At 40.9% G+C, this 288,358-nt stretch overlaps 3 protein-coding genes, 1 long non-coding RNA gene and 1 pseudogene across 14 annotated transcripts; 3 read left to right on the top strand and 2 right to left on the bottom strand.

Annotated features, from left to right (window-relative positions):
- Positions 1-45,565: 45,565 nt before the first annotated feature.
- On the top strand, positions 45,566-69,323 carry SERP2 (stress associated endoplasmic reticulum protein family member 2). Of its 5 annotated transcripts, XM_030921855.1 has the most exons (5): positions 45,566-45,800; positions 46,040-46,150; positions 51,570-51,642; positions 62,280-62,502; positions 68,879-69,323. In XM_030921855.1, exons 2-5 carry the CDS (start codon positions 46,067-46,069, stop codon positions 69,021-69,023), a joined length of 525 nt encoding a protein of 174 aa, XP_030777715.1. In that variant the 5' UTR covers positions 45,566-45,800; positions 46,040-46,066; the 3' UTR covers positions 69,024-69,323. The 5 variants fall into 5 exon arrangements, with proteins under 5 accessions (XP_030777715.1, XP_030777719.1, XP_030777716.1 ...); XM_030921859.1 differs by lacking the exon at positions 62,280-62,502 and having other exon boundaries at positions 45,700-45,800; XM_030921856.1 differs by lacking the exon at positions 45,566-45,800 and having other exon boundaries at positions 45,892-46,150; positions 62,310-62,502.
- A 2,549-nt stretch (positions 69,324-71,872) lies between these two features.
- Positions 71,873-77,621, bottom strand: LOC104666064. Its single transcript, XR_748496.1, has 2 exons — positions 77,252-77,621; positions 71,873-72,580 (listed from the first exon to the last, which is right to left on the bottom strand). It is a non-coding gene; the product is annotated as an uncharacterized LOC104666064 (long non-coding RNA).
- A 26,701-nt stretch (positions 77,622-104,322) lies between these two features.
- TSC22D1 (TSC22 domain family member 1) lies at positions 104,323-247,866 on the bottom strand. Of its 7 annotated transcripts, none has more exons than XM_030921904.1 (5): positions 247,483-247,866; positions 244,405-247,065; positions 244,001-244,044; positions 106,855-106,906; positions 104,323-105,676 (listed from the first exon to the last, which is right to left on the bottom strand). In XM_030921904.1, the coding sequence occupies exons 1-5, from the start codon at positions 247,693-247,695 to the stop codon at positions 105,419-105,421; spliced, it is 3,228 nt and encodes a 1,075-aa protein (XP_030777764.1). In that variant the 5' UTR covers positions 247,696-247,866; the 3' UTR covers positions 104,323-105,418. The 7 variants fall into 7 exon arrangements, 5 of the variants coding, with proteins under 5 accessions (XP_030777764.1, XP_030777762.1, XP_030777766.1 ...); XR_004054628.1 differs by lacking the exons at positions 104,323-105,676; positions 106,855-106,906 and adding exons at positions 209,206-210,493; positions 211,371-211,540; XM_030921902.1 differs by having other exon boundaries at positions 244,001-247,065.
- Positions 246,955-249,928, top strand: LOC104666080. The gene is made up of 3 exons (XM_030921907.1): positions 246,955-247,089; positions 247,861-247,994; positions 248,683-249,928. Exons 1-3 carry the CDS (start codon positions 247,080-247,082, stop codon positions 248,881-248,883), a joined length of 345 nt encoding a protein of 114 aa, XP_030777767.1. The 5' UTR covers positions 246,955-247,079; the 3' UTR covers positions 248,884-249,928.
- Positions 249,929-265,794: 15,866 nt separating this feature from the next.
- LOC104666079 lies at positions 265,795-267,136 on the top strand (annotated as a pseudogene).
- The last annotated feature ends 21,222 nt before the right edge of the window (positions 267,137-288,358 follow it).

Here is a 288,358-nt window from a genome sequence, read left to right as displayed (position 1 = left end):
ACACATTCTGCACATATATCCCAGAACTTAAAGTATAATAATAAAAACAAAAGCGGGGGCGGAGGCGCTGAAAAATGTGCTATAAAGTACTTTTCCTCCTCAGTTGAGAATATATATTTTTAAATCCAGAACTCACGTATTCCATAATGGTGAAAGGAAACAGGTCTGCCCCGCACCCTCTGCCTGAGTTGGGGCAACATGGAGTAAGAGAATGTTAAAGCTGAGGGCACTGCCACCAGGGATGAGCCATTCCAAACCTTCAGTTAATGGATGGAGAACAGGAGCCCCAGAAAGCAGAAGAGACTTTGCTCAGCACACAGCACACGGTCACGGCAAGGTGAGAATGAGCTTTGGAGTCTTTCAACGTTCAGTCCAGGAGCCTAAGTCTTCTTTTTGCCCTGTCGATATTTTCAAGTCACCAATCATTCAGAGATTGTTTGTGTTTTCTCTGAAGACCTCCTCTTGGCAGACCAGCTGCCCGCCCATCTCCTGTACAGGAGGCTGCGGGGCTGCAGCCCTCAGAGAAAGAGAAAGCTCCTGGTGTTCTGCTGGCTTCTGCCCCCAGGGCCTCCAGTACAGTGGCCCCACTCCTGCCACAAGCAGCACGCTTGCCCTGGTTTCCCTGCAGATCTGGGGCAGACTAGCAAGGCTGGTGCACACCCCAGATCCACCCTTGCTGGCTGGATCTGCATTCCCTAGAGCTGCTGGTAGAACTCTCCCCCTGCAGCCCACTGTGTGGGCTGCTCCAGCTGTGCTCTTCCACCACGAAAGGGTTCCAGCCTCGTGAGAGGCTGCCACCAATTTGCCCTAACTGTAGGCTACTGGGGGATTTCCCCAAACAGATGCCTTGGGTCAGTGTCTGCTGTAAGAAGCAAGGTTCCTTCTCATACTTCCATCCCTGTGGCTGTGGCCCATGACCTTATCACTACCATGTATTTAGCACCTACATATAGCATAACCAACTGGTCCCAGGTTGCCTGGACTGCCCTGGTTTTACAATTGCAAATTTCCACCTCCTGGGAGCTCCTCAGACCCAGCCAAACCAGATTTGTTGGTCACCCTACTTACATGCTTTATAGACAATTTCAGGTCCTTTACATGCATATTCACAAATTCTCACAACCTGTGAGGCAGGTGCTAATATTTTTCTTATTTAACAGATGAGAAAAATGATGCTTGTGGAGGTTAAGTAACATTCAAGTTCATACAACTTGTGTCAAGGTCACTGTTCAACCCTCAAATCCATCCTCTTAATTGCTGCTCCAAAAGGTGCACAGGTGGGCCTCCTGGCTTCTTGAGGCTTGTAGCCACTGGAACACCCTCCCCGATTTAGGATCCAACACCGGGATCCTCCAGATCCCCTTGATTGGCATCGCAAGCCCTCCCAGGGAGGTGAGAGTGCAGAGCTTGCCAACTACTGTGCACAAAGCCTGACCCTTCTGCTACGAAACAGAGCTTACATCCCACTGTGGAGATACTCTCCCCTTGGGGTTCTACTCCAAAAACTTAAACCTAACCATGATGTCTCCTTTTCTTTGGTGAAATTCTAGTTCTGAAAACCCAGTTTCCCGCACTCTCCTCTAAGCGTCCATTCCCAGGGCTGCTGGGGCCCCTTTCTTCTCACCCTGGGGTCAAAGAGAGCAAAAGGAGACTAAGTGGAGTATGAGAAGTTCTATTTTCACTGCGGGTAACTGGAAAAAACTAAAGGCCACCTATACAGAGTCTCAGAAGTGACTATATAGAAGAAGCTGTCTTATTAGGGAGGCTGTCTCGTTCAGTTTAGCATTAAAATAATATGGCATCAGAATCTGCATTTGAATAGTTCTCTACCATCTTCTAAATGTCTTTCTAGAGCTTTATTATCTCATTGAGTCCTCCCAATAGCCTTTTGGGGTAGATGTCATTCTTTTCCCTATTTTTCAGAGAAAGAAACTGAGGTTTCAGTTGTGCTGAGGTTTTCAGAGTGGTTGAGTCACTTTTCCACAGCCCGTGTGTAGAGGGAGTCTGGATACAGAGATTTTGAAATCTTCTGGTAATAGATAGTACCCTAGAGAGAAATCTCCTTTCCCATCACGACCCCCTTAGAGGACTGGGGTCTCATTGGTGGCCTCCCCATGGGAGGAGATGGTGTGATACCTTTGTGATGATGTGATACCCTACCAGTGTCTGGAAGAGTTCCCCAGTGAATGGAAAACAGTACTCATGCTACAGAAATTTGGCTTCATCCAGAGTTTACCTCTACATCCCTCCTGTATATTTTCAGGAACTTACTTGGGGTTTCACAGACAGGATTTACAGTCAAGACCACCTGGGGTAGTCCCTAAAGGAGGAAAGGCTTGCCTGGATTAAAAGAGAATCCTCTCAAATCCCACCCCTGTGACACACCTCACGGCAGGTGGAAGTGAGGCAAGCTCTTCTCACCGTGGCTTCCCTCCACCATCTCTTTTGTCAGAAGCTAAACAAGACCTTCCAGCAAACGTTCTGGCTCTCAGAGGTTCTCTGCAGTTCCGCAGATATCCCCAGCTGGGATCCAGCAGGGGCCTGCTTAGTCATAGCCACAGGAGCCTTGGAACAGAGCCCCCTTTTCAAAGAAGAACCCTCCTAAGTCTCCAGGGGGTCTCAGTTTCCACAGATGCCGCTCAGCCCTTTGCCTGTAGGGTTTCTTTACTGGCCTGTTAAATTGCAAATTCCCCTAGGAGGAGTCTATTTAAAGCTCTTATCAGCCTTTTCACTTTAAGATAAATACAATACATTTCAGTCTTTCCTGAGGGTCTGATGGGAAAATGAGAGGAGTCTGGACTGTGTACCTTCCCTACCAAAAGACAAATGAGTCTAGGAAGGGAGAGTGGAGAGGAGTGAAAGGGAACTGGGCCTCCCACATGTTAAGGTTGCACCCTGCCTGCTGTGTGCAGCAGGTCTGCAGAGATCTCCAGGAGGATGGGCCAGTCAGGGTTCTCAGTTTGCAAACAACAGAAACTCACTGATCTAAACTAAGCAGGAATGGGGCTTGTTAGAATGGGGCTTGTTAGAAGGCTACTGCGAGAAGACTAGAGAACAGTTAGTCTGGGAAGCTGGGCACACGGCCAAGAACCCACCAAGGACATGATCCAATTAGGAGCCAGCTCTGCAGTCACAGGAGGCCCCATGCCTCTGAACACAGTCCTCCCTGCTGCTGCTGCTGCTGCTGCCGCCGCCGCCTCCAGCCAGGACATAGTGCAGCGGTAAATTACCCCAAAAGAGGAAGGCCCGCAAGTGACCGGCAGCTCCCACCCGTCTCACTCCCCACCTACTCCCAGCAAATGTCCCCTGCAGACAAGATACAGAGAGAAAGGTCTGTCCTTAGCTCTGTCTAAGAGAAGAAGCTTCAGTGAATAAACGCTTTGCTCTCCGACCAGATCGGATGGATTCCATTAAAATAATATCCCAATTCCACTGTAAGGCCATAGAGATGGTAGAGATTTCGTATCAGGCCAATTTGAGCTGAAATCCTGTCTAAGCCACTTACTGGCTGTTTGATCTTGGATAAATGATTTAACTAATCAAGCCCTCAGTTTTCTCATCCATTACGTGGGGATATGTCACATCTCACAAAGTAGTCCGGAGGTTTTTTAAGGAAATAGAAACATCGAACAGCCGGCCCAGAGCAGGATTTTAATGAATGTGTTTGGCTTTCTCCTCCTTCTACCACGTTTCCAAGTCATCATTGGCCCATTATCTCCAACTTAGGGCACAGTGAGCACTGGGCATTGCAGTGGCAGAAGTGTCTTTCTTGAGTGGAGGAAGACATACTGAGTCCATATCTGCATTTCTGCAGCAGCAGGAGACTGGTATGTTAGATTCGGACCCAAGTCGCGCACAGGTACACCATATGACAACCTGACACACACATTGCCCTGTGTGCTCCTGACTAACTCTGCCCATCCCCATCAGCAGCCTCAACAACTGAGGTGCCCTGGTCCAAGTTCATGGCTCTGCAGAGCTGACCACATAGAGCTGACCACAGAAAGGCAAAAAGCAGAAGCAAAGCAGAACAAAGGACTTTTCCAGTTCAGTATTCATAACCATTTAGACCAAAGATGACATTTACATATTTTTAATTCAGAAAATATATTCTCTTCCCAAAAGAAAGAAATAGGGGGGTGCCTAGAGAAAAGAGGAGAGGCCCTTTCACATTCTCTTTACAGAATTAGAATCTGAGCACAGCGCAAGCAAATACAACCTCAAATAAGCCCCCTCAAAGTCCTTCCCAAGTGCAACAAGTTTGGAGAGCAAGCTGTCCAAAACCATCATCTTATACTTGCCTTAGAGTTGAAAATGTGGTCATTGAACTCCAATACCAAGTTAGGTGAAATATTTACACATCTGCAGTTTTTAACAACCATTCTGGCTTCAAATGTTCTGTGTAGTTGCTTCCACAAACAAATATTTACTCAGGTTGTAAATTTGAATTTGGAAAATGCAGCCTGGTAAACATGGATCCACTGTGTCCGCGGTAGAAGGGGGCCATCAGTCCTGGCTTGAACAGTTGGGCTTGAGAATGACTCTTGTGAAGGCTCATAGTATGTCCTTCAGGTGCTAACAGGATGTGGGCATGAACCAGTCACCTTTGAGGACATTGCTTTCTTTGCGGACTCTAAGCTTAAGACTTTTAAAAAAATATACACTTGGTTTATGGAGACACTGGCAGTTATTGGGTTCCTGTAAAAATTTTCCAACAAAGGAATAAGCTTCTTGAAGCATTACGTGGCAGTTTTCCTCTTGGTTTTGACTTTTTTTTTCCTCTTCTTGTTTTTTAAATTTCAACATGCAGCTTGCTGTGTCCTGTCATTGAGAATAAGGGCCAGGGCGATGAGGGTGTTTAGGAGCAAGTAGAAGCATGGAAACCCCTCCACATGGCAAAACCAAAGTTCGAATATTCAGATCCCAGCAGGGCTGACAGCCATTCAGCCCCCACAGCATGGAGAAGAGGAACTTGGACAAGGATTTGCTGTTTGGGCATCTACTGACTAAAGATGCTCTTTTGCAAGATTCCGTTATCTTCATGAACAACATTGTTACCCATTTCTTTAAGAAAATGTTCATTTAGCAAAACTTCACATACAAGTGCAAATTAGTTTATCCAATTACCCTTCATCAGGAACTATTTACTTAAGTCTTCTGTTTGCACCTTCTGCGTATATTATTTAGCTTTCATTTGAAATACAATTTAGAATTTAAGGATTTGATGAGGATGGCGTCTTAAGGCATGTTTACCAGGAATAATCACAGAAGCAAAATAAAGTAAATGACAATCCTTTAAGTGGAGGCTAGAGCTTTGAATCCCCAGGCCAAGCGGTTTCACTTGTGAGGCACTTAACCCTGCTGGCCAGCATGTGGTTGCTTAGTAACTGTCCTGATCAATGGTTCAGGTTTTCTTCTGATTGCCTTGTAAGAAGACAGCACCTTTGGTACCTTCTATCCCTTCCCTTAGAAATTAATAAGAAACGATTTTGTAAAAGGTCACCCTCAAGAAATATACTTTCTAGCTGGGCGTGGTGGTGTGCACCTGTAGTCCCAACTACTAAGGGGGCTGAGGAGGTTAAGATCACTTGAGCCCAGGAGTTCGAGGATACAGTGAGATATGATCATGCCACAGCACTCCTGCCTGGGCAATAGAGCTAGACTCTGTCACTAAAATATATATATACTTTCATGTATAAGCACAACATCTAGCTAGCAAGCCAACAAAGTTAAAGCATTTATAATAGTGTTGTATTTAGAACAGTGATTCTCAAACAATGGTATGCATCAGAATCTCCTGGAGAATTCATAAAATACAAAGGTGCAGGTCCTATCCCATTTCAAAGAGCCTGAGCACTATATTCTTTCCAACACGCCCGTGTTGGAGAACCACTACTAGAGCCCACAAGCATTTGCTACAGAATATCCAGAGCCCAGTAGCTCCAACATGTTCACCTGCTGAGACCAATCAAAATCAGATCAGTGCCTGACCATTCATGAGTAGTCCTAAGGAGACGGCTGCAGTGCTCCATTGCAACTATGGACCCAGCCACCAAGAGGCTCCCAGAGAGGCTGAGTCAGCTCACTTATCTGTGTGTGTACACAGATGGGCTCTGGCAGTGATGTTTGGGTTGTCACTCCCAGAAGATAATTCTACGAGATGAACATTAGAGAGAGCAACCCAGGCCATGCGAAAGGGAAAACAGTCTGAAGATGTCCTTCCTCTCAAGCTAGGATTTCAGTTAGCTAATAAAACTGATTGCATTCACCGGGCTATGAGACGCTGAAGTTCATTTCCATAAAAACTGTTGTGCCATTTTCTTCTCTGGAGATCTCAGGAGTTTAGAAAGCCCTGTTTATGGAGTAAAGGGTGGGTCTGGCTGCACATGTGTGACTTGAATTCTGTAATGGAATGATTTAGAACTTTCCTCCACCCTGTCACACTGGGTCAAACGGGGACAATACCATTGAGATGCAATTTCTCTGGATACACACACAAAGAAATGGAAAATGTGGAGAAAGACAGCAGAGGCAGAAAATACTCTGGATCTTGGCAGAATTTCTGCTCCCACATTATTCTGCTCTCTGACATGAAAAGCAAGTTGACAAATATTTTGCTTTTTTGCTTTTTTTTAAAAAGAGGTTTACTAAACTATGAGCTTAAATAAAGTGCTTAGAAGACACTTGCCCCAAAGCTCACTGTCTCAGGTAGAAGCATCTCTCAGCCTCCTTGACATCTTCACAAACCACAGGAAACTGATTTCTGCAGAATAGATGACAAAGAATGCTGGAGTTCCCATCAATTCTTTTCAGAGATCTACTCTAGACTTCATTTGCACACATTCAGAAGCATCCTTGGCCACAGACTCACACTGAAATCAGAGCAAGAATCAGAACTCTGGAGGTTTAACTTTTGCACAACAAAAAAACAAAGCTTTACAACAAAGTCTAAATGTGGCCATCTTGTGCAAGTAAATGATAAACATTATCATTTGCTGTTTCACACCAGAACAGAAGGGAAGACTGACAAACGGGAGGATGCCCATCAAAATGTAGAAGGAATGGACTTTGATTTACACAGAGCTGAGTTTGAGATCTGGTTCCACCATTTGCCAGCCATGTGGCCTCAGGAAAAGTTGCTTAGCCTGTCCAGACCTTAGTTTCCTCATCTGTAAAATGAGAAGAGTAAACCTATCTCCTTTATCAGGTTACTGGGAGGATTAAATTTAATGAGGTGTTTCCTGTAGCACAGCACCGAACAAAGAAAGTACTCAGTAAGGCCAGTCATCATTTTCGATCTATATAGAAACAAGAGCAATTTACATTTTACGCATTGGAAATTTGGTGACTATAATGAGGAAAATGGTGGTGTGGGAGGTAGTGAAGGTATCCTACCTGTTATCTTTTTTAAAAAATTGCATGGAGAACTGAATCAATGATTTATTGAGCATCTGAACTACATGCTCAGGACTGTCCTTGGCATTACCAGGGATATCAATATGGCCCCTGTCCTAGAAGAAACTGCAATCTAATTGTACAGACAAAGTATACAATTGTCTGACTATATAGACAAAGAAACATCAAGTATAAAACCAAATAACATATTCAGGGAAGAAAGCATGAGAGAAATGAGATCAGTGCAAGCTTGAAAAAAGTTTTTTGAAAGAGGTGGGGCCAGGGAGGGCCTTGAGTGATGGCAATTAAGATGTCTTGTATCTCTGCTTACATCAGTCGCTGTGGGAAACCCAAGCTCCCAGCCCAGGCCAACCCCATCCTCCTTCCAGCTCTGTCTACCCTTATACTGACCCAATCTCACCCTCTTCCTAATCTACCAAGCCCTTCCCCTGTGCCTCTGATCTCATGGTCTGAAACTGAAACCTAAACTCTGCTCTGTGAGTCCTTGTCACCTTCTCACCGTAGCTACACCTAGCTCGGCCCTAGGCGCCCTAGGATGGATTCTCCTCAGTCCTCTGAAGCAGTAGCCCTTTCTCCCACACATCTCCTAGTTGCCCCAGGGCCAGCCTCCTCCTTGTCTCCTCCAGCCTCTCTGCATGTGATTCTAACATGCATAGTGTCAGTCCAGAACTCCCCGTTGCAGTCTGGTGCATACATGTCGCCATGCCGTAACTCCTTGAAGATTTTAGCACTGAGATGATTGTTACGCTCTTCAACATTACTCATGTGGTAGACAGAAAAATGGCTCCCCAAAATGCCCATATCCTAATCCCTGGAACCTGTGAATATGTTATCGGCTGAATTGTGTCCCCCATAACTTCATATGTTGGGGTCCTAAACCCCCAGTACCTCAAAATGGGAATGTATTTGGAGATAGGGCCCTTAAAGAGGTGATTACATTAAAATGGAGCCATGAATCCAATCTCATTGGAGTCTTTATGAGAAGAGGAAATTTGGACACAAGTGACACCAGGAATATGCACGTCCAGAGAAAGGTCTTGTAAAGACACAGCGAGAAGGTGACTATCTGCAAGCCAAGGAGAGAGGCCTCAGAAGAAGTGAAAACCTGACAACACTTTGATCTTGAACTTCCAGCCTCCAGAATGGTGGAAAATGAATTTCTGTGGTTTAAGTTAACCAGTCTGTGGCATTTCGTGATGACAGTCCTAGAAAACTCATACACATGGAAAGGAAAACGAAAGTTGCAGATGGAATTAACATTGCTAAAGTCCTGGCTTTAAATAGGGAAAGGATCCTGGCTTATGCCAATGAGCCTGATGTCATCACAAAGGTCCTCCAAAGTTGCGGGGAGAGGCAGAAAGGTCAGAGTGATACAAAGAGAGGGCTGAGCAGGTGGCACTGGCCTTGAAGAAGAAGGAAGGCACCACCAGCCAAGGGATGCAGGTGGCCTCTGACAGCTGGAAAAGGCAAGGAAACAGACTCTCCCCTAGAGTCTCCTAGGGCTTCCAGAAAGGAGCCCAACCCTGCCAATACCTAGATTTCAACCCAGTGAGACCTGTGTTGGACCTCTGTCCTATGGAAGAGAAAGATCATGCATTTCCATTGTTTAACCTGCTAAGTTTGTGATAACTTGTTAAAGCAGTCATAGGAAATGAATACCACTTTGTTCATAAACCCTGGAAATTTTAACATCCATGTAGAATTAACAATCCATCTAATATTCTTTCAGGTCCCTGACTTTCTCTCCTCCCAGGCCCTGCCACACTTACCTCAGACCCCACTCCCAGGATCTAGTCACTGCCTCTATTTGTAACTCATCCATGGTCTCACTTGTGAGATCACACTCTCCAATCTCCACTTCTCTGATCTTTCCACCCACTCTCTTCGCTCCAATATCTGGACTCCAAAAGTCCTTCAGCTATACCTTCCTCTTGTGTACCCTCTCCTCACTTGAGCTGTCACTGGTTAGAAATACAATTATCTCTTACATGTGCTCTCCTCAGCTTTGCTCCTCTCTCCTCCTCACACTCACATGGAAAAACCAAATGCTGGAAAAAGCCCACTTCCCCACCTACTCTGTACTCTGTACCTATACCCAAGCATCTGGCATGACTGGAGGAAAACACTCTGTCAGGCTCATCTGTCTCCATTTAAATTCACCAGTCAATCCTACCACATTCCTCTTCATTCATGCACTTCTTCTCCCGGATGAGTATTTCCCACTTGAACACTGAACCTGAGACATCACCTCTTACAGGAAGCCTTCCTTGACCTCTTCCCTGATCACACCAAGGCTGGATGAAATGATTCCTCCGGGCTCTTAAAATATTCTGTGCATATTTTGCAATCACCATCTTGGATTGTAATTATCCACAGGCCTTATTACCACAAGATGGTAAGAGCTCAAAGAGACCAGGCTTCTGTCTATGTTTTGCAGTCAACTCGGTGCCCAGCACAGAGTAGGTACTCGGTAACTGCTTAATGAATGAATGAAGAAATGAGTGAATGAACCAACAAAGAAAGTGGAAGGAAAACACATCTAATAATCCAAATGACTTGTAACTTTATACAGTGGTTTCATTTTTTAACCTCTGATCCACTTTTTCCCAAAAGAAGAAACCAGGGTGGCTGACTGTCTACCCAAGACCATGTAGTATCCTGGGGTAAACATCCTGAGACAGATAGATACATCCAATCTGAAAAACAAAAACAAACAAACAAATAAAAAACAGATTCCAGTGTAGATTTCCTTTGGAGATATCCTCAAATGTGGAATCACGAAATCTTAGAATCAGATGGGTCCTGCAGAGTCACTTAATTTCATGCTCTGAGCTTGTCCAGCCCAACCTGAGGACTAACCCGGGCTTCAGAGCAATATTGTATGATATTTTGGTTGATTTGTCATTATAATTGTTTAGTTATTATAATTATTTTGAACCCAAATTGTTTAGAACATCAAAAGTACACAGGGAAAAAAATATTCACCTTAAAAGAAGCCAATGAAAATATTCACTTTTTGATTTGAAAAGCTAAGACAGAACCAGAGGGCATGTAGAAAGGTATGAACCGAAGACAGGAAATCAAGGCCTGCTGGGCTCCTGGGTGTGCTTGTGCAGAGAACTGACCCTTACTGAGTTTTTATCCCAGACAGTGGAGGTTATTATGCCTCCCTTCCCCACTCCCAGCCCTGACTGCATTAGGTAATACTTGTAACCACACTGAGTTCCCTGGGGAGTGGGTAGGAGCGGAAATTGTACTGTTACAAATATTCCAACAACAGTGGGAAACCAACGATTTTCTGTAGTTTTTTAAAAAATCCTTAAACCACGTGATTTGACTTGGCCAAGTTGAGACAAATGTCTCTCATGATTTGACCTGGTCAAGTTGTGAAAAATACAGCTGATCAACCTAATACTTACGGGATAACAAAGGGAAACCTCCAAATTTTGACTGCTTCTTACTAGAACAAGAGTAAAATACAAAAATACAGAACACACAGCTTCTCTGAGCCACGTATTTGTGCTTTCCATGGTGAATGTTTGTTGGCTTAATAAACATTTACACCACATCTACTAAGTACCAGGCACAGTGCAGTACTGGGCCAAGATAGATCAAGATAACAAGTGGTAGTATCTGCTCTAGATACCCTCACAGTTTGATGAGGGTGGAGAGACAGACATATAAACAAATCACCATAGCAAGCACAGCAAGCACTGCTAACGAGGCACTATAGAAATATGAGTGCCATCTACCCATATGCCCATATGCCAGTTCCTCTTCCAGACTGAGACAAGTCGCCTTGGTCAATAAACATTACAGAAAATTATGGAGGCAGGAGCATTTAATTGCCAGTGTGAGATGCCACAGAGTCTTCATGTGATATCCTGGTGATTGTGGAAATATGAGTTAAAACTAAGGTGCAATACTGAGCCAACATTAGGATCAGCTACTCAGGAGGGACCCTCAAACCCACAGCAAATTTTGCATCAACAACGAATACATACTTGTTGTTCTAAAATTGTAAGACTTAAGGCATGTTTGTTACCCAGCTACCCTGACTAATACAAGTACACAGGAAGAGCTTTGAGAATAAAGAGGAGGGAACTTGATGAAGTCAAATAAATATTCACAGTGGAGGTGACATTTGAGCTGAATGAAAGAGTGTGATGATGAGCAGTCTGGTGTGGCTGGAATGCTTCTGTATACAATGTGAGTTTTAATATTTAAAAACATTGAGGCTGAAGAGCAACGGAGGCCATGCTAAAAAGCATGGGCTGGTTCCCATGAACCAGAGTGGCTGAGGACCAGTGTGCATATGTGGGGGGACTTTCGGTAGTTCTCCAATAGAGCAAACTAATGTCTAGTCATTTAGTGAAGAAAACATTATTTTCTTAAAATTTTTCTTTTAAAACTTAAAATTTCATCAAGAAGGAAGTCTCAGTGTGATGCTCTGTGATGGTTAATTTTTTCTGTCAACTTGACTGGGTTAAAGGATGCCCAGATAGCCAGTAAAACATTATTTCTGGGTGTGTCTGTGAAGGTGTTTCTGGCAGAGATTAGCATCTGAATAAGAAGATTTTGCCCTACTAATGTGGGTGGGCCTCGTCCACTCTGTCAAAAGCCCAGAGAGAACAAAAAGCAGGAGGAAGGGCAAATTTGCTCTCTCTTCCTAAGCTGGTACATCCACCTTCTCCATCCTTGGACATTGGTGCTCCTGGTTGCTGGGCCTTCAGACTCCAGGACTGACACCAGCAGTCCCCTGGCTCCCCAGTTCTCAGGACTTCCAACTTGACTGAGAATGACACCATCTTCCCTGGTTCTCAGACCTTCAGACTCAGACTGAATTACACGACTGGCTTTTCTGGTTTGCCAGCTTGCAAACAGAAGATTGTGAGACTTCTTGGTTTCCATAACCATGAGTACCAATTCTTATTTTTATATATATCCTATTTGTTCTGTTTCTCTGCAGAGCCCTAATACATGCTCCTCAACTCACTTGGAATAACAACCCAAGTCCTTTCAATGACCTACAAAGCCTTGCAACAATTTGACTTCCAATGACATCTCTGATCTCATTTTGTCTCTTTCCCTCATGCATTCTGCTAGAGCCATATTAGCCTCCTTCCTGGTCTTTGAACCCAACAAGTACATTCCTACCCAGGACCTTTGCACTTTCCATTCTCTCTGCCTGAAACGCCCTTCCCAGGACACCTGTGGTTCACACCTCTATTTTCTTCAAGTCTTGGTTCACATGTCATCTTTCCAGGGATGCCCTCCCTGACACCAGTTACATAAAATTGAACCCCCTTCATAACCCCATCCTTGACTTATTTTTCTCAATAGCATTTATCATCAGTTAGTATACTATATAATTTTCAATTTTATTTTGTTTAGTATCTATCTACCCCTACCAGAATATACGCTCATTAAGGACAGGAATTTTTAACATTTGTTCACACCTGAATAATTCCCAGCTGTTAAAGTGAACAATGTTCAGCACACAGCAGATGTTCAAAAAATATTTGCTGAATGAGTAAGTACCATGAAAAATGTGCTCATCTCCATTTTTATCAAACAGAGATTGACTTCAGGCTTAGAATTGTTGGAAAGCATCAGTATCTAGCTAGAGTTGAAAATTGTGTTTGTCAAAGGATAGATTTTAAAAGATAAAATCATGAAATCATGACTTTCATACAAATATAAAATGAACATGTGTTAATGATTTTAACTTATTAATTAATGAGTGAACCAATAAGATGTCACAACCAATTCAAAGGAGAATTCAAGTAACACATAAAGAGGCAGATAAGGAATGCTGAGATGAATTTACCAACAAAGGCAAAACTGGTCAATATCAACAGGGCAGTAAGCAATTCCATTCCATGAGCTAAAACTCATTGGCTCTCCTATTGGTAAGATGTGTATTGTGTAAGTCTATTTACACATGAGTTTTCTATAACTTACAGTCTTATAAATTGCTCAAGGACAATTAAAAGAACAAATAACCCAGAAGGGTGCAATAGACAAGATACCCAGTAACCTTATTTTTTGCCCACTTTAATGTCTTTCATAATTTTTCCTGGCATGTTGTTTTATTTTTATTGTATTTACTTTTACAGATAATATGCTATTTATAGAAAATGGCACTGGCTTTCCACTTATATTAGTGATATAGTTGTCTTTAAAGATAGATTTGTTTGCATTTTTATAAGAATGCCAATTAAAAATATATATATCTAGAAAGTGTAAGACAGTGTCCTTCGACCTTTAATATGCATACACATCATGTGGGTATCTTGTTCAAATGCAGATTCTGATGGTGGAGATCAGAGGGGAACCTGAGACTCTGCATTTGTAGTAAGCTCCCAGGTGCTGCCCATGCAGGTGGTCCAAAGAGCACACTTTAAGTAGCAAGGGTATAAATGGCAATGGGATAAGGCAAAAATATATATATCTTGACTAAAGTTTGAGGAAATTGCAATAGATTATTGAGTAGGATTGTCTGAAAGGTTTAAGCAGAGGAGTGACAGCATCAAATTTGTTCCTTGGGATCATTTTTTTGCCCTCAGAGGGAGGGCTGCAAAGAAAGGTGGTTGAGGGACACCTCTTTCATCCTCTAGAACAAAAACTATGGGGCCAGAACCCAGACAGAAGTACCACTTCAGCAACTGGTGATGTCTTATTACTGTTACTGTTGTTATTGTTGTTTATGAACCTATTAGTTTCTTCATAATCTTCCCAGAGCATGGACATTGAATTTTCTGTTGGATTCGTTTCTTCTGTAACGGTTGGTGGGAAACAGGTCTTCACACCCTGAATCAGAGGTGCAAAGAACAGCCTTCTCTAATGTGTTAATAGACCCTATAAATACAAAAGGCAATGACTCAATTCTTGGCAAATGTGAACCTAATAGCACTCTTTTCCATTAAAAAAATATGAAAATCGAAGAGTTTAGTTGCTCACTTGAGCGATTTCTCCTCCAATTATCCAAATGTGTCTCTTAAGAAATCATCTTTTGTAGAACTCTGCAATATCTATATACATCCTTTTCCTTCCGTAGTTCAGAACATTCCTAAGGGAAGCAATTGGAAGGCAACAACAAATAGACAAACACACTTGCAAATGTGTTCCTACATGACTACTAATCCAAAATGTCGTAAGTGCCTGACACGCCAAGTATTGGAGGAAAAGCTATACCAGACTGAATAAGATGACTGGTTAAATGCAATACATTTTATAAGTGCTTTATTGAGGTATAATTTAGATACCATAAAATTCACCTATTTCAGGTGTGAAGTTTGATTAATTTTAGTAAACTAAGCCATCTGTATAAGCATCACCCCTATCCAGGTTGAGCACATTTTCAACACCCCAGAAAATTTCCTCATACCTGTTTGCAGTTAATCCCCACACTCAACCTCAAGCTACAGGTTTGCCTTTTCTTTTTTTTTTTTTTTTCCTGAGACAGAGTCTCACTCTGTCACCGAGGCTAGAGTGCATTGGTGCAAACTCAGCTCGTTGCAACCTCCGCCTCCCAGGTTCAAGCAATTCTCTTGCCTCAGCCTCCCAAGTAGCTGGGATTACAGGCACATGCCACCACACCCGGCTAATTTCTGCATTTTTAGTAGAGACGGGGTTTCACCATCTTGGCCAGGCTGGTCTTGAACTCCTGACCCCGTAATAGACCCACCAACTCCCAAAGTGCTGGGATTACAGGCATGAGCCACCACACCCAGCCAACAGGTTTGTCTTTTCTAGAAACTTCATGTAAATTGAATCATACAATGTGTAGTCATTTGTATCTGGCTTCTTTCACTTTGTAAAATGTTTCCGAGCTTTATCTATGTTTTTGTATGTTTTAATAGTTCATTCCTTTTCCTTGCTGAGTAGTATTCCACAGTATGAATATACCACATTTTGTTTGTCATCAGTTGATACTTTGGGGTTATTATTGAATAAAGCTGCTATGAGCATTTATATACAAGTCTTTGTGTGGCTATGTATTTTCATGTCTTTTTACTAGATTCCTAAAAGTAGGATTGCCAGGTTGTACAGTAAATTTAAGTTTTTTAAAACTACAACACTGTTTTCCAAAGAAACTACCATTTTTATATTCTTACCAACAATGTATGAGAGCTCCAGTGTCTCCATATTCTCTCCAACACTTGGCATTGTCCATCTTTTTGATTATAGATATTCTAGTGGATATGTACTGGTACCTCATTGTGGCTTTGTATGCATTTCCCTAATGATTAATAATAAGCATCTATTCATGTGTTTTTGTTTTTCCATTCATGTATCTTCTTTGGTGACATGTTTAAATTGTTTATACATTTGCCCATTATTGACTTGTCATATTATTGAGTCATAAGCACGCTTTATGTATTCTAGATATCATTTACCTTTGATAAAGGTACCTTTATCAAAGGTAAATGATTTGCAAATCTTTTCTCCCAGTCTGTGGCCTGTCTTTCCATTCTCCTAACAATGTCATTCAAAGAGCAGAAGTTCATAATTTTGAAAAAGGTTAACATCTATTTTTTCTTCCATGCAGCTCACGTCTTAGAAACTTTTGCCTAACTTAAGCTCACAAAGATTTTTCTACTGATTTTGTTTGGTAGTTTCATAGCTTTTGTTCTTACATGCAGATCTATGGTGTATTTTGAGTTACATTTTACATACAGTGTGAGGTAAAAATCTAAACACTTCATTACTGTTGCTGTTGTTTGTTTGTGTATATAGACATCCAGTTGTTCCAGCACCATTTTTGAAAAGTCTCTTCTTTCCCCCATCGTTGAAAAGGCTACCCTTTTGTTCTTTGCACGCTTTTCAAAATTTGATTAATGACAAATGCAAGAATTTATTTCTGGACTCTAGTCTCTACCATTGACCTATATGTCTATCTTTTTGCAAATACCACGTGTCTGATTACCGTGGCGTTAAAATAACTTTTGAAATCAGACGGTGTAAGTCCTCCAACTTTGTTCTTCTTTTTCCAAAATTATTTGGCAATTTTAGGTACTTTGCATTTCCATATAAGTTTTAGAAAGAACTAGTCCTCCTTCTTGTTTGAGCACTATAGTTTTATCTTATGAAAACAATTTTGTATTTCTTCCATTTTTGCTTTTCTGAGAGGTCAGAATTTAATCGAATTTGAAGAAAGGTTGTCAATAGTTTAAAGGAGCATGATAGGCATTAAAGAAATATTAGCTCTCCCCTCCTTCCACACCCCAGCCTACATTTTTACTAGAAGTTGGAAGTCAGAACAACATAGGTTTAAATTCTTCCTCTGTCACTTACCAATTGGGTGATCTTATGCAAATTGTGTAACCTCACTGAGCTTCATTTCTACATCTGTAAAATAGAGATAATAATATTGACTCCATGGGGTTATAATAACTAGTAGGTGTAATATAAATGTGTCAGGTACATAGAACGGCTTAATAAATATTGTATGAATGAGTGAATAAATAAATGAAGAGTTAACAACTATTCCAGCTATATGGCAGAATGAACCAATGACACTCCATGGCTTGATGATTAAACAAATATTTGGGAAAGAATAGCCCATTTCCTAGTTTCCTATAGACATTTCTGGTAAGAAACTAGCCTTCCAGACTCTACCTACTTCTGGTGATGGGTAGAAAGAAAATTCAACATTCCTCTCAGAGGAGTCTTGGTGAGGATTTCCAGAATTCAGGGACCTGCCTTTCTGTTTTTTGGGTGCTAAATAATACACACAGAAGTGCATTATTTCTACCTATCACCAGAAGTAGGTACGGTAGGTCAGGCGTGGTGGCTCACACCTGTAATCCCAGCACTTTGGGAGGACAAGGTTGGCAGATCACCTGAGGTCAGGAGTTTGAGAGTAGAGGTTGCAGTGAACTGAGATCATGCCATTGCACTCCAGCCTGGGCAACAGAGTGAGACTATGTTTAAAAAAAAAAAAAAAAAAAAAAAAAAAAACGTAGGTAGGTAGAGCCTGGAAGATTAGTTTCCTACCAGGAATGTAGGTATGTCTGTAGGAGAGTAGGAAACGGGCTCTTCTCTCCCAACTATTTCTTTAATCATCAAGCCATGATTAGTACTGTATTTGTTTTTGCTTTTTTCAGAAAGGGTGGTCTCCTTATGTCACCCAGGCTAGCCTCAAACTCCTGGGCTCAAGCGATGGTCTCACCCCAGCCTCCTGAGTAGCTGGGACTATTAGTGCTTTCTCTAGGTCTGGGCAAAAGAGAGTGTGCTTGTTGCTCCTAAGTTTGCCAGATTAGCAAATAAACCACAGTTAATAATGCCCAGTTAATTCTTAATTTCAGGTTATGAACAATTTTTTAGTATAAGTATGTCACACACATTATTTGGGTTATACTTATATTTAAAAAGTTTCATTTATCTGAAATTCAAATTTAACTGTATATCCTGTACTTTATTTGTTCCATGCTTTAGAAGGTCTTACATAATATAAATGCACTTAAGACAAGAAAATAATAAATGTAGTTAAAAAAAAATACAGAGCACTCTGGTATTTGTCATGCACATCTGGTGTTCATCAGTGGCACAACATAACTTGTAACCCTAAACATTCTCTTTTATAACTAAAATATTCTCATGGCTAACACTGTTCAGGCTCCACAGAATCACCTGTCCACCCCTCTTGCACTTTTGTCCTTGAAATAAAAGAGAACTTCTTCCAAATGTCATGACGGCTTATGGGTTGGGTCACTGCCAAGGTCCAAGGCAGATATTGCTTCAAAGTACTGGGAATTTTTGAGTGATCTTCCTTTCAGATAGCGTGGATGACATAGAATCTTACAAAGTTAAATATAGGTTCACAGTAGTGCTGAGTGACCTATTTGTGCTCAAGTGCATGGTTCTGGAGGTAGAGTCAGTACCCAAGGATCCCACATTCATGTATTCAACTGACCATGGATAGAAAGTAGGAAAAAAAATAAAAATAACAATACAACAGGGCAAAATAATACCAATAGAAAAATAATACAGTATAACAACTGTTTACATAGCATTTATATTGTATTAGGTATTATAAATAATCTAGAGATGATTTAAAGTACACGGGAGGAAGTACCTAGGTTAGAGGCAAATACTATATCATTTTATATCAAGAACTTGAGCATTCACTGATTTTGGTATCTATCATGGTACTGGGACCAATCCCCTGCAATTACTGAGGAATGAATGTACTTGTAAATTAGTGGAGCATTCGTGATATGATGACAGGAAAACATTTTGCAATATTAAACAAATTTGTACATTTATAAATGTATGTATGACTGCATAAAACATGATAGCGATTCTTTATGTTGGCAAGTAGATAGATGTTTAATGCTGGAAATACAGAGAGATTTATTTTTATGAAATATTTAATAGGATTTAAATATTTGCAAAACTAAATCATTTTAAATCATCAGCTGTATTTAGATAATTTTGATCTAAAAGTTTGGTATTCGTTAACTATTGTCGATAACTTGCCTTTTAACTTTAAAAGGTAATTTTGACTATTTTAGGAGAAAAATAAGTGGCTTAAAATGTATATAAAATAATTCTAATTTTTCACATTTAAATTAATTTGCCTTTTAAATATATTTTAAATAAAAATACATCTGTATTTTTAATCTTTTATATCCCTATTATGAAGTGAGCATAAATGATATGAAAATATTGATTAGAATAAAACAGTGACTGAGCTAAAATAAGTAAGAAAAATAAAATATATGTAGTAATTATATAAGAATCATTATTTAAGCCTATATTTATTATTTATGCAAATATTGCCAGCTCATCAAAAGATGACCTAGACATGTACAATGATAATTAAATTCAGTAGTCTGTAATATTTTACCAATTATTAGTCAAGTAAAAACAACAGCTTAACACGTATTTTTAAATTGTGTTGCTATTTTGCACGCTAGGCAGACAGTACATTTTATTCGGCAGTTTCTGAGCTCCATTAATAAGTTTTCCATGCTTAGACAAGAGAGCTATGCTTCTTCTTTGGAACTCTCGCTCTGGAGCAGTCCAGATTGCCCAGGTGAGGAAGGGAACCAGCCCAATACTTTATCTTCCCTGAAGGGAGGAAAAAGAAGACATACCAGCGGGCTCTTGTGCCTTGTCGTCCGGGAAGTCCAACTCTTGCTCCCTTATAAGACCAAAGACCCCTCTAGACTCTGCTGAAGAGGCAAGGTCAAGGTGGAGAGCGTGTGATTGGAAGGAAACACAGGAGGGCAGGGAGAGAGCCAGCTGAGTCGTGGGATGCTCAGAGAGGCAGCGCTTTCTTCACAGCGGCCTGGAATCTCTCCAAGGAATAGGGTTAGAGGGACATGTGTCTGGAGCATGCTGCAAATGAGGCTGATGAGGCCCTGCACGGCAGAAATCCTGGCTGAGGATGAGCCCAAGGCCGGTGAGGAAATATGATTGGAATAGAAAGTGGAAGGCTGTGAGAAATCACCTAGACTTTGTCTAGGATGGCATTAAAAAGCACTTTGCAGTGAAAAGGTTCCAAATATCCCTTCCTTGGGTGGCGGCCTTTCACTTCTAGCAACAGGCCCAAGTGCCTCACCCCACAGCCCTGCCCTGGATACCAGCCTCCCAGCTTCTCTGCCTGGGGTCCACTGAACCCTGCAACTACATTGAGTAGCGGGCAGCGGGTGCTGCCAGGGGTTCCCCATGCTGTTTCACAAGCACATGCTCTTCCTTCTGCCCACACCCACTCCTTGACACCCCCTTTCTGTTTCTGGTGGACCTCCATGCACCTTCAAGACCTAGCACAGTGTCACCTCTCACCCACTGCCATCCCAGAGCAGGATGATGGCCTTCCCTGGGCTCCCTTGGGCTCAGACAGAACGGATTCTACCCCAGTGGTCATCCTTTAGTATGGAACACATCACACATTAAAGGTTCTGTCTCCAGGAAACTGCAAGGGTTTGAGGCTCAAGGACCCTTTCTTTTTTTTTTTTTTTTTTTTCTAATTATACTTTAAGTTCTAGGGTACATGTGCATAACGTGCAGATTTGTTACACATGTATACTTGTGCCATGTTGGTGTGCTGCACCCATCAACTCGTCAGCACCCATCAATTCATCATTTATATCAGGTATAACTCCCAATGCAATCCCTCCCCCCTCCCCCCTCCCCATGATAGGCCCCGATGTGTGATGTTCCCCTTCCCAAGTCCAAGTTTCCTCATTGTTCAGTTCCCACCTATGAGTGAGAACATGCGGTGTTTGGTTTTCTCTTCTTGTGATAGTTTGCTAAAAATGATGGTTTCCAGCTGCATCCATGTCCCTACAAAGGACACAAACTCATCCTTTTTTATGGCTGCATAATATTCCATGGTGTATATGTGCCACATTTTCTTAATCCAGTCTGTCGCAGATGGACATTTGGGTTGATTCCAAGTCTTTGCTATTGTGAATAGTGCCACAATAAACATACGTGTGCATGTGTCTTTATAGCAGCATGATTTATAATCCTTTGGGTATATACCCAGTAGTGGGATGGCTGGGTCATATGGTACATCTAGTTCTAGATCCTCAAGGAATTGCCATACTGTCTTCCATAATGGTTGAACTAGTTTACAATCCCACCAACAGTGTAAAAGTGTTCCTATTTCTCCCCATCCTCTCCAGCACCTGTTGCTTCCTGACTTTTTAATGATTGCCATTCTAACTGGTGTGAGATGGTATCTCATTGTGGTTTTGATTTGCATTTCTCTGATGGCCAGTGATGATGAGCATTTTTTCATGTGTCTGTTGGCTGTATGAATGTCTTCTTTTGAGAAATGTCTGTTCATATCCTTTGCCCACTTTTTGATGGGGTTGTTTGTTTTTTTCTTGTAAATTTGTTTGAGTTCTTTGTAGGTTCTGGATATCAGCCCTTTGTCAGATGAGTAGATTGCAAAAATTTTCTCCCATTCTGTAGGTTGTCTGTTCACTCTGATGGTAGTTTCTTTTGCTGTGCAGAAGCTCTTTAGTTTAATTAGATCCCATTTGTCAATTTTGGCTTTTGTTGCCGTTGCTTTTGGTGTTTTAGACATGAAGTTCTTGCCCATGCCTATGTCCTGAATGGTACTACCTAGGTTTTCTTCTAGGGTTTTTATGGTATTAGGTCTAACATTTAAGTCTCTAATCCATCTTGAATTAATCTTCGTATAAGGAGTAAGGAAAGGATCCCGTTTCAGCTTTCTACTTATGGCTAGCCAATTTTCCCAGCACCATTTATTAAATAGGGAATCCTTTCCCCATTTCTTGTTTCTCTCAGGTTTGTCAAAGATCAGATGGCTGTAGATGTGTGGTATTATTTCTGAGGACTCTGTTCTGTTCCATTGGTCTATATCTCTGTTTTGGTACCAGTACCATGCTGTTTTGGTTACTGTAGCCTCGTAGTATAGTTTGAAGTCAGGTAGCATGATGCCTCCAGCTTTGTCCTTTTGACTTAGGATTGTCTTGGCAATGCGGGCTCTTTTTTGGTTCCATATGAACTTTAAAGCCGTTTTTACCAATTCTGTGAAGAAACTCATTGGTAGCTTGATGGGGATGGCATTGAATCTATAAATAACCTTGGGCAGTATGGCCATTTTCACGATATTGATTCTTCCTATCCATGAGCATGGTGTGTTCTTCCATTTGTTTGTGTCCTCTTTGATTTCACTGAGCAGTGGTTTGTAGTTCTCCTTGAAGAGGTCCTTTACATCCCTTGTAAGTTGGATTCCTAGGTATTTTATTCTCTTTGAAGCAATTGTGATGGAAGTTCATTCATGATTTGGCTCTCTGTTTGTCTGTTACTGGTGTATAAGAATGCTTGTGATTTTTGCACATTGATTTTGTATCCTGAGACTTTGCTGAAGTTGCTTATCAGCTTAAGGAGATTTTGGGCTGAGACAATGGGGTTTTCTAAATATACAATCATGTCATCTGCAAACAGGGACAATTTGACTTCTTCTTTTCCTAACTGGATACCCTTGATTTCTTTCTCTTGCCTGATTGCCCTAGCCAGAACTTCCAACACTATGTTGAATAGGAGTGGTGAGAGAGGGCATCCCTATCTTGTGCCAGTTTTCAAAGGGAATTTTTCCAGTTTTTGCCCATTCAGTATGATATTGGCTGTGGGTTTGTCATAAATAGCTCTTATTGTTTTGAGGTACGTTCCATCAATACTGAATTTATTGAGCGTTTTTAGCATGAAGGGCTGTTGAATTTTGTCAAAAGCCTTTTCTGCATCTATTGAGATAATCATGTGGTTCTTGTCTTTGGTTCTGTTTATATGCTGGATTACGTTTATTGATTTGCGAATGTTGAACCAGCTCAAGGACCCTTTCATTCCTTGTTCCCAGTATCTGTCATAGATTCCTGGCATGTAATCGACAATAAATGTCTATTGCCTGCATTGATCATAATCTTCGTTGATCCTCATTATACCAAGTAGAAATTGGCATATTATAATATCATCTCATTTGTGTAGGTGAAAACCAAGAAGTTCAGTTCACTGACCAAGGATCTCAGTGCTGTCTTCTGGCTTCTAAGGCCACACACAGGACTTTCTACTAAATTGTGGGTATTAAATTAAATGGTGCTTTTTTTTTTTTTTTTTTTTAATTTAAGGAGATTCTGTTAGCTGTGAATTCTGTTTGAAGAACAAAGGGAACAAGTGGTTCTCACCTTTGAAGCTATGGAGCAATAGACATACACTTTAAAGCATTCCTTCACCAGTGAGAATTGGTTTTCAGCCTTCCTTTTGCCTAAGGTTGAGTTGGTATCATTAGTTGGGAAATAATTACACAGTGCGGAACATTCATCCCACGAGAGTCTTTGTTTTGTTTTTTTAATCAGCTCTTTACAGGAAGTTGATTTTCACCCAGGTAACTGCTGCAAAATATTTATCCAGGTAAGAGAAACATTCCTCAGCCAATCAGAGACATTTCTTCTGTGTGACTTCACCCACCTCATTACCATTTACTACACAGGCCTTGTAATTACCTTCAGAAGGGAACACATCCTGTTTCTGCTTGCTCAAACTCTCTGACTGACATTTTCTCTGACTTTCCAGAACTGTGCTGAGAAGTCTCGGTCAGACAGGTAATGAGGAGGCCTGGCTCTTTCGGTCAAAACGCTGCCTCAAAACGTGGGGGTAGAGGCAAATGTAAAGCCATCCCTGAAGAGTCAGATGTACCCCTCAGTTGGGAATGACCCTCAGTCCTTAGGGGAATAAACACAGGGATGGGTAAGGAGATGACCCCCCGGGGAGGAGAGGCTCCAACCAGACATGGTAACTAATGCCCTGAGGCTCACACATGTGCACCCTTCTCTCCCCAGGAGCAGACTTGAAAATCGGTCATGCTGCTGCAACATTTACATGGAGCCTCAGCTGGGATGGCCATTCAAATCTCTGATAAGCTGATTTCTATCCATTGGTACAATGTAATAAGTGAAAAATCGTTGGGAGTTCTAAAAGGCCAGCCTCTAATACCAGCTCTGCATCTTTGTAGCAGTGACCTTGGGCAGGTTACTCAACTCACCAAACATGTTTCACCGTCTGTAACATGGGAATGGCAGTATTTGTCTCACAGCTAGTGTGAAGATTCAATAACACAGGGTATGAAATGTACAGAGCACAACTGTCTAGCACTGGAGCTGGCTGCCACCAAATATTAGTGTTCTTTCCTCTTTTGACCTCTGTCCCTGGAGGAGGACATTATAGGGACCTACCTGCTCAGGGAATGCTATTAATAGTTAATTATCATAGAGGAACCGTGAGGACCAGCAGTCACAAAAAGCAGGAGCTGCAAATTCAGCTTCCTATGAGGGCCAGGAAGGGGGCCCAGGGTGTGTGCAGGGGGCTATGACAAATAGGAGAGAACATGCTCTTTAAAGAGGCTTCTCAGGATTATGTTAAATCCATAGACATCTGGCCTGATGTTAGCTGAGCTTCGATTTTTTAACAGAAGCAAAACCAAGACATGTACTTGCGAGTTCCCAGTTTTTAAAAGTTGAATCAAATTAACATGAAAATGAATGTTTTGTAAGCCAAATAAAACACATTCCCACAGGCTACCTGTTGGCAATCTCTACACAAGGTAACAATGCAAATGGTACAATACATTACGTAGGGGACTGAACTTGAAAACCAGTGCAAATCTTGTTATACTTGCATCATTTACTGTGATCTGCAATACCATACACAAATCAGATATGTGTTACGTAGACAGCTGACGTCTAATGAGCTCTTCCTGTGTGTCCACATTACCTTATTTAATCCTAGCAATCCCATAGGGTAGCTGTTGTTATGCTCACCATTTCACAGATGTGGTTTAGAGATAACTCTCCCAAGATCATCTATTTGTTAAGAGGTGGAGCTGAGATCAGCTATCTTGTGTACTCCAAATCCCAGGTTCCTCAACGCCACCCAATGCCTAATGCTTACATGACCTTGAAGAGTAAGGGAGCAAGGCCCAGGGAGAATCTCAGTCAACCAGTTATTACCACCATGCCTCCTTGGCATAAAATTTTAAAGTGAGATGTTGCTGCTATTTTGGAGCAGAACATTTTCTGCCAAGGGTTGTTGCCTGGAGGTGTTTTCCATACTGCATGCTCACCCAGAAGACTGGTTTTAAATATGCCCAACCAACAAACAGAGAGAAGCCTACACTTAAGAAAATTGGAGTCAATATTTGTTATGGCCCTGAAGTCCTGCAGACTAACAGGATGTGGGCACAGAAGCAGTCATTGGTCATGGAGTATGACACAGCTCCCACACCACTGCCAGCACCCTGGCCCACCTACCACCCCTGTCTGCTTCAGACACTTCAAGTGAGGATACAGAGTGGATTGTAGATGCAAATCCTAGGAGGCCGAGACCTGTGGTGTGTGGGCACAGTCCACATTCCCACAAGCTTTAACACATGTCAAAAATAAAATATCACCAGTCAATGAAAACAATAGAGCTCCCATTTCCCACCCATCCAATTGGCAAAATTTGAGAATACCAGTTCTTTGTATTGTCAAACATGTGGAGGAAATGAGAATTCTTGCACATGGCTGATAATATAAATTAGTTTGGAAAACATTTGGTATATTGAAAATGTATGTGGCCTATCACCCAGCTATACCATTTCTAGCTATATATTTCTGGAGGAAATGTCCCATATGTGCACAAGGAGATGTGTGTAAGAAGGTTCACTGTAACATTCTATGTGATGTCCAAAGGTAGAGGGATTATAGATTTTGTGGCCTATTCACACTGGGGAACTCCATGCAGAAGTTGAAATGAATGAATTAGATTATTATAAATCCCCACGGTTACATCCTGGGAACATAATGTTAACTGAAAAAAAGAAAGTCACAGGATGATAAATATAGCATTTCACTATCTCTGTGGGTGTTTTTAAAATACACTATTATGATATGTTATATGAGGAAAGAAAAAAGACATAAATTGAAAGATGCTCAATAAATTTGTGATACCAGTGACCTCTGGGGAAGGAAGAAGTGGAATGGGACTGGGAAGGAGAACAAAGGGGACTTGGACTTTCTCCGAAGCAAGTACAATGAAACATGCACATCTGCTCCTTCTGGCTAGGGGAATTTATTACATTCTCTATTGTTTCTGTACTTACATACCTGTCCAAAATAAAAAGGAGAAGGGTATCTTGAAATAGCACTGCTCTGGAAAGCAGTTTGCGCACCACCTTGGCTGCGCCATCTTAGCTCCTCCTAACTCTGGTGTAACATCGCCTGTCTTCTGGTAAGGACCTGAGCAAGTATTGGGTCCAGTCCAATTCTGGGGTCAGTTATTCTGTGAAAGTCAAATGTAACTTAAGGTTTTAAAAGGAGGAAAGTCTAGCTAAGATGTAGAACATTGCCAGTTGTATTTTAAATAAGTTTTCTAATCTTAAAATATAGTCAGAGAAAGAGTAAAACTTCCTGATAAGTCAATATATAATAAATCCCAACATAGTGTGCTAAGGTTAGGAATCAGACAGACCTGAACTTAAATTCCAGGATCATTATTTCCTAGTTTTGAATCATTTGGCAGAGAAACATATTTGCATCTCAGGCTCCTTCACCATAAAATATGGAAAGGAATCTCTTCCTCATGGCTCTGTTGTGGGAATTTCATGAATGAATAAGGTTTGTCCTTATTCATTCCTCAGGCAAAATAGACACCTATAATCCTGACCACATTTCACTACTTCTAAGTCACAGAGTTGCTTCCATTTAAGAATCTCTGAAACCAGGGCCTACTTATAATCTATGGTATCTTAAAATTATAATTGGTGGAATTTTTTCTTATTTCTTACCATGAACAACACAAAAATATGTCTTATAATTCTATTAAATATAGTAGTTTCTGACTTTCCTCTTTCATGTAGTAGGTATGTGTAAATCTAGATTAATCAGCAATGTTATCAGGCTGTTATCTAATCTGTATCGCCAACCCTGAGAAAAGCACTCATAAGAACTTACCTCATTTTAATCAGCCGTACCAGCTTTCCTAGAGAAAAAAAATAAATGGGGTTCCCTCCACAGTGGAAGCTTTGGCCCTAGACAGGATGTATCCCTAAAATCAATCATCATACCTTCAACATGTTTTATGGTTCTCCTGAAAGACTGAAGGTAGGCAAGATAGGCACATCTGAAGAATGCGTTAAGTACACAATAAAGCTGTAAACAAGCCCCAAGCTCATCTTCAGATCTAGTTTCTTAAAAAGCAAGAGAAGTATTAGCTAAGCCTTTTTGAGAAATGAGGAACAATTTGGATAACTTTTGAAACATAAAAAAAAGTAACAGGAAAATAAGATATAAGCCCTAGGAAATGTATATAATAAGAACACATTGTGCTTCATATTTTTTTAAGATGTTTCATCTATTTTATTTGATAGATTATCACGAAAATTTCATGAATTAAAAGAATAAATATTATTCTCCTTTTACACATCAGACAAATTAGGCATGGAAATAAGTGGTTTGTTAAGATCACATAACTAGTATAAACAGGAGTAGAACCCAGATGTTCAAATTCTCATTCTTTTTTGTTTGCTTGTTTGTTTAGTTTTGTTTTGTTTTGCTCTAACAGCAACCAAGAAAAAAAAAACACACAAAGATTTTATTTGTGTCCTCTTACGGGCTTGCACGCCAAATATTTTATTTATCTTGCTTTTCTGATCACCCTTTCAATCTATCTCATAAGCAACAGCCCTGAATTTCTCTTTTTCTTTCCTTCCAATGTATGGACCCATAAAATCATTCCTTTGAAAAAATCTGACAATCTGCTGTGACAGTAAAAGCCAATGTATTCACTTTTGTCATATCCCAGCCTGGCAATTTGCCTGTGTCTTCTGGCATATTCTAATGAAATTACTGCTCAACTTACAGTGTACTTTCTTACAGCCCTGAGTGAATTCCCCTGCCCCATTAATCTGTATTTTCATCTATCCAAGATGTCAACTTGATATCTTATTTTCCATTCTGCCTAACTCGCTAGTAACACAATCTGTGAAACAACACATCCAGTGGAAATCGCTCCGAGAAAATGTGGTCATAAACATGTGTCAAGTTTATCATGTGCTAAGGCTTTTTTTTAATACAGTTCAGATAGGATTAGGATATATGTAATCAAAAAACACATCTGTGTTTTTATTTTCAAACCAAGAGAGATTCCCAGAACTCTTTAAAGTAGTGGTTTTTATCTTCAGCCAACTTGTTGTGGCCCATTGCCGATCATTCATCCATTATTTTCTTGTGCAGAAATGACATGAGAGGATTAATTTGTATCCTGTGGAACCTCCAGCCAAAACAGTTGGTCAATAATAATTGCTACTTTTCACTGAATGCCTACTATGCACCAAGTGTTATGCATTACTTGAGGAGATTAAGTATTATTAAACTGGTTTTACAAGTGATGAAGTTGAGATTTAGAGAAGTCAAGTAATTGTCATAGGTCACCTAGCTAATAAGTATAAAGTCAGGATTTGAACTCAAAGCCTATGCCCTTAACTACTCTGATATGAGTTTAATTTAATCTGAACTTCTATCTTTAAAAAAAGGATTGAAAGCCAGGTGTGGTGGCTCACGCCTGTAATCTCAGCACTTTGGGAGGCTGAGGTGGCTGAATCACGAGGTCAGGAGATTGAGACCATCCTGGCTAGCACAGTGAAACCCCATCTCTACTAAAAATACAAAAAATTAGACTGCACTCCAGCTTGGGCAATAGAGCAAGACTCCATCTCAAAAAATATAAAATAAAATAAAATAAAATAAAAAGGAATTGAAAATTTAGAAATCTGGAATTCTGACTGAATGTTGAGTAACTCTTTAATCCTATTAATATTAGTGTGTTTTGGTTTTTACATATTCAGTCAACTGATACCATTTTTCTTTATTCTGCTTGGTCCTGGGGATAACATGGTGAGTAAAAGCAGATATGGTATCCATCCTTATGGAGTTTACAGCCCAGAGGAGACAGCAACACTAATCAAATCACACAGAAAAAGGTAAAATTACACTTTGGCCAGGAGCAGTGGCTCACACCTATAATCCCAGCACTTTGGGGAGCTGAGGTGGGTGCATCACTTGAACCCAGGAGTTCAAGACCACCCTGGGCAACATAGTGAGACCCTATCTACAAAAAATACGAAAATCAGTCAGTCATGGTGGTGTGTGCCAGTAGTCCCAGCTACTCAGGAGGCTGAGGTGAGAAGACCACTTGATCCTGGGAGGTGGAGGTTGGAGTGAGCTGAGATCATGCCACTGCACTCCAGCCTGTGTGACAGAGTAAGAACCTGTCAAAAAAAAAAAAATACATTTTAATATCCTATACCACATTTAATCCTGTGAAGAAGACATCTGGTACCTGTTCAGGGACCCTGACTGAGACCTGGAGGTCAAGGCAAAGCTTTCAGAGTAGGAAATGTTGTGATCCACAATCCATGGAGCAAAGCCTTGGTTGCTGTTTCTAAAGGTGAGGAAACAACAAGAATAAGGATCTCCATCTGAGTCTGCGGTCAGTGCTTTTGAACTGAATCCAAAGTGTCCCCCACTGACTTGGTCTTATAGTAATGTTCTTATCAAAAAAGACACTGTCTCCATCCGTTTTGGCTGAGCGTAATTATGTTTGCAATAGCACACATGCCATTGATGGCTTGGACATGAAGGATGGCAGGGAGAATAGAGTCAAGGATAACTGTGATAATATAAACATGAGCAACTAAGAACTGAGGACCATCCCTCACTAGCAGTAGTAGAGCTGAGCAGCAGAAAAGGTTTGGGGAAAACTTGGATTGCAATAATATGATCCATTTTAGACACAGAGATTTAAATGATGGTAAAATACTAGTAGAAACACTTTGCAAGCCTGGGCAACGTAGGGAGACCCTGTCTCTACACAAAGTGAAAAACAATTAGCTGGGTGTGGTAGCACATGCCTACAGTCTCAGCTACTACTAGGGAGGCAGAAGCAGGAGGATCACTTGAGCCCAGGAGTTCAAGGCTGTAATGAGCTGTGATTACAGCACTGCACCCCAGCCTGGGTAACAGAGCAAGACCCTGGAAAGAAAGAGAGAAGGGAAGGGAAGGGAAGGGGAGGGGAGGGGAGGGGAGGGGAGGGAAGGGGAGGGGAGGGGAGGGAAGGGGAGGGGAGGGGAGGGGAGGGAAGGGGAGGGGAGGGGAGGGGAGGGGAGGGGAGTGGAGGGGAGGGGAGGGGAGGGGAGGGGAGAAGGAAGGGGAAGAGAAGAAGGAAAGAAGAAAAGGACCTTGCAGATTGAGGGGAAAAAATGATAGCAAAATATAAAATTGGGGATACAATTAGAATTTATCTACAGCCTGTAACAATAACCCGTTATAATTACATCATCATCATCATCATTTCACATGGTGCTTACTATAAGTCTACACACCTGTTAACTGTTGAAATCTCAGAACAAGCCTGCGAGGTGAGTATTTTAACATCCCCATTGAATGGATCAGGAATCTGAGACCCAGAGTGTCTGTGGCACAGCCACAGCAATAATGCTGAGTCAGATCCAAACCTAGGCAAGCTGGTGCCCAAGGTCACATCCCTAACCACCCTAGTGCCTCCCTGCATATCATGACAGAGTACAATTCACTTGGACATCTTATTCCACACTTCATCCTCACAGCAGCACCATGCAGGGAAAACTGTTAACTCATCTCTATAGACAGAACAACAAGGCCTTCCTGAGTCACAGAGTTCCAGATCCCAAACCCACGATTTCTGGTTCCAAATTCAGCATTTTTTCTGCTCTACTTTAGCTGCCCCTAAAAGCTAAAGAGGTCTTGCTTTAGATAACATGGAGGGAAAAGAAGGAATTTGCACAAGTGTTGAGGGGAAAAGAGGTGATGGTAAAGAATGAAAAGTCAGAAGAAAAAAAAATCCCAGAGAGCTTAAAACAGATACTTTCCTTGCCAGTAACAATCTAGTCAAACGATAACTGACCACCTGCTGTGGGCAGACCTAACTTTGGTGTTTGATGTTTGCTGAAAGGCAGGTGCAAAGACAATGCTGATTAGACCTGATTCTTGCTTTAGATGAATTGATAATCTTATTGAGGCATAAGCTAGACCTTAAACAAAGATAAGCATTTTACAGGGCAACGTGTGGTCTCAGCCGGAGAACTCAAAGCGAGCAGCAGGATGTCAGCAGAGGCAGAAGTCCCAGCTGAACTGTCAGAAGAGCCTTCGGGAGGGCAGGTGCGGCCTGAGTATTCTATTAAGAGAAGCATTTTGTGCTCTTGCTCTTCTGTTTATTTATACATAATATTTATAAGGCTCCTGAAGCCTTTTCTGACAATTCAGTCTGGGACTTCTGCCTCTGCACATTTAGCTTAATCCTTTCTAGATCAAGATAGGAGAAAACTAATTCAAATCCTTCCCTCCCTGCTACTTTTCACTCTCCAAAATATGAAAGATAATGACAAGGCCACGTGCTCACGCCTGTGATCCCAACACTTTGGGAGGCTGAGGCGGGAGGATCTCGTGAGCCCAGGAATTTTGAGACCAGCCTGGGCAACACAGGGAGACCCTGTTTCTACAGAAAATTTAAAAATTAGCCAGGCGTGGTGGTGCACACCTGTAGTCCCAGCTACTCCAGAGGCTAAGGCGGGAGGATAGCTTGGGCCCAGGAAGTCAAGGCTTCAGTGAGCTATGATTCAGTGAGATATGCACTTCAGCCTGGGTGACAGAGCTAGACTGTCTCAAAAAAATAAAAAAGAGAGATAACAACAAATTATCTAACCACAACACTGAGACGGTTACTTGAGTGGCCTACCCCAGAGTTAGAAAGTCCTTTGAATGAGTCCTGGGGCCCACGCTCCAACTGTTAAACAAAGTCACACAGTCCCTCAAGGAAATAACGTCCCTTTTAGGACTCAGCACGCCTTGGCTGCAGTTAAAGAAACATTAGCCCATCCATGTGATTCCTGGTTCCCAAGAAGAAACTAACCCAACACGGACATTTGTTAAAGTGGTTTCCTTATCATGTTACAGGAATCACCAAAAGCTCATCTATAATCAGGAACCTTGGGTTTTATTTATTTTTATTTTTAAATTTTTGTTTTTGTTGTTTTTATTTTTTAGAGGCAGTGTGGCTCTGTCACCCAGACTGGAGTGCAGTGACTCAGTCATACTCACTGCAACCTTGACCACCTGGGCTCAAGTCATCCTCCCACCTCAGAATCCCAGGTAGCTGGGATTACAGGTGCATACCACTGCACCCAGCTAATTTTTTATTTTTATTTGGTAAAGACAGGGTCTCACTATGTTCACCAGGCTGGTCTTGAACTCCTAGACTCAAGTGATCCTCCCACCTTGGTCTTCCAAAGTTCTGGGATTACAGGCGAGAGTCATCACGCCCAGCCTGAACCTTGGGGTTATAAAATTCTGCCTACGAGTCCAGCTGTGTCAAAATATATGCCTGAAGTAAAGGTCATAAGTTTTACCAGTTCCTTTCCCCTTGATGTGGAATCCTATTTCTGCTATTGAATGGGATTTGTGTACATTGAGTTCATTAAAGGCAATTATATAAGGGACCTAGAATAGGCAAATTCATAGAGACAGCAAGTAGAATAGTGGTTGCCAGGGATGGGAGCAGGGGAATATTGGGAGTTAGTGCTCATTGAGTATGGAGGTTCAGTTTGGGATGATGGGAAAGTTCTGGAGATGAGTGTTGGTGATAGTTGCATAGCGATGTGAATGTACTTAATGCCACAGAGCTGTATGCCTAAAACTGGTTAAAATAGTAAACTTTACGTTGTATATATTCACACAATTTCTTTTAAAGAGTGGAATGAAGAGAATTTGTTTCTAAACCATTACTAAAATCATCTCCTAAGGTCCATAACAAGACACCTTTTTATGACAGACAAATTTTTAGTAAACTTTTAGAATATTCCCATAAAGAAGGGAAGGAAGAAATGATGGCTTTGTGAGTAACATGAAAAAAGTCAAACTGTTTGCTAGGAGCCATAGTATGAATAATTCAGGCGAATCGTGGCTGTTTCCTGGATTACTTAGGGAAAAACTCAGTCCCCAGAATGGTCACTCAGCAGTCTGATAGAAGTGCCTTGAGGCTTCCAGCCAATTGCTATGAGTTTAAGAAACCCAAGTCTTCAAAACTATTAGGTTGGTGCAAACGTAATTGCGGTGTTTGCCATTCCTGTTTTTTTTTTTTTTTTTTTTTTTTTTTTTTTTTTTTTTTTTTTGAGACAGTTTCACTCTTGTTACCCAGACTGGAGTGCAATGGCCTAATCTTATTCACTGTCATTCACGGCAGCCTTGTCTCGCAGGTTCAAGCAATTCTCCTGCCTCAGTCTCCCAAGTAGCTGAGATTGCAGGTGCTCGCCTCCACATCCAGCTAACCTTTTGTATTTTCAGTAGAGATGGGATTTCGCCATGTTGGCCAGGCTGGTCTCAAATTCCTGGCCTCAGGTGATCCACTGGCCTCCCAAAGTACTCTGGGATTACAGGTGTGAACCACCACGCCCAGCCTTTGCCATTACTTTTAATGGCAAAAATCACTAACGGCAAAAACTGTGATTACTTTTGTACCAACCGAATACATTTCGTTACCTAGTACAGGCAACTTCATAGAGACAGAAGTGGAATAGAGGTTACCAAGGGATGGGGGGATATTGTTTAATGGGTACAGAGTTTCCCTTTGGGATAATGAGAAAGTTCTGGAAATAGTGGTGATGGTTGCATACTATTGTGAATGTACTTGATGTCACTGAATTGTACACTTTAAAATGGTTACATTTTATGTTATGTATATTTTACCATACCTTTTAAAAAAAGGTAGACCACTTCAGCTATTTGCAACAATAAAATAAAGATCCCTTCTGGAAAAAAGAAAAAGTGAATCCTAAGGAAAAAGACCAATAAAGAATTGGCAGACGTCCAGGTGCTGTGGCTCAAGCCTGTAATCCCAGCACTTGGGGAGGCCGAGGCAGGTGGATCACGAGGTCAGGAATTCAAGACTAGCCTGACCAACATGGTGAAACCCCGTCTCTACTAAAAATACAAAAATTAGCCAGGTGTGGTGGTGCATGCTTGTAATCCCAGCTACTCAGGAGGCTGAGGCAGGAGAATCGCTTGAACCTGGGAGGTGGAGGTTGCAGTGAGCCAAGATGGCACCATTGCACTCCAGCCTGGGTGACACAGCGAGACACCGTCTCAAAAAAACAAAAAAAGAATTGACAGACATTGGTAGGGCAGGGGAGGGAGGGCATTATATTTCACAAAACAGGTTGTTATGGACATGAGGCAGCATTTAGTCAGTCAACTCTGCAGACATGTGTCCCAGGCAACCGACTGGCAAGGCCCTTGTCAGACAGAAGTTTTCCAAGTGGCCCAGTCCCTCTCTCGTTGGCCTCCTGTGCCCTTCCTTTTCCTCCTCCTGAACTCTTTAGAGTCCTAACTGATCATTTTCTGCCTTTTATATTGTCAACCACCCACGTTGAATAAACAAAACACACAGGATGGAGGGGGATGGTGAGGAGGAGGCACATTTCAGAGTTAAGAAAACAAATAGCCAGCGAAGCACAGAAGACCACAACTTGATTTAGACAGGTTTAGCTATGGAAATAAGTGTCAGGCGAGTTGATTGTTTCCAGACCTCAACAGGCCAAAGATGGAGAGAGCAAACCGTACCATTTATCACAGCAAGTTCACACGGGGTGGAGTCGAGGTTAAGGAAATGGATGGGAAGAAACAAGAAGGGGAGTTAAGGTCCCTTTTCATTAAGTTGTCACTGAGAAAGCCAAGTGTGTAATAAAGCTCTGTTGGGTACTGATTAGACTCTGTGTGTTTGGGCAGGGAAGGAAAAGGGAAAACCCAGAGAGCCCAGAGAACAGGAGGAACTGTGAAAGGATGACGGAATACCAATCATGACATGACTCTTGATGGAGCGGAGCAGACAGGGTTGACCCAAACCAAACCCAGAGGCCACAGAGCCACACAGCCACTCACGGAGATGTTCCCATGGGCTGCCCAGATGGGAGCATCTCCGGAGGGATGAAGAGGCAAGAGGAAATGTGCACCTTGGGGAAGGTCAACAGGCTCTTCCTCTTTGGCCCTCTTGGCCATCAAGAGATCAAGAAAGACCCAGACGGACCTTTTTTTCCCATGAGCTCTTTACAGTGACACGAGCACAAAGACAACCAGAGCTTTTAAAAAAAAAAAAAAAAAAAACAGCTGTGGCTGGCTGCATGTAGATGGAATTGATGAAGGCCTTGTTTTCCAAGTTGAATTATTATAACAGAGCTGCAGAATGAGCTACATGCATTGTAAGTCAAGTCTTCCCTTTTGAGGGCTATCCATATAAACATTAAGCTCTTTCTTATTGCAGCAGGTCAAAATGCTACATATGCATTCAGACAACACCACTGTTAATCTAGGAAAACTCTGCCAATCAAAAGGCCACATGCCTGAGCATCCTGGCCTCTGAAAGTTCTGTGAAACATTGTGAAAAGTGCCATAAGGGCCATGGCCAGAGAAAGAGAAGGCAGACCAAGCAAATACAAACCAAGCGAACATACTCATGGAGTGCCAATTAGGACAAAGGAATAAAGCCCGAAAGGAGCCCAAAATTGCTAAAGCAAAACAAAGTTTAAAGGGAATCCAGAACGGGAGCTTCCTGGAGAATCAGGTTTACAAGTAAAATTGTGAACGTTTGTTATTAAACCAGTAACACTAACATCATTAACTACCATCACGCTGAAAGAAACATACTTTTGCCACTTCAGAGCAAAGGAACAAAATACCTTCAGCCCAACCAGTCATAGTTTTTTCCTTCTAGACTTTGTTCCTTTAACTGCCAAATTCTGTACGATTTTTACTGGAGGATTATAATTAACTGTGTTAAAATGAAGACATTTTATTTTAACTTTTTGTGTCCTATATATTATCAAAATGATTGGGAAAGCAGCAGAAAATGAGTCCCCTTTCCTTACATATACACACACACGCACACACGCTCACACTTCTCAAGTTCGTTGAGTACAGTTTTTGCATATGGAAATCATCACTCTCAGTTACCAGGCAACTGCCATGATTCGTTTTTCTATCTTCTGATGGTTCCTTTGTGTCGCCTTTAATGGAGAATTGGACTGGTTAGTGTCCAAGGTCCTTTACAACACCAAGGTGCCATGAGTCTATGAAGGAGGCGGGGTCATACACTGCCAAATGGAGAGTTCTAACAAAGAGCAGAGGGGCCAGGCAACTCTCACCCTCACCCAATGCTAACACTGATACGGCCCTCAGGCAATCATGGTGCCAATACTGCAGTGACAGGAAGGGATTCGGCATAGTTGAGGTTTTCTTAATTTTAATTTAAAAAAAATAATGCTCTGCAAGCACAACTTCAAGACATATTCCAGCCACTGTCCACACTGCCCCACTTCTTAGCAGATTGCTGTCCCTAAGGTCCTCCTATATAGATACTCTGTAGCAGTCACAATCTGTGTGCTAGTTTCTCAGCGGTAAACTTGGAATAAAAGTAACACCGACCTCTCTTTCCCAGTAGCAGTGCTGTGGGGATTGACTAATTAAGCCCTGTGAAATGCCTTGAAAAGTAGGCAATAGGACTATCTGCCTGTCAGAAAGAATTCACACTATTCCCCCAATGCCTGACCCGAGGGTGGCGGCTGTCGTTCATGTCACCCTTTGCTGATATTTTGTCACACTTGGACAAAGGGCTCTGGAGTCAAAGGGCAGCTTAAACCACACACCCCATATCATGCTTAGAGGAATTCCTGGGAACTGGTTTGGTGTTGACAATTGCCCGGTACTCTGAATCACTTCCTTTCTTCCTGTAGATTGGCTCTTTTCCTGATTTTTGCTCCCAGATGAACTGGGTGTGCATGTCTGTTGTGGGAGAGGGACCATCACTCTGACCCCAGGCTTGTATTTCCAGACGACACGAGGCCTCCAATGCTTTTTTTTTTTACTGTGCACCAGGTAGAGATCCCTTTAGAGCTTCCTATTCCTGCCGCTCTCACCTATTTCCTAATCTTGGCTCTGGTTTCATTGTGATATTGATCAACCTTAGGGAAATCCTTGACTAGCAAGTAGTTCCACCAAGATGAAGCTGGAGAAACCAGAGTGGCTCAGTGCTCACCACCTACATAATTACCCAGGAATGTTGTGTGAGTAATAAGTTGCTGTGGTCTTGGTGCAAACAGGTCCCTGAAAACATCTGGGCTTTCTGCAGATGGTTTACTAATCCACATACATCACTGACAATAAGCTCTTTACAAAACCCTCTTAAAGCATATTGAATGTGACAGGTTTCCAGAATTTTTAGAAGCAGGGATCCTAGGTTTAATGTGCTGATGTTCAGAAAGGCTGGTGGCACTCTGAGCATCTGCATAGCTTCTTCTGAGTAACCTGGTGATGAAGTTATTGCAAAGGAGTGGACTTTTCTTTAAATTTGATGTGACAGAGTTTAAAAAAAAAAAACTGTGATGAGGAATAAGTTAATGGAGTATATTAAACATGTATGTTCATGTATTTAAAATGGTAATCTAACTTTTCATTTAGATCAAAGGAAAATAACATAGCCAATTAAATGAGGGCTTAAATTACCTATTTTAGATGGCTGTGTCACAGCTTGGAGTATGAACCTGCCTTGTGTATCTAGCACAAGTTAACATGTTCTCTAAATGAATGAAACGCAAATTATATAAACCACTGAATAGATATTTAGTGTAATCAATACCTGAATCCCCCTAACCCTTTCAGTCTTGACATCATGATGCTAGCCTCTGGGGATACCATAATGAATACACATGGTGTAGGAAGAAGCTACCAGTGCAATGCCTATCTGTCCATTTTCTCTTCTGATTCCTATTGTGACTTACAGACTGTGGAAAGAAGTGACCTTGATAAGGATATGGCAAACGAATTGACTACTTAGTACACAAATTCATGACCTTGGCCTCATAAACGTAGCACTCAATCAAACTAGTAAAGTCCATAAATAGGAAGAAGTAATGCTACTTACTCAGAATTGCTTGTCCAATGTCACATAACTATATATATATATATATATATATATATATATATATATATATAATAAAAACTAGCCTGAACATACTCATAAACATTATGGAGGGAATATAAAGTGATAAACCTCTCAATTGGAGAAAGTGAGGACAATTTGGCAATGTCCGTCACTTCTATGCACATAACTTTTGACCCAGTGAATTACACTTTTAAGAAGTCCTCCAATAGACATACACATGTGTGTTTGCAAAAACATATACAAGGCTATCTATCGGTTTATAGCAGCAAAAAACTACAACAACCTAAATACTCATCCATAGGGAATTGGTTGGATCAATTACAGTATCATCACACAATGCAACACCATGTGGTCATTTTTAAAGAATGAAATAGATCTAAATGTAATGATATGGATCAATCTTTTTTGTTTTTTCCGAGACAGAGTCTTGCTCTGTCACCCAGGCTGGAGTGCAGTGGCGCGATCTCGGCTCACTGCAACCTCCACCTCCCAGGTTCAAGCAATTCTCCTGCCTCAGCCTCCCAAGTAGCTGGGACTACAGGTGCTCTCCACCATGCCCAGCTAATTTTTGTATTTTTAGTAGAGATAGGGTTTCACCACGTTGGACAGGCTGGTCTCGAACTCTTGACCTAGTGATCTGTCCGCCTTGGCCTCTCAGCATGAGCCACCGTGCCTTCCCTGGATCAATATGGTGCAGGTTGTAATGAATAACATGATACCATTGAGATTTTTAAAGGGATTAAAATATTTTTTTTAAAAATACACAAATGAGTTTTTTTTTTTAAAGTTTTTTAAAATATATGATATACAAATAAGCACATAATATATGCACATGTATCACAAATATATTATGCATGTGTGCTTGAATATACATAGACACTTGCAGAAGTAGTAACAGAGGTTGCTTGAATTTAGTGTCAGGGATAACGGGAATCTACTTTTCTCTATATCCCTTTGGTATGGTAATGCTTGAATTTTTTTCCCCCCAGAATTTTAGAATAATTAACAAGATAAAAATGACCTGAAAAGCTTTGTCTCCTTGTTCTGTCTCCCACTTCAGTGGCTCCTGGTGCTCATCTATGCCTACAGCACCCAGTATGTTTGAGTGCCTCAAATGGGCTCCAAACAACTTGAGGGCAGGGACTATGGCTCATTTGTTTGGACCTTCCTTGGGCAAGCTCTGTAACTTCTGTCAATCTGCTTCCTCATTGGTAAAATGGAAATGAGCCTAACAGTGGTCACTGATATTTAGTAAGTAACTAGCATGGGTCCAGTCTGTGTGCTTAGTGCTTTTAACGTGGATTATTTTATCCAGTCTCAAAACTGATTAGTTTTGCTATCATCCCCATTTTATAGACGAGAAAAGAGATTTTTTATTTTTATTTTTGGAGACAAAGTCTTGCTCTATTACCCAGGCTGGAGTGTAATGGTGCAATCATAGCTCGCTGTAGCTTGAAACTCCTAGATTCAAGTAATCCTCCCACCTCAGCCTCCCTCCCACCTCCCTCTTCCCAAGTAGCTGGGACTAGAGGCATGTACCACCATGCCTGGCTAATTTTTTAAAATTGTGTGTACAGACAGGGTCTCATTATGTTATACAGGCTGTTCTCGAACTCTGGCCTCAAAGATCCTCCTGCTTCTGCCTCCCAAATCACTGGAGTTACAGGTGAGCCACCACACCTGGACAGGAAGAAAACTTTTATCATCAAACTAACAAGTGGAAGAGTCAGGAAGATGTGTCTGTTTCCAGGATGCATGTACATTTATAGGGCTGTGGTAAGAAGTGAGAAAGTACAGGAGAAGTGTCTGGCCCTCAGTAGGTGTTTAGGAAATGCTAGATATGATTACTGGTGTTATTCCTGCCCTACCAAGAAACTCTTCCAGTCATTAAAAACATGCACCTGATTGAACAGAAAAAAAGTGGCTTTATCCTGAAATAACATGAAATTTTAGCAGGCACATGGCCACAGCTTGGGCTCAAACATGTGGAAGCATCTCTCCTCTCTTCAGTTGTGAGTGAATCGCCATGGGAGGTCATTAGGGAAAGTACTGTAGCAGGGTGTGTTTTTTTCCCTTCGGGATATGATGGTTTTACTGCTATTAAGAACAGATGTGGCCAGGCAATTACAGACTTAAGATGCGTGATCACATCTTGCATTTTAAAACTTAATCTGATCACCTCCAGGGTCAAGGAATTACATAGCTATCATAATGGATAAAGTCTGTCTTGTGCCACCGCTTGTGGACCAAAGTTCAAGCCTTTGAGATCTGAAACATAGTTTATCTTTGTTCTGCAGTGTGTGTGTCTGGGTGGGGGGGGGGGGCGCGGGTGCGGGGGATGTGGGGTGAGGGAGAAAGAGAGAGAGAGAGGGACAGAGAGAGAGAGAGACAGAGAGAGGAAATTTTCTGTGCATGTGTAAGCTGAGAGAGAGAGAGAGAGAGAGAGAGAGAGAGAGAGAGAGAGAGAGAGAGAGAGAGAGAGAGAGAGAGAGAGAGAAAGAGAGATTTACTTCTTGTGCTTGTATAAGCTGCTCCAAAGCTCAGCCATGAGGGTGCCCTGTTACCCTGGCTCCCATTCAAGTTTAGCTAGTAAAGCTTCTTTTGGGAAACATGAGAAGTCAGGAGGCCACACTTCTGCTTTTAGGTCTGCTACAATTCCCTTTGCAATTCTGAGGCTTTTACTCATTTGTGAAATTTGGACAATCTCACAACATTTACTTGTCCTGTCCACAAAACTTAGAGCTCTCTAAAGCAGAAACTCTTCTAGCAACCATTGAATTTTCAGTGTCCAAAATAGTGTCTGGTATATAGCAGACACTCAATAAACACTAAACGAATGAATAAATGACTCTCTGGGTTTCCTTCCAGTTACAACATAACGATCCCATAAAATCATAATCTAGTGCATTGAGTTGACTCCAATGCATGTGGCAGATAACATTTGCTGTCAGCTTTCTTGTTTTTCTCTGCCCACTATTGAGACATCTTCATGAACATTTCCACCAAAATGTAAATAACATGTACAAAAGGAGATGATTTGAGATTTGCCAAATTTTCCTCTTCTCTAGCAGTACTGAAAATGGTTTGGAAAAAGAAGAAAGCATTCATTTGAAGTGCTGGTGATCTGCTGGTTTTATTTACACAGGGTGTGCCTGTCAACCACTCCCATCCATAATTGAGACCAGCCACCCACAGCACTTGTCACCAAGGCCTCTATACTCAGTTCCCCTTAGTGAGATAAGGTGAAGAGAGGCCACTAGCTAACAATGTGTGAAAGCTTCAAGTGACATGACAGTCACTCCAGATCTGGAAGGGGAAATGACAAAGGAAGACATTCTGGTTTTTTGTTTGTTTTCATGTACATGAGTCAGAGTTCTTGGCTGTAAATAAGACAAACTCACTCTGGCTGATTGAAGTGGAAGAATTTATTGTAAGGATTTCAGGTACCATGGAATAAAAAGGATACCATCACTGGTTCCACCGTGACTGCTAGGTACTACCAGTCTCTAGAAACCTGACCACGAAGATGAAGTTTAACGTGTCTCTGTCTTTGCACCATTTGATCAAGATTCACAGTTCCCAAAAGGAGAATCTCATTGGCCAGATCACAAGCCACCCTAGCTGTGAGGGGTTGGGAGACCAAGTACCTGGCCCCCTTATGCTTCATGGTGGGAAAGAAGGTTCTAAGACTCTCACAGTGATAGAGTGCCCCAAATATAAAGAATGTTTACATGCTGGTCAGCCACAGAACAATGAGAGATGTCTAGTGCATCACAGTTTAATAGTGTAGCATCATTTATAAAGATGGGTAAAACTCAGTCTGTAGAGCCACACATCCAGTGACCTAAGTGGGGCACATTCATGATTAATGGGCATAGGCTTGTTAGGAATTCTTGCACTACAGGCTGACAATTGGCTGGGCATGGTGGCTCACACTTGTAATCCCTGAATTTTGGGAGGCTTAGGTGGGCAGATCACTTGAGGACAGGAGTTCGAGACCACCCTGGCCAATATGGTGAACCCCCGCCTCTCTGCTAAAAATATAAAAATTAGCTGGGCATGGTGGTGCACGCCTGTAGTCCCAGTTACTCAGCAGGCTGAGGCAGGAGGATTGCTTGAACCCGGGAGGCAGAGGTTACAGTGAGCCAAGATTATACCACTGCACTCCAGCCTGGGTGACAGAGTGAGACTCTGTCAAAAACAAAAATAAAAAAAAAAGGCTGAAAATTTTACCAGCCAAAATTAAATTTTAACCAGTTAGCAGTTTCCTGGTACTTTGCCCCTAACAATTTTAAAAGTTGTGGTTGAGCACTGCATGCTAGTGGCATATCACAAAACTCCGTGCTGCCACCATAGATGAACTCAGGGGAACTTCTCCTTAACCAAGTTGCCATTTTCCCCTCCTAAGTCCTCAAAAGAGCAAGACGACTCCATGCTTTGCTCCTTCCTAGTCTAGTAGTGACTCTGGAACTCCAGGAACACAGCTTATAGACTTTAGCCCCAGCTCCCCACAGGAGGGTTTGGAGGCTTAGTATAGGAAGGGCCAGGATCCACGCTGGGAAACTGCTTGGTCCATGATGGTGATCCTCAAGGCAATAAACAGGACTCAGTCCTGCAGAGGAGCTGGCCTGACTGCAGAGGACAAAAGCAGGGGTGTGAGTAGGCAAAGTGGAGGTCACAGCACGAAGCTTCTTCATCCAACCAAGGACATAAAAAGTTGCAGCAATTTCACATCCAGGAATCTAATTCCAGTATTGAGATATAGGAGAAACCAAAGTGTTGTCTCCCACTCTCACACAGCCAGCACACTTTTAACACCAGATGTGTGGGGGATGTTTCCCCATACACCAAGCAATTCTGCAAGACGCCAGCTGGGTGTCCTGTAATTCAATTCAATTCTGGCACTATGTACCTGGAAATAGCAGAGGCTCAGGGTTTGATCCTATGAGACCGCTCCCCGTTTCAGATGTCAATCCCAGGTAGTAGGTTGTCTCCTGTACCTCTGACTGCCCAGCTATAAACTGGAATTCCCCCGACCCACTCCTTGTTTGGATTAATTTGCTAGAGTGGATCACAGACTCAGTGAAACACTTTACTTCTGTTTGCCCATTGATGGCCAAGGATATTACAAAGCATATAGATGAACAGTGAGATGGAAGAGATGCACAGGGCAAGAAATGTGGGAAGGGCTGTGGCGCTTCCATATCCTCTCTAGGAACCTGATATTCTGCTCTCCAGAACTCAACAAACCCTGTCCTCTGGGCTTTTATACAGGCTTCATTGCATATGTCTGATTGATTACATCATTGGTCATTGGTGTTCAACTTCACCTTCAGTTCCTCTCCTCTCTGTGGAGGTTTGCGGGGAGGGGGTGGGACTAAAAGTCCCAACCTTCTAATCCTGCCTTGATCTTTCTGGTGACCAGCCCCCATCCTGAAGCTATCTAGGGGCTCCAAGTCACCAACCATCTTATTAGCATACAAAAGGTATTTTCATCACTCTGGAAATTCCAAGGAATTTAAGAGCTTTAGGTCAGGAAACAGGGACTACAATCAAATATATATTTCACAATAGCACACACAGATGTACCTGCACAAGTACATACTGATCTATGTACAGGGATATTCACTGAAGCATTGTTGGCAACCACACAAAAAAAAAACTGGAAATAATCATCCATGGTTATATCAGTTCAATATATTACTGTATAATCATACTATGAGATGTAACGCAACTACAAGAAAGATCATATACAAGTGATATAATGTTGATACATTAAATTAGAAGAGTATGTGGCAGAACAATTTGCATACTACTATTCCATTTTTTTTATAAGGGAATATACAAATAGTCTTGTATATTTCTTGTATAGAAAGCACTGGAAGGGCAACCTAGGAACCGTGGGAACTTTTTGGGGAGGGTGGCAAGGAAAGAGAGACCCTTATTTTTCATTTTCTATCCTATTTCTGTTTGACTATTTGCTGTGTGTATGCAGTCTATTCATAATTAAAACAAACTAATTTAAAATGATGGAAAAGTGAAGCATAGAAGGAAAAAGTAGTCAAGGGTAAAGAAAATTTTTCCCCAAAAGCTCAGTTAAGAACACTTCTTAACTGTACTCAGTGAATGTGAAGACCCAAAGAGAAAACAGTCTCTGTATCTTTTCCTTACTGTCGCTCAGAGCTAGGCCTCTACTTACCTGGTGAGGACCCAGGTCGGTCTCCTGCCCTGGCATTTGGACGTGATCTGAGAGGAGTGAGTCAGGTAAAGGAACCTTCTGGACCACAGACAACAGCCAGGCTCAGCAGGGATCACTGAGGTAGGAATCCGGGGGGGATTCCCCACCCAACCCCCTAAAAAAGAGCCGGCAGTTATTAAAAACATGGGACTAGAGCGGGGCAGACTGGGTTTATGGGTCTGTTCCTACGGTGGTGATGCTAACAGTTAAAGGTCATGGAAGCTTGTTTCAAATTAATTGGCCTGCAGAGTAGGAAAAAAAAAAAAATGACCCTACTAATGATCCTAGGTAATTCTGTCTTCTAGGTTACAGCAAGCAGCCCCCAGAATGGCCTTTATTGAAGCCTGAGTGACAAGAAGCCTGTAGCGGGGTGAGGGGGACCTGCTTGGAGAAAGGCCCCAAAAGAGAGGGGCTCTCCCTAACTCTCCAATGACATGGGAAAATTTTACTCATACAAAATTCCCTGGAAACCCAGCCACCCACCCACTGCAAGAGAAGGCCTAGAGATGCAGAGGCCAGAACCAGCCTCAGGCCACAGCTCTTTTTCCCCACGCTGGGAGTGCTGCCGCTTGCCTTCACCCCGACCCTGTATCCCCACTTTCCACTGCCCCGGATCGCCCAGGCTGAATGTCCCCTCTTCTCCTCCACTCTTCTGAGCTTCTAAGAGCTAACTCCAATGTGTTCAGCATATGGAAAAGTGAGGAACTGAACCCCTTCCACCCCTACCTCCCTAGGCAACGTGTAGAGCTCTTGAGCCCTAATACCAGTGTCTGGGAGGCGCGTAAACGCTTCCATTTTTATCCTTCCACTGCAGAAAATGCCCGGTTTCTTCTGGGAGACACTCAGACCCCTCGGGACAAGAGTGGCTAGAGAGAGGTCCAAGCTGCCCTGGGTGGGTGGGGAGTCAAGGCAGGCCAAAGCTTCAGATTTAGACAGTAACCACCAAATCCGACCTGGGCTGCAGGTCCAAGGCCTTTTCCTCTTTCCTGCATGCTCCGCTCTGCCCTGCCGCTGGCCCATCTTCCAATGTAACCTCTACAACCACCAAAGCAAAAAGGCCTGTCCCCACTCCATCCTCACGGCTCGATCCCCAACCCTCTGAGGATCCCGCTTCATGTCTCCTCTATTTTACAAAGCAGCCCTCCTTGCAGCCCTCACGAAAAGTTCTGCAGTGGGGTCCCCCAGCGCGGGGGCCCTTCCCCAGACCCTTAAAGAGAAAGTTCGTTTGGTGGGCCATACCCGGGCAGCGTAGGCCCTGCCCTGGCCTGGTTCTACTTGTGTTCTGAAGTCCCTGACCACCGCCTTGAGTCCAGACCTCGTCCAGGGGGCGGCGGTGCAGGGGAGACCGCACGGCCTGGCCTGAAGTGCGGCCGCCCCCATCCCTTCCCCGAGCCTGGGGTGGGTCCCCGGCCGACAAACTCAGGAGGGGCCGCGCCCCCGTCCCCTACGCGCTCACAAACGCCTTAGTCGCCCGAACCTTCCGCCCCGCAGCGTTCGGCTGCAGGACCGCGACACTGCAGGGCCGCAGCTCTGCGCGCTGCGCTCCGGCCCGTCGGCGCGGGAAGACGCGCGGCCGCGCCTGCCTCGGTGGCCGCGCGGGGTAGGTAGTTGCGGGGACCGGAAGGATGGCAAGGAAGTCGGAGAGGGTTTCCTGAGATGAAAGATTACTTCCGTCCGGGCTGCGGCCTCTCTCTGGAGCCGGCTAGCCGGGGCTCGGGGAGCGGGGTGCGCGGGGCTCCGGGCCGCGCCTTGCCACCTGCAGCGCCCGGGTGGGCCGCGGGGGCCTCGGCGGGACGCGCTCGGCCCTGTCGCAGGAGCTAACGTGGGGGATCCTTGTAGGTGGGAGCATTTCAGAGCGCCCAAGCCATGGTGGCCAAACAGCGGATCCGGATGGCTAACGAGAAGCACAGCAAAAACATCACCCAGAGGGGGAACGTAGCCAAAACCTTGGTAAGGCGGGGTCGGCGCCTGCCGGACAGAGCCGGGCAGCCGGGCGGGGTGGGGGCGGAGGTGGGGGCGGGGCCGGGCGGGTAGCGGCGCAGGGTCCGGCCTCCCTGCTCCCGGCCCGCCCCTTCTGCGGGGTCCTGCAGAGTGTGGGCTGAGAGCTGGGCTCAGGGCGGCGCGGTCCCTTGGCGTCCTCGTGGGCGGAGAGGGCCCTGGTTGGTCGTGGCCCCTCTGGGAGTGGCCGCCTGGCTACCAGGGAGGTGCAGAGGAGCCCTCCTCCCCGCCGGGAGACAGCTGAGCCTTGTCCCAGGGAAAGATGGAAAGCCTCATCCTTAGGAGCCAGTGAAGTGACACAGAGCCTGGAACCTAGTATGTTCTCCACCGTTTGTTGAATGACTGAATGAATGAATCAATGGTTAAATGGAGGCCACTTTTCATCTCCTCCTCCCAGACTCCACTCCTGTTTTCTCTCCCCAGCAGACTTGCACCAGGATCAGGTTTCTTTCCAGACCCTTTGTTAGGGTTTCCATGGAGATGTTGAAAGGGCTCAAAATGGGGAGTGAGATTTGGACCCACATTCTCTCCAGCCTCCTTTTTCTCTTTTACCTCTCTTCCAGTGAAACCTCCCTCAGCCCCTAGGCTAAAGTCTAAGGGCAGCATTACTACTCCTTCCACTCGGTGAATTCAGACTCATTCTGATGGTGTAACTTTAGAGACCAGTTTATTGTCAGGCGTTCGGTGGCCTTAGAACTGTAAATTGAAGGTTTGTAACTGGACTTTTAAGTAAAACCTGTGCCTTACACTCAGGAGTTTCTTTTAGCAAAGCAGATTATCTTCAACAGAAAATGCAAGGCCTGTGACTTTGGACATTCATACCATGAGTCGCATGGGTAGTTTGGCGAAGTTGGTCTCCAAGTATATGAGCAAAGGCGCCTGGGATCTGTTACCCCATACAGTTAAGTGGAAATCCAGCCGAAGCTTGGAGTTGGGCTGGGAAAGCTTGCAGATTTGATGAATCAATTCCTTTTAGCCAAAGAAACTATACTGGTTTGATTAACTAAGCAAAAAGCTAGATCTGTAATCACCACGCCAGAATTCTTGCAAAACCAAGCAGTATTATGGTAGAGAAACTCTAGGATCAAACTCAACTCTACTCAGAGCTTTATACACAATCTAGACCTAAGTAATCCTGAAAATTCTCTCATTTAGGAATTAGATCACTTAGTTGTGATTAGGGCAGCAAATGTCAAGATGCCATCAAATTGGAACCATTTTGTCACATTGATTTATGTTTTCCCTGTTTTTACTGAAGAAAAAAAAAATGGCTGCCCAGGTTGACATTGAGAAGCAACTTCTAATTGATGTTAAGGCATGCAGGGTTTTATATCCCTAAGAGATCAATCCTTCCTTCTCAAGGGATCAGACCTGCTAACTGACACGGTGAAAAATAACTAGTCATGTGGCTCTTTTTCATGAACTAAAAAAACAGAGTTCAGTTGTCAGATCTCAGTTGACAGCTTATCTGATTACAAAAGTAAGAAGAAAACAAGAACTAATTTCTAAGGCTGTTTTATCCATTAGGTTCTGTAGACTCAGTGTCTGCCACCTCAAGTTCTTCCAAAAGACTAGAAAACGTTTGGGACCCAGACAAAAATTATTGGCTCCAAAATAAAAGAAGAAAATGGAAAAATTGGGAAAACACTGTTTAAATACCTAGAAAAGGTACCAGTCACCTGCCATTCAACTCAATGTCCAGAGCTACATTTAAATTATATTTAATGTTCAGTATGAGTTCATGTTAATATGCTCTGATATGTCATGGGATGGCCCCCAAGAAACTCTCATAGTGCCTTGCACCTATAAGAGTTTTTAAATGGCCCGGCTAAATTTGTAATGAAAGGTTTCCAGACCAAGTCGCAATCAATGTTTGCTTTGCATTGGTTGGGGGGATTTTGGTTAACTTTATTGTAAATAGATTATTATCCAATAGAAAAATGAAATTTTCTTTCAAAGAGAAACTTGATAAATCCTAAATCTCATTTTCTTAATTACAAGTCAAATATGATTATACTTTGTTAAAAGTAACTTGCAAAAGATCACTATTCAGGATGAAATTCATTAAACGGGAACATATGTATAGATTCCAACTGAAAATTCAGACTAATTATTCAGAAATAAACTTGTTTAATTGTATGCAGATGCTTCGGTATTTTATTATTAGCTAGTAGCTTACGGATAAATTAATATTATTCTCCCAGATAACAGACTAATCCAAGAAACAAGGCCGGGCACGGTGGCTCGTGCCTCTAATCCCAGCACTTTGGGAGGCCGAGGTGGACGGATCACCTGAGGTCAGGAGTTCGAAACCAGCCTGGCTGACATGGTGCAACCCTGTCTCTACTAAAAATACAAAAATTAGCCAGGCATGGTAGCAGCTACTCGGGAGGCTGAGGCACGAGAATCGCTTGAACCCAGGAGGCAGAGTTTGCAGTTAGCCAAGATCGTGCCACCGCACTCCAGCCTGGGTGACAGGGCAAGACTCTGTCAAAAAAAGAAAGAAAGAAAGAAACAGAGAAATGGAATAATCATTTTGTGATTATACAGTAGTAACTTCTCCAGAATAAAGGGAGAATTTAAATTTCAGAGTTCTGAGTTACCCTACTGGTATCTTAATCACAGGGAAAGCCATTCGCTGACATTTTTTGGAGCCTCAAGAAGTAGCTAACTCATGTTTGGAATAAACCATGTCATTTGCAGAACTGCTACTAGTTTTCCCCACCTTTTCCAGCCATAGAGTCAGGTTTATGTGAATTGTCCCAATGGGATTGTGCTGGGCACCCCTTCTAAAAAGCAGTCACCCAAAGCTGTCAAAAAAAGATATATGGGTACTCTGATCAGCCAAAGTCCCCAAATAATGTTGATTCCCTGGAGAATGTCATCCAAAAGGTTTTTGTGTTATATGCTCCAAGCTCTACATGCTGATCATCTGTTTTTTCTGCATATGAAAAATAAAGGACTCTATTTGGTATCTGTCCTGGGCAAATAATTCATTATAGGCTCCTGAATTCACTTATTAGCTTTGCTGGAAATAGAGATAAAATGAATTTTTTTATATAGCATTAGTGGCACAACAGCAACAGAATAGATGTCTGGACAACTGTAACAAGTTCCTGGGTAGGTGGTGGAAGAGGGTGGGAAGGGCGAATGTCACACTTTGTTGAGGTAGCTTTATGAATGTTGTTTACCGGATCTGATCTTGGCCTGACTTTAAGGGCCCAAAAATGGCACAGATACCTTACACAATTATTAAAGACTGATTTTGTCCTCATCTGATTAAGAGCAGCCGCTGATTCCTCTGCAGTGTGATTTGCCGGCATGTAAGTGGTGGTAGATACAGGCTTAGTCAAAGACAGAGAAGTGAATGTCTTAATCCTTAGTCAAAGTCTACCTGCAGTTGACACTTTAATCCGTATTTCTCATGTAGGAGAGATACAGGGATAATCCTACACCAATTAGGAAGTATTACTAAAAAGACAATATCCTTCCTAGAACCTGCATTTACTCTGCCTAACCTAAGAAATCTTATTTAATGAAACTTTTATGTTTATTTGTTCTTCAATGAACGTTTATTATCTCCTATGTTTAACTTCTGTGCCAGACATTTCTATACATTACTACATGAACAAGACATAGTCCCTGCCCTTGTGGGGTCTACAGTCTCACAGAGAGACAGATATTAAACACACTATCACAGGAATACATATAGACCTAAAAACTGTGGCACATGTTATCAAGAAAAAGTATATGGCCATACAAGTGACAAGTAGACCCAAGTGAGGTAAAAGAGAAGGGCTCTTTGGTAAGCTGAAAACTAAAGAACTGTTGCCTTTATCGATGATAAAATGAATTCCTTTTTGAGAAGCCAGTTTATATTTACATTAGCCTAGAACTTAATTTTATATCTAAATACAACACATCATAGATCTTGCAGAACTTAATTTTATATCTAAATACAACACATCATAGATCTTGCAGTTTTAATATATGATAAATTTTCTAGGAAAGCAACTACAATGAAAATCAGAGGAAGATTATCCTTTTTTAAAGAAATTTTTATTAGAAACATTACTAAAACTTGTTCAACATTTCAAAAACTTACATCCTTGATGATAGCACCACTCATTTTTTTTTGAAACACTATTACATACCTTCAGTCTGAATGTCAAGCTGTCATATGTGTATGGATATGAACACACTTTTTAGCCCATATTTTACAATGTTGAATATAATGTTTAAATATCAACAACATTTAATTGAAATCTGGAATTGGGTTTTATGATATCAACCACAAATCAATACTTGTGAACGTTCCACTCTACCAACACGTTTTTCTTTGTGTGTTTTGCCTGTGAATTCTTTAATGTATATTGAATGCAGCCTATTTTTCAAGCTAATCAGAAAATAATTAGTGAGTTATTTGGTTTTTTTTTTTTTCAGTCTCCTATTCTATTTGAGAAGTTTACTTCTTTTCTGATGCATCTCTCAGAAAATATTTGTTGTTCTGATTGATTTGGGTTTAAGGACCAAGCCCCACCTGCACATAGACCTGGAGGTGTTTTGTCTGTGCTTTTGGTTTGAAAAAAGCAGGAGGTCTGTAGGGCTTCATTCATGCAGTTTTGACAGTCACCTTCTGCTTGCCAGAGAATTCAGAGACCTCTCCCAATTGCAAGCTTTATTAAGGCTTAGGAGTTTTATTACAAAATACTGCTTCACTCATAACCATTCACAATTGCTGTGGTGCTTCTATTGTTCCAAGGATTTCCACTGTACTGACTTCCTAATTTGGGGGTATGTAAAAGGTTTTGAGAAAATGTCTGTGATCTCTGATCCTGCTTGGAATTCACAGATGCAAAAACTAAATATCGAATCTGTTAATGGAAAACACCCAAGCTTTGTAATGAGGCAGACCTACATTTGAATCCCAGCTCTTGCTCAAGTTAACAAACTTTGAACCTCAGTTTCTCAACTCCAGAATGGAAATAATAATACTTGCCAGAAATAATGAATGCAGACTGCCTAGTATAGTGCCTGGCACAGAGCATACCTTCAGCAGATGCAAAGTTATTATTAATATCATTTTGGTTCCTAAATCACCATATTGGTTTATGTATTCATACCATATCTGTCCCCAGTTACAGTTCACTGAGTTACAGGGATGTTAATAAGGTTATTGATGAATTTTTGCAAACCTATCTCAATCCTTTTAATGGACTTCATCCATCTATATCTGTCCACTGAGGGATTGAAACCAAGTCTGTCTCATTCACAGTAGAATCCCTAGCACCTAGCACAATGCCTAGTGATACTCAAAGAAATGTTTCTTGAGTCAATGAACCTAATCTTACTTTTTCCCATTCCCTTTTAGAGGCCGCAAGAGGAGAAATATCCTGTGGGACCATGGCTGTTGGCACTGTTTGTTTTTGTTGTCTGTGGCTCAGGTATGGGAGTTTCACTGAACTTATATCCCATGTTCTCCGCTGGACTTTGAAAAACATGTTTTCTTCACAAAGCAAATAGATGAAAAACATATTGGTCTGGGATTCAAGTTTACCACTGCCTTAAACCTTAATCTTAATGGGTTTTGATTTAGTTTCTATTCCAAATATAGGTAGAGACAGAATTGATACACTATCAAATCCTAATCATAAAATGATTACACTGAGTAAAGCAGCTGTATACACTGTAGAGGTCAGTAAAGTCTTTTTGTGCAGACATAGCCTTAAAAGGGCATTAGAACAGAAGCTGAAACACCTGTCTGCCTGTGATAAACCCACATTCCAGAGAAAGGGAGAGGCCTTGTGCCTTATGAGAAAGTTCTCCAGGACTCCTAGATACAACTGAGCCTTTGACCCAAGGCTTAAGGTATGGGTCACCTGATACTGTAAGGTGGCGAGTTGAGAGCTTTACTTAGACACATGCAGATACACAAACACACACACACACAAATGCAGGGAAGATGAGCAGAAGCATTGTATCATTGTTTCTAGTTACATGCTGAACTAGCCTTGACATGGTTCCTGATCCCCATATGTTGGGTCTCAGAAATCCTTGTGAGTGTAGGTCACTTTTTCTAACCACACAGCATATGCCTTTAGGGATTCCCACCCTCCGTCAGCTCACTGTTACTGAGGGCAGGAAGGCAGGAGGTCCACATCTTCCTGCTCAGGCTTAGGCCTCCCAGCAAGACAGCCTCTGCCCCAGTGACAGGAGAAGCCCATGACTAAAGATGAATCATGCATTCAAACCTGAAATCATGAAAATTTTTTAAAAAATTTAAGATGGATCAGTTCCGTTTATCTTCAAGAGACCACTCTTCCAAAGAAGCAGAAACTCTTAGGAGGAAGGAAGGATCCAAAGTACTTGGCATTATTGTTGCTTGTGGCTCAAATATTTGAAAGATGATTTGTCATTCCAAGATGAGAAAATCTTCCAAAGAAACACAATTCTACTCTATTCCCAAAGAAGTATCCTTAAGGACGTCTTTTAAACAGCTGTTTACCCAATCCCTGTTTGAATACTTCTGAGGATGGGGTGCTCACTTCTTCAAAAGCCCATTCCATTTCTGCACAGCTGGAATTCTATTAGAAATGTCTCTCCTGTTTTAAATTACGTTATGCTCCTTCTCAGTTGTTCAGATTTTAATTCCTAGGATAACACAGAATAGACTCGTTCTTCTCTAAGCACCTTGAATCATCAGATATTTTAAAGATGACTGCCTGGTGACTTCTTCTGCAAACTAAGCTTCCCTAATTCTCTCAACCTTGCCTCATAAGATGTGGTTTCTAGACTCCTCTTCTGGATCTGCTCAATGACTTTCTTAAAGTATAGCACCTGGCAGCGCATGCCTGTAATCCCAGTTACTCGGGAGGCAGAGATTGCCATGAGCCAGGGATCGCACCACAGGCACGGTGGCTCACACCTGTAATCCCAGCACTTTGGGAGGCTGAGGCGGGGAGGATCACGAGGTCTGGAGTTCGAGATCATCCTGGCCAACATGGTGAAACCCTGTCTCTACTAAAAATACAAAAAATGAGCTGGGCGTGGTGGCACGCACCTGTAATCCCTGCTACTTAGGAGGCTGAGGCAGGAGAATCTCTTGAACCACTGAGTCGGAGCTTGCAGTGAGCCAAGATCACACCACTGCACTCCTTCCTGGGCGACCGAGCGAGACTTCGTCTCAATTTAAAAAAAAAAAAAAAAAGTGTAGCATGTACAACTGCAGAAGGTGGTCTAGAAGCAGTGCGACCACCACAGAGGCAGTAGGATTGTCACTGCTCTTGATTTTGCTCACCACTCTGCCTCTATTAATGTGACCCAGCCTTGCAGTTACTTTTTAACAGTTGCAGCACATCCTTGACTCACTTCTAGCTGACGGCCAGCCAGGTGCCACCCAGCTCTTCCTTACATAAACTTCCTACAACCCTGGAGACACATCTACATACCCCTTTATCCCAAAGTCTCTCCTGTCTCCATCACGTATTATTTTATTTTACTCATGGCCCTCATCAGCAGTTGCAGTTATTTAGTTTACTTACTTATGTTCATTTCCCTCCAGTAGGATATAAGCTCAGGGGAGGCAGTGTTTATTTTTCATTTAATTTGTAGGTCCTAGTTTAGTATTTAGCACATAGCACTCAGGATGGATGGATGGATGGATGGATAAAGCCAGATATTCCTCATACTGTAGATATCTAGTTGACCTTTTTTGAGACCTAATATAAAACTTTATTACTTTTTTATATTCTCAAAGAAGAATGATTACTTCTATTAAAATTTCATTGTTGGTTATCATTTATCTTTTAATGCCATGTCCATAAAGTTCAGAAACATAGATGAGCATGTATAATAAATGAATTATTACATTATAATATATAATATGGTCAGTGACATTACATGAGATATTCATGTATTGTCCTTCATTAGTAATGCATAAGTCCAAGCACCGTGCACAATTGCAATGAATATGGTACGTTAATGCAGTATTTCCATCAATACCTACATATTCATCTGTGATGCATTGCCTCAGATGATCTGTCTCTGGTATTCAACTAAGAACAAAATAAAAACAAAGCTATGCCTTTATCATACCACAGGAAAATCAAGATAATAAACCTGTACAAAAAAGTTAGCTATGTTTTCAGGCTGTATGACCAGTCTGTAGGTTATCAGACCTTGAACTTTGAACCTCTCATCTACTTACCCTTTTCTCCCAATGTTATGGTCTCTGAAAGTATATTTTTCTTCCAAGTCACTGATAAAAGTCTAGACTTGGAGAAACACACAGAACACAATTAGAGATAACCTCTTTCAGGTTGACTTTGAGCCTCTAAGCAAAACTCATTCAAGCAATCATCATGTCTTGAGGGTCCCCTCTGTGCCTGGCACCGTGCTGGGCTTTGGAAATACAATCCCGTTTGGGTGCTTGCAGGCATTGGGAGAGGCAGATAAGGAAACTGTCAGTTGCAGCCCAGGGAAAGCACACTGCGATAGTGACAGCAGAGTTTACAGGGTGCTTGGCCAGCATGGATAAGGAACTTCTAAATCGTACTCAGCAGAAGAGAAAGTTTCCAAGGGGAGGTGCTGTTTAAGCGGAGTCTTGAAGAACAGACAGCCAGACAAAGGGTGTAAGGAAGGTGACTCTGCATGGGAACACTATGTGGCGGTGGCATGGTGGCTTCAGAGAATGTGCTGGGCTCAAGAATATAAGGTGCTCAGAATGGCCGAAGCCTACTCTCAGGCATCCCTGAGCCCAGTGACCATGCCACCTGTATTGTCAAGGGTCTAAGTAGAGAAAGATGTATATAGGCTTCAAGATACACTGTGGCCTTCTCCAGTCTGCCCCCTTAGGCAGCTTATAGGCGAGAAAGCCAGTAGAGTCATTTGGCCTGGCTTATTCCTCTCAAACCCATGCCAACTCTCAAAACCCATCTCTTCCTTTTTGAAGGGCTTAAAAAACTATTATATGGCCTAAACTTTTGCCTGGCTTACCAGCCCATACAGGAGGACCTGTATCTTTCCCTCTTGGGTAAATTGGAACATTTGCTAACAAGCATCTTTTGGAACTCTCCTGGTCTCCAGCGGTTTCCCAGGGATTAAGTACATTAGCTCTGCCTCTCTGGAGGTTTGTGCAGGGCCATGGGATGTGAGCCTGCAGGGCCTGGAGATTTGGATGAAAGGGCCTGAGAGGACCCACTCTTATTGCGATACCACAGCCCCTGCCCTTAGTGCTTAGGGCTCTTTTTGTTTTGTTTTGTTTTGTTTGTTTGTTTTTTGAGACAGAGTCTCGCTCTCACCAGGCTGGAGTGCAGTGGCGCAATCTTGGCCCACTGCCACCTCCACCTCCCAGGTTCAAGTGATTCTCCTGCCTCAGCCTCCTGAGTAGCTGAAACTATAGGCGCCCGCCACCATGCCCAGCTAATTTTTTTTATTTTTTATTTTTTGTTTTTTTTCAGTAGGGACGGGGTTTCACCATGTTGGCCAGGATGGTCTTGATCTCTTGAGCTCATGATCCGCCCGCCTAGGCCTCCCAGAGTGCTAGGATTATAGGCATGAGCCACTGCGCCCAGCCGCCCAGGGCTCTTTTAATGATGCTGATTTAAAGCTTTCTGGTTATAAAGCTATTTTGCTTTTATGGAGAGGTTAGACATGAAACGAGACTTGAGCCATCTTACTTTCTCTGTCTTCTGTTAACATGCTATCATGATCCCTAAGCAATGGGCCTCATGCCTTTTTTAATCAAAACTAAAAATAATTACCACCACTGTTTTTTTTTTTTTTTTCTTGCCAACTTTAGCAATTTTTTTGTAAGCCTCAGCTCAAGTCGGGCACAGTTCTCACAGAAATGTGTCACTCTTCTCAGCTTGTCCTTGGTACCGTGCCCTTCCTTCTATCTTTGTACACGTCCCTTTCTAAACAGAACATGTCATGAGAAACACAATAGCTCCTTTAGATCCGTCCCTGTTGCCACTTCTCTGGGATTAGTCACGATTCATTTCATCTTGCAGAGCCGACTATTCCCTCTTGAGTTTCTCCCGTGTTAGGGTCACAGGCCGTAAGTGCCTACCCATCTTTTCTCTCCATTTAAAAGAATGTGCAGTCCTCAAGTCTAGCCCATTTGTCAGCTGCTTTGCTTTAGGTAATGAGCTTTCTGGTAGGTGCTAGGATAGTTGCAGCCCTCATCAGTGGTCTGTCTCACCTCTGTTCCAGCTTTGTAATCTGAAATAGGAAAATTCCCTGCATCTCACGTCTGCCTAGCTGTTTGCAGTATGCACACCTGCACCTGCACACCTGCCCTGGCCTGCAACACTCAGGCCAAATGCACTGGAGTGTCTTGTAGGATGTCCACATCTCTGCAGACAGGCCCTTTTCCTATTCCTTTCTATTAGCTCTCCTTTGAACAAGATACACCCCTATGCCAGGCTCAAGTTCCATTTCACCAAGTTCCAGTGGGACCTTGGAGGTCATGTGGCCTTTCTTTGAGTTCATGTGGTTGGTTACTCTTATTTTGTATGTTTTTATACAGACGCTAAGGAAAAAGGCGAAATCTTCTAATATTAATAAAGGCGTTGATCATTTATGTAAGTCTCTTGAAAGTCTCACTTGCTTTCATTACCTTACTCTATTAACCCACTTTTCTCATTGATGATTGGTTGGGCAAAGTGCTCTTTTTAGAAATAGTGCCAGTGTACCTAGGGTAAATAAATATTCAGGTCAAGCAGACAGTAACGAATGCACATTTTATCTGTTTTTCTGGTTGTCTTCTGGGAAAGAGTTAGGACTGGTAAGAAGCTGGCATTTAAGTATGTGCTCACTTATTGGTCACCCTTTCTCCATATTATGTGGAAAAACAGCTTAACAAGCCTGTAAAAAGTCTACAGGACCCCTTTCTTATAGAGAGTCGGGAGTCACTGCGATCACTTGCCTCCTGTTTCTCAGCTTCTCTCCTGTGGCTTCCTCCTCCTCTGCATGTGCTTTTCATGCCTGCCATCCTAGTAAGAGCAAGATAATGAAAAGGAAGGAATGAGGACTGGGAGAGTAGTGAAGGGACACCGTCCAGGCACCCAGAGACCCCTGGCATAAACACGCACTCAGGGAGTGCCACCCCTCATTGCAAAGCCAGATGGGAGCAACAGACCTCCCGGAGCTACCCCACGCCCCCACTCAGATCCAAGCACAGCCCAGCCCTGTTCTGTCTTAGGCACTTGGTGGAAACCTCTAATACATTGCCCTGGTGAGAGGGAGTTTGGGGAGGTTATCTAAATACACCCTCTTCAGAATAAGCAAATTTCTACTTTCCATGATTGCAAAAGTTCTCTTAGGCAAGGGACTGCTTTGAAAACTGACCAGTTGGCACTCAGAATAGGAGGCCTCTGAAGGGAGGATAGTTTCAGGATCTGCCAGATGTCAGCTCCGAGCCTAGATTCACTCTTGTCAGCTGAATGACCTTGGACAAGGTATTAACTCTTGTTATTGATTCCCTTATCAAGAAAATGGGGATAATGAGCAGCCTTTCCAAGGTGTCCTGGCGTTGAGTGGCTCTGGAGATCTAAGTGCAGGCCCATAGCAAGCTCAAAGCCTGCAGCTACAGTCACCACCACCTCTGCCCTCATGGGAAACAGTGGTACCACGGGACTCTCGGTTGTGCTGTGGGGTGCTTCAACTCACACACACCTTTCATCCTTCCAGGCTGTACATTCAGTTGCAGACTCGACCTCTCACATGGGTCTCAGTGTCTCAGCAAGCCATGGGCCCTGCCTCTTCACTCCACAGATGAGTGGGAGCAATGTAAGTGATAACACTTTGGGTGCATGAGACTGTTTTCCCACATGATAAAGCGTCAGGTCTTCCCCACAGAGGGAGAAGGAACACCAACATGCAGACCACAATCAGTGAAAAGCAGTTTGTCCTTTAATTTGAATATCAGGAAAAAAAAATGTGAGTTTCATTTCCTTAAAGCAACCCCAATCCACCACTCTTTTGCTGTAAAAGTTATCTTTATGAGATACAAAAGCTTTGGGAATAGTATATTCTTCTGAGACGTGGTATTATCCAATTAGAACATCTCAGGGCTATATCTCGTTTCATTTTGTTTAATTTGATAACCAGTTTTTTTTTTCTTTTTTGAGACAGAGTCTCACTGTTGCCCAGGTGGAGTGCATTGCCACCATCTTAGCTCACTGCAACCTCCGCCTCCTGGGTTCAAGTGATTCTCCTGTCTCAGTTTCCCAAGTAGCTGGGATTACAGCCATATGCCACCATGCCCAGCTAATTTTTGTGTTTTTAGTAGAGACAGGGTTTCACCCTGTTGTTGAGGCTGGTCTCAAACTCCTGGCCTCAAGTGATCCACCCTCCTCGGCCTCCCAAAGTGCTGGGATTACAGGTGTGAGCCACCGCACCCAGACAGTTTTATTAATATATAGATTATGTAAGAAATCAAAAACCCATTTCTTAATCAATACCTGTTATGAGTCTGCTGAGATTATTAACCCAAATAGGCCATAAACTTCTTGTCAAACCTTAGCCTGGATTTTGTTTTGCTTGAGCCTGTTTAACTGGCTGGATTTGTCTCTACTTAATCTACTAGGACCCGGATCAACATCGAAGGCCAAGGGATTTCAGTGCCCTCATAAGAGACTTTGCCCTTTTTTTCTCTCTCCTTTTAATAAACGTATTATCTTCCATTTCTGCAGGCAGTGGGGCCTCTTTCCAGGTAAGCAGCTCATCCTGGCTCTGCCAGTCCCGGGTTTTGAAACCTGCCTCTTTGGAGAGCTGTTTGAGAGCTTCTGAAGAATGCTTGCTTTTTATCTCAAGACTCAGAGGCAAGCATTAGCTGGAACGTCTGTCTGAGACTGTTCCCCACAAAGATACTGTCACACAGATAGGTCAACTGCTATCTTCTCAAGGCACTTGCAGACCTGACACGCTTCCCCAGCCCATTCATGGACCTAGTCACTGCTGTTTGTGCTCCGAGCCCTCTCCTCTGGGTGTTTTCTTTCCCTTTTGCCCCCAGCTCTTGCATGAGCCTTACTGAGAAGGACTCTCAGGCTATACCAATGCTTAGTGGGAAAGTGGGCTGCAGTTAATTGGTAATGTCTGTCCTGAACACCGTATGGCTGACAGCGCCACGTTCTCATCTTTGCTATCCTTAGCCTAAACTTTTTATAAGGTTATTGCCACAGTATTCACAAGATAACTGTCTTCGACATTTCCAACTTTCCTCTTTGACCAGAATGCCTCTTGGACTTGGTGAAATGAGGTCTTTTCCTTAATATGCTACCTGCTTGGGTAATTTTATTTAGAGTCTGCCTATACTTGTTTCTTGTGATCTTACAGTATTATTTACCCTTTCTGAGTTCTTGGGTGTGATACCCTATGTTGACAGGATGCAGTAATCTGAGATGGCACTCTTTGCAATGCAGTGGTATTTCTCTCTGTCCTGATGCCTCAGTGATAGTTTCAGGCAGCATCAATGGAGTCACCATCTAATTCCCATCATCCTTTGACTGTCAGAGAGAAACTCTTAAATACCAACCATGCCCCAGTTCCCTCCCTCAGACTATTTCTTCCTCATGTATTCCTAATTTCAATTTTATTTCTCTTTCTCTGGCCAACCCTGATATTCATTTCCTAATGAGAGATTATGAGAATTTTAATGGTGACTAAAGCCTGGCTATTCTTGAAACTGACAAATGTTTATTTCCCATCAAAGGGAAGCCTCTGGGGTAACAGGATTAACTAGTGACTGTTATTTTCTTCACTGTTTCCTATAGTTTCCAAATTTGTCAGTCAGCATATATTACATTTATAAGCGAAAAAAAAATGTGTTTTAAAAAAAATCTAGACTAGTGGTTTTTGGTCTTTTTTTTTTTTTTTTTTTTAAAGCTGCAGAACTTTGTTTAAATCTCAGAGAGAAATAAATGAAAGAGCAGCTGTTCTGGTTGAAGTGAAGCCTGTGTATGTTTCTGTTTGCATTTGTGTGTGTGTTTGTATATGTGGGTTTTTTGTGTGTGTTTGTTTCCATGTCTGTATTTTTGAATGTGTGTGTGTTAGTGTGTTCATGAATGTGTTCATATGTATATGCATGCATATGCATGCTTGCATGTGTGTGTGTGTGTATAGTATACCTCCCTATGTTGCTGGATATTATGACTTTCTCATCCCCAGAAGGGAGCACACATCTGGACTCTCTTTGCCCATCAAATAGGAAATTGTGCCTGGCTCCAGGGCTGGCCTCTGTTATTGCAGTTAATGCCTTTCAACAAAGAGCCTGCGAGGTTTATCAGGCACCATCCGTTGGGAGTCGCTCCGCCATTTCTGGGCAGGGACATTCCTTTCATCTGTCAGTTAACAGGCGGCACTTTCCCCCTGTATTCTCCAGGGCCTCTGCCTGCTGCGTGGCGGGGGAGGGGAGAGAGATCATGTCACAGACAGGTCCTTTTTCAGGACAGCATTTTCAGAACAGATGTGAAGAGGTGATTCTCTGAGATGTCCTTGGGAGGGCCTGAATCCTCCCGTTCTCCCATCCTTGTGTTTTGGATGGTCCAGGTCTCTCCCTGTATGAGTGTGCTGGAGGCCTCTCCATTTCTGGAAGGACCACACCCAAACTTTCCCCAGGACTGGCTGTTTTGTTAAGGATGGTGTGGAAGAAGAAAAATACAAGTCACAAACATGCCAGGGACATATGAGAGGCCAGAGACATTCTTTTCAGTGCTCTCTCTTCCCACTCCCTGTGTGGCCACCAGTTTTGTGGCAAACTGTCTTTGAGCCCAAAGGTTGAGGAGCCAGAATGGAGCCTTTTGCAACAACTAAGAAACATTTCTCTGTGAACTGTTAGCTGCTCTCTGAAATCTTTTGGGCACACAAAATTTGAGGAAGGTATGTATTTTGTGGTGTACTGGGTGAAAGCCACCACCTTAGCATGTGCACATGCCATAGTGGGGAAGTTAACATGGTTGCTAAGAGCTACAGCTTCAGGGCCAGAGTTTGTGGGTTTGAAACCACCTACTAGCTATGTAGCCTTGTCTAAGATACTTACACCGAATCTAAGCCTCAGTTCTTCTCTTCTTAAAAGAGAATGGTACTGGTTCCTAACTCCTGGGACCCTTAGGACTGTTAATCCCGAGGATTAACTGAGGCAATGCATGTGGAATGTTTAGTGGAGTGAGAGTGTTGGCTTTATAAGTGTTTGCTGTTCTTGTAATTATGTTTATGGTCTGGCTCACACTGCCTTCCCACCTCTCCATCTCCCTGGGAAGGTCCTCACCAAAGCTCTGAATGCTTAAGAGGGAAGAAATAAAATTTTGCCTATTTTGATAGCTTTGCTTTTTGATGGTGAGAAAATTTGTAGTGGGTGAACATAGCACTGAGATATTGAGGAACCTCCATGAGCCAAGACCAGCGGCCCCTGGATAGGTAAAGGATAGGGTTTGTAAACCAGAGAGTCAGTGGTGTCACCTCTGCAGGGATAGCTAGAACTTCTCTAAGTCTAGAAAGAGTTATTTATAAACTAGCCCATGAGGGTGAGCAAGATCTGTTTGTTCAACTGTTTTGACTACCATTTATTGAGGACTGACTTCTTGTAATGCCAGGCCCTACACATACATCTTCTCCCTTGGTCACACAGTCCCTGCAAAGATGCCATTACACTCATTTTTCCAGATCACGAAACTGAGGCTCATAGAAGAAATTGGCCAATGTCCCATAGCTAAAAAGTGAGAGAGCTAGTCCCCAAATCTAGTTCTTTCAGACTCTAAAACCCATCTGTTTTCCATTACCCTGCATTCCCTCTCTCTTACGGTTTCCCTGAAAGTTCTATGAAGCAAAAGTTTTCCACCAATTTAGGCCTTTAGCACATGACTGTGTATTGAAAAACGCTCCTGCTAAAACATCCCCTATTTTTCCTGCCAGAAAAAGTGTGTTTTCCAGAGGTTCCTGATGTGCAGCCATCCTGGTTCTTGCTCCCAGATGGAGAAAGACCTGACCCAGCCACAGGCTACCTCTTGGTTGGGCCACCGGTGTCCCCACTCACCCCCCGGACACTTGCTCCAGGACAGACTTGAATTCGCCATATTTGCAGGTCAACCACATAAACTGGCCTTTCCTGCAGACTGCCAGAACTTTCTCAAAACTGTGACATCCAGAGGGAGTCACCGCCACCCAGAACCGGCAAGTGGGATGTTTAAGGAACTGGCCGGCCCCGGAAGAAAGACTGAGGCCATTCATCTGCTCTGGAGTTCATCCTCAGGATCTGAGAGGCACAGCCTGGAGAAGACATCTCATCAGCCATCGGCTCCCTTAAGGTGACCTGCGGCCTTCTTTGTGCCCTGGGGGCATTTGGGCTTGTGTAGAAGCTCTCTCTCAGAAACTCTTTCTGCTATTTTAATGTGGATAGAAAGCTTTACATTCTTCGCTAATAACATCTGGGTTTTAATAGCATCTTGTTGCCCTCGCCTGTCTCTGGCATCTCTCTTTTTTCCCTCTTCTCCATCTCTAGAGAAGCCACCAGAAAATGGCATCTTGCTTTTGACTTTCTTTGTGCTGATTATTTTAGAGAACTTAATGATCCACTTTGCAATGTCTTGTCTCCTAACATTTCAGCTTGTTTCTCAGAGGGCCCATACTTTGCTTTCTACCAGCTCTTTCATCATTTTCATTTTCTTAAATGAAAACTAAGCAAAACGGTATGATTTCTACATTGTCTTCTTCTCCTAAAGGATATTCTTCCAGCCTCTCTTAATCTCTCTTCTCAGCAACTCCCTTGATCTCCTTTATCATCGATTTATTGTCAATAAAAGTGGCTTTAGGAAGCCTCCTGTTATCTGGCAGGGTTCCAGCTTTCTGACACTTTCCTATGGGACCCACTTGTTATGTCATCCCTGTGTCCTTCTGGCACTCCCTCTTAGCTGGGGAGGGTCAGTCTCCAGGGTGAGAGTGGGCTGGGATGGCCCATTCTCAGGCCTTTAGGGGTTTATGGTCTTGTACTTCCACTTTGGAGACTGAGCTTTAGAGACATTTGGATCTAAAAGCAGCCATTTGATGCTGACTCTTTGGGTTTGCAGAGTAGTCATTTGAGGTTTTTAAAATGTATTTTCTTCTGTGCTTTTTGCAATCATTCACTTTTCAGTAATTCAATAATATTTACAGAGGACCTACTTTGTGCCATCCCTGGTCCCTATTATCCTGGAGCTTGTAGTCTAATGGCAAAGAAAGATGAGTTAATCAAGTAATCACACCAAAACACTTTCAATTCAGCCATGAAACTGTACAATTTTGGCCATGAAACTATGTAAAGGAGAGGCACATGGGGCTATGAAATCATATAATGCAAAGGACTGGTGTACTCTCAGGTAAGTGGTTCTCAAAGTGTGGTCCCTGGACTGGCATCTCAACATCCCCTGTGAACTTGTTAGAAACACAGATTCTCAGTCCCTTAACTCCAGGGCTTGGGGAGAAGGTGTCCAGCATTTGCGTTTTAACCTGTCCACAAGAGACTGTGATGTGTGCTCAAGTCTGAGAACCTCTGCTCCAGGTGATCAAAGAAGGCTTCTCTGAAGACATTAACATTTGGTTGATGAAGGAAAGTAGGGAATAGGGTAGGGTAGAAGTATTTCAGACAGAAAGAATGGCATGTGTAAAAGCCCTGTGGTCTCACTCCTGTAATCCCAGCACTTTGGGAGGCCGAGGCAGATGGATCATGAGATCAAGAGATCAACACCATCCTGGCCAACACAGTGAAACCCTGTCTCTACTAAAAATACAAAAAAATTAACTCAGTATGCTGGTGCGTGCCTGTAGTCCCAGCTACGCAGGAGGCTGAGGCTGGAGAATCGCTTGAACCCGGAAGGCAGAAGTTGCAGTGAGCCGAGATCGTGCTACTGCACTCTAGGCTAGTGACAGAGCAAGACTCCATCTCAAAAACAAAAACAAAAAACAAAACAAAAAAAAGCCCTGTGGTGAGAACAGGGAGCTTTTGAAAATATGAGGGAGTGCCCCAAGCAAGGAGAAGAGTGATATAAGGTGAGTCTGACAGGTCTGGACAGGGGCCAGGATGTGCAGGTCATGGAGGCCTCATCAGGGATTGGGCAACGAGAAGCTTTTGATGTGCAGTGAACACGGGAGTGACAATATATTATTTGCTTTTATTGAAAGGATAATTCTAGCTACAGTATGGAGAAAGGATGGAAGAAGAACAAGAGTCGAGCACTGGGAGGGCCTCACTAGGGTCTTGGGGAGAATGGTGGTAACTCGGACTAGGGTGGCTTCTGAGGAATGGAAAGAAGGGTGCATAATCACAAGATTCCCAGGTAAAATCCACAGATCTTGGTTATCAATTGGAGGTGTCAGAAAGGACTGTGGTGTTTTGAGTCTACATGCGAGATGGAATATAATGATGCCAGTTTTAGCAGTGGGACGAGATCATGAGAAGGCCCTGTTGAGTCCGAGGTACCTCTGAGCCACCCAGGTGCAAATATCAACTAGATACTGGAAGGTGTGCTGGAGCTCAGAGAAGTCAGGGCTGGAGATACACATTTGTGCATCATCAACAGCTAGGTGGCAATTAAAACTGTGGGCTGGGAGGCATTGCCTAAGGAGGAAGAATGTAATGAGAAGAAAGCTAGTAACGTTCATTGCAGAATGTCAGCGCCCATGTTTAATGGTCAAGTGGATTGTTTCCTCTAAAATAAGCTTAGAGGAAAGAGCCAAGAGAAGGAGGAAAACTAGAACCTAGAAGACCATGGTTTCACAGAGGCCGAGGGAAGAGAGTTTCCAACAGGAAGTGCCCAGCAGGAGTGAGTAGGGGGTAAGGCAAGAGAAGGTGGAAGAACGCCTGTTACACTAAGCGACTCAAAAGTCATTTGTGACTTTAGCAAAAGATGTTCAATGGAGGGAAGAGAGCAGAAGCTAAAATGAAGTGGATTGACGCGAGAATAGCAGGTAAGAGAGTGCAGAAAGTGAGCATAGACAGCTCTTTAGAAATGGTTGTGAAGAGGAAGAGAGGGCCCTGTGGATGGGGATGTGGAGTCAGGCACATAGCTCTGGTGTGTGTGATTTTGCAGTGGGAGTGCTCCTAGCATGTTAAAGCCTAAAGACTTCGTTGAAAGGGGGAGGTTGAAAAAAGAGAAATGGGATCATCGAAGGTTACCAAGGGCCAGGATCCTTGACACAGGTAGGAGGATGCAGAGGCTTCATGGGTCTCGTAGCTCCTGCTCTCGCCTGGACTTTTCTGAACCTCTGGGACCTGCCCACGCCCTGATCGCCTGCCCTGGAATGCCTGCTGTCCCTCCCTTTCTTGGCATCTCTCCTCCCCGCTGTCTCGCCTGCCCACAGTTCCTCTCCTGCAGCCTGCTCTGCTGTTTTCTCAGCTTTGTTCACCCACTGTTAAGTTATTAACTTGTCAGGGTCTAGACTCCCCGCTTCCTTTCCCTCTTTTGAACTCACTGCTGGCTCCCTTCCCATTTGCCGCCTCAGAAAGTCAGCATTTGGAAGGCGGAGGTTACTCTGCAGGTCAGTATTGGCAGGTACACAGGATTACAGTTAATATAATTAGTATAAGATGTGTACGTTTTCTTAAAGACCATGATACAACTGAAAAAGAAATAATAAACACAACCATCTCTCTGTTATCTTGTGGAGGTAAATGGTGAACTTAAAAAATAGACTTTATTCAAAGTAGTGTCTCCGAGAAGGTTCATCTGTGAACATGTTAAGGATCGCTGGACTCTTACATGTTAATTCATGGATTCAATTATGATCAGGAATGATCCTCAGTTTTTAAAGCAAACTCAAAGAACTAGATACGTTGTTTTAACATCAGTGTCGCTGTTCTGAGACATACAAACTTTATCTTAGATTTTTTTAAATTTTTTTAATTTTAATTTTTTTTTTTTTTTTTGAGACAGTCGTGCTCTGTTGCCCAGGCTGGAGTACAGTGACGCAATCTCTGCTCACTGCAACCTCCACCTCCCGGGTTCAAGCGATTCTCCTGCCTCCCAAGTAGCTGGCACCACCACACCCAGCTAATTTTGTACTTTTAGTAGAGACGGGGTTTCACCACGTTGGCCAGGATGGTCTCCATCTCTTGACCTCGTGATCTGCCCACCTTGGCCTCCCAAAGTGCTGGGATTACAGGCATGAGCCACCGCACCTGCCCTGTCTTAGATTCTTTGGAGAGATTTGTAACAGTTCCTTAAAAAAGAATTGCGTGGTTTCTTATTATTACCTAGAACTTTTGAAGTTATGAATTAATTTAATATGGGGGCTATATGGATTAAGACACTGATGGTTTCCTATTTGTTGACTTACATCCTGCTGATAATTTTTTGTCTAAGGGCAAGAGTAAGTAAGAAGTAATATTTTTGAGCATCTACTTATGTCATCATATTTATTCCTTGCCATCCTTTGAGGTACTTAATATCCACAGTTTTACAGGTAGAGAAAGTAGGCTCAGAACTGTGTAGTAATTTCCCAAAGTTCACAGCTTTGTAGGGTGGCAGATAGTGCTAAGCGCTGGTCTGCATGCTGGGACACGGAGAAGCAGCAGTTGTTGAAGTCACGGTAACAGTGATGATTGCAGTAGCTACCAGGCACCGAGTCCTCCATGTGTGAGGACCCTTCCCATATGTCATGTGGTTTAATCCCTATGACAGCCCTGCAGGGCCATGATCCTCATTTTACAGAACAGGAAGCAGCCTCAAAGAGGTTAATTATTTGTCCAGTCACACAGCTTTTCAGCAAAGAGCTGATATTCAACCCAATTCCATCTGATCCGGACTTTCTGCTCTAAAGTCAACTTGTTTGTCAGGATTAGCAATAGTTCCCTGATCACAAGAACAAAGTCTGAGGCATGGTAGATGTAATTTTTTTTTTCTAATGTTGAATATACAGCTGCTTCCTGGCATTCCCATTGAGCCACAATGCAGAATGTTTATCTAATTTTTACTCCTTGTGAGCCTTGGTGGGGAGGAAAGGAACATCAGATATTTCCGCAAGCTTATAAATTGTTATAGGGTACTTTCTCTTCCATCTACCAACAGCCCCTGTTAAGACCCGCCCAAGAACCCAAAGTTAGCTAAGAAAACATCTGAGCACATCCAGAATTAAGTATCACAAGTTGTTGAACCAACACCTTCACCATATCTACAGATGAATCCCTGACACTCACATGGAGCTGATTTACTCTGATTTGACTCATAATTCTAACAGTTTCTGTTTTCAGCTTAGTCTGTAGCAACAAAATAATAGTAGAGGGCCCACTGCAGATGGGTATAGTAATACCAGAGATGAGAAGAAAGAGACCCAAAAAATGATCAGAAGCAGAAATGAGAGCCCAGAAGTGCAGCTGAGCAGAAGCATTTCAGTGTCAGATCAAACGCTGCCTCCTCTGTAGCCAGATCACAGCACATCTCATCGGTTACTGGTTTTCATTATGGTGACACAGAACATTCATGGAAAGTTGGCATTGAAATATGTTGGTATCTATAATTCAGAAAGGTAGTGATGATGGGTGCAGTGGTTTTAGGGGAAAAAAGCCAAAAATGCATTCGTGTTTGTCTACCCTTGAAACTCAGCTGTCCAAGAACAATTCCCCAAGGTTCTGTGCATCGTTTCTCTTTGTATCCTTGAAGTGCAGTGTCTGATACATAGGATGTGCTCACTGATGCCGGATGATGAAACGTTGAATGACTTGTATCCTAGGGTTCTGGATAACTCTGTTTTACCGTGGATCCTGGATGTATTCCAGGATGACTTTATGAAGGCGAGAAGGGGTAAGACCCCTGAGAGCTCAGTGTTTATTCTGTTTTTACACATGGTTAGATGAGATAATACCCACCCTCCTTAAAAAAAAAAAAAAAAAAAAAAAATTCAATCCATGGTAGTTACTCTTATCATTACTGTCATCTTTGTCAACACTGACCAAGGTTGCTCACGGGGGAAGATGTGAAAAAGAAGTTGGGATCTTCCTCTCCTGGGACACATTTGAAACCCAATAGCTGGAAGCAGGCCGAAGCTATGTTACCAGCTCTCATCCACATGGGCAGGGGTCCCAGGAGTTCTCTGTGGGCTTACAGGCTACCCAGCCCCTTGACAACCCCAGTTATTAAATATTGAGCCCTGAATAAATCAGTGCTACTCTCCATGAGAGACAGCTGCCTTTCAGAGAGTTCCATGTAGTGGGAAGATACGCACGCATGGAGGGTTCTGGGCAGCCAGAGGCCGGGCCCTGTGGGCTGCTCAGAGCACCTGGTCTGCCTTCCCAGCACAGGGCTGATTGTTTTACAGGTCACAGCCGTTTTGAAAAGGCAGACCCACTGACCTGTTTAATGAGTGCAGTTTCTGCACGAAAGCCCATATCCCTCTCCCAGGCAGCCCCAGAACTTTGCTGGGGAAGGGGGCCAAATCTCCTCTCAATGCCTGAGGGATTTCTGGCCTTAACTGCTGGTGGAATTAGCAGGAGTTATCTATAAATCCCTGAGGCATCCATCAGCCGACTGAGCGAGGCTGCCTTTTTAAAGAAGTTCACTGACCTCTTGTTAACTTAACTCCTTGTTAGGAAATATCTAATCAGCTGCGAGCTAACACGTCAGGGCCCAGGGGTCTGCAGCAGCCGGGCTCACTGTGGGCGGTTTCCAGCTGTGTGCAGTCTGGTGTCTGAGCTGTTGTGTTTTCCTCTTGCAGCTATCTTTCAGATCATTCAGAGCATAAGGATGGGCATGTGAGAAGGCCAGGGCTATTTGACACCACCTCCCTCCCACTGGAGAGGGGAGGACCACGGAAGCGGTCAGCCGGTTTCTGCGGGAAGCAAGCAGGCCACGCGGAATAGAAAACATCGCTCCCCCACTTGTTCCCTGATCACTTCATCGTGGATGTCAGACCAAATCGCCTTCTCACAGGACATCTTGGTGCATCCGTGTTCTCAAGCGGAAAGGACATTTTGCTTTTCTGTTGGCAGGATTAGTAGCCACGCGGGTCGTCCGCAGCAGTGCTGTCTTTTTGGCTTTTCCCTTGGTTTCACTAATGCGTGCATGTGGCCCTCTGAACGATCACTGGTTTACTTTCTATAGATACAATCTCTCCCCCATTGAGAATTGGTTTTACAAATAAATGCCTTCGTTCAACCTTATACCATGTGTGGGTTATAGTGAGAAAACGAAAGTGAAGAAAATAGCAGAATAGCTCAAGGAAGGTTGGGAGGTGGAGAGACTTGGTTATGCAGTTGGAGGAGGGGCAGGGAATCTGTGAGAGGAACCACAGCTAGATTTACTCAGGAAGTCCCCGGCCAGACCCTCAAGATATTTGCCTGAATGAAGCCCTGGGCAGTTCTAATGACCTTGCATTTTCTACACATTTAATTCTTCTTTTTTTTTTTTTTTCAATATTTTTATCTCGTCTTGTTTGTTCTTCTCTTTTTCAGTTCAGAAAAGGCATGTGCAAGGTATGCGAAGGTCCGATTAGTCTTTATCTCCTCTGTAGTCTGCCTTGGAGCTTAGCACAGAGCAGACGTCCCAGGCCTCTTGGTGAGAACCCTCCAACCCCAGGGCCCAGCCTCAGCCACTCCAGAGCTCTGGGTAAATCAGGAGCCTTGCAGCCCTCTGGGGGATCAGCTGGCAGAATAGGTGCGTGAGGCCCTCTCCCTGGCCAGCCTCCCCCACAGCTTCTCAAAGCATGGTGTTGCCAAAGGAAGTTACAGGGACAGCCACAGGATCACTGGTAGGATTAGAGGCGGTCACCCTGCAATATGAAGCATGCTTTTGTTTTTATTAATTTCCATCTTTGCATTAGCAATTTTTTTCATTCATTAACTTCATGAGAGCTTTAAAAAGGAAAGTGACAGACATGACCAGCGTCTCTCTAGACCACTTTACAGGTTTTGGTGTTAGTGGCACTGTTTGAATTAGGGGGCTTTTTGTTCATTGGAGTCACTTCAGACCCTCTAGTGATGTTCTTTAAGGCCTTCTTTTATCCCACCCTTTGAGCTCCCCTCCAAAAGCATCCCTTCCCCCTTCTTCCTTCTTTCTTTCCCACTAAGAAGAGAGAGTAGTCAGACTGCTCCAAAATCAGCAGCCCTGGGAACAGTCTACCACCCCGTGTTCCCTTGCCACTCCCACTCCCCAGCGCCTAGCCCCTCGCAAAGTGGCAGAAGATATTTCCAGCCACTCAAGGGTGGCACACAATAGATGCCCTCCAAGCTTGTCCCCTCATCCTGTTGGCTCCGACTATCCTCTTCTAGGTCACCGAGTCAGACCAGTGTGTGGTAAGAGATCAGCCCTAAGGGATCCTGCTTGGGGCCCAGGAGCCCACACTGCCTGCCAAGAGGAGGAAAAAGCAAGGCTCCTTGCCTTCAGATGACTGGGTCTGTGCTCCCACGTGTCTCTTTCCAACTCCCACATTGCCTAGACTTGATTTGAGTGCAGACTTTCTCTTTCTCCCTTAATGCCCATAAAAGCACACCTCCCAAACCACCCATAGAGGCCATTACTGACCTGAGCTTTGTGGTTCATCCTTTACTGGACAGAATTTTTTCCCTTAATTTGGCCTTTCCCATAACAGCAATAGTCAAGAGGGCGATTATCCCCATTTCAGGGAAAGGGAAACCGAATCCTGGCCAGAGTCCGTTCCAGATAGACCCTGCTTGTCCCCAGGTGACAGGTGCAATGGGCTGAGCGTGGTGGGCTGTTGGCTGCCATCCATAAGACTGTCCAAGATTGATTTCTCTCCCCAGGCTCTGCAATCATCCACAAACTGGTTTTCTATTAGTTTCCAGGTAGCCTCCCTGAAGTACTTGTATATGGCAGTCACCCTCCCTGGTGACTTTTTCCATCTGTCCTCTGCAAGCAGAAATGAGAGCTGTCTTAAGGAAGTTAGGGCCATTGTTGATTTATATTGTACTGCAGAGAGGACAGCAGTTTCCCTGTGAAACATAGTAAGAAATACACAGCAGCCCAATGCATAACATACCCTCCAAAACAAGTTTTACAGAAAGAATTCCACTTATCCCTACCATACGTGATGCACTCTGATATTTTTCTAGTCTATTTTTTGAATTAAAAATTAAAAATTTCTAGTCTATTTAATTTTTTGAATTAAAAATTAATTCAAAATGGTTGCATCCTCAACAATTGATTTTATAACCCATGAACAGATTTCAACCACAGTTGAAAAAACACTGCTCTTCAGAAGAAAATCAAGCCCTTGGCTGAGGACAGATCAGCAGGGTTCAGAAGGCAGTAAAGTTGGAACCCCACTTTTTATCCTGGTGAGAGCTGAAAGTCCCATCTCAGTCACAGCCAATCAAGAGCTCCAGCGGCACAGGATAAGCGACTTCTTGTGGGATTTAAGGCACAATGGCAGATTCTGCAGGGAAAGTTGGGGGGCCAGGTGAGCCTGTGGATCCCGCACCACCATGAATCCATACAAAGAGTGTGATATTAATGTTCATTTATTTCATAAATAAATGTCCATGCTGGCAGGTTCAATTTGTCAGCATTCACTTACCGGGAGTCACAATCACTTAGGACGGGTGTGGGGAGTTCTTAAAAGTAGGAATCCACCCCAAGCCTGCTGAAAACCAAACTCTCACAGGAAGACATGCAGAAGTTTTACGTACGTGTTTTTTAAAAGATGTAGACAATTCTGATGCCGCCCATCCACCAATGAACATTTGGGAACCAATTCACCACCAGACTTAGTTTAATTAAACCAAAGCAGGGACCCAGAGGCAATGCCACACACCTAACCCGCGGCGTTCAACTTGATCTCTTGAGAGCGTCTTTCTCCTTTAACGTTCAGAAGCATCTGGGGGCTCCTGGGGGCTCAGTGGTGATGATACACTATGTTTGGTTTTGCTCCAGTTCTTGTGTATGTCTGTGGCCACAGGCTGGAGCACAGGGTGCTTACTACTTGACTTGACTTTTGAGGCTCTCTAGGGGAGAAGAATCGTGCCTTATGGGAAGGCTAAGGACTTTTTCTAGGTCCCCTGCCCCCAGGACATCATCACAGGTCAAACACTGTTTCTGGGAAGACCAGTGCCCCTTGAAGGTTCTCCCTGCTTCGGAAGTGCCTAAACACAAGAAACATGCCCTCAGACATGGGGGCTGCACTTTGTTATAAGACAGTTCTCATCCTATCCAGACACAAGAACGTTCTAACAGAATATCCCTGCAGTTCTTCCACAATTGTTCCCCAGAGCTTTGGAGGCAAAATGTCATCTGGGTGATGTCCTTTATCCTACAGCCATCATCAGGCTTCAGCTGCAAGCTGTGAACATATATTAATCGCTCTTAGCAGCAGGTCCCTTTCTTTGAGAAATCTTCAGGTCCTGAGGCTTCCATCTGCCAGCCATGGGCCATGACTTTCTCTCCAGGGGTCAGCAAACTTTATCTGTAAAGGGCCAGTAAATATTTTAGGCTTTGCAGGCCATATGGTCTCGAGACTGTTCAGTTCTGCTGTTGTAGCTTGAAAGCAGCCATTGACAATATGTAAATGAATGAGCATGGCTGTTACCCAGTAAAACTCGATTTAAAATACAGGTGAGGCCAGGTGTGGTGGCTCAGGCCTGTAATCCCAGCACTTGGGGAGGCCGAGGCGAGTGGATCACCTGAGGTCAGGAGTTCGAGACTAGCCTGGCCAACATGGAGAAACACTATCTCTACTAAAAATACGAAAATTAAGCTGGGCATAGCTGCGGGCACCTGTAATCCCAGTACTTTGGAAGGCTGAGGTGGGTGGATTGCCTGAGGTCAGGAGTGCGAGACCAGCCTGGCCAACATGGTGAGACCCCATCTCTAATAAAAATACAAAATTAGCTGGGCGTGGTGGCACATGCCAGTAATCCTAGCTACTCAGGAGGCAAGGCTGGAGAATCACTTGAACCCAGGAGGCAGAGGTTGCAGTGAGCTGAGATTGCACCATTGCACCCCAGCCTGGGCAACAAGAGTGAAACTCCATCTCAAAAAAAACCAAACAAAAAAAATTAGCTGGGCTTGGTGGCACATGCCTGAAATCCCAGCTACTGGGGAGGCTGAAGTGAGAGGATCACTTAAACTGGGGAGTTCGAGGTTGCAGTGAGCTATGGTAGTGCCACTGCACTCCAGCCTGGGTAACAGAGCAAGAATCTGTCTAAAACAATAAAAATAAAAAATAAAAAATAAATTTAAAAAAAATCCCCAGGTATAATCCAGATCTAGTGAATCAGAAACTCTGGGGGTGGGGCCAATAGTGTGGGTTTTAGAAGCCTTCCAGGTGATTCTTCTGCAAGCTCAAATTGGAGAACCCTGCTCTCAGTCTGGTGCCAAACCTGTCTGCTCCAGAGAGTTTTTGGTGGTTAGCCATACCTCTGGACAGTCCTCTTCCCCTTCCTCCCTCACAAGTTTAACTATACCCTTAGTACTTAATTAACTCTTATGTATCTAGAGATTTGCTGTCTGCTTGTTTCATGTTTCTGTATTTGTCTCCCAGTTAGATTGAAACCCCTTGAAGGGAGAGTCTGTGTGTGACTCCTTCCACCTCTACCCTGCCACTGATCCATTTTAAGCATTTAATAAAGGCAAGGAAGGCCTTCACCTTTATAAACTTTTTTGAAAAATCTGTGCTTAGCTATTTTCAGAATTTTAAGCCCACAATTCACTTTCAAAAATATACATAAAGTGCCTACTCTGTGCCAGGCCCTGTTTCACCGCACAAGTCCTGGCCTTCATGGAACTTACATTGCAGTCAGGGAAACATAATAAGCACATAAATTATCAGTAAATACTATGAACAAGAATAAAGTAAGATAATACAATGGCAACTGGCAGGGTTTAAACAGCCTGGTCAGAGCAAGGCCAGGAAGAGAGCCCTGCATTTGTCGGACCTGACAGAGAATATGCAGGCCTTTTATGTTCTCCTCCTTATAGATCAAGCCTAGCAGTACTCGTTTCAGTATTAGGCAGGATGGAATGCCCTGTGCTGCAGGAACAACAACAAAAGCTCAGTGGCTTTGCACATAAACGTTCACTTCTCTCTCATACAAGTTGAAGGCAGGCTGGTGAGGGCTTCCCTCCGTGTGTTGGCTCAGTTGTCCAGGTTCTGCTGCCATCCCAACACTAGGTCGCCTGGGCACAGAGAAATGCCCGGGGATGACAGCTCCTCCTTTTAGTGATCTACTTTTTCATTCACAAGAAATCTGCAGGTGTGTTTTGCCTCAGCCAGTCCCAGGGTCCGGCAGGTGACACCTCCGACCCTCTCAGAAGCATAGCCAGGGCAGAGGGAATGATGTTGGGAGAATAGTAGAAATTTCTTCAGTCCCAAAATCTGTATTGCTTCCTTATGGGAAAGGACTTATTTTTCCTTGTTTTCCATCTGGCTATTACCATTTTGATAGCCTATCTTCAGGCTAGATAAGCTGGGGGTGTCAGGGACAGATGAGAGAAGAAAAAAGGTACATTTCTGGTGACAAAGCACAAATAGGCTTGTCAGGGAGCGAGACGCACACGCAGGATAAGGGCTGCCCGTGACGTGGAAGGAGCCTGTCTTTGGAGCTCAGTAAGGCAGAAAGCCAGGTGGGCTGGAGCCCCACCCTTTCCTGAGCTCCTAGGCTGAGGCTCCTGAGGCTCCTAAGGCTTCAGGAGCACAGCGGCACCTTGTTGACCCGCAGCACCCTGCCTGCTTGGCCTGGTCCCTTCACGCTGCCGCTTAGGGCACAATTGAATTTTCCTCCTGAGGACGTTGGTGGCTGCTGGAACACACAACAACGTTCAATGTGATGATGAACAAAAAGTATCTGCAATTAGACATACCTCCGCAGCACTGGTGTTTGCTGTCTCTTTTTTAAAGGAGGTTATTTGGAAAAAAATGAAGAGGAGCTGATGACATGGTTCCAAGCTCTACACATGGGTACACTTGGACTTTTTACACAGTAGGAAAACATTTCATTTGTCCCCTGCCTATACGGCCCAAGCTCCTGTCTGGGTGTTTCTTTCTATTTTTCAGCAAGTGCTGCAAATAGGCTAAGGATGGCAAAGGAACAGCAACCCTCCCCTGTGAATCGGGGCCATTCACGGTCAGAGTCACCAAACCTGTATTTCAGGGGACATCTTTCCAGCTCCCAATCTCCCAGCTTGGCCGGCTGCCCTGAAAAGGGACCGGGACTTGGCTCTTGGAAAGACGTGGATCCCTTTGAGGCTGAGTGACACCCCTAAGAGTCTCCCCCGTTTTCTAATATCAGGGCTTGCTACCTGAGCTCATTGTTTGTTAGTGTTGGAAAAGATTCCTGCTGCTTTCCAACCTGGCCCATCTACCCTGGGGCTGAGAAGGGGAAAAGTTGCTGATGTCATAACCCAGCATGGTTTTGCTGCCAGTGGCAAGGGGGTGGGAGGAAGCCAGTGAGCAGCCTTCCCTGGGGCAGCAATGATGGCGGCGGGAGGCCAAGGCCGGCCAGCCGTGCAAAATAGGCTGCAAATCTTCATAACAAAAAAGCCACCCTTGACAACATACCCCTAGGGTGCGGGGGGGCGGGCCTCTTTATGCCTTTGTCTATCTGTATGTCTCTCTCTCTGTCTCTCCATTTCTCTGTGTATTTTTCTGCCTCCGTCTCTGTCTCTCTGTGTGTCTGTTCCTCTCTGTCTCTGTCTCTTGCTAAGGAACAGCTCCTGCCACTTTATAGCTAACAAGACTACTTATTCTCCGTTTTGAAATCTAGTACCATCACCTCTTCAGACTCCATGCACTGTGTCCACAGTGTCCCTCCGCAGGCCTGTGCTGGGCTGGACGAGCCTTTCCTCTGTCCCTCCCCAGGAGTAGGCAGCCAGCGTGCCCTCCCTGCAGAAGCCGGTCTGCCTTCCCCTCTCCCTGCATGCTCCCTACTGACCTCTTCCCGCAGCCAGGGAGCATCTGGGGCAAATGCAAACAGTTCTTTGGTCTGCTTATTTGCTTTTCTTAGTGCAAAGGTGGAGGAAGAGTGTGGTTAGTGCAGCCACCATGGCTGCGAGGGACAAAGTCGGTTCTGGGGATGGGGAGCGCCAGATCCTGCCAGCCCAGCAGCCAGACCTGCCAGAGGGCTCCCCAGCCAGGCTCCTGTCTCCATCTAGAAACCAGACAGAAAGCACTTTTGTAAATGTTAACCAAAAAGGTCCCCCTGTGATGTCTGTGCTGTAAATCAAAGTAGACAATGCGGGGTGAGGGCGGGGCACACATCTTGTTTCTTTGGAGCCATCACAAAGCAGGGAGGGGGTGCTCCTTCACCTCTCAGGTGGGTGCTGGAGCTCCCCCCTAGTCTACACTGGGGAAAGGTTCTTAGGGCCTGGAGTCACCCAGGACCCATCTCTGTTCAAGCGGTAAGATTCACCATTAATCCTACACATACGGCAAGCAGTGTTCCTGCTAAAGATAAGATAAAGTCCAAATGATTTGTACTGGGGGCTGGCTGGGGGGCTGGGGGAGGCCAGGCCTGGAAGGCTGGGCATAGGAGCACCCTAACCAGCAAGCCGGGGACGCAGCCTCCGCGGCAGACTCCCACAGTCCGTCCGCGTTGCCCGGCAGATTCCCTAAGCATGGTGCACCGAGGTACAGCAGGGAATCCAGAAAATTATTTTGCTTTACACAATGGAGGCTGTGTTATTTAAGTTTAAAATACCATGGGGGAGGAAGGTAAGCATAATCAGCTTTATAAGAGAACAAGCAGGCAGGGGAGCTCTTCCCAGATTCCACAGTTTGTTATATCTCTGAGGTTTCCAGAATGTAGTTCTTCCTCCCTCCTGCAGCCTCCCACCTCCCTTCCTCACTCTCCCCTCTCCCTCTCTGCCTTTCTTTGTGTCTGTGTCTCTATAACAATAAAAACCATCAATACAGCCATTGCTGTGAGCAAGGTACTGTTCCAAGTGCTTTTCAGATCATGTAACCCCCAAAACTCTTATGAGGAAGGTTCTGCCTGCTTCTCTGCATTGCACTCTCTTTCTCTCCTGCTGCCTCTGCCTCTCTCATACACACACTCACCCCTCCCCCTGACACACACACACACCCTTTAGGCCTCTCTGTATCACCTCCACACACTCACATTCACACTCACACATATACCCACAGTCTTGTCCACACCTGTAAGAAGCAGTTCACCTCCACCAGGAGGAACAGCCTCAGAGCCTGAAGAACACCAGCCTTTGCACTCCTGGGCTTGGAAGTTCTCCTGAGCTACCTGGGGCTGCAGTGGCTCTGAAGGCCTCAGTACTCAGACCTCCCTGAACTTGGTTGAAGATTGTGAACAGCAAAGCAAGCTCTACCCCTGCCGACTCTACCTGCCAGGCTGCCCAGCCTAGCAGGGCCTAGGCTGGGTCTGCTCTCTCTTCTGTCCTTGGCACTGCTCTGACCTTTGAGGGGAGGGAGAGGCAGCCAGAGGTGAGAAGGAAAACAAAAGAAGACTCACTTCCAGCAGCAGCACTGACTAGAGAACAGGGAAGCAGGGATTCTGGTCCCGGCCACGCCCCTCACTGCACCTGAACAGCGGGCAGGACATTTAGTCTCCATAGGTTTTCATTTTTCTCACAGGAAAATGGATTATCCCCATTTTTATTTTAGGGACAGAGTCTCCTTTCCAACAAAATCAGAGAAGCCCAATGTAAAAATACAAAGGAGGGGCAGGCTCTGTGCAGCCCAGCCTTCACCCTCCTCCTGGAGCAGCCCTTTCCAGACTTGCTCACTGAATAAATCCTACTGGGACACAGACTGCGCGCTATCCATGGCATTGGGGGTGCAGTGCCAAGCACCACTCCCTGTTCCCCAGGAACTTACAGCCAAGAGGAGGGAAACAGGTGACCCGATCAACACGGTCCCCCTAACAGTGACATAACTAACAGGGGGCAGCGTGCAAAGCATAGTGGATCAACTCAAGGAAAAGGGGGCTAAAACTATCTACTTCTAGGAATGTCCCCAAAAGAACTGAAAGAGGGACTTGGAGAGATTCTTGTACAGCCATGTTCACAGCGGCATTATCCACTCTAGCCAAGGGGCAGAAGCAACCCGGGTGTCCACTGACCGTAGAGAATGAATGGGTAAACCAAACGTGGCACATCCACACCATGGACCACTATTCATCATTGAAAAGGAAGGACATTCTGACACATGCCCCACATGGATGAACCTGGAGAACATTATGCTTAAACGAAATAAGCCACTCACAAAAAGACAGCTACTGTGTGATTCCACTTGTGTGAGGTACCCGGAGTGGTCCCATTGACAGAGACAGAAAGGAAACAGTGGCTGCCAGCAGCTCAGGGGAGGAAGGAATGGGGAGTTGCTGTTTCATGGGTACAGAGTTCTGGTTTGGGATTATAAGAACATTCTGGAAACGGGTGATGATGATGGTTGCACAATAATAAATATATTTAATGCCGCCAAATTGTACACTTACACATGACTAAGATGTTAAATTGATGTGTATTTCACCACAATTAAAAATAATTTTAAAAATTGTTGAGTATGTGTCCAAAGTGGCCAGGGTTTGGCATGGGTTGAGGGGGAGAAGGACAAAGGACGCTGCCCAGACCACTATGATAAGGCCCGAGGCCTGCCTCCACCCCCCAGCGTGAGGCCAAAGGGCCTTTGCACATGCTCTTCCTTTCACCTGATGCTTTTGCCCTCAGTATTTCCATGACTCAAATTCACTCAGCTCTTTCTTCAAATGTCACTCCTCAAAAAGCCCTCCCTGACACCACTAACTATAATAAAGCACATACGTGCATGTGCACACACCCACACACACGCACATTCTGCCCACCACGTGCCATAGCAGATTTCTGCACAGCACTAACCACCATCTCCTATGCTGGTATATGTATCTTTATTTATTTCCTTTCTGTTTCCCCAACCAGAATATAAGCTTCAGGAGGACAGGGGCTCTGTTTTGTTCACTGTTCTCTCCCCATGCTTGAAAGATTGTAGGTGCTCGTATGAATTTGAAGGATGATGAGGAAACAAGGAAATGGGGGTGTCTGCCCAGCTTGCCAGGGCTCCCCTTCGAAATTTGAGCCCAATGACTCCACCTGGCCACAAGTCTACCTACTGAGGCTTACCTTTTTTGCATTTTTCTCTCTCAAGAACCTTGCAGGGCCGGGCATGGTGGCTCAAGCCTGTAATCCCAGCACTTTGGGAGGCTGAGACGGGCGGATCACGAGGTCAGGAGATCGAGACCATCCTGGCTAACACGGTGAAACCCCGTCTCTACTAAAAAACACAAAAAACTAGCCGGGCGACGTGGCAGGCGCCTGTAGTCCCAGCTACTTGGGAGGCTGAGGCAGGAGAAAGGCGTAAACCCAGGAGGCGGGGCTTGCAGTGAGCTGAGATCCGGCCACTGCACTCCAGCCTGGGCGGCAGAGCGAGACTCCGTCTCAAAAAAAAAAAAAAAAAAAAAGAACCTTTCAGGGAGGTGATGACAGGGTTTGGGAATTTGACTCAGAATCACAGCTACATAATATCTGTGATCATCTTCTACCCTTTTAACTTGGCCTTACGGTTTAGATACCAGGAGAATGACAGGGAGTGAATTAAGAGGGGAGATTCCATTTTAGAGAACATATATAACTCAGTTTTTAAAATAGAATCATACGATTTTTGAGGTGGGCAAGATCACAGACTTTGACGGAGTTTGAAGCACTGAGAGAACATCCAACTGCAAGTGGATTACAGAGCCCTGGCGATGTGGACAGGCCTGTGTTGTGCATTGGGTCTAGCCCTGCACATAACTAGGGCACTAAGAAATGTGTTTGCTAAAGAGAAGCTGCTGGTGCCAGCAAGGACACAGGGAAGCGCTCCAGAAGCCTGAGGCAAGCTCACCTGATTAGCCTCCACTTCAGGCTCACCCTGAACCCTCATGGACATGTCTGGCTCTCAGGGCCTATGGTTCCTAGACACTAATGCTTATGAACCTGACGCTTAAAATTGCTCATGGACATCGGCACGCATTACGAACTCCAGGGCCAGATGTGGTGGCTCATGCCTGTAATCCCAGCACTTTGGGAAGTCGAGGCACGTGGATTACTTGAGACCAGGAGTTCGAGACCAGCCTGGCCAACATGGTGAAACCCGGTTTTTACTAAAAATGCAAAAATTAGCCAGGCATGGTGGCAGACACCTGCAATCTCAGCTACTAGGGAGACTGAGGCAGGAGAATCGCTTGAATCTGGGAGGTGGAGGCTGTGGTGAGCTGAGATCTTACCACTGCACTCCAGCCTGGGCAACAAAGCAAGATCCTGTCTGAAAAAAAAAAAAAAGAACTCCAATCTCCCCACCTCCCCGCTCCCAAATTAGGTTTACCTAAAACAAAGCCAACTTTGAGTAAGAGTTCTATGAAAATCTGAAGACAGAATGGTGAATTCCTTTGCTTTTTATTATTATTATTTTTTTAATGGAGTCTTGCTCTGTTGCCTAGCCTGGAGCGCAGTGGCACAATTTTGGTTCACTGCAACCTCTGCCTCCCAAGTTCAAGTGATTTTCCTGCCTCAGCCTCCTGAGTAGCTGGGACTACAGGTGCGTGCCACCACACTTGGCTAATTTTTTGTATTTTTGGCAATGATGGGGTTTTGCCATGTTGGCCAGGCTGGTCTTGAACTCCTGACCTCAAGTGATCTGCCCGCCTCGGCCTCTCAAAGTGCTGACACTACAGGCATGAGCCCCCTTGCCTGGCCTCCTTTGCTTTTTCAAGGCAATAAAGTCAACTCCCACTAAATGCGTCGTCACTGCGACATGACTGCATCCTCATTCATTGCGCCTTCGAGTTCTACTTCAGGAATCACAGATTCTCCAACTTGGAGGGAAAGCTAAACATCAGTAGTCTCATGCTTCCTAACCTGTGGGTTCCTATTGTTTCACGGGCCATGAAATCAATGCAGTGGACCATAATGAGAATTTCATTTGAAAATTAAAACAGGGCCGGGCACGGTGGCTCAAGCCTGTAATCCCAGCACTTTGGGAGGCCGAGGCGGGCGGATCACGAGGTCAGGAGATCGAGACCATCCTGGCTAACACGGTGAAACCCCGTCTCTACCAAAAGCTACAAAAAACTAGCTGGGCGAGGTGGCGGGCGCCTGTAGTCCCAGCTACCCGGGAGGCTGAGGCAGGAGAATGAGGCAGGAGAATGGCATGAACCCGGGAGGCGGAGCTTGCAGTGAGCTGAGATCCGGCCACAGCACTCCAGCCTGGGTGACAGAGCGAGACTTTGTCTCAAAAAAAAAAAAAAAAAAAAAAAAAAAAAAGAAAATTAAAACAGAGCAGAATGAAATGAAATAGAAAAGATCACAGAGCATTGCACATACAAAGGTAAGCATTGCTTCATGAAATTTCTTGTTCAGTTATATATAATTGTGATGTGTTTACTGCGTTGCATTATGAAATGTTTCTTACTATAAGACCTGGTCAAAAAAATGTTGAAGGCTACTCCTCTGATCCATTTTCTATAGAGCTCTCAATACTCTCGTATGTTTAATCATTCCATAATCCATGAGCTTATTCAGTACCTGTGGTGTGGAAGGCACTGAGCTGGATCCTGGGGCAATGAAGATGAACAGGACACTGTCACAGTCCAGGCAGGAACCAGGGTGGTGGAGGGCACACCCCGATTGGGTCGTAGGAGGAGAGTTTAATAAAGGAGCTGTTCATTCAGTGTGGGCAGAGTATAGGGAACCCTAAAGAGATAGTGCAGGCTTCCAGGGCCATGAACAGCAGAACAAGGCGGGCAGGGCTGAGGGAAGGGAGCTGCTTCCAGAACCTGAAGCTATGTCGGGGGAACTTCCTGAGAGAGAGGCTGTCGCCTTTAGTTAGGAGGACACCAGCTCACAGGAACCCTGTAGGGAAGCTGCCAGAGAGACCGAGAGCAGCTCTCATCTCCCACTGATGATGAGCCGCATTGGCCAAATGCCCCCAGAAACCAGAGGGCACAGGACCCCAGGCTGCCATCCACATGGGAGAGCAGTGGGTAGAGGGTGGAGGGTGGCTATGGAGGGCAGACAGACAAAATCGCTGCCTACTGGGAACTTGTATTGGATGGATGAGAAGGCACATCATCAGAAAAACCACAGTAGTGCCATAACTCATCCTGGAAGAGAGGTATTAATGAGGACTTCCGGAAGCATCCAGGAGGAAGTGTTTGACTGCTGGGGGAGGCCAGGAGAGGTTAGGGAAGGCTTGCAAGAAAGAAGTCCAGTGTTCTGTCTCCAAGCATCCTTTCGTTTGAAGAGTCACCTTCCCTGCTTCTCTCCCTCCACGTGGTCCTAGTAGGATCTCAGAACAGTGCCGTCCTTCTCTGGTACAGGGTAGCAAATCAGAGTATGTGCCTATTCCTTGGCCACAGCCCCTCAGAGTCTTCCCTGGGGATCTTCCACTAGTGACAAAAACTGTCTCTTGCCTCTGAATTCAGGAGACTGAGGGGCTGTACAGTTAGAACTGTTCTGCCATCTCCTCCCTATCCCAGTAAGCATACATATTCAACTTAGGAAATACTGCGTTGGGGCAGAAATTTTACTGGGCCATGTTTTTCACTGAGGGTTACCTTCTAGTTGGGCGTATACTACTGTATGCTTGTTGATCGTTTCTCTTTTTGAGTGTGAGTTTCTGTCCTTGCAGTCTTGAAGCTGAATTTCTGTTCTAGCATGCCCTGCAGGTGCAGAAGCATGGAAACGAGAAGGCACTTAGCCTGGTGAGGAACCTGCTGGGCATATGACCTGACCACAACCCAGGGTGCCTGTGATTGGGGACCTAGGAGGAGGCTGTCACCGTAAGTGTGGGTCAGATCATGAAAGGCTTGGATCAGATGGGGAATGCATGAGTATTTATTAAGGATTTTAACAGAGGGGACACACACAGAGGTGCATCTTAGAAAGCTCCCTCTGAGAGCTGTGTGGAAGATGGGTGGAGGTGAGCCAGCCCGGAGGAAGCCGCAGGAGACACAGCAGGCACCAGAACTCAGCTGAGGACCCTGGGAAATGGAGAGTGGTGCCTGGATCCCAGAGGGACTGAGTGAAGTACAAGAGTCTACAATTAGTAGCAAGGTTCTGGTTTGGGTGGGAAGGTGGATGGTGGCATGAATGGAATCTTGCTTCCGTTTTTTCCCACATCTCATAACTTTGAGGGTCTTCTCCTTCCTGATCGCCTTCCCTGAAAGCATTCTGAGTTTATCCATGTCCTACAGAAGACACGGCCCACAACAGTACAATACTCCAATGGAGGAAGGCACCATCACACACTTTTATGAACACAGCCCATGGGGCCTGAGGATCTTCCTCGAAGTCATCTCACCGTGATGGCTCACATGCAAAACCGTATTGTCTTAAAGTCCTAAGGTTTTTTTTTTTCACGTAGGCTCTGAATCATTTTTTAATTGGCAAGCAAACATTTTTACAAGTGGTAATTTTTGTGTGAGTGGGTAATTTTTTGTTTTGTTTGTTTGTTTGTTTGTTTGGAGATGGAGTCTCACTCTGTTGCCCAGGCTGGAGTGTGGTGGCATGATCACGGATCACTGCAACCTCTGCCTCCAGGGTTCAAGCAATTCTCCTGCCTCCGCCTTCAGAGTAGCTGGGATTACAGGCAAGCGCCATCACGTCCAGCTAAATTTTTGTATTTTTAGTAGAGACAGGGCTTCACCATGTTGGCCAGGCTGGTCTCAAACTCCTGGCCTCAAGTGATCCACCCTCCTCAGCCTCCCAAAGTGCTGGGATTACCAGTGTGAGCCACTGCGCCTGGCCAATGATTCTTTTTAAATTACCTGAAATGATGACCTGTATCATTAAATAGCATGTCTTCCCTACATGTGAAAACTGCACATCTCCAATCCTTTGAATCCAATTTAATTCAGCAAGTGAGTATGGTGTGAAAATTCTGGAATTGTTACTGTGGAAGATGCCTGAAAAGGACATGCTCTACTGTTTTGAAGCAGCTCTCTCCAATGTGGCAGAGTAACAGTGAGAGAGAGACAGAGACAAAGAGAGAGAGAGAGAGGAGATAAAGATCTTTGGAGCACTGTCTAGTTGTGAAATGCTGTGTGGAGTGGTTGCTATGACTTTTCAAGGTTCTGGTGATATTTTACCTTGAGGTTTACCATACATACCATCTTCCTAGCTCAACATGTCTGAAAAGTTTTTACCATGTGAACTTCTGATTTCCTGTTATCTGTCTACACTGTGGATAATTCATGACTAGTCACTGGCCCTTCGCCTTTGTGATCTTTGTCTTAAAATGTGTCCCCTCACTCTACAGGTTTGTACTGTCCTCAGCTTTCTCTTTTCTGGGGCTGACCTTTTGTTTACTTCCAAAAACCTCAATAACTTTTACAGATGTACCTTACAGGCAGTGGTCATAGAAAGCAGGCTTCCTAATACGCCCTTTGCACATTTTGTGTAAACTACCTTAAAACTCACTGTTTCCCCCTTCTCCTTTCCCTCCCTGCTTTCAGTAAACTCCCACTTCAGGTCTCATCATCTCAAATTGTTTCTCCACCAGCCTCCTTCGTTCCTCTTAGATCACCATTTTTGCAATCCGAGCAGACAGGCCCTGGGCCAGGTGGTGAGTCCACCACGTCACGTGGCTCCATCTTTCTGAAGATCCAGGGGGATCCTGACATGCAGATCTCAGGATGGGAAAAACTGTGTACTTTCAGCAGATCCACTCATTCTACCAACATTTCCCAAACACCTACTCTGTGTCAAGCACCCTGGGAGGGACAGAGTGGTGACTACAGAGAAGACAGGCCCACATTTACAGGCAGGCAAGGGGAGCACACGAGGAAGCCTCCGGAGTGGAGCCGGCGACTGACCCAGGGTGGAGAAGAGTCACAGAGGAAGGGGTTGGTGAGCAGAGCTGGGAATGAAGAATGAGAGAGCACGCACACAGCTGGCCCCAGAAATGGAGAAGTTTGGTTTCTCCATGCTGTGGAACCGAAGAACTGGCAACAGGAGAGGAGGGTGTGAGACGGAATAAGGGGCTGGGATTTTATCTAAGAGCCACAGGAAGCCATTGAAACATTCTAAGCCAGAAGCGATAGCATCAGCCTGATCATCTTTCCTTCTTTCTTAGATAGCTTGGAAACAGGAGCTGAATTTGCAGCCCACTGCTTGCAACTCTTGGGGGCCATCATTGTGCAGTTTGAAGATGCATTCACCCTGCCTTCATCTTCTGATAACTTGACCACTCTGTCCTCATTTATTAACTCTCCTGGTACTGAATGTATCTCCACAAGTCCCGTCAAATACTAATAAATAAACTATATTAGCACATTTACTCTCATAACAGTCCTTGAGTTAAACATTTATATCACATCTTACACGGAAGGAAATTGAAGCCCAGAGAAATTCAGTGACTCGCCCGTGGCCTTCGAATTTTTTCATTCATTTCTGGGACTTGTTCACTATCTCGCTTCCTCGACTGACTGGAAACACAAGGGTAGCGACTGTGTTTGCAGTGGTCATGGGAGTGTGCGCGCCTCCAACACAGGGGCTCTCACGCTGGGTCCCAGGTTGGGCTGCTGACCGAGCGACCCACCGACCCTCCCTTCTGGTAACACTGGGAACCAGCCAGGGTCAGAGTCAGTGTTGCCCGACTCCTAGACTTGAGCGCTGCCCACTCCACTGTCCCCTCCCGCCTGCCCTCTATATCCGTGCTTTTAAAGAAGACCTGGCATTTAACTTCCAAGTATATCGGGTAACTAAACCCAGGTTCACATTTGGTTGCCCTTAAAGCTAGATCCCGCCAGGTGCGGTGGCTCACGCCTGTAATCCCAGCACTTTGGGAAGCCGAGGCAGGCTGATTGCCTGAGATCAGGAGTTCGAGACCAGCCTGGCCAACATAGTGATACCCTGTCTCTACTAAAAAATACAAAAATTAGGCCAGCGTGGTGGCAGGCATCTGTAATCCCAGCTACTCTGGAGGCTGAGACAAGAGAATTGCTTGAGTCTGGGAGGTGGAGGTTGCAGTGAGCCGAGACCGTGCCATTGCATTCCAGCCTGGGCAACAGAACAAGACTCCATCTCGAAGAAGAAGAGAAAAAAGCTAGACCCAGAGCGGAAAGGAACCCAAGCAATGATTCTAATCCAAATGACTCATTTTACGGTGAATAAACTCAGGCTCAGAGAGCACAGTGACTCCCCAATGTCACGCAGCTCCTTACCAGTGAGGCGTGGTCTCAGCAGAGTCCCCGGGTGCCTCCAAGTGTCCTGTACAGTGTTTACTGTATCGCTTTATTTATTCAGAAACATCATGAGTACATGTTTAATTCAGATTGCTTGTAACACTCAGTTTTTTATATGCTTAGATATAGGTCTGGTGAGAATTTATTTTAAAGAGATTTTAAACCACAGCCCCTCTGCATCATACTCAAAATCGGAGAAAACATTCTTCCCCACCAAGGCTCGTCGCTGTCCTGGGGCCTCTCCCCGCTCACTCACAATTCTCTTCCTGGGCTGTCACATCCACCTAAGGTTTCAGCCACCACTTACAACCTGTAGAGTCCCAAACAGTCATAACAATAGCTAACACGCACTGAGCATGGCTCATTCAATCCTCACCAACCTAATGCACTCCACACTACAGAGGAGGAAGCCAGGGCACAGAGAGAGGAGAGGAACTGCCCACAGTTATAGGCAGTGCACTGGGATGTGACAGGACCCCTTCCCCAGGACAGTGTTATCCGTGAAGCTCAGCAGCAGCCCAGGCTCCTCCCTATCCCCAGCTCTAAATCCCAACGACCAACTGCCTGGTGGTTCCCCACAGGGCTGTCCCATAACCACCTCAAAACTGAACTCAGCTTCTTGACCCAGAAACGCAGGCTGCCCGCACAGTACCAGTCGTTTTTGGCCCTCCCTTCCTTTCCCAACCCATCATATTCCAGCCACCCTTTCATTCCTAAATATTTCTCAGACCCGCTCCCTCCTGCCAGTGCCCATGGCTACAGCTGTCCAAGTGGCCTCTGTGCTGCAGTATCAGCTGTGGCCCCTGCCCAGGCCCTGGCCCCTAACCTACGCTGCCTCACGAACGTCAACATAGGATTCCTAAAGGGGAGTCTGGGCGCAGGCTCGCCTGCCTGCCTCAGCTCTCTTGGTGGCCCCGGAGCCTGCCGCCTGCCGTGTTGCCAGCCTCTTCTACGGTGAGCAGCCTCGGCTTTGGCTGCAAGACCCAGTTCCCTGACAGGCTGTCCCGATTCATGTGGCTCTGATTTTACACCTCTCTTCCTTCTCTCCCCTTGGTATCCCCTCCCTCCCCTCATCTCCAGCAGAGCTAGCCACTTCCTCTTTAGCTCCAGCGGGCTGCCCCTTAAACTCACACTCACCCAGGACTTTCTCTAGATGATAATTGCTTACTTGCCTTTCTCTGCTCCCAGGCAGTGGGAACTATGTGATGGCATCCAGGGCTATATAGTATACAGAGTAGTTTCACAGAGATCTCATCACATACAGAGGCATGGGTGGAGTGAAGGAAAGAATGAGAGGTGTTGTGATCCTTAATTTGACGGCTCAACTTGACTGGGCTAAGGGATGTCCAGATGGATGGTAAAGCATGATTTCTGGGAGTGTCTGTGAGGGTTTCTGGAAACGATCAGCATTTGAATTGGTGAGCTGAGTAAAGCAGGTGGCCCTCCCCAGTGTCAGTGGGCCTCACCCAGTCCACTGAGGGCCGGAGTAGAACAAAGACAGAGGAAGGAAGAGTTCGCTCTCTCTGCTTAAGCTGATTTATCCATCTTCTCCTGACTTTGGATGTCAGAGCGCCGGGTTTTCAAGCCTTCAGACTCATGCTGAGTTACACCACCAGCTTCTGGGGTCCTCCAGCTTGCAGACAGCAGATCGTGGGATTTCTCAGCCTCTATAATCACATAAGCCACACTCCTGTAACACATCCCCTCTTATTTTCCCCTCTTACATATGTGTATGTGTATGTGTATGTGTATGTGTATGTGTATGTGTATGTGTATGTGTATGTGTATGTATCCCATTAGTTCTGTTTCTCTGGAGAACCCTGACTAGCATAGGCATAAAACTCTACTGATCAGCTCCGCACACAATCGGGCTGGCTCATTTCTGCAGGGCTCTCCGCCTGCCCTGCATGGGCTACTCATTGCTGCGCCTGTGACAACCATTCCTGACGAACTCCTCCCTCATCAAAGCCCAGCTCCCTTCTGCCTCCAGCATCACCCGAGTGGGGCCTCCACGGAGCCCAGGATCATTCCCTCCCTCATCCTCACCTGAAGGGCCTCCCTCGGCCACCCTGGGAAGAATGATTGGAATCTGCCTGTTGATGGTGAGGCAGAGGGGCCCAGTGGTCCTGGAGGGAGCCACAAATGATTTGCTCTGTCTGATGAAAACGACTGCTGGAGATTTGTGTAGTGAAGGCACAAAGGTACCCTAAATATTATTTACAACTGAGATGTGATCAGCCTCTGAAAGGATAGGATTGTAAGGCCGAAGCAGAGCATCAGGAATTTCAAACATGTAAAGTTAGCGAATTCCAGAAGGCTACAGTTTTAGCGAGATGAGCCTGTGTTCCCTGTTGGAGTCACCTGGGTCCTCCTGCTGCCACGCCTGCCTCCTCCAGGTGAGAAGGAGGAAGTGAGAGCTCTGGAGTGTGGAGGGGTCCAATGAGCCCAGTAGTCCTCAAGCCCCAGGAGACACTCACCACTCTCACGTCCACGTCTCAGTGCAGATGGCAGCCCAGAAGCCTTGCTTGCTTATAACAAACAGTAAATGGGAGAGCTGGGCAGGACCTGCTTCACATCTTGCTGCCCTTATTTAGTGGCAGGAGGAGCCTCAAGTGGGGAGCCACCAGGCCAACTCCCGTCCAGACCTTTCCAAGTTATCTCATTGAGGATCAAGGATCTTGCCACTGCACTCCAGCCCGGGTGACAGAAGGAGAGTCTGTCTCAAAAACAAACAACCCCACCACCCCCTGCCAAAACCAGGTTGTCTTATTGAATTCACACTGTTAGGAGACAGATGATAGATTTGAATCGAGCTCTAATTTTGTGAAGAAATGATTTTTTTGGAGCAAATGCACTGGTCTTTCTTTCAGACACAAACTTAGCATTCATGTTCTCAAAAATAAACACATCTAGCTGAGCTACATAATACATGTGCACTGCAAGAACTTTAGAAAACCTAGAAGAGCACATGGAGAAAATAATACCCATCAGGAATCCCACCAGGCAAAGAGGACCACTGTTAACATTTCATGTAAGTGCTTCTAGCATTTTTGATGTGTATTTGTTTTAGCTTTCCAAATTGCTGTTGTACTGTAATACTCTTTTGAATCTTGGCAGCATTTGGTTTTGCACTTTTTGTAATATGTTGCAAATGGTTTCTTCTTTTTTTTCTTCTTTTGCTTGGATTGTTTGTGTTTTAATTATTCTATTTTTTTATCATTGCTTAAAATACCAATAAAAATTTTGTATACATATCTTTATGAAAAATAATTATTTTCTTAAGAAAAAATGGTAGCAGCTGGATTACTAGACCAACGCGTATGCACAGATTTAAGGTTTGGGGTATATGTTGCCAAACCGCCGTGAGGAAATGTGAAGCCAAATGTGGAAATGCTGTGTGTTTCCACACACTCTCGATCAACTCGAGGTTTTATTGTTCTTTTCTCCTCATCTCTAATTTGATACACAGCCCAGAAGACAAATAGGGAAACAAACAAAATGCTTCAACTGACTGCTGGTAACGTAAGGTATTTATCCAAGGGTTTCACTGAGCTCTTGTCTGCCGAGGAGAAAGGAGAAAATCCAGAGTTGAGGCCTGATAAAAGCCACCAAGCCAGGAGCCTATTCAACCCATTAGAGCTTCTGAGCCCAGTCATTTTTTTTTTCTGGAGACAAATCCTGCATGGTCTTAGGCAAAGCAAACGACTTGTCTCTACCATTTCCTTCTGCAACCAAAGAACCAAAATTATTCTCAACTCCAGTAACTTGGTTTCCCCACCTGACCTTCCCGCAATGGTTTCACTCACAGGCTCAGGAGGACCTGGTCTCAGGTACGCCTCTTCCTCAGCGACCATGGCCTTTGCAAGAATAGCAGGTAAGGGTGCTGAGGAAGTTCATAACCAGGGATGGAATTCAGTGGCTTCATAAATTTGAATGGGGAAAAAAAAATGCATCTTTGTTGCACTAATCTTTAGTTCTCACTTAGATGATAAATGGAGCAGGCAACAGGCCATACTAGTGTTAGCAGTTTTGTGACTTTGTCAACAGAAGAAAATCATAGATATTTTTAGATCTATTACAGTTGTTGCAGAGATTTTTAAATGTCATTAAGCTCATCATGGCTTTGAAATTATAGTAATTAATGAGACCTGACAGATCTTGTTATTTAATGTGTTAATGAACAAGTGTATCTATGCATTTCTTAAAATATTCAGATAACTGTATTTTAATAGAAATGTTTTCTTTATGATCCCATACATTCATCTTTTAACATTTAAAACTTCATTCTAAGGGGTTCTATAGGTGTTACCAGACACCAAAGGGGTTTGTGACACACAAAAAAATTAAGAACCTCAGAGAAGGAAGCTAAATGTTGGGCCCTGTGGGTAAACCAAACCTTCTGTTTTATGATCTCAAAGTTACAAAAGATTTCCCTAATAGTGGAAGGATAGAGATATTTTTGCATATCCCTTTTCCATTCATTCATTCATTCATTCATTCATTCATTCAACAGACACTTATTTAGCATCAACAAAGTGCTAGGGTTGGGCAAAGTGGCTCATGTCTGTAATTTCAACACTTAAGCAGGAGTATCGCTTGAGCTCAGGAGTTCGGGACCAGCCTGGGCAACATAGAGAGATTCCTGTCTCTACAAAAAAAAAAAAAAAAAAAATCAAAAAATTAGCCAGACATGGTGGTGCATGCCTATATGCTTAGCTACTCAGCATTGATTGAGTCTAGAAGGTCAAGGCTGCAGTGAGCCAAGATCACACCACTGCACTCCAGCCTGGGTGACAGGGTGAGACTCTGCCTCGGAAAAAAAAAAAAATTAAGTGCCAAACAAAGAGGAAAAACAATACCCACAAGCCCTCCTGAAAGAATCACTGACTCTGGCAGGTTAGAGAATGAGGGCTGGGCCCACCAGCGGAGCCACAGCTCAAGGAAATGCAGATTTCGGCTGCTCATTGCTTTGAAATCCATGGACGCTCCCTCCCTAAGGAAGAAATTCCATCAGAATAATTAATAGTGTCCCCAGTAGAGAGCTCTTACCACTCTGTGACTCCCAGTTCTCTCTGTTTGTCAAAGTCCCCCGCGGCCCTCAAGACCCCACCTAGGACGCCCCTTCCCAGCTTGAGTGAATCATTCCTCCCTCAGCAGGCTCCCTCCTAGATGTTAGCACTGTCGCTTCTCATTTGCGTTATTTATGAGCCTGACTTGCCTGGATCCAGACCCCTCAGTGCTGTTACGTGGTGGTGTGGGCCGCCCTGGTCCTGAAGCCCAGCAGGTCTGTTCCAAGCTCTGCCTCCCCGACTTCCAGGCTGAGTGACTTGGGTAGCTCACTCCCCTCTCCACTGGCCGTTGGGCATCTGCCACGTCCACCAGGGACAAAACTGCCACCTGCTGTACCCGGAGCTCTCTGAGAGTTGTCTCCTACATTCCCCACCCAATCCAAATGTGACACGCAAGAAACATTCATCTGCTCACCTGCTTAATGGAGGGCCACTTTCCTTCTCAAACTGCTCAGACACAGTCCCCCTAGCCCACCCGCCAGGTCTGGCATCCCCACTCTCTCTGCTGAGATGGCCTCTTCCACTCAGTCCCCTGCATTTTCCACACTCAGTTCAGGTGGCTTGTTTTTGTTTTTGAGACAGGGTCTCACTTTGTCGCCCAGGCTGGAGTGCAGTGGCACCATCTCGGCTCACAGCAACCTCCGTCTCCCAGGTTCAAGCGATCCTCCCACCTCAGCCTCCCCAGTGGCTGGGACGGTAGGCATGCACACCACACTCGGTTAATTTTTATTGTTTTAATAGAGACAGGGTTTCACCATGTTTGCCAGGCTTGTCTCAAACTCCTGACCTCAAGTGATCCACCCACCTCGGCCTCCCAAAGTGCTGGGATTACAGGTGTGAGCCACGGCGCCTGGCCCAAGTGGCTTCTTTTTGGAAGCTTTTCCTGGTACTCATCTTCCAGCACCTCAGGCAGAAATGACCATTTCCTCCTTCACATCCCACTGTGTGCTGCACATGTGACGCCCCCTCCCTGGCTAGAAGTTCCTTCAAGGCAGATACCAGGTCATATTTATATTCATGTTTGGGGCCCCAGTGGCTAAAAGGCTGTACTTACTTGCTGAATGAAGAAATGGAGGAATGAATGGATGGATGAATGAATGAATGCCCCTCCTCTCTTCTTCTTCCCCCTCTCATGGACTCTTTTCTCTCTCTCCTACAATCACTTGTGGTTCCAATGCTGGCTTGGTCATTAACTCTGTGGTATGGATAAGTGACTTTATGCCCCTGGGGTTCAGTGTCCCTGTAACAGAAGAGAGTGGGTAGAACTAGAGGCGGTTTAGAGACTGCCCTTTCGCTCCTATGTGATTCTGTTGTGTAATGGGTGGGTGTCAGCATCTGCTGGGATGGAAGAGTCTCCCAAGGCCACACTTTCTGTCCCAGGTACCCACCCAAGACCAAGGTCCTAACCCTCACATCTAGCTGGCCACTTAGTCTTACTAATAGCTTTCATGTTTTTAAATTCCACCCCTGCCTGCCCTTAGACCATGGCTGGAATTCAGGCCCCCATTCTCTCTCTGCAAACTACCTTGATCAGCAACTGCGTGATCTCTCATCTCATCCAAGTCCATCCTGCCTTCTGCACACCCTAGACTGCCCGCCCTAGACCCGGGTCTCCAGGTCACCTTATCTGGGGGCAAAGGCTGCTGTAGAGACTGCAAGGATTCTTCAAGGTCTGAATTTCCTGTTGGAATGAAGATTCCTTGACTTCAACACTGCTTTCCCCAAATCTTGGGAGTGATTCCAGCTTGATTGCTTTTCTCAAACTCCCTTGCAGCCCTTGCCATCTGAACTTTCTGGGCAGATCCTCACTTCCCTGTTCACAGAGGACAAATTTGGTTGGGAGGAGGGATGTTAAGCTTCCCAACGCCTGCAGACGGACTTATCTTTGCACCGACTTTTGTTCTCTTGCCCTTTCTCTGAGAAGACCGCGATTCTCCTCCTGTGTGTGACTCCAATTTCCTCTTGCCTCCTCGGGAACGGTCAGCCTTTAGCTCTGTGATTGATAGGCTTGAGCCAATGTCTTCCATCTTCCTATGTTTCTCCTTGATCCTCCATCTAGTTGTTTCTCAATTTCTTTGTCTTGTAGCTGAGTTCCTTCAAATGCCGATTTCCACTGATTCCCCCTCACCTCCTACCCATTGCTCAGGCCTCTAAAACTAGGTTCTGCTCCAGCCCATGGAAGCTCCTCACAACCTGCTACTCACTGACCTGCATGGACACTTTCCTGTTTTGAGTCTGCCTGGCATCTCTCCAGCGCATGATGACCTGCACCTCTGTTTCCTCCTGGACCTCCCAGGCTTTCAGGGCCCTCCTCCCTCGCCTCTGGCTAGTCTTCCCAGTCTCTTCTCCTGGCTCAGCCTTCAGTGAGCCCTGCCTGGGCTTCCATCCTGGGCCTTCTGTTCCTGGGCTACACTTGTCCTGAGCAGCTCCACCACCCCTTGTGTGGAAACAGCTCTCCGTCACCCTCTGCAGCTGGGTCAGTCAAGGCCGGTGGACCGCGGTAACCAGCCCTGAGTTTCGGTGGCTCAGCACATTTCTACTCTGTTTTTCACTCACTTCGGTGTTCATTATGAGTTGGAGGGAGTAAGGGGAGGAGGTGGCCCCCTCCAGGGTCACTAAGAGAGCCGGCTCCTTCAGTCCTGTGGCACTGTCCTCCCCCACGTCCTCCAAGTGCTCCCAGGCAGCTGGTGGATGCAGAGAGTATGTGGGAAGTTTCCCCAGGGCCACGCCTGCAAGTAGCACAGATCTGTTCTGCTCACATCCCGTGGGCAGACGTGGCTGTACATAGCTGCCAGGGAGGTTGGAGACTGTAGTGTAACTGTGCTCTGGATGAAGAGAAAGACACAGAAGGGATCTTGGTCAGTGTCAGAGCCTCTGCTGACCTAACCCAGATCTCTCCCCTAGCCCAGGAGCCTTAGGAGACGTCTCCACTTATGTATCTCACAGGCTCCTCACTCTACATAAGTCAGACTTATTGCTCCTTTATCTTCCTGCCCTGGCAGTGGTACTATCATCCACCCAATTACCTGAGCCAGAAGCCAGAGAAGGGCCCCACGCTCCTCCCTGGCCCCACCCTGACAAGCCTCTCTGTCCTAGTGAGTCTCTGGTTCACCACTTCCTTGCCCTTGCCCTTACCCTGCCGCTGGATTCAGCCCTTGGTTAGCTGGCCTCTGATCTAGTTCAATAGCTCAATGGCAGATTGCTCTGCAGACCGTCTCATCCTCTTCATTCTTCCTAAAACAGAGTCTACTGTGGTCCCCCTACAACCTGGTAGCGTGGTTGCAGGGCCGGCCAGCCCTGAGCCCTCCCTCTCCCCACTCCTACCTCGCTGGCCCTCTCTTTCTAGCCTATAGGCCCCAGCCACAGGAAACCAGCTGCATTTTCTACTCCTCTCTGCATGTTCACAAGAAGACAGATGTCTCCGACCCTCCTCTCCTCTTCCTGTTGGCTGTCTGCATTTTATCGTAGAAGGAGCCACTTAATTATCACTTGCTCAGGGATCCTTCTAGACTTCCCCTGATAGAGTTGACCACTACCTCCATGTAGATTCCTGTCAGTCATTCACAGAATGGTCTCAACCATGAGGACCAGGTAAATATGTCAGAGAACGTGTCCTTCGTCTGTGGTATCAGAGGAATGATATGAATTCAAACGGAAACTCTGGAGGGCAGCTCTAGTTCTTTCTTCATCTCATAACTGGATAATTATACGTATAATTTCTGTAAACTATGGGAATTCAAAGTAGTATGCAACAATAATTATTCCTTCTAAAATCCAAAGCATGCAACCATAATTATTTGTGTAAAAAATAAACGGAATCCCAATTTGTTGACAAGTAAACAGAGAAAGGACCTGTATTCATTAGGGATCCTCTAGTTTGCAAGCCACAACAAACCTAACTTAAACCAGTTCAGAGAAAATAGTGGTGTGCCTGTAGACCCACAGCTCAGCCCAGCTTTCCTTCAGCTGCCTCTGTCTTCTGGATCATAAAATGGCTCCTGCAGGGTCCTCAAGCTTTCTGCTCACAATTGCATCTCTTCCTTCCTTCCTTCTCCCTCCCTCCCTCCCTTCCTTCCTCCTTCCCTCCCTTCCTTCCTTCCTTCCTTCTCCCTCCCCTCCCTCCCTCCCTCCCTTCCTCCCTCCCTCCCTTCCTTCCTTTCCTTCCTTCCTTTTTCTTTCTGATGGGGTGTCACTCTGTCACCCAGGCTAGAGTGTAGTGGCATGATGACAGCTCACTGCAGCCTCAACCTCTTGGGCTCAAGTGATTCTCCTGCCTCAGCCTCCCAAGTAGCTGGACTACAGGCATGTGCCAACACACTCAGCTCCCTTTTTGTATTTTTTTGTAGAGATGGTGTTTCATCATGTTGCCCAGGCTGGTCTCTATCTCCTGGGCTCAAATTGTCTGCTGCCTCAGCCTCCCAAAGTACTGCGATTACAGGCATGAGACACCATGCTTGACACTTTCAAGTGTTTGATTTTCAAATTGTCGATCCCAAGAAACAGAGAGAGAGAGAGAGAGAGAGAGAAACTGGGACAAGAGCCTGGGACAAGACTCGAAATAACACACGTAAAGTTCACTCTGACCGGACCGGTTCACTCTGACAGGGCTGTGACCAGGTGAGTGACATATGCCAGTCAGGGCCATTTCTGTAGCCACAAGGGGTTTCCCAAAGGAAAGAAGGAGAATTCACGCTGGGCAGCCAACAGCAGATGGTATTATAATACTCTTCCCAAAACAAGTTAGTAATGAGACCAAAACTTCCTCTCTGAAGCTGTGTCTTTTCTTCCCTCAGTTACCCACTTCCCAGACAATTAAATCTTCCCCCTCTTTGTTCCCAGGACGCTTCAATGTATAATGATATTGAGGGAGTGTCATGTAGTCTTATAATAATTCTTAATATATCTTTCTTGGCCTCTAGACTAAGGTCTCTCAAAAGCAGAAGTAAAGTGTTTTCATTTTGTACCCATAGCACCTAGGGGACTCCCTAAGCTTGGCACATTGTGGGCGCTTAGTAACTATGGAGGGTTTTATGGATGAATAAATAGTAGCATTGTCTATAGAAACATTTAGTCCTCCAGCACTGGCTTTTCTGGGTCAAGTGGCCATGATATCAGCGTGGGAAATGTAGTTGTCTTATCTATGCTGTGGATCTGTCTGCAGCTGTGCTGGGCAGGGAGAGTGTTGTCAGCATGATTTGCCTTTGTGTGTGTATTCCCCTGGAGACTTCTGACTCCATCTGTACCTACTCTGCCTTTTGTAGTCTCTGGAAAGACACAGAATTCCATCGGCTCCCACTGGCCAAGCAACTTGATAGACTGGAAGGATTTGGCAGGATCCAGTCTGTTGCTGTTTTCTGAGGGAGATGGGATTCACATCCCTCTTTGGGACACACACTAAGGGGATGGGCTGAATGCTAGCTCTGGGGAAGCCACAGATGCCAGACAGGCTCCACATGTCAGAAAGGAGCTGCCTGTCTTTGGGAAGCAGCTAAAATAGTGCTAAGAGCATGGACCTTGATGTTGGGCAAACCTGGTTTGTATCATACTTATCAACTCTTTCAACTTGACTTGGCAAGTTACTTACTCTCTTTTCTGTAGTATGGGTTAATAATATCTTCTTCACAGGGCTGGTGTGAAGAATAAATGAGACACTGTCTTCAAAGTTCATAACACACAGTAAATCCTCAATAACATGTGATGGTAGCAAATGGATTCCATTTTCCTTTCTCCAGAAGGGGATCACAGGTCTTCATGCATCTAGGAAGGATAATGCAGAACTGCTCATTTCCAACTGCTTGCATCGATGAAGCAAAATAAAATCCAACAGGTACTAGAACAAGATCTAGTTGTTGTCTTCTTTAAGAAATCATTTGAATTTTAAGAGTGGGATTAAAATGAATTAAGCTACAACATTTTTAAAACCAGATACTGTAGTCTGGCTTTGAAACACAACCTCAAATGCCTACCTGAGCCAGGTATGTAGCCAGATGAGTGGGGCATGTCAGCCACTGACAGCATGGGGCCATCATAGGTGTGGTGGGGCCACGGCAGCTGGAAGACCAAGCCAATTCTAAAGTGAGCAGCTTCTGTGACTCAGCACAGCCGATGACTCTCACACAGGAATATAGACTCAAAGCTGCTAGAACTGGGAACAATATCCCAGTTTCAGAAGAGGTATCACTAATTCACATTGTTTTTTAAAACACTGCATTAAAATCATGTCTGAGCGGCAACTCTGGTTAGTGGGCCTTATGTGGTCTGAGGACCCCAGATTGTGACCTCCAATCTCAGCTGACTCCTTGCCAGTAGTGTTTCTCAAAGTGAGTTACAAATTACAGGTTCAGCAGGCCAATGCTCACTGCATAGAAGAATGTTTCTAAACTCTTATATTCCTACCACATGGGAAGGTAATTGCTTTTTATAATTATGCCAAAAATTATTCTTCCCATGTGTTATTTTACAGCACCTTCAAAGTCAGCCTCAACATTTACCTTTTTGACATATATTCTACTCATCTATTTACTGCCCCTTGGCTCTGACATGCTCAACTTGCATTATGTTAATCAGCAGTTGTATTTCTTTATAGTATTGTTTCAGATTTTATGCACGTGTGTATACCAATGAAGGTAGTAAACTCAAAAATTATGTCTAAAACATAATAGGAATGTGTTCCTTTCTTTCTTATAACAGTCTTGAGCAGTTCCAGGTTGAGGGCATGGCCGAGAACTCTGGTCCACTCAGTCACTCAGGGGCCCAGGCTGATGAGGCTCTGCCATCTGCCAACACGTGGTTTTCAAAGTGGTTGTAGTTGTCTCCAATCAGTTGGCTGGAGGGGAAAGAGCATGGAGGATTGCCCAAGGGTTATGAATCAGGCCTGGAAATGACAAAATGACATTTATGCCCACATTTATTTTACTAGAACTTAATCACATGGGTTCACCTAGCTGCAAGAGAACCTGGGAAATGTGGTCTGTGTAACTAGGAAGACGGGAGGCTTTTTGGAAAACACCTACCAGTCTTTGCCAATAGATTCTAATGTATGTTTCATCTTCCTGCCCTCACAGAACACACTCACCCTCTCCAGGGGCAATAACCCAAAGTCCCATCAAGCTACTATATCCAGCTCAAAACTCCAAGATCTCTAGATGAGGCACAGGTCTGAATGTGGCTCCTTAAGGTCTGGTGATCTGTAACCTAAGACAAATTGTCTTCCCCTCCACTGACAGTGCACAATGGTGGAGTGCAGCATAATAATTGCAATAAACCTCCCATTGGAAGCATAGGAAACACACAGTAGGCTCCAGCCCTCAGCTATTAGGAAATCCTGCTGGGCGGGCATTGAGAGGATCCCTTTGCTCTGGCAATTCGGGAAGCTCTCCGATCAGACCCTGATTCTACTCTCTGGGAAGAAACCTTTGGTCCATTGTTCTCTAAAACTGTAGGCCTCTTACCTCTGGGAGGCTTTTCTTGTCCAGTATCCCCCAGGGCCATGTATGAAATGGACATTGGACAGAATGCTCTTCCCGGGAGCTAGACAGCCAGTGTGGGGGAGGCCTGAGGGTTGTTTGAAAGTTTCAACAAAGTTTTCTTGCTGTTATTAAGTCTGGGTTGGCTTGTGTTTCACTTGGTAGCAAATGTTCCTCAAAAACTTAGTAGGCTTCTCCCTTCTCTATTTCCAGTCATTTTAATGTATCAGTAGCAAGACCTAAAATATTTTTCTGCACATGCCTGTACTTCTGCTCCCCTACCTCTATCCACTGGACAGTGACCATGCAGAAGTCATCTGAAACAAAAGGCATATGTGGGGAATTAATACCCGTTGTCTAATCTTTGCTGAAGGGATAAAGCACCTTAAATGAAAGGCTTAATGGGCCCTACTGATTTGCAGCTCCTTGGGGTGTAGAAACAACAGGCTTTTCCAGTATCGAATAGCCCCAAATTTCTGCATCTTTTTCCGCTTCCTTTGCACTTACAAACTAATTATTTTGTGAGCTCACCTTTTCCTTGAAAAGCATAAGAGGGTTAACACCGTGAAGAGTGACAGGTCCTAACATTCTAGTACCAGCTACATGCTCACCAGGCACATGGCCAGCCTCCCAAGTTATTGCCGGCCACAGTTTTAGAAAACATTTTGTCACTTCACAATATGGGTCTTGATCTCTCTAGCCTTCAGTAGTTTCATCACCACCCACCAGCCAACCACAGTCAATGCCCCATATTTAATGTTTTTTGACAACATCACTCCACTTCAGGTACTGATAACCATATTAGCAAAGATTAGCCACTGAAGCAAATTTTAAAATGCCTAATGGCGGCAACACTCTTGCTCATCCAACTATGCTGCCTGGTTCCTGGGGCAGGACACTATACTTCGGTCATTCAGGGATCCATCTGACAAGGGCTCTGTCACTCCCAAGGTTGCTGGGTCTTCTCCATCCCATCAGTGGAAGGGGAAACAGCCTAGCAGATCACTCAGAATGGTTTTCTCAAGGGCCAAGTCTGGGAGACTTCTGTCACCTCATCATCACTTATCCATTGACTAAACACGAATCCCACGGTCACTCCAAACTCCAAGGGGGCGGGGAGATGTAATTCAGGCATGTGCCCAGGTGGAATAGAAAATGGAATCTCAGGCAGCCAGTTTGTTGTAGTTTGCCTGGGACTTTCATAGATTTGGCACTGAAAGTCCCACTAACCAGAACACCCTCAGTCCTGGGAAAACCAGTACAGTTTGTCAGCCTACACGTCTCCATTGCATTCTCATTCTTTAAGTAGAGACACTAAGTCTTCTGTTTTCTTGGTCTCTGAGTCTACAGTGACTACAAAGCACTTATCAGGGCATGAATTGGATGTACTTATGAGATAATAGGGCAGATTATTTTAACTGAAATGTATGTTGTCCCTGGAAATTTGGGTCATGTGTTATATAACCTTGGTGATACACATCACCAAGTGATATGCACCAACCTTGGTAATAAACATGGTCTTTGTTCCTAAGTGAATCAGCTATAAAATGTAGTGGTAGGGAATATACCACATTGAAAAAATACTACTCATTTAACAAGAGTTCCTAGAAGAATTCCCAGAAATATTTCTGCCAAAGGGTTCATCAGAGAAGGAACAACAAATGAATAATTTAGGTTTTATATTGCATAAGGCAAATTTTGCCAGAAAACAAACTACCTCATTTATCTTAAAGACAGCTTCTGTGAGCTGTCCTTGGGGACAGGGACTGTGGCTCATTCACTGTACTATCTTTGGCTTGAGGCAGGTACTCAGTGCGTGTTCTCTGAGTAAGTTAACACATGGTTTTCAACACAAAGTACCAGTTGACTGTGCACCATAGTCGCACAAATAGCCTGTGCCCCCTTTCTCTCATCAAAAAGAAGAGATGTTCCTGATTTATTCTGAGCTGAAGGGTGACCTGCCATTTAGGGCAGATTCTAGTTCTTGAGATGGGTAGAAGACAGAAGGCAGAGGGGGACACATGCGGCCTGTGGGCCACACCAGCTTAGTAGGTGTGCTCTCTTATTTGGTCTGTGCAGTGTCCAAAAGTCAGGCATTTCCAGACAGAACCCTGGATTTATGGAACTTCGAAGAAATTGGAAGATGGAGCAACACAGTGCTTGAATTTCCATATGGCAACCGGATGAAGCTACATAGCACTGTCCCTGTTAGCTGAGCACACTCCCCAAATGCCACAGTCACTACCACGTCCTACTGCTTACCTCACTCACTCAAGAAGCTTCTCCACCATATCCCACAGACACTGGGGTCCTGAACACCTGGTCTAAAGCACAGACCTCTGTTGTAATACTGCACATTTTTAAACGGCTACTGAACCTTCCAAGTAGCTGTTGCCAGAACCTGATCCCCAAGCCTAGCGATTTCAGGCCTGCCTGGCATTCCATAGCACTGGTTTACATAGAACCTTTTTCTGTAATGAAATTAATAATTTAAGATCTATATACTCCACCTGTAATCATTTACTTCCACCAATATTATTTTTGTAATACTGAAAATATTGGACACTGAAACGTGGACAATTCCCAACGAATCCCTTCTCTAATTCACAGAAATGAAACAGCAGCCTTTTGCTATTATTTCTTTGATACAGAAAAAAATGGTGTGTTTCTATTTGTATTCTAAAGGATATCATTCCCACGTGTGTTTTCACAGTAAAGTTTAACCAGTCACTACTATTACCAAATACTAAATCAAAAGCTATTAGAAAATAAAGCTGCCACACCTTTATCCCTATGAAAAACACAAAATTAAATACATAGACAAACATAAACAAGCAGATGAATGACTCAGAAATAATAGTAATGGTTAACATTCCTTGAACCCACCTCACTCTGAACCCGTCTCTGTGCTGACAGTTTCCCAGCATTAGCCTCACAATACCCCTATGGAGACAGCATGTCCCCATTGTAAGCATGAGGAAACAGAGAACGAGGAACTTGCCTGAGGTCACTTAGCTAGTAACCAACAGAGGAGCTAGGAGTAAAACCAAATTAATTTTAGTCATTAAGTTAAATGAACAAACAAAAACAGTGCACACACACACACACACACCCTCCCACCAAAAGTTAGAATAATAAAATAAAGTCATTATCAAATGCAGAGGACTGCAGCATCTGTGGCTAGACATGACCTTTGTGACCTGATCCAATCCTTATTTCACAGACGAGAACTCAGGTCTGAAGGATTCCATTCCTGGTCCAAAGTTCAAACAGCTGATGACTGCAGGCCCAGGCCTGGCAGGCAGAAGCCTGCCTCTCAGCTCAGGGTCCTCCCACACACCAGTGCAGGAACCTATTGCACTGTCTGCTTCCAAGTTCTATCGGTGGGCACAGATCTCCACTTTCAGGCAATTTTACCTAACAGGGAGAGGAAACTTGATCTTCTCTGCCTCCGTTTCTAATCATAATGCCACACAATTGCTGCCTGAATGGATTTGAGGTTGACATCTAAAAGCAGTCGTCAGGCCCTGGTAGTTTCAACTACTTATTTCACACAAAGCAAGAGCAGAGTAGTGTCTATATAGATTAATTTTCATTCCTAATTTTAGTTATAATTAACTTTTATATATTTCTTGTATAAATTTAAAGCTGTTCTGGCATTGCATATTTATCCCATGATGAAAAATAAATTTTCGCTTTTAAATTATGCAAAAAATGCACACAATTACTGAAATATAAATGCTGTTCATTTGAAACAGAAAGTAGACGTTCATTAAAATCCATGTAAAATTCCTTCTATTTCTCCTTCACTGAACGGGGGTTTCTCCTGCTGCAACTGATGTCATGAATACTCAGTGCTGGTACAGCATGCCATTCCCCTTAAAAATCTTTCCTTCTCCACAGAACATAAGTGCAACATAATCAGTTATATAATAACCCACAGGCCAGTAAGACCCACACTCAGGTCTACAAGCAAGTAGCAAAATGCCTTTTTAAATTACCTTAAATACGTTTAAATATAAGTCAATAACTTCAAGTATGTTTAGTAATTACTAAAAATGAGGAACATGTATGGAAAGATCTTTTAATAATTCATATTTCACAAACAACATTCAGCGCCCAAAATTTCATGAGTCTCACATTTTAATAAAAAGACCCAAAGTTCCATTAAATAATGGAGGAAAAAGTTCTCCACCATCTTAATACACTGACATGAGATTTTTCAAATTTTCCACGATTACCACCTACGGTATTGTAAGGATCTTCATTAAAAACATAAAAAATGAAATCACTAGGGATTTCTATTCACTATGGTTTTCTTTTTCAAGGAAATGTAATTACTACGTAAGTATTCCTTTATTAAAGTTGAAGTTATATAACCAACAAGCCAATACAACAAAGATTTTTTTTTCAAGTCCTCTTCAAATTCCCCCAAAATATCTTTATGACAACTGCTATCAGCCTATGGTAGTGAGCCATCCATCGTTTCAATAGGAGGCCCGTGTCACCACTTTATAATGCATGCACATTACCAAACAATTCTTTTCAGGGAGCTCAGATGTCCTACTCACTTCTCAATCTCCCACCAGCTCTAGATTAGAGAAATGAAGGATTCAGAAAGTTGTCCTTGTCCTGCAAGGACTTAGACAAGCCTTAGAGCTTGGGACTGGCATACTTCCCACTGGGCAGGGGGCCACTGCTGAGGTCCCAGGTTGATAGATTGCACAGCTGGGAAACCCACCCATTCACTTGCTTGCTCACATTACTCCTACTGCAGAAGAGGATCCCTCAGGCTCACTCCTCAGGTGCCAATCTGCTTCAGGATTCCTTTGTGGTTGTAATTTTGGTCTATTTTATAGTCATGTGGAATCAACTACAAGGACATCCTTACTCATGCGGTCCTACCCCAAATCATCTTTTGCTTAGACAAAACCAATTATTATCCCAGGAGCTAGAAACTCATCCTACACTAGGAGAAACGTCCCAACCCAGGGTGACAGGGTTCTTAAAGTGGAAATCAGCTTCTCCAACTTCAGTCTTTTGATCCTAGATCTGCTTATTGCAATTATACAAATAAGGCTCCTTCTTCCTCTGTCAGTTCAACAAAAAGTGGAAGATTAAGATTTTCATGGACTCTTAGAATTTTAAAGCCAAAGGGGAATGTAAGAGATTATCTCTTTCAAACCCCCACATCTATCCAGGAGTGAAGCAACCTGTCCAAGTCACACAGTAATTAGAATTGAGCTGGACTCCTCCACTGTCTCTTCCCTTACCAGCTGAACAATGCAGTGTCAATTTCCTTTTACTTGATGTAGTCAAATCATGCCCCGACTTTTCCAACCATTCCACTCCCCTTCAGGATTTTACTAGTCAAATTGTTAAACTTTATCTGGAAACAGTTGTGGAAATGATTGCCATTATATTAACAGGATCATATGAAAACACTTGTTTATCAACATTTTATATGCTTTATTGAAAGTTGACAAGTGCAACAGTTAAATACAGTGACACCTTACAACTGTGTAGAGAACATGCACAGAAACATATGCATATAACTACTATACAGGTGATATGCAGAAACCCCTACTGGGAAATCCATTTCATTAGCTAGAATTGAGCATTTTTCAAAGTATTCAACCAGCTCAATTGAAAGACTTCAGTGAACAGGGATTTACTTCAGGGTATTCAGCAGCTAGATTTCAGATTACACAAAGTGAGTAACTGTGCCAAATTCTTCAAATTTCTTTAGGTGTGGTTTTTGTCATGTAGCATTTTTTATGTAGATCTATATATAAAAGTCCACACCTCCTCAGACAGCCAATGAAACACCTAAATTTCAATCTGTACAACCTAAATAGTAGTTACAGTCCTCTATTGTACAAAATAGTTACACTACATACACAAATATACAATAAGCAAAACAACCTTCATGGTAAGATAGCCTAGGTCCCAGCTACCTGTCACCATTTTGTCACTCTCATAGTTTTGTGTCATCCACTGTTTGAGAAGAGGCACAGTACTATTGTTTTTTATGGATTTTGGTGACAGTCGTCAAATTTGTACAGTAAACTCTGTTCCCCCTCATTTTAGTCTTTTTACCCTCCTTTCAAGCTCCTCCTGGGGGGAGGAGAGAGGCGAGTCCAGTGAGGAGCTCCATCGCTTCACAACCCCATGTAGGACACTAAGCGCAAGCAGGAGAGAGAACCCTTGGAAGTGAGGGGTAGGGAGCCGGAAGGGATGGAAAGGCACACAGCTCCTGAGCATGAATTAAACCATTTCTCAGATATCTGCCAAGCTGCATGAGGTCCCAGTATATCCATGCTAATTCTCGGATTAACCTTTAATTCACCCAACTAAGAAATTTCTCCAAGCCATAAGCATATGAGTGTTTAATACTGGAAAAGAGAGAATGGCATATGTCAGTCTCACGTCTCTTTCGCAGCGAGCAATGAAATGGGTGACTGTGGAGGCAGATTCTCCCTAGCACATCTTCTCCGTCTGTTCAGTTCACACGCAGCAGCCAGTTCTGCGGGGGCATAGGCAGCTATGCGGTTGGTCCTGAGCCCTGCGATGCTGGCTGGGCGGGGGGCTGTGTGGTGCCCTGTGGCTGGGTGGTGGCAGGTGGGGAGCCAGTCTGCAGCTGTGCCTGAAACTGGGCAAGCTGCTCAGGACTGGCCAGTGTCTTCAGCAGATTGTTCTCCTGCTCCAGCTGGGAATTTTTCTCTATTAGTTCTTTGATTTGCTCTTTGAGGACCTCCACTTCTTCTCTGACCGCATACATCAAATGGCTTTTCACTAGATCCTACAAAGAAGAGAGAAAAGGTTTAACTCACTATTTGCTATTTTCTGGACTCTTGCGTTTCTAAGACATTATTTTATATGGCTCTCCCTATTTACATATTCCGCCTTTAAAGTTCGTTCAATGACACTTGGGGAAACCTGAATACAGCCATGACTGTACAATACTTGAGTTTAACGTATAAATGATCAAGCTTTGTAAAAGTCTGTGCTTCTCTACAGACGTTGGCCAGAAACGCCCAAGTCCGGCTTCCTATCTGAGACTGGGCCAGAGCCGGGCGCTGGGTCCCCGACTGAGACCAGCAGCGGGGATGTCCAGGCCACAGCGCGCCCACCGCGTCCGCGCCCCCAGGCCCCGCCCCGCGGTCGCCCGGAGCCGCCTCCTTCAGCACCGGCTGCAGCCAGTTCCTACCGAACATGTTGCCGCATTTTCTTCCCTCCCCCCCCCCCGCCCCCCCCCGCCCCCCCCCGCTTTTCGTGATTAAGCTGACATCACAGAAACCTGGGTAGACGTCGCAGCCAATGGGAGCCCGAGTTATTTATAGCTCCGAATTAAAGGTTCAGAGTTTGCCTAGCAACAGTGGGCAGAGAATCCCGTGAGAAGAGCCACAGGCGCTGCTCCAATAACAAAGAACGGCCAAGGCGGAAATAAAAAATAGGAGAAATCCAGGCGCAGGCTAAGAAAACAAAACTTTTCTCCGATTCCTCTTCATTGTGCAGGAGCCCGCGCCACCGGGGACCCGTTTGTGCACCGTCTAGAAGGCCCTTACCCAGGATCCTGACTTCTGGGGCCCTCCCCACCTCCCGGCTCCCTAGTAAAATGTTAGGATTCCTAGTAAAGCCACATCGCTAAAGGTGTGCTCACGACCAGCCGAAGCAGACACTGGGCCAGCGCTTGCTTCCCTAATAAATCCCCAGCAAAAAGGGTCACCGTGAGAAAATCCCCTTGTGTGAAACCAGTCCCGGGAAGGAGATTATTTAGTATCCGCAGGGCCCCTTTCTCCCTCCACGGCTGCCGTGTTAGGTGGCTCCACGCTGGCCGAATGGAGACAGCGCCGGCATTTCTACGCGCATCAAGAGCAATCAACATCATCTGAACTTAGGGATGCACTGGTTCCACAAAACATCTTATTTTTGTGCTGTGCCCACATTTACTATAAATGATTTTTCATCAGTACATACCATAGCTTGCTCGATTTTGTTGTCAATAGCTACCACACTTGCACCAGAGGAGCTGAAAAAGAGGAGGGAAAAAGGTCATCGATAAATGGAATTTATCTTAAGCGTCCAAGATAAAAAGGATCTTCCAATTTTGTGATATTGCTAGCATCATATTTTGAATATTCTTTAACACTATGTAATGTATCACCCTCCAGAAAATGCCAGCCCCTCTCTTACTAACGAATATCCAGGCATCTCCCTATTTTAGTAAGCCACAAAGGACTAAATTACATAATGTGGGGAAAGCCTGTTCTCTGGCCAGATTTGAAAAAATAAGGTTATTCTAAACATTTCGAAAAGCAACATCCATGTCACCATAATCTCTCAGCAATGGACAAAGGAATTCTCCTGGCTATCTTTCACCTGTATTATTGTAAGTATCCCACGAATAAATTTAAAGAAACTATCCTAGCCGACATTTACCTATTATCAAGTCTCACAGAAGCGTTTTCAGTCCCCAGCAAGGATGACAAGAAAGAAATTGAAAAATGTCTCAGTTGGTAAACTCCTAGATCCATCGCCACTGGTCTACACCATTGGGATTTCATGCAATTGCAGCCAAAAACACCCTCGTGGAAAAAAAGAGGGAACACCAGCAGCCTTCTATAAGCTAGATAAAAATCTTCTGGCTTTCCGCAGCCCAGGGAGAAACAGAAAACGGCAGCCCTAATTTAAAGAAACCCAGCTTCTGGGGCTTCGTGATCCCAGGAAGATGCGGATCCCAGTGCCTTGCAGAGCCGCTTCCCAGATCCGCAGCCGGGCTCCACTCAGCTCTAGACCAGGACTCCCGGTCTTAGTGCAAAATATATGCAGGAAAGAGCTGCGCCGATTGGCCGGCACGCCACTGGGACCGCCCCCTTCTCCCTTCCCCTTCTCCCTTCCTGGTCCTCCCGCTTCCCTGCTTCCCCGCCTCCCCCCACCCCCACCTCCGCCCCCATTCTCCGGATCCCGCTCGTGGGGTGGGCTGGCCTGGCGAGGGCCGTGCTCAGAGGGAGTGGGCTGCTGGGCCCAGAGGTTTCCAGGGCGGCTTCAGAACACTGGGCCACTGCTTCGGCAGAAAATGTGAAGGATCCCTGAAAAATACTATAGGGGCCCCCCCACGTGCTTACGTTTAAGGGAGTCAGACCCCGACCCCGGAGCTGTGTCCCGCGGCTGCTGAACGGCGAAAGCTTCCTATTTGCAACCAGAACCGTCTGAGCTACTGGGCATGCCCAGTCCCACCACTGTAAGACTTGCAAGAGCTCCAGTGTCTTGATTTCAATTATCTAGTTCTTACCGGCAGCGGTACTGGGAGGATTTTATAGACGGTTTTATTTTTAAGGATAATAATCATCCTGCGATCATACTATTTTTTTAATTTTAGAGGGGAAAAAAAATCACATTTACTTTTTGAGAGATACTACCTTTTGTTTTATAGAAACAAAACAAAAAACTATATATTCTTTGCTAGGCATGAGGGAAAGACTCCAGATAAAATCCAGGATCTTCCCAAAAAGCCCCCAGAGCCACAAACCTTAAGATCATATCTCCTCCCTATTAGCACCTTCTCCCCAGTAATTAAATATGCCTTCTTCTATTTAGACCTAGAAAAGTCAATCCACAGGTTGAATTCCACATAGATCTATTTTTAGTAAGTCCCTAAGGCACGTTTTTGGAAGCTGAGTAACAATTCCTCTAAGACTCAAACCTTCAATCCTGTGAGCCTTCTTACATCAGAGGGATTGAAATATGGTAAAGTATGTATTCAAAGCACACAAATCCTTGAAGTTAGTCTCTTTGCCCATTTGCGTGTCCTGAACCAGAAAAAGGAGGATATAATAGTGGTTAAAAATAGTTAAGCAGCCAATAGATGCTGTAGGCTCACCTCTATTTCACCCTCTTGGCCACACTGACCAAATAATTCTCTTCTCCAAACCAAAATCAAGAGATGTGGGAATAAAATAGCTTAACCCTTTCAACATTTCCTATATTAATTTAAAATACTTTCAGGGATGCATCAATTAAGGCTACAACTTAATATACTAGAAATCTAAGCCCTGAAGTTTTCTTAATTATAACATAAACAGTTTGCTAGTCAATACATGCGAGAAAGAAAACTTAACCTCTACAATACTGCCCTCTAATGGCATGATAATATAAAGTCCAAAAAATCTACAAAGTACTTGGGGAGACCTCTCTAATCTGTAGATAAAATTGTCTCATCACAAGTAATTCCAACATAAAATCTGACCGTAGAACATATATATGTAATACACGCACATGCACACACACGCACCGTCTTCTCTCCCAAATAAGCATCTTTCCTCAAGCAGCATCCTTTCCTAAAATTGCCATCAGAGCTATTTAGACAATTTTTAAGTTGACTCAATGCTGATAGTGGGGGTAGGTGGATTTGGTTTTCAGAAACTGTCCAAAGTGATTAGGAACCAGACCAGATCTGGTGAGCGCAGTAGATGATGAAGACCACAATTCTCTTTTGGGTTAAAAACCAAAGTGTGACTAACTATAAAGCGATGAGATTCCCTTTTTACTGAAAGGTTCATATTCTCCAAATTTTAAGGTTTGGCTTTAAAATAACAGTAATTGTTAGCATATTTATAATTTATAAAAATTAAACATTAACTCATATGATGCTTGTTTTAAAAAAGATATCCATTTCCAATAAAAAGAGACTAAGTATAAGCTTAGAAATCATAATTATTTGGGAAGCAGGCATGTGGCCCTAAGTCTATGAATGCTAACCAGAGTATTATTGACTGCATGATGGTTTCTATATTTTGAAAGTTAAAGCTATACCTAAAACTATTTGTATGCTAAATTCCATGTACATATTTTAACTGAATGCCAACTTCACAAAAAAAAGGTATTCAAGCACCATTTAAGCTATAAAAAGAGCTTTAAAAAACAAAACTCTAAGGTCACATAAAAAATTTTTAAATTCCCGCTGGAGTTTTAAAAAATTACTAAATTAACTGAATTTATTCATGCTGTTCTCCAACATAAACAGAAAGCTGTTTTTATTTCAATCATTTTAACTGATCATCCATTGTATCAAGCAAGAGAAGCAAATATAAGCAACCATAGTCTATTTAACCCATTTCCCTATTGAAGGACATTACAGTTATTGTTAATACTTGGACATTTTAAATAAAATTGCAAGAAACATCCTTCTACATACATCCTTGAACATGTATGTGTGTGTGCACACTTCTGGAGAATTTGTTGAGCCAAAGGATTTGCAGCTAATAAAATGATTAGCAATCTAATCTTTTCATATATTTCACGTAAATACGCTAGATTCCTTTAAAACTAGACTTTTGTATGAAAACTGAAAAGATAATTTGAAAAAGAAGGCAAAGGAAATGGAAAGCTACATGGAGGGAAAACCCTTGGATCAGAAATGTCTGTGGCACAAATGGCTAGAATTACATTCAAAGGCTCTTCTAATTGCAAGACAAACGATCCATATGTCTGGTGCCTCGTCAGAGCTCACTGAGACTTGCTGACAGGGCAGAGAAAAACACCACAAGGCTTCCAGGAGAGATCCTTAAAGTCATGAACCATGTAAGTCCATTTCAGGCACTGAGTAAAGATCAGGAGGTACCACCCCAGTGGGAACTCATACACATTAAACAGCCTGGACAACTGAGATTGAGGTATTTTCTGTTGTTGTCTGCCTAAGAGCCTTTTTACATAGACTCCAATTCAACCGCTACTGCATATTGGTAGCAAGCATGACAAGATAGGAAAAGAGGAACAGGCCTGAGTGTTTCTGGTTCCTATAACGTGTGCTTTTCTTCCAAACTTGATCTGACTTGGCCAACACAGGTACAGTCAGAGATTCAGCACTCAAGTAGAGTAACCTCTTTCTCCCCCTGTCCAAACTCCTTGCAAATCTAAAACAACTGCCAGGAAAGAAGCGAAGGCACATTACCCTGTACCTGACCAAATCACTCCTGTCTAAGGACTCCCACGTCACCTCCATTTTTCTAGTTTACTCTCACTAGTCATGGGAATATACTCACCAGGTTTAACAAATGAAACTACAGGACTATCAGTTAAATGTGAATGGCAGATAAACAACAAATAATGTTTTAGTGTCGGGTCCCACACACTGTCAAAACAAGAAGAAATGCCAAAGAAATGGCTGTTAAATTCAACCACATTTTACATTTCCTTATCTCCACAGAAAGGCTGGTTGGAAAAAGCTTCCAAAAAGAACAGTGGCCGGGCGCGAACGTGGTGGTTCATGCCTGTAATCCCAGCACTTTGAGAGGGTGAGGTGGGCGGATCACTTGAGGTCAGGAGTTCAAGACCAGCCTTGCCAACATGGTAAACCCCTGTCTATACTTAAAAAAAAAACAAATAAATTAGCTGACGTGGTGGCACACATCTATAATCCCAGCTACTGGGGAGGCTGACGAAGAATTGCTTGAACCCGGGAGGTAGAGGTTGCAGTGAGCTGAGATTGCATCATTGCACTCCAGCCTGAGCAATAGGGCAAGGCTCTGTCTCAAAAACAAACAAACAAAGAATCGGAAGAGAAACTTAAGGGATAAATCTAGGAGGTCCAACATCAAAATAGGATGCATTTCTATTTTGGAGAGAGGACAGAAGGAAGAGAATTATCAAATAATTTAAGAATTGTTCCAGAACTGAAGGACACAAGTCTCCAGTTAAATGAGATGACCAAATGCCCACCACAAGAAATGAAAAAGCCCTCCACCAAAGCACACTACCCTGAAACCTTAATCACTAGGCAGATAGAGAAAATCCTAAAAGCTTCCAAATGGAAGAAACAAGTTACAAACACAGGGACTAGCAACAGAACCACTTTGCTGGCAGCTAGAAAAAGACGAAGAAAATGTCTTTAAAATTCTGAGAGAAAGGAGTTTTTTATCCAGAATTCTTTATTTGGCCAAATCATCATTTGAGTGTAAAGGTAGAATTAAAACATTTTTAGATATTTCAGACACCAAAATGGAGGAGCAAATCAAGAAAAAAGGCAGGCATGGGAAATAGGAACCAGGGACTCAGATACTGGAGGAAAGGAAGGGCATCAGCAGGCTGAAGTCTAGGGAGATCTCAGGGGGACTGCTGCTGGACAAGCCCAAGCTGCAGGTGGTCTGTACCTGGTCTGCAATGGTAAGGGAAGCTGGAGAACTCCAGGAGGGAAAGCTTGCTAATGAACACACAGATTATCTAACACATCTAAGCATTTGCAGGGCACAGGGGAGCTACTGATAGGTATATGATAGATCTAATGGAAAAATTAGATAAGCTCAAAGCAGTTTGAAAACAGAGCAAGGAAGGAAACACAGAATACTCATAAATAAAATCTACATGACCCATATTATTTTTTCATTTTTTTATGGATTTACCTTTAAAAAGTTAACTTTATTGTGAAGGTAACAGGAAGAAAAATTGCATGGCAGGAATGGTTTAGAAGTGCTAAATCCTAATCTACTACAACTTGATTACCTAAAATCTAAAATGGAAAAAGCAAGAAATAGTGTAAGTATAAATATATTACATAGAAATGTGGAGGTAAAGACGAGAAAAAACAACTAAAATTTAAAAGTGTCTAATTTAAAACTGTGTCTAAGGCACCGACTGGATGAGTGAAAAAAGGGAACTGCTATTTTTTTTCCTATTCATTCTATTTGCTCTTTGGGTATGTACATGTATTTTGATTAAAAACACACACACACACTTTAAAAGGTTTATAGAGATCTGTAGCACTTTTCCTGCTTCCAGGCTTCAGCAGAGTCCTTACCACACCTGCATGTAGGAAACTACCAGAGGCTTGGGAGAGAACGACCAAAAAGAAGCAGGCAGAACAATTTTCAGAAATCACATAGGGTAGGCACAGCTGGTATTACCACCCACCAGCCTAAATGAAAAAACTCTGTAAACAGGGACATCAGATATTCAGAAGTATATTGCCTAAGTCTCCTTCTGAATGCTTAGAAGAATTCTAATTCCCTTCAGTGTAGGACTAATTTAAGGGAAAAATGAGTCCTAGACTGAAGGGTGTTTTGGTCCTACATAAAGCAGTTTAAAACGAAGCCTTGAAAGGTCAAACTGTTTCCAAGTAACTTAATTTTCTCTCAAAACAAAGCTCAAGAATATTTAATAAAGTCTCTAGCATCCAATAATTCACAATGTCTGGCATCCAATAAAAAGTACCAGGCATATAAACAAGCAGGGAAATATGACTCATGAGGAGAAAAATTAATCAAAATGACCCAGATATGACAAAGATGATTTATAGACAGGAACATTAAAAACAGTTATAACTATATTTCATATGTTCAAGAAAGTAGAGGAAAACATTAGCATATTAAGGACATGTGTGAGAAATGAAAGAAAACCTAAATTAAATTATCAAGGTGAAAAATACAATATTTGAGAAGAAAAATACACTAGATGACATTAACAGTAGATTAGATAGGGCAGAAGAAGTATTAGTGATATATGAGCAATAGAAATTATCCAAAATAGAACACAGAAGAAACATTGAATCAAAAGAACAAATCGGCCAGGTGTGGTGGCTCACGCCTGTAATCCCAGCACTTTGGGAGGCCAAGGCAGGTGGATCTCTTTAGGTCAGGAGTTCGAGACAAGCCTGGCCAATATGGTGAAACCCCGTCTCTACTAAAAATATAAAATAGTCAGGCATGGGGGCACACACCTGTAATCCCAGCTACTCAGGAGGCTGAGGCTGGAGAATTGCTTGAACCCAGGAGGCGGAGGTTGGAGTGAGCTGAGATTGCACCACTGCACTCCAGCCTGGGCCACAGAGCAAGACGCAAAAATCAAACAAACAAACAAAAGAAAAACAAATCAAAAAAAGAACAAAGTGTCAATAAGCTGTGGGGCAGTTTCAAGCAGCCAAATATATCTGTAGTGAAGTCCCTGAAAAAAGAAAGAAAAAAGGAGAGAAAACATTTTAAGAAATAATGGTAATTTTCCTCGCATTTTATTAAAACAATAACCTACAGATCCAAGAATCTAAACCCCAAACGAGAACTGTGAAGAAGTCTACAAGGTGTATCATAATCAAATTGCTTACTATCAGTGATAAAATCTCAGAAGCAGCCAGAGGAAAAAAACTAGGTTATGTACGGGGCAACAAAGATAAGAATGATAGCTGACTTCTGGTTGGAAACAATGCTAGACAGAAGACAGTGCAGCAACATCTTTAACTGAAAGAAAAAAAAAAACCCTGTCAATCTGTAATTCTATGCCCAGTGAAAACATCTTTCAGAAATTTAAGGTGAAATTAAGACTTTTTCAGACATACAAAAGCTGGAAGGATTCATTACTGTAACTCCTTCAGATAGAAGGAAAATTATACCAGATGAAAAAACTAGATCTATGCAAGAGAATGAAGAGTACCAGAAATGATAACTAATGGTTAAATATAAAAACTTCTCCCCCTTACTATCTAAATCTAAGATAATTGACTGTTGCCAGGTGTAGTGCCACATACCTGTAGTCCCAACTTCTCAAGAGGCTGAGGTGGGAGAACCACTTGAGCCTAGCTAGGAATTTGAGGCCATCCTGGGCAACACACTGAGGCTCTGTCTATCATAATCATTGGCTGTTTAAAGCAAAAATAACAATGTATGGGAATGTACTACAATATGTAGATATAAATGTATGACAAGGATAGAACAAGGGCTAAGAAGGGGGAAGGGAAGTATACTGCTGAGTACATTATGATAAGTTAAAGATGTATGCTACCAACTGTAAATCTAATAAGTTAACACAGGAGGATAAAACGGAATCATAAAAAATGTATAATCTAAAAGAAAGCAGAATAAAAGGGGAATAAATAATAGAATAAAAAATGAACACCAAGATAGCAGATTTAAACCAACTGTATCAATAATCACATTAGGCTGGGCATGGTGGCTCACACCTGTAAGCCCAGCACTTTGGGAAGCCCAGGTGGGTGGGTCACTTAAGTTCAAGACCAGCCTGGCCAACATGGTAAAAACCCATCTCTACTAAAAATACAAAAACTAGCCATGCATGGTGGCGCATGCCTGTAATCCCAGCTACTTGGGAGGCTGAGGCAGGAGAATCGCTTGAACTCGGGAGGCAGAGGCTGCAGTGAGTCAAGATTGCACCACTGCACTCCAGCCTGGGGAACAGAACAAGACTTTGTCTCAAAAAAAAAAAAAAAAAAAAAAAAAAAGAAGAAGAAGAAAAGAAAACAATAATCACATTAAATATAAATGGTCTCAATTAAGCACCTCAATTAAAAGGCAGATATTGCCAGTTTGGATGAAAAACCAAGACACAACTATATGCTGCCTATAAGAAATATACTTTAAATATAAAAACACAAATAGGTACAATAAGAACATGGAAGAAGATATGCCATGTTAACAATAAAAGAAAGCTGAGGTGGCTATATTACAATAACTCAAAGTAGACTGCAGTGCAAAGAATATTATAAAGAATAAAGGTCATTACATAATGATAAAAGGTCGATTTTATCATTATGTTCTCTGACTACAATGTAATTAAACTAGAAATCAATAACATGAGATTATCTGAAAAATTTCCAAATACTTGGGGAAAAAATACACACATCTAAGTAACCCATAGGTCAAATAAGCAATCAAAAGGAAAATTAGGAAGTATTTTGAACTGAATGAAAATAAAAACAAGGCATATCAAAATTTATTTCAATAAATTTAACAATTTAAACAAAAATGGACATATTCTTATAAAGACACAAACTACCAAAACTCATATGAGAAGAAACAGATAACTTGAATAGTCCTGTATGTATTTACAAAATTGAATTTATAGTTTAAACTCTTTCTATAAAGAGAACCTCAAGCTCAAATGGTTTCACTGGTAAATTCCACTAAATATTTAAAGAAAGAAATAATATCAATTCTATACAAACTCTTCCACAAGACTAAAGAGAGAGAGAAAATTTTAAAAAACCACTTTACAACTCATTCTATGAGGCCAGCACTCCCTTAACACTAAAGCCAGATAAAGACATTATAAAAAAGAAAAACTACAGACTAATAGCTCTGATAAACATAGATGCAAAAGTTCTTAACAAAATTTTAGCAAATCAAATCCAACTATATATAAAAAGTAATATACTATTAACAAATGGCATTTATCCTGGGAATGCAAAGTAAACATTCAAAAATCATGTAATTCACCCTATCAACAGACTAAAAAGAAAAAATATAATCTCATTATATGCAAAAAAAAAAAGCATTTGACAAAATCACCATCCATTCATGATTTTTAAAAAAGGGAAAAAGAAAATCTTTAAGCAAAATAGGAATTGAAGGAAACTTCCTCAACTTGATAAGGGGCATCTACAAAAAACATTCAGCAGACATCATATGTAACAGTAAAAGAATGAATGCTTTCCCCCTAAGGCTGGAAACAAGGCAAGAGTCTACTCTCAGCATTCCTATTCAACATCATACTGAAGGTAACAGCCAGGCAATAAGGCAAGAAAAAGAATAAAAGTCATCCAGACTAGAAAGAAAGAAAAAAAAAAAATCTATTCACAGATAACATGACTATCTATGTGGACACTCCCCCAAAAATCTGCAAATAAATTATTAGAACTAACAAGATACAAGTTTCTCGAGGTCATGAGCTAGAATTTCAATGTACGAATATCAAATATATTTCTATATACCAGCAATGAACACAAAGTGAAATTTTAAAACAAAAATACATGAAATAGGTATAAATCTAAGAAAACATGTAGAAGAGCTCTATGCTGAAAACTATAAAACATTGCTGAAAGAAATCAAAGAGCACCTGACAAATGACAAGATATTCCATCTGTGGATTAGAAGATAATACCATTAAGCTATCAATTCCACACTTCCCAGCTACCGTATAGATTCAGTATAATCTCTATCAAAATTCTAAGACATTTTATTGAAAATGACAAAGTGATTCTAAAATGTATGTATAAAAACTAAGAAACTAGAATAAATGAAACAATTTTTGAAAAAGAACAAAGCTGAACTCCCATTACCAGATGTCAAGATTTTCTGTAAAGCTACTTGCATCACCATAGTGTGGTACTAGTAAAAGGACAGACATAGAGTAACGGAACAAAACAGATTAGTCAAAGATAAACACACACATACACACACGCAGCAAATCGATTTTCCACAAATATGTAAAGCAATTCAGAAAAGTCTTCAGCAAATGGTATTGGAACAACTGCAAAAAACAAATACAACTGATCCATTCTTTACACCATATGAAATATTAACTTAAAATGGATCACAGACATAACTGTAAAATCCCAACCTATAAAACTTCTATAAGAAAACATAAGAGAAATCTTTTGAACCTGAACCAGTAAAGATTTCTTGGGTAAGACACCAAAAGCACAATCCATGGAAGAAAAAAAATGGATAAAGTAGACTTTTACCATAATGAAAAACTTGTTTATGGAAAGATAATGTTACAAGAATGAAAAAACAAACTATAGACCAGAATTAAGTACCTCAAGTCACATATCTGATAAAGGACTTATATCCAGAATACATAAAGAACTCAAAACTCAATAGCAAGAAGACAAACAACCCGATAAAAGAAAAGGGCAAATGACATGAACAGTCACTTTATCAAAGATATATGGATGGTAAATAAGCACCTGGAAAAAATGCTGAACACCATTAATTGTTAGAGAAATGCAAATTAAAACCATAATGACATGCCACTACACACCTATCAGAATAGCTAAAATATAGTTTAAAATTTTAAACCTGAAAACACAAAATGCTGAAAAGAAGGCAGAAAAATTGGAACACATATATTGATGATGGGAATGCAAAATGGTACAACCACTTTGCAGAAGAGTTTTGCACTTATTTATAAAGTTAGACACAGTTTCCATAAAAACCAGTAATCACAATTCAAGTTATTTATCCAAGAGAAATGAAAACATGTTACCACAAAAATTTGGACATGAATGCTTAGAGTGACTTTATTTTTAATCATCCCAAACTAGAAACAAACCAAATGTCACTCAACTGGAGAATGGATAACAAACTATGGTACATCTAGACAGTGGCATAATACTCAGCAATACAAAGAAACAAACTACTGATACACATAACAACCTGAATGAATCTCAAATATAGTATGGTAAGAGAAAGAAACCGCATTCAAAGATTGCAAATCATATGATTCCATTTATGAGACATTCTGGAGAAGAAGGTAAAACTATAGAGACAAAAACCAGATCAGAAGTTCCCAGAAACTTGGGGTAGGGGAGGGGGATTGTTGTGGGTGATGGAACTATCTCATATCTAAATTGTAGTGGTAGTATGCCTACTGTTTTTCCAAACATGTAGAACTCAAAGATGGGAACAATAAACACTGGAGACTCCAGAAGCGGGGAGGGAGGGGAGCCAGGGCTGAAAGGCTACCTATCAGGTACCATGTTCACCACTTGGGTAACAGGATTATCAGAACCTCAAAACTCAGCATCACGTAACATACCCATATTACAAACCTGTGCGTGTATGCCCTGAATCAAAACAAACAACACTATTGCTGTATACTAAAAAGGGAAACTTTACTATATGTAATTTACATCTTAAAAAATGAAAAGATGACTGCCCCTAAGTAGCAGACTGGGATGAAAAAAAAAAAAAGAAGAAGAAAAAGAAACTGATAATTCTTAAAATTCTATCTAATATTTATATTTTCATGTATCATTTTTTATTGTAGTAAAAAACACATAACAAAATTTACCACATTAACCATTTTAAAATGTATAGCTCGGTAGTGTTAAGCATATTGTTACTATTGTGAAACAGAGCTTCAGAACTTTTTCATCTGCAGATCTGAAACTATCCATTAAATAACTTCCCATTTCCCCCTTCTCCTGCCCCTGGTAACTGCCACTCTAATTTCTATTTCTATGAATTTGGCTGCTTTAGATACCTATCTTTTTTTTTTTTTTTTTTAATAGAGACGGTGTCTCGCCATGTTGCCCAGGCTGAACTCGAACTCCTGGGCTCAGGCAGTCCTCCCACCTTGGCCTTCCAAAGTGTTGAGATTATAGGCGTGAGCCATCATGCCCAGCCTACATGTAGTATTTTGATTTAAAACATTTTAAACTAAAAGAAGAAAAAAGGGAACAAAAGCTATTTTAAAAGATATAATACAAGGACTTAAATACAGTCATCGAAGAGACCTAAAAATGTCTATTTTATAACTAATTGTTCTATCATTATATAAAATGCATTACTAGGCTTGAATTTTTTAACTATAATTTTGCTTTGTTCTTAGAACTGTTGAATTTGTTGGTGATTAATCATTCCTAAATCCCATATTAGCGTTAAAAGATTTGTAAAAATTAAATACTTCCTTTAAGTGTGAGAATTTTAAACGTCCTAACAAAATGCTAACAGATTTAAATATAATCTATTTATATACATCTACATATAGCACATGTATTTACCCTCTGTAAATACATTTTTTTTTTTTTTTGTATTTTTCTCTCTCTCAACATTTATAATTACTTTTAAATTGTTACAATTCTAGATACAATTTTTGGTTTTCCCATGGCTGTCTTCACCTTATTTAACATAACTACTAGTTCCAAAAGAATATCTATAATGCTAAGAAGACCCAATGCTTTTTTGTTTTTTTTTTTTTTTAAGATGGTAAGGGAGACTTTCAGAGGAACTACTGCAGTGGGAGAGAAATGGGCCTCAACTCCCCTCAATGCCCTTCAGCAACAGGACTCAAATGGTTAACATTCTCATTTTACTTTTTATCTTCATGAAAATAATAAGCATTTCAAACCCAAATTTCTTCATAAATTACCACTTCTGCTTAATAGTGGTAGATTATGAAAATCTGGAGCCACAGACAAAAAAGGAATCACAGATTTAGAAGCCAAATGATATTCTATATAAAACATCTGAAGAAGTGAAAAGTTGTCCTGATTATGATTTTCTATTTCGAGAACCTCATGCAAGTGAGGTTCTTGCATGAAGTGAAAAATGAATATTATTTCTCTTTTACTTTTGCACAGCTATGAAAAATAGATGCTTTGAGCGCTTTTTAAAAATAACTAGTTACTTTAAGCTAATTTTCCTGTTAAATTCCAGAAGAAAACAACAACGATAAGCAGTCCTAAAAGAGCTGGTAGGAACTAGACTAACCGACTAACCATTTTTCTATGCATACAGAGCCACTTAGGGCCATCAGAGGCAGTCTCTTGGTGACCCTAAAACAATCAGATGAAGCTCAATTACACAGTTGTATTTACAAAGGTAAAGATAAATTTAAGGATATTACCTAGCTCCAGAATGTCTAATGTAGTACAGGCCTAGGTAAGCATTAACACATTGGCAAAGTTGACTCTCTGTGCTGGGGACACAGTGTGTGTATAATAAATACCTCTGCTTCGATCAAGGGACACGTTTCTATATTATGGCCTCCATGGGCAGCAGCTCTGTGACATAAATGGGGTCTGAGGATTTCTTTAACCCTCTGATCTATTCAGAATTTTAAAGCAAAATGGACCTTGGAGATCATTTAATTTCCTTATTCTGTAGGTTTAGAAGTGGAGGCCCAAAGGCATTAGGTGCTTTGTCCAGGGTTTACCTAATCAACTGTTGGATGGAGCACAGAACCAAACGCTGATTCGGTATTAGTGTGCCCTAGAAGTGCAGACCAGAAATTCGAGATCTGTGTGTGTGTGTCTGGGTAAGATGTTAGAGCTGGAAGAGCAAAGGGATCATAAAGGGAAACGCCCTTCTGCTGATCTCAACTGAGCCACAGTAGTCATCGAAAGCCACCCATTTTACAGATGAAGAAACAAGCTGGGAGGCTGTGTGGAAACCAAAGCCAGAGACCCACGCTGCTTATGAGTCAGGCAGCCTGGCTGCAGGGTCTCTGGGCCTAGTCTAGAGTGGAGATGGTGAGCTCTTGGTGAGACCTAGCCCTCCACAGCTTCCTTTCTGAGGGTGGGCAGGCTGGCAGGGGCACTCAGATCAGTCCCAGTGCCAGCGAGGTCTACAGTTTGAGAAGGTGCTCTCCAGGCACTGGGACAAGGTCCCGGCAGAGAAGGGGGCTCACCACAGACACAGAGTCACACCTGCTGACAGACACATTATTTAGTGAATGTGCATAAAGATGATTTTCAAATTGTGCTTTCATTAGTCCTGGCAGTTCCTTGCAAAGCCCTCAAGAGCTGTGAGAAGACGAGTTAGAGGAAATCCAAGTGGATCAAAGAAAATGTAAAAGAAGGCAGGCAGGCTGTGTCCCCTAGGCTCGTGGCCAGGAATAGGAGACATGGCTTTAGCAGCACATCACTGAGAACTTCTGTGGTGCCCCAATATACCCCAAGGATTTTTACTCTAGGTGGTCATCATCTTGGATCTCCTTCCGTATCATCTGAGTGTGATTCTGACATTGCCACATTCTCCTTTATCCATGGTTAAACAAGGGTAAGAAGACAATATGATGAAAATAATCAAGTGTTGAGTGGGGCCAATGAAGTGGGAAATAAAAATTTACAATGAGAATGAGGGTCACTTTTTAGCATTTAAACCTGCTGCCAACTACTGTAAAAGAAATGGTCAACATAATACATCTTAGCCGGAAAGATATAAACTAGAATTTAAAAACTTTCTACACATTAGCTCTTCAGCCATTTCTTTATTGATTTACTCGCATTTATTTAACAATGAGCACCCATGAAAGGCCAGGAACTTTAGGCTTGGCACCACAGTTATCAAGATGAGTAAGACACAATCCTTGCTTTTAGTGACTTGGGGGCAGTTGCAGGGAACAAGGGGAGAAAGACATATGATATTTTGTATAATGTGAGTGTATATAAAAAATGATGGTTAGCAGAAAGCAGCCTGGGAGTGTTTCTGAGAGCAGAAGACTTACCCTCTGGGTGTTGAAAAACAAATAGGAGTTGTCCAGTTAGACTACAAGGTACAAAGAGAATGACAATACTCCATGAAAAAAGAAGGGCCAGGCAAAAGCCAGGGTCATGAAGCAGCATGCTGAGTTTGGATACCTCGCAGTAGTTGAGTGTGGCTAGGGAATAGGAGGTTGGGGTTTAGCAGTGGGAGATGAAGAGAAAGGCAGTAAAAGGAAAAAAGGTCAAGACAGGCTGGGGCCTCACAGGCCATGTGATGGGAGACTGGACTTTAGTCTGAGGGCAATGAAGGTTCACACAATAGGGTTTAAAGCAGGCAAATGATGTAACAGGATTTGTGTTTTGGCAAGGTCACTCTGACCACAGTGTACAAGACTACAAGAGATGGAACTGGGGGTAAAAGGAAGGAAATAATGAGGGCTAAAACCAAGGAGCAAAGGGGAGACAGAGAGAAAAGTGGGATGGATTCAAAGACATTGGGACATAGAACTGACAGAACTGGCTGGCGTGAGGTAAGGGAGGCAGGATGACTCACAGGTTTTTGGATTATGTGAACAGGTGGAAGGTGATGCCATTAGCCAGAATAACGCTGTAGGCTAAGGGGAGTAAACCGGTTCTGGGGTATAACACTGATAGGACTTACTAGGCAGTGGGAAATACGGTTTTGGAACTCAGGAGGGGTCGAGCAGAAGAAAATACTGGCATAAGAAAAGTTGTTAGGTAGCAGTTAGGTAGCAGTGAATCTCCTTGGGAGTGGATGAGATTACCTCAGAAATCCATACAGGAAACAGATGGCAGAGCTGGGCGGTCGCACACATTGGAACAGCCATTTGGCATGACAAAGACACCTGAGTTTTCCGCGGGTCTAGTGGACACTACAGAAGGTGGCTAGGCTTGAGGCATCTGCGAGAACCTTGAATGGGAGAGTAGCCTCTACCTAACGAGGAGACCAAGAAAATGAAGTGATTTAACTGTGGAGGGAGTGGGGAAATGAAGACATCGGATCAGCTCTCCAATGCCAGGTATCCTACGGAGCCAGCAAATGTGTCCTTCGAGAAAGCCCATGTGGGATGGCAGCCTCACAGAATGAGCCAACGGACAGTCCGTTAGACAGAGGTAGACAGACGGCAGCTGCAACCGTGACAGAAGCGGGACACTGCAACAGTCGACACAGAGACTCTGCCCCTCGGTTCTTCCTTCCCACCTCCATGCTAGTGCACTGCTACTGCCAAGGAGGGAGGGATGCGTGTGAGAGCCAAAAACAGCCTCCACTCCAAGGTGCCAGTAGCAGACTGGGTTCTTTTTTTCCTTTTCAGGGAAAGAGTGGGCAGAGAAGAGAGCTTTGATTCTGACATGAGAGTCAAATTTCAAAATGCAAAGAACTGAGTGTTTAAAAAATGGTAAGTAACTGTTTAAATGACCAAAATTAGCTGGAAAGTGATAGAAATGGGTTGACATGCTAGTAAGGAAGCCTGCTACCAGAGTGTAAGGGTGATTCAACTGAGCACAATTAATAGCAGTTATTAGGAGAAAGAAAAACAAACCATGACATGCATATTTCTCACCAATGAATTGAGACTTTAAGCAAATGGCTCTGGAGGGGATTCAGAAGAATGCGGCACGAAGCCACCAGCTGAGGGTCAACTGTGACATGAGGTCGTATCGTGGAAGGGGCTGAGGAGACCCCAATGAGCTACAGGGGGCACAGCCCCTTACCTATGACGCCTGTTGGGGCCACTGCATGCCCATATTTATCCCACCGATCACAAATATGACATCCGCCATGGCTGACCGAGGAGAGGACTGCAAGCTCACCAAGGGCTGCCTGGCAAGGACACCTCCCTGCTTTCCCACTTTTGCACTCCCAGCCCCACATCAGGGACTTGTTCAGTCAGGAAAGCAGACAGGGGACAGACATAGATGGAAACAGTACAGGTCCTCTCATGTCGATTCCAAACTGCTGGAGACACAAGCTTAGTCTGACTTGACAGAAGAGGAGAGCTTTGAACAAAACAAGACATAAAGCTATCAAATAACATAACTAAGTCTGAAGTACCCAAATGAGGTTAAGTAACCAGAAGTAACTAACAAGTCATGGAACTAAAGTGAGATGTTGTAAGGCAACCCCAATGTACAGCAAAAAGGAGGGGCAGAGTTGGTGGGAACTACTCAAAAAAGGAAACTGGTGCACACTCATACCCCAGTTAATCTTTACTACTCTGAGGCAGTAGGTACCATTCTTTTCTTCATTTTAAAGTCAAAAAGTCTGCTTGAAGTTTATGGCCTCCTCTGTGCCCACTCACCTGCCTAATGTGTGGGTGACATGCTACAGTGGGCACCAGGGTGAGGGCACACTGTGCCCCCAGAGCCCGAGCACAGGGAGCCTGGGCCTCTGCACCTCACAGGGCCCCATGCCATCACTGTCCTCATGGCGTGTCTGGGCTACTCATGGGGAGGGGTAAGTATGTCTTACAAAGCAACTTGACTGCACTCTAGGAGCATCTGCTTGCCTTCTGACAGCCTGGTGATGCCCCCACAGTACTGCCAGCTGCTGAGTGACTATGGGCCACCATCTGTAGGCTACACCCAGGGAGCTGGGATCAGCCAGGAGCCCCTTTGAAGAGTTGGGAAGAGATCAAACGCGCCTACATGGAGTAAGAACAGAATAAAGAGACTAAATCGAGGCATTATTCACTCTAGAAAGTTGGTAAGTGCTTGGCTGAAACCGAACAGAGTGCTATATCTTTGCTGCTTTTGGCTTTAAAGGTTTTCCATCTTTTTACAAGATGAGAAGTTACGGTTCACCTCCCCTGTTCTGATGAAACTCTTGTTTTCAAAATGCTAACAGGTTGGTTTTTCCTCTCATGTTTCACCAGGCTCTGAACTACAGTCTCCCAGATTGAAAAAAGATTTTGCAGTTAATTAGAATTTACATTTTCAGTAGTTAGGAACTATCCAGGTTATTTTTTTAAGCCTTGATTTAAAAGGTGCATGTAAAGTTATCTTAGCAAACTGTAGTTTGCCTCCAAGATACCAGTGTCTCCCTTTAACCTTCTCTTTTGAATATGTTTCTGTGACCCAAACTGTTCTCTGTTAAGCTAATACAACTATAAGGATTTTAATGCATACTGACAGCACACTTAGTAGCCAGTCCTTGTTTCTGCTTAATATAACTTCTTTTTGGCATAAAAATATGCATAACTATTAGTGCACTGAAATCAATTTTTAAAATGCACAAGTTATAAATACAGCAGAGCAACCTACCAAACCTAACACGGAACACCCAAAATGTTCAAACTAAGACTACCAGTAGATTTCAGCGAAGCATACTTTATGTTGATCAAAACTGGAAGAAAATAACTGTTTATATCTTTATATGTATTTATTACTTGATGCAATAAAGTTATTTTCATTAACATAAATAAAGAAATCTGAGAGTGGTCAGACAACTTACCCAAGGAGACATATGTTTAATAAATGGCAGAGCCAAGATCCAAACTCAAGTCAGTCGGCTTTGGTACAGGGCATGACTCAATAATCTAGCAGAATCAAAAAGTGGGCTATTTCTAGACACCCCAGAAATAAGCAGTTCAATTAATTTCATAAAAAACTGACACCTGTCCTTAAAATAGTAAATGTTACTTCTAGTCATCATGGCTAGACACCTTCAGACAATTTATATCTAAAATATACAGATTTATCAGAATATTATATGTGTGTTTCTAATAAGAAATGCTCTTAATTGAAGATGCTTCACTTTTACTTAATGATTTTGCATTGGTGTAAAGGTAAAGTTAAAACATAAATGATTAATTTAGTCTGGTGTAGAGGGAATGAATTCCTTTGTTCCATTACCCAAATTAAATACTACATATATTTAAAAATTCAGCTGCATTATTTTGAATAAAACAAGATGTTTTGCAAAGGCCATTAAAATGATGTTGGTGACAAAGCATAAGTTCCATCATCTATTACTTAACCCAAGTTAGGGTAATTCTACACAAACACATAAAACTGAATACCTCAAATACATATTGTGAGTAAAAATAGAGTTAATTATAAAAAAACTTTGTCTTTAATAAATTAGACTGGGGGAGGGGGACAGCAGGGGAAGACCAGTTACGTTATATGAAGAGATTTTCTTTAAAACCAAGCTTCTTACCTAATCAGGATAACTAAATTAAATGAGAGATTAACCTGTTTTAACACTGAAGTATGCTTGGAACAGAAAGCATTTTTTTTTTTTTTTTGAGACGGAGTCTCGCTCTGTCACCCAGGCTGGAGTGCTGTGGCCGGATCTCAGCTCACTGCAAGCTCCGCCTCCCGGGTTCACGCCATTCTCCTGTCTCAGCCTCCCGGGTAGCTAGGACTACAGGCGCCGCCACGTCGCCCGGCTAGTTTTTTGTAGTTTTTAGTAGAGACGGGGTTTCACCGTGTTAGCCAGGATGGTCTCGATCTCCTGACCTCGTGATCCGCCCGTCTCGGCCTCCCAAAGTGCTGGGATTACAGGCTTGAGCCACCGCGCCCGGCCCAGAAAGCATTTTTTAATGAAGTATTTAAATTATGTAAACATATATAACATATGTGTAAGTTAGGAAGCATAATGGTAGAACAAACACCCACAACCCCCCCCCCCGCCCCCCAAACTAAGTTATTGACACCATTGAAACCCTTATGCTCCTCCTCATCCTCTACTCCCACACCAGGAGCAATTCTTCTCCAGCCTGAAATCATTCCCATTTACTTAGTATATTTACTATGTTACTATGTTTAGTTACTATGTTTATTGGCTTCCTTCCTTCCTCCACTAAAACATACTAGACAAAGGCAGAAGTTTTGTTTTTCCATTTTATCTACCAATGTGTCCCATGCAGAAAGTATCCAACAATTATTGTAATCATAATAACAGAAAATACTTGATTAGACTTATTACTTGTCAGTCCCTATTCTACACGTTATGTATATTAGCTCATTTAATCCTTTCAATAACCACCCCATCTATGTACCATTATTATTCCCATTTATATAGAGGAGGAAACCAAGGCACAAAGGAGTTATGTGACTTGATAAGGTCATACTCATCACCACTATGAAAAGCAAAAAATATTTCTGCACTCTAATCATAACAGATGCTGTCATGTTTTAGTAATCCTCAGTCCCTTGAAAGACTGGTTATCACTGGAAATAGTTTTTTTTTTAATGATGAAAATTCAACAAATATACATTGAGCACCCATTTTGTGTCAGGCACTGTTCTAGGCACGGGATTCAGTATGAACAGAATGGACAAAAGTGTCTGTCTTCCTGAAACTCACATTCAAATGGGGTTGAAAAGGTAAACAACAAATAAGTACATATATAGTACATGAGATAAGGACAAGTACCCAGGAGACAAATTAAAGAACAGAAGCAGGGATATAAAAGATCAGAGAGGATGAAGTTTTAGCCCGCCTTCAAGGAAGGGCTCCCTGAGAAAGTGAGTTTTGAGTAAAGACCTGAAAGAGATGATGGGATTAGTCATGGAAGAACTCTTCCAGCAGGGAGAACAGCAAGGGGAAATGCTGTATTCCAGAGTCCCAACGAAGTCAAGACAGCATGATGCATCATAGGACCGCGCAGTAACCAATATATGATACAAGAGATCTCTCTCACTTTTGCTCTCTTGGTTTTCTGAAAGACTCCTCTTTTCTTTAAAGAAGCATGCTTACTGAGACCATCATTATGGTACACAGCACATTCAAGAAATACTGTTCTGCACTTCATAGCAAAAGGTATTATATGCCACTTTATATTCTAAACTAGTTTCTTCAAGGATTATTTTGGGATGCTTTTCACCTTCCAATAAAAACTTTTCCTGTCTGGAAGTACAAATAAGTCAGGTCCTCCTGTAGAATCATCTGCCTCAAAATTTAAGCACCGGATATGCAATGATAGCTCTTTTCTGAGTCTTGCTTTGGATAGTTCAAGAAGCCATGAGAATTCATCTCATGGGCAATTTATTACAGAGCCGTTTAAAGCTACTTCTGACTAAATATGGTGAACTGAACACACTCGTTTATCTGTATTTCCACCTACACACCACTAAAGAGATGAGAACCCAGTTTTAAACACATAAGGATACAGTAAATATAAGAGAGGTCAATTTCAATAGTTTTTCAAAGCTGGAAAAAAGATGGCAATTCATCAAGCTGAAACGTGAGCAAGCCGTAAAGAAAGTCCAGAGACCATTAATAGGCAGTGAAGAACTCAATGCTCAAAAAGTGCAAGGTGCAAGGTGCAGACAACATAAGAGTCTGCATAAAACAGACCCAGTCTTACTCAACTGAATAACTGAGCAATGTCTAACAATTCTCTACTATAGCCAACACTCAGTCAAAAGGAACCTGGAGGAAACAAAGACAGTGTAGGGAATTGAGGAAACTTGTAAAATCCTAAAGGATTACATGGATAAAATAAGAGGAGGACAACATTCAGAATACCAGAAAGAGCTCTCGGAAACTGAAAAATTGGTATGAGAGCATAAGTGAAAATGTGCTACAATAGTGAGTAAAGTTGAAGAACTATCTCAGGAATTAGAACAAAATACCCAAAAAAAGGTTAATACAGGAAAGAAAATAAATAATAGCTATTAATATTTAGAAGCGCTAACATCTTAACGAAATAAGTTTCAGAAATGTAACAATATGAACAGGAGAAAAGTGTCATAAAATAATTCAAGAAAACTTCCTAGAACTACAGATCAAGCTTTTTAAAATTAACAGAGCCTATCAAGTACAATCTGTTCTGTTATAAAACTTGTTTGGAAAACACCAATTTGTTCCAACATAATTTATATGTTAGAGAATAATTAGAGCATAATGCACATTTCACATTTGCTTATGCATGATTTTGTTTGTGAGAAACATCAGGTAAACGCAGGAAATTGCACCCAGCTGAACCAAAACTGCACCTAGCAAAACGCAAACAGCACATATCTCAAACATGTAACAGCTACCTCAGTTCAGCACGTTTGTTATTCTGCAAAATCATGTTTTGCTATTCTTTTGCAAAGGATAACTTTTCTATATAAAAACACTCATTCAACATCTCGAATATGTCTAATCACACTGGTTCAAACACAAGCAGCATGCACCAAACAAAAGCTTTTAAATATTGAGGAAAAGCCAAAAATAAGGCATTTTGAAAGAAATGAGTGAATACATGATGAGAACATGTGGTACCTCCCAAGCAACAGAAATAAAATTCATGCTGTGGGCCTTCACAAACAATGCATGGAAATAAAAGAAACGCGTATTGCTAAAGCAATTTTAAGTGCTACAAAGTCAAAAAGAGCAACCCCTAAAGAAGCAGAAGAAAAAGAAAGCTTGTTGAATATATGTACTGAAAAGCAAATAGCCAAAAAAAAAAAAAAAAAAAAAAAAAAAGAGAAAGCTCTATTTATATAAAAAGGAAATAGCTAAATCCTGCAGAATTTGCTCCTTTTGTGCCAGTAGTAGCTGGTTTAGTAGTTTCAAAAATCTATAATTTCCAAAGCCTTCAGTTGTAGGGTGAAGCAGAGAGCTCAGCTAAGAAAACTGCAAAAATAATTTCCAGCAGTGATACAGAAGCTAATTGAAGAAGGTGGCTACATATTGGATCAAACTTTCAATTCTGATGAAATAGTTATCTATTACATATACACCAGATCTGTCAACTGACACTGTTTCTTATTCTTGGACAGAATTAGAAAACTAAGTTTCCAAGATTTCAAAGTCTGCTCATATAAAAGTAGAACAAGTTCTAGGATCTACTTTCACTTTCGAAACAGATCGGTGAAGTCTTTGAAGCCTTTCCAGTCACTATATTCTATCAAATCTCATCCTCCTAATTTCTCACTGTGATTCTATCAGCCAAAATTCTTAATGTTCTCTTAATAGTATGATGCCTTTCCTTTTTAATTCCAACTAAAGTATCGTTTCCAAACAACCTTTGAAAGCATCTATGATGTTTTAGCCATTTAAGTCCATAAATGCAATTATAAAACATCTTCATCAGTACTGATTTTAGTGCAGCTTTTTAAAGAGTCAGATTTTGAGCACTGGAGTTAGATCCTAATTCAAACTTCCAAAAATCACTTCTTCGTAGTAAAATGGGAGTGAATAATACATATTTCATAATAATGGTAACAGCAGCCCATCTGGAGCAGCCTGCAAAGACGCTGGCTGCAGTTGGGGAGGCACGGCGGGCGTTGCAGGCTCCAGAGAGCCAGCAAGGGCCAGGAAGAGGTGGGAGCCCCACCCCTTACCAAGTTAGCAGGGTAGAAGCCTGCACTCTCAGGCACAGCAGCAGCCGCACCTCCGGACCTGGGCATCTGTGTGCTCTCCGGGGCCCAGGAAGCCCTACTTCCCCCACAGGCTTGGGAGGGCCTGCTCCTGCTCTCTTCCCACTCCCAGTGCCCGCTCTGATTTTGCAGGAAAGTTATGGCCAAGCCTGGGCGCTGTCCGGCCAGGTGTGTGCATGTGCTCGGGGCAGCAGCTGACATGCCAGCCACCCCTACTCTGCCTCGGACCCTCTGGACTTTGGGCACCGACAAGTGCAGGAAGGAGGCCAGGGTGGGGCTGAGGGCAGCTCCGTGCAAGCCTGCAGGCACCCCTCAGTACGAACAGCCTGGGCACTGTGAATAGCATGTTGACGGCGGGAGGCAGACAGGTTCTTGGACGGAATGGGGAGGATCCCCGGTGAAACCCCACCTTCAAGCAGTGGATGGCCCAAAGCCTGGGGGCTGGGCTACCAGTTCTGGGTGGAGTCCGTGGGACAGGAGTGAGAACTTAGGTGCTTTTTCCAGGCCCACTCATGGTCATCCATGGACCAATCAGCACATACTTCCTCCCTTTTAAGTCCATAAAACACCCCCAGACTCAGCCAGACTTGCAAAGATGTGGGGACTACCAGCTGCAGGAAGGAGCTACCCACTTAGAGTCTGCTCGACTTGTGGGGAATGACCTGCCTATGGAAAGGAGCTGCCCACTATGGGTCTCCTCTCCACGGAGAGCTGGATACTTGCCAGGACGACCTGCCTGTGGAAAGGAGCCACCCACCTTGGGTCTCCTGAGAGCTGTTCTGTCACTCAATGAAGCTCCTCTCTGCCTTGCTCACCCTCCAGTTGTCCACATACCTCATTCTTCCTGGACATGAGACAAGAACCCAGGACCTGCCGAGTGGTTGGACTGAAAGAGTTGTAACAGAAACAGGGCTTGCCACATTGCAGGTGACAAGAAAGAGAAGAGCTGCAGCCCTTCAGGGAGTCCAGAACTAGGGATTGCCCAACCCAGGGCTGTGACACCCTCTTAGGGGCTCTGCGGTTCCTGGCATCTCCAAGCTTCCAGGCACCACTGTATTCCCCGGTGCCCACAGTGGAAGCCATTGTGTATGGACCAGTATGCCTGGTCCAGCCGCAGCCTTGCACAGAGCCCGCGCCTAGAGCTGCCTACCCCGCTGCAGCCAGCATACCTGGCTGTGTGCAGTGGTGAGACCCCACGTTCGTTTCACACACCCCTTGCCATTGACCCCTGGCAGGCATGGGATCCGGGATGGTAGCACAAGCAGAGAGCACCCAGCCAGGCCAAGAGGGCAGAATTAGCCCAGAGGGCCCGAGCAAAACACCAGCAAAGGCACCACCAGCCACAGAGGTTTCTGGCTGGAAAAGCGACACCAAGGATCCCGTGACAGTAATACTGTTACGACATTTAAAAGAGATAACACAAGAAAAGAACCTGGCACTTTCCACAGTAATTAAGGTGACCAATTAAGATGAAGACCTTGTGTTCTGAACTACTTGGTTTTAGCCATAATTGGGGTTAATCAAAAGAGATCCTCACATTTCTCAAATTACTCCTTAAAATAGAAAGTTGCTTGAGAATGGCCTAATATAAAAAGTATTATAATAGATTACGTCCAAAAGAATTTTTTTTCCAATATGAAAACCACCTTTATACAACTTGATGCCCTTTTCCCTGACACAGAATAATTATCTGGAGAAGCAATGTGTAAGTGACTTCACTGTTTTTGGTAAAAGGGCAACTCAAATTTTGCCTTAATCCCTATGACATGATGAATTAGTTCAGAGGGTGATTCCTAATATTTTTACTTTATGTCTTGAAAGAGAACCAGCTCTTACTTCTTCACCCATTTATTTGATGTCCTAAACTGTGTTAGAGTCCTTGCAGCCCCTTTCACAGAGGCCATCTCTGCCCTCTTAGACTGTCCTCTAGGAAAAGCTATGGAGGGAGGCCCCAAACGCTTCTAGTCTTCTCTTCCTTTGATTTTGGCATATTTGTTGGTCCAGCAGGATATCAAATGACCTTCTCCCCAGAACAAGGAAGGGGAGATAATCTTTCTTTCCCACCACAGCTCCTTTCCACAAACACTTAATTCACAAACATCTTGTGCCTGGCATTATACTAGTTACTGGGCTTCTTTTGAAGAGTGAAGAAGCCGTCTTTCTAAAAAGCTTTCAAACCAAAAAATGCTAGTAGAAATGTGTAAACAATGGTTTTTCTTAGCAGTAGGAATGATATAATTTATCATCTAGTTTTATCACAGACCAGTAGAACAGAGATATTTTCAGATAAAAACAGCTTTCTTGTTATAAATTAAAGTTCAAAGAGAAAAGGAAAGGCAAAACAATAATTTTAAACCAAATTTAAGTAGGAGAGTGGGATGTTTATTGAACAGCTAAATCCTAGGTAATATAAGCATGGTACACATTATCTAGCTTAATATTCAATTCACGTCTATTATCATTGCATATACAAATTAGTAGTTAACTGAGACTACGCAAAATTAATTTGTTCACTCTCATACTGCTAGTAAGTATAATAGCTGACCTGGAATATGAACTCAGGTTTTTCTGACTCAAAAATCTAACTTCTTCCCATACACTTAAATATTTATTTAGTGTCTACCTGTGGTAAACATTGTGATTGGCCCATAGTCCAGAAGGAGTGGTAGATTTATAAGCAATAATTATAGGGCAAAGTAATAAGTATGATATCTTAGGTAGGGCAGGTACCAGGAAAGTATAAGAGGAGGGAACCGGGTAAAGTACTAGGTGGCAAGGAGTCAGTAAAGGTTTCACCAACGAATTTTCTCCTGAATTAAATCTTCAAGAATAATCTTAAAATCATTAATTAGACCAGAGAATGACCATGTTAAGGAAAAAGCAGAAAATGTCCAAAACAGAGGCAGAAAGTGAAAGCATCGTTATGGAAGGTGCCCAAACAGTAGGGTCCTCTGAAATAATTACAGAATGGTGGGAAATTAAGGCAGATAAATATTCATTCAGAGATCTTCTAATCCCCCCCAAACACTGAAAACACTGCTAAGGAATAGAAATTCACCCCACAGCACATGAGCCCCAGCCAATCAGAACAGATACCGGTTGTAAATGGCCAGTAACTAACTAGTGCAAACCAGCGAAATATCAACCCTGCCTCTAGGAAACGTGAGCAGCCAGTGGCGTGTTTACTGCAGGGGAGTAGCCTGACCAGCTCTGCATTTTAGGAAGGCAATTCCTAAATATATAGCATGAAGATATAATATGAACAGAAGGAAGGCAAAAGCAGAGACCAGGAATAAATTCTGTTAAAGGGTTTCTGCTGGAGGGAGAGGGGAGATAAATGATTTTAAAAGAAGCCAGGTAATCAAAATGTAATCATCATTTCAAATGAGTCTATTACAATAACAAATAGGACTATGTATTATACAGAAACCATTATACAATAAGAATAATTCAGACTGGTGACTCTGCGATTACCCCCACAAATATATATGAATGTTATTTCAGCAGAGTAACAAGAAAAATTACTATCATTTAACTAAGCACCTTGTTTTGTTCAAGTTACATAACATCAAACATCTATTTTACAAACATTTTCGGAAAGGTGCTGGGCCATAGAAAATATGGGTCTATAAACTCTATATCACAATGGCCTCATTTAATCTATTTTATGGAAAAAGAAAGCAGACTTGTTCAACAAAAGAAATAAGTAATGGTATATTTCTAATAAGCCTCTGAGTCCTACTCTGTGATCATTTCATTATAGCAAATATTCAAGCTATATATTCTAGCCCACACTACTATGGATCACTACTCCAGTAAATCATTTACAAGCCTACAAATGGCAATGTGTACAATTACAGCACAAAAATCTAAATAAAAACAAATCTTACACAATATCAAGACATGTAAATAGAAGTTAAAAGTCCATATTATGAGATACAAGACATTAGAGGTTCCTCTACTTACAGTATTTGTCTGGGTGCTTTAAGTACTTGATATAGGCTCTATTTCCAAATCAATAAGAGAATATAAAAAATTCAGAAAGACCCTCAAGAGAACAAAAAATAAGTCACAAAACTAGAGTACAAGAGAATAAGGAACAGAAAGAATCAAGCATGGTATGTCTCCGATCCATTAGGATGATTAACGTGTTCGGGAATTTTTAAAAACTCCTTACTTATTTGTGAAAAGTAAACAGTTACAAGCTAATATATAATTGCAAACTATAATTTATAAAGATTTTAGATGCATACTGCACTTACAAAGAGTTTGAGGAACTTAAACAGTTTAAATCCTGCCAGTCGTCAGTGAAAGAGATCACTTAATATTTTCTTTCTTTCCCCTACTAATCCTAGTTCTAAAATAAAAACCAAAGCTGATCATACAAGAAAATATTGCCTATGAGTTTCTCATGTGTTTGATCAAAGGGATCAGTTTTACTTGACAAAGGAACAAAAACAGACGTCACCACTCTGTATAAGCATAGAGAAAAAGAGTAATAAATAGATTTAAAAGCCACATAGTATTTTCTAAAATTATGAATTTTCAGCAAACAGTCCATGGAAGTTTCTAAGTGTGGTAATGACCTAACATTCATACATCAAATTCAACTTATTTGACAAATCCACAAGCTTCTCACATATCTGTATTACTCTTGAGTCTATCCAGAATTATAGACTAAACGGCTAAACTGCAGTTTAGTTACTGGTTGACTTTGAATTAGAAGTTAAAGTGGCTAAACAGCCCATATGTTAAACACAAAACACTTAAACTCAGAGGTGGGTCAATGCAAATAAAATCAGATTCACTGCTGAATTTCATTAGGAGGTTTGCACAAAGAGAATAGTTCTTTCAAAATGGCCGTTTTAAACAAATAGCTAACTCCTTAAATGTGTGGCACTTGATTAAAGGATTTCATGAAAAAAATTATATTTGCAAATTAATAGCCATTTGCTCTTAAGATATAATAAAGAAGAAAACATTTTACAGAATCCTTACCTATAATCCAATCATGGCAACTGTCAAAGAATGCCAGAATAGATTAAATCATAAGAGAAAAATTAGTCACTTCCCATACTGTTTACTGTAACTGTTGCTGAGTTATCTTACATGTATGTACATAGCTTACACTTTCATATTCAAGCATGAAACCCTCATGCAGGCCTATGGAGAGTTCCACAGTGCTAAGAATTGAGGTGCTTCCTGCCAACAGCCAGCATCAGCTTGCCAGCCATGTGAGTGAGCTCTCTTAGGATGGATCTTCTGGCCCCAGTGTCAAGTCTTGGGATGATGGAAGCCCTAGCTGACAGCTTGACTGTAACCTCATAAGAGACCCTAAGCCAGAACCACCTAGCTAAACCACTTCCAAATTCCTGGCCCTCAGAAACTAAGATGATCCTCATTGTTTTAAGCCGCTGAATTTTAGGGTAACTTGTAATGTAGCAATAGAGACCTAATAAAAGGACATGTAAAAATAATAATAGTATTTCAGTGTGACTGTAATAGAAGAGGACTGGGAGAAATTTCTTCTTCTACTTCTTAAACTTTCTTTAAGGTTATGTCACTTTCATTGTTCCATATGTAATGTTCATATTACTCCCACCATTTTCATTGGAGAAGCTTTACCTAAGTCATTCACTCATTGAACAAATGCCTGTGAAGATGACAAGTCAGAACAGTCACCATCACTGATCTTATGGAGTTTATAGGAGACTTTAATCAAATTTATCTAGGATTACAGATAGTGAAATAATGATAGAGTCTTTTTTTCCCCCTATGTTTCTGGAAGGCAAATTAATTCCTTCTAGAAGGCAAATCAATTAAGCAATTAGTAAATGGGAAAATGATGTTAGCACAACATAAAAGTCATATTGGTTCACAGGGTTTTTTCCTTCACAAGAGCACTCAGTACAGCCAGTGAATTACAGCCTTTATCAAGAATGGAAAGAGCTCTCAGCTCTGCTGTATAGCAGCAGGAAGAACCTTTTCATTTGTATTTAACAAGACCTAAAAGCAAGCACTTCTACCAGGAGCCCCTACCAGTTTTGTGCTGCTTTCAGCTTATGCCAGGTTACCCCGCCTCTTGCACCCAACCTTATACTGCAGCCCCCCTGGTTTGGAGCTCCACTTCCTTCTGTGTTATATCAGTACCTGCCACCTCCGCTCTAATTAAAAATGTTGCTAGCATTTCACTCTTCTTCTTTGTGTATTTTTAATACCTACCATTAGAGCTTGCTATTTTACTAAACTGGTACCAACTTTTTGTTTTCTCACTGCTCTGGTTACAATGTTGCACAAGTTATGAGTGGTTGGCCCCCACCTTGTTTTCTCCATAAGCTGTCTTATTTTTAGCACATAATGCTGCAGAACCAGGTATTTAGGAACATATATATCGTGGCATAGAAGAAATGTCTGAAGGAAACTTTCACAGTACTAGGACGATATATAGCACAGGACCTTGACCTAATATGGAAATAGCATGTGTGAAGGTTTAAAGCACAGAGACAGGAATACAAGGAGAGTCTCCCAGGAAAAAAAATGCAGGCTTAAACTTTGTCTTTACCCACAAAGACTTTGCCAGGCTAAGAAAGCTATATTCATGTCATATGGCTGAAGCATTCCTTCTTCTAACAGGACTCTATGTGGGGAGAGGTGCATGACAATGATGAGACTAATTCAGTCAGTGGTTCTCAACCTTGGATGAACTCCAGAATCAATGTAGGAAGCTTTTAAAAAAATACAGATGTTCAGGCTCATACCTCAGAGATTCAGACTGCACTCATCTTGTGTGAGTCAGTTCTCCTAGGTGATGTCAACGCGAAGCCAGGGCTACAAACCACTAGACCAGAGGGGGCACTGGCAGCCATCAGAGCATTGGAGAATAGCTCTTAGGAAGAAATTTTCTTAACAACAACAAAGCCCACGACTGATACTAATTATGTATTAAAAAGTTTGCAATTTGGGCCAGGCACGGTGGCTCATGCCTGTAATCCTAGCACTTTGGGAGGCCGATGTGGGTGGATCACCTGAAGTCAGGAGTTCGAGACCAGCCAGGCCAACATGGCGAAACCCTGTCTCTACTAAAATGACAAAAATTAGCCAGGCGTGGTGGTGGCAGGCACCTGTAACCCCAGCTACTCGGGAGGCTGAAGCAGGAGAATCGCTTAAACCCAGGAGGCGGAGGTTGCAGTGAGCCAAGATTGCGCCATTGCACTCCAGCCTGGGCAACAAGAGTGAAACTCTGTCTCAAGAAAAGAAACGAAAACAAAAAACTTTGCAATTTTTAATTAGTAAATAAGACTGTATGTTCATTTTTCCCAACAACATTTACAAGGATATTCCTAGGACACAAGGAGGGCTGGAAATGAGCAGAGCTGCAGTGTGAGGGCCAAGCCCCCAGGAGCACTCATCTAGGCTTCTCAAGAAGGCAGCACATAGGGCTGGCACCCAAGGGGTAGGATTTACGATCCTCAAGAAGCTAGGGAAGGGGTGTGGGGAGAGGGTAGAAGCTTAGAACTGGTACCAGAGGGATTTGGGTAAGCTATTCAGTGCGACTTAGCTATTATTCAAATAATAGCATGTACCATTTTAAAACATGGCCATCTTTGGAATGTCAAAATAAAAGATAAAAATGTATAGAGTGATTTAAATACAGTCCTATTACATGGAGGTAGATAAGTGGGTGGCAACAGAAGTTTTCAAACTTGGTAATCAGAATCACAAGAGGGAATATTTTAAAAATACAGATTCCTTGGCCAGGCACAGTGGCTCATGCCTGTAATCCCAGCACTTTGGGAGGCCGTGACAGGCAAATCGCTTGAGCTCAGGAGTTCAAGACCAGCCTGGAGAACATAGTAAAACCCTGTTTTCTACTAAAAATACAAAAAAATTAGACTGGTATGGTGACGCACACCTGTAGCCCCAGCTACTTGGGAGGCTGAGGTAGGAGGATCACCTGAGCTCAGGAGGTCAAGGCTGCAATGAGCTGAGATCATACCACTGTACTCCAGCCTGGGTGACAGAATAAGACCGTGTCTTAAAAAAAAAAAGAAAAGAAAAAAGAAAAAAATTACAGATTCCTGAGCCCAATGTCAAACCTTATGAATTTGAATCTCCAGAGATATAAAATAATAAATTAGCAACAATAACTGCTATGGCCGGGCATGGTAGCTCATGCCTATAATCCCAGCACTTTGGGAGGCTGAGGTGGGCAGATCACTTGAGGTTAGGAGTTTGAGACCAGACTGGCCAACAAGGCGAAACCCCAACTCTACTAAAAATACAAAAATTAGCTGGGCGTGGTGGTGCATGCCTGTAGTCCCAGCTACTCGGGAGACTGAGGCAGGAGAATTGCTTGAACATGGGAGGCAGAGGTTGCAGTCAGCTAAGATCGCGCCACTGTACTCCTGCCTGGGCAACAGAGTGAGACTCCTTCTCAAAACAAACAAACAAACAAAAACAATAGCTGCTATGAAGAATGAAACTGGATCCCTTCCTCTCACCATACATAAAAATTAACATGAGATAGATTAAGGACATGGATCTCTGACCTGAAATCATATTCTAGAAGAAAATCTAGGACACACTTTCTGGACACTGGCCTTAGCAAATAATTTATTACTAAGATCCCAAAAGCAAGTGTAACAAAAACAAAAATAAATAAATGGGACTTAATTAACCTAAAAGCTTCTGCACAAGAAATAACAGAGTAAACAGACAACCTACAGTATGAGAGAAAATATTTGCAAACTATACACCTGACAGAGGACTGATCTCCATAATCTACAAGGAACTCAAACAAATCAGCAAGAAAAAAACAAACAAATAACTCCATTAAAAAGTGGACAAAGGATATGAATAGATATTTCTCAAAAGATGATATACAAATGGCCAAGAAACATATGAAAAAATGCTCAACATCACTAATCATCAGGGAAATGCAAATCAAAACCACAATGAGATACCACCTTACCCCAGGCAGAATGGTCATTGTTTAAAGTCAAAAAACAATGGTTGGTACAACCTCTGTAGAAAACAGTATGGAGATTTCTCAGAGAACTAAAAGGTCTACCATTCAATCCAGCAATCCCACTACTGGGTATTTACCAAAAGGAAAAGAGTCATTATATAAAAAAGACATTAGCACTTATACGTTATCACAGCATAATTCACAACTGCAAAGATATGGGATCAAACTACATACACACACACACACACACACACACACACACACACACACACACACACACCATGGAATAAAAACAACACCCATATAAGAACAAAATAATGTCTTTTGCAGCAACTTGGACAGAACTGGAGGCCATCATTCAAAGCAAACTCAACTCAGGAATGGAAAATCAAATACCAAATGTTCTCACCTATAAACACGAGCTAAGCCATGGGTATGCAGAGGCATACAGAGCTGTATAAGGGACACTGGAGACTCACAAGCAGGGTGGGTAGAAAGGGGATGAGGGATAGAAAATCACCTATTGGGTACAATGTACACTATTCAGGTGATGGGTACACTAAAAGCTCAGACTTCACCACTGTACGATTCATCTATGTAACCAAAAACCACTTGTACCCCTAGAACTATTGAATTTTTTTTTAAGTTGCTACCATTTATTCAGCATTTACAATATGCCAGGCAATTTTCTAAGCACTTCGTATGTATCATCTTATTTAGTTCCTCTAACAACCCTAACAGTCACCTGGGACGCAGAGAAATAGCTTGCCCACGGTAGACAGATCCAGGTTTCAAAACAGTCTGTGCTCCTAACCATGACATTCTGCATTATTTAAGATACCTTCCACCCGCAAAAAACCAAGTAATTTTTTGAGGCAGCTGGTATTTATCCAGTATTTGGGAACCACTACACTATGGGAGCTTTCAAGTCGCTTTAGCCATTTCACTCTTTGAAATCAGACACAAAATCAATACTATTTCCCATTATTGGTCTTTATATCAAGAAGTATTATTACCTTTATTATGAAGAATTTACAATATGCTAAATGCACAGAAATAGTTTTCCTGTAGAAGATGGGCTTATGTCTAAGTTTGCTGTTTCTAACAAAAATAGAAATTTTATATAACATAGTTTTTTCTTAACCTCACTTAGCAAGTTGCCATGTTTTATCAGTTCTGCCCTAATAATATCTTAAAGACTTTCAAATTTTCTGTATTCCTACCGACATCACACGAATTCAGATTTATATCATAAACTTCCAGATTATTAATTGCCATATCATCTCACTGGTCAATCTGACTCCAATCTCTCTCCAGCTGGATCCAAGCAAATCCACCCCGTGCTTTCAGGCTAATTCTCTTAAAACATTTCCTGCCTGTCACCCATGCAATTACAAGTCTGTTAATGACTACAGGGTACCTACAGGATAAGCCCCCAATCTTTATAAGCTGGGCATTCAAGATCTATAGCTACCCACCACCTACCCATCTCTGGCTTCCCTTTTCTAAATTCAAATACAATGCATTTTTAATCCAAAATTCCTTCCTAAAAACAAATATATCTCAAGCTACATTTAAAATAAGAAAAGTATTTAAATTGTGGGCTAATTATTTAAATCCGGTTTAATAAAATTCTAGCTATCTTGGAGTTAAAAATGTTCAAATCTCATACTACTTCAAATGAGCTGCTTTTACTAATAGCTCTTAAACTTTTGGCAGAATATGTAGGAGGACGTTCTTAACACAAATTCAGCTCTTGCATCTGATCTTTCTGGTAATCTTGAGGTTCAGAGTTAGTTTTAGATGTCCAATTACACAAAAACTCTGCCCCAAAGCAACAGGGAGGGTTTAGACTGTGTTTTAAAGCACGAATCTTGTATAATTCACTGAGCCAGTTTGTCAGTCTTGAATCGTATTATTTTTACTTGAAAACACATAGTACCATGCCAAGAGGAAAACGTATCCAATCCTAGAAGTACAAGCTAGTGAAATTTATCTATATATTTAAGTCATGAAAGTTCCACTTACTCGTCTACTATGAAGTTTAAAAAAATAAAAAAAGTTCTCCTACCAAGCAGAACTGAGAAGAGTCAAATGACCATGTCCTAATACCCATTTCAGGTGGAGCTAATTTATCAGTTATTTCCTGTGGCTTCTCTGGAGCTCTCATAAAAGTTCTCCATCACCCCTTGAGGACTGAATGTAAGATGAGAGGGAAAAAATCCTCTGTAATTTGATGATTTATGTAGCCATCATGCAAAATCCATATGAGTAAGAAAGTGGCAGACAGGTAGATAAACATTTTAAGAGAGCCAGAGAAAGGACTGCTGCTGGAAATCATGCCCTCTCCTCTCCCCTTAAGGTAAGGCTCAACTGTTGCTTTCTTAGTGCTTATGTGAGGTTAAATTGATTCATCTTTTAAAAGATTAGAAAAATATGCAAATAATTAATGAAGGGAACAAATGCAAAAGAATACTTCACCATAGTCCAATCTTTTATAACAGATTCGCAGAACAATTCCAGACCTGGAAGCCTGTGGCAATGGAAAGAAAGGTTCTGGAAAAAGCAGTATCCACAAATGAGCAAACCAAGAAGTCCACAGGATGAAGATTTTACCCACTGCTTGTTCACCAATAAAGGCACAAACTGCCTTGAAACAGCTCTCCAATTACCAGAGCAGGTAACTGGATTCGAAAGGAAAACAGATTCGTGTCTGGCCACACCCTTTATAATTAATATTATCTCATTCATACAAATGATGCACAACTCAGAGTCTAAAATTTTTTATAGGAAAGAGTCTTTAAAATTGCTCCATGAGCAGTTAGATTTGTTTTTAATATTCTTCATAACTACAGAACTCATTCCTCATGGTCTGGTGCTACCTTTACCATACTGGTGTTTGAAGAAGAAATTTTAAGGCCTCATAGTTTATTTTCCTTCCCCAAATACCCTGTGTCACAAAAGCCACTGGGAGAAGGCAGTGTCTGCCTTCATTTGCTATTGAATGTTACAGAAAGTAGCCATGTTGTACCACACCAGAGCCTGGCACTTGACATGATTCACTTCACCTTCAACAGGAAAAAATGTAGATAAAGCAAAAAGCAAGTTGACATCAGACCCAGCTTTTAAGAGTCAAGGTCCAGAGTCTCTGCTGGGACCAGTCCTTATTCCCTCCACACTACTGTTACTGACCACTCCATCTTAATCACATCCAATAACATATTCAAATGGCTCACTGACAACGGTTAAGTTATATTCTACTGCTTAAGAAATCAGGAAAGTGAGACATATAGTTTGGTTTTCCATCAAAAAAGTTAAAATTTAAAAGTTCTGGCATATAAAATGCATAATAGCTAACCACCTGGAAAACTGAGATTTTAGATAACCAAGGGTTTATCAAAGCTAAAAGAATCTACAAAATACAATCCTGCCACCTTGTGGTACCTATTCAAAAGTACTTCACACTTTAAGATAAATTTTCTAATTTTAAAAAAAGTGCTTATTTGAAAAAATATTAATCAAGATAACAAAGTTATTTTAAAATATTAAATATTCATGCTGACATTAGCTAAAATGCACTGAAATTTGTTTGAAATGAAGTTATTTCTCAGATCAAAACTAAATTCTCTCTTCCAACGTAAGATGTGGAAATGCAATTGGGTAACACTTGGATATCTCTTGATAAACTCTTACCATCACACTCTCCTTTCTGATAGTTAAATAGCCAGAATGTTAAATAAATAGAACTGCACAACTTTTACTAGACAGCATTGCTTGATCAATTTTTAACTATAAGTAGAGATCAAATATGGTAAATTTCTATATCTTTACTAAACATATAATTTTTAGATTGTTCAGACTCTTCAATGAACCTAAATAGACTTGTTTCTTAACATCATATTGACATATAAGAGAATAGTTCTAAAATAGTGAATTAAAACACAGAACCACTGGCAGTATCAGAGCATCATCTACAATAATTACTTTTAGAAAACTGTTAAGTGATGACTAAGTCTCCTTTGAAAAATAAAATATTGAAAGCTTATCCTATGAAAATATAAACTACCAATTACAGGAGTCCTCCCTTATCTGTGGTTTCATTTTCCATGATTTCAGTTACCCATACTCCAAAAATACTAAGTGGAAAATTCCAGAAATAAGTCATAAATGTTAAATTACGTGCTGAAATCCTCCCTTTGTCCAGTAGATCCACATTGTATACACTACTTGCCCATTCCTCACCCAGTAACTGTCTCAGTTATCAGATCCACTGTCAGCGTGTCAAAGTGGTTGGAGGGTTCAAGTAACCCTTATCTTACTTCATAGCCCAAAGTGCAAGAGTAGTAATGCTGGCATATCGTTATAATTGTTCTATTTTATTACTGTTATTGTTAATCTCTTACTGTGCCTAATTTATAAATTAAGCTTTACCACAGGTATGTATGTACAGGGAAAAAACATAGTGAATATTGGTTTTTGATCCTATCCTCAGTTTCAGGCATCCATGGGGAGTCTTAGAATGTGACCCCTGGAATAAAGAGGGGCCACAAATGCAAAGAGAAACTGTGGCATTTTTCTGTTACACAGCATCCTTTGAATTAATTCTTCCATTTAACAAGTACTGGTCATCTCTTTTATCTCACAACTTGAGAATTGTTCCTTCTCTTTTTTCACCTAAGCCAGCATGTTTTACCTTGCACACTGGTATCGACCCTTCACAGACACTCATAACCACTGACATATCTGATCTCTGTCTCCCCTCTCACCCACTCATTCACGCAACACACATATAAGGGCCTGCTATGTGTACCAGGTCCTTAGAACAGAAACATGAAAAAGCATAGTCCTCGACTGTAACCCCAGTACTTCGGGAGGCTGAGGTGGGCAGATCACTTGAGTCCAAGAATTTGAGACCACCCTGGACAACATGGTGAAACCCAGTTCTACAAACAATTATTCAGTTGTGGTGGCATGCGCCTGTAGATCCAGCTACCCTGGAGGTTGAGATGGGAGGACTGCCTTTGCCTGAGCCTGGGAGGTCAAGGCTGCAGTGAGCCATGACCTAATCTTGAAGGAAAGACAATTTTGTTTTCAGGTGTATATTTTTGAACATACCTTCTATCCCTCAAACTGTTCTCGAAATAAGCTCCACATCTAATTGTACAATTACATTAGTCCATTTTCATGCTGCAGATAGAGACCTGAGATTGGGCCATTTGAAAAAGAGGTTTACTTGGACTCACAGTTCCACGTGGCCAGGGAAGCCCAATTATGACGAAAGTCAAGGAAGAGCAAGTCACGTCTTACATAGATGGCAGCAGGCAAAGAGAGAGAGCTTGTGCAGGGGAATTCCTCTTTTTAAAACCATTAGATCTCATGAGACTTATTCACTATCATGAGAACAGCAGGGGAAAGACCTGCCCCCTTGATTCAATTACCTCCCACCAGGTCCCTCCCACAACAAGTGGGAATTCAAGATGAGATCTGGGTGGTGACACGGTCAAACCGTATCAACAACTTTGCTAAGTATTTATTTTTATAGCATAAGTCTTGCTACAAAGACTCAAGATTGGCATTAACAGAAAAAAGTATAAAACAAAAAGGTTTATCAGGGATAATGATTATGCAAATGATTTTTTAATAATCTTTTATCTTTCCTGTCCATAAGTTATAATGTCCAAATAATCCAGTAAATGGCTACAGGAGATACAGGATATCAGTATTATCTATAAATCCTTAAGTAAACTCAGAAAAATATAAGATTAAAGAAAATTCAAGATGGTTTCAGAACGTGGTTTAAAACAAGAAATTAAAAAATAAAATTCAAGAAACAAGATTTGCAAGTTGATTTGCTTTAAATTTCATTGTTTTAATTAAGTATCATGTGTGAAAGCTCTATTACAGTCCCTTCTAAAGTTACTCCATTCTCCCTTTTGGCTTTCTTAATAAAATAAATGGCTTTTCTTAGGTTTCTTCTTAAATGTCCCTGCAATTAGATATAATTTCCTCTAGAAAAGTGTCTCCCAGGTAGGGGTATGCTATCAGATTTAAAATATTCACTAAAGTATAATTTTAGTTAAAAACACACACATTTACATATATACATGTCCATATATACATTATATACTATATGTTTTAAATATACACAGATACAAAATTATATCTATATATATTACAATCACGTGCATCTGATATATAATTTCTTTATCCTTCATCCAGTGCCTTTGGTACACAGATTTGTTAGGCATTTCTCTTTTAATTTCTCGTATCTTCCAAAGTTTTCATTAAATAAATTTCTAATTAAATCTTTAAGGTGGGAGGATCACCTGAGCCTAGGAGGTGGAGGTTGCAGTGAGCTGAGATCATACCACTGCACTCCAGCCTCGCTCCAGACACAGCGAGACCCTGTCTCAAAAAAAAAAAAAAAAGTCTTTTTTTAGAAAATCATCACAGCCAGTTCTAAAAATTATTTTTTATTTTTATTTTTTTTTAAGACTAGTCAAGTGCAGCAGTGAGAAGTGGGAAAGAGTAAAACAAGGAGTTTAATCTGTAACTGACTGTGAACAATCAGTTGAGATAACTCACCCCCTTCAGACCAGCCAAAAATTACTCTTAACTCCCGGTTGTCTGTTAAGATCAACAACTAAAATCTAAGTTATTTCAATGTTCTTTTAAAAAAACAATCTTTCCATTTACATCTATATGGTTATAGAAACAAACATCATTTGACTATTAGTAATCAAATGCTATTTTTAGTCCCTTTCTTGCTCTAAAATTTCATGATTATTTTACTAGAAAGTTTACAAATACTTCAGAAACCCATAAATCAAAAAGAAATTTGAATTTTTAAATAATGGACTAATTAGTTTATCACTAAAAGAATTAGGAAATTTTGCCATCATATGCAAGGGTTAATTTAGGTAAAAAGCTTATTTCTCTCTCTCTTTTTTTTTTTTTTGGAGACAGTGTCTCACTTTGTCACCCAGGTTGGAGTGCAGTGGCTTGATATCAGCTCACCGCAGGCTCGACCTCCTAGGCTCAACTGATCCTCCCACTTCAGCCTCCCAAGTAGCTGGGACTATAGGTGCACACCACCACACACAGCTAATTTTCGTATTTTTCGTAGAGACACGTTTTCGCCATGTTGCCCAGGTGGGTCTTGAGCTCCTAACCTTAAGTGATCCTCCTGCCTAGGCCTCCCAAAGTGCTGGAATTACAGGTGTGAGCCACCATGCCCAGCCTTATTTCTCCTTTAAGATTCAACAATTTTTATTTAAGCATAAAATTTCTCAATTGGAATTTCAGACCCAATGTATATCTTTTATTCAAACTGATTAATGCATTTTTAGATTAATTTAAAATATTAAATTTATTAAATAATATTAAATATACCAATCATTCAAGTATTTTATATTCATTTAAAACTATACAACTGGAGGCCAGGCGCAATGGCTCTCGCCTGTGATCCCAGCACGTTGGGAGGCTGAGTCAGGTGGATCACTTGAGGTCAGGAGTTTGAGACCAGCCTGAGCAACATGGTGAAAACCCATCCTACAAAAAATACAAAAATTAGCCGGGCATGGTGGCACACACCTGTAGTCCCAGCTACTTGGAAGGCTGAGGCAGGAGGACTGCTTGAGTCCAGGAGGTCGAGGTTGCAGTGAGCCAAGATCATGCCACTGTACTTCCAGCCTGGGTGACAGAGCAAGTCCCCTGACTCTAAAAATAAAAAATAAATAAAAATAAAACTGTACAACTGGATGAGTAATTCTGTCAGCATGCAAATCAGTTTAAGTTACAGAAACAGTAGAAGCAGTATATATGTATGTGTGTCTATGTGTATATATTTAGCATAGATGTATATATTTTTAAATCATTAAGCTAGAGTCAGGTCAGCTTTATTAAGCATTCAGAAAAATCCACATTTCAAAAGAACCATGCAACTGATGGTTTACATATAATTCAAGGACCTCTATTCCTAAGACAAACTAAAGTATAGCTAACATCATCTTTAATTATAGACTAATTAAGCTAATGTTTTCTGATAGAAAGGCTCAGTATAATACTCACTTACAATTTTAAGTCAATTCGTAATGGCTTCAACTGAGGAATCGAACAAATTAAAAAGCTGTTATGCAACTAAATGTTTAAAGATCTTAAGCTAAAAAAGGACTATATAATTCATCTCAGTTAACCAGTAAAGGAAAAAATTTCTATCATGATCTCCAAATAATCCTCCAAGGGATTTTTAAAGTAGCTTAAAATTTTTCTAGCTAGGAAAAACAAAGCAAAAAACTAAAATGGCTGAACTGAACCTAATTTCACCCTCCAAAATGGGTACTGAGAAACCAACTGCCTTTCAAGGTACTAGGCAGGACTTAGGACAACTGAGAGACAATTCCTTCCGCAATTATTTGAATGACAGTGAAGTACTCACAGCAGGATTATCACTAGACTACAGGAAAAGCTTCATGCTACAGACAATGGTGGCTTTCTTGGGCCTTTCTTCTCACCCAGGCCCAACTGACACTCCTGGTGGACCAACAAGTGCTTCAGGAAGTAGCCCCAAAGTTCCATCAGTCCCCTAAGGCAGTTTCTACTTAAAGGGGCAGTGGTCCAATTTATTTATGATGACTCATCACTTCAAAGAGAACAAAAATACTATGAATATAGTGATTTGTTATGTTTTAAGCATTTTTAAAGGCATGGGTGATTTTCTTTAGGTTTTCTTAGAGTGCGACAAGTTAATGACATATGACCTCTACAGATCATTTTGTCTTGATCCCAAAATCAGGAAGATCTAGTGAGGGTTTTCCCAACTTTTGAAACACTTATGTCGGGGTGAAAAAACAGTAAGGACGCAAGAATGGAAGGAAGGAGAGGAGGAAAAGAAAGGATGAAGGAAGGGATAAAAATAGGAATGGAGGGAAGAAGGAGGAAGGAGGGAGAGGAGATGAAGAAAGGGAGGTAGGGGAAGGAGGATGGGAGGAGAGTGAAAGGAGGGAGGGAGAGTAAAGGGAAGAAAAACTAACCAGACAAACAAACCAAAACCCAGGCAAGGCAAGCAGGTATCAAGAAGTCTCAGAAATGTAGAAATGAGATGTCTGACAACTTTTTCATTCCCAGTACAATAAGGCCTCATTGTACTTCCTGCAATTTACATCTTAGATATTTTACTCTAGCCCTAGAAATATACTATCTTATTGGAGCAGAGGTGGGGAAGGGGCGGGAAACAAAAAGAAATCTACAATTCTTCATTTGTTTTTCTATTATTTAAACAGTCTGCAACGTTGTTCCAGAAGGTAGACAAGAGAATGATAAAATCAACCAAAAAAACAAGTGAAAGGAATTAAATAAAAGCAGAATGGTATAAATCATGATGAGATGGAAAATGTGTATAATTAGTAAGAAAATATACAAGTTGGATCTTTTTAAAAAAATAAACTTTAGAAAATTAAAAAGATATTTTGTAATAGAAAAAGATAATCCAAAGGGTGCAACATCACAGAAGTAGTTTTTTTTTTTTTTTTAATTATAAGAATGAAATGAACAATGACAAATGTAGTATATATCAAAACTGTAGGATGCATCTAAAGTTGCACTTATGGGAAATGTATAGTCTTGAACATTAGAATAAAGGCTAAAGATTATTGGGATAAGGATTTCAAGGAAACTGGTAGGGTGGGCTGGTCAGGGGAGGGAGGTGAAACAAATAAAATAAAAGCAAAAAAAAAAAAAATTCAAGAAAGGCAATAAAGACAACAGCAAAAACTACTGAAATGGAAAACAAGCATATATTAGAAGATCAACAAAGCCAAAACTTGGCTGTATGAAAAAGATCATAAACCGGCAAGCCTCCAGTATAATTTAATCAAGAAAAAAGAGAAGGCAGAAATAAGCAATATCAGGAATGAAAAAAATATATATAACCGTAATTTAAGAGATACAGATTAAATGGTCAAATAGAAAAAATACAACTTACTGAAACAAAGAGATATAAAATCTGAATAGTCCTATATTGCCATCATATAAAATTAAATCAATATAATAGTGAAAAATCTTTCCTCAAATAAAACTCCCAGGCTAGACAGCACCACCAAAAAGTCCTAAAAAGCACTAAGTGATCCAGCTCAGCCAGTCCCTCTAAGGAAAGATCAACAACAAAGCCCAACAAAAGTGGCGTCTCCAGTGAACATGACATGTGCACTGTTAGCACATGGCCAGAAGAAAAAAATTAAAATCAATGCCATGTGGTTGACACCCAGACATCTGCATGAACCCATATGGTATCCCACATTACGTGGGGGCTACATGGATTATAATTAATAAAAACTAATATTCTAATGAAAACTGTTGACATCTTAAGGGATATAGAGTTTTCAAGTATTAGCTGAGATGTGATTGACATAATACATAAATTAAGTATTACTCCCAGTCTATCCAACTTTCTACTTTAATAGTTATATAAGCTATATACAAACTGTAGGGAAACTTGTGCTGTATCCAGGAATTTAAATATAAAAAATACGTTATGTTTATTACAAAACAGAATCATTAGTACTGTATCAGTCAACAATTATATAAATTATTTGTAACTTGAAATAAACAGAATAACTAATGAAGTGATTTTTTTTCTTTTTGTTGATTATCATCTAATGAAAAGTATCAATATACAAAACCAGGGATGATATGCTCTATTTTAAAAAAAGAAAGTTATCAAGAGTATTCATAAACTGCACGATCTGACCCTTGAATTATGAAAAATAAATCTTATGCTTGAAGTCAACCTTTAATTTAAAAATCATAGTCAATTATGAGTCAAAGGGAAATTTTATGACGGCTGTTTTCTATAGTTAGTAATTACAATCTACATTAAAAATCAAATTTCTTTTTATATTTTCTTTTTCTTTTAGAGACAGGGTCTTGCTCTGTCACGCAGGCTGGAGTACAGCGGCATGATCATGGCTCACTGCAGCCTCAACCTCCTGGGCTCATGTGATCCTCCTGCCTCAGCAGTCCAAGTAGCTAGGACTACTGGTGCATGCCACCAATTTTTTTATTTTTTGTAGAGATGGGGGTCTTGATATGCTGCCCAGGCTGGTCTCAAAACTCCTGGTCTCAAGCAATCCTCCTGCTTCAGCCTCCCAAAGTGCTGGGATTATAGGCACGACTTGCCATGCCTGGCTTGTACTTTTTTTTTTTTTTTTTTTTTTTAATTTGAGCAGAGTTTTGCTCTGTTGCCCAGGCTGGAGTACAGTGGCACGATGTTGGCTAACTGCAATCTCCACCTCCCAGGTTCAAGTGATTCTCGTGCCTCAGCCTGCCAAGTAGCTGGCTAATTTTTGTATTTTTAGTAGAGACAGGGTTTCACCACGTTGGCCAGGCTGGTCTCCAACTCCTGGCCTCAAGTGATCCACCTGCCTTGGCCTCCCAAAGTTCTGGGATTACAGGCGTGAGCCACCGTGCCTGGCCAACCCGGCCTATATTTTCTTAAACACAAGGATTTTACTAAGACTATATCAGACTATCCTAGTCACTGATTGATTTTAAAAATTTAAGGATTGCTGCAGATGCAATATATTTAACAATACAATACAATCAGTACAAAAATAAGAGTCCATTATTCTTCCTGAAACAATAGATATTATTTATATATAATAATGGCGCCTTCCATCTCTGGGCACTTAAAGGTCTAATTCTGCATGAAAGGCATATCCTTCCATGTCACACCTTTTCTAGTTAATAACTCTGATCACTCTTTGGATCTTAGGAAGTTCCTTCCTGAAGTGAGCCTTGCATGAACGCTTAGACCATGTGAGGTTTCCTATCAAACGTGCTCATAGATTTTTTTTTTTTTTTTTTGGAGATGGAGTCTTGCTCTGTTGCCCAGGCTGGAGTGCAGTGGCGTGATCTCAGCTCACTGCAGCTTCCGCCTCCCAGGCTCAAGTGATTCCCCTGGCTCAGCCTCCTGAGTAGCTGGGATCACAGGTGCATGCCACCACGCCCGGCTAATTTTTGTATTTTTAGTAGAGACGGGGTTTTGCCTTGTTGGCCAGGCTGGTCTCAACCTCCTGACCTAGTGATCCGCCCACCTCGGCCTCCCAAAATGCTGTGATTACAGGCGTGAGCCACCGCGCCCTGCCTGCTAATACATTTAAATATTACTCCTTAGGAGACAAAAGAAGAGACCATGAAGAACACCGAAATATTAACACTATTTTAAAGTAAATTCCTTATATAAAAAGTAAATAGTAAAATAATAAGTATAATAATAATAATAAAGTAAAATAATTTCTACAGATTCCTTGGGAAAACTAGGAGAAAATTTAAAACCAGAACTATTTTTAAATTACTTCAACAGTTAAATCACAACATTCTCTTAGAGATGCCAGAAAATTCTGCAAGCCTTAAGTTACAAGAAATACTAAAATTTACTCACATTTAAAATTTACTTACATTTAAAATTTACTTACATTTCTGTATGTTTTATACAGAAAAATAATGCATGTAGAATAATATTACCAATTAGTAATTGATAATTAGTGTGTGAACTCCACACACTAAGTACTTAAGTACTTTATATGTATATTACCTCATGTAATCCTCGTAACTCTGTTTTACCATTTTATAGGCAGAAAAACTGAGACATGGAAAGACTAAATAACATGCCCAAGTTCATAGGCATAAGTTAATAATTTTTTGTCAGGCTTGGAACCTGGCAGCCTGATGCCAGAGTGTATATGCTTCATTGTTTCTACAAAGAATTAAATAAGAAGCTCAAAATTTGGGGGGGAGGGGGGGGGAAGTAAAATAACGGGGCATTTGAATTTTTTCACATTTTTCATGCATAGCAATTCTTTACATAATTAAAATGAGCCAATGATAGTAAATTTACACCACATTCCAAAACATAAGCCAACATCAAACTATTTATGGAAAACTCATGATTAGTTTCCCACACTCTACCACGGTATCTAGTTTTCCTCCTATGGACTCCACCCATCAAGAGAGCCCAGTAGACACACATGGACACTAATTGTCTTTATAAACAGCACCACGTAGGGATTTCTGGCAGTGAACCAAAAGAAACAAGATTAATGAATTTTTGCTATGTCTGTATATAAACAAACACACAGGTACTGTCAGGCTTTCTATCCTCCATCATCAAAGATTGTGGGTCTCTGAATATTACTGGGTGAAAAAATATTAAGCCCTCTTACTTGGTCCTAGATGGCTCTATGTGCAGATCCAATGAAATAAACTACACAAAAGTGACTGATTCTAAAAAGCACCAGAACTAGGCTAACTATGAATGGGAAATGCATCTGTGTTTCTAGATTCAGCAACCCTAACCTTTAGTACACAGTCTAGAAACTCGAAGAATGAAAACCAACCTCTACACCAAGCTTGCCCAACCCACAGGCATGGCCCAGGACAGCTTTGAATGTGGCCCAACACAAATTCGTGAACTTTCTTAAAACACTGTGAGATTTTTCTGTGATTATTTATTTATTTATTTATTTAGAGCTCACCAGTCATCATTAGTGTTAATGTATTTTATGTGTGGCCCAAGACAATTCTTCCAGCGTGACCCAGAGAAACCAAAAGATTGGACAGCCCTGCTCTAAACAGTTCAAAAAGCTCTCATAAAGCCACTGTACCAAAGCAATATACCCTGCTTTTAAGATCATGTTAGAAAATTACTGACTTGTATATCATATAATCCTTAAAACTTAATTATCTGGCTTCCTGGATTTCAGGAAAGTAAAAGCAACTAAACAAAAATGGCAAGCTGTTACCAGCCACATACACCAGCATTCTTAAGAAGAGATAGCTTTCAACCTAATAAGACAAAAAATAAGTACTGGCCACCAACTGAGACAACTCATCAGTCATATGCTAAATCTGAGTCATTAAGGACACACAGTCTTCTCAGAAGGTTAAAACAAGATTAGATAAAAGTTTAAGCTTCAATTTCTCTGTATCAAATACTCAAACCAATGAAAAATCAGGTAAATAGGTTGTTACCATTCAGAATCTACAGCACGCCATCCTCTTATTTATTTAGGACTAAAATGGAAAAAGTCTATGATTCTAGGCTGGCCATATCAAGGACTGCTATATAAAGTGAAAATTTTATTTCAAAAATAGCAAATGGAAGACACAGCTCTGTATTTAACAAACATGAAACTATTAAGCCACCATTTGAGACCATTCAATAAATAAATACTGAGAAACATTAAACTTGAAAAACAGGGTTCATAACAAGACCGATAAGAAGTTTGGATCTTTTTTTAAACTGAATATATAAGATGTGTACAAGTTCCAAAATGTATCAACAGTACCTAAAAAAACTTTCCTTTACATTGAACAACCATAAAAGACAAAGATCTTAAAAGTATTTCCTTTTAATACAGCATTAATTTAACATTCATTAACATTAACAAATTAAGATTGGAAAATCAATTGTTTTATGGTTTGGGCATTTTTTTTAAGATAACAAGGTAATGCTATTAATTCCTTGGGAATTAGTGATTGCTAATACATTCATTTTTACATATAAAATATTAGTTGAACACAACACTATAAAAATTGTAGGTGCCTGGGACATAAAGATTCTAATGAAAGAAACAGACATGAATCAAATAATTATAATACAGGAAATTCTCTCACAGACAAGCAATTAAGGCAGCAGCGGTCCCAGGACCAGCTGTTGAGAATAAAGTAGAATTTAGGATGATGCAGGGTTTGGGCTTAAGGTAGAGTACATGTTGGTACTAGTAACTGTGAGAGAATACAGGAGGGGTGATTATATGAAAACAAGAATAAATAAGAGGCTCTTTGGAGGAGACATCCAAGTAGATATGTGTGCAGGGAAACTGAAGACACTCCGGGCAGCTCCAGAATTTCTACAAAGGAGTCTAGGGACCGGGGTTAGAAGACACTTCTTGAGGCCAAGTTTCCATACTAACCACACTCCTTTTACATAAATGTTTGGTTTTCGGTTGTTTTACACAGATTGTATGCTTACTCAGTGAAGCTTTCATGTGTAACAGGTGATAGAGATTATGGGGGGCTGCCGCCTACAACCTTTTCCCCTTGTGTTATCAATGGCTGAATCGGGTCCCACAGATAAACCTCAAGTGGAGGCACCCAATTATCAGGATAAGGGTAGGGTCGCTGGAGTACAAAGAAAACCTACAGTAAAAAGAAGGAAGGCCAAGCAACAGAACCTAGGGAAATATCAATGTTTAAGAGAGTGGGGGAGAGAATCCAAACAAACAGTAAATGAGACTGAAAAGGAGAAGGCCAAGCAATAGAAGGAGAACCAGGAGAGACTGGTGCACTGGAGCCAACAGAGGAGCACTTCAGGAAGTAACAGGCAGCAATGCCAAAGACACAGAGAGATCAAATGAGACAAGAAGGATGGAAACGGGCTCCTCAGGACTTGAAACTTTGCAGTTAGGAAGTCATTGGTGACATCTGCAGAAAAAGCTTGGTGTGGGAGGTGGTAAGGAAAAAGGAACAGCCACACCACAGCAGTGTACATGAATGCGTAATGAGGAAGACAGGTAACTGGCGAGGGGTGGGTGGTTCTGGTTCACTTAGGTTGTCAATAAAGTGGAAAAGGTTAAACAAGAGATGATATATCCTGATGAAGCAAAGTCCCAGGGAACTCAGGAAGGAATGAGCTATTTACCATTTGACAAAGAAATTTAAATTAGTGTGTGATGAGAACACTAGCCTCAGTCAGTGTAATAACCGTGATGCAGACACTTTCATTTGTTCATTCAAATATTTACAAGCATCGACGATGCTCAGGAACAGTACTTGGTGCTGATCATTTACCAACACAGCCCACCTAACTCTACCCACCCTGAAGGCTGGATAGATCTACAGCTGTGGTCCATGATGCTGGTAGATAACATGAAATCAACAAATATTTCTAATAATCCACAAGTAGATTTCATCCTCTTTATGTCCTCCTAGAATGTGCAATAGGCCACACTACCGAAAAAATTATAGCAATAATAACAAAGACAGCGGGGGACGTGGAATCTGGGTCCAGTGTAGAAAGCATTCCTCCTTTGAATTAAAAAAAAAAATTCTGTATACTGAGCAATCACATACAAATATTACTGACTGAACCATTATTCCCAGTCAAAAAAAAAAACTTCACGTTTATATTCCATCCTCAATTATACTTCTTAAGATGTCACAATTCCTTTGTTCCTTCTCAAACTCCATCAGCCCTTCAAATGTAAAGGGTGCCTAATATCTTTTAATTTTAGTATAAGTAATAGAAAGCAAAATTATAGAAACACGTGCATGTTAGTAAATTTGCAGTATGTTATGAAATAATTGACGTTTATGCTGTTACTCTACTAAGTGCCAAGAATGACTTTATACATACATCATATAATTTAATCATCAAAACAACTCATTTTCAGGCAAAGAGCTGAGCTTTAGAGAGGTTAGCCAGGCACGGTGCCTCACGCCTGTAATCCAGACACTTCGGGAGGTTGAGGCAAGTGGATTACCTGAAGCCAGGAGTTCGAGACCAGTAACATGGCAAAACCCCATCTCTACTAAAAATACAAAAAAAAAAAAAAAAATTAGCCAGACATGGTGGCACACGCCTGTAATCCCAGTTCCTCAGAAGGCTGAGGCCGGAGGATCTCTTGAACCTGGGAGGCAGGGGCTGCAGTGAGCCAAGATCACGCCACTGCACTCCAGCCTGGGCAACAGAGTGAGACTCCATCTCAAAACAAAACAACAACAAAAAACCCAGTAGGGAGGTTAAATAATTAACCTCAAGTTACACTGCTAGAAACTGACAGAGCTGAGACTGAAGACTCAACTTTGTTGTTTCTGCTCTACCGTACTACCCTTTAACCTAAATGATATGCAGAAACAAACAGCAAACATTTTGAACATTTATATTCTTAAGCTACATATTTTATGTCAATTATATAGGTTTCATTACCAAAAAAGTTATTAGTCACTAAGTTAAAAATATAGTTACTGAAACATTATGTTCACTTTGGATATGTAAACATTGATTGAAATATTAATGATAGCAACTAACATTTATTGAGTGCTTACTAACATGCCAGATGTTACTCCAAGTGCCTTAGAAAGATAACAGTTATACTTCACAAGTATCCCAAGATCACAAATGCAACAAGTGCTAAAGCCAGTATTTAAACTCAAGAGAGTCTAACTTTAAAGCTTATATTCCTAATCAGAACATTATATAAAACTATTTTTGTAATATTATTTCCATTAAGAAATTTAAAAAAGAAAAAAGAAAAAACCTATATCTATTATTTAGATATAGGTTTTCCCCTAAATTACCAATACACTCAATAGTGTACGATGCAGAGTTAGACATTCAATGAATTAACAAGCAACATATTGAGATATAGCTTTCTCTAGACAGTCTTTCAGCTACCAATTCGATGTTCAATTTTAATCTCTCAGTCTTTATAACAATTATCAATTAGCAAATTTTAAAACAAGGATGCTTTGTAAAAAGCTAGCACAATCAGCTAGCTTTATTTTAAAATCATGAACTATCAAGAAAATTGTAGGAAATTTGCCATTGCTACTTTAGCAAGAATTATGGGCCGGGCGTGGTGGCTCAAGCCTGTAATCCCAGCACGTTGGGAGGCCGAGGCGGGTGGATCATGAGGTCAGGAGATAGAGACCATCCTGGCTAACATGGTGAAACCCCGTCTCTACTAAAAATGCCAAAAAAAAAAAAAAAAAAAAAAAAGAAAAGAAAAGAAAAGAAAAAGAAAAAGAAAATTATCCGGGCGTGGTGGCAGGCTCCTGTAGTCCCAGCTACAGATTGAGGCAGGAGAATGACGTGAACCCGGGAGGCGGAGCTTGCAGTGAGCTGAGATCGCGCCACTGCACTCCAGCCTGGGCGACACAGCGAGACTTCGTCTCAAAAAAAAATAATTATGAAACAAGATCTACAAAAATTGGCCGACCCTGAACATAAACAGGATATTATCTGAATAGCCCAAAACGCCCACATTCTACAGACTGGTCAACTAAGTTAAAGGACCTGCAGAAAGATGCCGGACTTGGAATATGCCACTGGAAAAAATCCAAATGTACACCAGGAAGTAATTATTCTGACCTAACAGTAGATGGCGCTAACACAACGTATCCTTTTTATTAAAAAATGGTCCATTTATCCTTCTAGGATATTTTTACGGATGCAACCAGGGCTCTTAAGTACAATTTTATTCATATAATATTCCATATAATTTCATTTCTAACCTAATTTTTCTTAAGCTGAACACACAGGTATACACGAATCTTGGCCCTTTTTAAAAGCATTAAACAGAATAAAAAGCTACAAAATTTGCTAACAAATAAAACAGACATACATACTATCACAAAGTTTGAAATTGAAAAGAGTAGAAACAGGTTTTTAAGAAACCCTCAAAACAAAAAGTATCGGAATGTTTTGAGGTTTGAGTAGCCTAAGAGTTTGAAATTATGTCTACAGTTCAACTATGGGAATGCTAAAAAAAAAAAAACCCTCGAAAATCTCTAGTCTCTACAGTAACAAGATTTCCATTTCTTACTGTAAAACCCTTTAAGGCTATGAAGAATATACTAATTTCTTGTTGAAAAGCAAGGGAACACAGTCCTTCCTCTCTTCCTATACTAGCCCATCCTATATACTTTATAAATAATAGTGCTTCCCAATTCAGAGGTAAGTAATGTCTCTGAATGTGAGCACACAAATACACGTTACTTTACTTAGTCTGGGAGAGGAAAAATGCATAGCTGTGTATTATTATCATGTTAGTCTAGAATGGGAGATGCGGTTGGAGAAGGCAGGAAATGATGGAAATTGTTAAAGGTACAACTAATATTCATGATAAACATATTTAACAATTTATGGCCCAACTCAAACCCTAGAAGTAAATCTAATTACAGGCCACACCACTGAATAATAGTACATATTCAGCACCACAGAATAACAGTACAGCAGTATCATTAGTTGACAGGCTGTTTCCCACATCGAACCTCAAGTCACACAGGTGAGTATCCCATCTGCCTACTGGGCTGCATATAAAGGACTGATTACCAGAAGATATTTTAACTCATAACACTGGAATTGTAGAAAATACATGAGCATCTGTATTTTGACTCCTAGTCCCAACATTTGTACACTTGTATAACTCAGGAGGTCACTTAACTTTCAAACTCAATTTTTCCTCATTTACAAAATGAAAGTAAGGTGAGATTATATGTAGTGAGAACTTAAAAAAAAAAAAAGATATGTACAGTATGTAAAATGTGACACATAAAGAGTCAATGAATACTGGAGTCCATCCTCTTTTACCATATTATAGAAGCAATAAGGAGCAGGCAGCAATAATAGTACATAAGCACTTAAGCTGATTCCAATCAAGGCAATAGTTAGAAAAGAGTTTTAAAGAATAGAATGCACGCTGCCCTCCATCACCAAGAACAAAACAAAAGTTTTCTGAAAAATGAGTGCTTAGTATAAGTAAATGAAACTCAAAGCCACAAACAATAGGCCCTATAGTGACTCCAGCTACAAACCTAAAAGCAATCATCATATGTGTATGGAAAGTTTTTAGTCATATTTCAGTCTTTAAATGTATAGCAGTTCTTTCAGTGTAACACAAACTTTGTACAAGGTTATTAAAAGTGTTTTCAGTAAGATTTTTAAATTAATCCCATACATAACAAATATTAGACCTCTAGATTACCTTTCTCATTAGAAAGACATTTCAAAAATGTCCTGCTAGTTCAGAGAGAACAGATGACTAGAATAACCTGTAAATGGGTACCCAGATATTTCTAGAACTAGAATAAAATAAAGGCATTTTTCAGATAGACATAAAAGTTTACCACCATTTGACATTCACTAAAGGAACTCCCAAAAAATATTCTTTAGGAAGAAGAAAAATACTCCATTAGAAAGGTCTGAGTTACAAGAAAGAATAGTATGCAGAGAAACTGGTAAACGCATGGGCCAATCTAAACAAACATTAACTATATAAAATAATGTCAAATTTATAGAATTATTTAAAATACAGTTAAAATTATGGATAAGAATATCATATAAATTGTAGGTAGTGGGTAAGGTTAGGGTAATTAGTGTTAAACTGCTGTAAGGCTTCTGTGTTTTTTCAAGGGGGATAGGTTTTAAGATCTGGATTAATTTTAGATTTTGTTAGCTGGATTAGACAAAAGTATAAACTAAAGGAACATTAATAAAATACATAGCTCCCCAACCAGAAAAGGTGAAAAAGAAAATGTAAATAAACCAAAACAAAAATCTTAACCTAAAAAAATAAGGCAAGAATGGAGGGCAAAGCATAGAAAAAGCAGGACAAACAGGAAGCACAGGGATAGAATAAAGAAATTCAGATCCATAATCACAATAACTATAAACAGACAAGACTCACTGAATATTTTAAATGTCACCCCCACAAAAAAAAATCCACTATATGATATTTACAAGAAACACACTAAAATATAAGGGCATGCAAATGCTGAACAATGGAAAGTGGAAGGAGAAAAAAAGATACCATCGGCAACATTAACCAAAGAAAGATGGAATAACCTTGTTATATAAGACAAAATAAATCTAAGCAAAATGTATCATTAGGGTTAAAGAGAATCATGACATAACAGCTTCAGTGCACCAAGAAGATATAAGAATTCTAAACTTAAATGCACTGAATACATACAAATAGACAAAGCAAAATTTGGTAGAACTCTAAGTATCAAATCTCTGTATTATTGTTAGGTCTAGCAAACAAAATCAGTTAAGATACTAAAGATCTAATTAAAGCAATTTAAAAGCTTGACTGAATGGACACACAGAGAATCCTCAGCCTCAGAATTAAAGAATTATAGGCATGCATGGATGATCTATATAAACTATTCATGTGCTAAACCATACAGCAAGACCAAATACATTTAAAAGAATCAGTTCATACAACAATGTTTGCCGAACACTATGCAGTTAATTAATGTGTAATTCACTAACAAAATGACAAAGCATAAAAGCACCTACACTGGATAATTTCAAAACACTTTAAATATGTGGATCAAAAAATAAATCTTAATAGAAATTTAAGACACTTAGATGAAAAAGAAATGCAGATTTCTAAAATATGCTATGAATGTAGTCAGAAGGAATTGTACAGCTTAAATGCTTACATTATTGTAAATGCTTACAATAAGGTAGAGTATTATAAACTTAGGAAACGAAAAAAAAAATACCTATAAGGTTTTAAATGCAAAGTTTCTACCATCTACCAAACTGCCAAGTAACGGAAGATGAAACTCTTGTGTAAAAACTTTTCTAGAGATTTTACATATATATAAAATTATTTACTCACCAGCTTATTTTAAGAGGCTAGTAAAACCTTTAAACCAAAATCAGAAAAGCGTAGTTAAAAAAAGAAATTACTGGCCAGGTGCGGTGGCTCACACCTGTAATCCCGGCACTTTGGGAGGCCGAGGCAGGTGGAACACCTGAGGTCAGGAGTTCAAGACCAGCCTGTCCAACATGGCAAAATCCCATCTCTACTAAAAATACAAAAATTAGCCGGGTGTGGTGATGCATGCCTGTAATCCCAGCTACTCAGGAGGCTGAGGCAGGAGAATCACTTGAACCTGGGAGGCGGAGGATGCAGTGAGCTGAAATCATGCCATTGCACTCCAGCCTGGGCAACAGAGCAAGACTCCGTCTCAAAAAAAAAGAAAGAAAAGAAAAAAGAAAAAGAAATTACCAGTCATTCCTTTTTGAACAATGCAAAAATTCTTAAAAACAAAACTGAAACAAATCTAACAGTGAATAAAGAGATATCAGGACCCAGTTGACTTTATCCCAGCAATACAAGAGTAGCTTACCATTAGAAAATCAAGAAAGATCACTTCAAGAAGTTAAAAAAATTGATAAATAAATTTCTTGTTAAGAAGAAAACACAGTACACTAAACGTATAAAAACACTTCTTGGCCAGGCGCAGTAGCTCACACTTGTAATCCCAGCACTCTGGGAAGCCAAGGCAGGCGGATCACTTCAGGCCAGGAGTTCGAGACCAGCCTCGCCAACAGGGCAAAACCCCCTCTCTACTAAAAATACAAAAGTTAGCTGGGCGTAGTGGTGCACGCCTGTAATCCCAGTTATTTGGGAGGCTTGAGAGTTGCTTGAGCCTGGGAGATGGAGGTTGCAGTGAGCTGAGATCACGCCACTGCACTCCAGCCTGGGCGACAGATCAAGACTCTGTCTCAAAAGAAAAAAAAAGAAACTTCTTTAATAACATAAAAGATATCTACTAAAATCTACAGAACACATCCTTTTTAATGGTCAAATGTCAGAAGTATTTGTTTCAAAATGAGTAACAAGTATGTGCAGTATCAGCACTCTACTGGAAACTGAAGTCCTGCATTGTCTAATACAATAGCGACTAGCCATACACACATAGCTATGAGCCCTGGAAATACAGCTAGTTAAAAACTGAGATGTGCTGTAAGTGCAAAATACACACCAGCTTTTTAAGATTTCGTGCCCCCCCCAAAAGTAAAATATCTCATTAATTTTGATTACCTATTGAAATGACAATGTTGAGTTAAATAAAATAAAGCAAATTATTAAAACTAACTTCACCTTTTTTTTTTTTTTTTTTTACTGTGACTACTAGCCATTTTTAAATTACACATAAGGCTAACATTATATTTCCATTGGATAGTTCTATCCTAATCAGTTCAGTAAAACAAGAAAAAAGAACAGAAAGAACCAATATTGGAAAAGAAGAAACAAAGTTGTCATTATTCTCAGATGCTATGGTTATCTACACAGAAAAACAATATATAAAGAATCTGTTAGAATCAATAAGAAGGTTTAGCAAAATGACTAACTGAACTCTGCATATATCAACACTTAGAAAATGTAATTTTCAAAAAGAGACCATTTACAAAAGAAACAAAAATATAAAACACCTAGAACTTAACAAAGGATACATAGAATTTTATTGAACTATATTAAAGAGACTGAAATAAACACAGAAATTCAATATCGAAAATCCCCAAATTCATCTGTAGATTCAGCAGTATTCTTAAACCCAATGGTAGTCACCAAAATCCCAAAATGGTTTTATGAGGAACCATAAAATGTATATGGAAGACCCCACAGTAGCCACGGCATCTTAAAGAAGAAAGTGAAGAGACCTTCCCAGATACCAAAACTTTTCAGCAAAGCAATATTCCATTAAAAGAACAGAATGCAGAAATGAAATTAACCCTAAATATATGGATTTATGACAAAAGCAGCACCGCAAAAAAAGGAAGTCTTTTCAAATACTGGTGCCGAGTCAATTACGTATCCACATGGGGAAAAAATTACTTTTGAGCCTTACCTCATTTCATGAAAAAAAAAAAAAAAATCAGAAGAATTATAGCTCTAACTGTGAAAGATAAAACTGTTTCTAGAAGATAAATAGGAGAATACTTTGGGAATAGGCAAAGATTTTTTAAACAGGATACAAAAACATTAACTATAAAGGAAAAGCTGAACAAAGTAAACTACATCAAAATTAGGAATTTATGATTATTAAAAGACATCAATAAGAGAACAAAAATTTAAGTCACATGGGGAGAAGAGATATTTGTTAAACATCAAAGAGCTCATTTTATAAATATTAAAACAAGTCCTAAAATCAATAATAAAAAAAAGACAAATAAACCACTAGAAAAATAGGCAAGGCTGAGTACACTGGCTCATGCCTATAATTCCAGCACTTTGGGACGCCGAGGTGGGAGGATTGTTGCAGGCCAGGAATTCCAGACCAGCCTGGGCAACATAGCAAGACTTCATCTCTATAAAAATTTTTTTAAAATAAAAATAAATTACATAAATAAAATAAAAAAGAAAAATAAGCCAGAGATTTTAACAGGCATTTTATAAAATAATACATTGATCAATAGCCTGTCTGCCTATTGATCAATCTATGCTCATCTCAATAGCAATAAGGGAAATGCAATTTAAAACCACAATGAGGTACCACTACACACCACCAAGATGGCCAAAATTGGAAAAGACCGACAAGTGGGTTAAACCTAAGAGATGGATGGAATGTGGAACAGCTGGAACATTCACATACACAGCTAGTAGGAGTGAAAACAGGTACAACCACTTTGGAAATGTGGCAGTATCTACTCAAGACGAACATACACAAACCTATCAGCAGTTCTGCTCCTACGAATATTCCCAACAGAGATGCAATATGCGTACCAAAAGACATGTAAGAGTGGTGATAGCTGCATTACTCATACTAGCCCCCAAATGGAAACAACCCAAATATCTATCAACAGAATAGAGAAAAATATGGCATACTTGTACAAACAAATAGTATATATCTATGAAAATGAACAAACTTCTATTAAGCTCAACATGAATCTCACATAGTATTGAGCAAGGAAGATAAGAAACAAAACAATATATAGTATATAATTTCATTTATATAAATTTCAAAATGGCCAAAACTAACTGATAGTGTTAGAGGTCTGTAGAGGAGGTATCACTAGGGAGAAGAATAGTACTTAGCAGGTGATTTGAGAGATTGCTAAGTTGTTGGGTTTTTTTTTTTTCCATGTGGATGGAGGTTACATACCCATTATTTTGTAATAATTCATCAAGTGATATGATTTGTACATTTTCCTCTCTGTATGCTATACTTTAATTTTTAAAATTCTGGATAAAGATATAAATGTTCAACAAAAAAATCAATATTTTAGAAGAAATTATAGGAAACTCTCTTGATGACACTGAGGTAATAAAAGATGTCTTAAACCTAAGAATCGCTAACTATAAAGAATATACTCATAGGCTGGGCACAGTGGCTCATGCCTGTAATCCCGGCACTTTGGGAGGCTGAAGCGGGTGGATCACCTGAGGTTGGGAGTTCGAGACCAGCCTGACCAACATGGAGAAACCCTGTCTCTACCAAAAATACAAAATTAGCCAGGTATGGTGGTGCATGCCTGTAATCCCAGCTACTCAGGAGGCTGAGGCAGGAGAATCACTTGAACCTGGGAGGTAGAGAATCACTTGAACCAAGATCACGCCATTGCACTCCAGCCTGGGCAGCAAGAGTGAAACTCCGTCTCATTAAAAAAAAAAAAAAAAGAATATATTCATAAATTTGACTACATTAAAGTTAAGAACTTCTGTTCAAAGGACATCACAATTAGCCAGGCCTGTTGGCACATGCCTGTGGTCCCAGCCACTTGGGAGGCTTAGGCAGGAAGAATCATTTGAACCCAGGAGGCAGAGGTTGCAGTGAGCCGAGATGGTACCACTGCACTCCAGCCTGGGCGGCAGAGCAAGACTCTGTCTCAAAAAAACAAAACACACAAAGGACATCATAAAGAATGTGAAAAGGCATACCACAAATGAGGCAATAATATATGTAGCCAAAAGATTAGTATCCAGAATACATAAAGAGCTTCCACAAATAAGTACAATCCAAAAAAATCCAACAGAAAATTGAGAAAATGAATTTTACGGAAAAGGAAATATGAACGGTTAAACACAGATATAACATGCTTAGCTTGAAATTAAAACCACAATGAACTAATATTTACAAGCATTATATCAGCAAACTTGAAGCAGCCCGACAGTATCAAATGTTGGAAAAACAACAATCGGTGGGGTTTTTTATGTGTTGCTGGTAGGAAAGCAAAGTGGAACAATCATTGTAGAAAACAATGTGATATCATCTTGTAAAGCTGAACATGTATATCTTCCATGATGCAATCATTTCATTTCAGTAGAAACACTATACATATCTTCTGAAGCACACACATAAAAATGTTCATACTATCATTGTTCATCTTCACAAAACATAAAAACTGGAAACAACCCTGAATGCCCATCAAGTAGAGAACAGATAAATTGTGGTACATTCACATCTAAGTTTCACTCATTCATGAAATGAACAACATACAGATGTTCCTTAACCTACAATGGGATTACATTCTTATAAACCCATCATATGTTGAAAAATACTGTCAGTCTAAAATATATTTAATTACCTAGCTTACTGAACACCATAGCTTAGCCTAGCCTACCTTAAATGTGCTCAGAACATTTACATTAGCCTACAGTTGGGCAAAATCATCTAACACAAAAACTATTTTACAACAAAGTGTTGAATATCTCATGTAATTTACTGAATACTCAAAGTGGAAAAAACAGAATGGCTGTACGGTTTTTACTGAATGTGTATCACTTTTGCACCATTGTAAAGTTGGAAAATCTTGAGTTGAACCATGGTAAGTCAGAGACCATCTGTACAGCTATACACGACATGGATACTCTTAGATCAATACTGAGTGAAAAATGTGAAACAGACAAGACTGTACAGGATTCCATATAAAGCATAAAACAAAACTAAGCAACACATTGTTTAGGGATATGTACATATCTAGGTAAGCTGCTTTGGAGTCTGCTTTGTTTTAAAACACAGAAATATAAGCTCCCTCACCCCCCACCCCCAAAAAATCACTCTAGTACTTATCTCTGGAGGAATGGTGGAGGATGGGGCTGGGAGGAATACAATATCATTTCAAAGTTACTATGATGTTTTAGCTTTAAGTTTGGTATTAGATTCATAGGGGTTTTTTTTTTTCCTGATAATTTACTTAAAAGTTATGTATTATTTTTACACGAATCCTATAACAAATGACAAAAAAAAAAACTTCTAAAAACACATAAATATGACTTCTAATATTTCCCTTGAAAACTGCTCAAGAGATATACCTCCCTCGTAACTCTTGGCATCTACTACCTCTCAAATCCTTCTCTCTCTAGCTCAGAAACTCTTCTATCAAATTTATTCTTCAAAAAAATCACCCATGGGAGTGATGTCAGCAAAGACAGCAGAGTACCAACGGCGCTTCCCTCCAGAAAAACACACAAACAAAAAAATGAAAAGAAACTATCGGAATCAACTTCATTTGAACGCTGGAAAACAGTCAAAGGTTTATAGCAACTAAGTGAATACTGACTCAAGAAAAGAGGAAACATGAAATCTTGGTGGCATTTTTACTTGCCCTTGCCCCAGTGCCCTCCCTGATTTAGTGGCCATCTTGACAATGGCAGCCCACATTTCCAGTGTGGGACTCCAGTTCTGCAGAAGGCAGAGCAGATCTATTTTCAAAGAACTGTGTTTGTCTGTTTTGACCTATTTGGGAACAACTTTCAAGCCTGACAAAAGACACTTGCCTTTCTCTCACCTAACTCAAGACTCTCTCAAGGCAGAAAAGTGGCTACACAGAGGGCATTCTTTGAAAACACTGAAACGCAAATGAACAACCCACTGTCACCTGAAGCAAAAGATTACTGTTAAGGCACACAAAAGATATGCTGCAGCCTGGGAAGAAAGATTCTTTGGAGATTTAGTGCATTGAAAAGCTGCCATGTGTTACTGGGGAATTTAGAAAGCCACATGCATGCCCGTGGTAGGATGCATATTCAGAAAAGACCTGAGAAGGGCCTAAACTTTCACATCTTGCTGATCTTTCAGCTCAGTTCAAGCAGGCTATGAGAGGACTGTAAATAGCCTGTCTAAGCTTTGAAAAAGTGCCCCGGTGCAGAGCCAATCAGCAAAGATTAGAAGACTCCGTTGTGTTGTTTATTTATTTATTTTTATTTTGGGAGTGGTGGTGAGGTGGGTGGTGAGGCTCCAGGTATTCAAGGCCATCTGTCAAAACAATTGCTAACCACAAGCTAATGGAACAGACACTTCAGACATCATACATGACAAAGGTATAGTCTTTACAAAAATAGCTTAAGAAAGTTGGCCGGGTGCAGTGGCTCAGGCCTGTAATCCCAGCACTTTGGGAGGATGAGGAGGGAAGATTGCTTACATCCAGGAGTTCAAGACCAGCCTGGGCAACACAGCACAACATCATCTCTACAAACAATTTAAAAATTAGCCAAGCATGGTCAGGCATGGTGGGAGAAAATATTTGTGAATTGTATGTTATAAGGGACTTGTATCTAGAATATATAAAGAGTTCTTACAACTCAACAAAAATGCAACTCAATTAAAAAATGTGCAAAGAATTTGAAAAGACCTTTTGGGTATATACCTGGGAGTGGAATTAAGTAGATATACAAATGGCTGACAAGCACATGAAAGATGCTCATCACTAGACATTAGGGAAATGGAAATCAAAGCCACAAGAGGCCAGTGTAGTGGCTCATGCCCATAATCCCAGCACTTTGGGAGGCTACTGCTTAGGCCAAGAGTTTGAGACTAGCCTGGGCAACATAGGGAGATCCTGTCTCTACAAAATTTTTTAAAAAAATTAGTGAGGTGGCCAGGCATGGTGGCTCATGCCTGTAATCCCAGCACTTTGGGAGGCCAAGGCGGGTGGATCACCTGAGGGCAGGAGTTCGAGACAGCCTGGCCAACATTGCAAAACCCCGTCTCTACTAAAAATACAAAAAAATCAGCTAGGCATGGTGGCAAGTGTCTGTAGTCTTAGCTACTCGGGAGGCTGAGACAGGAGAATCACTGGAACCCAAGAGGTGGAGGTTGCAGTGAGCCAGGATCATGCCATTGCACTCCTGCCTGGGCAACAAGAGCGAGACTCTGTCTCAAAAAAAAAATAAAAATAAAAATAATAATAAAATAATTAGTGGGGCGTAGTGGTATACACCTGCAGTCTCAGTTATTCAGGAGGCAGAGGTAGGGGGATTGCTTGAGCCCAGGAGTTTGAGGCTACCACTGCACTCCAGCCTGGACAACAAAGTGAGGCTCTGTCTCAAAAAACAAAGCCACAAGATACCACTTCACACCCAGTAGGATAGCTACAATCAAAAATATGGAAAATAACAAGTGTTGGTGAGGATGAGAAGAAACTGGACCCCTCATACAATGGTGGGAGTGTAAAGTGGTATAGCCGCTGTGCAAAACAGTTTAGTAGTTTCTCAAAAAATTAAACAAGGAATTGTAAGTCACTCTTCCACTCCTAGATATTACCAAAATATCTGAAAATGGGTCGTCAGATGCTACCCATTCTAATGTTCACAGGAGCTTTCACAATGGCCAAAAGGTGAAAACACCTCAAATGTCCATCAGCACATAAACAAACAAAATGTGGTAAATACATACATGAAATATTATTCAGCCATATAAAGAAAGTACTGATTCATATTATAATATGGATGACCCTCAAAATTGTGCTAAGTGAAAGAGGCCAGATACAAGGTCACATAGTATATGATTTCATTCATATGAAATATTCAGAATAGGTTAATTCATAGAAACAGAAAGCATATTGGTGGGTGCCAAGGGCTGGGGGCAGGAGTGAACTGAGAATTGCCACTTTCTTTTGGGGTGATGAAAATGTTTTGAGACTTGATAAAGGTGACAGTTACACAACACTGTGAATGCACCAAATACTACTGAATTATATAGTTTAAATGACTAATCTTACGTTGTTTATAAATTAAATGTCACCTCAATTTAAAAAGGAAACAAGAACAACAACAACAAAACACCCGTGGCCTTAATCAGAAAGCCACAAATTATCTTCAATTTCTTTTTTCCATCATCACTTACATCCCACCTGTCACTGAGCTAAGGCAGATTCTACTTCCACTTTAGAAGGTGATTCTCCCCCTTTTTCCTTTGCAACTGTCCCTGTCTTCATTCAGAACCATCACTTCTCATTCACTAATTACAACAGTTTCATAGATTGTCTAGTTGTCAATAGCACTGTTCCCACATTTAATCCCTTCTGAAGTTGCTGCCAGATTCACCTTTCTAAAAATGCAAATCTAATCATACAGGTTTCCTACTCAAAATCTTTCCTTGTTCCCTGATAGCTTTCAGGATAATATGAAGCTCCTTATCCTAGCACAAAAGGCCATTCCTATTCCAGCCCCTTCCTATCCCTCTGGGCTCACTTCCTGTCACTCCTCCCTTTCCTTCACTATACAGAGGATGTAGTCTTCCCACTTCCAAGATCTATGCTCAGCTTGGGCAACATGACAAACCGCCCCCCCACCCCCCGCCCCAAAAAAAAGTCTCTACAAAAAAAATACAAAATTAGCTGGGCAAGGTGGCGTGCACCTGTGGTCTCAGCTACTCTGGAGGCTGAGGTGGGAAGATCACCTGAGGACTGGGAGGTTGAGGCTACAATGAGCTGTGATGGTGCCACTGCCCTTCAGCCTGGGCAACAAAGTGAGATTCTGTCTCAAAAACAAACAAACAAAACCAAAACACCAAAAACCATGCTGTTGGATTAAGTTCTCTACTTCTGCCTGAGATACTCTTTCCCAAGTGAGCAACTTCCCTAAAAATTCAACTAAACGTCTCATTCAGTTTCCAATTCTCTATTTTCACAGCATACCAACCATTCCACAGCATACCAACCATTTATACCATGCTTGGATAATGGTTGATATATAGTTACGCCACACTGTAGTATAACTGGCTTATCTTCTAATAAACTAGATAATCCCCCAGTAGACTCTCAGAGCAGGGGCCATGACTTTATCATATACTTCTATCTCAAGAACCTAGTTCAGCAAATGTCCAACCATTCAGTCATTCAGTCAAGCATAAGATAATTCAGGGATCCGCTCATCCTTCACTACTTGATCCTTAGTAGTCAGAATCACCATTTGTCATTCCCCATTCACCGTTGCCCTCACCCTTCATGGCTAGCCAGTATCTGAGAATAATTAGCAACTTGATTGTGTAATGTTTCTGTTTAGTACTCCATCCTCAAACTAATTAAAACAAGAGCTTTTGACATGATTAACACATTTAAAACATGAAAGAATACTTTCTAATGCTTCTTATTAAAAAACTGAAAACTAGTCTAAATCAATCTAAGGAAATGTAAAAAAAGAAAAACAAAAACAAAAATGCAAAGTTTCATTAAATAAGACCGCAGTCAAGGTAAGTTTTGAAATAAAAAAAAAAAACCCTAAATACAAAAATTTAACTAACTGTTCTCTCCCTCACTGGAAATACAATTCAATTTCAGTCTTACAGTTTGACACAGTTATACTCACTCCTGTACCACTATCTACCAATACCCTAAGGCATACTGCCAAGTTCTCAGGCTTGCCAAATCATTTGGTTGGCATTAGATAATATGCTGGAAACTAGAATCTTTCAGAATATTTTTCAAAGAAAGTATTCTCTACTCTTTCCTTTTGTTTGTGCTGACAACACTTGATATCTGAGAATGTTTGGACAATCTGAATGTACCCAGGTGAGTCCAAGAAAAGCCAGAATATATCTCAGGATTTCCTTGATGACTAGAAATAAATTAATATTTTTAAATGTCTAAAATATATAAATATTTCCTATAAAATTACGTTTGTGTGACACATTACAGTTAAGTGTTTTGTTAATGAGGTTAGTTTTACTCGAGTTGTTCGAATCCAATCTAATTCTGCCTACTTTACAACATCTATAGATTTCAAACCCTGGAATACATGAAGCACAACTATAAACTTTCTTATAATCAAGGCTCATTCTTCCTAGGGCTATTTCTGCTGGACCCAAAGCATTTCCCCCAAGTTAATATTTGATAAATTCCCAGAAAAGACCTCAGGCAAACATTTTCTCAATGCCAGCAATTCTTGTGCTTTGCCTAAGTAATTCATTTGTTTTATATCTTACAGGCTTGGGATCACTTGATTATTATTTCCATCTTTGCAATTGACTGCTAAAAAGCTCACAGCTAGCCGGGTGCAGTGGCTCACATGTGTAATCACAGCACTTTGGGAGACTCAGGCAGGCAGGTCACCTGAAGTCAGGAGTTTGAGATCAGCCTGGCCAACATGGTGAAACCCTGTCTCTACTAAAAATACAAAAATTAGCCAGGCATAGTGGCAGGTGCCTGTAATCCCAGCTACTTGGGAGGCTGAGGCAGGAGAATCGCTTGAACCCAGGAGTGGAGGTTGCAGTGAGCTGAGATGGGGCCCACTGTACTCCAGCCTGGGTGATAAGAGTGAAAGTCCATCTCAAAACAGAAAAAAAAAAAGAAAAAGAAAAAGAAGAAAGTTCATGGCTAATTTATGGCCCATTTCTAAACTTCCTCACATGCAATCTGGTTATTATCCTCATTCTGAGCTCCATCTTATTAAACTTTTTTTCTCCTTTGCCATTATATAGATTTAATTTTGTCATGCTGGATATATCTTTGTAAACTGCCTTTAATCCCTTCTGGAAGAAATCCTTTAACAAAATCTCATATACACACTTGGCTAATTATTAGCCAGTCTGTTTCTGGGCCTCCAAATGTTACAGGAGCCAGACATAAAATTATTTCATAGCTGTTCAACAATCCTTGTGTTCATTCTTAGTTGACTATGTATCCATTCCCCCATATAAACCATTATAGGGCTTTTTCATTCTCTTTGAGTCATCATAATTTATCTCACTCTCAATAATGTCTCTGCCTACATTTCAGAGATGATAGAACCAACCAGTTAAGCTCTCTCACTTTCTTCACCACACCCCATCTTAAATTTTCTAAATTATAATCTCGACCAAAAGAAAGGCCTTCATCTAACATTTTTCAGTTTCTTTCTATGGACATGCTTCATTTTTGTTTAGAGACAGGATCTCACTCTGCCACCCAGGCTGGAGTGCAGTGGCGCAATCATAGCTCACTGCAGGCTCAAATTTCTGGGCTCAAGCAATCCTCCTACCTCAGCCTCCCGAGTAGCTGGGACTACAGATGCACGCCACCATGCCTGGCTAATTGTTTTATTTTTTGTTAAGATGAGCATCTCACTGTATTGCCCAGGTGAGTTTCAAATCCTGGCCTCCAGTGATCCTCCTGCCTCAGCCTCCCAAAGTGCTGGGATTACAGGCATGAGCCACCATGCATGGTCCAACTGGTATATTTAATGGCACTGATTCTGCTGGCTCCTTCATGTGCCAGAGAAGTTTTATAAAGAACACTACATTCTCTGCTGTTGTCATTTTCCAGGTAGTACCAGTGGTTCCTGCCATGGACTGAAAAGAATAATGATTTGGGACTAGAAACTGCGAGGTGGTAAACCAACAGCAAGCAGTGAGGGACAATTTAGAAGGTACAATAGAAAACAGATAAAACCCTGACAGGCAATAGTTAATAATTAGGCAAGTGGTTGGATTGAGGGAAGTTCAGCATGCATTAACAGATATCCCAATGATAGGAAATTGCAAATGTCACACATCATAGAGACCCCTCTCTAAAGGCTTAGGGTTATCAAACCAAGGAGACCCCTCTCCAAAGGCTTAGGGTTATCAAACCAAGGACTCTTCAAGGAGAAATGTAAGTAGCCCAGGTACCTGAATTGGAATGCAAGGTAGGGAACCAATCACTGGAATAAGGTAGCATACCAATTATAAATACTGAATAAAGCATTGAACTAGCAACAACTACCCTTACTGCTGAATCCCCTGGCTTTGAAATGGAACTCTAAATCCTTCCTAAGGGCACACTTGGTCCCAGAGGCTAGGCTGGGTCGGGGGGTAGCATATTAGTGGGAATCAAGTGGAACCGATCAAAGAAAATGATCATGGCAGTGACATGCAGAACAAACTGCCAGGAAGAGGAACCCTAAAAGTAGGATAATGAGCTAAGAGTCTACTGTAATAAACACATGAAAAACTAAACTTCTCAAGAAGCATATTACCTGTATCAAAGCCTCATAAATTTACTAATATCTTATTGAAACTAATGTATGTATGTCAGAGAGAGAATATATGAGTGCTAACACATGTGCTGTGGGCTGATCGTCCATTAAAATGGCTCTTTCCCAAAGTCGCCAAACAATCTTTATACTTAACAGCCAGTTCTTCACACTTAACCTACCTAAAATTGTACTCATATGGCACTGAAGACCAAGTGAAATAATTTGTCTTTATATATAGCAACAAAAGGTGTATCAGTTTACACAGCTTATCCTATATGGTTAATTTCCATTTGTCATCTCTTTCTTATTAGAAGTTTTTATGGCTTACTCTTATGTGCACTCTCTCTCCTATCGTTTCAATATATTTGCAAATTTTGATGATTCTGATACAGGTAATATGCTTATTAAGAATCTTTTTTCTATGTGTGAGCCTCCTTCCAAATGTTGGATGCTTTTCTGATTGGTGAGTACGTTGTTGATTTTCCCAGTCCCATTTGGTCCCAGAGACACTAAGTAATTGGATATTTGCTTAAGATGAAAAACATTTTCATATAACCCTTGATTTCTCTCAGCCTGAAAACGATCACCTCTGATTAATTAAACTGTCTTCATTTTTTGGAGTCCAACAATACTAGTTTTAACACTTCCAGGCCTTGTTTTCTGTTATTTATTATATGTTAACTCATTTAATCCTTAACTAAGATTCCTTCATTGGAACCACCGCACACAGAAAATGATCTGAGTTTTGTCAAATCTCCCAAGGATGGTTGATGACCAATGCTATTCTAGAACCACAAAATCTGTTGTATTCATTCATACACCAAATGCTTAGTTCATTAGGGCTCAATTTTCTCAAGAAATACCAGTAAAGGAAGGCCACAAGTCACAACTATACAGTAGGTAGGTTATATTATCATAACCATTTGACAGATGAGAAAACTGTTGACAGATGAGGAAACTGTGGCAGAGGTTGAGTTGCTTGACTAAGCTTACATAGCTAGTCAGTGGTGGATCAAAGATTCAAATCCAGGCTAGCTTCAAAATCTAACCATGTTATTCTGGATCAACTTAGCTCTTCTTCCATGTACAGACTACACCTTATGACCTAATCTTTAATGATCTGCTCTTTTAAAATCTGTATATTTCACATGCATACATTTGTATACACAATAAAACTGCAAACTATTTAAAGTAAGAACCACAATAAACTTCCCCTGTATTTCCACAGCGCGAGACTCACAAAAGGTATTCAAAATTTGTTTGATTGTTGCCAACTAATATTAGCCAGAAGAAATCAAGAAACAAAGAAAAATGAATTCAAATAGGTGTGACTAGCTTACATGATATAAGCCTATCGAGCCAAACTATAGTCATCAGTTGTTAGAGACATGCTAATATGTGCATAGTAAACATTCTGAAATTTGAAGATAAAAATACAAACAAGGTTTCCATAACATCAACATATCACCAATAATTTTCAAGTTGTCATAATACTAATATGAAGGCTGCTATTTCAGCAATTTTACTTCCTAGTTCCTTCCGATAGTTTCTTATGTTCCCACACAGATATCCTAAAGTACACAGAAAAAAAAAAAAAAAAAAAAAAAAAACAGAGAAGAGAGAGACAACGTAGTTAAAGATGAAAGTCTCCAGAAATCTGTTGGGATACTATTTTGGAATCTACACATTGAGACTAAAGTTGACATGGCAGAAGTGAAAGGAAAAAAAAATGATTTCTACCCAAACTACAGGATGCCATACATAAATACCTTCAAATTTTCATATTGTTGCCATTGCTAATAGATTTCTAAATCATCCAGTTGTCCCAATAGTTTTCTTCAATTTGGGTTGGGGCTGGGGGGAAAAGATATAATCTAGAAAATAGAAGTCTTTCTATACTTTATACTATTTCCAACTCTAAAGCAGAGAAAGCAGAAGTTTACAAAATAAACTTCTTAAAAGGTTGTAAAGACAAATGAAACAGAAACAGAGGTTAGACCTGGCAAGTTGATGAGTTGGTCATTTTACATTTGATGAATATTTCGTCATGACTACTTGATAGCTTTCCTCCTTTTACTTGAATACTGATCAATTACAAAACCTAATTTTATAACTTCTTGAATATATCTACATTTTTATTGCAACTAGAAATACTTAAAATACTTTAATATTAAAAAAAATTTGAAATAAACTCATAACAAAATAAGAATACAGTAAATAAACCTTAGAGAATATTAATATTAAAAGATAAAAATTACATTCTTAACTCTGAAATATGCAAGATTATAGAGCTGGACTCTATTTTAAGTCATGATTACTTAATGGGAATTTGAGCTATGTGTTAATTGTCATAACAGAAACCCCAAAACACTGCAAGTGGTTCTTTGTCAGACCCATCAAAGCCCCTGTGAAATCTACTGATGAAAAAAAAAAAAAAAACTACTTTATTTGACATTATCAAATGATTACATCTTAGGGTATCTATTTAGATTTTGGCTTACCGGTGAAAATTCAATTTTTACCCTCTTGAAGCCAGAAAAAGTAAGCCTGTATTTAATGAATATTTCTTCCTTTTTCCCCCACCCCTGGAAACCAAATATCACTCTACATTTCACCTGTAGTCTAGTTTTGGAGCATTCTTAAGTCTCTCTGAAAAGTCTCAAGTGACTCTCTTAAAAGTCACTGGGTGGGCCCAGTAGCTCATGCCTGTATTCCCAGCAGTCTGAGAGGCCAAGGCAAGAGAATCACAGTTCAAGAACAGCCTGAGAAACATGATGAAACCCTGTCTCTACAAAAAATATAAAAATTAGGTGGACATGGTGGCTCTCAGCTGTGTTCCCAGCTACTTGAGAGGCTCAGGTGGGAGGATCACCTAAGCCTGGGAGGTGGAGGTTGCAGTGAGCAGGGATCGTACCACTGCACTCCAGCCTGGGTGACAGAGGGAGACTGTCTCAAAAAAAAAAAAAAAAAAAAAAAAAAAAAAAAACTTTCAAGCAAATTGACAGAAGTAATTTGAATGAAATGTCTGCCCCGATGATAATGTTTTTCATTTCTTTAAAATCATAAAACCAACACCCCAAACAATGTCAAATACTTAAAAGTTGAAACATCGGATTACCACAATCTACAATGCATTAAAGTTCAACATATCAAGATCAACAGCAAATTTTAATCCTGGACATCTCTTAATTCTAAGAGGTACTAAAAAGCTCTATTAAATATATCTTAAAAGCAAAATGCATACATAAGCTAAAATCCCAGAATCGTGCTTAAAACTAGTGTTCTTGAAAGAAAATTAAACATCATGACTGGATCGACTCTGGGATCTTTCTACTCCGGGATGCTTTCATTTAGAAGGTTATCTCCATTGCAGGCAAATTTTTGCCCAATGTGAATCGTAGTGTACTTTTCCTTTCCTTTAATGCCAAAGCCTGTGTCTCATATTTTAGTACTCACAGGTTTGCCATTTCATCATCCTTGTATGATTTGGTCAAAATACATATTTTTGGGTCAAGCACAGTGGCTCATGCCTGCAATCCCAGAATTTTGGAAGGCCAAGGCAGGAGGATCACTTGAAGCCAGGAGCTTGAGTGAGCCTGAGCAACAAAACAAGACCTCATCTCCAAAAAAAATTTAAAATAAGGGTAGGTACAGCAGCTCCTGCCTGTAACCTCAGGAGGCTGAGGCAGGCAGATCACTTGAGCTCAGGAGCTCGAGACCAGCCTGAGCAATATGGCAAGACCCTGTCTCCATAAAAACACAAAAAATTAGCCAGGTGTGGTGGTGCGTGCCTATGATCTCAGTTACTTGGGAGGCTGAGGTGGGAGGATTGCTTGATCCCTGGAGGTTGAGGCTGCAGTAAGCCAAGATTGCACCACTGCACTCCAGCCTGGGGCAGAATGAGACCCTGTCTCAAAAAATAAAATAAATACAATAAATATATTTAAACTATTTAGTTTTTAAAAATCCAAATCGTGCAATTAAACAAGGAAACAACATATTCTGCTATTAAATTATCCCAGAAAAACTCTGTGGTTTCACTTTAGGATCAAAACCAAAACTCATTGTTATGGAACTACTAGACTTTTCAATAAATTTACATTTCATTAAGTACTTACTTATTGAATGCTTACTATGTATAAGGCACCATGCTAGATTCTGTGAGGGCATCCAAAGAATAAGACATTTCTTACCCTAAAGGGGCTTATGGAACAGAAGAAATCTTTTTTAACATGTAATGATAACGGCAGAAATCTCTCCAGTAGTGGGCAGTGTTTTCAGTATTTTAAACATACATTAACTCATTTTATTCCTCCTAACAGCCCTGTGAAATAGGTAGGAAAATGAGACTCAGAGAGGTTAAGTAACCAGAGCAAGGTGGGGAATAATAAGAGGTGAACTGGGATGTGAATGCAGGTAGTGTGGCTCCAGAGTCCATGCTTCTAACCACTCTGCCCCGCTGACTCTCAAGCACTGATGAAGGTATAATGAAATAATAACGATGGCAGTTTCTTAAAACTACAAAAAAAAAAGAAAAAAGAAAAAAAGAAAAAAAATGTATGGAGTTTCCAAAATTAGATTACATTCCATCAAGTAGAAATTTAAATATGGTCCCAGAAGGGTAGGTGAGTTTCAGGGGAACAGTTGAGTAGGAATTCTGGGAAAGGGAGATGCATAAGAAAAAGCAAGATGCTGTATGAAAGCAGTCTACCTTTGCAGGGTCATGGATAGAGCCAGAAGCCATTATCCTCAGCAAACTAACGCAGGAACAGAAAACCAAATGCCACATGTTCTCACTTACAAGTGGGAGTTGAACAATGATGTCATACAAACACTTCAGGGGTTATAACACACACTGGGACCTGTTGCGGGGGTGGGGAGGGAGAGCATCAGCAAGAATAGCTAATGGATGCTGGGCTTAATACCTAGGGTTGATCTGTGCAGCAAATCACCATGGCACACGTTTACGTATGTAACAAAACTACACATCCTGCACATGTATCCCAGAACTTAAAAAGTGGATGGGAAAAAAAATAAAAAGTACATGTAAGAAGACAGCTAGAAGAGAACTGGGAAAAGTATTCTACCACTAAAGATTTCTGAGCTGGGTATTGAGAGAGTATGGAACGGACGGAAGTGGGCTTGGACACTGGGTGACCCGTAAGATGTCTCCACAGATCATTTAAAGAAGTCATACAGCCTGGACTATGGTGGTGATAACGGGGATAGAGAGAAGAAGAAAAAGGCAAGTCACTACAGAATCTGAGATTTCACAATTGGAAGAATGTGTACACAGGGCCTGCTGCGTATCTGGGGACTCAGGAACAAGCATGTCAGAGGCATGAGAAAATGGGAGTCAAAGGTTCTAGGCTTTTAGCCTGGAGTACTGGAATATTGGGACAATCATCAATAGAAGCTACAAGCTGAGGAGAGGGAGCACATATAAATATGAGGCAGCTATCTCAGGACAGGGCAATGGGAAAGAGGCCCAGGTTGAAGATAAAGATTTGGAGTCAATTGCAGAGTTTAGATTTTAAGAACTACAGCAAATGCTTCAGGAGTAAGTAGACAGAAAGGAACAGAACTAAGGAGATAACCTTTTATACTGACAGGTACCTCATGGGAGGAAGGGTTAACAGCCAAGAAAGGAGATAAAAGCAGCAGAGGTAAGAACAATGCTACAGTAGTGCAAGGGCCAAAATGAGGAAGGCTCAAAAAGGAGCAAAAGGCCAAGCTTAGGGAGGTCTAAGAAGGCATCAGAGTAATACATTATACTGAAGGACTAAGGAAGCTGAAATGTTTTCAAAGTTTTGCAAAGCATGTATCTTACTTTTTTTTTTAATGTGCAAAGACTAGTATGTATGTATTGATGCTAGCCTCTTATAGCTAACACAGGAGATGGATTTAAAGTACACAAAATACTACAGAATTGAAACCCCTCAGACTGAAGAAGATACTGAAAATAGATGAAGCTGCAATATAAACAAAATTTACAGCTTGCTGTAATGTCAATTTTATTAGGTAAAGTAATTCATATGAAAACCAAACCGCATTAAGAAGTAGAAGATTCACAAGACTTCAAAGAATTTTCACTCTTGCCTCAAGTCCCTTCAGTTTTGCTTCCCCAGCTCCCCATGTTTGCATTCACTCTCCCGAATCTTTGGCTCTGTCCTCAGAGTGCCATATAATTCAGCATGATAAATGCCTACCACAGGGGAAGATATAAGGCACTACGACAGCACAAAGAGGGACCCTTCCTGAGCCCTGGGGAATCACAGGCAGCTTCCTAGAGGAATTATACAAATTCTAACTTGGGACAGCAGTTATGTGTGGGAATAATTTAACTGGTGTCCTAAGAATAATATATCCCAGAACTCTCAAGTCTCATCTATACCCTGAAGTTATAATAGATTTGGAGGGAATTAAACTTAAAGCATGTTGTTGATAAAATGGTGCTTGCAGCTAGGAGAAACTGACAAGGGTTTTGCTTTTTATTTCAGTACTATAAATGACCAGAATTCCTATTCTTCATATGTAAAATAGCAATATTAGTATCTTCTGAATTCACTCAATCATTTATAATTAAAGTTAACTTCACAGGGATGTTCAAAGACAGCTGACAGTAAATGTTTGAGATTTACATACATAGAAACTATATTTAGCCAGGGGTTGGTTAGCTTGGTTAAAGTATGATACTAATGAACCCATGGTTCCAATGTTTATACATTCTATAAGCTTAACTTGTCCATGGAGTAAACTTGGCCAGTTATCTTCGGTTCTGCTGCAGATGGTCACAAAATGAATTTTGTTTTTTTTTTAAAAAGGAAACGAATCAGTTTAACACTGCCACCTGGATAACATAAATCATGTCCCAACACACCTCCCAGCTTCCACTCTTATTCCTCTATAATCCGTTTCTCCATCCAACAGCCAGGATGATTTTTTTAAAGGCACATGAGACTATGTTTACCGCCACCCAGTTCCAGTTAAAAATCTTTCAATAGAGCTCTATTCACAGCACAATAGGAATCTAACTCTTACAGGGCCCTACAGCATCTGGCCCCTGCTTACCTCTGCAGCTTCGTCTCACACCACTGTCCCCTTGCTCCCCATGCTCCAGCCACCCAAGCCTCCCTGCTGTTCCTCGAGCAAATCAAGGCTCCTTCCCACAGCAGAGCCTTTGTACCTCCTGCGTCTTCAGCCAATACACAGTCAGACACAGGCCCAAGCTCATCAGTAAGAACTGAGGAGGGAAATGTCCAAGCAAAAACAACAAACTATGTAAAAAGCACATGAGGCCCCATGTGATAAGCAAGAAGTGGCAGATAAGCAACAATCTTGACAGGACAAAATAACAACTTTAGGGAAAATTAAAATTAATGCTAATAAGCCATGCTCATTGAATGAAGAACTCAAACAACCCAAGACCCAATATAAAGTGAAAATCTCAGCTTTACCCAGTGTGCTTCCACACTCAGACGGGCCAATAAAATTATTAGAAACAAAACAGTACCCCCAAAAATGGTGCACTAACACTAACAATACTACAGGCAATACCAGTGAACTCTGAAGCCAAGACTATTATGCTGGAGGAGTAATCAAAATGATGAAGAAGGTAGGACGGTGGTGATGGTTGCACCACAATGTGAATATACTTAATGCCACTGAACTGTACACTTAAGAAGTGTATAAGGTAGGGCGTGGTGGCTCACGCCTGTAATCCTAGCACTTTGGGAGGCCAAGGTGGACAGATCACTTGATGTCAGGAGTTTGAGACCAGCCTTACCAACACGGTGAAACCCCGTCTCTACTAAAAATACAAAAAATGAGCCAGGCGTGGTGGCAGGTGCCTGTAGTCCCAGCTACTCAGGAGGCTGAAGCAGGGGAATCGCTTGAACCCAGGAGGTGGAGGTTGCAGTGAGCCAACATCGCACCACTGTACTCCAGTCTGGGCGACAGAGTGAGACTCCATCTCAAAAAAAATAAAAAATAAAAATAAAAAAAAGAAGTGTATAAATGGTTTTATACACTTAAAAATGGTTAAGACGGTGAATTTTATGTTATGCGTATTTTACCAGGTTTTTTTTCAAGGAATAGGAAAATTTCAACACATCTGTAAGACAAGAAAAATTGTAAAACAATTTTTCACCATGAAAAACCGTAAAAGCTAAGAAAGATACCTTCTAAATCTATTAAATCATTAAGGATACAGTAAGAATATGTAATTGCTCACTAAAAGAAAAAAAGATAGTTGAAAGAAATATCTTTTAACATGTTTAGCTTCACTAATAAACTCACATTATTAAAACAAGATATTATTTTCACATGTCAAAGTAGAAAATACGCAAAAAAAAAAAAAAAAAAAGTTAAAAAAATTACCTGGGCAAAGAAAATGAGTTCTCATGTACTTGGCTAGTGAAGCTACAGATAAGGCCCTTTGGGAAAGGAACTTGCCAGCATATATTAGGAGTCTTAAAAATGTTTACACTCGGCTGGGCACAGTGGCTCACATCTATAATCCCAGCACTTTGGGAGGCTGAGGCAGGCGGATCACCTGAGGTCGGGAGTTCGAGACCAGCCTGACCAACACGGAGAAAGCCTGTCTACCGAGAAAAAAAAAAAAAAAAGAACCAGGTGTGGTGGCACATGTCTGTAATCCCAGCTACTCAGGAGGCTGAGGCAGGAGAATCACTTGAACCCGGGAGGCGGGGGTTGCAATGAGCCAAGATCACACCATTGCACTCCAGCCTGAGCAACAAGAGCGAAACTCCGTCTCAAAGAAAAAAAACAGTTTATACTCTTTGGCCCTACAATTTCACTTCTGTGAATTAACTCTAACGAAATAACCCTAAGTGTCTAAAAAGATTAATGCACAAATATGAATGTTCATCATAGCACGAATTACAAATATCTTAGAAAATGAAATGAACATCAAGCAATAAGAATAAAGCTCTAGTACAGCAATATGTTTTGTTTTGAGACAGGGTCTCTCTGCTGCCCAGGCTGAAGTGAAGTGGCATGATGTCGGCTCACTACAACCTCCATCTCCCAGGTTCAAGGGATTCTCCTGCCTCAGCCTCCCAAGTAGCTGGGACTACAGGAACGCGCCACCACACCCAGCTAATTTTTGTAATTTTTTTTGGTACAGACAGGGTTTCCCCATGTTGGCCAGGCTGGTCTCAAACTCCTGACCTCACGTGATCCGCCCACCTCGGCTTCCCAAGTGCTGGAATTACAGGCACGAGCCACTGTGTCTAGCCCAGCCATATGTTGTTATAGGCAAATGAAAATGTTTCTGAAGAATTTGTGGTAATTTGTGAAAAAGTTATGCAAAATTGTAAATACCAAGTAGAATTTCAAACATTTTCAGGCGGATCTTGGTTCACTGCAACCTCTGCCTCCCGGGTTGGTGGTGCACACCTGTAGTCCTAGCACTTTGGGAGGCAGAGGTGGGAGGATGGCTTGAGCCCAGGAGTTGGAGACCAGCCTGGGCAACATGACAAACCCCCATCTCTACAAAAAAATACAAAATATTAGCCAGGCATGGTGGTGCGCACCTATAATCCCAGCTACTCAGGAGGCTGAGAGGCTGGAGGATCATTTGAGCCCGGGAGATTGCAGCTGCAGTGAGCCATGATTGCACTACTGCACTTCAGACTGGGCAACAGAGCGAGAACCTGTTTCGAAAAAACAAAACAAAACAAAAAACATTTTCAAACAACATAAACAAAAACCTTTGCCTGTAATTCTGCTTTTCTATAGCTGAGCTCATGTCACAGTAATAGTGGGAAAGGAAGAAGGTTAATTTAACAATAATTCTAACTCACATTTGGGAAAAGCAAGCTATGAATGTCATAAAACATCCACCCAGCTGTCTATCATTCCAATTAAGTTGTTGGTACTCTAAGATCAGGAGCTAAGTTTTATTTATTGCTAACATCTAGCATGTAACTAATTGACATATAGTAGTAATTGTTCAATATGACAATCTGAAAACACTTATCCATCTAAATGTCAGCTTTCTGAATAAAAAGAAATCTACACACACACACACTTTCTTTTTGTTGTTAAGGAATCAGGAATCAGACAACCAAGTCAAAAACCCTGTGAATCTCTGTAGTAGTATTTATGATTTTTTTTAAATGCTGCCACCAATTAATGCGTTTTAAAAAAATCTTCAGAGAAAGTAGTAGAAACGGATTCATGAAGTGTTAATTCAGACACTGAAGGAGGGCCTGATCATATTTGGTTAGGTGAAGAGGTTGGAGAGCAATTTAGTTAAACAGGAACTACCCAAGCAAAGGGCAGAATTAGGATCTTCCACCCCCTTAAATGCCCATGCTCCCAAAAGTTGTACCTTCAACCTTCTGCTCTTCTCATTCTACACACATTTCCGGGGCAATCGCATCTATTCTCATAGCTTTAATTATCACTTAACATGACAGCTCCTACCATCAACATCTTCATTTCAGAATGGTATTCCAATCTTCAAACTCAAATTTGAATGCCCACGCTCATTTCTACCTGGATACTTATTTCAAACTCAACATACCTTAAACTTATTTAGTGTTACTTCTGTAAACCTGTTTCTCCTATATTCCCTATTACTGTGAAACATAACCACTTCCCATCTAGAAAATCAGATTACCTTTAATTTATCTCTTTCTCTACACCTACATCCATAAATTAACAAGTCTTCGGAATTCCTTAGTAAAAGCAATCTCTTTTATTTTTGTTTTATTTTACACAGTCTTGCTCTGTCCCCAGGCTGGAGTCCAGTGGCACAATCTCGGCTCACTGCAACCTCTGCCTCCCAGGTTCAAGCGATTCTCTTGCCTCAGCCTCCCAAGTAGCTGGGACTACCAACGTGCACCACCACGCCGGCTAATTTTTTTTTTTTTTTTTTTTTTTTGAGACGGAGTCTCGCTCGGTCTCCCAGGCTGGAGTACAGTGGCGTGATCTTGGCTCACTGCAAGCTCTGCCTCCCGGGTTCACGCCATTCTCCTGCCTCAGCCTCCCAAGTAGCTGGGACTACAGGCACCCGCCACCACACCCGGCTAATGTTTTTTGTATTTTTTTAGTAGAGACGGAGTTTCACCGTGTTAGCCAGGATGGTCTCGATCTCCTGACCTCGTGATCCACCCGTTTTGGCCTCCCAAAGTGCTGGGATTACAGGCGTGAGCCACCGCGCCTGGCCTCTTCATTCTTATCTCTAAAGCCTGTGTCCTAATTCAGGATCAGGTTAGCTCCTTCCTAAATCCTGAAGTGGCTGCCTAGTTGACTTTCTCACCTCCAGTCCGAACTATCACCAATTCTCTTCAGAAATCAGCTTAAATGTCGCCTCCTCAGGCAGGTCTTGCCCACTCTCCAGGCCAGGTTAGATGTAACTGTGATTGATCACACAGTACTCCTCTACTTCCCCTAACACTTAAAAATGTCCTTGTGATGGTTGTCTTTATCCTACGAAGTCAGCTTCTGCATGACAGAAGGGATTGTCTCTGAGACCACTTTGCTTTACTGCATCTAGCAGTTGATTAAAATCACTTATTTAGAATCTAACTTGTGACTAATAATTGCCTCATCCTTTATATTTCAAACGTGAACACACTTTTCCAAACATACATACATGTTTTCGGTGATCAATACAATACCAATTTAAATCTCACTGCTAGAAACGATACGTTTTTGTCACATATTTTCAAAAGTCACAATACACAAAACACACAACCTGTGACTTTTTTTGATAACAGAAATAGGTCTTCATACTTGAAAATGTGGAGATAACTAGATTGGGAAGAAAATGGCCTAACAAAATAGAGTGAAATATTGAGCAATAGAAAACACTCCAGAAATAAAGTGAATTGACTAGGGCAGAGATCCACTTATGCATTCTGGCTATGTTTTTTCATTCAGATTCAGAGTTTGTGTAAACCACTGGAAACCCTTATAACAGGAGACATATCCAACTACAGTCACCATGGGAAGTATCAACCAGGGTAGTGCTGAACCTCAGCAGAGAACCTTCTCTCTCCTACCTTCTTTTAACTTTGTTCTCGGCTAATTAAGGCCTTTGGGAAAAGAGAATTCAGATGACAAGTTACTTCAGTAAGCACAAATAACCTCAGACACCAATTAAAAAGTTTTGATAGATAAACCTTGAGGATAACCCACACCAAACTCTAACAATGTAGTAGAAAAGTTGCAAAAAGTTCCTTTCAACTTGCAGGTGTAGACAACTAAAGTTTTGGCAACTCAACTAACAAGGAAACTGAGAATAGCAAATGTTACCTTTTCTATTACTCATTTATTTTATCACCCTTATATGTAAATTTGAAGGACATTCCAATTAAAACTCATTCTGAATATGATCTGATGATCTGGAGAAAATATAAATTATTCATTAAGTGTTATTAGAACAACTAGAAGCCATCTGCAAAAAAAATACAATTGAATCCACTCAGTGCATCAAAATCAATTTCAAAGGAGTTGAAGATTTATGTAGAAAAAAAAGGAATCAATAAAGTAAATGTAAAATAATTCCTTTATTGCATTGAAGTAAACAAGGTCTTCCCTACTCAAAATTCTAGTCATAAAAGGAAACTTTGATGAATTTGACTACATTTAAAAAAAAAACCTATGCATGCCCCTGACACCACAAAAAAAAAAAAAAAAAAAATCCACCATGAACAAAATCAAAAGACAAATGTCCAACTGGGAGACACATTTACTACTCATATCACTGACAAAGGGCTAATCTAAAACACACACACACACACACACACACACACACACACACACACACACGATGATACAAATTGGCAGTACATGGAAACACAAATATTTATAAAAAGAGGTTCAGGCCAGGCACCGTGACTCACACCTGTAATCCCAACACTTTCGGAGGACAAAGGGGGCAGATCACTTGAGGTCAGGAGTTCAAGACCAGCCTGGCCAACATGGCGAAACCCCACCTCTACAAAAAATACAAAAATTAGCTGGGCATGGTGGTATGCACCTGTAATTCCAACTACTCAGGAGGCTGAGGCAGGAGAATCGCTTGAACCCAGGAGGCAGAGGTTGCAGTGAACTGAGATCACACCACTGCACTCCAGCCTGGGTAACAGAACAAGATCCTGTCTCAAAGGAAAAAAAAAACAAGTTCATTCATTAAAAATATGGAAATTAAAATTACTCTGAGTATTCACCTAATAGATAAGCAAAAATCCAGACGTTTAGTAGCCTACTCTAAAGACAAGGCAGCAGGAAAAGAGGCATTCTCGTCCATTGCTAGTAGGACGGTAATCTGGTACAAATCCTACAGAGGGCAATTTGACAACAGTCATCAAAATTATAGAATCATACCCTTTGTCCCCGCAATTCTACCTCTGGGAATTTAACTTATGAACATATATATGCAGATAGACAGGAATGACACCTGTACAAGGTTACTCACTACAGTATTATATTTAGTAGCAAAAGATAATAAACTACCTAAAATAAGCATTGATTAGAGACTGGTAAAGTAAAATGTGGTACATCCATGTGATGCAATCCTCTACAACTATTCTTTTAAAAAAAGAAGAAGAAGGTAGTCATCTATTTACTGTATGGAAAGACAGCCAAGAAATATTAAGTGAAAAAAAGAAAAGAGCAGAACAGTGTGTATAGTGTACAAGCTTTTGTGTAAATTTTTAAGTGAAAACTTAAGTGAAAAAAAAAATTTTTTTTTTTTTTTTTTTTTTTTTTTTTGTGGAGACAGAGTTCCTTCTTTCACCCGGGCTGGAATGCAGTGGTGCAATCTTGACTCTGCAGCCTCACCTCCCGGGTTCCAGTGATTCTCCTGCCTCAGACTCCCAAGTAGCTGGAATTACAGACATGTGCCACCACACTCAGCTAATTTTTGTATTTTTAATAGAGACGGGGTTTCGCCATGTTGGCCAAGCTGGCCTCGAACTCCTGGCCTCAAGTGATCCACCTGCCTTGGCCTCCCAAAGTGCTGGGATTGCAGGTGTGAGCTACCACGCCCAGCCTAAGTGAAAAAATTCTTAATTGCATGAATATGTATATATCTGGAAGAACATATAAAAAACTTAACAGTGGCTGCCTAGGGCTAGGAAGGTGAGAAGTATTTGGCGAATTTAAAACAGGTAAGAGCAAAACTTTGCAATATGTGCCATTTTAAACCAACTGAAATTTTTCAAAAGAAAAACCACCTCATTTCAAATAAGCAGTAAACTTCACAGAGGGAGAAATAAGGATATTAATATGAACAAAATCTATACTTCTAGTATACTATTTTCAAGAGTAGGTAAACTTTTCATGTTTTCTAATACTTTTTGAAATGAACAGCTGGAACAGAAAGTGGGGTTGATTTTAATAAAAACATATCCAATTTGCAAAAAGTGGTTTCAAGTGTTTTAGCTATTAGCAGTATGCAATAGCCCTGAAATAATACATTACTTGATCTGCAGAACGTTAGCATCTATGCTATTAAAAAAAAAAAAAAGTTCTCTTGTTGAACATCATTAGTTTACTTGAGACTTTGGGGGCACTAGAAATTGATGCTGAGTGGTGAAAAAGCACCTCCCCTTACCAGCTCCCCTCTACCACGGGTGACCTCCCGCTAATTCTGATGACCCTGCTTTTTAAAAACAAATTCTCTTAATAGTCTTTTTTAAATCTCTTAATAAATAAAAGTTTCTGAAGACTTCAATCAGGCTCTCACAGGGGACCTTACTATAAAGGCTTATGGAAACTAGCCACATGGTAGCCATCAGACAGAAAAGAAACCCAGGACACCCCAACACATCAAAGACACCCAGGCCATTTTCAAAGCACACCAGTGACTGCATTATACCAGTAAAGAAATATCCTTTTTATGGTGGGGGGGGGGCAAACTAATATTACAAGTGAATACCCACTTGATTTACCTTTGTTAAAACTAGCAAAATGTATAGACACATTTTTTAAAGCACTCCATCAAAAATCCATTAAGCAGATGAGGCTGAGGCACAGTTTTCTTTCCTCAAAGGCAGGATTTTTAAAAGTTAAATTTTCCCTCTATAATTCCCTTCATTTCTCCTCCCATTTCTGGAAACAGCAACACTACTAACAACAGAAGCTTATCAAAGCAGAAAACATTTCAGCAAAAGCAGATCAATTACCTATAAGATGGAGGAAGAAAGGGATAGCAGTCTCTTTCTAAGTCCTGCCCAGTTAGTCACCCCGTCTTCTTCCTGCCACCTGCTGATCTCGGCTCTGCACCATGGCAACAATTCTAAAAAAGCAACCTGGAATTACAGCTGCCTGATCCATCATGTTCCCCTTCTGGTCTGAGATCAATGAAAGGTTTACACAGAGATATATACATGTGTATGTTTGTGTGTATACACATGTATACTTGTATATAAAAATTTGATCTAGATTGTATGTGTGTATATGCATTTTAAAGGAAATAACTGAAACGGACCTATTTTTCAAACCTCTCTATTCATCCTATACTACAATCTATTTTACAAACTAATATTTATTTAATTTTGTACACAGTTTGCTCTTATGTATGACCATTACTTCTAAAACAACAGAGAGCAATGGTAACCATCGTTACCATAAAAACAAAATACACACACACACACACAAATGTACTCCCTCCTCACAAAAGTTGGGTAAAGATTAGAAAAAATAAACAGTAAGCATAAATTAGAAAATTTCCCACAAGAAATTATCCCCTACAATTGGCAAGACGTATCAGTAACAACAGAATGTAATTGTTAAATTTTCAAACTGAAAATGTGCAGGATTACTATCCATTGATCAATCAAAACCTGAGCATTTTGAAGTACTTTCCAGGCCGGGTGCAGTGGCTTGTACCTATAATCCCAGCCCTTTGGGAGACTGAGGTGGGTGGACCACTTGAGGTCAGGAGTTCGAGACCAGGCTGGACAACATGGTGAAACCCTGTTTCTATCAAAAAAAATTAAAAAAAAAAAAGTTTAAGTATTTTCCAGCTTAACATTAAAAAAAAAAAAAAAAAAAAAAAAAAAAAAAAAAAAAAAACAAATAAAGCAGGGTCTCACTGAGCCCAGGCTGAGTGCACTGGCAGGATCACGGCTCACTACAGACACGGACCTCCCAGGCTCAAGTGATCCTCTCACCTTAGCCTCCAGAGCAGCTGGGGCTGTAGGTATGCATCGCCACGCCCAGCTAACTTTTTATTTTTTGTGGAGACAGGTCTCTATGTTGTTCAGGCTGGTCTCAAACTCCTGGACTCAAGTGATCCTCCAGCGTCAGCCTCCCAAAGTGTTGGGATTACAGGAGTGAGCCACTGCCCCTAGCCCCTTATTTTCTTTAAATGTCTAGGAATTAAATCTCAAAGATATATCAGCACACTCAAAATAATTTTGATGAAAAAAGAAGTTTAAAAATCTCAGAAATGCTATGCCGCAAAGTAAACAAACGACATTCACAAAAGGTATTTGTAATTAGGTAAATTGTGTCATCCCTCAAAAAAAGGAAAAATTAAAAACAGGTTGTTTATTTTATTCAGTTCTAATTATAGTACCTAGCTAGCAAAGTATCATGAATGTAGTATTACTTTCATCAAATTTTGCTTTAATATTTATCTAAGATTGTACAATTATTTTATTCAGAAAAAGTTAAAAGATGGTGGAAATTAAGGTGGTGGAAAACCCTACTAAGGCTGGAATTTATTTTAATTAACATGCATATTGTTTTAATTTTAAAGGCCTATGAGAGAAAAAAATTTTAAACCATACTCCAAGCCAGTAACTTCCAACACAGGTGTGAAAAACAATCTCCTTGATGCGGAATGAAAATATTATCCAAATTACTGGTTTTTTATCTTAAAAGGAAAGACTTTGTGCTTTAATTGTATTTAATAGCTAAACTGACACTGGTACACTTACTTAGTCCACCCCTTAGTCAGATGGTCTCCCATCAACTCCCAGTGTTCAAGTTGAGGTTTTTAAAATTCAGGCTATCACTAAATATCCCTTCCCAGAGATGATCAGAAGTCAAAATCATCTGAGAGTTCTGAAAGTAGTCAAACCTTCTATATTTATATCCAAATTAATTAAAACTATCTTGAAACTTTATTTTCAATGTTAGAAACACATGTAATTTTTCAGTTTTGAAAGGTTTGAAATAGTGGATTTTTTTTTTTTTGAGATGGAGTCTTGCTGTCGCCCAGGCTGGAGTGCAGTGGCGGGATCACCGCTCATTGCAAGCTCTGCCTTCCAGGTTCACACCATTCTCCTGGTTCAGCCTCCCGAGTAGCTGGGACTACAGGCACCCACCACCACACCCGGCTAATTTGTTTTGCTTTGTTTTTAGTAGAGATGGGTTTCACCATGTTAGCCAGGATGGTCTCGATCTCCTGATCTCGTGATCCACCTGTCTCGGTCTTCTAAAGTGCCGGGATTACAGGCGTGAGCCACTGCGCCCGGCCTGAAATAGTGGAATTATTAACTGCCAATTATTTTCTTAAGGTGTCAGAATCTAGAATCAGTCTAAATTTTTTTTCTTCAATAGCATTTACTTTACCATTATAGAAAAGCAAGGGGCTGGGAGAGGATGTTATAGTTCAAGTTAGTTAAGCCTTTACAGAAAATTATTTCAACAATATCATTGTGATCTTATCTTTCACTGATTCAAAGCAATACATTTTACATCTCTCACATTAGGTTTCTTCTTTCCCTGATTACTTTCCTTCCCTTTTTTTCATACTAAATGAAAAATAAGGGTGACATCTTAAAATTCAATGAATGAAGTGGTATAAGCCAATTAGCTCTGCTAATAAGCAATGGCAAATGGTAAGCAAAAGTAAACAGGATCCTGGTCTCTCACAGGATTTTAGCAAGAGGGAGAAATGGCACGCAAAAATGTAAAACCAGGAGTATACGAAATGCAGTATACATGGCACAATGACAGCAAACAAAATGACCTCACCTATTCAAGAGCATCACAGGAGACGTCCCTGAAGTAAGTAAATGGGCAAGAGAAACAGCCAAAAAGTGGTCAAAGGTGAGACTGGCAAGGTAAATGGCAACTCTCAGGTTTTCACAAATTACAGTAATAATTTTTGTCTCTACCCTACCCATGAATCCCAAAATTAATAGGAAGCCAATATTATGTTTTAATTAAAGGAATAACATCACTCCAGCCAAACTGTGGAGAATGAATTTGATTAACACAGGGGTATATACAAGGAGAACTCTTTTTTTTTTTTTTTTTTTTTTTTTTTTTTTTTTTTGAGACGGAGTCTTGCTCTGTCACCCGGGCTGGAGTGCTGTGGCCGGATCTCAGCTCACTGCAAGCTCCGCCTCCCGGGTTCACGCCATTCTCCTGCCTCAGCCTCCCGGGTAGCTGGGACTACAGGCGCCGCTACCTCGCCCGGCTAGTTTTTTGTAGTTTTTTTAGTAGAGACGGGGTTTCAACGTGTTAGCCAGGATGGTCTCGATCTCCTGACCTCGTGATCCGCCCGTCTCGGCCTCCCAAAGTGCTGGGATTACAGGCTTGAGCCACCGCGCCCGGCCACAAGGAGAACTCTTGTGCTCAAGTTAGGAAATCATGGATTGAAACAAGGTAATGACAATAGGATACACAGCTGAGCTATTTCAGCCCCCCACCCCGTAAAAAAAATCAACAAGACTAGATGATGGATTACGGTGTAAGGACTACAGATATATTGAAATATGACACCCAGGTTTCCAGCATACATAACTGAACACATGCGGCTGACAGTCACTAAAATAAGGAATCCCAAAAGAAACCCAGATTTGAAGGTGAAGATCATAAATTCATAAAGCATACTTGAAGAGCTCCTGGGACACCCAAAAAGAGATGTCAAATAGGTAGATCTATGAAACTGATCAGTGTTATAAACGCGAATCACCTGTGTGAAGGTATTCAATCTGTGGTATTGGTAGAAATGCCCAGAGAATTGATACACAATAACCAAGGACCCTGCCTAAGAAACTCCCATATATAAAGTCCAAGTAGAGTGAGAATGAGTCTGTGAATCAGGCTAGTAACTGGCCAAAAAGCCAGAAGGAAATCAGAGGACTAAAGATTGATAGCATCCGAAGTGTGAAAAGAGAATGTAGTCTGTTTCAAATGCTGCTGAGGGTACACATATGACTAGATACAAAACTGGCCACTCGATTTCGTGATCAAGCTACTAATAACCTCAATAGTATTATTTCAGTGAGGTTATCAGAGGTGAAAGCAAGATTCAAGTGGGCTGATTGAGTAGGGGAGGAATGGAGAGATGATAGTTTTTAAGTTTGGGTACACAGAGGAAGGGTGGGGAAGTAGCTAGATATAAATCAATGAAAGTTTTGGAGAAACTTTAACATGCTTCTATGCATAGGAGAATGATCTAGTTGAAAGGAAAAAGTTAAATATGAGAAGTAATTTTTTAAAAATCTTAAGATCTCAGATAGCAAAGGTGATGAGATATAGAGCATAGGTGAAGCTGAAAGAATGGGTGTTGAACATGTCAGATTTATGTTTGGTAGCAGAATGAAGGATATCCCATCTGATGGTTTCTAATTTCTCTGTAAAGTTGAAATGAAGTATCCACTGAAAAAGTTGCATATTACTCAATGTAAGTGTACTAGAATGTAATAAAATTTTGGCTAAACGAGAAGCCTTTTATGAGGTAACAGAGACTACTTTCACATCTATTGCAGTGTCTGGCACATAATAAATGCTTTACACATATTATTTATTCCTCAAAACCACCCCAGGAGGTATGTTTATCACCCCCTTTGCAGATGAGGAAACTGAGACATGCAGTTTAAATGACTTGCCCAAGGTGAGTGGCAGTGATAGATATTCAAATCCAAACACTGACCCTAGAGAACAAAAGCTGAGCACCCATATTGTCAATACAGATTGATGGTTTCTTAGGACAATTGAGAACCGAAGAATGGGACTTCTAGAACACTAACCCCACATTATCAAATAATAAAAAATACAAACTTACTTTTAGCTAAGAAATCCAGGCAATAAGACTTCATAAACTGACAGCTATAAAGTTCACACACTTGAGGAAGAATCCAAAAGATTTTTCTTTACCTTTCATGACTTGTTTTCCAAAACTACAACTTTCTAACAGCACTAAGATGGCACTATAATTTACCTTCTTACATATGGGTCTTCCTCACTAAATTTGGGCATCTCAAAGGCTGCCTGTCTTCTTCATTAAAATATTTGTTTGGTGCCTACTGTGTAGCAGCTGCTAAAAAACAATAGCAAACAAGACAGCCATAATCTCTGGTCTCAGGAAGTCAGATAATAAATAGACTAACAATATATGCTTTTAAATTGGGCAAAATAGTAGGAAAGAATCGATGTAATGTTAGAGAGTAAAAGTCAAGGAACAGAACTAAATGTTTAGATATAATGACTAGAGAAGGCATCCCTGAAGAGGAAACATTTAAGCTGAGATTTAAAAGGAGCATTCCAGTCATTAGGAATCCCCTAAGGTAGGAGAAAGTAACACATTCAGAGACTAAATGAGCCAAAGGTGGCTGGAGAGCAAGAATGAGGGTAAAGTTGGAGGAAAACGTAGGGCCTAATCATTTAGGGTCTCACAGGCCATGATAAAGAATTTGGATGTTGTTGTTTGCATAAAGGAAAGCAATTAGATATTAAACAGAAAAGGCATTTTATTTATGCCTTAAAAATCACAAATCATATTCTGTGAATAAAACAGAGATCAAGAGATAAAACAAGACCAGTAAGGACTATTGCAATAATTAGGCAAGAGAGGATGGTGGCTTGAAGAGATTGAAAATGGAGATGGTGAGAAGTGGACAGGTTTGACAAAGATTTAAGAGGTAAATCTGATCTTTGGCAAAAGTGCAAAGACAATTCAGTGGAGAAGGAAGAGTCTTCTCAATAAATGGTGCTGGACATCCATATGCAAAAGGAAAAAGAATCTATCCAACACTGACCTTATATCTTTCACAAAAGTTAACTCAAAATGTATCACAGGCCTATACATACAATTCAAAACTGTAAAACTTGTAGATAATGTGGAAGAAAATCTTGTTTGGCAATAAATTTGTAAACACAGCACCAAAATTATGACCCATAAAGAAAAAATTGATAAGGTAGACTTCATTAAAATTGAAAATTTTTCTTCTCTGTAAAACACTGTTAAAAAAAAATGAAAAGACAAGCCACAGACTAGGAGAAAATATTTGTCAAACACATTGTCTGATAAAGAACTGGTATCTAAAATATACCAAGAACTCTTAACACACAATTAAAAAAACAAATCTTAAAAAAGGGCAAAAAATCTGAGCAGACATATCACCAAAGATAATAGAGAGAAAAAACAAAAAAACATGAAGTGGAACTCAACACCCTATATCCCTAGAGAAATGCTAATTAAAACAATGGATACTGCCGGGCTCGGTGGCTCAAGCCTGTAATCCCAGCACTTTGGGAGGCTGAGACGGGCGGATCACAAGGTCAGGAGATCGAGACCATCCTGGCTAACCGGTGAAACCCCGTGTCTACTAAAAACTACAAAAAAACAATGGATACTACAACACCCTTATTAGACAGGCTACAATCACTGACAATACCAAATGCTGCTAAGAATGTGGAGCAAACGAATTCACATTCATTGCTGGTGGAAACGCAAAAACAGTACAGTCGCGTTGAGACAGTTTACAGTCTCTTACAGAGCTAAGCATAGCCTTACTACATGACTCAGCAATTGCACACGTACGTATTTTCCCAAATAAGTTGAAAACAAGTCCACATAAAAACCTGCACAGGAATGTTTGCAGTGGCTTTATTCAGAACTGCCAAAAACAGAAAGCAACCAAGCTTTCCTCCATTAGGTGATGGATAAACTGTGGTAGATATATACAATAATAAGAAATGAGCTCCCAAGTCACAAAAAGACAAGAAAAAAACTTTCATATTGCTAAGTGAAAGCCAGTCTGAAAAGGCTACACACTGCATGACTCCAACACTATGACATTCCAGGAAAGGCAAAACTAGAGAGATAGTAAGATCTGTGGCTGCCAGAACCTGGGGTGGGGAGGTAGGAGTATGTAGCACACAGAGAAGGATTTTGCAACAGGGAGGACCTTGATGACAGAGCATTCACAGTGGTATCAGAAGCAACAGCCAGAATGGAACAGATTGAAAAGTAAATTAAATTTGAGAAATTATAACAATATAAGTAGACAACTCTTGATAATGAAAGTGAACACAGATTGCAGAAGTTAGGGGGTGTGGAAAAGCTCAAGATGGTTTCCTTTTCTTAAGATGATGTATGAAAGCATAGACACTCATGAAAATGAGCTAGTAGAGAAAAAAATTTGCTAATAGAAGGAAAGAGAAAATACCAAAAGCAACAAATCTTTAACAAAATTCAAGAGATAGACCCATCCTCTAGAGAACAATGAGAAAAAGCCTTTGAAAAAAGAATTATGGGGACAGAAGCATCTTAGTATTTCCAGTGCATGAAATACCACATATTATAAAAGATGCATGAAACTTAGTAGATCCTCAATAGAGATTAAATGAATTGAATTAAATAACTATAATGGTTTAGAAAGCTTATAGAAAAACATACTTTTAAGTGGTGGGACTCAAACTAAATTGAAGGCAAATTCAGACATTGAAAAATTCATACTACTTCCAGTTTCGAGTTCAACTAGTGAAGTTGCCACTCCTGTCGACAAAATTGGGAAAAAAAAAAAAAAAAAACCTGAACTGGAAATCAATAGCTTCTCTTAGATCCATCAGAGAACTGAGATCACAGGACATTCTGCTGCCTCCTCCAAAACTACAGAAACAAACAAATACAGAAAATCACAGCTTACCAGAAGCAGCGACTATTGCGGAAGCCAACAACTGGAAGAAAAAGGATAATAGATCAATTAAGAGAATCTAAATAAGGACTAGTTTGACAGATGGAAACTCCTAGCAAACCAGCCTTAAGGGGCTCCCCACGCTTGCATGATTTTTTGTTTGTTTGTTTGAGATGGAGTTTCGCTCTTGTCACCCAGGCTGGAGTACAGTGGCGCGATCTCGGCTTACTGTAACCTCCGCTTTCCAGATTCAAGCAATTCTCCTGCCTCGGCCTCCTGAGTATTAATAGCACCTGCCATAACGCCCAGCTGATTTTTGTATTTTTTTAGTAGATATGAGGTTTCACCATGTTGGCTAGGCTGGTCTCGAATCCCTGACTTCAAGTGATCTACCTGCCTAGGCCTCCCAAAGTGCTGGGATTACAGGCGTGAGCCACCGTGCCCAGCTACTTCCATGATTTTTAATTCCAAAAGCCCCATCAGGTTGTCAGGGTAAAGAAAAGAGAAAAAAATCCCTGTGCTTCTGGAAGGAGAAAGAAAAACAGGAAAAAGTAACCATATTCAAATACTCCCAGAACATTCTGTTGTCCTTAACAAAGGACTGACTTTAAGGAAAATTATTTTACCAGAAGCTAACCAACAACAGGTATATCAAAGCCTGACCAAGTGGAGTAGGGAAAATATCCAACTAGGGTTCTTTCTCTAGCTTTCTTGTTTCACCTAAAGTAGGTTATAAAGGTGAGAAGCATTTGTGAAGGTGAAAGCCCAGGGGCACTGTCCCACAAAAAACCTGAGGCCTAATCACAGGACTACAGACTACTCTCTCCGCCCCACAACACATATCTTACTACAATCAACAGATCTCCTGTAAAATAGGAAATCACAACTGAAAGAATGGTAAGGCTCAGGCTCTATTTAAAAAGGAGTCTCATGCCTGTAATCACAGCACTTTGGGAGACCAAGGCAGGAGGATCACTTGAGCCCAGAGTTCAAGATCAGCCTGGCAACACGGTGAGACCCCACCTCTACAAAAATAAAAAGATAAATATGCCAAGCATGGAGGCGCATGCCTGTGGTCCCATCTTCTCAAGAGCCTGAGGCAGGAGGATCAGTTGAGCCCAGGAGTTGAAGGCTGCAGTAAGCCATGATTGTGCCACTGCACTGCAGCCTGTGTAACACAGCAAGACCCTGTCTCTCAAAAAGTAAAAATAAAAGGGAGTCTGTAGGGAAACCCAAATACCACAGAGTAAGTAGATAAAATCAAGGACACTATAGGAAATTTTAGCCTCTGACATCAACAGCAAATAAACACAGATTAACCCCTAGCCAGATCAACATGAAACTTCATACTCAAGGCCTACTGATCTTAGTTCCTTTTACCTAATACATCATATCTAGCTTCCAACAAAAAAACAAAACAAAACATAGCCAGGCTCAGTGGCTCACACCTGTAATCCCAGGATTTTGGCAGGCTAAGGTGAGCAGACCACCTTGATCTTAGGAGTTCGAACCCAATCTGGACAACATGGCAAAAACCCGTCTCTATAAAAATACGAAAATTAGCCAGGTGTTGGTGGCTTGCGCCTGCAGTCCCAGCTCCTTAGGAGGCTGAGGCTGGAGAATCACTTGAGACTGGGAAGTGGAGGCTGCAGTTAGCTGAGACTGCACCACTGTACTCCAGCCTGGATAACAGAGTGAGACCCTGCCTCAAAAACAAACAAACGAAGAAACAAAAAACACCATTAGACATGCTAAAAGGTTAGGAAAAATAAAAGTCTGAGGATCCAAAGCAAGTGTCAGAATCAGATTCAGATATGGCAGATATGTTGCAATTTTATAAGGCCAACAATTGCAAATAACTTACTAACATGCTAAGGGCTCTAGTGGAAAAAGTAGACAACACGTTAAGAATGGATGGGTAATATAAGCAGAGAGATGAAAATTCTGAGAATCAAAAGAAATGCTAGAAATAAAAAACACAGCAACAGAAAAAAGAATGCATGTTACCAGATCATCTGCACATGGCCTAAGAATCAGTGAGCTCAAAGATATGTCAATAAAAACTTCCAAAACTGAAAAGCAAAGAAAAAAAAAAGGAATAAAATATCCTAAGACTGTAGGACAATTTTAAAAGGTAAAATGTATGCATAATAGGAATCCAAGACAGAAAAGAAAGAAAGAAACAGAATACAGATGCTCCTCCACTTAAGTCCCAATAAGTCCATCCTGAGTGAAAAGACCGTCAGTCAAAAAGGCAAGCGGACTGGAAGCTGAGGCTTGCTGCTGCCCAGCATAGCAAGAGAAGTATTGTTTCTACTGAATGCATATTGCTTTTGCACCATCATAAAGCTGAAAAATCATTAAAATGGTAATCGAAGAAATAATGGCTGAAAATTTTCCAACATTTATGACAGACACCAAATCACAGATGCAGAAAGTTTGGAGAACATGAAGTAAGATAAATACCAAAAATCTACACTTAGGCATGTCATATTCAATCTGCAGAAAATCAAATACAACGAAAAAATACTTAAGCCACAGATGGTAGTTAAGAGAAACCTTACCTACTGAGGAACAAGGATAAGAATTACATCAGACATTTCTTCAGAAACCATGCAAGCAAGAAGACTGAAGTGAAATATTTAGTGTTGAAAGAAAAAAACTATCAACCTACAATATTGCATGCAGAAAAATTCTTAAAAATTGTAAGAGAAAAAAGACTTTCTCAGATAAAAATAAAGAATTTGTCACTACTAGACCTGTCTTGAAAAAAATGTTAAAAGTTCTTCCGAAAGAAGGACAATATAGGTTACAAATCTACACAAAGAAAGGAAAAGCATTAAAGAATAAAAGATAAAAACAAAACATTTATTTTAAAAATCCCTAACTGATCTAACATACGTTTGTTCAATATAATGACAGCAACAATATATTGAATAATTATAGTTTATGGAAAAGCAAAATAAAAAACAGCAGTTTATAAGAAATGGGAAAAATAATTGGGAATACTATGTTATAAGGTACCAGCACTGCCCATAGAGCAGTTTTAATGTTAACTGAAGGTGGATTAGTCGTAAATGTACACTGCCAACTCTAGGGCAATAACTAAAACAAAAATTTTTAAAGTATAATTGATATGCTAAGAGCAGACAGAAAATGGAATTATTTAAAATGTTCAACTAGTAACAGAGCAGGCAGAAAAAGAGTGGAAGGCAAAATAAAATTTTTAAAAAATGAACATGAGCAATGAATGGAAAAGCTGCGAACCTAGACCAGATAATTAATCCAACGAAATCAATAACCATTTTAAATGTGACAGCTTAAATATACCAATTAAGACACAGACTTTCAAGTGGATTTAAAAAAAACAAGACCCAACTGTACACTATATGTTGTCTACAAGAAACTCACTTTAAATATAAAAACACAGAGAGGTTAAAAGTAAAAGGATAGGGACAGATATGCTATGCTAACACTAATCAAAACAGTTGGAATAGCTGCATTAATTTTAAAGCAGATCTCAGAACAAGGAAAATTATCAAAGATAAAGAAAGGGCATTTCATCATGATAAAGGGGCCAATACTCCAAGAAGATATAACCATTCTTAATATGTATGTGCCTAGCAATAGAGCATCAAAATATGAGGCAAAAACTGAAAGAAATGTAAGGAGGACCAGTCAAATCCACTATCATAGTTAAAGACTTAAACACCCCTCAATCAGGAATTGACAGATCCAGAAGGCAGAAAATCGGTAAGGACATAATTGAATTAAACAGCACCATCAATTAACAGGAGCTAATTGGCATCTATAGGCTACTTCATCCAACAACAAACAAAATACACATTCTTCTCAAGCTCACATAAATGTTCACCAAAACAGACCACATTCCGGGCAATAAAAACGTAACAAATGTAAAAGAATATAAAACTAAAAATCAATAACACGTATCAAATATTTACAGATAGTTGCAAACCCACAAAATACTTAGAAATTTAAAAACACACTTCTAAATATAACATGGGTCAAAGAAGCCTCAAATTGTTTTTGTTTCAAACTAAATAAAAATAAAAATAGTTTATCAAAATTTTTGGAATGCAGCAGAAACCATGCTAGAGGGAAATTTGTAACACTGAATGCATATAAAAGAAGACTAAAAACCAATAATCTAGGAAAACTGAGACAGAACAGCAATATAAATCTAAAGCAAACAGAAAAAAAAAATTAGATCAGAAATCAATGAAACTGAAAACATGGTAATGCAGAAAAATCAACAAAACCAAAATCTAGTTCTTTAATAAATAAAACTGATAAACTTAGGGCCAGGCTAACCAATAAAAATACTACCACAAATCAAAGAGGGGCCATGACTACTGATCCCATGGGCATTAAAAGAATAATAAGTGTTATGAGCAGTTCTGTCTCCACAAATTTGGTAAGTTAAATGAAATGGGCAAATTCCTTGAATAATACAATCTATCAAAACTCACGGGAAGAAACAGATAAACTGAATAGGCCCATATCTAGATAAACTGAATAGGCCCATATCTATTAAAGAAATTGAATCAATCATTAATAACTTTCCAACATGTAGAGTTCTACTAGGTATCTGATGATATGATACCAATTCTCTATAATCTCTTTAGAAAGCAGAGACAGTAAACAATTCCTAGCTCATTCTGTGAGGCCTTTGTAACAGAACTAGACAAAGACAATACTAGAAAGGAAAATTACAGACCATCCTCTCATTAACACTGATGCAACAATCCTTGACAAAATACGAATCAAATCCAACAATGTATTAAAAAAATTCTACACCATGACCAAGTGAGATTTTTCCATATATACAAGGCTGGTTTGACATTCAAAAGTCAATTTATAAAATCTACTACATCAATAGGCTAAAGAAAAATCATGTGATCCTATCAATGAATGCAGAAAAAGCATATGACAAAAATCCAACATCCATTCACAAAAACTCTGAGCAAACTCGGAAGAGAGGGAAACTCCCTCAACCTGATAAGAGTATCAACAAAAAAAAAAACCTCCAGTGAACATCTCACTTACTGTTGAGAAATGTCTTTCTTGTTGGTGAAAATGGATGCTTTCCCCTAATATTGGGAATAAGACAAGGATGTCTCCTCTCACCACCCCAATTCAACATTATACTGGGAAGTCCTAGCTAGTACAATAAGCAAACAGAATGAAAGGTATGCAGATTGAAAAGGAACAAATAAAACTTGTTTGCAGATGATATGATTGTGTATGTTGAAAACCCCTAGGAATCAAGGAAAAGATTCCTGTAACTAACAACCATAGCAAGGTTGAAGAATATAAGGTTAAAATACAAGTCAATTGCTTTCCCATACACCAGCAATGAACAATTGGAATTTGAAATTGAAATACCATTTACATTAACACCAAGAAATTAAACACTTTGGTATAAATCTAACAAAACAGGATCTCATATAAGGTCTATATAAGGAAAAAGCTAAAAAATGCTAATCAAAAATCAAAGATCTGAAAAAATGGAGAGATGTTCCATGTTTATAGATAGGAATACTCAATAATGCTAAGATGTCAATTCTTCCCAACTTGATCTTTAGATTAAGTGCAATCCCAGTCAAAATCCTGGCATGGAGAACACAGGCAAACTGATCTGAAAGTCTACATGGAAAAGCAAAAGGTCCAGAATGGCCAACACAATACTCAAGAACCAAGTCAGAGGATTTACACTCTCCAGACTTCAAGACTTACTAAAAAGCTTCAGTATTCAACACAGCATGATACTGGCAAAAGAAAAGATCAGTGGAATGGAATAAAGAGTCCAGATTTAGAACCACATATAGTCAACTGATCTTTGAAAAGAGAGCAAAGGCAATTCATGGAGAAAGAACAGTCTTCAACGAATGGTACTGGAACAACTGGACATTACACGTCCCTCATCCCCTCAAAAATCAATGTAAACACAAACCTTACCCCTTTCACAAAACCTGAGAACAAGTCATAGATCTAAATGTAAACCACAAAACTTAAAAAAAAAAAAAAAAAAAAAAAAGTCTGTAGAATGTAAAACAGGGGAAAGTCTAGGTGGCCTTAAAAACTTTTAGATATACCACCAAAATCATGACCCAGTAAAGACAGACTTTATTAAAATTTCTACTCTGCAAAAGACAGAATTAAGAGAATGAGAAGACAAGCCACAGATTGGGAGAAAACATTTACCAAATACCTGATAAAGGGCTGGTATCCAAAATACATCAAGAACTCTTAAAACTCAAAAAAAAAAAAATTTTTTTAAAATGAGTAAATAATGTAAATAGACACTCAGCAGATTGAGCTGAAAGTGTATGAGAAGATGTTCAACATATCATTAGGGAATTGCAAAATAAAACAATGAGATACCACTACACACCTATTAGAGTAGCTACAATCACATGATAATATCAAATGCTGGTGAGAACGTGGAGCAACAGAAATCACATTCATTGCTCATGGGAATGCAAAATGGAAAAGCCACTTTGGAAGACAGTTTGGCAGTCTCTGTATCGCAAAGCTAAGCATTAACTTACCATATGATCCAGCGATCACACAAATAAGGGAGCAAAGGACATTTCTAGGTCAAACTATTCTGTATGATACTAATGGTGAATACATGACATGTATTTGACAGAACCCATAGAACTGCATGACAGAAAGCATGAACCCCAATGTAAACTATGGACTTTAATTAATAATTGATCAATAATGGTTCATCAATTATAACAAATGTAACACACTAACACAAGATGGTAACAGGAAACTGTAGGAGGGAGGAGGAGGTAAATGTGAACTCTCTACACTTATTGGTCAATTATTCCACAAATGTAAAACTGCCCTTTTTTAAAAAAGTCTATTAAAAATACTAAAATAACCCTTTAATTCAGACCCTGAGGTTCTATATGAAATTATCCTGAGAATATGCAAATGCATGATCAATGGTGTAATAGATCAACAGATCTGCCTTTGAATGCCATCTTCACTGCTTATTGATTATATGTCCTTGGCCAGGTATTGTAACCTCTGGGCTTCAACATTTTTATGTGTAAAATGAAAAAATTATCACCTTTCTCACAGGTTAACTAAATTAAATTAGGTAAATATACATGAAGCACCTAGCAAAGGTACACTGTGTAGGTATGTAAATGTTTGTTCTTTTCTTATTTTCCCCCAAATTCATTCTGAGGCAAGACAGGTTTCTCAATCAGTCTTTCTCAGATCGGGGTACCTATACCCTTAGATATACATGCAACCATTAAATAAATAAAACACCTCATGTCTTCCAGGAGTTCAAGATTTGAGGGATGAAAGATAAATATTTTAAATGGTAATTAAAAGCACTACTAAAATGTTGCTATAGCAGAATATTTACACGGTATTTCAATATGCAATACAAGACTGTGCCTCAATTAGAACTTAGGCCATATTCTTCCAGGACTACTTCTTCACCATCTTCTGCCATTTGATATATTTCCCACACTTTTCCACTAATTTTAATTATGTTACTAAACTCAAGTTTATTTTCTTCTCAATACCAGTCATATGACAAGTGTCTCCAACAAGCCTGGTTATCTTTAAATTAGTAAATACAACCTGAAAAATAACATTTTACACTTACACAATTTAATACACAATTTAAAGTCAGAATTAAGAAAGTAAACCGAAAATAACTTAAATTGAGACTGTACTTTTCCATGATTTCCCAAGGTTGTGGCTATAACATTGAGTCAATTCCTTTGATAAGCTGTGCAAAACACACATACTTTGCATACACAGACTACAAACCTAAAAAGTATTTAGAAACAAAATACTTTTTTCTAATACTTAAAAAGTATTAGAAACAAAATACAAATCTAAAAAAGTATTTAGAAACAAAATACTTTTTCATATCACTATAATTTCTCTGCCTAGGATAATCTCAACATGCATAAAATCAAGCACTTTACTGGATAAATATTTAAGGAGAAAGTGTTATGAGTATTCCAGGCCAAAGGTAACAGAAGGTCATGTGTTATAATAGCCCAGAGCACATCTGTAATGTGCTGGTTTGGTGTCACACACTTACAGAAACTGCAGTACGCTCACAGATCTACAAAATATTTGTTTGTTTGTTTTTCTGAGACGAAGTCTTGCTCTGTCGCCCAGGCTAGAGTGCAGTGGCACGATCTCAGCTGGCTGCAAGCTCCGCCTCCCGGGTTCTCGCCATTCTCCTGCCTCAGCCTCCCTAGTATCTGGGACTACAGGCGCCCGCCACTACGCCCGGCTGGGTTTTTTATTTTTAGTAGAGACGGGGTTTCACCGTGTTAGCCAGTTTGGTCTCGATCTTCTGACCTGTGATCTGCCTGCCTCGGCCTCCCAAAGCGCTAAGATTACAGGCGCGAGCCACGGCACCCAGCCCATCTACAAAATCTTTAAGGATCTCAAAAGCATGCTACATGAATAAGAGGTAAGAACATGGGGATACTTAATATGTAGAAGACTTGGGCTTGGATTGATGGGAAATTAATAGCTATCTTGAAGGCTGTCACATTTGAAAGGGATCAGACTTGCTCTGTCGTCCCAAACTAGAATCAACAAGCAGCAGCCAAGTAGTAAAGTGGTACATCTGGTAGTGAAGAGGCTTGAGTACTACAATTTGTTTAAAAATAGTGTATTAGAAATGTATGTGGTATTTCTGGATACTAATTATCTTGTATGTAAAATAAAGGTGCTAAGCTAGATAATTCTAAAGTAATTTTCAAGTAAAAATGGTATGGGAGGGGGGGCCAGGCATGGTGGTTCACGAGGGCATGATTAGCCAGGCATGACGGCCGATGCCTGTAATCCCAGTACTTTGGGAGGCTGAGGCAGATGGATCACTTGAGGTCAGGAGTTGGAGACCAGCCTGGCCAACATGGTGAAACCTCATCTCTACCAAAAGTACAAAAAATTAGCTGGGTGTGGTGGTCCATGCCTGTAATCCCAGCTACTCATGAGGCTGAGGCAAGAGAACCACTTGAACCCAGGAGGCAGATGTTGCAGTGAGTCGAGATCATGCCACTGCACTCCAGCTTAGGTGAGAGTAAGACTCCGCATCAAATTTAAAAAAAAAAAAGGCATGGAAGCAAATTCTGAATCAACTTCTTAGCAAAGAGTGTCCCTTGCCAGCACTTTCGGAGGCCAAGGCGGGTGGATCACCTGAGGTCAGGAGTTCAAGACCAGCCTGGCCACCATGGTGAAACCCAGTCTCTACAAAAATAGAAAAATCAGTCAAGCATGATGGCAGGTGCCTGTAATCCCAGGTACTCAGGAGGCTGAGGTGGGAGAATCACTTGAACCCAGGAGGTGGTGGTTGCAGGGAGCTGAGATTGCGTCACTGTACTCCAGCCTGGGCAACAGAGCAAGATTGTCTGCAAAAAAACAAACAAAAACAGTATCCTGAATGTACATGGAATCAGCTATGAAATGCTAAGTTCTATCACAAAGAACTTAGCAAAGATAATGGTGGCATGTTGATTCACATTATCACTTTTTCTACATCAAAGATAAGGTGGAATAAACAGCAAATTATTTTAATAAAGGCCAGACCAGAAGCAGTAGCCTATGCCTGTAATCTCAACATTTTAGGAGACTGAGGAGGGAGGATCACTTCTCAGCCTGGGCAACATAAACTCCAACTCTGCAAAAAGATACCAAAATTAGCTGGGTACGGTGGAAAATAAGATCTGTGTACATATAGACCCACCTTGAGAGGCTGAGGTAGGTGGATCACCAGAACCTGGGGAGGTTGAGGCTGCAGGGAGCCATGATCGAGCCACTACACTCTAGCCTGGGCAACAGAATAAGACCCCGTCTCAAGGGGGGGAAAAAAAAAAAAAAAAGGCAGACATGGCAGTGCACGTCTACAGCAGAGAAGGCTGAGGCAACAGGATCACTTGAGGCTAAGAGTTCCAGGCTCCAGTGAACTACAATGGTGCTACTGCACTCCAACCTAGGTGACACTGTGAGACCTTGTCTCAATAAAAAAAAAAAAAAAAAAAGGCCAAAAATGTCCACTAGCAGTTGTTTTTAAAGAACTCAAAAACATGATGAAGGATTATTGCATTTTTCGATGTTATCCTCTATTGAGTAAATTACACTAGTAATTTAATTCTAGGGGGAAAAGTCCTATTTTCCTATCTTGTCCATATTCAATATTGCATTTTTCTTTGTTTCTAGATATACTGTTTATTCTAACATAACCCTTTGAAACTACTTATTCCCTAGAGAATAGTATATCACTTTCTTCTGTCAATTATTTTATATACCAGGCAACAATGTTATTTCTTGATCCTCAGGACAAGATTTCTGAGTTACAGTGTTGAGTAAACGTTTACAGAATTCCTTAATTTCTCAAATCAAAATAAAGGTTACTAAGTTGAGCAATTGTTTTCTAAGTTCTAGGTATTATTTAATAGAAACAGGCAAAACGAGACTGTACTTTCCTTTTGCTTTGCCAAAACCTGCAAAACTTTTGCCAAAAATATTCCAGGCAATAATCTCATGAAATATGTACTCAACTTACCAAAGTACAATATTTTTATAGTGCTCAAGCTTGAGAAATTAAATATGAATCATAAATACTAAGAGAGCAGGGGTAGGAAATGCCTTGGAATATTGGAGGCGACATATACAAAGAGTACAATGTCTGTGGACATGTTTCTAAATGCACTCCAAAAACATACAAAAACAAATTTGTGGTTTATCAATTTCTCTTCTCTGAGGGTTTTTTTTTCTTTTTTTTTTTGAGACGGAGTCTCACTCTGTCGCCGGGGCTGGAGTGCAGTGGCCGGATCTCAGCTCACTGCAAGCTCCGCCTCCCGGGTTCACGCCATTCTCCTGCCTCAGCCTCCCGAGTAGCTGGGACTACAGGCGCCCGCCACCTCGCCCGGCTAGTTTTTTGTATTTTTTAGTAGAGACGGGGTTTCACCGTGTTAGCCAGGATGGTCTCGATCTCCTGACCTTGTGATCCGCCCGTCTCGGCCTCCCTCTGAGGGTTTTAAGAAAAATTATTTTCCTAATTCTACATCTGTCTGAAAACCCATGGATACCTGTTGTAGTTTACATTATAATTCAAGTATTAAACATATTTTGAATATTTTTCTACCTATGCCATACCTTACCTCTTGAGCAAAGATCCCTTTGATCATAATTCCCGAAAACTCCGGTGAATACTTCAAAGTTCACTAGCATTTTTACTGCAGTAATCTAATTACCTTAGATGTATACATTAGTGGAAATATCAGTCCAGAATACCTAAATGCTTAATTTTGAAACAATCTTTCACATGTCAGGACTAAATTACTATGAAATATTGTTAAAGGGAAACAAAAATACCTGGATAAAAATAAAGTAAAAAAATTGCTTAGGACATCTAAGTACTGATATTTGTCAGACTACTTCAATATGGCAAAGAAAATAAGATCTGTGTACATATTTACAATAACCTATAAAGTCAGGATTTTGCAGTCACACTGCTTGTCATGTTTACTTTTTTTTTTAACAGAAGCTACAAAAAAAAAAAACTGTTTCCTTACTAAAGAACAATCAAAACAAACTTTTATACTAATCTAGTCAGTGATGGTTAAACCATAAGCCTATGTTCCTACACCTCAAAAATACAATGGTAAGCCAAATTCAACATTCTGTAATATTTTTATTTTGAAGGTTACTGATGATGTAGAGAAGAGTCTATGTTTTAAAAATTACTTTTTAAAAACTCATGTCACCATTATCTTTGCAATATTTTTCAGGTTTCCAATACAGGGTATATTTTAACTTCCATGCCTACCCTACCCTTTCATACACATATAGGAAAAGCTTATAGATTTCTTTTATATTCAAATAAAATACAGCCTTTCATTGACATATACTGTGTCTGTAAACCTTTTAAAAGCTTTAATTCTGAAAACAAAATTTTGTCCACAGAATCTTTACATTTTTTTCCAAACTTACCAGGTTAATAAAGCCAAGAATGTTAGCTTCCTTTCTTTCCCCCACCCCCAATACAAACAGCTCTTCTAAATCATAACTGCCTTTTAGAAATTTGATTTTTTTCAGAGTATAATTTCTTTCGGGAGCCAAATTATTACATTTTAATCCACCAACTGTCACTAATTCAATCTTTATTTCTTGCCTAGGACCCCATCTTAATGTTATTTTTAATTTTGGGGGTCTACTTCTTCAGTAACTTTTCTTCAACTCTGAAAGGAAATCCTCTAGCTTCTAAGCAAATCCTGCATAGAAAGGGTAAATTGTTCCTGTGGTTTCAATTAAGTAAAATTATGTAGCTATAAAAACAAGAATCAATAAAACTAAATATTACCCTTTCCATGCTGTCTTGGTAAGATTTAAAAACAAGAGACTATGAGGTCAAGATTTCTCCTTCTACAATTATTTGTGCAAGTAGAACACTAAAATACAAAACATTTTTCACTTCAACAGTTCTTATGAATTGCATAGTCCTCTAATCAGCCATTATTTTCAAATGTTCTTCTGGGTAAAGGAACTGTTTTTGGATGCTATTCTATAAGAGTTATAGTTTGATCAATCTAGCATTAAAAGACTTGGCCAAATTACTCTTGATATTTACAGTATCAACTCAAGAGAATTTTAATAGTTTGCAAAATTGATGTACAAAAATTGCATCTAAAAAAATCCAATTCTGGAAACAAAGGTAAGATGATGCTAATCAGGAAAATGCAAAAACATACAAAACAGATCACCTATTTCATACATTCACTGGTGACCCCCACGAAGAATCACTTTAACAGTTCAAAAAAAGTTTTTTCTGGGGAAAAAAAAAAAATGTAACATACAGAAAGGTAGAATATATATTCAGAAATACTTTGAGAAAGACACTTAAAATTCAAATACATTTAAAATTGCTGTTGCAGTTTTCAGTTTCTACTCCTGAAACAGAAATAAGCCATTATCAGTAAGTGCATTTTTTTCATGGAGAAAATATTTATTAGATTTCAAATTATCACATAATACAGATATTACACAATTAGTCATTCTAGAAAAAAGTTTATATTAATATTCATAAACACTGAAAAATATAGGACTTCATTTTGTGACATAAAATATAAAAAAATTCAAATGTAAATTCACCAAAATAAAAGTTTAAATAAACAAATCAGTTCACAATAATATACAAAAAGTTTCACTTTTAAATAAATAGCTTGTAGTGGCATGAGGTGACTAGAAATGCACTTACATTTCTTTTTGCATATTTTAAGGAACAGAGCTAAAATTCAATCAAAGCATGAGATTAAGAGATTAAATCACTTTTCATCTTCAAAGCTGAAACAAGAAGCTTATAATCTCAAAGGCCACACAAAGTGGTTTGTACTGTGGTTCAAAGAATTCAACTAACTTAATTTCCAAGCAAATATCATTTTTAGTTCCTTCAGTTCTTCCTAAAACGATTAACAATTGTTTTTTAATTTATATGTATTTGTAAACCAATTGTCTTATTAACATTTACTAAAAACAAGTCAGTAGTAAAAAGCTGTAATCATTTATGGGAATTCAAAGCTCTCTGGGGGAAATTTCAGTTCAAATTGATCCTTTAAACTTACTTTTAAGTACTATACTTACAAAAATTTATTTATAATGATAAAAAAATACAGAGAGCCAAGAAAGACTAAGTGCAGGTTATGCTTTAGCAAACGTGGCTTCCAAAACTTTTGAGATTTCCTAAAACATTTTAGCTGCTTCCATATTAATAACTCTAGAATATCTGTTCTTAAAATGTATAACAAATTTAACAAACTGGCAGCATTATGTGACTTTAAAAATTTTCTTTAATAGCTTTTGACTGACCAGTTAATAGATACCAAAGAAAGAGAGAAACAGAAACATTTTGATAACTACTTCAATCAATTAATTGATAGCTTGGATAAATAACTATTTTGCAACACTTATTCCTTCACACCTACAGGCTTATTCTAATACTAAGTGCCTCTGCTCTGTAAACTACTGTTTCGTGTATTATTCAAACTTTAGTATGCCTTCAGTGTGAAAAAAAATACCTCAAGTTTAACAGGTAGGTATTACTTTAGAGGACAGACCAAGCTACTTCCATCTCAAGAGATATTTCTTCTACTTCTCTGTTAGAAACATTGATTTGACAATTATAATAAGGCTCAAGACTACCAAAGATGGGCTAAAAGAGTATATCCTAATATTAAAAGCTGTTTTCAAATAATTAAGAAGTTCACCCTTTATTTACTAGTTACTTTCAGTGTCAGGCAACAAAAAAAAAACCACTTCATTAAGTTTTCTGGACTTCCTCTACTAATAAAAAAAAGTTTGCCTACTTCATTAAGGTGATTTTCAATCCCACAAATCTTTTAAATGAAACAGATACAGAGAGCTGCTTTTAAAAGAAAGGAGTCTCTCAAGCTTCCTCTATTTCAGTCTTCTGAATAGAAATAAATATTTTCATGGCCATGTAAAATTCCAATCTGAAAAGATTATTTCATTATTTGAGCCTTTCCATTTTCAGACCAAAAGTAAACCAGAGTAATTCTTAAAAGTTTATAAATGACAAGATCAGGTGGCTGGCTCATCCTTGTGTCTTCTAGACATATTGCATGGATCCATTCACCACTGCCTTCCAAACTGCAGGTGCTGGCATGTGTGACAGATATCATCCATGAAGGCTCTGCTAGAAGAATTCCTTTTGCTGAAGAAGTATGATGTTTTACCAGTTGAAAGAAATCTGGGCAATTAGAGAACAAATAAACCAGTCTCCCATTATCAAGATACCTGGAGTCACAGAAGGAATCCACCAAGGAAAAATGAAAACTTGCCAAAAGGTAACAAGTTCACATTCTACCCATTGTAGGTGATAAGAACTTCCTGGAATCAAATCCTACCCTTGGCATCAAAGAAACTAAGAGAAAACCATCTTAATGCCATGGGTGAAATCTAGGAAAGGGTTCTTTTACCACAAATATTTATTCCTAGGGACTAGAAAATGACTTTTGAGTATATTAAACATAGCTTTCAGGGATATTGTATCCTGAAACTTACATTCATTCATACTTATCTTTTATTAAAGAATGAAGCCTAGAATTGACAGTAAAACCATAATAGTACTATCATTGCATCTTTTAAAAGATCTAATATGAAGTCCTAACATTTGAGGTAGGAAGAAGACCAAAAGGTTCTCACTAACAGGGTAGGATAACACCTGGACATCTGACTGTATAAATTAGACTTCAAATGTCCAGTTTGCCCAAAGATGAAATACAGAACCTTTTATATTACTGGAATATAAAGAGCACTTAGAAGTCCACTAATACCATAAAGGCCAAAACGGGTAGATATTCCCTTTTTAAAATCCCTGTGGACTACACAGGCATTCGTCAAATCATGTGCCCCAAATCATCCACTGCTTTAATTATCTGGAGAGAAAATTAAATTTTAGGTCTCATTTTTGAATGAGTACTAGTTAGCATTCTTAGAAAAACAAACAGATTGCAGTCCCACCTGGTTCTTAAATGAACCCAAGGAGTTTACCATAGAATTAAATGGGCAATGGAAGGACACTCCAATCTATAAATTAACCCAAGTAAATAATGGAAAGCACCCACTTGTTTATTATCCTTTCCCACTCTCTCCAGAAGCTGGATATTCTGTCTCCAAGGGTTCAGTGGAGAAAGTGGACCCCTGACGTCAAAAGCTCTCCGTGGTCTTGGCTGTATCTGTGGTTCTAGGATCACTCCTTGCACCTCTGGTAGGAGAGAAGCACTGAAATAGAGAGCTGAATATAGATTTAAGAAAAAATTCTTATTAAGAAATTACATTCTCTGGTCATTTGAGTTTGTAATGGCTTATCCTCAGGATAAAAAGAGCTACCTTTGGGCATACTTTCTTAAGTGCCTTCTTCATTTGAATTTTAGAAGTCTGTCACCACAAATGATTAATTCCTCAGTAACTATTAAGAAGGGACCTGTATTAGTCTAAGCCATAACACACTCTGTGATAAACCACTCAACTTTAAGTGGAAGACCAAATCAAAAATGATAAATTATGACTGGAAACAAGATCACAGTTGTCTTTAAGGGACAGGGAAAAGGCACGCAACCTCAGATATATCAAAGGAGGAGTCCCAGTTAATTCTTCTGTCAAAGAAAAGAAGATGGACTGAAAAGTAGAAACAGAAAAAATCAAGCATCTTAACAGGAATACTACTAAACTTTGGGAAAGTCTAAGAAGCTGAATTTCTTCTCTGAGTTCAAGTCTTCATTAACTTAAAGAATTAATCACACTATAGGCCCATATTACAGCAATACAAAGCTAAGCCTGTATTTTATCAAAGCTTATGACTACTGTCACTGAAAAGAGTTATTCTTCAAGCACTCAGCTTTAAAACTGGGAAGGCAGAATAGTGAATATAGGTAATACAGACTCAAAATATTTTTTAAAATGCATAATCATTTTCTTTTGGGTCAAGAAGAACCAGGAATAATCATTAATGGCTATAACATAGAAATTAAAGCAGTAAGATATACTCAAATTATAGATGATGGCAAAGATACTAGAAAATAGTTAGCTTTATTATAGGAATAAGGTAAATAAGAGAAGGAAGTTCAAAGCACATAGCATCTGATCAAGGAAAAGCTGAAAGGAGAACAAGATAGGCAGATACATATTTAAAGTTACAGGGACTGCAGGATAAATTTTAACAGTGTTGCCTTTGGAAAACAGATCAATTATGCTTTGTGGTACAGAGTAATACATCCCTATTAAATTTCAGATCTTATTCTAAAGGTGCTGCATATCCTTGTTCTATGAAATACAGTCAGTCACAGTATCCTATTTCTGGGACATGTCATATTTTGGGATAAAGTTTTTATAAAATGCTATCAAGTAATCTCCCTCTCATATCAACTGTTTATCACAAGGGTTCCTTACCTGTTAGCGGAACGAGGATTGTGTTCTCTTGTTCTCTATCAATCAACCAACAAAGGTTATAGTCTCAGCACTAAGAAGGTAGCAACCAACCAAAGTTAGTGTTTTTAATGCCTTCACTTCCTCCTGGCTCTGCCAGCCAGTTTGGAAATGTATCAAAAGCTGAAAAGGAATGGTTATTCCATTACCTAACAACATTCAGACTAAGTATTTTTAAAAGCTTAAAGATGAAAAGAATGAACTAACCCTTCTGCACAGGAACATACCCAATTCTGTACAAATGAGAAATGAAGACAGTTTGACCTAAGTAAAGAAAACCTATTAATTTAACCATCAAATCTGCAATTACCAAATATTAAAGAAAAGAAAAAAGAAATTGGAAAGAAGGTGAAACTGCCACCTAACAAGAGGTATCAAATAATTATGAAAGTACTTTATGCACCTAAGTGGCAGCTATTTTTTCAATTTAAGTTTCCAATAGATTTTAAGTCCAAAAGTCTTTTAGTATTTAAAAGATTGTATTCTTTAGATCACTAGGCTTTAAAAAGTATTTTACAGTATAATCACAATGAGGAGGTATATGACGGATGGTAAGAAGGAATACAAATTAAAAAAGGATCTGAATACTGAATCTTAATAAATGCAATCTAATTAAGTGGTTTCAAGGGCCTAAAAAACCCAAGTAGATTAACAAAGCATTCCACAGCTGGAGTTGTTAAGGAGTGGCTCTTTAACAGATGAAAAAGGCTGAAAATCAGTACATTGGAGCTATCTACACACATTTTCACTGTACCTATATGGTGCAAATAGGTGCTACAAAAGTGCTTTAAACAGTCATCCTCTAGTCTTTTCTAATCAATTTCCTTGACAAATTATTCTTTTTCATATAGTAATAGCTCAGTATTAACAGTGAAAATTATCTAAGATTTCTAAATTAATGAAATCTAAGTAAAACTTAACTACTTTAAAATAGTTTAAAACCTATTCAGAGAATATAATTAAAATACGATTTTCCAAATTTCCTTTAGTTTCCAATAGTTAACTTTTCAATAGTTTTCCTTTGGTTCTTGAATACTAATCAATAATAACATATAAGTGAGTGAAAATACAGGCAAAAAGAAAGAGGTACATTTTGAAATAGCAAATATACCTGGTAACTTTCATTTTTAAGTTTACAGGCCTACTTCACTTTGAAAATGAAAAACAACTCCCAAAAAACCAGATATTGCTCAGATTAATATTAGTCTAAATTTAGAATTTCTTCTACAGCAGGAACTTTACGTTAAATGCATCCAAATCTTTATTTATCACACACCACAGTATAATATAGATTAAAAGTACAACAAACTTAGATTTTAAAAAACCAAATGTCCTTAGGTTAGGTTACACAGCAAGTTAAATATGAGAGCTCGCCAGAGAAAATGAATCTTTACAAACTTCCCCTAAGTCAGAACACTTTCAGAATATAACTTATTTATTTTGCCTGAAGTACCAAAACATCCTAATTCAACACTCATACTCAGAAATGAATAAACAGATTTCTCTAAGTAGAAATTACTTTGAAATCACTGAGGAGAGGCGGTATCTCTCCTGCTTTAAGAGTTAATAATTTACGAAGACTCTGAATTTGATCATGTATCATTTATATAAAAAACGTAAAGATGCTTTCAAAATGACGTCATTATTTGAACAAGAAAGAGCAGCCTTTGTGAGAATATTATTGATGGAAACTCCTAAAAATGATACAGGAAGCCCTTACCTAATTCTATTTTAGTGGACAACATTCTTCTATGTGATATTTTAAGAAGGGGAAATATTTTTTCCACTGCAAGACTTACATTTCAACCACTAGAGAAAAAATTTCAAACCAAAGCTAACAAAATGAGCCATGCTGAGCTGCTACCTCAAGTGGCTGTCATAGATCTATTAACTTACCAGTACATCAATGCAATCATTTTAACATTTTCTGTAAATAATGAAATTTTTAAAGATTCTTACTGAAAATCCATGTATATTCAAATCAGAAACAGTATTTTATATATAAATACCACTGAGAAAATGTTATGAGAAGTACATCAAATTAGGCTGTTTGCAATATTTGTTCTCAATATTAAATTATTAAATGAGTATACGCAGCTTATTAGTTTTAAGCATTTCTAGTATCTAAGCATAAGGGAAGGCTACACCTATTTAAGCTATGAAATAGAAGGTACTATGTTTCTACAAAGACCAATTTCTACTCAAACGTGCTACAACTGACCGATCTAAAGTTGAACTTAATGGTTTATAAATTTACCGATTATTCATTAACCTGGACATTCTACATACATTGGAAGCATCTTTTTATTCTTTACCTATTATTACCCATTCATACTGGTCCTAAGGCACTTCTACAAAGAAAACAAATTTTTCACAAATTCCTCTAAGTATCTAAAACAGTCCTAGCTGGCAGTAAGAAGAAAAGGAAAGAACATGCTTAACAAAAGCAGTGTGTCTTTTATCTCCAGCCCCTAGAAAAGTGCTTGGCACATGGAATAGGTAACTCAGTAAATGCTTTACAAATAAGTTACTGATCAAAAAACAAATAAGAATTTTGTCAAGTAGTTGATATATAAAGTAGACACTGAAAAGTTCAACTTTCTAATCCTACAGAAATTTATCAAAAAATTTAACAAAAGTATAAACTTTCGGCCAGGCACCACGGCTCACACTCGTAATCCCAGCAATTTGTGAAGCTGAGGCGGGCCAATCACCTGAGGTCAGGAGTTCGAGACCAGACTGGCCAACATGGTGAAACCTGTCTCCACTAAAAATACAAAAAATTAGCTGGACATGGTGGCGCTCGCCTGTAGTCCCGCTACTGGGGAGGCTGAAGCAGGAGAATCGCTTGAGCCTGGGAGGCGGAGGTTGCAGTGGGCTGAGATCAAGACACTGCACTCTAGCCTGGGCGACAGAGCAAGACTCTGCCATCTCAAAAAATAAAAAATAAAAAATAAATAACTTTCATGGATCCATCTCTTTTTGGCGTTGTCAACTTCTAAGGATTAATTTTTTAGTATAGTTAGCAGAATTTCAAAGGTATTATCCTGAGATGACACAAATGTTACCCAAATTGCAACAACGATTACAGATTTCTGATATTATTTTTCAGAGATTTAAAAGTAGTATGAAAACCAGACACTGCCAGAATATCCAATTTCAAAAAGGGAGAGATCTTACCCCATAACAAAACAAAAAGGTGGGAAAAAAAAAAACAAAAAAACTAACCAAGTTCTTTGGAATTAGTTAACTAAGGTATTGTATTGGAGGTAAAGATTATTTCTTAACCATAAAGCTTGTGTGTATTATCAAATGGAATATACATTTAAAAAAAAAACAGGGAAGACTCTGAGCAAAGTTGTGTGTTAAAAATAATTTTTTTAATTAAAAAAACAATAGGAAGGAAGTCTGAACTTAAGGGGCTGAATACCATCATGAGAATATGTGCCTGATCAAGGACATCAATTTCCTAAAAGAGAAGAAAGCTATGGTGAAAATAGAAAAACCTAACTATTAAAGTATTTTTAGAGCTCAACATCTCACCAAATTCCATTATCAGTATATTTTCTCTTCATCCTTTTGGAAAACATACCATCCGAAAATGTTACTGGTATTCAAGTTAGTCCACTAGATATAACTATCAAGTATTTGAGAAAAGACAAGCAACAGATAACCCAAATGTGTTCATGCTCCACTAAGGTAGAAGATGAAGTAAAATAGATGAAAAAGAAACGATCTACAATATATATATTTTAGAGTAGTTAATCCACTATAGAATAAAAGATAAAAGGAAATCACAGAAACACAGTTGCATAAACCACATTGACTATAAAAAAGGATAAGGCAACCTAAGGGTCAAGAAAACTAAATATAAAAATGGTTAAATTTGGCCGGGCACAGTGGCTCACACCTGAAATCTCAGCACTTTGGGAGGCCAAGGCAGGTGGATCACCTGAAGTCAGGAGTTCAAGACCAGCCTGGCCACCATGGTGAAACCCATCTCTAATAAAAACTACAAAAATTAGCCAGGTGTGATGGCACATACCTGTAGTCCCAGCTACTTGGGAGGCTGAGGCAAGAGAATCGCTTGAACCCGGGAGGCGGAGGTTGCAATGAGCCGCGATCACACCACTGCACTCCAGCCTGGGCAACGAGCGAGATTCCGTCTCAAAAGAAATAAATAAATAAAGCTTAAATTTGCCACTGACTCCTTTAAACGAAAAAGGCTAGTATATGTCATTAAAAAAAAAAACCTTAGTAAAAGTAATTTTAACAACAATCTCTAAATTACTCTAACAAATACTTTTTTCATAATTAACCTATCCATTACTTTTACCTCTCTAGTGTCTTCTTCATTTTGCTAGTATGAAATATTTAGCTTGATCCTTAAAATGAAAGAAATTTGAAAGACCTATAAGGTATTGGAAAAAAAATAAAAAAGGATAATCTTCCTACTATATATTTTCATTCTAGGATCTTGGGTTGTGTTATATTCTTAAGAGTGAACTCAGAAAAAGATAAACATGAAAGGCCAGGCCAGGCGTGGTGGTTCATGCCTGTAATTTCAGCATTTTGAGAGGCCAAGGCAGGCGGATCACTTGAGGCCAGGAGTTCAAGACCAGCCTGGCCAACATGGTGAAATCCTGTCTCTACTAAAAATATAAAAATTAGCCAGGTGTGATGGTATGTACCTGTAATCCCAGCTACTTGGGAGGCTGAAGCACAAGAATCACTTGAACCCAGGAGGCAAAGGTTGCAGTGAGCCAAGATCATGCCACTGCACTCCAGCCTGGGTGACAGTGCAAGACTCCGTCTCAAAAAAATACAAATAAATACAAATACAAATAAAAATAAATAGAAAAGAAAGACCATAGCAACAAAAACACGTTTTGCGAATTAGGTTGCCTTTACATTAATTCCTTTGGGGTCTTTATCCATTTATGACAAGGAAAATAATATATCAGTCAACAATGAAATAAAAAAAGATGTTAAATAATTAAATGTAAAAGATTATCAAGCAAGAATCATCAATGGATGCTAAAATTAATGGAAGTATGAGAAACAAGATTATTTACATAGTCTCAAAATATTCCCCCCAAGATACTTGTTAATTACAAAGTGAAAAAATAGTAACTTCATAGTTCAGAAACCTGGTAGGCACTTCCTTAATCAAATGATCAAGATGACATCACCAATAATGGGATGGATCATAATCATGTACCTCCTTATCTACTGATAAGAATACACCATCACTTCTGTCATATCCTTGCCAAAAATGCACACACACAGATTGAGGACCAATCACACTAACTAGTATTCTTCAAAAGTGTCAAAGTCATGAAAGGAAAGAAAGAATGAAGAGCAGGCCTAGATTGAAGGAGATTAAGGAGATATGACAACCAAGTACAATATGAATTCCTGAACTGGATCCTGGACCAGAAAAAGATCATTTAATAGACAACGTCAAAATTCAAAAATGTTTAGAGTAGTTGGTATTAATTTCCTGACTTCTGCATTTCCTGACTTCTGTACTATGGTTATACATGATACGAACATTAAGGAAAGCTGGGTGACAGGTATATGGGAATTCTGTGTGAAATACGTATGTATAGATGTGTATGTATGTGTATGTACGTGTGTGTGTATATATATGTAGGTATGTATGTATATATTTAGATAGGGTGTGGCTCTGTCGCCCAGGCTGGAATACACTGGCACAACTGTGGCTCACTGCAACCTCCACTTCCCTGACTCGAGTCAACTTCCCACCTCAGCCTCACTAATAGCTGGGACTACAGGGACACACCACCATGCTTGGCTAATTTTTGTAAAGACAGAGTTTCATCATGTTGCCCAGGCTGGTCTTGAACTCCTGGGCTCAAGTAATCTGCCTGCCTCAGTCTCCCAAAATGGTGAGATTACAGGCATAAGCCACCACAACAAGCCTGTGTACTAAATTTTTGCAACTTTTGGTAAGTCTAAAATTAATTCCAAATAGAAAGTTGAAAATAAAAAATAGAACAAAACATCCTGAATACGGTTCCATACTCAACACTCCTATGCAATATCCACTGAGAAATTAAGAAACATAAATCTCCAATTTTTCATTCAGATGAAAAATTTAGTCCAACCTTTCTTTAAAAGCTAATCCTAATAGAAACGATGGCATTATGTCATGTTCTGTACTAATAGCAGAAAAGTAACCAGATGTTAATAGGCTTTTTCTTTCCCTTTGATAAACAGTTCTTTAGATAGAGAACTTTAATTCAGAAGACAATATTTGAGAGATCAAAAGAGAAAAATCTCTCCTACAAATAGAAAAACAATGTTTACATTAAACAGCAAGTGTGGAAATTAACTCCAGACTACAGCAAGCATATCATAGAACAGGTGAATAAAAAAGCAAAAGTTCTTTCCAATTTACATGATCATGTATATTTATTCCTGCATTATTAAAACTGAAGACTTTCTGCTCATTTTTTTCTTCAAAAATTTTCACAGGAAATAGAGTTTAATGCCATAAATACACTTCTTCCTTTTTTTAAATTAAAATTCAAGAGATAAACTCCCAAATAATTTATTAATACCTTCACTTACAAAGTTGGTTACAGGTAAATATTCATAACTTTTGTTTTAATTTTTAATTTACTGAGAGCTTAGTATATGGCAGGTAGTGTATTATGCTTTTTAAAAAAGAGAGACAAGGTCTTCCTATGATGCCCAGGCTGGAATGCAGTGGCTATTTACAGGTACAATCATGGCACACTACAGCCTCAAACTCCTGGGTTCAAGCAATCCTCATGTCTCAGCTACCCAAGTAGCCAGAACTACAGGAACTCAACACTGCGTGCAGTATTATTATGCATTGTATTATGCATTTTATATATACTGCCTCACTCAATCATTAGAATAACCCTATAATATATGAAATATTATTATCATCACTTTACTTGATAAGGAAACTGAGGCACAAAGTGGTGAACTAACTCACCTAAGATCACATGCCTAGTGAAGAACAGGAAATTCAAAATCAGTTTGACTCTAGGGCTCTGAGGTTTAATTTACATTTTTCTAAATCATATTATTTTGATTAACAACTGAGTACTTCTTTTTAAATACTCAGTATATGGACTGGGGCTGGGCACAGTGGCACATGTCTGTAATCCCAGCACTTTGGGAGGCCAAGGTGGGCGGATCACTTGAGGTCAGGAGTTCGAGACCAGCCTGGCCAACATGGCGAAACCCTGTCTCTACTAAAAATACAAAAATTAGCCGGGAGTGCTGGCACAGGCCTGTAGTCCCAGCTACTCGGGAAGCTAAAGCAGGAGAATTGCTTGAACCCGGGAGGCAGAGGTTGCAGTGACTCAAGATCGCATCACTGCACTCCAGCCTGGGTGACAGAGTGAGACTCCGTCTCAAATAAATAAATAAATACTTAGTATAGGATAAAAGCTAGAATAAATATACTGTTTTAAATAGAATTCTGAAACAACTTCAAATTCATTTAAATATACATCAATTGACAGTTAAGCAAGCTAAGCTTAAGTCATGCAAGTTAACTTGTTTTGCCATTTCTATCAACATATGAAATGCGGAATTTTACAAGACAGTAAAACTATATAAAACTATGGAGTTTTACAAGACAGTAAAACTTTGAAATAAAGTGTAGCAAAATTTAACAACTTAATATCATCAAGATAATCTAGGAAAAAATGTTTCTATTGAAACTAAAAAGCCCATATCTAAACATGTTAAAATGATAATCAGAAATTCCTTTCACCTTTTAAGAATCTGCAAAAACCAAGACACAAAAAGGATTTTTTCTAACTAGAATTTCTAGTTTACCTGATCCGTATCTATTGATTTGCATAATATGTAAGATAGACTTTTAAATGTATAAGAACTTCATAATTTAATGAGTTTTATTATCCTAACATAATATAAACACCATTTCTGTTATAAGCATGATTAAAATGACAATCTGAAAATGATAAATTGGATTCAGAGCTCAATTCTGTTTAAAGACCCAGAGAAACAGTCTTTAGTAATCTGTACGAATGCTGTATAGCTGACCTGAATTTTAATATATTTTAAGTATTACTTATGATAGCTTACAATGTATCTATTCAAGTTCCTCCATATATAAGATGAAAGGTCATTACCTTATCTCAATTTGAATTTAATAAAAAAAAATATGATATTAGACATCTGCAGAAGCAATCAACATTTTAGTTAAAACAGGGTGCTTTCCAATTCTTTACCAATAAAGTAGGGTAGGTTTTGTAAAACACAGAACACATCTACTTACAAATAAATCCTTTAATCTACTCTATCGTATTATAACTTACAAAGCAACTGGGCCTAAATTGACAAGGAAATATCAGTAGCTTCCACCAATCTCAGAAGGCATCCTCGACCTTAGGGCCCATGTCAGCAAACTGTCAGAAATTAAGAAAGCCTGAGCTGGGCACAGCGGATCAGGCTTGTAATCGCAGCACATTGGGAGGCTGAGGAGAGAGGATCTCTTGAGCTCAGGAGTTCAAGACCAGCCTAAGCAACATGGTAAAATCCTATCTCTACAAAAAATTAGCCAGGCGTGGTTGCACACACCTGTAGTCCCAGCTACTTGGGGAGGCTGAGGTGGGAGGATGGCTTGAGCCCAAAGAGGCAGAGGTTGCAGTTAGCCGAGATCACACCATTGCACTCCAGCCTAGGGAACAGGGCCAGATCCTGTCTCAAAAAAAAAAAAAAAAAAAAAGGCAAGAAAAGCAAACAAGCAACCAAGCTAGCTGTGTTTGTCAACTACTCATCAGGTAGTTGATTTCTATACAGTAATGAGGCTACAAACCAGAAAAATTGTAAATATCCAACATGATAGTCTAAATTTAAATCCTGGAAAAAATAATTTGAATCCTGCTACCTTACTGACTTATCACAGTTTCCACAGTTATTTCCACTTTCCAAACATTTTAGTAATAAAATTTTGATGTGACTAATCCACATCTGGAAAGTAAAATGTTGCCAAAAAGAAAATGAAACGGTATTAAGAAAGAAGAATACCACCCCACCATCAAATTAACAATTTTAAAAATATGCTTTAAGTATGCGGAGTCTAGTTAACGTTGTAATAACTATCAGTAAAACTTCGCAAAAGCCACAAAGGATCTTAGCTTATGTCTTTGAAAGTGCTAATATTACTAGAACTCAAGTTCTTTATTTGGCAGGCTCCATTAAGAAATAAAGCAGCCAGGCACGGTGCCTCGCGCCTGTAATCCCAGTACTTTGGGAGGCCAGGGTGGGTGGATAACCTGAGGTCAGGAGTTCAAGACCAGCCTGACATGGTGAAACCCCATCTCTATACTAAAAACACAAAATTTAGCCGGGCGTCATGGTGCATGCCTGTAATCTCAGCTACTTGGGGGGCTGAGGGAGGAGAATTGCCTGAACCTGGGAGACAGAGGTTGCAGTGAATCGAGATTGCGCCACTACACTCCAGCCTGGGCAACGAGAATGAAATTCTGTCTCGGGGCTGGGGGGGGGGGGGGGAAGGAAGTAAAGCTAGTGTACATTCCTTCAGTTTTTAATAAGCCACTTCTTAACATATTATTCAGAATACCAGATTATAGTATTTCTAAATAGAAGAAAAGCTTATTTCCATACTTCCTTCAAAACCAATCAGCCCAGCCTGGGCAACATAGTCAGACTCCATCTCCATAAAAATTTAGTATTAGCCAAGTGTGGTGGCACACATCTGTAGTCCCAGCTACTTGGGAGGCTAAGGTAGGAGAATCACTTGAGCCCTGGAGGTTGAGGATGCAATGAGCTATGACTGCCACTGTACTCCAGCCTGGGTGACAAAGTGAGATCCAGTCTCAGAAAAAATAAAAATAAACTGGGCAAGGTGGCACCCACCTGTTATCTCAGCTACTCAAGATGCTGAGGTGGAAGGATCACCTGAGCTTGGGGAAAGTTGAGGCTGCAGTGAGCTATGATTGCACCACTGCACTCCAGCATGGGCAACAGAATGGAATCCCATCTCAAAAAACAGAAACAAGAATTAGGCATGGTGGCATGTACCTGCAGTCCTGGCTACTCAGGGAAACTGAAGTGGGAGAATTGCTTGAGCCTGAGGGCAGAAGTGACAGTGATCCGAGATCTCGCCACTGCACTCCAGCCTGGGTGACAGAGCAAGACCCTGTCTCAAAAACTAAAACAAAAACCCAAAACCCCAATTAGCTAGTACTGTTTTTTTTTTTTTTTTTTTTTGGTCTGAGACCGAGTCTCACTCTGTTGCCCAGGCTGGAGTGCAGCCCAGGCTGGAGCACAGTGGCACATTCTTAGCTCACTGCAAACTCTGCCTCCCAGATTGAAACAATTCTCGTGCCTCAGCCTCCCAAGTAGCTGGGATTACAGAAGTGTGCCACCACGCCTGGCTAATTTTTGTGTTTTTAGTAGAGACAAGGTTTCACCATTTTGGGCAGGCTGGTCTTGAACTTCTAGGCTCAAGCGATCCACCTGCTTCAGCCTCTCAAAGTGGTGGGATTACAGGTGTAAGCCATTGTGCCAGGCCCCCATCAGCTAGTACTTTACAGATTTTGACGCAGGCCAGGTACAGTGGTTCAGACCTGTAATCCCAACACTTTGGGAGGGTGAGTCGGGAGGACTGCCTGAGGTCAGGTGTTCGAGGCTGCAGTGAGCTATGATAGTGCCACTATACTCTAGCCTGGGCAACAGGGCAAGGCCCTGTGTCTAAAAATTAAAAGAAAAAAAAAAAAAGACCAACACTTTCAATCACTCTTATTTGGCACAGTAGTAAGAGCAGACACCATTTACAGAACAACCAAGAACTTCACTAGGTGTATTATACACCTCTCTCCTTTACAAGGGTAGCTGTTACCCCCACATGAAGTGTATGCTGGCCATCTTAAAGGCATTCCCAAAAGAGCCATGAATTCATTCCCTAATTTACCTGTATATCTTCAGAAACATCTCCCAATAACCATCTTTTAGCCCCAAATCTTTTAGCAAATCTTTATCCCAAAATGACTTCAAGGTTTCTCCAGTTTTTGACAACCCTTTTTGTACTTCTTTCGTATTTCATTTTTCTGATAAGCATAACCTAGGAAATGGATAAATAATAGACAAGAATGTTCAATCGGCTGCTTTACTGAGCTAACACCATCAAGGTTTAACTCTCCGACATGAGGAACAGAGAACATAAAGCTATTAAAATACCCCATACTGATGGCAATTGAAGCATGTAACAAACTGATAGTTTCCCTACATTTATGAAGTTAACTAGTTCTTTCTAACTTATGTACAAGATTTCCGTCAGGAATATACTATCACATAGAAAGTCTATTCCCCTGCTAAGGTCTGCAAACCATTTACAAAGACAGGGCCAAATAAAAGAGCCTGCAAATATGTCAGTGCTGCACTTCTCAAAATGTGTTCTTTAATGTCTGCCAGATGTCTACTTGTTACACTCTCACATGACAACAATTATACTTTTATTTCTAATATGAATTGAATACTAATAGAAAACAAGGTGGTAAACAGAAAGGGAACTGCTGTAGCAGAATAATAAATGTAGAGATGGGCTCCAGTTGAGGCCTGCCATCACTTGACTATACATGACCAATGACATTTCTCATATATAAAATGAAGCAAACTAACATTTCTCAATCTGTGTTTCAAAGAATGTTCTCCAGGTCAGTAACAGGTATTACATGACGAAAGAGTTGGATTTCAATAAAATCGTCTTTTTTCTTCAGAATGTATCGGTCTCCAATAAATGAAAATGCAATGTCAGTTTCCAAAAAATATGTAACAATAAGCATTCCCCCAAATACCTGGGCTCTAATTCTATTTTTTTTTTTTTTACTTTTAGAATCGATATTACAAAAAAACTAGTTTTGAAACTTTACAGATTTCAAAATCCAGTTCAATGAATGTTTGAAACTTAAAAAACCAGATACTGACTTACAATCTTACTTAAAACAAACAGATTAATCCCATTCATTCTAAGGAGATAGTTTTCAGGCCCATATGGGACTGAGCATGGAACAGATGGTCTTCAGGGCATAATGCCCATCTAAAACAATCTTTCAGAATGAAAAAGTTTGCGAATCACTTAATGAGGGTAATGGTTCTATTTTAGAGTATTAACTTAACTGCTACATGATGCTGTATTTCTTCCAAGTATTCCCCCATTTAAAAAAAAAGGAAAGGGTGCTTTTACAACAACTTATGTTTTGTGAATTTAGGAATTTCAAAGCACTTCTCAATAATCACATCTAGTACTGTCCTGGTAGCATGAGAGTCAGCAAAAGAATTAATCCCTGATGCCCCCACTGTATGTAATGAATTCACTATTCTCTTATATATTTAGAATGACGGTGCTAGATGTATGCCATTCTTAAAACTAAGAAAGTAGGCACTCTTTTTCCTGTAGGGATTGTCTTATGGACCCCAGGTGAGAAAGACTGCACCACAACCGTCACAAAGGTACAGAACTGCTGCTTTAGAAAATTATGTATAAAGTCTCTGAACAAGTAAACAAGCATTCCATTTTAACTTACAGCGCTTAAGAAAGGAATCACTCTTACTTAGCACAGTAATAAGAACAGTCACCAATTTACAGAACTATCAGGAACTGAGCCAGGTGCATTATATGCCTATCTCCTTTTATCCTCACAACAACAGCACAAGTAGCTATTACCTGCACATAACAGGTATGGAAATTGGACTTAAAAAAGTTAACTCATTTGCAAAGGTCATACAATGAATAGGTAGCAGAAACAAGATTAGATGCCATGGCTGATGCCAAGACTAATGTTCATTAAACTCTACCTCATGATGCTCATTCTTCGATAGTCCAGATGCATCAATTCATTTGAATAGAAATCCTGTCATGTACACCATATACAGAATAACAATTGAGCACAATATAAACTTATTTGGATAATTCAGAAGATAAGTCAAGATCTTAAGATGCTTCTTCAGTGTACTAGACGAAACTGCTGAAGACCAAAACCATGTCTTTTTTTTTTCTTCATACCCTTAGTATCTTTGCTCAGTGCTACGTACATAACAAGCATTCAATAAATATTGAATGAGTATTTCTGAAGTAAATAAATCATCCCAATACCAGGGAGAAAAAAAAAAAAAGAGGTACTATTAAAAACCTTATAGGCTAAACGACAATTGCTTAAACTAGCTTAGGTAATTTTTCTAAAATAATTTTTACATAGATAAATTCGCTGATGTAGGCAATGAGGACACAGTGCCCCCTGACTGCAAACTGCACCAAATGTTTACCAAATTATCAATTATCACCAAATCCCCTCTTTCTCTTCCACTCCTTCTAAGGGTCTTCAACTCCGTATTTCTCTTGTCTCCTCTCCCCTTCTCATATGTTAAGCCTAATTCAGATTGCTGAACGAATGGTGATAATGGCATTTATAAACTCAAATATAGTATAACTTGGTTTCTGTTAGGCCAATGTGTCCACTTGTTAAAAGCTTTTGTTTCTACATATTGAATCAATTTCCCAACAAGCTACTTGTAGATCCTTAAGGGCTAAGAATATGAGTACAACTGGAAAGATAACTAGACCTCTAAATTAAAAAAAAAAAAATCCAAAGTTGATCTTAGCCTGTCCATTTTATAAAAGGTAACCCACTTTTTAAACATTATCTCTTAAGAAGATTCAACAATCACAAGTGTCTTGCAAAAATGCCTGAATGTTATTCTTAGGCCCTTGCGAATTTTTTTTTTCCAGAAAACTTAAGCAAATAACAACAACAAAAGACTTAATAAGAAATACGTGAGCCAGGCATGGTGGGTCATGCCTGTAATCCCAGCACTTTGGGAGGCCAAGGAGGACTGATCGCCTGAGCTCAGGAGTTTGAGATCAGCCTGGCCAACAGTGAACTCAGTCTCTACTAAAAAACACAAAAATTAGCAGGGTGTCGTGGTGTAATCCCAGCTACTCAGGAGGCTGAGGGAGGAGAATCCCTTAAACCCACGAGGCGGAAGTTGCAGTGAGCCGAGATCATGCAACTGCACTCCAGTCTAGGTAACAAAGCAAGACTCCATCTCAAAAAAACAAAAAAAAATTATGTTACATGGGGGAAAAAAAACCTTTGAAGACCTAATTCAGATGCCTAAGATTCAAGGCCGGGCATGGTGGCTCACGCCTGTTATCCCAGCACTTTGGGAGGCCAAGGCAGGTGGATCACCTGAGGTCAGGAGTTTGAGACCAGCCTGAACAACATGGAGAAATCCCACCTCCACTAAAAATACAAAAATAGCCAGGCATGGTGGTGCATGCCTGTAATCCCAGCTACTCGGGAGGCTGAGGCAAGAGAATCGCTTGAACCCAGGAATCAAAGGTTGCAGTGAGCCGAGATCGCGCCATTGCACTCCAGCCTGGGCAACAAGGTAGAAACTCCATCTCAAAGGAAAAAAATAATAAAAAAAAAAATTTTTTTTAAGTGGCCAGGCACGGTGGAGCACACCTGTAATCCCAGCACTTTGGGAGGCCAAGGTGGATGGATCACGAGGTCAAGAGATTGAGACCATCCTGGTCAATGTGGTGAAACCCTGTCTCTACTAAAAATACAAAAATTAGCTGGGCGTGGTGGTGCGTGCCTGTAATCCCAGCTACTTGGGAGGCTGAGGCAGGAGAATCGCTTGAACCCAGGAGGTGGAGGTTGCGGTGAGCTGAGATCACACCACTGCACTCTAGCCTGGCGACAGAGCGAGACTCCGTCTCAAAAAAAAAAAAAGTTAATTCTACCTTCTAGAATAAGCAAAAGGACAAGTTAAATCCTATTTTTCAAATAAATATTAAAGCATTCATATAAACTATCATTTTTTTTATACTTCCCCAAGTGAGTTCACAGGAAAATTATCACTTTCTCTTGTTTCAATAATAAATGTGATGTGAAGATAAGCTGTAACCACTCAAAACCAAAAATCTGAATCATAAAATGTGCTATTATTATTCAACTGATTAAAATTAGGTTTCTACTTTAAAAGCATTTTAATCAAATTTTAATTTGATTGCATTAAGCTTATAAAAAATGTCCTAAGTATCAACAGCGTATAGAATCTCACTGAGACCACTAGAAGGCTAGTAATCTAATTTATTGAAATATTTATGTCATGAAACTGGGTGTCTCCATATTCACCTATTTTTCTGAAATTGCAATTTACTTAAGCAAATTTTCCAAATTTAAAGTTTACGTTTTAGCAATAAATTTGGAGAATTTAACCACTGAGGTAGAAACTACACTTTTTAAATGTAGTAAGAGAAAATAAAATTATGACTGACGGAATTATTAGGAACACTCATTAATGGACAACTACATAACATAGTGACCGAAAGAACCAGAGACGTCTATAGTGTCAAATGCCTCTACACTGAATAGGCTAAGGATTGCTTTCTATAGTTGTCAGCTGTCACCTTTTGTTGCTTCTCAATGCACATAAGAAACCTCCAGAACGTGGCTGAGTGCAAGTTTTGGAATGAAATCACCTAATGGAATACTGACTAGGCTCCATCACCTTAGTAGTTATGTGACCCAGGTCCTTAACTTCACAATATTTTATCTGTAGTAACATATCAGTCAATAACATTTTAGAATCATTTCCCTGTCATATAATCCTCAGGTCTCCTATGAATTTATTATCCATGTTATACAAGTTCACAAAAAAGAGGAGCTACACAGTTGCCAATTTAAATGTTATGTACCTTCAGGCGGTGCATGGTAGCTCATGCCTGTAATCCCAGCACTTTGGGATGCTGATGCGGGCAGATAGCCTGAGCTGAGAAGTTCGAGACCAGCCTGGCCAACATGACGAAACCCCGTCTCTACTAAAAATACAAAAATCAGCAGGGCGTGGTGCCACATGCCTGTAATCCTGGCTACTCAGGAGGCTGAGGCAGGAGTATCACTTGAACGCAGGAGGCAGAGGCTGCAGTGAGCCAAGATCGTGCCACTGCACTCCAGCCTAGGCAACAGAGCAAGACTCCATCTCAAAAAATAAATAAAATAAAATAAAATAAAATAAAATAAAATAAAACGTTATGTACCTTCAACAAGCATTAAATATACTTGTTCCTACAAGGATTAGGATGTGATATCATGATCATTATTATGGGATTCAGAGATGGAGGTAGGAAACCACTAAGGTTATCTAGGGTGAAATTCTCATTTCTATCTCCTCTTTCTGTATCCACCCTTCCTGCCTGGAACCTCAAAATAGGTAAAATTCCTAATAATAAAATATAACCAATTGTACAAATGTATAAATCCTGCTAGCCATCATTTCAGTGAATAACTGATGAATGTTTGGTGGATCCCCATAGAGGAAAATAACACACTGAAAATGAAGAACGGTTTAAAACTCTTATTCCAAAACTCAGCAGTAAAATGAACTATCAACCAAAGACAACACTTGGCTCCATGTTTGACTCTCAAAGAGAAGTTTAGGTGAACAACAGCAATAAAAACCTTTTAAAAGAGGAAGAAAAGCAAAGACTCAGGTATCTGAGCACCTAAGCAGTGGACAGCACTACAGTCCAAACCACGGATTTTCTCAATTCACACATCTCACACCACCTTGTACTCAAAGGAACAACCGTGAAGAACCAAAAATAAAGCAAAAAACGTAACTTACAAAGTAGCATTTTTTCCTAAATTAAATTCATGAAGACAAATTTCACTAAATACCACCTTTTTTAAAAACTAATTTTTAAAACATGGGAGTGTATTTCCTCAACAGGAAGATGTACTGGTCATTGTCAAAAGTACCACAACAAATCTGTTTAGAGGACACAACCAAGAACAAAAATTAACTTTTTTTTTCCTTGGGACAGGGTCTCACTTGGTCACCCAGTCTAGAGTACAGTGGTGCCATCATAGCTCACTGCAGCCTCGAACTCCTGGGCTCAAGCAATTGTCCAGCCTCCCTAAGTGCTGGGATTACTGGTGTGAGCCACTGTGCCCAGCCCAAAAATGCATTCTTTTTTTATTTTTTTGAGACAAGAGTCTCATTCTGTTGCCCAGGCTGGAGTACAGTGGTATGAACTCAGTTCACTGCAACCTCTGCCTTCTAGGTTCAAGCAATTCTCATACCTCAGCCTCTCCAAGAATCTGGGACTGCAGGTGTGTGCCACCATGACTGGCTCATTTTTGTATTTTTAGTAGAGATGAGGTTTCACCATGTTGGCCAGGCTGGTCTTGAACTCCTGACCTAAAGTGATCCACCCGCCTTGGCTTCCCACAGTGCTGGGATTACAGGTGTGAGCCACCATGCCCGGCCTCTAAAAATTAATTTAATATTAAGCACAAACAAAAGCTTCCTTATGAAAGAAACCAAGTTGGCTTGGTTGTCAATTTCTAGAAAAGGAAACAAAAACATATACAACAAGAAAAGTCAGTTTTCCTTGATACAGTATTTGACTTACTGTGGTAATTAGGCTGGGCACAGTGGCTCACGCCTGTAATCCCAGCACTTTGAGAGGCCAAGGTGGGAAGATCACTTGAGCTCAGGAGTTTGAGACCAACCTAGGTAACATAGTGAAACCTCGTCTCTTTTTAAAAAAATTAAAAGGTAATTAATAAAAATATTTCAAAGAGAAAAACTGGGGGGGATCTTCATTATACCTAAACATCTAAATCATTAAATATCTACAAAATACCTTATGCAGACTTAGTACCTAATATGTCATTCACTGATTTAACTAAAAATAAAAATTATCACTACCAATTACCTAAATCTTAGCATATATTAGGATCTTTTAATTTTACTTCTGAATGTTACTGTAAATATTCTTCATAATTTCTCAATGTAGAGGTCTAGTTTTTATTTTTGTAACATATTTATAACATATGTTAAGAATGTCTTAGAGAATAACCTTGCTGCCCTAAAAGGTAAAAAAGTATGAAGCATCTTGCCTTATTTTAGAATGGGAAAAAAGCAATATAGAGGAGTAAAATGATTTGCCCATGCTTAAATGATACAGTGGAGGCAATACAACTAAAACATGGTTTCTTTATACTTGTCCATAGCTCAGTAATTAACATCATTTGGAACTTATTCTTACATCCATGATTCCTTAAAACAATATACCGAACATAATCTAACTTTCAACTAGCAAATATTCAATACCCTATCACAGTTCTTTGGGGTTTTCTTAAAATTTCTAACTCCTACCTTCATGTCAGCCTAATTGCTAACTTTCCTGATGTCAACTTACATGCCTCAGAAGCCCATTTCTTTTCCCTCCCTATTCTTATCTGCTTTAAGATAATAAAGCTAGTAAATATACGACTTATTAACAGTCCAAAAAAAGCATCAGAAATGCTATGCAAAAATACCCCCCGGGGGCACGGGACCAGGGAGAGGAGGGGACATGGCTTTGATAGCAATTTCAAGCAGTTTTGGGGCTCCTTCCATTCCAGAGCTGGTTTAACCTCTGGATTAAGTGGAGTGTTACCACATGTGGACTGGGTCCTCCTTACTTTTCCTAATGAGGCCAAAGGGACTGATTCAAACCATTATCTCAGATCACAATGACACAGAATATGCTTCCATTTCCACCACTGAAGAAAAAGGAATTACTGAGTTTCTCATACTCAATTAAGGAAGGAAGCAACTAGACATCCCAAGTAAAGCCAGCACCCTCCTAAAAGATCAGGCCACTGCATGGTACAAAAACAAAAAAGAACCCTCCATTCCATATCCAATTAAATCCAGACTTCTCAATCTTACAATTAAGGCTTTTCAAAGTTAGCCTTATGTATACAAAGCCCATCTGATACCAACTTGGACTATGTCTTATATTCTTTTCTATAAACATCTGTGTACTTTGAACTTCTTTGCTTAATGTTTTCTTTCTAAAATGACTAAGCCCAGCAGCTATCAAACTCCTCCTCAAGCACGTGATCTTAACTTCTCTGACTCCCAATACTCCTTTATTAGTACCTCTCCTAAACATCATTTTCTACCCTGTCATACTTTTCCCAAATGCAGTTAGATTTCCACCCCAAGCCATTCCTTAAAATATTTAAAGCAGCTTACAAAGACAGAAATGTTTTGAGATAAAATAAATTTAAAATAGGTGAAAAAAAGTTGAAGGACCAAAAATTGCAGGAGAGTAATAGAAGGAACCTTTTGTCATTTTTCTTAAATACAAAAACACATTTATTCTTGAATTCAACTGCTGGCTCTCCTTAAGAAGAGAGATAGAGCTATACATATACTTATTAAATAAATTACATTCTTTCAGATACCTAAGACATTCCATTTTATTTTTTTATTATACTTTATGTTCTAGGGTACATGTGCACAACGTGCAGGTTTGTTATGCTGCACTCATTAACTAGTCATTTACATTAGGTATGTCCCCTAATGCTATCCTTCCTCCCCCCAAGAGATTTTATAATCATCTAAGGACAATTTCAAAATGATCTTTAAAAAATTATTTATATATATATATATATATTTTTTTTTTTTTTTTTTTTTAGACAGAGTCTCACTCTGTCACCCAGGCTGGAGTGCAGTGGCACGATCTCGGTTCACTGCAACCTCCGCCTCCCAGGTTCAAGCAATTCTCCTGCCTCTGCCTTCCCAGTAGCTGGGACTACAAGTGCCCCGCCACCATACCCAGTTAATTTTTGTATTTTTAGTACAGACAGGGTTTCGCCATGTTGGCCAGGCTGGTCTCTAACTCCTGACCTCAGGTGATCCACCCGCCTCGGCCTCCCAAAGTGCTGGGATTACAGGCGTAAGTCACCACGCCCGGCCATATATTTTCAAGACAGGGTCTCACTGTCACTCAGGCTAGAGTGCAGTGGCGCCATCTCAGCTCACTGCAACCTCCACCTCCCAGGTTCAATCAATCCTTCCACCTCAACCTCCCACGTAGCTGGGACAACAGGTGTGCACGCCACCATGCCCAGCTAATTTCTGTATTTTTTTTTTTGTAAAGTCAGGGTTTTACCATGTTGCCCAAATTGGTCTTGAACTCCTGGACTCCAGCAATCAACCTGCCTCAGCCTCCCAAAGTACTGACTGCGACTACAGGTGCGAGCCATTAAGCCCAGACCAAAAAATTGTATTTCTTTATACGTGTATCTACATACACGTATATATATATCCTTATACTTTGAAAATGGCAACGTGAAAAGGTGCACCAACAAAGAACCGAATAAACATTAGTATTGTGGCTCTTTAAACATCAAAATGCTCAAAATAATCAAAATGTTCACATTTAGTATCAACGGTAGCATGAATGTTTTTCACATTTTAAATAATTTAAGATGTACACCACTTCCTTTTTGGTAGAGACCTAGGAGTCCCCAGTAGACAGGAAAAAAAGAATTCCTCCTCTCTACTGCCTGGAAGAGACTGACAATGGAAATCTATTTAGTAGGAAAAGGAAGCCAGCAAAGGTCTCTACAATCACTAACACAAGGAACCAGTTCTAAATATTCATGTTAGTTCACATTTACCTGGATTTTTCACTACTAAATATATTTGGGACACATCTGCTTTGGATTACAGATATGGACAAACCCTATAAAAACAATTGAGCCGGGAGCTGTGGCTCATGCCTGTAATCCAAACACTTTGGGGGCCCAGGTGGGTGCACCACCTGAGGTCTGGAGTTTGAGACCAGCCTGACCAAAATGGTGAAACCCCATCTCTACTAAATACAAAAAATTAGCTGGGCATGGTGGTACATTCCTGTAATCCCTGTTACTTGGGAGGCTGAGGCAGGAGAATCGCTTGAATCTGGGAGGAGGAGGTTGCAATGAGCCAAGATTGTGCCACTGCACTCCAGCCTGGGCAACAAGAACAAAACTACATCCCCCCCCACAAAAAAAAAAATTAAATTGCAGAAAACCTTATCTTAACGTTATAACCACTTACCCTTCAAACCTTTAAAACGGAGGCTGGGTCATCAATTTTTTGGGAAATTGGGTTTTGGGGATTTTTTTCCCCTTTTTCAAAATGAGAAGAGTAACATATTGCTTTGAGAGAGAAGACAGGAAAGTGAATACAGTGTTTTGTTAAATTGTGGACTCTGCTAAGCAAAGAAACCCTGTACTGAATCATTTTGCAATGAAAATCACTATCCCCCTCATTTCTTTCTTTCATTCATTAACAAATTATATAAATGTATAACGTCCAACACGGTTCTTCCTGCTTCCCACTTCAATCCAAACTACAGATTCCCTTTACACTAATCTTCCCGGAACACCATTTAGTCAACAAGTATTGAGGGCCAATCATTCTGCAATTCAACCTTCAGTCACTTCCTGGACAGTGACAAGACTTATTAATTCTAGTAAATCCAACTGTTGCCTTACTGCTGCCCAGGTGTTTTTCTTATATCCCCCCATTTTTATTAATATTCTCCCACTTGAAACATTTTCCTTCACCCTAAAACTTGTGAAAAGTCACTTTAAATAACACTGCTTTTCTGACCTACCAAAGGTCAAATCCGTACCATCTGTGAACTTTGCTTATGTCTTTTGAAAACCCATGTTCCAGGTACAGTCTAAGAAACAATTTGTAAAACTGTCTCGGCCAGGCGTGGTGGTTCACACCTGTAATCCCAGCACTTTGGGAAGCTGAGACGGGAGGATCACGAGGTCAGGAGATTGAGACCATCCTGGCTAACAAGGTGAAACCCCGTCTCCACTAAAAATACAAAAAAAATTAGCCGGCCATAGTGGTGGGCACCTGTAGTCCCAGCTACTCGGGAGGCTGAGGCAGGAGAATGGCGTGAACCCGGGAGGCGGAGCTTGCAGTGAGCTGATATTGCGCCACTGCACTCCAGCCTGGGCAATTGAGCGAGACTCTGTCTCAAAAAAATAAACAAACAAATAAATACAAAAAAAATGTCTCAGCAAATTCACCTAATCAAAACTTGTTCCTTCACGGGTTGAATGAGATCAAGATTTCCAACTCTTATGTTTCTGATTCTTTGATTTAATATTTCATGTTGCTTAAAACACTTGGCCCTTATATTGCCAAATAACTGCCACATGCATATATATGTTATTATACTATTAAACACTCCCTGGGGACAAGGACCATATTTGATTATACCTAAGCATTGTTTTTTTTTGGCTCACACACACAGCAAAAAGTAAATCAGTTAATTCTCTCTTAAAAGAGAAAACAGTGTTATCACCTGATCATAAAGAACTTTATCTTTCTGTTTTTAGAAATGTAAGTTCTCCTTGGTTTTTCTTATGCCAATATTAACAGTATATTTTCTTGATTAAGCAGATTTTATCTAATAGGCACTGAAATAGGCTTTGAATACATGGAGCACATCAAACATCCCCATTTCTATTCATGAAGCTTAAAATAATCAGATAATCATGAAAACAAAATCTAAATACAAACTGTAGTAAGCATTATAAAAGAAAAGAACAAGGTGCCATTAAACAGTTATTAACAAAGAACCTAAGTTTAGATTGGTATGTCAGAGGCAGCCTCTCAAAAAGTGAGTTCAACTTTAAAGTTGAATGAAAGTGAGATGCCATAGGGGATATTCAGGCTAAAATAACAGCATGTACAAAGGCCTAGAAGAATGGATGAAAACTGAAAAACTTTCTGAAAGGTCAAGTACAACTGGAATGAAGAAAGTTGGGGAAAGAAGCATGATGAGCCAGCAGTAAGCAAAGACAGAAAGAAATAACCTTAAAATAAATGGAAAGGCTTAAAAGGGGTTCTGGGCAAGTGAGTTACCTGAGCAGATTTCCATTTTAAGAATAAGATACAATATCAGAAAAAGACAAGACATATGCAGGAGGCTCTGTGAGGAAGCTACTACACGCAGTGCATTAAATGAGAGCTGATGTTATCTTAGAGCAATGGCAGTAAGGATCGAAAAAAAAGATGAAGATATATTTTAAAGAAATGATCAAGATATAGAGAGCGAGGAAAAGAAACTATCAGGAATGACTCTCAAGTTTCTAAAGTGAAGAACTGCATTAAGAAATTATATTTATCAAAATAAAGACAACTAAAAAAGGAAATTTGAGGGGCTACGTAATCAAGAGTTACGTTTATGACCTGTTGAGACTGATAAGCCCATGAGAATGCAAGCAGAGATGTTATGAAGGCAGATGACTTTACCAGTGTAAGGCTAAGAAGAGAAGTCTGGACTAGTGATAAGCATTCAAGAGCCAACAGCATACAAACTGTCTTTACAGCCATGGGGACCAATGATTACCTAGGGAAAAGGCAGTAAGTATAAAGAAGACTCAGAAAAACCTAGGAAACAGAGTCTGACAGAAGAGAGAAATCTGAAAGAGAGACTGAAAAGCAATGGCCAGAAGTGTGGGAAGAAAATGGAAGATTATCACAAAAAGCAAAATGGAGTGTTTCAAAGAGGGCAAACAAAGGTCAAGTAGGCCTAATTGTGCTGAAAGGTCAAGATTTCCTGGTCAAAGTCACTGGTAAAGAAGAAATGGGGTGGTAGAGGGCAGCTTTTGAATATATGTGAGACTAGGAAAAAAGTTAACCTAGAATCTAAAAAGTTGTTATAATTTTTAAAAAATCAGTATAAAGATACTCTAAAATTTTTCAACCTCGTGTAGTTTTTCTTAGTAAGTCAGTAAAGCATGTTCTTACCATGATATATTCAACCTTAACAGTGAGAAGGCAAAAACCACCAAAGTTCTAATACTGCAGCACCAGAAAAGGTCATGCTTAACAGCTTCATATTTTTAAATTAAACTTTCTCTTTTATCTAATTTTTTAAATCGAGATGGGGATTATGTTGCCTAGGTTGGTCTTGAACTCCTGAGTTCAAGTGATCCTCCTATCTTGGCCTCCAAAACTGCTGGGATTACAGGTGTGAAATTGAACTTTCTAAAAAAGAAATAAAATTTACGCGTTTTGTAATTCTGAAGCCAACGTTGCAAAGCCTGAATCTAAATTATTAAAAAATTAAAATGGTTTTCCTAAAATTTCCACATAAGTTTCAAAAGAAAAAAAAACCACATGTCCACCTTAACATTTAACATTTGAATGTCTAATGCATTCCAGGCACACCACTATTATGACTTTACCCACTTTTTTCTCACCAAGGACTTGCAAGGAAATGTTATGTTCTATGGCAATTCCATCAGTTACACAAATGCACAAAGCAATGAAGCAATGAAGCCTGCCTTTTTTTTAGGTTTTCAGACACTCTTAAAAATTCCTTATGGGCACTAGCCTTACCTCTTACTATCTTCCTAAGAAGTAAAATGGCACTAGATTTTGAAATGAAAAAACAGCCTTGAATCCTAGCTCTGCTTTCCTGTTATGCATGTAACCTTAGACAGCTCACCCTCTCTGAACACTCAGCAAGTTTCAGTTTATTCACCAATAAAATAGAAAAAAATTAATTCACAAGTTTAGAGTGGTTAAATATGGTAGATATTAACTGAATCTAATACTAACACTTTTTATCACTTCTATGAACTGAAATTCTGAATTACATACTATTCTTACTTCTAATGACTATAAACCAAGTAATTCCACTCTTAAAATTTATGTATTCATTAGAGAACTAACTTGGAGCAATGACTTTATTAAAATTAGCATCATTCTTTACATTTAATAGTATTCCACCATCAAAACAGATGTGTAATAATACTAAACACACACATCTATTATTTCACTCCTTCCCTAAAACCCCACTAAAATGACAGAAAAGCAATTTGTTAAGATATAAAGACATAAGCCCACAAAAACTGAGGCAGATGAAAAGACAATAGCAAAAAACATTTGAAAGCTGGAAAGCAGACAGTTGAGTGACAAATGACTTAGCAAACACTAGAAAATTAAATCTTTAGCAAACAATGGAGAATGCCAAGAACAAACCCAATTTAAACTGCAAAATCCCCAAAAGACTCAGGAATTGGCAGTACCACATCTATGTAAGTGGGATGTGGGGGGAAAGGGTGCTAAAATTAAAAAGATTGTTTAGAAGTCAGTTTAAGAAGCAGCCAGTCCTACAGATTCCCAACTGTCCCTCCCTAATCCCAAGAAAAAAAAAGGTATATTGTCTGAAGAAGGTAAAACATAAGATCACAAGACTAAGGAAATCAGGCACAGCAAAACGCGGAACATACTGAAAACAGGGTTGAGTGAAGAAACGTATCTGGGGATCCCCCAAAACCTTTCATTCCTCATCCCCCTCACTGCCCACCCCACAGAATGCTTGTTGAAAGGCCTTCAATTCCAAGCAAGAAATCAGGAGAGCCTTCTTATAGGGATCTAACCAGCTAGGAGGATATAGAAGAAGAAATCAACACTAGAAGTCCTCCAATCAGACAGCCAGCCAGGTTACCATATAGGAAAGCTAACAATTGACAAGCCACACTCAGAATTTCTAATTAGCGTTTTAATTCCTTACGCTTACACGTGACTACCAACTATCTTAGAAACAGCTATAAGATGAAAGAAAAAGACCAAAGCAAACAAAAAGTAAGAAAATAAAAACCGGAGGAAACAGACCACACAGAAAGAAAAAAAAAAAAAAAAAAACTTAAAAAAAAGCTAACATTTTATATATTCAGATAGCTAAGAAAAAAAATTATCATTACTAAAATAGAATAGAATAGTATACTATTAACAAGGGAGCAAAAAAACCAAAAAAACAAAAAAGCACTTGGGAATTAAATATGTGATAAGGGAAATGGAAACTCAATAGAGCAAAAAGAAAAACAGGTGAAAAATAGTTGAGAAAACAAAAGGAAATTAGAAGACCAGTCAAGAAGGTCCATTATCCAATAAAGAGAAGTTTGAGAAAGAGAGAAAAAATGGAAAGACATAATCAACAACCTGACTCAAGAAAAAGTCCCAGAATGAAAAGATGTTTCCAAATTGAAAGGGTTCACCAAGTACTCAGCACAGTGGATGAAAACAGACCCACACAGACCCATCATGGCAAAACTTCAGAACACTGGAAACATAAAATCTTATAATGCTTTTAGAGGTTTTAAAAATGAGGGGAGGAAAAGGAAGGAGAAAGAAAAGGAAGGGAAGGAAAAACAAAATACACAGGTCACATACAATATATGAGAAATCAGAATGGCTTCAGATTTCTCAAAAGCAATATGGATGTTAGAAAGCAATGGCACAAAATATAAGAGAACATAACTTTCCCCCCTTGGTTTTCTTCACCTAAGAAAGTGTCAGAGTAAACTAAAGCCATTTTAAAACAAGTAAACTAAGAATAACTAGTCTCTGGAAAATGGAGATCCAACACAAGAGAAAGTGAAAGGAATCCCAGAATAATAGTTGTGTACCAAGCCAAGAAGGCAACCAGTCAAGAATGGAGGTCAGGGGGATATGAAACTTCCTAAGATAAAACTGTTAACAGTATCTGATATTGGAACATCTTAAAAGGCATCTGATGAAAAGTAGAATTAGTGATAAATATTTAGAAAACTAGGCAAAGAGGTAAAAAAAGACAATGAACTCCAGCCAGATTACTCTGTGGTAAAGAGTCAACAAGCCACATGGAAAAAGAATTAAAAAAAATATATATATATACGTATATATATATATATACGTATATATATATATAGTATATATACAGTAGAGACAGGATCTTGCTATATTGCCCAAACTAATCTCAAACTCCTGGCCTCAAGCAATCCTCTCACCTTGGTCTCCCAGTGCTGGAATTATAGGCATGAGCCACCATGGCCAGCCCCACACTGCAAATTTCTAATCAGCTTTTTAGTCCTTTAACACTTATTTGCAAGCAGACAATCAAGACTTACCAGACATCTAAGGAAAGGTTCTACAGGAAAGGTAGAGCCCAAAACATACAAAAATGGGAAGAGGGTGGGGAAAGGAGGGGCAACTTGGAGAAAACAGACAATGCTGACAGATGAAAACTTGGGAGTGGAGGAAAACCCATTTCTATTATAGACAGGTGGAGATAGAGCACGGAAGCAGCCACAAAACACTGTACAGGATAGGAAAAGTAGTATTTGACAAGAATAGTGAATAATCAAGTGGTAACTACTGGGAGGAAGGGTACCGGGAAAAAAGGAGACCAGGTAGGTAGATGGTAACAACAAAATTAAATCTTCATTTTCTATCCAGGAAGTTAATAAAGACAAAAACAAATGAAAGGTGTATTTTATTTAACAAATATTTACATAGGGCATGTGAATTAGAGTTCTAGGGAATTTCCAAATTCATTCAATTCTTATACTAACCCCATGAGGTAACTACTATTGTCATCATCTTTTTAATGAGAAAATTGCGGCATAAAGAGGATAAATAGACCAATGTTACTTAAAACTAGTAAATGACAAGAAAATTCAAATCTAGGCAATTTAACTCCACAGTCCATGCTCCTAACCAGCAGACTACGTTACAAATCTAGTAGTAAGACAAGCAAGTTATTTAGAGACTGGGAGGTAAATACCACAATAACCATCTAAAAGAGATGAAAGTGATTGTTTCTAGGAAAGGAAAACTGGAAAGGAAGGCTGCAGGAAGCTCTTCCATGTATTTCTTGGACAACCATTTAAACTATCTTTAAACTGTGCATGTATATCTTGAAAATAAACTTTAAAAATTATAATCTGGTATTTTAGTTAAAGTATTTTAACTGATACTACTGCCATCCCCAGAAGTAGGCAAAATGAGTATTACTCCTATTTTATAAGTAACATGCATGCCTCTTAAATATTTGAGGACCTACTATAAAACAGGCACTGTACTTAGAATAACAGACAACAATTCACTTAAAAATGTTGAAGAGAGGTACAAAAAAGCAAGTCTTTTTATCCATTTCCTTTCCATTTGGTGCATGAATTATATGATCCTGCATCTCTCACAGTTGTGCTTAAGATGAGGGACAATATAAACTTCAAATCATGACAAAAAAAAAAAATCAGAGAAATGTCTGCTAATTAATTCAAAAAAACACTGTCCCTGCCCTTGAGGAACTTCTAGTCTTGTGGGAAAGAATGGTAAACATAATTATAAATAAATGTATACAGTGCTTAAATAGAGGAGTATTATAAAGTGCTAAGGAAACAACATCCTCGAGTGAAAAGAATGCTTTGAAGAGAACATCTGAGCTAAGTCTTGAAGGATATATGGAAGTTTGACCCATTTCACATTAAGAGGCTGTGCTAATAATGAACAGTCACAAAACACAAAAGATGAAGTACCTGTATTTTCCCATTCTTGTAAAGGAGAATTCACGGTTCATGTTATAGTCTAAGACATTAAAACTTTTTTTTTTTTTGAGACAGGGTCCTGCTCTGCCACCCAGGCTGGAGTACAGTGGCGTGACCCCAGCTGACTGCAGCCTTGACCTCCAGGGCTCCAGTGATCCTACCACCTCAGCCTTCCAGGTAGCAGGGAACTACACGCATGCGCCACCATGCCTGGCTAATTTTTGTTATTTTTTTTTGTAGAGACAGGGTTTTGCCATGTTGCCCAGGCTGGTCTCAAATTTCTGGGCACAAGCAATCCACCCACCTCAGCCTCCCAAAGTGCTAGGATTACAGGTGTGAGCTACCACACATGGCCTGACATTAAGACCTTTTAAATAAGAATGATTTTTTTTAAACAAGATACATAATCTTAACACCCTGATCCATGTTTATAGTCTCTCCCAGTGATCAACTGAAGGCACTTTCCAGAGTATTATTTCAAAAGATGATTAAAAGATAACCATCCTCATTTGTACTACTACCCAAGTTATATTGTTAACACATTTCCTGATTCACAATATTAAAATTATATAAGTAGTCTCTCTCCTGAGACAAATGGTGACCAAGCCCACAAGATGCAAGTGACACAGAGGCTACCATGGGAAGAAAGGTTTTAAAAGTTTTTAAATCATATCACCGTTTTCTCTTGTAGTTATTCTTAATTTATCTTCCAAGGGCAAATTTAAATGAAATTAATTTCTTTTTTCAAACTGTAGTGATAAAAGAAATAATCTTCAGTAAAACATAAGAATATAATATATATATTTTCTGATCTTACAAGGTGTTTTAGGGCTACATTCTGATTTTACAGAATTTAAGATATGGCTAAAACAAAAATTTTCTGGTTTTTAATCACAAAACTTTGATGTTAACTAACCAAGGCCCAAATAGGTAGTAAATTCAAAACAGTCCCTGCTCTTGAGGAACTCCTGGTCTTGTGGGAGAGACTGGTAAACATAATTATAATTGAATGTGTACAGTGTCTGAAGACAAGTTGTTATATTAGATCAGTATTTCCTTATTTCCCATTATGTCTTTTTGTCCCTTTCTAGAATTCCATAATTTCCATAATTTGTTTATTCATCCTTTTCTCAATTATTATCTGGAAAAATTAATTTTATATTAATATCTTAAACTAGGACCCTATTCCTATAATTAAAAATCTAGTTGAAAGTAGCATCATCTGACTTTGTCTGGAACAGCAAGCTGTGGAAAATCCTATCATGTCCTACCAATAGGAAGAAAGAGGTGAAAGACAAGCCAGGGGACCACAAATGGTAATTACAAAATCAAGGCAAGTTTGAATTCAAAATGAGTGTTTTCGTTTGTGTATTTTACCCATCTTTTATTTCTCTAAACTTAGCATCCACATAATATAGCTGTTTTTAGGCTATATTCAAATCATAGGCTTCACTCAAATCATAACCTTTTGACTTAAAAAACATTAATAATTGCGGTAAATAATTCTTTTAAAATTACAGGTGAGTATTAGCATGAGAAAATTAAAGGTTTAACAACAATAATGGAACAATTAAGGAAAGTACCTCCTAAAAGTTTATCTTTTAGACTAGAGTTTTGTACAAATAATACAGAATACATTTGGTTAGGTAACAAGGTTTTAATTACATGACTATCAGAAAAATAATAAAAATCCTGAAAGACAAGATTTTATCAATTTAACCATGTCTTTACCTTATCTTTTAAACAACTAAATAACAAAAACCTCACTGAAACATTTGACCTTTTTTTTCCCTAAAATTACAATTATTTTGCAATATGCTCAATTTTTCCAAAGCAAAACCCACAAACATACATATAAAATATAAATGCTTATATTGGCTTGATGAAAGTTCACTCACAAAACCCTCCAATACTAAAATAATTAAATATCTTGCATGCTTACTCCAAATTCCACAGTGAAAATGATGTCTTTTCATAACTCCTATAATAGTATTTTAATCAAGGTTAGTAACAGACTGGCAAATTTGTTAAAGAACATTACTTTAAAAATCAAGTAGGGTTTAAAACGATGTAGAAACATGAAAGATTTCACAACTTTTCTAGCCAGTCAGCTTCAAAGACACAATAGGATTCATTAAGAGTTACTGGCATATTATTTTCAGTCTAAGTGAAAAAAATGCTTGGCTTAATAATGTACTTTAGGCTTTCTGTATCTTTTTGGTAAGGAAAAAAAGGAACAGGTGGAGATTAGCCGGAGACCAAAGTCTTATTTTCATGCCTCTATAAATTCAATCCTCCAAGACTTACTTTCTTCTATTCTTTAAAATGGCTACCACCTTGATCTACCATCCAAAAGAAAAAATGTACAGCATACTATCAAGATAAATCTAGTTATTTTCATAGTTTATGTCCTCCTTTCCCGCAAAATACTTTAAGATTCCCATTCCTTTACTGTTCAGATAAAATGACCATTAAATAAGTACGCAAAAGTTGGTCAGTTGCGGTATGAGGGCAACCTATATAACCCAGATTAAGTCATCTTTCATACCGTATCTGACTAGGAAAAGCAGGCGACAATATCTTTCACAGACTAAGATCAAACACAGTAGAAACGAAAAAAGGATATCTAGTAAAGGAGAACAAACGTGGGAACCACAACCCCCCAAGAGATTATTTTAGCAGCTCAAAATAGATTAACTATTATGTGGGCTAGCAAAAATTAAGCTTTCCACAATTAGTATTTCTAAAAAGCATTTTATAGATAATAAAACCACTTGGTGCCCCCAAACCTATTTTTAATGTGAACCCATGCTCAACGACTATTCTGAAAATTGTTTACATATTACTATTTCCTACCCACTCTGAAACCATTCCATAACTCTTGCTCTATAAAACTTCCCATAAAAACGCATTTTTCACATACAAAAATAAAAATATGCAATGCTTTGAACTTATTTTGTACACACATGTAGCTATTAAATAGATTAACTTCAAATCTGTTGAATGTCTCCAGAAATATGACATGATCTTACCTCTCATCCTCGCCATCCACCAGGGGTGTCGTCAGCGGTAGCACCTTCAACGGGAAAAGAGAAGCAGAGGCTGCTAGGCTGCTGCTACTCCCATCTGAAACTGCTGACATTCCCCCACTGTCACCACTGATAGTCTGAGGTAAGCCAACTAAGGAGGGCTCCGCTGGGCGCCTGGCATCTTCAATTTGGCTTCCAATTGCCTGAGCTAATGATTGTGCAGAAAACTGGGTAGAAAGTGGTATCTGTTGTGCCAAAGGCAAATTTATATTAGTTGCTATCAAGGGAGACTGACTAACACTTTGAACCAAATTACCATTTTGGGTAGCAGGGGTTTGTGCTATATTTTGTGGTGGAACCAAGTTTGCTGGGGCAGAAGGCATTCCAGAAGGACCAGTTGAACTAACCTGACTTGTAACAGAAATACTGCTAGCAGAGGGCAAAGGACTAACTGCAGGCAACTGCTGTGAAACAACTCCTTGAGCTACTGGTTCTACTCCTTGTGGCTGGGGAGGCACAGTTAACAAGGTACTTTGGGATGCAATAACCAATTGTTGAGGAAGGCTTGCAGCGCTAGTTTGAACTCCCTGATGAATAATCCCAGTTTGAGCAGGTGGAACCACTTGCGAAGATGGAGGAGCACCTTGCTGAATAACTGAAGGTGGAACCTGGGTAGAGGGCTGCTGCACTGCAGTAGGTATGTTTGCTTGCTGACCAACATTTGCAATCTGACTGCCAGTAGGTACAGCAGACACTGCTGCCTGAGCCTGGCCAACAGGCTGGACAGATGCCCCTGCAGGTTGTGCTGGGACTGCTGTGGGCTGCACTGGCAGCTGGATACCCTGTGGCTGAGCCACAGGAATCACTGTTGTTCCTGCTCCCACTCCTGCAGAACTGGGCTGTCCAGACGACATTGCTGTTTGAAGAATTGGCTGCTGTTGTACATACTCTGAAGCAGGATTTTGAGTCACTGATTTGACAAGGCCTGGGGCCATCTGTGTAGAAACCATTGGTTGCTGTTGTCCATACTGTAACTGTTGGGTTGGTGGTGCCCCTGGAAGGGGAGTTTGCACTGGAGGAGCCGCCTGAGAATATGGTAGCTGGGGTTGAGCCAAACTGGAAATGGAAGGCTGCTGACCTAAAGCTGAAGTTACACCAACCACATTTACAGGCGATGGCTGGATACCAGTTGCAGCACTCATAGTGGCTTGCAGAGGTACTGGCTGAAGACTTTGCTTTTGCTGATAGCTCAGTTCTTGAGACTGCAACTGTACTTGTGAGATCTGTGACTGAGAAATACTCTGTGGTATACTAACTGCTGGAATACTCTGTGGACCAGTGCTACCAAAATCCATCTGTTGGAGGGTCACACCTTGGAGAGCTGGTTGTTGCTGTTGTTGCTGCTGCTGCACCACCACAGTAGGAGCTCCCATCTCTCCACTTCCTACACTCTCTGTATAGTGACTCAGTGTGCTGACACTACTGCTCACTGAACTCCCACTAGTGCTCTCCCTTTCAGAAGTCACTTCTATCGGATTTTGCTTTACAGTCTCCACCACTTTATTTATCAGCACACCTTCTGTAGCAGGTACAGCATTTTCTTTTTCATAGAACTCAGTGCAAGTCCATCTACCTTTTTTAAAGGGCTCAGAACTAGAATCTAACTTCACGACTCTGAACCTCGAAGTGTTAACTGTTGGTTGTTGCTGCTGACTTGAAACCGATCCCCCAGTCATCCCTGCAGCTACATTAGGGACACTGCTAACAGCAGCGGAGGAAGAAATAGTACCATTGCCCATGCCACTCAAGATATTCACATTAACACCACTGGTAACTCCAGGCCCAACACTCACACTAGCAGCACTAGGAATACTGCTTGTACTTATATTAGCATTACCAAGCATGCTGCTTGTCACATTAGGAGTCAAACTACCCACAGCAGTAATATTAACATTATTTACTGTACTAGTGCCAGTAACAGAACTTATACCTATTCCACCTGTAGTACTTGGAGCACGCATATTAGTCATTACAGATGCAGGTGAACCACTGGATGATACAGCAGAAGTAGGTGCAACTGGTGTGATACTGTCAGAGCTTCCAGTTGTAGAGAGTTTTCTAGATACTGGGCTTGAGGGTGGCCCACCAGGAATGGATGCACTGGCCACAGCAACATGAGATGGATGGTGGTGCCCATGTTGGAGGTGGTGCCCATGATGAATGTGATGGTGGTGATGGAGGTGGTGTGGATGAGCATTCCCATTGATCACAACATTCTGTTGTGGAAGGTGAGGCAAATGAGGCTGAGGAAGGTGGGGCTGGTTGGGAGAGACTGCCCCAGGTGTCTCGGCTTCCTGGAAGTTATTTAGGGTCTCTTCTGAGGAGCTGCGTTCGGGCTCCCCTAAGTCAGTAGCCCTGGAAAGTGACACATCAAGGATCTCTGAAGAAGAGAGATCTTCTGTGTGAGATTCATCCAGATCATCATAGCTCTCAGTGTCCTCTGCTATACTGTTGTTAGAGCTGATACTAGCGGAGATCTGAGCAGGAGTAACGCTAGTTATCTGGAAGCCACTTTTCTTTTTCATTTGAGTTCCGCCTGGCGCAAGAGGCTGTGCCTGCAGCTGAGCCTGCGAAAGGAGGTTCAGGCTTTGTGGAGGCGGAGGCTGTGGTCCCGACGTAGAAGATGCTGCAGGGGGCGGCGGCTGAAGCAGCGACTGAGGTGGAAAATCCTCGGAAGATGTGGCACTACTACCGACACCGGTACCTGCTGCATTGAGAGCAGAGGCGCTGCCACTACCGCTGCCCCTTCGAGGGAACACTGCCGGGTGCGCCATCTTCCTAGCGCTAATGTCTGCAGCGGCGGCGGCCGCGGCGGTGGACTCAGGCGGCTGGTGCATTGTGTTGGGTACTGGGGGGGGGCCGAGGAGGCGAATGCAATTTCCTTCTGCACCGTAATCTTTGTATTCGAAACGCCGGAGAGGAAAACGGGACCTGACGCTCCGCCTGGCGCGATTCCTCCTTCTCCTCCTCAGCCGAAGGCGCCGGTCGCTCCTGCCTTCGAGAGCGAGCTTCGGAAAGGAGGATGAACGAGGGTGAACAGGGCGGCCGGGGACCCGAAGGGGGGACCCCTTCAGTCCTTCGCCATTCACCTTCCCCTCTGGCCTCACACCCCCCTTTACATTCCGTTTCACGTGGGGTGCGGGGCAGGAGGGAGGGGGAGAGCGCAGGAGGGGGAGGAAAAGCGAGAAATGCCCACCTTCTCCGGCCAACTCCGAAGCCGCCTCAGCCCCCTCCTCCCGCTGCGGCGGCGGCCGCTGCAAAGCCCTCCCGGCCGCTCTGCACGGAGGCAGCGCCGAGCAAGTGTCGCCTTCCCCTCGCCACCCCCGGGGCCGCCGCTGCAGGCGAGCCCCGAGCTCAGTGTAGCTCAAACCTCCCCTCCCGGCCCCGCTCGGCCCTCCCCCCGCGCCCCGCAGACCCTTTCAAACCCCCTGGGCTCGCGGCGGCTGCTCGGTGAAGAAACGCTGGCCGCGGCTGAGGCCGGGGCGACGCGGCTGCGAGCGGGGCGGCGGCGGGGCGCCCGGTACGGTGAGCCCAGCAACGAGGCGCGGGCGGGCGCGCAGAGACGCCGGGTCCTCGCGGAGCACGGCCGGGGCGCGGCGGCGGCGGCGGTGGCAGCGGGAGCCCAGGGACCGCTCCATCACTGGCAGCCATGGAGCCCGAGCATTTTCCTCCCTCAGGGCAGGCGCCTCGGCTCGGCACACGTCCTCGGGGAGGAAGGGGCCGGCGCCCGAGCCTCCCCGGAGGGCGGCGGGACGTGCGCTAGGGCGGAGGGTGCGACCCTCTCTTGTCCTCTTCCTCCGCAGCCGGCTCTTCCTCACCCCGCTGCTCCCGCGACCGGGCGGGAGGGGGCCGCGGCGGCGGCTCCTTTCTCCGCGGCGTTGGTGGCCAGACGGGCTGGTGCAGCGACTGCAGCCGACGCCGTTCAAAGGAACGAGAGGTGGGGTTGGTCGGTGTCGGCAAACGGGGCGGGGGAGTGGGTGGGTGCCGAGGGAGGGTGTTGGGCGGGGAGGGGGCTATGGTGGTTGTTACTAGTGCTCTTCTTCGGCTCCCCCGGCTTTACCGTATCCCCCAGTCTCTCGCGGCATCGGGAGGGGCGGGACCAGCGCGGAGCGCAGGAGGAGGAGGGGCGACCGCCGGCGAGAAGAGGCGGTGGTGGAGGGGGAGGGGGCAGGCGGAGGAGGAGGGGGAAGATGGCGTCTGCGCATGCGCCTCGGCGCCGCAGACATAAAGCCGGGTCTGGCAGGGCAGGAGGCGGCGGGTCTTCGGGCCTGGGCGAGCACCGGGTCTCCCGACGGAAATTGCCGAAGGCTGGCGGAGGCGCCGAAGCCGGGAGTGGTGGAGGCGGAGGGGATAGTGGGGGTGGGGAATTTCGGCCGAAGGAGCGAATCCGGGTCGGACTGCGTGATTCGGTCCGTTGAGGGTGGGCAGGGTGCGCGCCTGCCGTGCGCGCGGGCTAGGTGTGTCCGCTCTTTTCACACTCGCGGCCGGCGCGCGCGGTCACGCGGCAGAGGAGGGGGCGCGGCGCGGAAGGGCCGGCGGAGGCGGCGGGAGCGCCGGCGCTTGGTGTGCGCGCCCTGGGTGGTGTCCCCCGCCTGCGGAATGGGTAATGAGGCTTTTCTCCGCAGCGACAGCATCACGAGTTTCAGTTCCCAGGAGCCCGCCGCCGCCGCTGCCACGACATGAGTCAGGCTTTCTTCCCCGGCGCGTGGCGGAAACCTCCTCCCCCTCGCCGCACCTGGGCTCGCCCCCGGCCCTTGCCTCCTCGGGGGATGCCCCAGCGCCGGGAGCTGCGGGGTCTACGGAAGGCCGGTGGCTCCCAGCGATAGGTGTTGTCTTTTGTGCAGTGCAGTTGCTGCCATGCGGTCTCCTCGCCCTTCCACGGGCAGGGGCGAGGCTACCGGACAGATGTTGCAGCTGTTTCCAGTTAACTGCCTTAGCTCCTCTGGGATAGGCTCTTCTCTAACAAGGAGTGGTTGCAACGCATCCTTAACTGGAGGACAGAGGCAGGCCGGCCCTGTAAACGACTGATCTCAACAGGTGTCTCCAAGCAGCGACGCCTTTTTCGTTCATTGTCCTGGCTATATCCCCCATTGGTTTGACTCAAGAGGCAAGGTGCCCCGGACATGTGAGCAACACAAATGATAAGCATGCCTTTTAGGGCTAGAAAAGAAAAAGCCATCCGAAATTCCAGGTTTAAAACAGACAGCCACACATGTTACATTTCATGGGTCCAACTATAGTTCTACAGAAGCAATGTTAGGTTTGATTGGGGGCAATTTACTGGCAGTTAGTTTATTGGCATTTCATGTCAAAACCTAGTTCTAAGCATTTCTTACCAATAATCGAGAATGTCTCTCCCAAGAATTTAAAAATGATCAAGCCGAAAAGCTGTAGTACGGGAGGAATTTTCATTTTGTTAAATTTAGGTTGTTAGGGGAATCAGCGCTTATGGTTAGACCTCTGATTCAGGAAATCTCACGGATTTACATTCCTATTTCAGAAGATTGTTAAAGCAAAAACGATTGTCATTTGCAGTTTTGATACACCTCTAGTTGTCAATTCAACTTTTTACCTTTAGTTTTCGCTGAACTCTTCCCCCTGCTCCAAGGGGAAGCCTTCAAAAAGTGAATTATATCACCTTTTGCATGTTATTGAATAGAAGTGCACACTCAACATCCCGTCTATCCGGTATGAAAGCTATGATACATTGTTGCTTTATCTGGGGTCTCCCACACTGAAAAGAAAAACTGGGGCTTAATTTATTTATTCTTTTTACTTTATATTGCTAATGTAAACCTCTGCTAGAAGTAAATAGGCTCTCACAAATATTCGAAGTGATACAGTAATAAAAAGCAAATATGTTTGAGAAGACTGTACTTGTTCTCTGATATTAATTCATTAATATGTGAATGTTGTATTTTTATAGAACCATGGCTATTTGCGTTTTCATAAAAATAATTATTTCTTTTTTCTCCAACAGCTTTTGTTGCAAGTTAATCGCTGCCATCCATTGTTGAAATGCAAATCTGACATTCTTTTTCAATAGTTTTTGAATGGGAAATGGAAACTACCCTAACCGATTGAAACTGCAATGGATGTAGATGGGTGGAATGTCCTTTCTTTGGACTGCAGTATGAAAGAAAATGCTCTTGATCTCTCAAACTGCAGCCTTAAGTCAAAGGTTTCTTGTTTTGTTTTGTTTTGTTTTTTTAAGTCAAAGTTTTAAATTACCCCAAACAGCAGCTCTACACCCCTTGGGCCACCTAAATAACTATTATTGTGCTGATACGGTTTGAGGCTCAATAAACACATATATTAAAGTCTTACCCAAAGCTGACAATAAAAGAGCTGTTGAGATAGCCCTATGGAAGCGGATACTTAATTCTAATGACCAGTAGCAAAGGGTTCTGTTTGAGCTGTTTTGATGGGGGAGGAAGAGTTGGGGTGTTACTCCTTGTAAAAGAATGGTTTAAAAAACAAAATCTAGAATTAACATAAGATATAAGAAAATAAGATCTTTTGAAGCGTATTAATTTTTGCCTGCTTAGGCTGCATCAAGTCCCACTAAGATATAAAGAGCAACTGGGCCAGGTGCGGTGGCTCACGCCTGTAATCCCAGCACTTCAGGAGGCTGAGGCGGGCGGATCAGGAGGTCAGGAGATCAGGAGATCGAGACCATCCTGGCTAACGCGGTGAAACCTTGTCTCTACTAAAAATGCAAAAAATTAGCTGGGCGTGGTGGCGAGTGCCTGTAGGCCCAGCTACGCGGGAGGCTGAGGCAGGAGAATGGTGTGAACCCGGGAGGCGGAGCTTGCAGTGAACCAAGATCGTGCCACTCTACTCCAGCCTGGGTGATAGAGCAAGACTCCGTCTCAAAAAAAAAAAAAAAAAAAAAAAAATGGATATAAAGGGTAACTCTATAGTTAGGGAAATACTAGTTTCAAAAATCTGGGTCTCTCTTTCCCCTTCTAAAATTCTTACGACCAGCAATTTGTGAACACAAATACATTAAAACAAGGAGAAGGCACCTGAAGACCCAGATTTTGTTATGCTATCATCTTTTAATTAAAAAGGTCTGGATTTTTATTGCATAAACATTAAATGCCTACTGCTATGTATAATAACGTCATTAAATCCTTTTAACCAAGGACTTAGAGCTATCCTTTGCCTTTTGAAAGGCCGAATTTTAGCTGTTTTCATTCTGAGGCTATACATCTGAATTACTTTTTTGTTGTTTTTTGAGACAGTCTTTCTCTGTCGCCCAGGCTGTAGTACAATGACACAATGTCAACTCACTGCAACCTCTGCCTCCCGGGTTCAAGCGATTCCCCTGCCTCAGCCTCTCCAGTAGCTGGGATTACAGGCATGTGCCGCCACTCCCAGCTAATTTTTGTATTTTTAGTAGAGACGGGGTTTTACCATGTTGGCCAGGCTGGTCTCGAACTCCTGACCTCAGGTGATCCATGCAACTCAGCCTCCGAAAGTGCTGGGATTACAGGCATGAGCCACCGCGCCCAGCCTCTGAATTACTTTTCTGCTGACTCAAAGATTAGCCTTTATTGCGGTGCTCACTTAAATCCAGTTGCAACATTACAAACCAACCTTATATATTTTGACATGTTTAGTGTTTACTGTACCGTAAAAATAGAAAATTTGGGCTGGGTTCGGTGGCACATGCCTGTAACCCCAGCACTTTGGGAGGCCTAGGCGGGCGGATCACCTGGGGTCAGGAGTTCAAGACCAGACTGGCCAACGTGGTGAAACACCCTCTCCACTAAAAATACAAAGATTAGCCGGACAACGTGGTGCTCGCCTAATCCCAGCTACTTGGGAGGCTGAGGCAGGTGAATCGCTTGAACCCGGGAGGCGGAGGTTGCCGTGAGCTGAGATCTCAGGACTGCACTCCAGCCTGGGTGACAGAGTGAGACTCCGTCTCAAAAAAAAGAAAAAAGAAAATTTGCGGCTGGGCGCAGTGGCTCACGCCTATAATCCCAACACCTTGGGAAGCCGAAGCGTGCGGATCCCGAGGTCAGGAGATCGAGACCATCGTGGCTAACACGGTGAAACCCCGTCTCTAGTAAAAATGCAAAAAATTAGCCGGGCGTGGTGGCGGGCACCTGTAGTTCCAGCTACTCGGGAGGCTGAGGCAGGAGAATGGCGTGAACCCGGGAGGCGGAGCTTGCAGTGAACCAAGATCGTGCCACTGCACTCCAGCCTGGGCACAGAGCGAGACTCCATCTCCAAAAAAAAAAAAAAGAAAATTTGCTGAACATTATAACACAATTTATCTATTTGTGAGTACTGCGAAATAGATCAATTAAAATCAAGTAATTCTCTAAAAGCAATGCCCTTGAAGAGCAGGAAGGGAATACCTATACTGTAAATGGCTGAGCTACAAAAATAGATACTATTAAAGAGAAATGTGTACAGAAAATATGCTACTGTTCCACTCCAGTAATTATTCTGGCTAACCAGTGCTTTAGTCATGTAACATTATTAATACTTATCTATCGCTTTTAGATGTCATCTGGGAAAAAAAGTCAGATGTTTAAATATGACATAAACTCAAAAAATCACACATTTTTACATATGAAGAAGCTAATGCAAGGGGATATTGCAGTATGTTTATTGATCAATTTGCTCTCTGACAAATTTTAATGAGACCAGGAGTGTGCCATCACTATCGATATCACAAAATGCATATTTCAAAACTTTAATTCCAATTTTAATGAGTACAGTTTAGCTTATAACTGATTAATTTCGGCAGCATTTGTTAAGTTTTTCAATAGTATATTTCAGTTCAGCTAAACAATTTTATATCCTCAAAGGAGATGATGCTTATAAAACAGAAAAGTATAGTTATTTGAATGTATGGTTCAGAATGTACACTGATACACATTAGTTCATTTAATTCTACCCTTTGAGGGAGAAGACATTACCATTCTCATTTTAGAAGTGAGTAATCACAGGGAAGTTAAATAACTTTTCCAAGATTCATGCCTAAATCTGGATACTCATGTCCTCTTAATATCAGATTCTATGCCTCTGTATTTAAGGATTTTTCTGAAAAAGTCTGAGCATTAGAGACAAGTATTTTTCAAAAATCTCTTGAAATTAATAAATGTTCCTTCAGTGCTTTTGAGTGCCAAAGAAGATATGCCATTAATTTGAAACAGCATTTCTTATGTATGAAGAGGATAAAAGACTTTTTCCCTCTTTGAACCAATGTAAATGTTATAGATTCTTCTACACTCTTCTGATTTATGAATGTGTTAATTTGGAGAATGTTCTCACAACCTAATGTCTGCTACAGTACTGTGAAGTGACATTGAAAAAAGAATTTATTAATTTATATTTTTAAAGGCTATAATCAAATAGCCCTCCAAATCTCTCCAGTATTAACTAATTTTATTTAATGCCTACTATATACTGCACATTGGTTTTCAATGCTGTAAGTGTTCTATCCCACTCAGTCCTCACAGTTATACAAAAAGCTGAAATTGCCCCATGTGGCAAGTGAGGAAAGTGAGGTGCCAGTAGGTTTCAGTCTTACAACTTGACTAGAGTGGTAGGGCTAAAATGAAAATCCTGGCAGTCTAACCACCCCTTCACAGCTGCTTCCAAGGCATATTGTTAATTCAGGCTACTGCCAACTCATGCTCCCAAGTTAAGTTTCTACAGAATACTCATGTTTTAATTTTTCTGATTAGGCATCTCCAAAGAATCTATAAGCACCATTTTCTCCTATGCAGAGATATTCTAAGAATGTACATTTTAGAGACTACTGTGGCCATGTAGGAGTTAGACATAAAGGAACAGAACAATTATTTAAGTAGGAGGTTTCTTCACTGATTGAAACAGATGCCAAATGCTTGAAAAAAGGCATCAATCACATGTAATTGAGAAATGCTATCTATATAGGACAAGATAAATGTTTTCCTGTTTTAGCAATTAGTCTTTATTGAACATAAGAGCCTGTAGAATAGAGAGAGTAATAAGAGAGTAATAACCTAATCTTTTCAACGTGTTCTAAGGGCCCATTTGTATTTATGTATTTTTGAATATGTAAAATTATAGAAATAAACACATTTGTCACATTTGTTTATATCATGATTCTAATAAGACCTTTGTCCATCCACTGTCAACAAAAATAAAGTCAAGTTATACAAGCAAACGAAAGCAGCTGGATGCAGTGGTTCACACCTATAATCCCAGCGCTTTGGGAGGCTGAGGCAGACAGATTGCTTGAGCCCAGGAGTTTGAGACCAGGCTGGGCAACGTGGCAAGACCCCATCTCTACAAAAGATACAAAAATTAGCTGGGTGTGGTGGTGTGTGCCTGTGGTCCCAGCTACTTGGGAGGCTGAGGTGGGAAGACTGGTTGAGCCCTGGAGGTCAAGGCTGCAGTGAGCCCAGTGAGCCCAGTAAGCATCATGCCTAGGCAGCCTAGAGAAAGACCCTGCCTCAAAAGAAATTAAATGAAATTTTAAAATGAAAGCAACCAATATTCCTTTGTATTTAAAGATTACATTCACAAACATGTAGGTATATCTCAAATCTTCAAGCTCAAAGAAAAAAGAATTTACTGGGGTCATTCCTTAGTCTGGAAATTTCCTTTGATCATTTATTTTCTCCCTCTGCTCTAACTTATCTTTTGAGGTAGGAACACTAATAAAATAGTTTTAAAATAATTTTTAGTAACACATTCAAATTGACATTTCCAGTTATTTTCATTGTAGAAAACGGGAAATCAGTAGTCTTAAAGGCCAACATCTTTTCTGATTTTAATACCATTAATAAAAGAAGAAAAGAAAATCCTAAATGTATACACTCTAAATTGGAGTCAGACACAAAATAAAATCCCAAAAATATTATGACCACAAAAATTTAAATGCAACAGCACAATTTACATATGGTAGATGTTTACAAACCCTTTCTATATGAAGGATAAATTAGAATGATTAAAGAGGAAATTAATAGAGTTTTTAGACAAAATCGTGAGATGGGATTTAGGAGAAAAAGCCCAGCAAAATGATTTGTTTTATATGCAATATATACACACTTACCACACTCAAGAAAATTTAAAATATGACTGATTCAGCCCCTTCACTGAGTTAAACATAAAGTTAACTGCAAAGATACCAACAAAGTTTTCCATCAGAAACTGGAAAGGTCCAGGTACTTTCTTGCCACAGTTATTTATAGACAGGAATGATAATGCCAACTTAGTGGTTTACCTTCAGTGTTTCAAAAGAATGTCTTTATTCAAGAGACATACTGACATAACTGACGTACAAAATGGTTGGTAGATGTACAACTATATTACAACTCAAGGTATATTTCGAGTAAAATGGGAATAATACTCTGTTTTACCCCAATGTTGATCCCAAATTGTTTGATAATAAAAACAAGAGCTTTGAAAGAAATACTTCCAATTAAACACATCTTGAGAAAGGTGCTAAGTTTTCTTTGTTCTTTCAAGTATATAGCAGAAACTTAAAAGTTCTTATAAAAAATTTTCTAAATCCTATACTATGTAGTAACATTGTCAACATAATTGATCACTTGAACTTTACTACTGAACTTTTCACAAGGTGTTTCTGAAGAACATAAAGTTCAGACATTACGGCGTTAAAAAAAAAGCTCATTATTAAAATTTTGGTCAAGGGCATCCAACGGTATTAAATTTCCTTCTTTGTTCTTTTACTTGATCTCTGTAAAATTCTCCTTGCTCAAGCTAAGCCAACAACAACTTGCTGACTACTCTTTTTCATTAAGCATCATGCCCAAAGCATTTTCTTTTTTTCTTTTTGTAAGAAGCGAAGTTCAGTGAAAATGGTAAGAAGATACGAGTTGAATCTGTATCTCCTTTTCTGATAGCTTTGCATTTGTGTAGGGACAATGCATTATGTCAAATACTGACTACAACTATAATCCTTAGCTTTTGTGTTTTATTCTGGAAATGAATTGCTTACATCCTGGCCTAAAAATAGGGGAGATTCATGAGCATCTTCCAGTCAAATGAGCTCCAGAACTATTTTCTAAGAAACTTGGTGATTTTTGGCATGACAAGTCACAGAAATCATACAAAACCTACGATAATTTCAGATGCAATGATCCATTTTTACAATTTTGACTTAGTCAATGTGTCTAAAACATTTACTAAGTGTTTATTGGTCAAAACTTCCATTTTAGGTAAAGCATGGTGGTTGATACCTGTAATCCCAGTACTTTTGGGAGGCCAAGGCAGGAGGATTGTTTGAGGCCAGGAGTTTGAGACCAGAGGGGGCAATATAGTAAGATCTCTCTACAAGCAATTTAAAAATTAGCTAGTCATGGTGGCATGCACCCATAGTCCTAGCTACTCAGGAAGCTGAGGCAGGAAGATTGCTTGAGCCCAGGAGGTAAAGTTATAGTGAGCTGTGATCGCACCACTGCATTGCAGCCTAAAGGACAAAGAAAGACCCTGTCTCTAAAAAAATTAAAAATTAGAAAAGGCTTTCCTTTTGAAGTGTTAATATTAAATGAAGGTTCTGCTATTATTTTGCATTTCTCCCGACATGAAACATATTTTCTTTCATTTATGATTGTCAGTACAATAAAAACCACATTCTGTTATATAACTAAGGTTAGAATAAACCACCTTGCTGATTATGATGGATATGTTTTTTAAACTAAGTACATAATGAGTACAGTATACAAATGTTTCATAAATTATTTTTAATGATAATTATTCTGTAGCTGAAATATATTCCCAGTGAATACATATTAATTGACTGAAAGCAGGACCTCTTTGTGCCACCCTTTTCTTTGGAAGAACGGGGAGATTTTGGCCCTAGAGCCTCTCAGATCTGTAGGATCTTCAGAGGAGGCAAATCATTTCCACCCAGCTCTACATTAACTTTTTTTTTTTTTTTTTTTTTTTTTGAGATGGAGTCTCACACTGTCACCCAGGCTGGAGTGCAGTGGCCCTATCTCGGCTCACTGCAACCTCTGCCTCCCAGGTTCTAGCGATTCTCCTGCCTCAGCCTCCTGAGTAGCTGGGACTACAGGCATGCACCACCACGCCCAGCTAATTTTTGTATTTTTAGTAGAGATGGGGTTTCACCATGTTGGCCAGGCTGGTCTCAAATCTCCTGACCTTGTGATCTGCCTGCCTCAGCCTCCCAAAGTGCTGGGATTACAGGTGTGAGCCACTGCACCCGGCCAGCTCTACATTATAAAAATGTCCAAGGAGGATAGCATTTGGCAGTGTGTTCAATAATTCTCTTCTAATAAAACGTTAGTTTAACATTCATCTTATTACTAGTTGTGCCAGATGAGTCACTTGTTTAAGACTCAGGTGTTAACATATAATCAAAATGGCTTTGATATACAAGTCAAGTTTTTTGAATGCCAAATACATTGTATACTGGACACTAGTCCCCAACTCTTCTTCCCTTCCCTTCCCTTCCCATTCACTGCTCCACTGTACTTTTCCCTCCGCTCCCATTTTCCTTACCATAACTCAGAAATTGAAATTACAGCCATTTTCATGTTGATGAAACCCCCAAATAGTAATATTTTATTTTCTTCTTTGTGATAATTGTGCAGCAGCAGTCAACTAATAACACCATTCATCATTCTGCTCATCCTAAGTACATAATGAGTGTATTTCATGAATAGTACTGCTACAGAAACTGGATAAAAATAAGTAAAGGGGGCCAGGTGCAATGGCTAAGGCCTGTAATCCCAACACTTTGGGAGGCCGAGGTGGGCAGATCACCTGAGATCAGGAGTTCAAGACCAGCCTGGCCAACATGGTGAAAGCACATCTCTACTAAAAATACAAAAATTAGCTGGACATGGTGGTGTGCACCTGTAATCACAGCTACTTGGCCTGAGATCAGGAGTTCAAGACCAGCCTGGCCAACATGGTAAAAGCACATCTCTACTAAAAATACAAAAATTAGCTGGACATGGTGGTGTGCACCTGTAATCGCAGCTACTTGGGAGGCTGAGGCAAGAGGATTGCTTGAACCTGGGAGGCAGAGGTTGCAGTAAACCGAGATTAGGCCACTGGGCTCCAGCCTGGGCAACAGAGTGAAACTGTGTCTCAGGAAAAAAAGGGGAAAAAAGTATATGATAATTTATGGACTGCTACATTGTTAAGGACTAGAAGATGGGAAATATGGGATTTTGTCTGCTTAGAAAAACAAGGAACAGGGACCAGGTGCAGTGGTTCACACCTGTAAACCCAGCACTTTAGGAGGCAGAGAGGGGAAGATGGCTTGAGCCCAGGAGTTCACAACAAGCCTAGGCAACTTAGTGAGACCCCATCACTATTGTGAAACAAAAACATCTGAGACAGGTCTCAGTCAATTTAGAAAGGTTATTTGGCCAAGGTTAGGGATGCACCTGTGACACAGCCTCAGGAGGTGCTGATGACATGTGCTCACGGTTGTTGGGGTGCAGCTTGCTTTTGTACATTTTAGGGAGACATAATACATCAATCAATACATGTAAGGTTTACATTGGTTTGATCTGGAAGGGCAGGACAACTCAAAGGTCCGAGGGAGGGGATGGGTCTTCCAGGTCATAGGTAGATTTAAAAATTTCCTGATTGGCAATTGATTAAAAGAGTTATTATCAGTAGAAAGGAATGTCTGGGTTATGATAAGGGTTTGCTGATAAGGGGTTGCAGAGACCTACATTTCACCATGCAGATGAAGTCTCCCATTAACAGGCTTTGGAGAGAATAGACTACTATAAAAAGGTCTGTGTTGATGTTAATTCTAGAGAAGTATAATGAGGCATGTCCAACCCCTTTTTCTTTCATGGCCTGAACTAGATTTTCAGATGACTCTGGCATGTCCTTGACTGAGAGGAGGGGTCCATTCAGATGGTTGGGGTCCTTCAAATTTTATTTTTGGTTTAGACTATTAATTTTTTTCTTTTTCTTTTCTTTTTTTTTTTTTCTGAGACAAGGTCTCACACTGCTGACCAGGCCAGAGTGCAGTGGTATGATCTTGGCTCACTGCAGCCTCCGCCTCCTGGGTTCAAGTGATTCTTGTGCCTCAGCCTCCCGAGCAGCTGGGATTACAGGCGTGTGCCACCATGCCTGGCTAATTTTTGTATTTTTTGTAGAGGGGAGGTTTTGCCACATTGGCCAGGTTGGTCTTGAACCTCTGGCCTCAAGTGATGCACCTCAGCCTCCCAAAGTGCTGGGATTACAGGTGTAAGCCACTGCGCACGGCCTACGCTATTAATTTTATATATATGTATGTATATATTTATGTATATAATAAAAAGAAAAACTACAAACATATAAGGTTGGTCCAACTTTGGTGTCATTAAATATCTACTTCCTGTTCTTTAGGAGACAAAAATGCCATGCAATGGTGTTTTTACATATCAATGAGGGCACAAACTGAGGCAACTTCCCCAAACCTCATCCCCAGCTCAGAGGTGTATTTACATAATCTTATTCTAAACAAAGGACAAATGGGAAGTAGGCCAACAATTTGGTTCGTGTTTCACCAAAGATATACTTTCTTCAGGTTAAAGGCAATCAGAGACTTCGAAATCATTGTGAGACAGCCAAGTATAAAGGGGTCCCTGGAGCAACTCCAACTGGCCTGCACACCGGGAGAATGGGGTGAGCCGTGGAAGTTCGCGCCCTTTGCATGGGAGAGGAGTCTGGGATTCCAGCCTGGCCTCTCCTGTTCTGGGGTGGAACCTGGGATTCAATCTGTGATGGCGGAAACCAGCTAGGAAGTGAGAGGCCCCCGTTTCCCTTTTTTTCCTTTTCACCCAATAAATTCCATTTTTCTTACCTTTCAAAGTGTCTGCGAGCCTAATTTCTCATGGCCATGTGACAAGAACCTGGCCTTTACTTGAACTAAGAAGCCCTACAACAATTGTAAATACCTATTAATCCACCAATTACATATAGGCACAATATGGATCTTTGGAAATTAGATAAGAATGATTTTAACGTGAAATAATGACAGCAAAATAATTTAGAAACCATGATAGCGAGGCCTCATTGATGCATACATCTGCTGGGGACTGAGCATATGGTTAGTGCCTGGTACATATGTAAAAACTGCAATTACGGCTTCTTAGTTTGAGTTTTCCTGGTTGTCTTAATTTTTTGTGTGTGTAATTGAGCTTTTGCTGTTTATTTGACTGGTTGGTTGGTTGGTTCGTTTTTCATGACAGACATTTAGGAAGAGAAAAGCCTACCAAAAAAAAAAGCAAAAGCCTACAAAAGATTGTGTTTGCAATATAACTAAATATAGTAATATTACTAGTAAGACCAGGAAAATACACAAAACTTAACGGAAAACAGGGACAATAACAACACACTTAAAGGACTATTTGAGGCTACTCGTTCCCTGATAAATGTGATAGCAAATGAGCGTGCATATTAGAATAAAATTGTGTTTCTATCTTATATATTTAGCATTCACCAATTTTATTCCATTGCAGGCCATTGTCTACATAGTGACAGATAGAATATTCCATGAAGAGAAGGACTAGAAAGTGGGTTTTATTTTTTTGATAATTATAATAAATTATCAACTTTACCTTTAAAGCACTGAACCAAAGATTTAAAATGTAAGTTTAAATTCCATTCTCAAGAAGGAACATGGGGATCATTTTAAAAGCTTGTCCTATGCAGGAAAGGCCTCAGAAGAACAGAGACTGAAGTCTCTACACAGATTGAATACCATTTTGATCGCTATTTCAGGTACAACCATCACTTCATTATCTGCATGTGAACTTCTCATGGGCCGTTTCCATTCCCAGACCACCTTGAACCTCTCACCCATCACCAATCAGGTCTCCCATGGCCACACCACAATATGTGCACAGGGGATGTGAAATCATTTAAAATTCAGACCAAAAGAGTTTAGGCAGTCAAATCCATTGAGTGGGAAGAAATCCATTAAATTTAATTCAAAGTATATTATAGTTTATCCACTATTTTGGGAGAATTCTACTATTGCTTTCTTCTAGTAGCAAAGTTAATGAAGAATTGATTGCTGTTTCAATGAGATCTCTCTGCACACAAACATTTACTAAGAACTCACCTAAATTGCAGCTCATTTTTAATGTGGAACAGAAAACTCGGCTTGTGCCTACATATCTCATAACAGCTCATTCTAGAATGAGTCTAACAATACATTTCAGTAAACTGTATTATACTTAGAACACCAGCAGAGATCTGGGATAATTGGGTCGTTGAAGAATAAACACTAAAGGCAGGACAAGGGGTCAATCGTGGAGCAAGAACTTCATTCAGGAAACTGGGGTAATGTCCAGAATTCTTCAAAGGCTGCACTGGGGAGGCTGTTTAACATTAACACAGAATTCTCCAGTTGGTTGGAGAGCAGCTGGGAGAGGTTTCTGTAAGAGTAAGAAGCCTGCTTTCTAGTTATTTATTTTTGGGGGCAGGCATGCCTTCTTCGAACAAAAAAAAAGCCTAGGCATACAGAACCTGAATCTCATACAGACAGGGTCTCATTCTGTTGCCCAAGTTGGAGTGCAGTGGTGCGATCACGGCTCACTGCAGCCTGGACCTCCGGGCTCAATGGATCCTCCCACTTCAGCCTCCTGAGTAGTTGGGAGTACAGGCGTGAGCCACCAAGCCCGGCAAAATGATAGAGACAGGATTTCGCCATGTTGGCCAGGCTGATCTCAAACTCCTGGACTCGGGTGATCCACCCACCTCGGCCTCCCAAAGTGCTGGGATTACAGGCTTGAGCCACTATGCCTGGCCTGAACATCATTTTATATTGTTTATTATTATTATTACTATTATTATTGAGACAGAGTCTCGCTCTGTTGCCCAGGTTGGAGATCAGTGGTGTGATCTCAGCTCACTGCAACCTCCACCTCCCGGTTTCAAGCAATTCTCCTGCCTCAGCCTCCTGAATAGCTGGGATTACAGGTGCATGCCACCATGTCAAACTAATTTTTGTATTTTTGGTTGAGATGGGGGTTTCTCCATGTTGGCCAGACTGGTCTCCAACTCCTGGCCTCAAGTGTTCTGCCTGCCTTGGCCTCCCAAAGTGCTGGAATTACAGGCATGAGGCACCGCAACCCGGCCCTCTATTGTTATTATACTGTTGATGGCAGCAGTGGGCCATCTGGTGTGCTGCTGCCATCACGCTAGCCACTGCAAGGAGGGTGCAGGGAGGAGGCAGACAGCCCTCACCCCTCTACCCCCCATTCCTCCACCCCTCCACCCCACCGCAAACCCCCCACCCCCAGCCCGCCACCCTGGGGGCTGCCACAGTGGGGCCTGCCCAAGTCGCCCGCCTGGCAAGGGGGAGCTCCAGGCCAATCCTGAGCCCAGGACCACAGCGGGAGCTTTCAGCAATATCGCCCCTACACCAGATGCCGGTCCAGGCCCAGTGAGGACCTGGAGCCCGTGCCCCAGGCTTCAAGGGGGCGCTGCCGGTTGCTGGTGAGAGGCGCTGGGAGCCAGGGACAAGCGGGAACTCTGCCCCTTACAAGTTGGTGGGGTGGGACCTCCCCAGGTACAACTGCAGCTACCTAGGCTACAGCTGCAACTTCAGCATCTCTGTGCTCTTGGGAGCCGGGAGTTGGCAGGAGCTCTGCCTTCCTGGGCGGGGCTACAGCCACCCAATCTTGGCTGTGGATCAGGGCCTCCAGCTCCATGCAACAGGCAGGAGCCCCACCCCACCCCACTGAAAACTGGGGCTGCAGCGCGAGGTATCCTGCAGGCTTGGGAGTCCTGGAAAGGACCCCCCATGCCTTTGCAGACTCAGAGGTGTCTGCTCCCACTGCCTAGCATCTCCCCACTCCCAGGGCCTGCTCTGATCTTGGAGGCACACAAGCCAGGCCAGGTGTGCGTAGGCTTGGGCCAGTGCTGACATGCCATCCTTCTGCCACCTCGGCCCCCTCTGGATTTTGGGAGCTGAGGAGCACAGGAGGGGAAGCTGAGGGTGGCTGGGTGGTGGCCTGCAGGTGCCCTTTGGTGCCAGCACCCTGCCATGGATGGCCAAGGGAGGCAGACAGGCTCCTGGGCAGAAGGGGGCTGATTCCCAGTAAGGCCCAACTTCAGGCCAGGGAGGGCCTAAAGGCTGAGCACGGGGCTACCAGTTCATGAACTGGAGTGGGGACCTGTGGTGCCTCCTTTGGGCTGCCCATGGCCACCCATGGACCAATTGGCTGGCACTTCCTCCTCTCTGAGGTCCATAAAAGCCTCGGGCTCAGCCAGAGCAGGGCAGAGGGCAGAAGATGGAGAGACAACAGGAGGACCAACTGCAAAGAGGAGCTACCCTCTCTGCTGAGCGCTTCAGAGGCCTGCAGAGATGTCTGCACAGCCTGCGGAGAGGAGTCACCCTTTCCAGGGCCTCCTCTCTGCCACCCTTTCCAGGGCCTTCTCTCTGCTGAGAGCTGAATATTCAATGGGAGGACTTGCCTCTAGAAAGGAGTTATCCACTGCGGATCTCCTCTGAACTGTTCTAACACTAAATAAAACTCCTCTTCGTCTTCTTCACCCTTCACTTGTCTGCGTACCTCATTCTTCCTGGATGCAGGACAAGAACTCAGGCAAAAGTGCCACCAGCCACAGAAGTTTCCAGGAAGAAAACGGACACCCCAGAGATCCTATAACATTGCTATTTTCTTCCACTGTGGCCTAAGCTGATTTTCAGTGACAATGACCCTGATATACCGTTGAGTGGTTTGAATGACAGATGTAATCAGAACTATACTATGAAGATTTTGCCATCAAATGTGCATGAGGGACTTATTTTCTATCAGATTAGGCACATATTTTATATAAGATTCATGCTACCTGAATGATCCAAGTAAAGTGAGTAATGCAAATATTATTGGCACAACATTGTCATTTAAGCAACAAAAATTTACTATCAAGTACTATATATTGCATATATCAAATATCCCATATATCTTAGCCTGAGTTCCTCAAAATAAGAGACAAAGCTCACATGCAGAGTGTATTTGAAAAAATGGAGCCAGTGGGCATGAATGTCAGCAGGGCCAGTGAAATAGGGAAGGAAGGAAGACAGTAAGATGAGTACTGAGTTGCTATCACTGAGGAGCCTCTACAAATGTTTTCCAGGGCCAGCACGGTGGGTCACGCCTGGAATCCCAGCACTCTGGAAGGCCGAGACAGGCAGCTCACCTGAGGTCAGAAGTTTGAGACCAGCCTGGCTAACATGGTGAAACCGGACAAGGCGGATGGATCACCTGAGGTCAGGAGTTCGAGCCGGCCTGGCCAACATGGTGAAACCCTGTCTCTACTAAAAATACAAAAATTAGCTGGGCATCGTGGTGCACACCTGTAATCCCAGACACTTGGGAGGCTGAGGCAGGAGAATCACTTGAACCTGGGAGGTGGAGGTTGCAGTGAGCTGAGATTGTGCCATTGCACTCCAGTCTGGATGACAAGAGCGAGACTGTCTCAAAAATAAATAAATAAAATAAAAATAAAAATGTTTTCCAGGAGACCAGGTGTGAAGGTTCACTCCTGTAATCCCAGCACTTTGAAAGCCAAGGTGGGCAGAGCAGTGAGCCGAGATCACACCACTGTACCTCAGCCTGGATGACAGAGGAAGACTTTGTCTCAAAAAAAAAAAAGTGTCCTGCTATCACTGTACTTTAGAATTGATTGCCACAATTTGAATTTGAATATTAATCTAATTCTGATTAAATACCTTTTAATTAATATCTTATACAGTTGTTTAGATTTACTGAGCACAACCTCATTAATACATGTGAAAATGTGTCCGGAATTAGTTCCTTCTGGTGGGTTCTTGGTCTCGCTGACTTCAAAAATGAAGTCGCGGACTCTCACAGTGAGTGTTACAGTTCTTAAAGATGGTGTGTCCGGAGTTTGATCCTTCAGATGTTCAGATGTGTCTAGAGTTTCTTCCTTCCAGTGGGTTCATGGTCTTGCTCACTTCAGGAGTGAAACCGCAGACCTTTGCAGTGAGTGTTACAGCTCTTAAAGGTGGTGCATCCAGAGTTGTTTGTTCCTCCCTACTGGTAGGTTCGTGGTCTCACTGACTTGAGGAGTGAAGCTGCAGACCTTGGCAGTGAGTGTTACAGCTCATAAAGGTAGTGTGGACCCAAAGAGTGAGCAGCAGGAAGATTTATTGTGAAAAGCGAAAGAATAAAGATTCCACAGCATGGAAGGGGACCCGAGTGGGTTGCCATGAGTGGCCAGCTTTTATTCCCTTATTTGGCCCCACCCACGTCCTGCTGATTGGTCCATTTTACAGAGCGCTGATAGGTCCATTTTACAGAGTGTTGAATGGGCTGTTTTTACAGAGTGCTGATTGGTGCGTTTACATACCTTTAGTTAGACACAGAGCACTGATTGGTGCGTTTTTACAGAGTGCTGATTGGTGCGTTTACAAACCTTTAACTAGGCACGGAGGGCTGATTGGTGCGTTTTTACAGAGTGCTGACTGGTGCGTTTACAAACCTTTAGCTAGACACAGAGTGCTGATTGGTGTGTTTACAATCCTTTAACTAGACAGGAAAGTTCTCCAAGTCCCCACCTGACCCAGAAGCCCAGCTGGTTTCACCTTTGGAAAGCACAATAAGATCTCACAAATTCAGACTGCATTAACCACCAGGATTCATGGACTGAGAGTAAATTTACATTTGTATTACCGTTTTTTTTTTAAAGGGTCTGCTTAGAAATTAAGCATGTAAAGGGAAGTGAAGCCGGAGTTGCAGACACTTTTTCTGCCCACGGTGTCTCGGATTCATTCTTAAGGAACTGAGAACTTAATCTTCCAAAATATCAAAAAGACCATCTTATGCCCCACCTCCCACGCAGGCTCCTGCAACACAAATGCCCAGCACACCAGGGTTTGTGGGATACAGTCCATACAGTCATCTCGCCAACAACTACAGCCCGGGAGGAAACCCGGCCACCAACAGCCGGGTTACGGCATCCTCTGCTATTACAATTCCAAACCCTGAAAGTCACCAGATAAGCTGCTGATGCCCTACATGAGGTACAGCAGAAAGGTCTGGGACCAAGTAAATCTTCCAACCCTGACCTAAAGTTGTGGGAGATTGGCTAGATTATTGGTGGCATCCGGCGAGATCTCGCTGATGAAAAACAAGAATATTTAAATGAATACAAAGCAGAAAAGATAGAGTACAATGAATCTATGAAGGCCTATCATAATTCCCCTGGGTACCTTGCTTACATAAATGCAAAAAGTCATGCAGCAGGGAGAAAGTCAACAGAGACAGTCTCGCTTGGAGAAAGGAGAACTGTACATGTGCATTCAGCCTGCCAAAGATCCAGATGATTACGATGATGGCTTTTCAGTGAAGCATCCAGTCACCGACCGTTTCCAGAGGAACCACCGCCTCATTAGTGAAATCCTTAGTGGGAGTGTGATGCCAGACGTTTGGCCAGTTGTTAGAACAGCTAGAATGCAGGTCCTCAAACGACAGATCCAACGACAGGTCCAGTCCTTAATGGTTCATCAGTGAAAACCAGAAGCTGAAATTCTTCAAATAGAGGAACGACACCAGGAGAAAAAGAGGAAATTCCTGGAAAGCATAGATTCACTTAACAATGAACTTAAAAGGTTATGCTGTCTGAAAGTAGAAGTGGATATGGAGACAATTGTAGCTCAGATTGCACAGGCAGAGGAACAGGCCCGCAAAGGGCAAGAGGAAAGGCAGAAGGAGGCAGCAGAGCAAGCTGAGTGCAGTCAGAGTAACATCCTTCCTGAGGAATAACAAGCAGCCAACAAAGGCGAGGAGAAGAAAGATGACGACAACATTCCAACGGAGACAGAGGAGACACACCTTGAAGAAATGACAGAGAGCCAACAGAATGGTGAAGAAGGCACGTCTACTCCTGAGGATAAGGAGAGTGGCAGGAGGGGTCGACATTATGGCAGAGGAAGGAACCAGTGACAGTAACACTGGCTCAGAGAGCAACAGCACAACAGGGGAGGAGCCACCAACAGATTCCATACCAGAAGATGAGAAAAAAGAATCAATGTTGCTTGTTTTATGTGTTCTAAATACTTTTTTAAACAAAACAAATTTTTTTGGTTAAAAAAAAAAAGAAATTAAGTATGTAGGTGAGGCGCAGTGGCTCACGCCTGTAATCCCAACACTTTGGGAGGCCGAGGCGGGTGGACCACTTGAGGTCAGGAATTCGAGACTATCCTGGCCAACACGGTGAAACCCTGTCTCTACTAAAAATACAAAAATTATCTGGGCATGGTGGCATACGCCTGTAGTCCCAGCTACTCGGGAGGCTAAGCAGGAGAATTGCTTGAACCCGGGCAGTGGAAGTTGCAGTGACTCAAGATTGTGCCACTGCACTCTGGCCTGAGTGACAAAATAAGATCTATCAAAAGAAAGAAAGAGAGAGAGAGAGAGAGAGAGAAGGAGAGAGGGAGGGAGGGAGGGAAGGAAAGAAGGAAGGAAGGAAGGAAGGAAGGAAGGAAGGAAGGAAGGAAGGAAGGAAGGAAGGAAGGAAGGAAGGAAGGAAAGAAAGAAAAAATTAGAGAAATGAAGCATGTAAAACCTGGCTCCAAATAGTATTTTAAAATATTTATATCTAGCATTAGCTAAATACAATTATATCTTGGCAGTTATCTCTAAAACTGGCCATAATATGATCTGGCTACAATAGCTGGTAATCCCAGCTACTCAGGCGGCTGAGTATGGGAGGATTGCTTGAGCCCAAGAGCGGGAGACCAGCCTGGGAAAAATAGTGAGACCCCCGTCTTTGGAAAAACAAAAACAAAAAAAACCCTAAAACTGGCCTTAGTAAACATTCAATACTCATTTGCTGAAGGAATTAAGATTTAAATTGTAGTTACAGAGCAACTTAATAATTAAGGAGGGGGTCTTCTCTGATCCTCTACTGGCTTAATTCTAGTCATTGTGTATACTTTACATTTATTAAAATATGTTTTAGAGAATAATTCTATAAATCAAATGTTCCTCTACATCTAAATACCTGCAGGCAGTGTGAATTTATGATGCTTCTTTTGGTAAAAATGCGGAAAATCTAAGCGTAGGACAATAAGATTCTACTGAATATTTCACAAGTAGTTACAATAGACTTCTTATACCTTTAAGCCCCTTCAAATTGAGATTGTGTGTTTCATCTGGCTAATGTCTTTTAATCTACATACCTTCTTGTAACATCTGAGATACTTATATACTATAAAATGCACCCATTCTGAAGCAGGACGTTTTCCTGACCCTTTCACTGGCAGGAACTGGAGTGCCTAGATGCTAGAACTAGCTGGCTGCTTCAGTGCTGGCAGGGGTGGACTCTACTCACTGGGTACCACTGCATTCCACCTCTCACAGGAGGGGGAGCTGAAAAGGGGACAAATGGGAAGGTGATCTTCCCCTGGAGTCTGGCCGTCCCTGGCCTGACTCCTCTCTGAAGCTACGCTATCAAACTCTCCCTCTGAAGTCAGGAACTCCTTCTCTCCAACGTCCAGCTGTAGTCTCTGACATCCAGCTGCTTCTCTTTTCTGCTGGCTGAGTTCTGGGGTTTTTATAGGTATAGGATGGGTGGGCAGGGTGGGCCATGGGTGCTTTTGGAAAAGGCAACATTTGAGCAGGAAAATAGGAATGTAAGTTCTCACTTTGGGCCATGGCATTAGGCTTTTCAGCTTGAGGGTGGGGCCATTGCCAGGGACCTGCCCTCTTCCCAGAATTTCCCTGCCTCCTGTCTCTATCAATTCTAAGTATACAATTCAATGAATTTTATTATATTTACAGAGTTATGTACCACAGTCCCAATCTAATTTTGGGACATTTCCATTACCCAAAAAAGAAACCTCATGTCCATTTACAGTTATCCCCATTGCCAACCCGAGGCACCACTAAACTTTCTGTCTTTATATATTTGCCTTTCTTAGACATTTAATATAATAAACATAATGCTTTAAAGGATCATCCATGTTGTTAACTCGTGTCTTTTAAAACCAACATACATGGTGGTTCTGAATGATATCTCCTAATCATCTCATTTCAATTTCAGGGCAAAATTTCTGCCATGTACAAAGTTAAATAAAGTCATTTAAAGAATTTATAGCATCAGGTACACAAAACTAAAATGGATATTCCTAATAAAAAATAATCTGTCATTTTTTCTTTATTTTATTTTTATTTTTTTGAGACAGAGTTTTGCTTTTTTGCCTAGGCTGGAGTGCAATGGCTTGATCTCGGCTCACTGCAACCTCCAACCCCAGTGTTCAAGCCATCTTCCTGCCTCAGCCTCCTGAGTAGCTGGGATAATAAGCACCCACCACCATGTGCAGCTAATTTTTGTATTTTTAGTAGAGATGGGTTTTTGCCATGTTTGCCAGGCTGGTCTCAAACTCCTGACCTCAGGTGATCCACCCACCTCAGCCTCCTAAAGTGCTGGGATTACAGGCGTGAGCCACTGCTCCCGGCCTTTTTTCTATCTTTAATTATTTGCCAATAATAAAAACAGGTTCAACATGGTAAAATACTGAAAATACAGAACTACAGAAAAGTGTAGTTTAAGTGATTATCCTGCCTCAGCCTCCCAAGCAGCTGGGACTGCAGGCGCAGGCCACCTCACCCGGCTGATTTTCTGTTTTTAGGCGGAGACAGGGTTTCACCATGTTGGCCATGTTGGTCTCAAAGTGCTGACCTCAGTGATCCAGCCGCCTCAGCCTCCCAAAGTGATTACAGGTGTGAGTCATTGCACCTGGCCAAAAAGTGTAAAATTGTATCTTAATTTTACAATAAAATAAAGCTATGCTTAATACCTCAATTCCTTCTAATCTTGTGTTTACTGTTAAAAGATGATTTTCTCAACTTTCAAATCACTTGAAAAGTTGTAATACTAGGATAAACAGCTTATACTCTTCACCTAGATTCACCAATTATTAATATATTACCACATTTATTTTTTCTCTGTGTAGCCCTCTCTTTCTCTCTGACTGACACACACGTGCGCACGCACACACACACACTCTCGAGAGCTGGTCTCATGACCCTTTAATCCTAAAGCTTTCAATATGTATTTCCTAAGAATGATAGCATTCTTTCCCATAATCACAATACTCTGATCACACTTGAGGAATTTAACATTGATACAATCCTATTATCTAATATAAAGTCCACATTCAAATTTTCCCAATTATTGTTCTCTTTTTAAAAACTTTTTCTTTAATTTTTTTTTTAAAAAATGGGGTCTTGTTATGTTGCCCAGCCACCGTGCCTGGCCTTGTTTGCTGGTGTTGAACTCCTGGCCCCAAGAGATCCTCCCACCCCAGCCTTCCAAAACTGGAAAATACAGGTGTGAGCCACCACACCTGGGCTCCAATTCTATTCTAGTCATGTCTTTTATAACTTAAAAAAAAAAAAAAAATCCAGAGTCAATGGAAGAAAATCCATTGCATTTTGTTTACATGTCCCTTTACCCTTCTTTAATCTAGAACAATCTCTACTCTCTTTAGTTCTTTCCCTACACTGACAATTTTAAAGATTGCAGGCCAGTTGTTTTGTAGTATGTCCCACAAGCTAGATTTTTTTTTTTTTTTTTTGAGACAGAGTCTCACACTGTTGCGCAGGCTAGAGTGCAGTGGTGTGATCTTGGCTCACAGCAACCTCTGCCTCCCGGTTCCATTGATTCTTCTGCCTCAGCCTCCCAAGTAGCTGGGACTACAGGTGCGTGCCACCACATCTGGCTAATTTTTGTATTTTTAGCAGAGACAAGGTTTCACCATGTTGGCCAGGCTGGTCTCGAACTTCTGACCTTGTGATCTGCCTACCTTGGCCTCCCAAAGTGCTGGGATTACAGACGTGAGCCACCATGCCTGGCCTTGTTTGTTTTTTATAATCAGATTCAGGTTAAATTTTTTTTGAGGAGACTGCAGACAGGAATACTAGATATGTGCTGTTTTATCTTCTGAATGCCTAACCTCAGGGTGCACCCAGTCTTTTTTTTAACATAATTATATATACATTTTAATTTTTACATGATTGGTATATTATATACAAATGTTTATGCCCAACCTTAAAAATAATCATTATAAAATTAGCCTGGCATGCTGGCGTGCACCTGTAGTCTCAGCTACTTGGGAGGCTGAAGCAGGAGGATTTCTTGAGCTCAGGAGTTTGAGGCTGTAGTGAGCTATGATGGCACCAGCTTGGGCTGACAGATATTGGGATAAATCTGATTTGATTACAATGTTATTGTTGTCGTTTGAGACAGGGTCTCACTCTGTCACCCAGGCTGGAATGCAGTGATGCAATCATGGCTCACTGCAGCCTCAGCCTCCCTGGGCTCAGGTGATCCTCCCACCTCAGCCTCTAAAGTAGCTGGGATTACAAGCATATGCCACCATGCCTGACTAATTTGTGTATTTTTTGTAGAGATGGAGTTTTACCATGTTGCCCAGGCTGGTCTTGAACTCCTAGGCTCAAGGGATCCTCCCACCTCGACCTCCCAAAATGCTGGGACTACAGGCATGAACCACTGTGTAGTCCTTGTAATGTATTTTTAATGCATTATTGAATATGATTTGTTAGCAAATTAGAAATTTTGCATCTAAATCCATAAGTGAAATTATCCTATAATTTTCTTTCCACAAATTACTTTGTCTGGATTATTTCCCAAACATAGCTTTTGGTTTTGTTGGTTATATCTATATTTTTATTTTTTTCTATTTCCTTAATTTCCATTGCTAATTTTATTTTCTTCTTCTACTTTTATTTGTTTCTTACTAGCTTTTGAATCGCACATTTAGTTCAATTATTCTCAATCTGTCTTATATTTTGAATAAATTCATTTCTATTTATGCATTTCATTCTAATTGACACTAATTCTCATTATCTTTCTAGTTGTCCACAAGTTTTGATATGTTGTACACATAAAAATAGTTCATAATTTCCATTTTGATGTTCTCTTGAACCCATGAGTTTTTTAGAAGAGTATTTTTTTAGTTTGCTACTCCTAAATTCTGTTTTACAGATAAAGTAACTAAAGTCCAGGAAAATTAAATGTCTTGCTCAAAATTTTAGAGCAAATTCATGGCCGGAAGATAAAGTCTCCTAATCACTATTTCACTCTGACTTTCCAATTTCTTAATTCATATTCTTCCCCTATCAGAAAACTTCTTGAAATTAAATCAAAATTGTCTTTAACTCATGACACACCTAGCATTCCACCTTTTATTAGCCCTATCTGTTACACATTTAAAAAATATTTGCCTAAGCCTTTTCCTAAGTGTATCCAGACAGTTTTCTCCAGTCAGGATTTATAAATTTCTAGATATATCATTTGGCATAGTCCTCAGTATATAATGCTTAGCACATAGGCTCTCAATAAAAAAATTACTGAGGAAATTTTTATTTAATGAATGTTTGAAGAACATTATTAGTACCACCTAAGAGTTTTATTAAACATCAAATGACAAGTCCCGGGCTAGGAGGAATCTGTCTGAGTTGTCATAGAACTAGTCCAGTAGATTAATGATAAAGATGAAACAAATAAAGGCAAGCAAGGAGAACCACTGTTGAAATGGGCTGCAATTCCGTGGTCAAAAAAGTAAGGGGCAAGTAGAAATGCATGAAATAATGTAAATGAATTATAAATGACAATAAACAAACTTTCAAGAAACATTTACTACTATGAAAAGTAGGTTTTATTGTCCCTACTGTATAAATGGGGAAAGGGAACCCCAGACAGTGCGGGTCACTTACCCAGGTAATGCAGAAGGAACAACCCTTGGGTTGGAATGCAGCTAATCACAGCCCATAATCACCTTTGCAACCAGCCACAGTCTTCTCTTAGGGCCCTTACTTTAGCTCTTTCCTCCTAGCTCTAGCCCGGGTCTAGCCCTCCCCTCTGGCTGTGATTGGGAAATTGGAGATAGTTCTGAAGCAAAGGGAGAGGGTGGTGCTATCAGAATCAGTAGCCTAACAAAATTCTTTGCTAGAGGTTGAACTCATTGTTTTTTTCTTGTCCTTGAGAATACTTTTTTTTCTTTTTGAGACAGAGCCTACCTCTGTCACCCAGGCTGGAGTGCAATGGCATGATCTCGGCTCACTGCAATGTCTGCCTCCTGGGTTCAAGCGATTCTCCTGCCTCAGCCTCCCGACTAGCTGGGATTACAGGCGCCCGCCACCACACACAGCTAATTTTGTTGTATTTTTTTCTAGTAGAGATGGGGTTTCACCATGTTCGCTATGCTGGTGTCAAACTCCTGACCTTAAGTGATCCACCTGCCTTGGCCCTCCAAAGTGCTGGGATTTACAGGCGTGAGCCACCGCACCCGGCCAACAATATTTTTTGTTTTGGTGGAGAATGGAAGAATTATCTAAGCAATGGACAGAATTGCCATCATCATACTGCTTACCTTATTAAAGCTGTTACCTCAGTAAAGCTGTTAATAAAAAGAGTCTAATGTCAGAAACTGCAATGTCATATTCAGAAAATTATACTTAGTAGCCATATGCAGTGGCTCACACTTGTAATCCCAGCATTTTGGGAGGCCAAGGCAAGAGGATCACTTGAGCCCGGGAGTTTGAGAACAGCCTGGGCAACAAAGGCAGACTCCGTCTCTACTTAAAAAAAAAAAAAAAAATATATATATATATACGTATATATATATATATATATATACGTATATATATATATATACGTATATATATATATATACACATATATATATACATATATATATATATATATATATATATATGTGAGTCTGAACTTCTTCATGCATATTTTCTCTAGGCATCTTTTTTTTAAAAAAATATTATTTTTTAAAATGGAGTCTTGCTCTATTGCCCAGACTGGAGTGCAGTGGCATGATCTTGGCTCACCACAACCTCTACCTCCCGGATTCAAGTTATTCTCCTGCCTCAGCCTCCCAAGTAGCTGGGATTGTAGGTGCACACCACCACACCCAGCTAGTTTTTCTATTTTCAGTAGAGTTGGGGTTTTACCATGTTGGCCAGGCTGGTCTGGAACTCCTGATCTCAAGTGATCTGCCCACCTCGGCCTCCCAAAGTGCTGGGATTACAGGTGTGAGCCACTGCTTCCCGCCTCCCTAGGCGTCTTTTAAAAATGTATAGGTTTCTGACTGGGCACCGTGGCTCACACCTATAATCCCAGCACTTTGGGAGGCTGGTGGATCACGAGATCAGGAGTTCAAGACCAGCCTGGCCAACATGGTGAAATCCCATCTCTACTAAAAATATAAAAAATTAGCCAAGCATGGTGGTGGGCACCTGTAATCCCAGCTACTGGAGAGGCTGAGGCAGAGAATTGCTTGGACCCAGGAGGCAGAGGTTACAGTGAGCTGAGATCGCGCTGCTGCACTCCAGCCTGGACGGGGTGAGACTCCATCTCGATAGATAGATAGATAGATAGATAGATAGTTAGATAGATAGTTAGATAGATAGATAGATAGATAGATAGATAGATAGATAGATAGATAGATAGATTTTCCTTTTATTATTTAATAAACAACATTAATTAGTCTTACCAATATAATTTGGTGTTGCAGCTGACATGGTGGCTTATGTCTGTAATCCCAGCATTTTGGGAGGCTAAGGCAGCGGGGTTGCTTGAAGAGTTTGAGACCAGCCTAGGTTAGATAGCAAGACCCTGTCTCTATAAAAATAAATTGAGGCCGGGCACGGTGGCTTACGCCTGTAATCCCAGCACTTTGGGAAGCCGAGGCGGGTGGATCACTAGGTCAGGAATTCTAGACCAGCTTGTCCAATGCGGTGAAAACCCGTCTCTACTAAAAAAACAAAAATTAGCTGAGTGTGGTGGCGCACTCCAGCCTGGGAGACAGAGACAGACTCTGTCTCAAAAAAAAAAAAAAAAAAAGTGTGCCCTGTTCACTTTGCCACTTAGAATATGGCTCTTTGCCACTGAATAATATGGCATCTCTAGGTTAGAAAGACTCATGTACATATCCGTGTATGTGCCTGTGTGTGCACATGTGTGTATGTATATGTGTGTGTGTCTGTATGCACACCTTTTTCTTTTCCTTTTAACTCTGAAGACTTTGTGCTATATTTCTCTTGCTGGGAAATGAGACAGAAGAACTGAATTCCTGTCATCTTGAAAGTTTTAATGACCATCCCATGTGGACATATGCAGTCTTAGCTGATGACTGATGTAACTGTGTAGGCCCATAAGACTGAGTAATTCATCAAATATTAAAGAGTCATTTCACAGAATGACCTTTTTTCCAGTCACTTTTCAATAGGATTGAAGCTTGAGCAGTTATAAGAAAAGCGGAGGACTCTTAGGTTTCTTTACTGAAGGTTCATCTAACCTTTTGGGAGATCTGACACAATAACCTAAGTGATTTTACCCCAAGCTAAGTTTTCTCACACAGAACAAAACTGATGTCACTTCCCATGCAAATGAGCATAAAGAAAAGACATTTTCAAGGGGCTATTTTATAAGCGCTAATATTTAGAGCTCAGTTCTTGTTCATTGAATCAGATTTCCCCAAATCCAGTCTCAGGCTCCTCACAGTTTTTGGATTAATACACTGAACGGCCAACTACAATTGAGATGGTACCTTTCTGATAATACATCACTCTTCTATGATCCTCCTTATCATCATGTCTAAATCAATTTAGTTTGGCACAACTTATGACTCCACCCACCCATGTCAGTATGTAAAATTATTATATTTCATATATGAGGGTGGAGAGATTAAGGACTGATAAAAGAACAATAGTGAAGAATTTCACTACGTACTGTGGGTCCTTTTTATTTGTACTCATCACATTTGATGTTTGCATGTCACTAGTGGCATGATGCCTTTCATGTATGTGACTTGGAGGGCGGGTATTGGATCTGTACAACTGTGGGGCTGTGGGGTCATTTTCTAACTATCAAGATATGACCCAATAAAACCAGCACTTGCAGCAGGATTAGGACTGAATTCTAATTCAGCATTCTACCTTGAGTTACTCAACTGCCAACACAGAACTGGTGAAACTAGGCTGTTCTGAAGGGCTGGCATGCTTGCAACTAGCTTCACATGGGGAGAAAGATCATTCTGTCCAAAGATTGCTCTCTTGCTCTGAGCCCATGTAAAGAAAAAGAATCCCTACATTACCACACTATAACTTAGTTAAATTACAGGTGGTTTGCCATTCTAAAACGTGTAGACATTTGGTTAAATTATGTTTATTACCGATATTCAAAGAATCTGATATGTGATGATGTGCTTTAGGTACAAGATCAGTTCGCATTCCTGGGCACACTAGATCTTGACAGCAAGTCATTTTCTGTGGAAATGTTTGGTATTTAAAACATACAAAACGTTGCATAATAACAAGCTGAGTGCAGTGGTGGCTCATGCCAGCACTTTGAGAGGCTGAGGCAGGAGGATTGTTTGAGACCAGGAGTTTGATACTAGCTTGGGAAACATACGGAAACTCAATCTCTACAAAAAATAGAAAAAAAAAGTTAGCCAGACATGATGGCCCAGCTATTTGGGAGGCTGAGGTGGGAGAATCACTTGTGCCTGAAAAGTTGAGGCTGCAGTGAGCCATGATCACACTACTGCACTCCAGCCTTGGCAACAAAGTGAGATTCTGTCTAAAAAAATAAATAAATAAAGTTTCTATTTAACATCAATTATAATTCTTTTTATGACAAAAAAAAAAAAAAAAAAACAACTCGGGTTTGAAACCAGACATTTTCCCAATATGCATAAGCATTCAATTATTTTCTCACATAAGCTTTGAGGTTGCTTCATTCTTTCTAGATAGTTTTGTATCTCATTTCCAGTACAGATGTTTATTGCCTTCAAGGCTTTCACAGATAATTTGATCCGCGGCAGTGAAAAGAAAGAATCCCACGGGGTAAGTTGGTGGGGGGAAGGGAGAGACTAGCCAAGTTGAAGGAGTTTAATTTGAATCAAAAATTCTTTAGTCATGCCAAAGATGTAAAATTATTAAAGAAACGAAGATTTAACATTGTAAAAACAGAGGCAAATCTCTGCCTTGCCTTCTCTTTTCAATTCTAAAAATTATTACATCAATCCTATAGTAAAAAGTAGGTTAGCCTTGTAAAAGACTATTACCCTCATCTTTTTTTTTTCTTCAAACTTTTATTTTAGGTTTGGGGTTACATGTGAAGGTTTGTTACATAGGTAAATGTGTGTCAATAATATGTTGTACATATTATTTCATCACCCAGGTATTAAGGCCAGTTTCCAATAGTTACCTTTTCTGCTCCTCTCCCTCCTCTCACCCTCCTGCTTCAAGTAGACCCCAGTGTTTTCTTCTTTGTGTTCATAAGCTCTTATCATTTAGCTACCACTTGTAAGTGAGAACATGCAGTATTTGGTTTTCTGTTCTTTCATTAGTTTACTAAGGATAATAGCCTCCAGTTCCATCCATGTTCCCACAGAAGTCATGATCTCATTCTTTTTTATGGCTGCATAGTATTCTGTGGTGTATATGTACCACATTTTCTTTATCCAATCTGTCATTGATGGGCATTTAGATTGATTCCCTGTCTTTGCTATTGTGAATAGTGCTGCAATGAACACTTTTGTGCCTGTGTCTTTATGGCAGAATGATTTATATTCCTCTGGGTATATACCTAGTAATGCGATTGCTGGGTTGAATGGTAGTTCTGCTTTTAGCTCTTTGTACTCGCATATTTTGAAGGCTCTTTGCTACTTTACGGTGTAATTACATTTGCTCCTAGAGATGTACTAAGATGATTGAACACTAATTTGCACTTTGATTCAGATTTAAACTAGAATTGTTTGTCTCCAATAGCTACTATTTTAGGAAGTGAAAATATGTTTTTAATGGGTCTCATTCCAGGCCTTGATTTCAGCATTTATTTCCACTTATGTTCTTCTTCCTTGGCTGTATCAGAGTTCTTTGGCTGACAGCAACAGTAGTTGCTGCGGGCCAACTTAAGTAATAAGGGAATTTACTGGACAAATTGGGGAAACATCAAAGGATTGAGAAGACAGCCCTGGCAGCTCACGTGAGTGTCCAAAGCATGCACATCTAAACAACCCCATCTAGCACTAATGATGCCAATTCCAGGAAGAGAGTATTTGGTTTAATTGGGTCCTAGAGTCAGTTCCTCTTTCCTTGACTGGGAGAAGGCAGAGTATGTGAGAAACAGTCCCATAAGACTTATTCAGGTAGTAATTAGTAATTCTCAAATAGTAAGTGGGGATGCTACTGCTGGAAGAAGGTGGACTGAAAGCTAGAAAGGCAAAAATAACCAAAAAAATGAATGGGTACCATCCGCATCCCTTTTCCACCTCACTGTGCTTTCTCCTTTTGTATATCTCCTCTCTTCCTTTGTCTCTCTGTCTCTTTTTAAATCTCCCCTTTTCTTGCCTTTTAAAATTTATCTCAGCTGAGCTCTGTGGCTCACGCCTATAACCTCAGCACTTTGGGAGGCCAAAGATTGAGGACTGCTTGAGGCCAGGAGTTCAAGACCAGCCTGAGTAACGTAGTGAAATTCTGTCTCAATTTTTAAAAATTAAATAAATAGAAATAGAATTTACCTGTTGTCTTGGTTGGAATTTTTGTCATTGCTCCAGCTTCTTTACCAGTAACACTAATATCAAAATTGTATCACATAAACAACTGATCCTTATGGGCAATTGGTGTTGGCTAAATAGGCAAACGTCTACATAGCATAATATTTGAAGAAATATTCCTGAATTTATCCCTTCCAAACTACCATCTCATTCAATTGCCTGTCATTATGCCTACAATTTAATTGTTACAAATTCATTCCTTTGGTTAAAGCAACGAGACTTCAGGAATTTACCACTGAAAGATATTAATTCATTATTAATTTTTTTCCATCTTATAAAATCAGTCAACCTATGTTATCATAGGAAGCCAGGTATCAACCCACCTGCCCATGGGTGAGTGAAATTGTGGCAGAGTGAAATTAGCATTTACTATGGAGGCAGAGCTCACAGGACTGACCTCAGATCTACTTCTTTCTGGTTGTGTGGGCTTGGTGAAATTATTCGTCTTCCTTAAGTTCCATTTACCTCAGCTGTGAAATGGGGATAAAATTCTTATAACATTTGGTTGTGAAAAGTCAATAACATTCACAGGGCACTGTGGCTCATGCATTTAGTCCCAGCTCTTTGGGAGGCTGAGGTGGGCAGATAGCTTGAGGCAAGGAATTTAAGACCAACCTGGGCAACATGACAAAACCCAGTCTCTACAAAAAATACAAAAATTAGCCAGGCATGGTGGTTCACTCCTGTAGATCCAGCCACCCAGGAGGCTGAGGTGAGAGGATCACCTGAGCCTTGGAAGTCAAGGCTGCAGTGAGCCGAGAACACACCACTGCACTGCAGCCTGTGCAACATACTGGGACCTTGTCTTAAAAAAAAAAAAAAAAGTCAATAAAATAGTATTTACAAAGTAGTTACTATATTGTCTGGCACATAGAGGGTAGAGGGTATTTGGTAAGTGTTAAAATTCCTTTTTTTAACAAATATTTATTGAGCACATGTGGTTTCCCTCTATGCTATGCTACACAGTAGGAATAAAATGGGAACAGACATACTTCCTACCTTCTTGGAGGTTTACATTGTCCGGGGAAAGATACACATTAGTCAAACCTAGTGTAGACAATATTCGTATCAAAAGACATATTAATTAGAGGTTCACAAATGGTCACACTCACATTACCTAAGTTAAATATATATATGAATTAATTAAGTGAAATATTCACATTCTGCAGATGCCAGGTGAACCCACTAGAGAAATACGATTGGTAACTCCAGGTGTTCAGGGGAAATTGTCCCATCTCTCACTCAGTCAAAGAGGATTTCACTAAAGAGATAATATTTCTATATTTGTGTAAGGAAGAGAAGAGAGATTGGCTTCCTTGGTAGAGAAGTTTCAATTGTAGGATTTTGCATGGAGAATCTTTGGAAAATTGAAATAGTGCATTTGAACGAGGTGGGTAGTAAATGAATGAGTCTATGAGCAGTAGTTGAGGAGGTCAAGATCAAGGAAAAAGACACTAAGAAACTCCAATTTCAGAAAACCATGCTTAGGGTTTGTGGAACAGATTGCTAGTTGCATACCAGTATCTGATTTCTCCTTTAATAAAAGTATGCCAATTTTTTAGCTAGGCACAATGCACTCCTCCAAAAGACTACATTTCCCAGCAGCCCTTGCAGCTAGACGAATCCATGTAACTAAGTTTTAGGTAAAGAGAATGAAAGCAGAGGTGGCATGTAGTACTTGTGAAAGGTCTCCTAAAATGTAGGAGGACCCTTTTACTTCCCTCTTTCTTCTTACTGCTACCTAGCGGGAGCTTTAGCAGCCATCTTAGACCACAGATGGCCTGCCATGTACAGTAAAGCAGAGAGATAGAAAGAGCCTGGATTCCCAATACGTGCTGCTCTCATATCAGCCTTGAATTACCAATCTCTGGATTTCTTCCCTGTAAGCAAAAAGTACCTTTTCTAGTTGAAGCCGCTATTTGGGGGATCTTTATTTTTTAAAGTAGTCAAATTTAATCATATTGATTATATTGCTTTGAAAATAATCTAAATGCTATAAACATATCACATGTTCTCTTTAGGAATTTATATTGTATTGATCCTTAGATTTACAGAAAGCCACTCTAGAGTCTTAAGAGGAGAGACTGTCATATTTATTGTTATATCCTTCCACCAAGGCATAGTGTAGGCAACCAACAATATTTATTGGTGAAGAACTGCTCTATGTTCACACAAACTGGCTTGCTAAATATAAATGAAAAGGAATAGAATTTCCTTTAATTTGCAGAAGACATTAAGATAATTTTTGGGGCCGGGCGCGGTGGCTCAAGCCTGTAATCCCAGCACTTTGGGAGGCCGAGACGGGCGGATCACGAGGTCAGGAGATCGAGACCATCCTGGCTAATACGGTGAAACCCTGTCTCTACTTAAAAATACAGAAAAACTAGCCGGGCGACGAGGCGGGCGCCTGTAGTCCCAGCTACTCGGGAGGCTGAGGCAGGAGAATGGCGTAAACCCGGGAGGCGGAGCTTGCAGTGAGCTGAGATCTGGCCACTGCACTCCAGCCTGGGTGGCAGAGCGAGACTCCGTCTCAAAAAAAAAAAAAAAAAAAAAAAAAAGATAATTTTTGGATGCTAAGACACTTGGAGATCCCTTAACCAACTACAGGTTGCCAAAATTCAGGTATTTCTACAAGGCAATATTGGTTACTATATTTTTGGTTATTTGTTCAACACTTACTGAGTATTTGCAATAATCAAAGCACTGTTCTAAGTGTCAGATACAGCCAAATGAAAGTCATCTTTATGAGGAAGCATATATTCAAATAGAGTGAGGCAAATCAAAACTAATTTATACATATAAGAAAATATATATATTTATACATATTATAAGAGCTGGAGCTGGAACACAGAGGCTCTTCTGGACCATTGTAATATGTGTATGTGTGTGTCTATATATGTATATTTATATATATATAAATCTGTATGTTTATGTGTATATATATGTGTATGAGAGAGAGAGGGAAGAGGAAGGCCTTAATGAAAAAATGAAGCAGAATGAGAATGGAAAGCAATGGAACGAGTGGTTACTATCTACTATAGGGTGACTGGATGCGAGGTGCGGTGGCTCATGCCTGTAATACCAGCACTTTGGGAAGCTGAGGCAGATGGATCACTTGAGCTCAGGAGTTCAAAACCAGCCTGGGCAACATGGTGAAACCCTGTCTCTACTAAAAATACAAAAATTAGCCAGGTGTGGTGGCAGGTGCCTATAATTCCAGCTACTCAGGAGGCTGAGGCAGGAGAATGGCTTGAACCCAGAAGGCAGATGTTGCAGTGAGCTGAGATCATGCCACTGCATTCCAGCCTGGGCAACAGAGCAAGACTCTTCCTCAAAAAAAAAAAAAAAAAAAAAATTATATAGCCGAAAATACAAAACTAAAGTTAAAAATTCAAGAGATGAGATTAACAGAAAACTAGACAAAGATAAAAAGAGAATTAGTGAACTGGAAGATGGAGCCAAGAAAATATCCAGAATAGGGAGGAGAAAAGGATGGAAAGTACACAACAGAGTATAAGAGACATAGAGCATACAGTGAAAATGTGCAAGATACTCATAAATAGATCCCCAACAAGAAAGAGAGAATGAGGCAGAAACCATATTTGAAGAGAATGGCTAAGGATTTTCCAGAATTAAATAATCTAGGTAAAAGACACCAACCTGGCCAGGCACAGTGGCTTACACCTGTAATCCCAGCACTTTGGGAGACTGAGGTGGGCGGATCATTTGAGCTCAGGAGTTCAAGACCAGCCCGGCAACATGGCAAAACTCCATCTCTACTAAAAATATAAAAATTAGCTAGTCACAGTGGTGTGCACCTACAGACCCAGCTACTCAGGAGGCTAAAGCAGGAGAATCATTTCAGCCTGGGAGGTGAAGGTTGCAGTGAGCTGAGATCATGCCACTGCACTCTAGCCTGATCAATGGGAGTAAAACACCGTCTCAGAAAAAAAAAAAAAAGACACCAAGCCACAGATTCAAAGATTACTATGAACCAAAGCAGGATAAATTAAAAAATACTCTACCTAGATTTATCACAGTAAAACCACAGACAAAAAGATTAACTTCAGAGCAACACCACTAGGTTTACAGCTAACTTCTTCATAAAATTATAGAAACCAGAAGAGAATGGAATGATAAATTGAAAATGCTAAAAGAGGGCTGGGTGCAGTGGCTCATGCTTGTAATCCCAAAATTTTGGGAGGCCAAGGTGGGCAGATCACTTGAGGCCAGGAGTTTGAGACCAGCCTGGCCAACATGGCAAAACCCCATCTCTACTAAAAATATAAAAATTAGCTGGGCGTAGTGGCACTCACCTGTAATCCCAGCTCCTCAGGAAGCTGAGGCAGAAGAATTAATTGAACCCAAGAAGTGGAGGTTGCAATGAACCGAGATCACACCACTGCACTCCAGCCTGGATGACAGAGAGAGACTCTGTCTCAAAAAAAAAAAAAAAAAAACTTAAAAGAAAATAGCTGTTGGCCAGGTGCGGTGGCTCATGTCTGTAATTCCAGCACTTTGGGAGGCCGAGGCAGGTGGATCACCTGAGGTCAGGAGTTCAAGACCAGCCTGGCCAACATGGCAAAACTCTGTCTCTACTAAAAATACAAAAATTAGCCAGGCATGGTGGTGAGCGTCTGTAATCCCAGCTACTTGGGAGGCTGAGACGGGAGAATCGCTTGAACTCCATCCTGGCTGACAGAGCAAGACTTCATCTTAAAAAGAAAAGAAAAGAAAAGAGGCCGGTCACGGAGGCTCACGCCTGTAATCCCAGCACTTTGGGAGGCCGAGGTGGGTGGATCACGAGGTCAGGAGATTGAGATCATCCTGGCTAACACGGTGAAACCCATCTCTACTAAAAACACAAAACATTAGCTGGCCATGGTGGCACGTGCCTGTAGTCCCAGCTACTTGGGAGGCTGAGGCAGAAGAATCACTTGAACCCAGGAGGCGGAGGTTGCAGTGAGCCGAGATCGCACCACTGCACTCCAGCCTAGGCAACACAGCGAGACTCTGTCTCAAACAAAAGAAAAAGAAAAAGAAAAAGAAAAAGAAAAGAAAAGAAAAGAAAAGAAAAGAAAAGAAAAGAAAAGAAAAGAAAAGAAAAGAAAAGAAAAGAAAAGAAAACCATCAAACTAGAATTATTTACCCAATGACAATATCCTTCAAGAATGAAGCTGATGGCCAGGCGCGGTGGCTCAAGCCTGTAATCCCAGCACTTTGGGAGGCCGAGATGGGCGGATCACGAGGTCAGGAGATCGAGACCATCCTGGCTAACACGGTGAAACCCCGTCTCTACTAAAAATACAAAAAAAAAAAAAAACTAGCCGGGCGAGGTGGCGGGCGCCTGTAGTCCCAGCTACTCGGGTGGCTGAGGCAGGAGAATGGCGTGAACCCGGGAGGCGGAGCTTGCAGTGAGCTGAGATCCGGCCACCGCACTCCAGCCTGGGCGACAGAGCAAGACTCCGTCTCAAAAAAAAAAAAAAAAAAAAAAAAAAAAAAAAGAATGAAGCTGAAATAAATATACGGGCAAATCAAAATTGGTAAAATACATTATTAGCAGATTCACAATAAAGAAAATACTAAGTGTGTTCTTTAGGCAGAAAGAAAATGACCCTGTATGGAAGCCCAGAGACACCAGAAAGAATAAAGAGCAATGAGAAAGGCAAATATGTGAATAAATATAAATAAATATGGACTGTATAACATAATAATAATATAGAATCCTTAATAAATGTAAAATTAAAATATAACAACAATGGCATCTAAGTCAGAAAGAGTATAAATGGCATTAAAGGTTCTAAGGTGCTTTCATTAGAGCCTTGGGTAAGAGGGTGAAAATACCAATTAATATTAGATTTAGGGTCAGGCACAGAGAGGCTCATGCCTGTAATCCCAGCACTTTGGAGGGCTGAGGTAGGCAGATCACTTGAGACCAGGAGTTTAAGACCAGCCTAGGCAACATAGAGAGACCCCGTCTCTACAAAAAATAAAAAATAAATTAGCCGGATCTGGTGGCACGTACCTGTTGTCTCAGCTACTTATGAAGCTGAGGTGGGAGGATCATTTGAGCCCAGGAGTTTGAGGCTGCAGTGATTTATGATTGCGCCACTGCACTCTAGCCTAGGTGACAGAGTGAGACCCTGCCTCTTAAAAAAAAAAAATGGACTTTTAATTTTTTTTTTTTTTTTTTTGAGACAGGATCTTGCTTGTTGCCCAGGCTAGAGTGCAGTGGTACAAACATAGCTCATTGCAGCCTCAACCTTCCAGGCTTAAGCAATCCTCTCGCTTCAGCCCCTCAAGTAGCTGGGACTACAGGCAGGGACCACCATGCCTGGCTAATTTTTGTATTTTTTGTAGAGATGGGGTTTTGCCATGTTGCCAAGGCTGGTCTTGAACTCGTGAGTTCAAGAGGTCTACCTGCCTTGGCCTTCCAAAGTGCTGGGATTACAGGTGTGAGCCACTGTGCCCAGTCTGAGACTTTGATAAATTAATAATCTCTGCAGTAAGAGAAAAATACGTGTATAACTTCTAAACTAATAGGGTGGGAAAATTGGAATTAACAATTTTTTTCTTTCAGAGACAAGTTCTGTCTGTGTTGCTCAGTCTGACCTCAAATGCCTGGGTTTAAGTGATCCTCCCACCTCATTCTCCCTGGTAGTTGTGGCTACAGGTATATGCCACCATGTCCAGTAAAAAACTGGAATATTAATAATAATAAAGTAAGTTCAAAAGTTGACAGAAATAGGAGAAAATAGAACATGGAATAGAGGAACAAACAGAAAGCAAACACTATTATGGTAGATTTAAAATGAAATATATCAATACATATATTAAATGTAAGTGGATTAAATGTTCTAATTAAAATATAAAAATTGTCAAACTGGATAAGAAAACAAAACCCAGTTATATGTTGCTTACAAGAAGCATATCCTAAACATAAGGCTACAGAAAGGTTGAGAGTGAGATGATGCAAAATGTTATGCCATTAAAATGTTTTGAAAGAATCGTTGTGGGCCAGGCATGGTGGCTCATGCCTGTAATCCCAGCATTTTGGGAGTTCAAGGCAGGCAGATCACTGAGGTTGGGAGTTTGAGACCAGCCTGACCAACATGGAGAAATTCTGTCTCTACCAAAAGTACAAAAAAATTAGCTGGGTGTGGAGTTGCATGCCTGTAATCCCAGCTACTTGGGAGGCTAAGGCAGGAGAAATCACTTGAACCCAGGAGGCAGAGGTTGTGTTGGGCGCGATTGCACCATTGCACTCCAACCTGGGCAACAAGAGCAAAACTCTGTCTCAGAAAAAAAAAAAAAAAAAAAAAAAATCATTGTGGCTGTCATGAGGTTAATAAATCAGAACTATAGTCAAGAAAGACAATTAGATGAGATTTATTTGAAGTGGGAAGTAATAGAGGCAAGAGGTTGAGATAACTTTAGATGCACTATAAGGTGCACTTAGATACACTAAAGCACTATGGAAAGACTACTAATATAAATAGAAAGGGAAGGGATGTATTGCTAAGAATACTAGGTGTAAGAATTAATGTCTCCTCTATCATATTTCCCCTTTTGTTATCTTATATCTGTATTCCATTATTAGGATCAAACTAGGAACAAAAGAGTCCTGGCAAAAGGACAGATGACTCCTAAGACTCATTCAAAGGGGCCCTATATAGGATGTGAGATCCTCTAGGCTAGAGGCCATCCCACTTCACTTTATTATCCAAACCTGCCCCAGGCTATGCTCATTGTAGTGGTGCTCTCACCTTGCTGTTCTAAAAGGTCAAAATTTAAACCATGATATTCTTTCTGAAAGACCTGTAATTTTTCAGTTTTAGAAATATTGGTTTACAGATTCCTGAAATAATAGGATTCTTTTTTTTTCCCGCCTGAGACAGAGTCTTGCTTTGTTGCCCAGGCTGGAGTGCAGTGGCACAATCTCAGCTCACTGCAACCTCCACCTCCCAGGTTCAAGCAATTCTCCTGCCTCAGCCTCCCAAATAGCTGGGATTACAGGCACGTGCCACCACACCTGGCTAATTTTTGTATTTTTAGTAGAGACAGGGTTTCATCATGTTGGCCAGGCTGGTCTCGAACTCCTGACCTCGTGATCTGTCTGCTTCAGCCTCCCAAAGTGCTGGGGTTACAGGTGTGAGCCACTGTGCCTGGCCAGGATTCTTCTTTAATACTCATTATTCCTCATCCCAGCAATGTGAACATGGATATTCATAGTGAATGCTTAGCTCTCTCAATTGCCAGCATAGAATGGAGAACATATGGCTAAGCACAGTGGCTAACACCTGTAATCCAAGCACTTTGGGAGGCTGAGGGGGGAAGATCACTTGAACCCAAGGGTTCAAGACCAGCCTGGGCAACATAGTAAGACCCTGTCTCTACAAAAAAGTTTCTAAAAAAGGAAATTAGCTGGGCATGCTAGTGCATGCCTGTGGTCTCAGCTACTCAGTAGGCTGAGATGGGAGGATAACTTGAGCCCAGGAGGTTGAGGCTGCAGTGAGCCGTGATTATGCCACTGCACTCCACCCTGGAGGACAGAATGAGATCCCATTTCAAAAAAAAAAAAGAATGGAGAACATATCAAGTCATAAATAAGATAATCATCAGATGGTGGAAGTGTTAGAGGAAGAATAAATTCTGTATAAATTCTTTTTTGTTGTGTTTTTTTTTTTTTTTTTTGAGAGAAAATTCTCACTCGATAGCCCAGGCTGGAGTGCAATGGTGCAATCTTGACTCACTGCAACCTCCACCTCCCAGCTTCAAGCAGTTCTCCTGCCTCAGTCTCCTGAGTAGCTGTGATTACAGGTGCACCACCACGCCTGGCTAATTTTTGTATTTTTAGTAGAAGTGGTGTTTCATCATGTTGGCCAGGCTGGTCTTGAACTCCTGACCTCAGGTGATCTGCCCGCCTCAGCCTCCCAAACTGCTGGGATTACAGACATGGGCCACTGCGCCTGGCCATTCTGTATAAATTCTACAAATGTTTCTGTTCCCATTATTAGGAATATCAAGTATGCCCATTTTGTTATATAATCTAGAAAGGATAACATGTGACACCTGCATAGATGCTTCAAGTGTTATTCTACCAGTGATGCTGCTTATTTATCTTCCAGTTTTGAACACCAAAATACTGGTTGCAAACCTTTAAAGTCAATTCATCAATTATCTTTCTTTTTTTTTTTTTTTGAGATGGAGTCTTGCTCTGTTGCCCAGGCTGGAGTACAGTGGCACAATCTTGGCTCAGTGCCTCCCATTCCTAACCCAACCACTGGCAAGACAAATGGGATGATCGCAATTGACCTGTACCAATCCCCTGGTGAGTGGAATGGATAATGAGGAGTCAACCATAATAAACGTTATATAGCACCAAGGAACTGCTGTAGAGGCAACTCTTCCTCACCGGGTCTTGCTCATGTCCCCTGCTTCCTTTGCCCTCAGATTCTGAGTTACTCACATTCCTCCCTTAATTCCAAACCAGCCCGTGCTAAAGAGTTTACTTTTTTTTTTTTTTTTTTTTTTTCTTTTTTTGAGACAGTCTCCCTCTGTCGCCCAGGCTGGAGTGCAGTGGCACAATCTCGGCTCGCTGGAACCTCCACCTCCCAGGTTCAAACGATTCTCATGCTTCAGCCTTCTGAGTAACCCGGACTACAGGCATGCACCACCATGCCTGGGTAATTTTTGTATTTTTAGTAGAG

The sequence above is a fragment of the Rhinopithecus roxellana genome, chromosome 18 (genome assembly GCF_007565055.1).
Source record: "Rhinopithecus roxellana isolate Shanxi Qingling chromosome 18, ASM756505v1, whole genome shotgun sequence".
Classification (NCBI taxonomy): Eukaryota; Metazoa; Chordata; class Mammalia; order Primates; family Cercopithecidae; genus Rhinopithecus; species Rhinopithecus roxellana.
This window is presented reverse-complemented; position numbering and strand designations above follow the sequence as displayed.

Coding starts and splice junctions, on each gene's coding strand:
- SERP2 (XM_030921855.1), top strand. CDS start 46,067: ATGGTGGCCAAACAGCGGATCCGGATGGCTAACGAGAAGCACAGCAAA. Junction 46,151..51,569: donor GGAACGTAGCCAAAACCTTG/GTAAGGCGGGGT, acceptor ATTCCCTTTTAG/AGGCCGCAAGAGGAGAAATA. Junction 62,503..68,878: donor CAGCCATCGGCTCCCTTAAG/GTGACCTGCGGC, acceptor TTCCTCTTGCAG/CTATCTTTCAGATCATTCAG.
- LOC104666080 (XM_030921907.1), top strand. Junction 247,995..248,682: donor GCCGTTCAAAGGAACGAGAG/GTGGGGTTGGTC, acceptor TTTTCTCCGCAG/CGACAGCATCACGAGTTTCA.
- TSC22D1 (XM_030921902.1), bottom strand. CDS start 247,695: ATGGAGCGGTCCCTGGGCTCCCGCTGCCACCGCCGCCGCCGCCGCGCC. Junction 247,066..247,482: donor AGCCGCCGCGAGCCCAGGGG/GTTTGAAAGGGT, acceptor TCCTTTCCGAAG/CTCGCTCTCGAAGGCAGGAG. Junction 106,907..244,000: donor GTGGATGGCGAGGATGAGAG/GTAAGATCATGT, acceptor CCTCTTTTTCAG/CTCCTCTGGTGCAAGTGTGG.